The following is a 243,793-nucleotide window of genomic DNA, read 5'->3' as shown; positions in this document are numbered from 1 at the left end:
TGATGTCACATGGACTGTTTTACTGATGTTCTTGCTATGTTTCTGGGACTGGGAACACTGTAGTTGCATAGGGCCTTCTCTAGGAATTTCTCTAGGCACTGAATTTGCTATGGGGCCCCCTCAAAATCACGTTCAGGGCCCCTGTTACTCTGTTCCACTATTACCTCCTGTCCAACGCCCCTGCAGTTGCATTGCTGTCTATGGGAGGGTCAGAGAGCTCTCGGATTTCATCACAAATATCTTAATTTGTGTTCCGAAGATGAACAAATGTCTTACGGGTTTGAAACAACACGAGAGTGAGTAATTAATGACAGAATTTTCATTTTTGGGTGAACTAACCTTTTAAAGCACTGTATTAAAATAATCTCCAGAACCAATACAGGTCTGACTTCTTATTTGGTCTGATCCTGACCAAATCTCCTCAAAGTTGACTGAGCAGGTTAATGATAGGAAAACCTCTCACAAGGAGACCAAAAATATAGTGCAACAAAATATGAAAATATAAATATGTTATATTTTATAAGTACTTGTACCTTGATGAGGGCACTTTTCTAACCAGAACACATACAGTGTTCGTCCATTTATTCATATACATCAACTGAATTCATTAATAGGAAGGAAATTAAATGTAAATATTTATAGCTGTTACCTATTAAATAAACAAATAAATAAATACAAAAGTAGTTGTTAATAATGCACAATATTATAGCACTTAAAAATAAAATCCTCAGGCACAGTTGTGTCACAGTGAATGTTTTCAACGTTGATTATTTGAGTCTTTTTCCATTAAAAAACACTTAATTCAACATTCAACAACTCACAGCTACAAGCCACTACAGTATCTACTGCTGAGGCTTTAAATACATCCGCATATTTACCTTAATTAGAATAGAATAGAATAGAATAGGTGTTAAAAATATAGGCTACACTGGGTACTATCGAGAACACAGCTGTAACATCAGGGCCTTCTCATTAGAATCTTAGTAGGGGACCATTTGGCTTGACCTTGATTTTTTTTGTGGCTGTTGGCAAGGGTTGTGGTTTTGCTGCTGTGTATTTGCTTTGTTTCTTATTTTTCCTCTTATCAGACACCCTGTTTCATTTTGTAATTGAGGTAATACATTTGATATGTCTGCAAAATTCAATAAAAAAAAAAAAACTTGAAATAAAAATATAGGCTACACAAAAACGAACTTCACATGAGCATTATTTTGCCTCCTCAAACTGAATACCTGTTGCATTTTGTTACTTAATAGGGTTATTTTGTCTAAGTCATGGTAAGTTTCGGACTTTGCTTCAGAATGCATAAACGGTCTCAAAAAGTAAAAGAATAACACATTTTTGTACATGTGCAACGTGTGTTAGGGAGGTCTGCGCTACTCCCTGCGTCTCCACGAGCAGGCGCTGTAGATTCGCAGAGACAGTGCGCATGCGCAGTGCGCAGCTCCATCCGGGCCTGCGGTAGTGGAGCGATCAGCTTGTCATGGCGCGGTTCCGTGTGCTCTCGCTCTCGCTCTTGCTCTTGTTTGTGGTTCAGTCGGTCGTGTCGATCTCATTCTACATGCCGGTGCGCAGCAGGAAGTGTCTACGGGAGGAGATCCATAAAGACGTGCTCGTTACCGGAGAATACGAGATCAGCGAGCAGCCAAACGCGAAAACCAACTTGAAGGTGACGTCACGCCACACATCTACCGGATTAACGATTTAAATATCCGCACAAACAATCGTCTTCCACCGTTACTTTACGTTTGATGGGAGTTTTTAGTTAATTCGTGATGATTGTAGCTGTTCTGTGAGTTTAAACGCAAGGCCTTATGTTAGGCTACATGGCGCTTCCTGGTTGGACGGTGATATAATAGTCATTATAGTTCGTTTTTAATAACATTCAGCTGGTTAAATAAACCAAATGAGTTATATAAATCACCCTATGCCTTTATTTAGAAACACAAAGCGTGTAAAGAAGAAAGTTTGTGTGTTTTCTTCGTATCTCATTGTAACACGTCAGTCTTCCACGCTCCCATAGAGAAAGTGTTATGGATTAACATAACTAAACTTATTAATCAGTGCTGCTTAAATATCAATTGTAATATTTTTGGCCTTCCTAGTAATAAACATAGCTGTTTTGCATGTTAGGCTGTAACTGAATCTCCAATGTTGTGACCCTGTTAGATCACAGACTCCTCCGGACACATCCTTTATGTGAAAGAAGATGCAAACAAAGGCAAGTTTGCCTTCACCACAGAGGACTATGACATGTTTGAGGTGTGCTTCGAGAGCAAGACACCCATGGGTGAGTGTTTGACCCATCTGCAGACTTTCTGATAGCACCTTGCTGACATATATTCAGCTTAAGGTGATATGATGATGATACAAATCGATTCTGAATTTGTACATTTGACTTTTTTCTTCTATTTAGGAACTGGAAGAGTTCCTGACCAACAGATCAACTTGGACATGAAGCATGGTGTTGAGGCCAAAAATTATGAAGAGGTTGTATGCATTGATTTCTCATGCTTAAACGTTTGGGGTCAGTTTATTATACGTTCACAAAGGCTGCATTTATCTGATTAAATACAGTAAAAATTTTAATATTGTAAAATATTATTATCATTTAAAACAACTCTGCTATATACATATAGTTTGTGATGTAAAGCTGATTTTTCAGCATCATTACTCCAGTCTTCAGAAATCATTCTAATATTCTGTTCAAGAAACATTTATTGTTTTTCAACGTTGAAAATGTTTTTATACATTTTTCCCAGGTTTCCTTGATGACTTCAAAATAATAAAGCATTTATTGGAGTTATAAGTCTTTTATAATAGTCTAGATGGCTTTACTGTCACTTTTAATGGATTTCTGACCCCAGACTTTTGAACAGTAGTGTACATCGCTTTTGGAGATTGTCTACAATGCTTTAATTGTTTAGTCAGTCTGAAGTTATTCTTCGTTTGTTCAGATTGCCAAGGTTGAAAAACTGAAGCCCCTGGAAGTTGAACTCCGTCGGCTGGAAGATCTCTCAGAATCTATTGTCAATGACTTTGCCTACATGAAGAAGAGAGAGGAAGAGATGAGAGATACTAACGGTAAGAACCAGCAAAGCATCCCACTGAAGTTTAATTCCAGCTGAAACATGACTGGTAAAGCTCTGACGTTCTCTCATGTTTTGCAGAGTCCACCAATACACGCGTGCTGTACTTCAGCATCTTCTCCATGTGCTGTCTGATCGGTCTGGCCACGTGGCAGGTCTTCTACCTGCGCCGCTTCTTCAAGGCCAAGAAGCTCATTGAGTAAAATCCACCTGTAAATTCAGGGACCCAGAACTTCTTCCTGACATTAGAACCTCTGGCCCCTGACGTTTTGCTTTGCCTCGGCGATTTATTCCAGTCGCTGCGGGTGACCTGAAGTTTATCGGGAGTGGACGTGCATCAGGGAATTCTCTGGGAAGCGATTGATGCTTGGCGGCCAAATTGTCTTTCAGTGCGTGTACATTTTTGATACAAGCTTGTTCAGTATCATTTGGAAAAAACACCCAGTTTTTCAGTTTATTTTCTTGTATTTATACTAAATGACAGCACAAGCCCCTATAACTGATAAGAGATACGCTCCTGTGAGAGAAACTTTGTGGTCGTTGAATGTGTGTGTGTTAATTACTGTAATCTGTTCCGCCTGTTATTCTGAAGGATAGAATGATTTTCACATGAACAGATTGCAAACTGATGTGTTAAGCTGTCTATATTATTTCTATAAAGACTTATGCTTGGTAATGCAAAGCCATTTTATCAAAATGAAGTCCCACTCACTGCAAGTGAAGAGAGAGCGATCGCACATCAGAGCTTCGTCATATATCATTCTGACTTTGAGAAATGTACTAATTTTTAAGCAGTTTTATTTTGTAGGGCAGCATCTCTTTTTAGTTTGCTTATTATGGGAAAGTGTGAGTTCATCTGTGATTTAAAGTCTTTATTTGTTGATTGTTAGTTTCTCCACAGACTGAACAAATGTTCAATCCAACAGGCCTGAGGTTAAACCATCGCTGCTCCATCAGTTCTGGTTTGATTTGTAACAGGATCTACCCATATTCGACAGCTCAAACTAGACTTTGATTTGTCATTTTCTCTTCTTTTCAAATGCTTTTATGGAAAAGTGGTTACACATCCTGGGTGGACGGTTTGGATCAGATTTATTATTGTTATTTGCTGCCAGTGGTTTAATTATTTTTTTTTTTGCTCCAGTGTTCAATCATTTTCAACAGCAATGTTTTTGATTCTGATTAATTTTTGGTGAAAGTGGATTTCGGAAATAGAATTGGCTTGTCATTCAATAAAAATTGTTAGTAAAGTATTTTAAGTGTTTGTGAGTTATTAACAAATACAATTTGTTACAACAAGAAAGCAAAGTGATTTAGGCATCTGACAATCTTAGAAAATATTGTAAGGTTGCATAATATTCTAAAAGGCTCCTAGGTGAATAAGTGAACAACCAATTAAATTTACATGCAGCAAGTTATTTGAATTATAAAAATAAAAAAAACAATATAGACTGGATAATGACACTGAAACTTCAGCTTTGCATAACAGCAATAAATTACATTTTTAAAATATATTCAAATAAATTTTAAATTGTAATAATATTTCAAAATATTACTTTTTTTACTGTATTTTTGACAGTGAGCTTGAGCATAAGAGGTTTTTTTCTGAAACATTAAAAATCTTCCCAACCATGAACTGGAGTATAACAATCATTAACCAGCATGTTTTATATAGCCATAGCAGCGCATATATTAAAATGCTAAATAATATACAGTGCATTATGCAAACTATTTTAATAGGCTCCTTCGTGGGTTTTACATGCAGCAATTTGTTTTGTATAATAATCTATTCAACAGAAAGCACTTGCTAAGTGTTGATCTGGATGGACGCTTGGTGGAGCTGTTACAACTCAGTCCTGATCGCCGATAAATAACAGAAGAAGAGCAGGATTCATGAACCGGAGGAGCTTCTGTTCAAGCTTTCAGGAGAATCAGCGCTTTACTGAGACACCAGTCAAAATGCCCGGCGCGGATAAAGAGACGGATCTGTCCGAGCGCATCGAGTCGTTTCTGTCCGAGCTGAAGCGCTGCGGCAGCGGGGCAGGATCCCTCCGGGGCTCCGCGGAAACTGCCCGAAAAACGACTGCTTTACTCCGCAGAATCACCGCGCAGGCCCGCTGGAGCAACGCCGGTGAGTAAGCACTCGAGATCGGATCAAAACCCTGTCTTGCTCGATACACGACTTCACTTTCATCATTCCCTGTTCCTGCCTGTGGTTTACAGCAGAGCTCTTCAGTCTTTCATATTCTAACATTTAAATGCGGTCATATCCAGTTTACGCTATAAAAAACAAATGAATGTCATAAATATGTAAAATATGATTCATGTAAAATATGGTTCACACACATACATATATTAATTTTAACACATTTGTAATTTATTTTAATATTTATTGTAATCATTCCAATAGTTGTAGTCAACTTGTTTATTATTTAAATCCACTTGATTTTTAATTTAAATGTAATATTTGTATTAACACTTATTTTTATAAACATTTTATTGTAATAAAGTTTTTTTTTGTTTTCTAAATTTGATATAATCTTATTTATTTTAATATAATTTTCATTATTTTGATCTAAATGTTATTTTAATACCATACCATTTTATTTGAATATTTGTTTTTATTATTATTTTAATTATTATTAATACATTTTTCATTGCGCGTATATATAGAAATGATTTATTTTAATCTTATTGCTCTTATTTATTTATCTTTAGTTTTTAAACACTGTTTTTCTCTACATTTTCTCTTGGACCCCACTGGTCTCAAACTCAATTCCTGGAGGGCCACAGCTCTGCACAGTTTAGCTCCAACCCTAATCAAACACACTTGATCCAGCTAATCAAGCTCTTCAGTATTACTAGAAACTTCCAAGCAGGTGTGATTTGGAGCTAAACTGTGCAGAGCTGCGGCCCTCCAGGAATTGAGTTTGAGACCAATACCCCCATAGGGCAGGGATCCTGAAGACAATGATTAGCATGCTCCGGTGTGTTTGATTAGGGTTAGAGCTAAACTCTGCAGGAAAGTGGATCTCGTGAACCAGATTTGAGGATCGCTGCCCTATGGGGTCGGCCCCAGTTTGAAACCCTCTGTTTTACAGGATCTTGAAGTCTTTGGTGTGTTTTTTTCAGGTGAGCTGATGGAAATCATACGGAAGGAGGGCAGGCGGATGACAGCAGCACAGCCGTCTGAGACCACCGTCGGTAACATGGTCCGCAGGGTGCTAAAGATCATCCGAGAAGAATATGCAAGGTATCTGAAACCGACCTTATCACTTAATTCCCCCTTTCCTAACACTAATATACAAAACCTGAAGGAGCGAATTAAAACTGTATTAGTGTGTATTCTTTGGTACACCAGCTAATATTTTCTTTAAATATCACAGTCAAAAGAACAAACATGGAGCCAATCAAATTTCAGCATTTTCTCAGTGTGAATGACAGATGAGGTCTGTAATACTAACGTTGTCCACTAGAGGGAGGCAGATGGAGTGGTCTCTTTTGAAATCAGTGGTCTCTTTTGGAACTATCACTATTTTTGTATTTTTGTAAGAGGTTTCATCAAACCCTAAATCACATTATCAGTGGAGATTCCGGACCGTTGCCTGTGTGTAGTACAAACATGTCAAATCTGGAAAGATACATGCTGGTTGTTTAACCTGTTTGTCTGCTTGAGCTGTTGGTGCTTTGATTCTGGCAGCTTGGCTACATTTAGTTTTTATAAAATTTGTCAGGACGGATTTTCCGGGAAACTACATACTCTCATATAACAACTGAACCTCGAACCGAAAAGAGCTTGCAAGCAAAAAGGGAAAGCGACATTACTCGTAATAAAACACGGATCAACATATAGTTTGTATAGCATCACATCTGCTCTTTACAAAACAATGTTTATGTTGGTTGTCCATGACATCTCTAAACCATTTACTGTTAGGTCTGTTTGCCTAGAAATAGTCTATCCAAGTTATAATTTACATCGTTATCTGATATGAATAGCAACGGATATTTTTAACATCTGCATTGGCAATCTTTTATAACGTTATTTTAAAATGACTTAATTCGTCTTACAATTCTAAACAACAGCGGCATACAAACTACTTACCTGCTTATAAGACATATGTATTGGAAATCCATCTTTCTTTCGTTATTGGTTGAGTTTTGATGTTATTAGTGACATTTGCTCTGATAAAGCAATCATTTGTTATCATGAGCCCAGCACGCGTCTCAAGCCATCAGATTCCTCCGCAGCACAATGACCAAAACAATGTTCCTCCGCAGATAACATGCAGTTTTATGCATCAACCGCCAGTGGGCCAAAAGTTACAAGTGAAGCTTTAAGGTTAAAAAGTAGTAGTATATTTTTATTTAATGCCATGTCAGCATCTTAGGCAATTTTCATGGCAAAAACAATTTAAAAAATAAAAGTATAACCAGAAAACAAACAAGTTATTACATTAACATATGATACAAATTCTAAAACTTTTTTTCCCTGGCAAAATTAGAGTTTTAAAAAAAAAAAAAAAAAAAAAAAAAAGAATATCAACATACTGGTTTTGGAACATGATAGTGAGTAATAATATCAGATTTGTAATTTTCTCCTCAGGTCCAGAGGCAGCAGTGAAGAGACGGATCAGCAGGAATCTCTGCACAAGCTGCTGACGTCTGGAGGATCCAGCGAAGACAACTTCAGACAGCACTTCACTCATCTCAAAGCCAATGTCATTGAAGCCATCAACGAACTGCTGACAGAACTGGGTGAGAATCCATAGATGCTTTCATCCAGAGAGCTGAGAGCTTTTGCTTTTTATATATTATTGTAATGCTAAATATGCCTGTGATTTTTAGAGGGCACCACAGACAACATCTCCATGCAGGCTCTGGAACACATCCACTCTAACGAGGTCATCATGACCATCGGCCGCTCCAGAACTGTGGAAGCTTTCCTGAAAGACGCGGCGAGGAAACGCAAATTTCACGTCATCGTTGCAGAGTGTGCACCCTTCTGTCAAGTGAGTACATTTTTGCATCCATTATATTTGACTAAATCTCATTACTGGCAATTAGTGTTAATTTGTGGCTGTCCGTTCTACTGTCATGTTTAACCATGTAGTAACACAAAGGCATGGTTAACCATTATGTACTATTATTGAAATTCTGATATGATTATTTTGTTTTAAATAATAATAGTGTTATATAACATTTTAACACATGTGACCCTGGACCACAAAACCAGTCATTTTTTTTTAAATTGAGATTTATGCATCATATGAAAGTTGAATAAATAATCTTTCCGTTGATGTATGGTTTGTTAGGATCAGACAATATTTGGCTGAGATACAACTATTTGAAAATCTGGAATCTGAAGGTGCAAAACAAATCTAAATATTGAGAACATCGCCTTTAAAAGTTGTCCAAATTAAGTTCTTAGCAATGCATATTACTAATCAAAAATCATGATCTTTACTTGGTATCCTAATGATTTTTGGCATAAAAGAAAAATCAATAATTTTGACCCATATTTTTGGCTATTGCTACAAATACACCCCAGCGACTTAAGACTGGTTTTGTGCTCCAGGGTCACATTATTAATCATGATTTATTAAGAAATGCATAACGATTCATAATTTTATAATAATTTAATATTTAACACCACTATATTGTACTTGATAGATATTAAAAAAATTCAACTGTTGTAATAAAAATTAAATTGACCATTTCATAATTTTTTTTTAATCATTATTAATACATATGAAATCTTACTATATAATTTTAAATAATTAACTAATAACTACACAATTGTTATAAATTAACATTAAATTGTTGAATTATTTAATTTTAATATTTATTATTAAATACATTTAGCTATTTTTATAAATATTTAAATACAAATATGAAATGGTATTATCAAAATAATTATTTGTATTCTTAGTACTATTTTTATATGAATGTTTTAAGAGTTTAATTTTATATTGGTTTTGGTTTTTAAGCAAATGTAATGTGTTGTAAATTTTGAGGTCCTTCATAGTAACTTTTTTCACTTTTTCATCCATCAGGGGCATGAAATGGCCACAAGTCTTTGCAAAGAGGACATTGAGACAACGGTCATCCCAGACGCGGCCATTTTTGCTGTAATGTCAAGAGTCAACAAGGTGAAATTATGAATTGATGCCTAATGCATTGATTTAATATTCCAGATAAATTATCCAGAATCACACAACTGGAAAGATGTTAGTCATACACACTCTAGTTTTTTGATGAACAATTGGAGTTCATTAAATACTGGACTGAATCACTTGTGTTGTTCAGGTGATCATCGGCACACAGACGGTTCTGGCTAACGGGGGTCTGCGGGCGGTTAACGGCACACACACACTGGCTCTGGCTGCCAAGCATCATTCGACTCCTCTCATCGTCTGTGCTCCCATGTTCAAGCTCTCGCCGCAGGTATCCGACACCCTGTAAAATCACACTTGCATAATTTAATTCAGTAGATAACATCTTGTACATGCTGTTTTTGAGGTTTCATTTGCATCTTTGTTGTTGTAGTTTCCTAATGAGGAGGACACGTTTCATAAATTTGTTTCGCCACATGAAGTGCTTCCCTTTACTGAAGGTAACGTCACGCAGCAACATTTTACTCCTATTAGCACCCTCAAAACTAAAATTAAGAAGTTTAGGGAAAAAAAAAATGGAACTCTGCTTTAAAGTTACTCACCCTCAGACCAAGATCTAGAACAGATTTGGAGAAATGTAGCATTACATCACTCATCAACGGATGCTCTGCAGTGAATGGGTGCCGTCAGAATGAGAGTCCAAACCGCTGATAAAAACATCACAATCCCCACCACTCCAGTCCATTAGTTAACATCTTGTGAAGTGAAAAGCTGGAAAAAGCAATATTATGGATGGAGGACTTATAGTTTAGTTGGAAGCAAAGGTATGAAGTTAATGTTAGATGGATGTGTTTCTTACAAACACACAGCTTTTCATTTCAAGACATTAATTGATGGACTGGAGTAGTGTGGATTTTATTTGTGGAAAATTGTGACGTTTTATCAGCTGTTTGGACTCTCATTCTCACGGCACCCGCTTTACAAGAACTAGTTTTACTTTTTGTATTAGTAATAGTCATTTTGTTAAAATTGCTAGCAACACTTGTTTCTGTTTCCAGGTGAGATCTTGTCTAAGGTCAACGCTCACTGTCCGGTATTCGACTACGTTCCTCCAGAGCTCATCACACTGTTCATCTCAAACATCGGTGGAAACGCTCCGTCGTACACTTACCGTTTGATGAGTGAACTTTACCACCCTGAAGATCATGAACTCTAGACTGGAAAATAAAGAATCTGACTCGCATGTTTGGCTTTCAAGATTCTGTGATTGTGAATATTGAAGCTACTGATCCATACTTCGAGTAAAGACAACATTCGTGTGTTTGTGTATTGTTGACATTTAATACACCAAAGATATTTTGTAAACAGCTTACAGAAACTTGCAATTTATAAAACTCATAATTTGTTTTAAAAATTAGTCAAAGCACAACAAAAATGATCCGAATGATGCCAGAGACGGAAAGCTCTAGAAAAGCTGCAGCTCAGCCGTGATCACTCACTCCAGTGTTTCTCAACTGTGGGAAAAGAAACAGAATTGCTCTTTACAGATATCTGAGTCACAAGTACATTTCATAGGCTTTGCTGTAGCAGTCTGAGTTTGTGGTACCTGCTCTGTGTTTTGGTCCATTTCAGAGCACTTCTGGGCGGCACTGCCACAGCTGGATGATAGAAAGTACAGCCCGCTCGCTTACACTGCGCTGCAAATCTACACGGCTTGAAGGACTTGAAGCATATGAATAAAAGTTAAAATGCATAAAAATAGAGAACCTAAATTTAGAATAATGTGCATAATAAGAGCAGGGCAGGAGCACAAGAGGAAGCAAGCAGTTATGAATTTGTTGACTTGTCTATATAAGAACTCTTGCTTTATTTGGGTTTTTATTTGACATTTCAGAGACTGTTGAAGTTCTTAAACTCCACAAATACAACTGTATCCCTTAAAGTGAAGCAGGATGATGTAAGACTCACTTTGGGGTGGTAGAACGGACAGTCCAGCTTTTTACACTCTGGGAAGAAATGGCATAAGGTGCTGGCTGGAGCCGGATCTGCAGGGTCAGAGGTCACAGTTTAAAGGTCAGCGACCGTTTATAACGCATTCCAAATGTATTTCATCTTACACACCTGCTCTTGTAGGGTTGCTGTTGAGTTTGCGGCTGACGTGTGTGAATGGACAGTCTGCTTTGGTGCACTTGGCATCAAACTTACAGTTTGGATGAATGAACAGACACTTGTTGCCAAATTTACAGTTGGGAAACATTCTGGAACAGAACCAAAAGAGACATATTTGCATAATATGCTTCACTACGTATGACTGTGAAAACGTCTCTTAAATGATTAATTATTAATTACTAATTTCCAGCACAACTGATAGAGACAGGAAGGAAAAAAAACAGACTACAAAAAAGTTCTAAGTTACAAAAAGGGAAAAATAAATTAAGTTAGTCAAAAAAAAAAAAAACAGGACTAGAATAGGAAAACAGACTAATTAGTTGTTGTTGAATAGAATAAAAATAATAAAAGCACAAAAAAAAAATTAAGTTGTTGGTTGACTGGTCCACCATGCTGTGTGTTATATGGATGTATAATGTGAGTTTATCAGTCATGGGCTGGTGATATGTTCTCACTTGCACTGTGTGTTGGGGTGATAGTACAGACACTCGTCTCCAATCTTGCACGCAGGCCAAAACTTGCAGCGTTCTGAAAGTTTTTGTCGTTTAGCCTGAACCGGCTCTACGTCCATGTCCTCCACCACATCTGACTCTCTATCTGCAGGAGAAAGACAGAATGAGGGTGAGCAGGGGAAATCAGAAAGGAATGTTCACAACAGCTATATGTTACGGGTTACATTTTCCAGGTACAACTTACAAGTCCTCTAAAACATGAGATCTTCGTCTTACCACCAGTGTTTAGAAACTCAGTGCCGAGTCGGAGGTGAACGGCAGGTTTGGGTCCATTATTTTCAGGAAGGTTAGAGGTCGTATTGAACTCGTCTTCAGGCTCCATGTCCTGATCTGTGCGGTTTGCTAACTGACTGGGAACTCCATCTAATGTCACGATGAACTTTGGACTCGCTGCTTCCACGACCTCCGCTCTCTCTCTGCAGAGGAACAGAATGAGATGAGTATGTGACATTGAAGACTGGATTAATGCTGAAAATTCAGCTTTGCATCTCAGCAAATACATTTTGAAATATTTTCAAATAGAAAACGGTTATTTTAATTACATTTCAAAATAATTCTGCTTTACTGCATTTATGCGTTTACTATGATTTGTCCAATTAATGCAGACTTGGTGAGCAGAAGAGATTTCTTCTGACCCCAAACTTTTGCATGGCAGTTTATTTGCATAAAAATATGAATCTCAACATCGTCATACCTGGCCTGCACCATTCGGGATGTGATGGGTGGGTCTTCGGTTTGATTGACAGCGCTAGGCCTGCTCCTCACTGGTGGAGTCTGTTCAAGTTCTGGTCTCCTCATGATAAACGAACGCGTGTCCAGAGCGTTGAGTCTCGCTGCCTCCAAAACCTGAAGCTCTGAATTAAAAAAATAAATAAAATAAGTTACAGATCTGCTTAAGTACACCACTGTTCAAAAGTTTGGGGTCATAAGATTCAAGTTTTTGAAAGAAGCATCTTATGATCAAAAAAGGTTGCATGAATTTGTTCAAAAATACAGTAAAAATTGCAATATTGTGAAACATTTTTACAATTTAAAATAACCGTTTTAATGTAATGCTGATTCTACCAATGTTGAAAACAGTTGTGCTGAATAATATTTTTGTGGAAGCTGTAATATGTTATTTTTCAAAGATTCTTTGATGAATGGAAAGTTTAATAGAAAGTCACTTATTTGAAATAGAAATCTTTTATAACATTACAAATGTATTTACTCTCACTTTTGATCAATTTAATGCGTCATTGTTGAATAAAATTATTTCTTTAAAAAATAAATAAATAAAAATTGTACTGACCCCAATCTTTAACCATAATGTATAATCAAATATATTCTAAACGGTCAGTTGCTTTACATGTTGATCAAATTGTCTCTTCCGGTCTACGTTTGTGTGTTCAGTCAAAAGTCTGGCTACACAAGACTACTGAGCATCAAAAAATGTGACTGAACGACTTCCATTGCACTAAAGCTGATGATACATGGGGCAACTTTTTAAGCAATGTTGCCGTCAACGGCCAACCAGGTGAAACACAGGTCCCATGTCCTATCTAAAATATCCAGATAGAAATTTGCCATTACCCAGTCTCAATGAGAACGTGCCCAAGAAACATTGCTCAAAAAAAGTTGCCTGGTAAAATTGCTCAAAGTTGCCCCGTGTATCATCAGCCTAAGATAGACTTTGTTGTCAGAGGTCAAAATGAGGTCATGTCCCTCACGGTATTCACTGAGCTGCTCTTGACTGTCCTCTTCTGGAAGCTCCAACTGCAGACGAGATGCTAAAGCTATTGATTGTGCTGCAAAACACAGAAAATAAATCAATTTGTAGTTTTATTTATTGTTCCTACTGTCAACACAATATTTGAAGAGTTTGTTTGCAAAAAGAGTTGTTTGAAGAGTTTTGCATTTTTTTTTAATTTTCAAAAATCAAGTTTTTTTATTATGCCATCGTGTTTTTGTGTTAGTTAGCTGCATTGTTCAGTTATTTTTTAACCTAGTCAAAATATCCTAACTGTAATTTGATTGAGATTAATTGGAATGCACAATGAAAAAACATGATTTTTGAAAATTGTTAAAAACGGAGTCATGTTTTTGCAAATGAACACTTCATTTCTTTAAGCAACAGACGCTCACTATTGTGCAGCGTGTCCTGGGGTGTGAGAGCGTGCAGGTGCTCCTGGACCAATCGGATTGCAGCATTATTCATCTCATCCCTCGCCAAACGTGTCCGTGGTGCTACAGGAACTACAGTCTGCCGCTGGGGAACTAGATGTGAGAATACAGAACAAGGGTTTTCATTATTAAAACAAAAGCCTTTGAGACCCCCGTTCTAGTACATCGAGTTACAATAATTACAATACATTACTAAATTAAAACAAAGTAATTAAATTACTCAATTGAAATTTAAATCAGACACAAGATGGCGCAGCTGATGGCAACCTCTGTGGCGTGCTCCGCAGTTGTTTTTGTGTTTTTGTCCTGCCTTTAGTTATATCCCTGCAATCAGTTTCACCAGAGATGAATTGCTGGACATTCGGCAGTACACACCACCCGATATTTCATTGGTGTTCGACTATTCTGATGTTTTGCTGGACATTGTAGTTGGAGGAGCAGCGGCGCTGATCAAACGCTTCAGGATGCGCAGACGGGGGAAGCGAGCCGGCACACTCGTGAAGCTCAAGACAGCGAAGGATTCCAGACAGCGCTGCCTAGCATCCATCTGGCGAATCTCAAGATTTTTATTTGTCACATACACAATTATACAGGGTATAACCAGCAGTGAAATGTAGGTAAGAGAATCTCCGCTCTCTACCCAACAAAACGGACGAATTCCTTCTGCTCTCCCGGACAAATAAAGATTTTTCAAACTCTGCTGCTCTGAGTTTCATGGAAACCTGGCTGAATGACCCCATTCCATTCAAGTCTGCCGGGCTTTCAGCTGTTCAGAGCAGATCGGGACGCAGAATCAACGGGTAAATTGCGAGGTGGCGGGACGTGCTTTTACATCAATGAGAGGTGGTGTACAGATGTAACAGTGTTAAAGAAGATGTGCTGTTCAGATCTAGAAGCGCTTTTCATTAACGGTAATCCATTCTACTCAACGCGGGAGTTTTGCTTGTTCATTCTCGTGAGTGTTTACATTTCTCCGCAAGCGCATGTGAGCTCAGCTTTACAGAAACTCGCTGATCAAATCACAGAGACAGAAAAACAACACCTAGACTCCGTTTTAATCATTCTCGGGGACTTTAATAAAGCGATTCTCTCCGGTGAACTGACAAAATACAGACAGCATGTTACATGTCCCACCAGAGACAGTAATATATTGGATCCCTGTTACACAGCAATAAAAGATGCATATCACTCTGTCCCACGAGCAGCTTTAGGACTCTCTGATCACTGTTTGGATCACCTTATACCAACCTACAGGCAGAAAGTGAAATCAGCTAAACCTGTATTAAGGACTGTAAAGAGATGGACTAATGAAACAGAGCGGGTTTTACAAGCCTGTTTCGACCTTACTGATTGGAGTGTTTTTGAACTTGCTGCAAACGATCTGGACGAGCTCGCAGAGACTGTAACATCTTATATCAGTTTCTGTGAAGATATGTGCAATCCTACCAGGACTCATCTAACTTACAGCAACGACAAACTGCAAAACTCAGACAGCTCCGTCAGGCCTAAGAAGATGCTTACAGGAAGGGGGACAAAGCCTTGTATAAACAGGCCAAATACACACTGGAAAAGGAGATCAGAGTGGCAAAGAGGAATTATTCTGAAAAACTAAGGATTTAGTTCACTTCTAGCAACTCCGCATCAGTGTGGAAAGGTCTGAAAGAGCTCACCAACTAAAAGACACCATCCCCCAGCACTGTGGAGAATCAACAACTGGCAGATGATCTGAATGAGTTCTACTGCAGGTTTGAAATAACACCCCACACCCGCTCTGAACACCTCTCCACACAACCCTTAACACCTCCAGAAACCCCCCTCTCCCCCACAGCTACACTTCAGACCAGTGAAGACGATGTTATTTCAGAGTTTTACTTTAGATATGCTTTCATTTATGCTGTTTGGAATGCAGTACTTATTACATGCACAAAACTCTCGTACTGACAGGCTTTTACGTACGCTTTATGTATTGTCCTGAAGCACTTCAAAATGCACTTGCATCACCGAATACTGTTATAAGAAATTTATGTAAACAGTCAGTTATGTTTTCAGAGCAGGACAAAACATTTGATATGTCGAATTAGATCTGTGCATTAGTGTGAATGCAGCCTGTTAAAGTTGTCACTGTCTATGATCTCATCAGTAATAATCAAACGGCAATAACGCTGAAGGAAAAAGAAAAACCCACAACTATGATTGTCTGTAATCTTGCGGATACTTAAAGAACACATTTTAAAAAGTAGCCTGCTTATGTAATTTAATTTAAAAAATAAAATAAATATTGCACAAAATAAATTTGATATAAAATGTATATGAAAATGTAGCCATGTGCAGTTATATTGAAAAGTGAGGATGTGATGCATGGTGATATCGAATTGAATCGAATTCTTGACATGAATCGTGAAACCAGTGCGATTCACACCCCTAATTTTAAAATGGCAGTACTATCACAGAGATTCCAACTATAAACAAAAAGCATAGAAACTCCAATTTTAGTTAAAATGTAAAGTTGTAAAGATGTATTTGCACAGTAGAAGAATTAATTAGGAAAAAATTTAGATCAAGAATAGTTTCGGAATGATGGGATTGTGAAGTGCCTAAAGATTTCCACCCCTAATCCCCATCCCCAAAGAAATCCAAAATGTCAGGACTAAATGACTACAGACCTGTGGCTCTAACGTCTGTTGTCATGAAGTCATTTGAAAAACTGGTGCTGGCCCACTTGAAGGACATTACTGGACCCTTGCTGGATTCACTTCAGTGTGCCTACAGAGCAAACAGGGCTATGGACGATGCAGTCAACATGGAACTGCATTATGTTCTGCAACATCTAGACAGACCAGGGACTTATGTGAGGATCCTGTTTGTGGACTTCAGCTCGGCCTTTAACACCATCATCCCAAGCCTCCTCCTGCCCAAACTAACTCAGCTCTCCGTGCCCACCTCCGTCTGTCAGTGGATTACCAGCTTCCTGACAGAGAGGCAGCAGCTTGTGAGGCTTGGAAAATACACATCCAGCACTCGTACGATCAGCACTGGAGCTCCTCAGGGCTGTGTTCTCTCCCCACTGCTCTTCTCCCTCTAACACCAACGACTGCACACCTAAAGACCCCTCTGTCAAGCTCCTGAAGTTTGCAGATGACACCACACTTATCGGCCTCATTCAGGACAGTGACGAGTCTGCTTACAGACAGGAGGTTAAGGAACTGGCTGTCTGGTGCAGTCTCAACAACCTGGAACTCAACACGCTCAAAACAGTGGAGATGATCGTGGACTTCAGGCGAAACCCCCCTGCTCTCCCCGCACTCGCCATCATGAACAGCACTGTAACAACAGTGGAGTCATTCAGGTTCCTGGGCACCACCATCTCCCAGGACCTGAAGTGGGATATTCACATCGACTCCATTGTCAGGAAGGCCCAGCAGAGGTTGTACTTCCTTGGCCAGCTGAGGAAGTTCAACCTGCCACAGGAGCTGCTGAAACAGTTCTACTCCGCCATCATGGAATCCATCCTCTGCACTTCTATAACCGTCTGGTTCAGCTCAGCTACCAAATCTGACCTCAGAAGACTACAGAGGGTAGTCAGGACTGCTGAGCGAATCACTGGTACAACCCTCCCCACTCTCCAAGAACTGTACTTATCCAGAGTGAGCAAAAGGGCTGGCAAAATCACTCTGGACCCCTCACATCCAGCACACTCCCTCTTTGAACTGTTGAACTGGTCGGTTCTACAGAGCTCTGAGCACCAGAACGGCCAGACACAGGAACAGTTTCTTCCCTCAGGCAATCCATCTCATTAACGCTTGACAATAAACGTGGAGAACACAACACTATTTATACACTTATTTATGTAACACACATACTTAGTCTACATTTCAATTTGCACATAATATACATGTACATACAAAACTATTGTAATATACCTGTACATACAATTGTCAATTTGTATATTGTTATTCCCGATTTACTTGTTCTATTTTTTTTCTTCTTTTATTATCCGTGTCCTGTCACTGTTATTCTGTTGCACTGTGGAAGCTTCTGTCATGAAAACAAATTCCTCATATATGTAAACATACCTGGTAATAAAGCTCATTCTGATTCTGAAAAAGAAACGCAGCCTTTAAATATAAAGTTTTATGTTTAGATTGCATTTCAGTTAACGTTTATTTTATTTTAAAGGCAGGGTATGTAATTTTTCAAAAACGTTTTAGAAAACCGAGTTGGGGCCGAGTCCCAAAACAATCTTGTAGCCAATTAGCATTAAGTGGCATGTCGTGATATGGAGGAGAGAGCTTTCAATGAACAGCCGAGCCGAGCGACAGAAAGATAGAGATGGCGGATAAAAAAAAACAAAAGAGGAAAACGTCTGCGGAACGATAAGGCAAGAAGTAGGACCCATGTAAATATCGGATCAGGGCCCGTATTCACGAAACATCTGAAGGCTAAAAGTAGATCAGAACTCGCCGATTTAAGAGAAAATCTTAAAAATAATGGGCGTGTCAATCCTAAATTTAGGACTCCTAAATTTTTGCTCAGAGTAAGTCACAAAGCGTTTTAACAATAAAACTAGCTCCTAAATCCGTGAAACGTTAGGAGTAGTGAAGAGGACTCCTAAGTCACTAAGACCAAGTCACAAACTATTCCTAAAATGGCTGTTGCCGACAATCTGCCTCTGAACGTAAACATTTTAGAAAAATTTGATCATAATGACCTTTTAAAAAGGTATCTCCTTTGGTTTTAGAGGTTATCCCAAATCCAAATTTTCCTTTGATTATATCCTGGTTTTCATTAACCAGTTGGGCAAGAAGTAACAGCTGTTTTTGTGTCCAGTTTGTTTGTTTGTTTCTTTACATTTGCATGTATTACTATCAGCCATGATTATTCTACTCTGTTAATTAAAAGGGTGTTTATATGCATATTCACCTATTATGAGAAGCATACATGTAAGAGGCTGGCAATAAGCTGAACATATACTTGTTTAATTAGTGACACTTATCCTGCATTTTAAAATCTTTCTTTGATTGTGGCAATTAACATTTTTATTTTTAAACCTTTATTTGATTATGGCAACTTGATATTGCGCTCTACAATATTTCTATGAATAAATCTCTGACAGAGAGACTATCAACCAATCACTGTTAGTAAGCATGCTGACATAATCCATAGCAACAAGGTCAACTCCGCCCTTACTCTTATCTTAAGACTTCTCTCTATTCCTTAGTAAAAGTTTGTCTCAGCAGCTTTGTGAATAGGTTTTAAGAGAAAACTCTTAGCTAAAAACTTTTACTGCTATTTAGGAGAACTCTGCCTTTATGTATTTAAGTACAATATTTTCAATAGTTTTAATTTTAGTTATCTATAATAGCCCTGCGTTGTAATAATTTGTTCTCTCATTTTCTTAAATCAAAACGAGAGAACAAATCAGTACTTCATGGCCACAATTTACTAAATAGAAGAAAAAAATTCTTAGTTCATTGCTTCAATTTAACTAAAACGCAATAACAGATTCTTTATTCACGGGAACAAATTCTTCATTCAATATATATATTTTTCTGCATGTCATGTGTCTCTGTAAATAACTACACTGTTAAACCAACTGTTATTTATTAATTATAATGCATATGATGAACCTGTGTATGTAGTGGTTTTATTGATGGATGCCTGAGCTTCTGAGATTGCTTTGAGGATCAGATTTTTGTTGGCTTGTTTGGCTGGTGGGAGAGAAGGCCTGAAAAACACAAACAAATCACCAAATTAATCTGGTAGGAGTAAAAAAAATTGATTATTAATCACCATATTTAAAAAACCTCTTTTCCATTATTTCAAAAAGGAACGTACTTGCGCTCAGGTTTCAATGGCAGAGACACTTTGCTGGCAAGACCATAGTCCTCCTCATCTTCATCCTCCTCCTCCTCATTCAGATCATCACTCTCCTGTCCACGTTCATGACCTCTGTGAACCCGAACCACCGAACTGGCTACAGGCGCCTTTCGTTTCCGGGACAATTCCTGCCAGAAGGGTGCCATTCATTGAGATGATGAGCTATGGCATCATGGACTGAACTGATGCTTTCACTATATCGAAATTCACTCACCCTGCTGCTCTCCACTGAGCTCCTGTAGCCCCGGCTGGAACCTGACCTTTCCTGACCTCTCGTGACATCAGAGGACCTATACGCATCCGCAGTTTGTCTCGAAGACGCCAGCGCTGGCCGTGGCCTGTCAGCAGTCGAGCGCCTGTATAAAGCTTGAGAGGTCAAGCTATGCTCCAGGGGGTCATAGCCAATGAGGTCATCGTCCAGATCAGGCTTGATGTCAATCACAGCTTCTGCTGACGCCTCCATCAGCGGTTTGACAGCGGAAGTGAGTCTGGAGGGTCTTTCAGAAGAGCCTCTCCTGCTAGATAAAACAAACACTGGTGAGCTTGTAATCATCAGTAATAATGGTTAAAGAGATAGTTCACCCAAAAGTTGATGGGAGCCATTGATTTCTATAGTATGGACAAAATTACTACGGAAGTCAATGCTACCAGCAACTGTTTGGTTACCAACATTCTTCAAAATATATATTTTATTATGTTCAGCAGAAGAAAGAAACTCATACAGGTTTCATACAACTTCAGAGATGTTCTTTTTTGGGTGAACTATCCCTTTAAGACAAATTTGCAGTGATCCACTCATGGGAATTAATTACCTGGTGCGGTTCTCGTGGGCGGAGCTTGAGACTCGCCCCTCCAGCTTATCAGAGCGTGAGCTGGAAACAGCGAGAGCACGAGGCTCCGCCCCCCTCCTGTTGTTTTCTGCTGGGATGCTGGTCTCTGAGTGCAGCACGGATGGATGGAGAGGTGTGGGCTCTGCAAAACAAATAGAAATATTGGTAAACTAACTTAACCACACTAAAAAATTTAAAAAAAATGCCTTGGCAACTAACTGATAAGTTTAAAAAGTTTAAGTTGAGACACTAAAATGAACAGGAAATCTACAAAAACGAAAACTGAAATAAAAATGAAACATACATAAACTAATTATAGAAATAAATGCAAATTCAGAATTATATTTTAATATAATTAAATCTTAAAACTGATACACATGGAACAACGGACAAATTTTCCAGTCAATAGGTCACAATATAATTCAATGTTTAATTACTACAATGAGTTATGTTGTTATTAACTGTAATATTGAATGCAAAAGAGTAAAAAAACATGCACTATAGAATGTAAAAAGTCACATGACTGTAAACATGATCTCTAACATAACACATACCAACCGCAACCGATCTTAGCTTCTCCAGAACACCATGCAACCTACAACACACACAAACAGCATTTACTTCATTGTTTTATACTTTAATCAGCACAACTGTTTTCAACATTGCTAATAATCAGAGATGTTTCTTGAGCAGCAAATCAGCATATTAGAATGATTTCTGAAGGATCATGTGACACTGAAGACTGGAGGAATGATGCTGAAAATACAGCTTTGACTCACAGGAATAAATTATATTTTAAAATATAAAAGTTATTTTAAGTTGTAATAATACTTCACAATATTATTGGTTTTCCTGTATTTTATATTTTTAAATAAATACATCCTTGGTAAGCAGAAGAGACTTAATTTTTTTTTTTTTTTTTAAATCTCACCAACCACAAAAATCACAATGTAGATAGGGAGTCTTTCACCTACCATACGGTGAACTTGATTGTATTGTTGCCTAGAAACAAGGACAGGTCATCTGCCATCTGCTTTGGGTTCTTCTTATTGGCCACCATGACCATGATGTAATCCGGAAGCTCCTCGTCTGACAGAGACACACGGTAACATGTTTAATCTGATCTGAACCATCATATTAATGCAGAAATCATTTAATAGAGATCCTGTTTCCCATCCAACATCATTTAGACATGAATGAAGACAGAAGTATTTACTTCTAATTTCAATTAACCCGGAATATTAATGATTAAAACTAATTTGTATAATTTATTCTTATTGTTTAGGTATAATTGCTGCTTTACTCTGCGTCGTTACTTTACTTAAAAGAATAGTTTAACTTTAAACATTTGCTTCTGGCTTAAATATGAGTAATCTATCCATAACACTCAAGGTTTTCAATTAACAAGAGCTTTTCACATGACGTTAATTGCTGGACCGGAGTGGTGTGGATTATTCCTTTAATTTTAAGATACTCAATTTGCTTATCCATGCACTTTTCATAAATATATTGTAAACAGCTGTGCTGCAAACACTTTGCAATACAAATATAAAGCCAGTCAATGTGCTAGAGTGACAATGTAATTGTGACTTTGATCAGATTTTTTACATAGTTCGCAGAACTTCCTGTTTTGCAGATGACAAGACTTTCCTCCTAATTGTTCTCTGCAGCAAGCACACTAAAAAAAAAATAATGAAACAATGCAGTGGTGGATTAAAAATGAATTATGCATCTGATGTGAGGTCTTACCCACATAAGCGCCGAGCTCTTGCAACTTTCCTTTGATAGCAGTCTGAAAAACAAGAAATTACATTATTACAGGAGAAGACTAAACAAAACAAGTTTAATATTTAACAGACAAACACATTTAACCTTTACAAAACAGTACCAATGACGGCAACAAATGTCAATAACATGATACTTTAGAGCATATCATGCTACTGCTAGCTCATGTAACATAGCATTCATGTATTCCCAACGTCCTGTAAACAATACTATGGTAACCTACTTAACTTCATATTCAAACACACAACGAACTTCTTACAATATTAGAAACACTCCAAACACATTTAATAAAACAGATGCACATAAAATGCACAAAACGATCAACAACAGCCGCTCGCTCTTAACAGGAAGCATTCATCACAACACAGCTGTAACTTAGATTAGCGAGCACGCTAAACACATTGTAAACGGCTTACCCTTATTTTCTTGCTGATCTCAGTTCCGATCTCCATATTTGTTTGGTTTGTTGTTTCCCCTCGGATTCAAGATATTACTTAAATTAACAGGACATTGAGGAAAATAAGACAGAAGAACAGTTTGCTGATGCTAGGCCTCGCGTGCCGCCGCTCTATTCATACTGCGCATGCGCAGCCGGTTGAGCACGACAGTCTCAGGTTTAATTTACTTAAAATTATTTTATTAATGAGTGCACAATAGTTTTTAAATACCATTCTTTTAAATTGCTTACTTTTGATATAAATAAAACAAAATAAATGTGTTTTTTATTGTTTGACAATAATAATAATAATAGATCATTGCAATATTGATATTATTTTATTTTTTATTATTATTTTGATATTTTATTTTCTTGATGATTAGACCAATTGAGTCATTAACTAAATCTTTCCTATAGAAAATGGTATAAAACGTTTTTTATACATATTTTAAATATTTCGCCATCGTGGACAACTTATTTGTCAGTGACCGTTAATTTAAATAATATTTGAAGTCTACCTATTTTTCAATTTTTGTTTTACTGTGTATTTTAATTTTGTGTATTTTTTCTTTTAAAATAATATATAAATGTTATTTATGAATGTAGTTTCACTCCTCCGGTCCGCCAGGGTGCGCTACTGCGCTATCTCTCTCACACGAACACTCGTGATATCTGCTGTCAAACGTGATGAGATTCAGATATTTAGTGTTTAAATAAATGGTCGAGAGTGAGAAGATGAGCCCGGAGCTGTGTTTATATCTCTAAATCATGAGAATAAAGAGGAATAACGTGACGGCGAGTTAGAGAAACGCAGATAGCGGAGGATACGGTCGGTAAACGATGAGCTGGCTCGGCAGGAGCGCAGTGATCGGTCTCGGTGTCGGTGTGACGATCAGCACCGGCCTGATCGCATTATTGATCATTAAAGAAGCTTTCAGGAGGAGAAACCGCCGCCGCCTGCTGCTACACAAAACGAGCTCCGCGTTACAGAACGAAATCGGTATGAACCAAAACACACCACATACTGTACATCATCTGTTTATCGTGTGTATGACACTGATGTGTGTGTGTGTGTGTGTGTTCAGTAGACGCTGCGGTGAGCGGGTTGTCTCCTGAGCAGCAGGTGGAACTGAGGAAGACTCTGGATGAGGTGATGAAGAGCGTGTCCAGTCTGAGGAATGAGATCGCAGAGCTACGGGAGGGTCTGAGGGACATCAGCACCACCATCGCTGAAGATGTCAAGTGGGTCAACTCTTTCTTCTCATCTGATTCTTACGGTGACCGGATGCTGCTCGGTTTAACTCGTCATATGTAATGGTCACGCGACATGTAAACAAACCTGCGTGTCCACAGCAACGTGGAGATATCAGAAATAGGAATTATTAATACATTTTATTTTGAGTTAAGAATGAGACATTGTGACATTAAGACATATTATGATGTTATATTATATTATACACAATCTATAGACAACATTTGAATGCTGTTATTATCAGTATATGTTTAAAGAATATTTAACAACATAATATAGACCTGCAAGAAAACATTTAATGCATCTATTAAATCTTATTTTTATTTAATATTTTGTAAATATTATTATTAGTTATATTCAGAGTTTGGGTGGTAACTGATTACATAATCAGATTCCAAAACTTAAGTACTTGTAATTAAATTAAATTACATTTTATAATACTCGTAATCAGACTTCAGTTACTTTTTTATGGATTACATGATTATATATTATTCAATACATTTTTCATAATTGATTTGTTTCTCCCTAATTCCTTCTTCTGTTAAATTTTCCTTTCAAAACCCCCCAAAAAACTAAACAACATTAATTACATCTTTATAATTAATCTTAATGTTATAGCCTATTAATGACTAATCAAACTGAAATTAAATGTTATAGCTTAATATTCATGATAAATTCCCTAAAATATGGAGTCAAAGCTTTATTGACATGATTGTTAAGCATTTACAGTATTTACAAAACATAAATGGGAATGTAATTATTAAAATAGATAACAGAGATGGTTAATTGGGTAAAGAGATACATAAAATGAAGGGGGAAATTAAATATGTACAAAAATCTTTACATTGTGCAGAATTGAATGTTATATAATATAGGCATGAATAATAAATTATAATAAAGCTGTGCATTAATGCCGCACTGTCTTCATGTTTTTATAATTATTAATAATCCCCATTTTTAATAAAGTTGTTGTTTTGGACATGCAGGTTTATTTACACATTAAACTCATGGCTATGAGAAAAGGATGTTGTTCCCTCCTCATACGACCTCAAGGCCATGATTTGAGATGAATATGATCACAAGGTGGTCCGAACATCACCGTATATTATCTCTCTTGTCTCACCCAAACCTCTTAGGCATCTCTGTCAGCTCAGTCTCATCTGAGTTTTCTTCACCTCATCTGCCTCTGTTGTCTCTGTCCTTCCAGGAAGACTCTGGAGGAGAGTCAGAGATCGCGGCGGCGGCGTACGCTCATGCCGAGGGAACGCTCTGAATCCATGAGCTCCAGCTCCATTTACTTCACCGCCAGCGCCGGGGTGGTCAGTCTCTGTGACGACAGCGAGGTCGGGTAAGTCTTGTGTGGCAGGATGCCGTGTATCTCTTGAGGCTGTGTTCGTTTCAGCAGTTCAGCTCTTCACAGGTACTCCACGGCCTATTCCAACGCTGAGTCCGACTACACGGATCGCGAGACGGATAAAGATGGTGAGGACGACGGGAGGGACTCTGAGGAGGAGAGCTGCGCCACAGTGCTCACGCTGAGACAGGACGATTCACAGGCTGAGGAAGAGGATGATGAAGATGCCGGGCTGATGGTGGGCTGTTTAGCAGACATTCCCAGCCCTGAACTCGCCCTCCTGCTCTCCCAGTGTGATCTGCTGCACGCAGGGGATTCTGGGAAAAAAGCAGAGGGCTTCCAGCTGCTGATGGAGAACAGACCACTGGTGAGATATTTAATGATAACTGATGAGATGTATGAAAAAATGTTTTTTGATAATATTCAGAGTAAAAGCATTGCTTGTATTCCGCAAGGATGCATGAAATTGATTAAAAGTGACAGTAAAGGCAATTACATGTTTAAAAATATTTCTATTTCAAATAAATACTGTTCTTTTTAACTTTCGATTCATTAAAAATATTAAGATGCACAACTGTTTTCAACATTGATAATAAAAAGAAATGTTTCTCGAGCAGCAAATCAGCATATTAGAATGATTTCTGAAGGATCATGTTGACATTTTAAAATATATTTAAATAGAAAACTTATTTCAAATTGTAATTACTGTATTTTTAATCAAATAAGTGCATCCTTGGTGAGCAGAAGAGACTTTTTAAATATATAAAAATCTTATCAGTGATAAAATAGTGTTTGTTTGTGTATGTGTGGTCAGTATGCTGATAACGTGGAGTTTATATGGCGACTGGCTCGCGCCTACGGCGACATGTGTGAGACGGCAGACAACAGAGAAGAAAAGAGAAACTACGCTGAGCAAGGTGAGGAAATATCTACGGAAGCCCGTTTCCGCCACTGAATGAAAAATAAAAAAAGGTTATTGCGACTTTTCTGGCTTTTGTGTGATATAAACTCACAATTCTGACTTTTTTTCTCGCAGTTCTGACTTTTTTTCTCAGAATTGTGAGATAAGTCCAGTTTTGAGGGGGGAAAAAAGACATTCTACATGCTACATAAAGACATGAAACACAGCTTATAATGTACTGTACCTGCACTGACCTTTGACCTTTTGACACTGAAGGTCATTATGAGGCAGAGGCAGCGCTGACGAGGAATGGACTGAGCGCTGATTGTCACAAGTGGTATGAAAACACCACACAATCATTCATCATTACTGTATGAAATGAGTTTTAATGTATGTGGATAATATGTCTGCACTCTCAGGTTTGCCATCCTCGCACGCTTGTCTTCACAGTACGACAGCATTCACGGAAAACTGAAAAGCGGTCGAGTACTGAAGGTGAGCCTGTGAGTCTTTATGTCAGTATTGCAGATGAACCTGAGTGTCTTCTTTCGTGAGTCGTGTGTTTAATGACTGTGTTTGTTCTGGATGTACCGACAGGAGCATTTGGACCGAGCTTTGGCTCAACGTGATGATGATCCCATCTGTTTCTATCTGCTCGGCCGCTGGTGTTTAGAGGTCAGATCTGGCTGCTAAAACAAAGCCAACAGTCTCCGTAATAATTCATAGTGCCTGCTAATCCTCCCTGGACAAAAAGTCAATAGGATTTTAGATTATTGCAGAAAATAAGCTCGGTTACTAACAAAAGTGTTTTGTTCATCAAAGTAATCTTCGCAACTGAACACCACTTTTTTGAATTTTGAAGCCCAAATAAAGTCAACGGATGTTTATCTGTAAGGGCTTGTCACAGTACACATTTTTTAACCCTCTGATGCTCTTCGGCTATTTTTGACCAACAAAAATTTACGTTTTGTTTTTTAGAATTGTTTATTTCATTGGAACGGTACTAAACTTGGTACTGGTTTTGGCATTTGCTATGTAAACACAGAAAAAAAATCATGGACAAGATTCAAAACGGTTAAATGGCCCTGAAAAAAAAACTAGTCCAAAAATGACTGCATTGTAAATTAATGGGAAACAATTGAATCTAGTGGATAGGTTTGGTACTCTGTCTAAACAAAATCTTACTGAACTTTTCTGAGATATCACTCTCAAATTTGGAACACAACTTGTTTAGATTTATGGCTTTGATTTCCTCTCAGTTTTAGAGTAAAACGCGTTTCAGAAAATATGTATTTCATATCAAAATTGAAAGTTTAAACCTCTAACTTTTTAAACTTTTTTTTCACTTAAGCAAGAATCTACCACGTGCCTTCTTTAAAAAGAGATCAAACTCAAAATTTATTACAGTTTAACTTGGAAATTTAATTTTCAGGTCTATGCTCAAAAAGCGGTTTAACATGTAAACATGGATCATAAATATAATTTAGTACTATAAAATCCCATAAAAATACAAAATATTATATAAAACAATTATTGAAGCAAAATATAGTACATTAATTTCACTGAAGTAAAAAAAGTTCTGTCATTATTGACTGGGACATGAGAAGCACCAGAGGGTTAAAGCAGCTTTACAGAAAATCATGATGTTTATAATGTCTTAATATATCCATGCCTTATAGTCACCTTTAGCAGATTAAAGCTAGGCAAATAATATACAGGTACATCTCAAAAAATTTGAATATCATGAAAAAGGTCAATATTTTTTGTCACTCATTTCAGAACTCATTTCATTCCAGTGAAACTCATATAGGTTTATTACACATAGAGTGAAATATTTCAAGCCATACTTTTCAAGGCTTCTGAAAAGTATGTTCATTTCTATGCACTCAATACTTGGTTGGGCCTCCTTTTGCATGAATTACTGCATCAATGCGGCGTGGCATGGAGGCAATCAGCCTGGGGCACTGCTCAGGTGTAATTGAAGCCCAGGTTGCTTTGATAGCGGCCTTCAGGTCATCTGCATTGTTGGGTCTGGTGTCTCTCATCTTCCTCTTGACAATACCCCATAGATTCTCCATGGGGTTCAGGTCAGGCAAGTTTGCTGGCCAATCAAGCACAGTAACACCATGGTCATAGAACCAGCTTTTGGTACTTTTGGCAGTGTGGGCAGGTGCCAAGTCCTGCTGGAAAATGAAATCAGCATCTCCATAAAGCTTGTCAGCAGGAGGAAGCAAGTTAATCGCTGATGTTAACAAATGACCCATAATATCTGTGGGATGCACATGTGTGTGTGTGTGTGTGTTGAAGGTGAGCTCTCTGGGTTGGTTGGAGAGGAAAACTGCTGCCACGCTTTATGAAACTCCTCCCACATCCTCACTGAATGAAGCTCTGGAGAACTTCCTCAAGGTAACAACGAGTCTTGTGTACACCTACAACTGAGAAGACTCATTAAACTCATGCTAATGTTTCTGATTTGTCTGATCTCTAGGCAGAGGAGTTAAATCCAGGCTTCTCCAAAACAGTTCGCCTTTATATCGCCAAGGTAATGTACTGTCTATAATGGGTTTATTCTTCGAGATGTGTCATTCTGCACAGCTCTACACGTGCATTTGCTGCTGCCCTAAAGCAATTCGCCCTTTCGTCCAAGTAGGGCTTCCTGCAGCCCACAACATCCAGGGGGCGTGGTTGGATCCTTATCTAGGGGGTGGAGATGGGTAGGTTTAGGTATATGTAAGTAAGGTGGGAGGAGTTGGATCTGGATCCAACCACGCCCCCTGGATCTTGTGGGCTGCAGGAAGCCCTACTTGGACGAAAGGGCGAATTGCTTTAGGGCAGCAGCAAATGCACGTGTAGAGCTGTATTTATGACAGCGAATTCCACTCTTTTAACTGTAGGGGACTCCAAAGTCCCAAAAATACACAAAACAATGGTTTTGCCTGCAGTGCGAAGGAACTGTTTACAGAAAAGTTATTATTCTGCTCCTTTTAAAACATCTTATTGGAAAACGATGCATTGTATCCTTTTGTTTAGTGTCATAAGGAGCTAGGAAACGTGTCAGAGGCCAGAAATTGGGTCCAGTTAGCTCTGAGCACACCAGCCCGAGCAAATGAGGTAAACGTGTTATTCATATTCAGTTTGAGTATTGCTGATTTTAAGTTTTGTGTCTCAGATGAATTTTGTTTCTTCAGGATTCTGACAGCACAGCTTTACAGGTGGAGCTGAAGGCTTTGATTGACAGCACAACTGACCAATCTAGAAGCAGTATGAATAATTAGGGTGGAGTCTAAAGCTAACTGTAATCTAATCTTTATACATTTTACCTGGTATGTGCGCTATTTATTTATCGTTGTTTGCATATATGCATTGTTAAAACATTTTCAGTAATCTCAAAAACTTCTAAATATTATATATTAAAATTGTGTACTATTGTTCACATCTCCTTCACAAAACACTGCATTTTATTCCTTACAAAAGATGAAGGTAACAGATCATTCCTAATTTTTTATATTTAAACATGCTGTGAAATTAAGCATTTAATTGTTTAATCGATTACAAAATGACGGATGTTTGATTTAGTTTTGACATGATGTGAATTCCTGAAATATGACAATAAAATGGCGAGTTATCTCATATTTTGCTGTTTTTCAATGGTTTTAACTGATGGGGTCACGCAAAAAATGCACTTTAATTAGTTTAACAGATAAAACACTATGTACAAGAAAAAGGTTCAGTACAGACAAAAACAAATATAACAAATAGTATAGAGAAGGCTGACAATACAGTAAAGAGCAAATAATTACACCAGCTCAAATCACTCAGATCCATCAATCTTCATATATGCAAATAAACCATGAATTTCACTCTGGATTCATTCTCTTTCCAAAATCTTTTCGATTAGTTCCAGACTAAATAATGTGTCCACATTTCAATCATTTTACAGGAGTCTTTTCTATGGCTGATGGTCTCATATCATCCACTCCGGTTCTGTGGCTGGTATCATTTCAGTCTTTAGCGTCACCCACTCCATCAGCATTAATGGCAAACATTGCCTCCGCCTCAGGCAAACATGGAGAGTCATAGATCTTACATATCCGCGTCTCTCCTCGACCCTTTCGCAGGTATAATCTACAAGAGAGACAGAGAATTGAGATATTATTCATCTGTAGAGTATGAGCGTATCAGTCAGCGACCATGATCATCATCCAATGCCAAGTTTTACCGAGTAGTCGAGGCGTGTGCTAGAATATTTCCTCCAATCGGCTTCTTGGGATCTGCTGAAAACATGGCCGCTCCATCCACCTGTGCTACCACCTGATTACTGATGACAACGGCTACACCAAACTACAAACCAGATTTAAAAAAACACACATTTCCATGAACTCACGTCATATATGTCATATAAGTCGAGTCACATTTTTTGCTTTATACATTACACATGCTTTACAACATACTAAAATCTTTCCAGTAATAAACAGGAAAACAACAGTAATGTTCCAAAAATGCTAAAATATTGAAACAATGACAACGGTGTCATTATTCAACTGAATTAAGATTCACAAGACAAACGGGTTACATTTTTCTAAAACCACAAAAAGGGTCACACCTTTGTTATTCGCAATAAAATAACAATTTTCTTTCATTCAGCCAGAGCTAGTTGCTAAAGTAATTTTTATTCAGTTTACCTTAAATATCATTCACCAGAAGTCCAGCATAAGTGGAAATCTTTCATTTAATACCATTTACATCTACTACATTTACTTACTATTATAATTTCATAATATGTCATTTATGTTTTAATATTTTGAAATAATGAAGCAAATAGTCAATTTAACAATACATAAAAGCCATTTTTATAAACCAATTTATGTATATGTATATGTGACCCTGGAGCACAAAACCTGTCTTAAGTCGCTGGGGTATATTTGTAGCAATAGCCAACAATACATTGTATGGGTCAAAATGATAGATTTTTCTTTTATGCCAAAAATCATTAGGATATTAAGTAAAGATCATGTTCCATGAAGATATTTTGTAAATTTCCTACTATAAATATATCAAAACTTAATTTTTGATTAGTAATATGCATTGCTAAGGACTTCATTTGAACAACTTTAAAGGCGATTTTCTCAATATTTAGATTTGTTTTGCACCCTCAGATTCCAGATTTTCAAATAGTTGTATCTCGGCCAAATATTGTCAGATCCTAACAAACCATACATCAATGGAAAGCTTATTTATTCAGCTTTCATATGATGCATAAATCTCAATTTCGAAAAATGTACCCTTATGACTGGTTTTGTGGTCCAGGGTCACATATGTATTTGTGTGTGTATGTTTCTGTATGTATATGTCTTAACAGATTCTCAACTGTTTAGCTGTGCATTTGTTGAATGAGCACAGCACTGTGCAATGTCCGAACTGACTGCACTGTATTTTATGTATAATCATTTTCTCTTAAACGTTTTAAATTCATTTTAAATCAATTTCTATATCATTTTATAATTCCTTGTTTTTATTATTATTAATTCCTTGTTTTTATTGCTGTGATTATTATTTTTAATGACTATTTCACTTTCTTTTATGTAAAGCACTTTGAATTACCACTGTGTATAAAATGTGCTACATAAATAAACTTGTGTGTGTGTGTGTATATATATATATATATATATATATATATATATATATATATATAGCGCCATTTGACAGTTTACAAATAGGAGCAGTCAATGAACTTTCAACTGCATTTAATAAATGCTGCCTAAAAAAACAAAATGTAGTTACAATTTAGTCAAATTCAGGTTTCTGTCTTGTGGACTGTATGTAAATATATGTTGTGCAGCTTCAGAATAATTTAATAATATTTCATATTGAATAAGTTTTTAATAACAATAACCTAGATTCTACAAGGAGTTTGTAAACTTCTGAACGGCTCAGATCATAAAACAGCATGTGTGTGACGTCTCATCTTTACCTCATCAGCGAGACGGAGCAGCATGCGTAGAAACCGCCCCAGATGGCCCTGACGGGCGGACAGCTCTCCCCGGCCAGAGTAATCTGTCCTGTACAGTGCAGTAGCGCTATCTACTATCAGCAGAGCGTATCTGGACAGAGATGGAGGATATTTCAACACATGGAGCTAATGGAGTCTGGAGTTTCTGGCTGGATGTGCGTGTTACCTGGACTCAGTCATCATAGCGGAGGCCTGATACAGCAGCTGTGTTTGATGGTCCGTGTTGAAGGCTCTGGCATACGCCACGTTATCCAGCACATCGCTGCCCACCAGCCCGTACCTGACACAGCAAACACAGTTTGTTTCTGATGTTTAGCACACAACAGATATATATATTTAAAAAAATAAATCAAAAAATGTGTTTCTAAAGCGACTCTGACCTCTCAGCTACAGCCAGCAGTCTCTCTGGACGGAAAGTTCCTTCGGTGTCGATGTACATGGCTTTTCCTTCTCCACCACCCTGATCTATGGGCAGCTGAAATGCAAAGCTCATATTTTAACACTGTAAAGCTGACATGAAATAAAATCAGATGTATATACTGTACATACATAATGTTTACTATATACATGCTATGACATACGGCCAAGTATGGTGACCCATACTCAGAATTCGTGCTCTGCATTTAACCCATCCAACGTGCACACACACAGCAGTGAACACACACACACCGTGAACACACACCCGGAGCAGTGGGCAGCCATTTATGCTGCAGCGCCCGGGGAGCAGTTGGGGGTTCGGTGCCTTGCTCAAGGGCACCTCAGTCGTGGTATTGAGGGTGGAGAGAGCGCTGGAGATTCACTCCCCCCACCTACAATCCCTGCCGGCCCGAGACTCGAACCCACAACCTTTGGATTACAAGTCCGACTCTCTAACCATAACTCTCTCTAAAAAAAAAAACTCTAACTCTAATATAAATATCAGTTGTCACTCTATATCTCCCAGTAATGTTTTGGTAAGATGAGATTTAAATGCTTAGCTTTATGATCAAAACAGTTTCAAAACATATATTATAATGCAATACAATGATGATTGCGAAATGAACAAATAAACGTTCCTCAAAAGCCTGATGGACAATATTTGATACTCATATTCAACATGATTTAAAAAAAATATGATTTATGGATAATCAAATAAATCTATGGCTGCTTCAGTCTAGTAATTAGTCATCTTGAAATATAACTAACAATATAAAATATATAATTGTTTATTTTATGAAAATCTGTACATTTCACAAAGCAATTTCACAACGTTTTTATGTTTTCAAAGTCTCATGTTCACCAAGGCTGCATTTATTCTAACAAAACACAGTAAAATCAGTAATACTGTGAAATATTAGTATAATTTAAAATAACTATTTTCTATTTGAATATATTTTATAAAGGAATTTCATTCTTGTGATGTAAAGCTGAATTGTCAGCATCATTACCCCTGTCTTCAGTGTCAAATGATCCTTCAGAAATCATTTTAATATGGAAATTTGCTGGTTAAGAAACATTTCTGATTATTATCAATGTTGAAAGAGTTGTGCGGCTTCATATTTCTGTAGAAACTGAATATATATATAAAATGATTTTATGAACAGAACGTTCAAAACCACAATTGAAAAATAAATATTTTTTAACATTATACACATCTTTGTCACTTTGGATCAATTTACTGTGTCCTCCTTGCTGAATTAAAGTATTCTTAAAAAATAAATAAAAAAGTTTAACCTGGCAGGTAACGGCCAGTGTGTGACACAGCTGCGTCTTTCCTGTGCGAAACTCGCCGAACATCTCAGTGATGGATCCCGTCTCGATTCCTCCTGCACAACACAGACACACAAAGATTCAGTCAGGAGATTATAGCACATTATTATCTGACAGACAGTTCAGTGTCGCACCCTGCAGGAGTTTATCAAGCTCTTTGGATCCCGTGGAGATCTGGATGATCTCAGCTCTGCGCTGGTGGAACTCAGTCGCTGTGGTGAAGCCCATGGGAACCATCTTAGCTGCCTCCGTCTGTTAGTTAAAGAATTAAAAGTTGGCTCACGTCACTAACACACAGAATCAGTGATGGCAATGGTGACCGTTGTCTCACCAGGATCTTATCGGCTTTGGCTTCGCTGATTCCTTTGATGTTCAGCAGCTCTTTCTTGGGCGCGTACGTTACAGCCTCCACGGTGTGAAAACCACCATCCTCCAGCTTCTTGATGTCGCTGCTGCTGATGCCACATTGCTGCCGAGAGATTTATACAACATCAGCAGCATGAAAAGACATTCAATGAGTGTTTGTGTTTATATCTGAAGCAGCAGTCATACCTCCAGACGTGAAACCGGTTGTGGCCCGAAATTTTCTTCCTCCTCAACTTCTGCCTCCACCTCCACCCGGGACGCATTCCTCATAGCCATATTTACTGCTTCATAACATGACACACTATCAGCTTAACAATCTATGTGAAAAACTGCTGGAAACATTTGGGTCGCACTGTTTGTTTACATCTAAACCAAACACTTAACGTGCATAGCTCTAAACGAATGCATTTAGTAAAAACACTAAATTAGGATTCACAACACTAAACTATAGAAATATAGTTTAGTAGTTCACACTATGATTGACAATTATTGATTTAATGACTTTTCCCAGAGGTCTGTAACCATTAACGTTAGATTAGGATTTACAAATAAACCCCAAAATAATAATAACTGAACAAAATATGATATTATACATGTCTGGACATGTAGCAAGGTATAATGAGAAACATCAAAGTATAGTATTAATACATTAACAACCCTTAAGTCGATATAATACCACAGTATTTTGATATACAGCAGAGTATTCCAAAGAATACCGTGGTATTATTAAAAGTACCATGGTATTCCAATCGGACACAGTGTTTTCTAAGCATCAAAAGGACAATCGGCAAATGAAGTAAACAAAACAACAACTATTTATGAGTCAATTGCTAATAATGTGGGATATTAATTTATTAATCAGTCTGATAATGTGTTAGAAAACCGCAGAAAAAACACAAACAAACATCCTATCGAGCTCTAATCGTCACAGACACACAATGTAAAGGCCTCAAACATGTTCTCACACTAAAAACCATATAAATGTGTCAATACACTCATGTAGAAGTGCAAATATTTAATTGATTAAATCTTTAAGATGGTGATTATTGTTTAGTCACTCACCCGCTCAGCTGCAGCTCCTCAGTCTGAACTCAACTTTCCCGCGTGCCGCTGTCAGGAGCCACGTCACGGACGTCATGACGACATCACGTCATTGACCTTTCATAACGTCATAATCAGCATTTGTTTTTATTTTTGGACTTTATTTTTAAAAATATATTTGAAAGCTGATATGTGAGGACATTTAAAATAGCCCCCCTTTGCATAACACCATATTTAAATCTAACAATCAATATAAATTCAATTTGAATACAATGAATGGGATTCATGCTGCATTGCAAGCTTCAAAACGAATCCAAAACACACCAAACATATCATAAAAGTAGCCAACTGGCTAACAACAGGCACAGTTCTCAAAATTATGCAACCAATTTGTTTAGTGAATGGACCAAATTTTAAGCGATTACTTCATAATCCTCTCTACGGAGAAGCGATCGTCACAAAAGAATCACTGAGTCAAAATGGACAGGACTCGTTTCCCAAAGCAACTCTACGGTCGCAAGTATAGTTTAATGCAATTTAACAACCACAGTTCGCTAACGATGCTTTTGGGAAACATTCCCCAGATCTATCCAGTTTAGTGTGAACCATTCACACTGGCTTCGTTACAGTAAATAAAATAAATGATTCATTTAAAAGATTGATTCAAAAGAATCATCTGTTCACGAATCAAATCATAAACTCGCCAAAGATGATCTATTCTTGAACATTTCGAATGAATAAAGACTTCAAGTTCATCTGTAAAGCACACGAAGCTATCGTTTGACTTTATAAACTTTTATTTCATGCATGATTCGTATGGATCTGTTAATTGAATGCAAAATTTGAATTAGGAGTATTCGGTGTCATTTGTCAATTAAATTCTTAGAAATATTAAACGTAATGATTCAACACTCAAAATATGAGAAAATAGAAAAAAGCCACTAGATAAAAAAAAATTTCAAAGATCAAGAACAACTTCAACTTAAAGGTTTTATCCTTCGATGCTGATAGAGGTTTTGTTGCAGGTATGGAGGACCAAACCTGCATAAATGAAATATGAATAAATTAATAAATAAATATATTAATGAATAAATAAATAAATAAATGTAATAATAGGAAAATAAATAAATGAATAAACGACTTGATAAAATAAATAAAATTAAAATTTCCCCCCTCAATTTATTTTCTGCTTTTATACATTTATAAAAAAAAAAAAAAACTTTTATTTTTTCACTAATTCTTTTTTAATGTATTTTTATTATTTATACATTTATTTAGATATTATTAATCATATTTAAGAAATTAATCATATTTATTTAAGTCGTTTATTCATTTATTTATTTTCCTATTATCACATTTATTTATCTATTTATTCATTAATATATTTATTTATTCATATTTAATTTATGCAGGTTTGGTCCTCCATATGCACTGAGATGTACGTCCTTTTTCAGATTTATAAAATATTCTTTGTATTTCCACGAGAGAAATGAGTTTGTTTACTTAAATATTAAATTAAGAAATTACATTACAATTCAAAGTAATCACTTTGGTAATCTAAAATACTTTTTGGATGTAACTGTAATTTGTTTTATTTATCACCTATTTAAAATGTAATTATAACGAAATACAGTTACTCATATTTTGTATTTTAAATATGTAACGCCGTTACATGTATTTCGTTACTCCCCAGCCCTGTACACACACACACACACACACACACACATGTTGGGTTTCCATGTTTTATGGGGACATCCCATAGGCGTAATGGTTTTTATACTGTACAATCTGTATGTGCTATTGCCCTACACCAACCCTACACCTAAACTTAGCCCTCACAGGAAACATGCTGCATTTTTAGATTTTCAAAAAACTTTATGCTGTATGATTTATAAGCTTGTTTCCTCATGGGGACCAAAAAATGTCCCCACAAGATTAAGATTTACTGGTATTACTATCCTTGTGGGGACATTTGGTCCCCAGGACGTGATGAATACCAGGTGCACACACACACACACACTTTTATTTTCAATACTTTTATTTTGGATGCGATTAATCGTTTGGCAGCACAAGTTTTAATACATGATTTTCCAAATAAAATCGTGCGTTACATAGTTTGAAACGTCTGTGTACACTGTAAAAAAACAAAAAGTTGAGCCAACTTAAAAATTTAAGGCAACCAGCTTCAGCAGATTTTTGAGTTTTCTCAAGTTTTAAGTTTATGCAACAAAAAGTTGAGAATCTCCTACAAAAATAAGTTGTGAAAACTCAAAAATCTGCAAAAATCTGGTTGCCTTAAAATTTTAAGTTGGCTCAACTTTCTTTCTTTTTTTTTTTTTTTTTACAGTGTATAGGTGTAATAAAAACTCAGAGTTCATAGCATTATATTATTATCGAGTTTATGTGACTGGTCAACAGTAAAACGTGTGCACACACAGGTAATGGAAGCACAAGAGAAGTTTAACTTGTCTAGATAAATGAACTGACTAAAAATGATAAAAGAACTATCAGCGTTTAGCAACTTTTCTATTATAGTACAGTAATCAGTATTTATTTTGTCAAATACATCAGTAGCATTGTATTATGAAATTCAGTTACATATGTAGCAGTCTTTCCACGGGTTCAAACTCATGAACTGAAAGAGCGCAAATTCTTGAATTCTGAAGAGTTCAGAAAGAGATGTGCGTATATTACAGGGCAAAATGTGCAGTGGATTGACTCACTATAATACTACAAATGAATGTAAAATATCAATAGACAGATATGATATTTCAAATCCTCAGATGTAGAGGTGATGGTCAGATGGCTTTTTTGGTGTCTTCTGTTGGCGGGTCGTCGTATGGATTTTCTGTAGTGGTGTCTTCAGTGATGTCACTCTCTTCTGAAGCTGCTGAGTCTCCCAAGAGGCTGCTTGCTTTCAAGTAATATATGAACAAGAAGAATCCTAGAAAACCGCATGCAGTTAATACAAAATAGATGCATGATTTATATTATATTAAAAAATAATTTTGATGTCTGAATGTTTATTTATTTAATCAAAAATACAGTAAAAATTATAGTAATGTGAAATATTATTACAATTTAAAATAACTCTTTACTATTTTAATAAATATAAATTTTTAATTTATTCCTCTGATCAAAGCTGAATTTTCAGCATCGTTACTCCAGTCTTCAGTGTCACATGACCCTTCAGAAATCATTCTAATATACTGATATGCTGCTAAAGAAACATTTATTATTATTATTATTATTATTATTATTAAAATGTTTTTTCAACATAAATCAGTGAGAAAAAAAAATCAGCATATTACAATGATATGCTGATCGCAGGAATGAATTACATTTTAAAATATGTTCAAAAGAATATAATTGTAATAATATTTTACAAATTCACAATATTACAGTTTAATTGTATGTTTTATCAAATAAATGCAGTCTTGGTGAGTATAAGAGACTTCTTTCAAAAACATTAAAAAATAGTATTTATTCCAAACTTTTGACCGATTTTGCCACAAATATATGGTGAACAGGAATTTTGTTTAGTTTTTAAGTATATTAATAGTAGTAATATAATATAATATATAGAGCTCTAGTTTAAATAACATATCATAACCGTTATATAAAATCTTTCTTTCTCATTATTTTGAAGCTTTTAATCCATGTCTGTCAGCATTGAGGTCGTCGATGTGCTAGTGCATCCCTAAAAGTTGATCAAATGATAAATATATTCATGTAAAAGTGCTCTCACCTTGGGAAGAGTTCAGGATGGTGAATATGTAGTACGAGGGCAGACGCAGAGCTCCGTAGCCGAAGAACGCGAAACTCCAGGTGAGTCCCAGCATGCAGCAGAGGCCCATGACGGTGGTGATGTCCAAGGTGGCGGTTCTTGAGCGCTGCACCTTTACAACCTTGTTCAACCTGCTCAGCTTCAGCATGGAGAGCCATCGCAGCACAACAACGAAGGTGATAAAAGTGAAGATGAAGATGAAGCAGTAATAACCAATGTTCACGTAGTAATGGACATCAGAGTCTAAAATCCAGCACCTGCAGGGAAAAAAAGTGCAGACGGTTAAAGTTGACAAAATTACATATATACAAATGCATATTCACCCTCACACCCATTTAATAATTTTTTCTTCATAGGAACAGATTTAGAGAAATGTAGCATTCCATCACTTGCTCACCAATGGATGCTCTGCAGTGAATGGGTGCCGTCAGAATGAGAGTCCAAACAGCTGATAAAAACATCACAATAAATCCATACCATTCCAGTCCAACAAATAATATTATGGATAGAGGACTCATATTTTGACCAGAAGTGATGGTTTAAAATTAAAACACCTTAATGATGGATTTGTTTCTTACAAACATGCAGCTTTTCGCTTCAAAAGATGTTAATTGATGGACTGGAGTGGTGTGGATAATTGAGATGTTTTTATCAGGTGTTTGGACTCTCATTCTGACGGCACCCATTCACTGTAGAGCAAGTGATGCAATGCTACATTTCTCCAAATCTGTTCAGATGAACAAACAAACGCATCTACATCCTGGAAAGCCAGTAAAAAAAAAAAAAAAAAAATTATTTTAAAAGTTTACACATCTAATATTACTTTAATAATGAGTAGAAAATCATACACTGTCAAGTTTATTGACAGTAAGTATTTTATATTTGAATTATTTTGGCTTTAGTAAATATAAAATGCATTGATTTAATTTTGAAATGCTTTTTAAAAACCTAAATAAAAAACAAAGGATCCAAAAGAGGATTTTCATAGCAATGCCATAGAAGAACCATTTCTGATTCCTCAAAATATCTTTCAGTGAATAGTTCTTTTAGTGTGAAGAATATTTCATTATCTAAAGAAAATGTTCCATTATAAAAAACTTTTTGTAGATTAAAAAGGTTCCATGGATGTTAAAGGTTCTTCATAAAATGGTTTTCAATGCATAAAATGGTTTGAGTGTAGGTTTTCACGTATAATATTACATATGGCTGCTATTATAGCAAGGCCTTCTCATCATATTTTGGGGTTCACTTACATAGTTGTAGTTACATTGCTCTTGTCTGTTGTTATGGTCTGCTCACCATATTTGCCCAAGGCGTAAATGATACTGACAACAAGAGCAGGAGGCGCTGAAACAAATAGTTGACAATGCAATTATAATATTAGTAAGCAAGAAAGAGCCTTCAGAGTTCTTGGGATTTTTGCCCATTTGATTGTCGGAGCACTTAATAAAGTACTTCAGAATGCATATTTAAGATTGTGAACTCACCCCAGCCAACCACAGAGATCTTGATGATGTAATGTTTGATGGTGACTGAGTGTTTGGCCATCTGCAGGCAGAGGTGAAAAGCCTCCACTGCAAACCAGGTGAAACTGGATAGCAAGCAGTAGTGCATGAATCCAGCCATGACTTTGCAGGCAGAGACGTTCTTTGCACGTGCTACGTACTCATTTGACAGGAAGGCCACGTTGAGCAGGAACAGCGCCACGAAGAGATTAATCAGCACACGGAGTGAATCAGAGGCCCTCACTTTCCTAAAATTGAAAATGCAATTGATATTTCAAAGAGCCAGCCATTTGGAATTAAAAAATGAAGGATTAGCTTTGATAATAAAGTTACTTTAATCTTGAAATCTTGTTTGAAAGTAATCAGGATTACAACCCAGCAGGCACAGTACGTCAATATAACGTCAGACAGACGCTGGACATGACTGCATGAAATTCGGGACGAAATTGATGCCAATTTGACATTGACTTAAAGTTGGATTTTGGTTACACAACCTAAAAACAACAAATACCAATGTCAGCTGATGTCGGTATTGGACATCAAATTAACATTGACATCAGACGTTGAATTGACATAGAATTGTGGTCACCCGACGTCACAACCAAAATTGAACTGTGTGCCTGCTGGGAACCATCATTTTAAACTGGGTTTTAATTTAGCAGTTATGTTGCATCTAAATTAGACCCATCATTAAAAGAATATCCTGGGTTTAGTACAAGTTAAGCTTAATCAATAGCACCTGTGGCATGATGTTGGTTTATTAATTTCCAGTTGGTTTTTCCACACAATTGTATTGTAAGAAAAAATATTTTTAATAATTCTTAATGTCTCTTATACTCACTGCATTCATCTGATAAAACCCCAGTAATATTATGAAACATTATTAAAATGTAAAGTAAAAGTTGTATATTTTAATATACTGTAAAATATAATTTATTCCTGTGATGCAAAGCTGAATTTTCAGCATCATTACTCCAGGCTTCAATGTCACATGATCCTTCAGAAATCATTCAAAAATGCCGCTTTGCTGCGCCAGAAATATTTCTTATTATTATCAATGTTAAAAAAACGGTTGTGCTGTTTGATATATAGTGCTAACCGTGTTTTTTATTAAATAAATTCAGCCTTGATGAGAGTGAACTTTCAAAAACCTTAAAAAAGTCTTAATTTGCATCTCACCTCATGAGGAAGTGCATGAAGAGCCCGATGGACAGGAAAAACAAGGAGAGGCCGCAGCCGATGTAGGTGATGTAGGTGAGAGCGTCGAGGTCAGCTGAGGGAATGGTTATATTTGGAGGCATCTGTATTAAAACAGTGTTTAGTTACACAGGTCATTGGCAACCTAAAAGATTCAATAACTTCAAAATGTCTTTGGTGAAATCATTTTATCAACCACAAAATAAAACATAAGTCTGAAGGTGCAAGTATAGCTTTGGCAAAGTCAATTTCACAAATTCCAGAAGGAAACGGAGAACCTACCATCAGCACAGCGAAGAAAGTCAAATGTTCACATTTACATGTTATCTTGTCTCCTACGATAAAGGTACTACACCCTTCGGTTGTCCAGTTTGGTTGACTTCCTGAAAAAAAGAGGGACTGGTTAGTTTTGAGTAGAGAGTGAATTAATGGAACTGATATTATGCTTTGTTCAGCAGCATGCACCGAAAGATTCAAACTCTTAACCAGTTCTCTTAATTTTGCTTAAGTATGAATCTAACATTGATATTTAGCTCTCTGTGATACGGAAACTGAACATGTATTATTTAATGTCACATATTTAAAGACAGAATGCTTCAATGCATGTGCTGTAAAAAAAACATACAAATAATTATTTTTGGAACAAATTCAAAAAAATAAACTAAATAAACACAAGAGCATCACAGACCGTTTCCATCCCATGATTTACAAACATGAACTCTCTTCGGCTGCAGAGAAATACATCAGAATTTCACTAAATAAGATTTAGATGCATTTAGACAACTAGGATTTTTTTTTTTAAATCCCCACACATTTGAATACCTGAACTGTTTCGAAGGTTAAGCTGATGGCATCACTCAGATTTGAAATTTTTGTCCCCATTTCGATTGCATAAACCTCATCATTCAAAACCGTACTGTTCTCTGCATCCTTAAAATAAAAATGAAAGAGTTTTATTGTTTTATTGCTGAGAAACAGACTCAGACTTCTATATAGAAACATGATGCAATATACAAAGATGATAAAATAAGCACAATGTCAGTAGGTAAAATGACTTTAAGAAAGACAAAAAATCATCTAAATGTTCAGTATATTCAGGATTATCATCCTATTTCGTAATTATTTTAAGCCACATTTGCAGTTATGTTTACAATAACATCTAATTAATTAGGGGAAGTCGTGGCCTAATGGTTAGAGTCTGACTCGTAATCTAAAGGTTGTGGGTTCGAGTCTCGGGCCGGCAGGGATTGTAGGTGGGGGGAGTGAATGTCCAGCGCTCTCTCCACCCTCAATACCACGACTGAGGTGCCCTTGAGCAAGGCACCGAACCCCCAACTGCTCCCTGGGCGCTGCAGCATGGCTGCCCACTGCTCCGGGTGTGTGTTCACGGTGTGTGTGTGTGTGTGTGCATTTGTTCACTACTCACTGCTGTGTGTGTGCACTTGGATGGGTTAAACGCAGAGCACCAATTTCGAGTATGGGTCACCATACTTGACAATACGTCACGACTTTTTTTTTTTTTTTTTTTTAAATTTGTAAAATCACTCAAAAATTTCTTTCTGTTTGTTACGTCTGTCCCCAGTCTAGGGGTATTAGGAACGGTGAACGAGGTCAAATAATTTGAGAGAGACAAGGAGGACTTCCAATCTCCAGCCCCAGCAACACAAGCCAGACACTTAAAGTAAAACTACTAAATAAACACATCACTTAGAGCTTGACTAAGTCTGTTTTTGATGTTTCTTTATACCTTTGTCATGTTGGGAAAGCGGAACACACCAATAAAAGCACCTCCTGCACTTTGGTTGAGCGCTTTCTTAGCGGCTTCCTCTGGAATACTGAAAGCGTTGGGATAATTATTCAGTACGTCAACATCATCTAAAACCTATAAACATATGGAGATTTACATGCTGAGGTACATTGCATTTTTGACACCATTGTCATGCAAAGTTAAAGAAAGTGTGTGTATGTCTGAAGTTATCCATCCACTTACTCTGATGCCAGTTTCAGCAGAGTAGATGAAATAGGACATTGTGATTTCGGACTCGTTTTGAATTTTCTTTAAAATCCCTTTGACGTTACCCATGGATATAGAGGCAACAGTCAAATTCTCCATCAAAGACAGAATGCTGGAGAGACTTTTCATGGCCTCACTAAACGAGATACAAAATCACTTGTGTTGTTGTTGTGGAATAGCTTTGATAAATAAATGGTTCGATTTACAGCCACTGGGACAGAAGGTACGACACCTGTTGAAAAAACAGCTAGTTAGGTATGTTTTGAAGCATGGTAGCTGGTTGAGCCTTAGTTGGTCATGTGCTGGTCTTAAGCTGGCCCTAAGCAACTAGCTCCTGCTCAGGACCAGCTCACAACCAGCTTATAACCTGCTAAGGACCAGCTTAAACCAGCTGCCATGCTTCAAAACATACCTAACCAGCATATGCTGTTTTTTAAACAGGGCAAATAGGGTTAGATGAGAAAATCCCCAAGCCTCGGTCTCCCCTAGTTTTTTAAATCTCAATTGCTTTGGCATAAAAATATATAGTTTTTTTTTAACTCCATATAAAAATGATTTTCTCATGTGTATCCGACAAATACATTATTAAGTTGAGCAAGGAACTTTCTGAATATGGTAAAAACCTAAAAACTCACTAGACTTGAATCACAGTACTTACGCAGCTGCCGCAGGATCTATCTCTGTATTATTAGTATTAAATTTATTTGACATTTGTTTGGGCAAGGAGAGTTTTTTCACATCTGGAAAAGGACTTCCACACTTGTAACAAACTGCAGTTTTATTAAGGAACCCAATGTTGTTTACGTTATTTCCATCACCTGCATTATCATCTGTGTAAAACCATAAAAATGATAAATAAGTAAATCTGGAATAATTAAGAGCAATATGCATTGGGTTTTAATGACACATTTACATTGTTCTGAAAGTGAATAAAGCAAAAATATGCATATTGTACCACTTTCTTACCTTTACAGATAGGGTTATATAGTGCCTTCTGGCATGTCTTTGTGGGATTCAGGCAAGTCACATTACACCCTTATGAACACAAAACAAAAAAAGAACAACATCTATGCAAATAATACAGCCATAATACTGCATATACACCATGTTAATACTTTACAGGGCTCAAGAGCACATCATTTGGTCGCAATTTTTTATTTATTTGATACAACATTTGATTAATCAATGCATGCTGATGAACTTTTATCATAGTTTATAGTTATATGGTAACGAAAGTGTTCAACATTCAACCCAATTCAATTCTTTTTCATCAGTATTACTTGTGATTTAAATTTTGTGAACAGGAATTCCTTGTTTTGTTTATATCTATACACCTTTCACTTTTTTAAGACGCAGTCTATCCCTGCTTTATAAGGTTAATGTTAAAATGCTTATCAAATCTGCCACTGACTGTGTTGCATCATATTGGTTTACCACTCCATTTACAGGAATAAATATAGTATCTTAAATTACTCTAACATCTTTAATATTGATATACTTAGACATTTTTCTCACCAGTGTTCTCAAAGTATGTAGTGACTTGGAGGGTCCAGTTACAACCTTTGATAAAGAGAACAAAAACATTCTTCTAATCAAATATCTGATCTGCAAATATTCTTGTAATACAGCAAATATGTGAATAAATGGAAACTGGACATACAAAAATGAAAAGTCATACACTTCTAAAGTTTCAGGCTACCAAATGCAATAAGCAAAATGAAAGATCTTTCAGTCACCTTTCATAATCCAGTTTGTCAAATTATCATTCCTGCATTTCCCTTCAATCAAACAGATAAATGTGGGTATAGCATCTCTGCTTATGTTGAGTCCGTATGGTGAGTATCTTGATAAAACCACACCATATTCTGCAAAACAACAGGTTAGAAAACAAGGTTACTCTGGTAAAAAAAAAAAGGTTTTCATTATTGATAGTGGCAGTAGCTCAGTGAAAATCAAAGCCCAAGACATGAAAGAGACGAAATGTTCAAACCCACCACTGCTGTTGGTTGTACACGCATTTGCTGTACAATTAGTATTTTCTTCAAATGAAAAAACAGTCATGAGTAGTTTTTTCTTTACTGAAAGACAAAAAATGAGACCTGTTATACACAATAATCACCAGAAACCTATTCAGGAAGTTTATTCCTAACTATTCTTATCTTTCTTCTCAGAATTGCAAGTTTAAAAGTCTAAATTTTAATAAAAATGTCAGAGATGCAACATGTAAACTCAGAATCACCAGCGTTTTAACTTGTAATTGTGAGGTATAAACTCGCAACTGTGAGTAAAAAAAACATCAGAATTGTGATATACTGTACACTTGCAATTAGATTTCTATTTCGTGGCAGAAATAAGATTCCATAATAAACAGCACAGAAGATTTTGGTTTTCAAGAAAAAAAAAAACATGCAAAACAAAAATAATTGTTTTTTTTTCAAGGAATGTTAGTCGGAACTTTATCTCTTTAAGATGCTGTTTAGGCTATATTCAGTTTCTTCTCACCTAACGATTTAGTAGAATTGCACGGAATAGCAGACTGGCTCTCTGTTGTGTTCCATGTACCATTATTGCATCTACCTATTTAAAAGACAAACGATAAACACCAAAAAGTAAATTTTGTGTTATACAACAGCAACATGTACACACTATACATTCAGTATTATAATATACACATTTAATTCTCATCCCTTTTCTAGAACGTGTGTGATTTGAATCACCTGTTTTCATGTATCCCATGAATCCATCTGTACCCAGTATAAACATATCCATCTCCATATAATTTCCTTGGCCATTTTTGTCCTGATTTTTGTCTTTTGACATCATGTTAGTAGCACATGAAGGTTTGTTCCGTTTATTTTTACATGACATCTCGTTTGTAGCAAATATGCAGGAGGGCAAAGATAAAATGAGCAGGAGGCCACAAATGTTCCACTTCATCTCTGACAGGATCTTAAGGTTCCTCAATAACATCTGAAGAGCTGCAAGAAGAAAAGTGTAAAACATGAAAAGCACTGTGTTTTGCTTTTAAACTCAAATGCAAATGATAACAACTGTCATTTGGAAACATTTTTGAAAATACCTAAAAAAGGTAAAGCGGTCATCGGATGCCTATTTTACACAAGTTGATAGGATTCTTTAGGGTCTTAATGAAAAGTCTACACTACATTAATTTGTAAGAGTATACTTATAAGATAACTGAAACAAACTTCTTACCTGGTGAAGAGTCATTGAGTCTTTCCAAATACTTTTCATCAGATATAGATGGTACATAATTTAGCATGCATCGTTTCCTCCCTCCCCCTGTGGTTTTCTATTTTTGTTAATCACATCTCTGGATGCAAATCAGCTGGAAGAGAACAGTGGGATGGGACACAGTCACTCTGAACAGCCATATTCTTTACCGTTAGATGATAATTCTGTGACCTCGGTAAGCAAAAGAGTTTAGACAGGTTTTACTGTTAATCTAGCAAAATTGCCTATAAATGTGCTTTTTTATAAAACTGGACAATAACACACATGTTGAGCAGCGTGTACATGATAGGAGACATCATTACATGAACATATGTGACCCTCGACCATAAAACCAGTCTTAAGTCTCTGAGATATATTTGTAGCAATAGCCAAAAATACGGTACATTGTTTGGGTCAGAATTATCGATTTTTCTTTTATGCCAAAAATCATTAGGTAATTAAGTAAAGATCATGTTCCATGAAGATATTTTGTAAATTTCCTACCATAAATATATTAAAACTTAATTTTTGATTAGTAATATGCATTGCTAAGAACTTCATTTGGACAACTTTAAAGGCCATTTTCATTTTTTTGCATGCACCCTCAGATTCCAGATTTCTAAATAGTTGTATCTCAGCCAAATATTGTCTGATCCTAACAAACCATACATCAATTGAAAGCTTATTTATTCAGCTTATCTCAAATTCGATTGACACTTCTGACTCTTTTGGTGGTACAGGGTCACATATGAATCGAAAAACTTTATAGAGAAGCAAACAAGATGATAAAGTAAAATATAAATAATGTTCACTTAACATAAATCTTGCATTAAATGTAGTTTTATATGAATGATTAATTAATAGCAGTTTCATGAATTGTTCATGTGCTTTGTAATACATCTTACAGTTTATAGCTGAATAATCTGTTATTCACTGGCAGCTTTGCATTTGTGACTACATATATGTGTGCTGCTGGGTCAACATGTTAAATGAACTGATGTTATTTTTCCTGTGGAAATGTTCAACTTTTTTTTTTTTTTTCAATATATTTATTAACTTTTTAACAACATATATTACATACACACCAGGAACAAAATGCAGTATAGACACATATTGATGTCTTCGCATCATTACAACATAGCATATCTCAATTTGTACAGGACTCACATCCTCAAGACTAATAGATAAAAAAAAAAAAAAAAAAACACCCACAATATTAAGACCTCTTAATACAAATACATCCTATAATCTCACATATCTTCAATTGTCTCCTTAAACATGTCACTATCCTCCTTCTCTATGAAGGATCTAAAGGGATTCCAAACATCTTCAAAAGTCTTACCCTTTCCTTTAATAACATATGTAATTTTCTCCATTGACATATTCAGTACCATCTCCCTGAGCCACCTTTTTATGCTGGGTGGTTCTAGATTCTTCCATTGTAATGCAATGAGGCGTTTAGCTTGTAAGATACCCATAGAAATAAAGATACATTCCTTTGACTTAAGCTTAGGATATAAATGCAGTAAAAAAATCTTTGGTTCAAAAGGAAGACTCACATTTATTATTTTACCAATCATATTATGCACTTCTTTCCAGAATTTCGATATTTCTTCACATATACAATGGAAATAGGTACCTTTACAAACATTACACTTGGGACATGTATCCGGTATATTTTCATTAAATTTGTTTAACAATACTGGAGTTATGTATACTCGCATAAGCCAATTATATTGCAACAACTTCAATCTTGTATTAACTGTTTGTACTTGAGCATCTTGACAGATCTCACTCCATTCATCTGATGTGATCTCCTCGTTAAGATCCTTACTCCATGCTCCTAAACGAGAGCTAGAAGACTCCGGAGAGCCCTCTACCAACATATTATACAGAAGTGAAATCCGACCTTTATCATAACAATCTTTGGTGACTTCTCTTTCCAAAACTGATAATGGTGGTATATTTCCAGTACTTTTTTGAAATGATAAAATGAAACTTCTTATCTGTAAGTACCTAAAAAAATGACTTTTAGGTATATCAAATGCATTACTCAATTCTTGAAATGACATAAGATTGTCTTCCTTATATAAATCTTTTATACTTTTAATACCTTTTTCTGCCCACATCTTAAAACCTACATCTACTTTTCCCGGACTAAACTTAGGATTTCCTCATATTGGACAGTAGCGAGATATCTCACTTATATAGGAGATATTCAAATATCTCTGCGTCTCATGCCACACCCTTACCATATTTAAAACAATTGGATTCGTAACATTACTCTTCATTTTCTGTAAAATTTTACGATCTAAATCATATAAATATGATCCCAGGGGTATTTTATTCCGAATAGAGTTTTTTTCCATTTCCACCCATACGGGTTGATCATTAGATGTTGAGAAGAAAAACATAATAGATCTTAACTGGGCAGCAGTATAATACCATTTAAAATTAGGGCATTGAAGCCCACCCCTATCAAATGGCAAATATAAAAGAGATAATCTAAGTCTGCATCTTCTATTGTTCCATATGAATTTAATAATTAACTTTTTAAGTCTAGAAAACCGATTACTAAGAGGTGTAATTGGAATATTCTGAAATAGGTACAAAAACTTCGGTAAAATATTCATTTTTAACATATTAATTCTTCCTATTAAAGACAACGGTAAAGAAGCCCATCTATCAACCAGCGTCACTGTATTCTCAAAAATTGAATTATAATTTTTTGTTACTATGTCTTCCAGTTTTGGAGTGATTTTAATTCCCAAATATGTGAACTTATCCACATTGTTAAACATATCTACCTTACAAATGTTCAACTTTTTACATTAACGTCTCACAGATTGGGTAAATTAAAGCTAAAGTGTCTACAAACTACAAAGTTTGCAACTGTAACTAATTTACCCAACGTGACATGAAACGTCACTGTTAGTTACAGTTACAAACACAGTAATTACTCTTTAAATGAAGTAATTAAACTCTCTTTCTCTCATGTTGGGGTTAAAAAAAAGCAGAGTATATGACATCACCGATGTTTGCCATCACTGCCAGTTTCACAACCAAAGATCAGTACAACTGATTGTCACAAATAACAGATATGTTCCTTTTAGGAAGATAAATACATCCTCAGAAACATCTGTTGCTTAACAAGGCATCAGTAAAAACAAGCCCTGTGTTCATATCAGTATCACAGTGCGGTAAATAGTAATTCATTTGTTTAACAAATGAGGTATGCCACAGAGGACGTCAGCCAAACCAATGCAACCTTGTGAGTTTACAGTAATGTGGACGGATACATTTCAGAAGGCTTTGTGTTGAACTAAAGCACATATTGTCAGTCCTTGTCTTGTGGTTCCCCTCCTCTCGTGCCCATATTTGGCCTTCCTGTTCCTGTCCTCGTTTGTCTTCATTAGTTTAATTAGTCCCTAGCCCTGTGTTTGATTAGTCCACACCTGTTCCTTGTTTTCCTAGTGTTTATAAGCCCTGTGTTTCCTAGCCCCTGTGTCCGGTCTTATCGTCATTAACGTCAGTGATGTTCGTCTCTCCCCAAGCTCCGCGTGCGTGTGCGCGTTCACGTGCGTGCGTGCGTGCGTGCGTGCGCGTGCGTGCGTGCGCGTGCGTGCGTGCGTGCGTGTGTGTGTGTGTGTGTGTGTGTGCAGGGGCGTAGATTACGCGGGGGACGCGGGGGACGTGTCCCCCCCACTTTTTATAAAAAGTAAATTCGTCCCCCGCACTTTTTCATTGGACAGTTGTGTTCTCGGCATGTTGAGGTTTTAATGGAGCAATGTATATAAATGCAGAATGATTTAAAATTCAAACAGACAGGATAATTTATACATGACGTTTACGTTTCCATGGCAATGAGTCACTCAGTTTGTGACGTCACGACATGCCCAGGCTCGCGACCGCGGTCCCGCGCTGTATTCGAGTTCGAGATGAGTTCAAAGCGGCAAGAAACTCGTCACTCCTTTTTTTAGAAGAAGTCAAGCAGCATAAGTTGTTATGTGGTATCCGAATAGTGTTGCACAATGTTGAGTGACTCTACCTATTGCTCTTGTTGAATAATTAGCAAGTTTGATGTTCATTATATGGAGAAAACAAAAAGCTGCCTGGACAAACATGCACTTATTTATTTTCAGTGTATTTTTCCGTAACTCTTTTGTGACGTCTTTTATTTTAACACGTATGTATGTTATCAGAACCCTTCAAATAAGAATAAATATGTTGAACTGAGATTTTACAGCGTTTGCAGCATTGTGACACTCTGACAAATCTACATGATGTATTTCAATTAAGTATGCAAGCACTGATCTGATACAGGACCGATCTTAATTTAGGGCTGCTCTGTCATTATTGCACTAATTTGACGTTTTTATGTGTTGTCAAGAATGAACAAGAAACAGTCAGCCTAGGTTTGTTAGGACGACAGATAGAGATAGAGTGGCTTTTAACACCTGGCTGTTTTTACATTGTATAACGTCTATAATACACAAGCGTTTGTAGGATTATATATGGACCAATCATAAAAAACACATAATTAGTCAAATATAGAAAAATAAAAAATAACATTATGATGAACAACTTCTCAGCTATCATTTTTAACTACAGTATGTAATTATTAGCTTTCATATTGGTTGTTTATTAGCACTTAAGCACATATTAATTATGTATTCTTCATGACCATATTCTGCATCCCATAATCCTAAATTTAACAACTACAACGACTACTTTACAAGCTATTAATAAGCAGTAAATTAAGAGTTTATTGAGGCAAAAGTCATAGTTAATAGTGAATGTGTTTATCATTCTAAAGTGTTAAAAATTAATTTAGGATACAAATGATTGGTTATTGTCCAGCAGTGCACTTAATGTGTTATTTTCTTCTGTATGTCACTATTCCCTGTATGTACATGTTTCAAACACTACTTTATTTGCTATAGACAGAGACAGAAGTGAATATAGAGTTGAGAGTGAATGAGGCAGAAGGTTTCAGTGAGGCTTCAGAGGTAAAGATTATTTAGAGCATTGTCTATGATAAGATATTTCTTATACCTTTTAACATAGACTAATCAGACTAATGTATAATAGAACAGAACAGAATAAAGAAGTATGTGAATGTGCAAGTATCCATTACTGTGTGCCATGTACTCTACATACAACACACACAAAATACAATCTGAAATATGTAAACAATAGTACCCTTATAAGGACATCTTTGTAACTTATACTCAAAAAGGTGCACATTAGTACCTTAGAGTACCAATATGTACAACTATGAAACTTTTTGGGGTAAATAAGGTACAAAGATGTGCTTTTAAGGGTACTGTCCCAGTGACAAGCTGTTGTATTTCTTTCTTTTTCTTTTTCTTTTTTCTATCTTTCTTTCCTTCTATTTTACAATCATATATAATAATATAATCATAAAGTATATTAAGCAAAAAGGTATGATTAAAAATAAAACCTGTCAATTAGACAAGGGTTAACTGAAAAAAAACAACAACAAAAAAACAGGGTTAGCACTAGACATATGTCTAACACTAGACATTCCGTCCCCCCCACTTTTGAAATGATGGCTACGCCCCTGTGTGTGTGTGTGTGTGTGTGTGTGTGTGTGTGTGTGTGTGTGTGTTGTGTGTGTTCAATAAAAGGATTTATTGGTACCTCTACGTCTCCTCGCTCCTTGAACCCCGAGAGGGAACGTGACAGAAGACCGGACCATACAACTCAACTATGGCTGAAGACAGGCTTTGGTGTCTGCGGCAGGATGGTCTGGATTTGGTAAGGTATGTTGAGGAGTTTCTTGAGCTTTCCAACGAGGTGAGCTGGATTGATGCCTCGCTCGGTGTGTGTTTTCGGTTTGGGTTGGACAAAGATGTCATCAGCTGCGATATCCCCACGTCCAGTTTTTCCCTTATCGGGCTGATAAATTATGTCCTCAATGTACATGGCATTGATTTCGAAGTCGAAGAATGTCAAACCGATCTTCGTCCAACCCAACCCGAGAACAACCCGGCCTCACCAGCTCACCGCTCGCCAGGACCCTCCACATGCCCTGCCAAATGTTCCGGCCACCCAACTCTTCCCAGCACTGCTGCTGTCCTCAGCCCAGAGCACCCCCGCAACCCCGCGCTTCAAGAGCGCCCTCCTGAGTTCCCGCTGGTTCCGTCCAGCCCTCCTGAGTTCCCGCTGGTTCCGTCCAGCCCTCCTGAGTTCCCGCTGGTTCCGTCCAGCCCTCCTGGGTTCCCGCTGGTTCCGTCCAGCCCTCCTTCGTCTCCGCTGGTTCCGTCCGGCTCTCCTTCGTCTCCGCTGGTTCCATCCAGCCCCGCGCCTCCCGAGCGCCCCCAAGTGTCCGCGCTCCCAGAGCGCCCCCAAGTGTCCGCGCTCCCAGGGCGCCCCCAAGTGTCCGCGCTCCCAGGGCGCCCCCAAGTGTCCGCGCTCCCAGGGCGCCCCCAAGTGTCCGCGCTCCCAGGGCGCCCCCAAGTGTCCGCGCTCCCAGGGCGCCCCCAAGTGTCCGCGCTCCCAGGGCGCCCCCAAGTGTCCGCTTTCAAGTAAAGATTTAAGAGCCCAAAGTAAAAGCAAATAATTAACAATAAAAATAAATAAAATAAAAATATATAAAAATAATAATAAATATATAAAAAAAACAACTTATAAAGTTAATAATAATAAAAAAAATTCTTACACTTATCAAGTTAATTGCTTAGAGGAAAACGGTTGCTTGTTGAATAAGCATTGCCAACATGTTAAGTGTCTCGCTCATGCCCAAGCCGTCAAACTGATGTCATCAGAGAAGGCCCATCATTTTAGACGGGAGGAGCATTTTCATCTTCACTTCACTTCAGATTTTGATTAAAGATTATGAAGGCAAACAAATGTTTTTTTTTTGGATTGACTTGTATGGATGAATTGTTCACCACAATAATAGCAATGTGTGCTAACAAGATAAATATAGTCCATTTCGATTTCACGTGGACTTTAAAGTCTGCTAGTGTATGATCTTCAGTCACGTATAGTGTATGATGCCCAGTTTTCCTTTATTGGCAAAGTCAGTAAGTGTATTATGCTTAATGTTTTAAAAATCTGTTCAGATTTTGTATTCCAGCCTTTATTTGGATAATTTAAAATGACTTATTTTTTCATGATTCAGTACACATTCTGTGTGTTAATGGATCAATGCTGGAGAAGGTTTGGTCGAGGCAAGCTCATTTTGTTTCAACTTTCTTAATATTTATCTTTGTTTGTTTGGTTGGTTTTTGTTTCTTTGTACATAGACTTAATAAATGTTCAGATAATACTCTGTGATCTGTATTATCGTATACTATACAGTTACTGTATATTGTATAGTGACCTTAACATTAGCATATCATTCTAAGCTCATAAAACAACTTTGATGACAGTGCTTAAACCTATTTAAATAACAAATTTCTGAAGCTAAATTATCAACAAACCTTTGCTAAAAAAACCTGTGCACTTCATGCCTCCTGACGTCTTAGCAAGTAAAAGGCCTTTTAGTATAAGTGTAAAATTGTCCACCTTCAGGTCATGGACATGAAGGTAAGGTACACTTACTTTATTGAAGCAATTTAGGTTTACGTGGTTATCCATATATCCATATTTTAGAGCTAGTTAAAATGTGAGTATCAAATATGATCATCAGGCTTTTGATGAATGTTTATTTGTTCATCTCTAAATCATTATTGTATTGCATTGCATTGCATCTTGACACTACAGAGATTTGATCATAAAACTAGGTATTTAAATATCATCTTACTAAGACAAATTATTGGGAGATATAGAGTGACAACTGATATATATATGCTTTTTATGTATATGGTCTGATGATACATAGGAATTTTAGGATCTGCACCAAATCTTTTTGCTCAGTTTGGCCCTCTCAAACTGAGGTGTTTTTTCCTCATCAAGCTCCAAATTCTCTTATTTCTATATGAACTTTAAAAGCACGGTGTATCAAATATGATACTCAAGAAACCAACAACAACAGCAGCAAAAAAGTTTTTCTATTATTTTATATGTCAGGCTTCTAGGGTTAAGTATCCATTAACCATTATATTCTTGTTTGTGTCATGTTCTGAACATTCCTATCTTTTGTTCTGCCTGTCAAGTCTAAATCCGAGTATTGTGCATATCTGTTAGGAATACGATCATATTTAAGTCTGAACAGCAAAAATGTGGTCTGAAATCTTATTCAAATTGCATTTCTGGAAATCCGTTTCAGTCTGACCACTAAGGGGTGCGTTTCCCAAAAGCATCGTTAGCTAACTATGGTGGTAAGTCCCATTGAACTCTATTGGTAATGACGGAACTTGTGACCATAATTGCTTTTGGGAAACGCACCCCAGATCGGATTTTGCGTAGGCCAATCTTTTTTTGGCTATGTCTACGTAATGTAAAAACAAATATGTCACACGTTTTTTGTTGAAAACATGCAGAATGTCTTTGCAAAAACAAAGTAGTGTTGTTGCTAAGTGAAAGTCAAGCGGAAAACGACAATATACTGCTGATCTACACGCCTCTTTGAGTTTTGAGACTGGCGGAGACGGCAGGACAGATTAAAACCGTGCATTCCAGCTTCCTACGTTTCTGCCACTGCCTCATAAAATTAAATATAATCCAGCACCACAGCAACATTTTGTCATGTCGTAAGACATTATCTGTAATGCAAACTGTTTTGCTGTTTTTATGGTAGGCATACCAATGCTATGTCATTGTCATAGAAACCAATGCAGATATTCAGTAAATTGAAAGAGCGCTATGGGGCATACACAGTGTGGACAGTCAATTATTTAGATCAGATTCCAATCAGATATGTAAAAAAAAAAAAAAAAAAAAACAATTTTGGGAGGTCAAAGGTCATTTCATGAAACAGTTGCCTTGAAATATTCACTTTAGTTATACGTATGTTACAGTATTATGTTAAGTATTTTAAACATTCTTTTAGAGAAAATTATTTTATGGGCTAATAAATCAAACTATCTCATTAAGGTCTGGAATATACTTTCAGAAAGGTTTAGAGTTTACAAGGTTCTTTTCAGGAAATGAATATAATGCAGATATTTGTATGCAGCATGACTGTATCACCATTAGAGGACGCCACAACATTTTTACTCGGACACTGTGAAGTCAAGTTACTACTCTGTAAAGTATTGCCGTTTTTTTATAAGAGGAAATAGTTTAAACAAGATTTTGAGTATTTAAATATGAAAAGAATGTCCAGTGCTGACAAAAAAAATTTCATACTGATAAAAGTCATTAGAGTATAGATTTAAACGGTGGTTTGACATTTGTAGAGAGACCTACTGTATGACACAGCCTATAACAAAACTGCTTATCTCATACTTCACACCTCAGGAATGTGTGCTGCTTTCTCTTCTATTTTTAGAGCTCAGTTGAGTTTGTGGTATAAAAAGGTGGTGGGACATCTGTTCTTTAGTGAATTCATACACACATGCAGGTGGCTCAACACAAGAGATCCCAGGGAACCCTATTGGATGCCAGGCTGCAGTTTGCTGACATCACCTGTCACCATCTTCCCTTCGGGCTCCGGCTGAGGATGGAGCAGTTTCCCTTGATCCGGAGCTGCTGTTATTGACATCATCTCTGGGATTTCCTGTAGTGATTCATACACACACACACACACACACACACACACACACACACCCCTCTCTGTTTCGTGCAGCTTGGTTTTATGAAATAATTTAGCTAATTTAACTATTGAATGTTTGCAACTACCAGTAGTTGTGGTACTCAAAGCTGCATTTAACACATTTTTTTTTACTTTAAATAAAGCAATTTCCATACATTTTATATTCCTTTTATATATTGCAAATCTGAGTAAATATAGGCACAAGCCCCAGGTTATTTCCATTGTTGCTTATAGTTAAAAGAGTTTAAAGCAGCCTGCTGTATTAATGCTTTGGAAAGTAATCCAGTTATCTTGAAAAAATTATTAAACTGGTTATATTTATCCAGATCATTGAGGTGGATCATTTCTTTGTTCCTTCTGATTCAAATTTGACACATTAATTTTAAAATCTTGACTTTTCAATTGTAAAAGTGGTGAGGAGCATGGGTCCACAGCATTTTCAACAGTACAGACCTCATAATAATGAAGGAAAGCATATGTAAAGTAAAAATAGACTTTGCGGTAGTGTCAAAATTTGTCACATATGGAGTGACGTGGATTTCCTAATCTAGTAAAGAGTTAAAATATCTTAAAATCAATCAGCTAAAACTTTTTCTGAATATGATTAAAGGACATAAATGTAATATTCTACACTGATAAATGTTTCCTTAGGAATTAGAATTATTTTCATATTATATTATTTATTTTTGTGCTTTCATTTTTATTTTAGTTTTGGTAGCTTAACTAGTCTTTCAACTTCAATTTTAAGTACTTAATTTATTTAATTGCAACATTTATTTTATTTAGTTGCCAGTTTTTTTTTTTTTTATCTAATATTTATATTTGACATCACATTGATTTTCAATGACCAACTTTTTGTTTTACAATTGCTACAGTATGTGGTGGATGTGTGGCATCCTACACGTCTAAACAGACATCTTTCCTAACACTGTTGGGATAAGAGCAAAATGCCCAGAGAGTTTCTTACAGTAGCTTCCATATAAATGGAAAATTGGACTAAATATCAGACATAAGACTTATATTATAGCCACTGTGGCTTACAATCTAAAAGTAATCCAATTAGCTTTAAAAAGACTTACTCTACTTATTATACTGATTATCTAGATCACTGAGACCGATCATTTCTTTGCCAGTTCCTTCGGCTTCAGATTTGACATATTAATCTGTCTTCCCTCAAGCATGATGTCATGCAATCTTACAGCCATGATGTCACTTCTGATTCGTCTTCGGTTGTGTTCATTGAGCTGCTGCTGCTCGTCTGGGGACTCATTCTTCTTGCTAGGTGAATCACGCATCTAAAGTTGAAACACAACAGAATGACAAGTAAACACTGTTTGCCAAAAATGAGGACCAGCTAGACCTCAAATATGATATTGTATATGCTAAAATTAGAAAAAAAGTAGCATCTTCCCTTCAACGGTTTATCCTGTAAATGTAAACAACCAATCTAACAAAAGCCTAATGTAAATTTGTAAGAGATTCTCTGATCAGGAGCTGCACAGATATTAGCAGTGAAGCTCAGCAAATACCATCACAGTAATAGAAAAAACTTGTGAGCAAGCATTAAGAAATCACGTACTGTGATATCGCAACAGTCAATTTACTCCCAGATATTACAAGTGCAAAAAGTGTGTTAATGAAGGCCTGTTTGTCATACAAAATACTTCTTACGAACGGCAGCAACAACATCATGTTTGGCTAAGATGTGGATGACTGACAGAAGCCTAACCACACCCTGTTTTAGCAATTGTGGTTTGTTACTAGGAGTCCACGTTGTTGCTCGGCCAATCAGGATGAAGAGAAGTTGACCTTCTGCTGTGAGTGTATCCCTTCAGGGCAGCTGCAAAAACATATGAATGACTGGGAGATCGTCATGAGTAGCCTATCAGGACGCAGAGCTGATCTGACCAATCACAGTTGCTTTCTGTTCTGCCGGACAGTTACCAAGTCACTGTTACTGCCTGGGTAAGCTGGGGCCGCCTGCCATTGGTTGAAAGTGCTGAGAACTCAGCGCCTGATTGGCTGAATAAACACACGCCGTTGCTAGGGAGCTGCACCAATCACAGCGAGGCCGAAGTCAGCTGTTTGGTTTCTAGGCAGGATTTACTTGCTGAGATGTTTTGGCGGGAGAGTGGGGAGGAAGGAGGGGGCTGTAGAGTGAAGTGGAGCATGTGATGTGTTTGTGTGTTTTGCTCTTCCTCTTGTAGGATCTTTCTGATGCAACATGCAGTTGTGAGGGAGGCGTCTCCTGGGCCTCTTGTGATTTAATTTTTTTTAACGGGTCTTTACTATGAAACAAGAACCAATGATGTAGCTGTTGCCACGGAGGCAGCGCCAGCATTTGTTTAGCCTCACTCTCATCTCTGGTACCTCCCCATCCACAGTTACCGTAGAAACAGAGTCACTTTGAGTCTATTTCAATCCTCTTCCACTAGTCAGTGATTTGTGTGTACCTCATCCTCATCTGAAACCATCCCAACATTTTAGCATACAGAAATCCCTGCCAGCAATGCCTTGGCCTGTACTGACTAGTTAGTATGCATGCTTAAAACAATCTATTACAAAACAAAAACTATTCTTCCTTTACATGTCAGTCAACACATTCTGCTTTACAAAAAAAGCAAAATTTTTCACATTTAAATTGGCCATTGCAACCATGCGATTGAGGAGCGTGGCAACAGTGTGTGCAGGAATGCTGAGCCCAATGGCTGTCAGAAAGGATGATGTCATTGCAAGTGAGTGGGAACAGGAAGACTGTGATATTCAGGTGACTCACTGCCCATTTACAACAAGTGCACTTCAATTCTGGCTCAAGCAGAAGATATGCATGCACAAAAATGTGAAAAATAAAAATGCGTACAAATGGATCATAATAGCCACATAAATTCCTCTGTCCAATCAACTTTAAAAACCAAAGGAAAGAGGTTGACAGATGTCAAGGTCAGTGTGTTTGTCCATTACAAAACAGAAAAATAAAACAACAAGGTTTCCTATGAATATTCAATTAAATTTGAAGACAAATATTCCTCACATTCAGAAAATGTTTGCCCCTGGAGGGCTAGTAGTGGCTAGGGGTGTTTAATTATAATTAAATTAAAAATTGCATGCACTGTACCAAACCCATATGTCTTTCTTTCATAAAAAACAAAAGGTGAATATATTTTCTCTCTTTCTCTCTCTCTATATGTATACACACACACACACTAGTCAACATTTAAAGTGGATCAAAACCTTTCATCAAAGTTGTCCTAAAATGCATTCTTGTCTCGACTGTTTTGATCCACTTTAAATGTTGACTACTGTAGTTTATAACAGTCCCAGAAGTACTCAAACTAGATTCTGCCATCTTGCATCTTCCCAGTTCCAGGAATATCCATATCATGGTGTGACTTAATATAACCTAATTTAAAAGATCTACAAGTCTTTCGAAAATCTCAGTTGTAAAACACCTACCATGGCTTAATAATGAAAACCGTGCAATTTTAAAGTTGGAAAAGGTTTAGTCAGAAATACATAGGCCTGCTTATTTAGCTAATTAAGGCTGTCAACGGAAGCGTGCTTTTCACTTATTTAGAACAGTTTAAAGCACTTTTTAAAGTTTTTCAACAAATCCAACGTCAAAGCGGCATTAAAAGGTTTCTTTTAAATAACGTAGCGACTAACTAACAGCCTGAACCTACCCAAACTGCTGAAATACACCGCTTATACTCAGAAAGAGACGGAGAGTTTAGACACACAAACCCTAAAACGACCTTTTTTTCTCCCTCTAGCACCAACAATATCACGTGACGCCAGGGGGCGTGGCTTACTGCGCGCTCGTGTCCAGCATCTCGAGCGGAGGCGCAGAATGAAAGCGGAGCCAGTTCGTGTTAGTAAATACAAGCAGAGTGAAGACGGAATAAAAGAGCGCTGACACACATTCAAGCACTGGGGGTGAGTGGCTCTTATTTCTGTTTTATTTGCTGCCGTTTCATTGTGTTGCCTATTTTGTGATTTCTGTGGATTACTATATAATAACAAATGAAATGATTCTGCTTTTGTCCTTAAAAAACTAAATTTCGGTGGAAGACAGTGACAAAAACTTTGAATTACAGAATAAACATAATAGCACACTGAAATACTCCCAACATAATATTCTGATTTGCCCATCTGAACTTTATCAAACTGAAATATCAAAAAGTGACAATCACATGAAGTCTCATGTTGTCCTGGTTTTTTTATGCATTTGTTTTTATTACCTGGTATATCCTTTGTTTTGGCTTGTTTTTGAATTCCCTGCTGAAAACAACAACTTAAACCACCTAAAATGTCTACAATGGTCTTTCAGCTTGGACAAGCTTGTCTACTCTCTGCCCCTTAACCCCCCCCCCCCCCTCCCCCTCCCCCAACACTAAAAAAATGGGAAGACCAGCTAAGACCGGCAAACCATCTTAGGCTGGTTTATCAGCAGGGATTAAGAGTTTAATTCTCATTAATAATCATCTGTCCATATGATAATCTCTCTATTAGTAGAATTACACTTTTTAAATGATTATTTGTCCTGATGTCATGACAGCATTCATGCACTGCAAACAAATTCAGCATAAAACGTCTCAAAACTCTTCTTGAAGTTTCTCAGTTTGACTAATTTCACTGCCGCTGCCATGCATTATATGAAACTATTCTCTTTGAGTCTCTTTGAAGCATCTGTACTAATCTGCACTGTAACTCTCAGTAGATCAGATTATTCATGAACACTTCATAAACGGATTTGTTTGTTATGATGGTGCAGATTTGAATCATATTGTTTTCTGGGAAAGGGCGGCAGACAGAACCCTTGAGCACATCTGAAACTTCCTCTCATTTGTATGAGACTCCTTTGAAATGTTGCTTGTGAAGCCTTAGTCATCTCACTGCTGCACTTTATGAGTTGATCTACTGTCAGATCTTAGTTATTCATATTTAACCAAATAAAACCCATCTAGTTCAGTCATGGTTGATTGTTTATGTGGATGTGGGTGAGCTCTCTATGAGATTCAGCACTTGCATCAGGTCAAGTGTTCCTAAACTACACTGATGTGAACTGGAGAACAATGAAAAATGATGCTGAATGCCATACCAATCATATAATTGTGTACAATTTGGAGTTGAAAAAGAAATAAACTTATCAACTTTTCCAAAAAAACCCCCCCAAAAAACTGTTATCCTGAAGCAAAACAACTCCATTAGAAAGAATAGGTTTTTGAGGTTTTTTGTCATATTATGTAATACAGAACGATTGAACAGCATGTGAATTCTCATCAGAATGACAGTCTGTGGTATATTTCAGGGCGGTTTTGCTGACACCGCCGATGGATGATGAGGAGGATGAACAGCTTCCTCACTGCTGTGAAACACCGCTAAGACACAAGAGCTCAGAGAACAGAGACGGCCCACGAGGAGAGGTGGGACAAACGGCTAACAGACACGGACGCTTTGAAGACAGATCGACGCAGACTGCCAGCTTTGTGCTGAATTCAGTGAGAGACGGAGATATGGCACCATTCCAGGGTTTAGAGAGAGATGCATCATCTCCCTGCGGAGCTGTGGATGCCAGGACTGCATTTGGGGCTAACTGTGGAACTGGGGGCCTTGCGTCACTTACTATGGCCCCTGGGGCTCCAGAAGGGCCAAGAGCACTTTTTCATGGTAGGGAAATAAAATATGCATCAATATAGTCTAATATGCATTATGAATCGCAACATGCAAACCTGCAATTAATTCTTTTTTTATTTATGAATATGATATGTCTTATAAAATATTATATAAAATATGTAAAAATACAAATTGATACACACACACATATATATATATATATAGTGGTATTTTTGCTGGAGCATTTTTTATTAAAATTTGTTAAATTTGTATTGAAACTATACATTTAAACTAAACTATATTTATGAAACTATATTCAGCATTGTTAATTAATTGATAATAATAATTATAATAATATTTAATATTATAATATCATAATAATTATACAATATAATAATATAAATATTGTTTTTATCACAAAGGAAATGCTGGATTTCGTGCCCACTTCCCCGCACTGTTCGAACCCGTCCCAGATGGCACACAAAACACAGAAGAGGACGAAGGGAGACCAGAAGAAAAGGAAGACGAAGGTGACGTGGGAATTGGCGTGGAGATTCAGATTGGACGTAAACTGCGTGAAATGGGGGATCAGTTTCAGCAGGAACATCTTCAGCTGGTAAGAGTGATTTCAGATGAGCCTCAAGGCCGATGTGAATCAAACGGGTTAAACAGCTTCACAGGTGTTTGTACACAGAGTCTGTGGTTTTCATTGCAGTGGTTTCTGTCACGATGTGCAATGACATCACCTTCTGTTATTGCAATGCTACATATGCAAATGCTCAGTGGGAGAAATGACATCATTTTTGGTTTACACGTCCTGTTTACTCAAGTTCTCTTAGATGTTACCAAATGTACACCAATAACTTTACAGTAAATTACGTTTAAATGCTAGATGTTTATATAGCAACCTCATACATTAAGGTCGTATATCCTTTTTTAACTTTTATAACTATTTACAAAACTAAAGTTGCATAACTATTGAAAACAATTATTTGGTTTTAATGAAGTTCAATTAAATTTGGTTTTAAAGTTTTTTGGGAGGTGAGGCTTACTAAAATAATGATATGAGAGATTAGAATAATTTTGAAAAGTGACATTTTATCATGTAAATATGGCCATTGAAGGAGTTATATGGTGTTTTTGTTGTAGAAAAAGATTAACCCACACCCTTATGTTTTTTGGTTAACAGGGATACATTTAGATTTATCAAGGTTTTCAATAAATGCCAGTTGAATTTAGTGTCTACCCAGGCCGGCTGTAGTTTGTGTGTGATCTCAGAAAGAGGATGTGAAGTGTGTTTATACTGCAGGCTAAATTTAGACTCTGACTCAAGATCCACGTCAGCAGACATGTGACCACAATCTCAAAAGTAGGCTAATGGAACATCTTTAGTAACACTCTGTATGTGTTATATGCTGAGCCGCTACAACTGAGATGTTTTAATGAACATGCAGATTGTAGATTTTATAGACCGTGCAATGTGGAAATCTGCTGTCATAACCTCAGATAAGATCAAAAACTGAAACCTCATGTTCTCACAGATCAAACTGGCTGAATAATTGAAAAAGTTGAAAGATGACAGTCCAACTAGGAATAAATGGGTCAGGATAATTTAAATGAGTTAATCATAATTACAGTTTGCTAACTCTTTTAAATCTAGCATGCCTTCAGTAAGAGTGGCAGCTTATGCAATACACTGCAATAGTCACGAACTACAACACACGCCCACAACACAGCTGGCCTGACTGCTGATTGGCCGCTTTAACTGTCCATCAGGGAGATTTAAAGGGAAGGGGAGGAGCTTAAAGTGAAGCTTGAGGCCAGACAGAGCGCCATCTAATGGCAGATATATGCTATTTATTTCTGGTCTTACTGTGCATGATTTATATAAAATAACTTTCTTTTTCTATACAGGGAAAATAAAGTTAACCAACAGTTAAATTGCTCTTAAGTCATGATTGGTATTTTAGATTATCAACGTAAGTAATGGAACCTTCTAAAATGACTCTAAATAAATTAAATTATTTAGAAAATATAGTTTCATAATAATACCTCTCTTGACTAATAAAATGCAGCCTTTTTTAACATATGTCAAAAAGTTTAACTGATGAAAAAATAATTTTGGTTTATTTTTGTGCAGTTCACTCAAAGGGGCCAGATGGGTTTGTTCCAGCTAGTGACGACACTCTACAACTTCCTTTTTCCTCAAGAAAGACCCCAAAATGCAAGAGCCCAGAGATGAGAGGCAACGGCACACCTATTCAGGACCCAAATGAGTTTTACATAGCACTGTAAGATGCGCAGATCTGGATTTACACGGCTCAAAAAGAAGGATGCCGCTGGTCGGAAACTTCCCTTCTTTTTCTGAAGAATCCATTGTTAAAATGGAACGTTGGAGGAAATTTTCTGCAGGTTGCATATCAATATGAAGATATTAATATTCTGCCTTATGTTTCCCCAACACGTTCACATATGAGCGGATCTCAGCGCCTTAATAAAACCCTCAGAAAAAGAAAGAACTGCTTTAATAGGCAACAAGCTGTGAGAATACTCGAGGTCAACGGCATATGAGTACTTACTTTAATACACCTACTGAACTCCGACGCATCCCACAACAGACTCTTCATCTTTCTCTGCTGGTGTATCACGGCTTATGCTTGATTCACTGCTGTTAACAGTGTTATTTGGATGTGATGAGATGCAATCCAGAGGCCAGTGATATCACACAGAACTGAACAAACTTTGTTTAAATGCAGAAAAACAACTTGAACATCAGGTTTTAATACCTGTATAACAATAATGAGCCATTTCTGAGAACACGGAGACAAATATGAATTTTGTGATTTTAAAAGGGTCATTTTTTCTTATTAAGGGAGAATGTACCATACAATTATTTACAACGATTTTACCCTTCTGAAATATTAGTTTGCCTTAATGAATTCTGCTGTCATACATCACAGGCTTCACATAATGACATGCTTTCTCTCAGGCACTGAAGTATTACTTGAGATATCAGTGTTTAAAGCAGCTCTTCAGTAATTGGTGACATTCAAAATGTGCTCAAAGAGCAATACACCAAATCATATTTTACAGTACAACTCAAGCGATCAATGCAATCAATAATATCTAATCAAATCTAAAAGTTACCATATAAAAACCTATTAAAGTTCTAGCACGAGTTGTGTTGGTATATATATATATATATGTCAATCAATAGTTATTATAAAGAGGTCTTTATTACTGTAAATGTCTTAAGTTAAGAGTGTCCTCTGGATAGCGTAAATATGCTTTAATTAAAGGGTCAGTTCACACAGAAATTAATATTATGTAATCTCATGTCATTATTTTCTTTCTTCCATGCAAAAAAGTTGATGGTTTGACTGGCTAATGATCTGGCGCTGATATGAATATTTAAGAGTTTGTATATGATATGCGGTAAAGCGGGGTAATTTATTTTCCACATATATATTTGTAAACTCATATTGTAAAGTGAAATGAATATAAATATGAGATGAATAATTTAATTTATCGAAAATAGATATCGTTCCATGCTTTTTTGTGGTACAATCTACTGAGGTGCCTGTACTTTTGCGGTTTACAATTTTTACATGGTTTGCTTGTGCATTATCGATAGTTTTAATACACATAATGTCGTCAGTATAGTGTTAGAGATCATGAAGAGGGTGTGAATATAACACAGACTGTCAGAGTCCACAAAAACCACATCATTCCTTTGCAATTATTACGATTTCAGACCATTTCCTCAAGAGGTGATGTTCCAGTGCTGTGATGTGTTCTTGTCCTGTTGTTCTTCTGACAGGTGTGCCTCAAATGCTTGTGTATTGTGACGATGACACTTGCAGACAATCAAACAGCTGAAGGTGCCTTAGAACAGCAGGCCAACGATGAAGGTTTGGGCTTCAGTCACAGCACCCAAACATGTGCATTATAGATCATAAACGAACACGTATATCGCAGCCAGGTGAATAAACACCTCCAGCTGAACAACAGGGAGCTCAAACAGACTATCAAAGAGAATCTGAAGTGATGATCTGCTGCCTCATTCATCTGAAATGCCCTTTCAAATGCACTTGTCTCAGAAAGTCGTCAAAGGAGCAAAAATGTTGAGCTGTTTTTACTTTGTTTGGAATGTGTACGGGACCTGCTGGTTCTTTTTTAATTTTGCTACTTAAATTTACTATACAGTTTGATAAATATATTAAATGCTGTTATAAAATTGTGAAAAAAGATGTCTTTTTTACGTATATCATAAATGCTGACACTTTTTCTGCAATGTTCACCGCATTAAAATATTTATGGATACTCATTTGAGCTCTATCTGTGGTTATTTTTCAATTTGAGAGATTATACAGTAAAAAAATGTATGACTATGAATGGGATTGCTCTTATTTATGTTTACCATAAACAGTAGGCTTAGTTAATTATAAAATTATAGTTAACTGTAGATATGTAATTTTTAAATAATTAACCATGGTTACTATTTATGGTAATAATAATTATTATATAATGGTAATCAGAATCAGAATTGTCTTTATTGCCAGGTATGTTTGCACATACGAGGAATTTGTAGCTCCACAGTGCCACAGAATGACAGCAACAGGGCAGGACACAGATAGTAAAAAAATACAAATAAAATATTGTACATATATACAAAAATGGACAATGTGCCAAATAGCACAGACACAATATACAAAATAGACAATTCAGTATGTAATGCAAGTTCATGCATGTTTAATCCAAGATAAGCATCAAATTAGTGTATTTAATCATTTTTTAATAGATTCAGTTTCATACTGTTTTTAATATTTCATAGATTCATACTGTTTTTAATATTTCTGAAGTATCATATTTAATAAAAGTTTTAAGCCAACTTAAGAGTTCTAGGGCCAAAGATGTTTTGATTGTAATTCTGTATTTTAAAAAGTATGCAAAAGTTCTTAGTACACCTTGATTTGTCAATAAAACAATGTCATTTTCCAAGTGCCTGGAAGTCAGCAGTAATAGCACCTATATTTAAGACTGGTGATCCTGCTAATGTAACTAACTATAGACCTATCCGTATTCTACCAGTTGTTTCTAAAGTAATTGAGAAGGTCGTTTGCAATCAGTTAGTAGAGCATTTCAATCTTGGTTATTTTCCATTACATCCTATGCAGTTTGGATTTAGGGCACATCACTCTATGGAGACAGCAAACTGTTATTTCATTGAACAAATTAAATCCAGTCTTGATAGGGGAGGTGTTGTTGGTGCTGTCTTCCTTGATTTAAAAAATGCTTTTGATACCGTCAATCATGTTCTTTTATCTACATTATAAAGGTTTAATTTTTCTACTAATACATTAACATAGATGGAGTCATACTTAAAATAAAAAAAAACAATGTACAAGAATTAATGATGCATGCTCACCATTTCCTGACTGCAATATTGGAGTCCCACAGGGGTCGGTTCTTGGACCAACTTTGTTCAGCTTATATATTTATGATCTGCCTACAGTTTTCCAGAGGTCCAGGTTCAGATGTATGCAGATGATACAGTTGTTTATACTTATGCTAAGACAAAAGAACAAGCTGCTATCAAACTTACTGCTGCATTGAACAAAGTCTCAGATTGGCTATGTCCTTCTTGCCTTATTCTTAATGTGAGTAAATCTGTGGGAATGTATTTTTCGATCAAGAAAGTTGATGAGCGTTGTCCGGATATTTTAGATAAAGGAGAGGTAATAAATATTGTTGAGCATTTTAAATATTTGGGTATGATTATGGATTCTAACTTAAATTTGAAAAACATTAAAAAGGTCTCTAAAAGTACTAGAGCAAGCTTGATGATCTTCAGTAATATTATTCACCAATTATCTTACTATCATTTTATCTTACTAGATGCTCCCATACAAGTATAACCATTATATACTTTATAAACAAGCTGTGAAAATTTCAGCAAAAAAGCCAAGGAGTTGTCATCACTGCAATATTATTAAAAATGATAAATGATTTATGTTTGACAATGTTTTATTTTTTGCTGATGTGTGTTTGGTGTACAAACTATTTCATGATTTCATTGCATTGAATCATTGCACCACCACCTCTTAAACAATGTATGACTTTCTGTAAAGACAATATCAGGCAGACCAGGTCATCAGTTAAGAGGTGACTGTTCAACTAAATTTAAGAAAATTGTTTTTGGACAATCACTTTTTTCAGTTAGGAGCCCGTTTATATTAGAGAGTGTGCAACATTTAGTATTTTTAAAACTATGCTTCAAGTATGGCTTAAAGAAAATCAAATATGTGATCATTGACTGTATTGTATTTTTTGTGACTGAATATTGTAATTTTGTAAGAACATCCTGCCCAGGGACTGCAGATGCAAAGTAGCTTTATAGCTAACTCTGGCACAACACTTTTGTTGTGCATTGTCTCAAATTAAATAAACTAAAAAAAAACGAAATATAATTAATATTTTATCATACATAATATTAACATTGTTATATATTTTAATATCATTATATTCTATTATAGTTGTATGAAAATATAGAACTATATAAATATAATTCATTTTAAAATAATATTTTTTGATTAATATTAATTGTAATAATAATAATAAGAAGAAAAATAAAGGAAACCATAGCACTGTATTCAGTGTCGGGTACAATAGGCAGGTAGTAATGGTACTAAAAACATTTTACAAAACATTTTTTTTTTTACATTTTCAAATTAAAATAATATAACAGTAATATGATTCAGATGTTAGAATTGTTGTATTTATTACAATTTATTCAGATGGTCTGAACTTAACTTAAAAAACTAAACAACTGTATAAAAACAAAGAAACAGTTATTCCTGCACAGATTGAAACCAGTACAGTATTGATTGTGTTGAGCTTTGGTTTCTATTCTTAAGTTCAAACAATACTGAAACACTCCACGTTCTTATGAGTTTCATCATATCGTTTTTTTTTCAAACTTTCAATAAGAAATTGTTTGAAAATATAAGAAATTTTAAATGTTAACAATAATAATTTAAATCATCATTTGATAGTTAAAAAGAATATCCTACTTGAGATGATTAGTGATCAAGTAAACCCAAATGATCACACCATACGAAAAAACAAACACCTGATCAATGCTGTTATAAACACTTGACACAGTTCAAATGAACACACACACACACACACACACACACACACGTAATACAGAATGATTCAAATGAAAATTAAATCAAAATTAAAGGCCGGATAAAAACTACAAAACATAAACATGCTACATGATCCATCCCAGGATTACATTAGAGTTTGGCTTCAAAAGCTTGTGCTGGTGACGCTTCCACAGGGCCCTGCAAACACAAAACACATCATCAGTGACAGATATCAGTAAAACGGCGCCCCCTGTTGGCCACAAACCAGTTTCATGCACACATCTGCAGTTAGTATGTTAGTGGATTAAATGAAGGTTAAATGTTAGTACACATCGAACATCAAACTACAATGAACACACACTCACGTACAAAGCTCAAGCGTTGAAGACAGAGTAGGCAAAACGTGAACGTGAAGCGTTCAGACAGAGTAGGCAAAAAAATCATGAACGTAGGACTCTGAGAGAGAATCAAAAGCACATCTGAATCACTTTATAAGCGACAATTAAAATGAACCTCATCGATCGTGAATCAGAAGGGCTGATCAGCGTGTGCCACCCATACCTGAACCACAGTGAGCAATAAAATCAAGTAGTGATTGATTGATCACATGTGTGTGGAGGGGAGGAGAGACGTCCCACTGTGATCCTGAACGTCTGACCTGCCCAATGCTGCCTGTAGACACACACATACACACACACACACACACACACACACACACACACACACACACACACACACGCACACACACAGATCTGTAAACATGAATGGATTTGGACAGATAGGAAACTAAAAGAGAGAATGAGATGATCAGAGGAGGTTGAGTTAAAAACATCCCATTCATGATGAGTGGAAAATAGAGTAGAATAAGTGGAAAAATGGAAAGGAAGAACAGGATAAGTGGAAAGGAGTAGTTTTTTTTTCAGTTTTTGAAAGAAATTTGGAATTTTATTCACCAAGAACACTGAAAATTGACCAAAAGTGTCAATGATACAAAAGATATCAACACTGTTTTGTGAATTTCTATTAAAATCTTTCTATCATGGTTTCCATAAAAATGTACGACAAAATGAGTGCTATTATTTTTATTTTAGTTTTCACTGATGTGCAGCCTGTACATATATGTTAACATCTCAAAAATGTGTTTTAGGGTTTCATGACCTTTTAAGCAGCACAACTGTATTTATCAGTTGTGTATTTAACTGTATAAATCAGCAGATTCGAATGATTTCTGGAGGATCGTGTGACACTGAAGACTGGAGTAATGATGCTGAAAATTCAGCTTTGATCACAGAAATAAATTACATCTTAAAATGTATTCACATAGAAAACAGTTCTTTTAAACTGTAATGATATTTCACAATACTACTGTTTTTACTGTATTTTTGATCAAATAAATGCAGTCTTGGTGAGCAGAAGAGACTTTTTTCAAAACCATTTATAAAATCGTATCAATGCCAAACTTTTGAATGATAGTGTAGTGTATATGAGAGGAAAGAGACAAGGGATAATGGGAAATTGGAAAAGTGAATGGGATGCGTGGATCAAGAAAACATGACATGGTGTGTAAAGATGAGCAGGACTGATGGTGAAGAACAAGATGAAATGTATTTATAGAGCTGGTATGATTCTCAGAGCATTTCCCATGTGACATCTGATCACAGCGCAGGAATGTCAACACAATAAAAAGTTCAAAAGCGCCACAGGAGTTGCTCAAGGCCAAAGACCCTCGAGAATCTGCAGGAACACGGTCACATTCCTGCTGTGGACGTTTGAAACAACAGCTATCAAACCAAAAACACCTTTGAATGAACACTGGAGTTCAGCTTAAAACACAACAACACAGAAACATGAGATGGAAACAACAGGAGTGTCATTTTCTCTAGTATCTGCAGCACATGTTAGTGGGCATGAGATGATTTCTGTTGTATCAATCTAACAAACAAGAGACACACTAGCAGAAAATACAAAACATGAACTTATTGCTGGATGGGATGGTTATATAAACTTTAATCTGATTTATATCACCAATGTAATGCATATAATGTATAAAGTGTAATTGTAAAGTGCAATTGTGTAATGTTTTGCTGAGAAGTTTGGTTTGATACTTACAGCTGCCATTGCTTGTTGGTTTGCCAGCTGTCTGCGCAGATCAGACTTAATACAGGCTGAGATAAAGAACAGAAATGCAATGAGACTCACATAATTACATTTAACATGCACCAAACTATCTACTAAGATGACTGCTGCAACCTATAAGCTCTAGTCTATCTAATCAGTATCTGAATTGTGAAAATAAAATGGACGAATCCATCAAAGAACATGTCCAGGTCATATTTGATCCCAAAAATCAAAAGAAATAAATAAAAAAGTATTTTTTTATTTATTATATGAATTACATTTTTATGCACTGTGATTTTTTTTATTACAATAAAATACTACTCCCTTAAAAATGCTATAAATATTATCATATTTAAATAATGCAATAAATATTCACCCTAAAAAGGATTTGATGTTCTGTGGACAAAATAATAATAATAACCTGGAAAATCAATCTGATTAGACACGTCGGTGTCAACAGAAAAACAAAGATTTAAAGTAATTAAACTTTGTACCTCTATGCATAAATGTTATATGAAGGACTATATAATTATTCCACAATCCACATGAACTTTAATTGCCTGGAAAATTAGCTGAATATTAACCAGGAACAACCATTTAAATAACTGCAGCTAACATTATTATTGTAATTATACAAAATTCTAAAAGTTTATAACATTTAAACCATGTGCCAACAAGCCCCGACCTGGCATTTATGAAAAACACGATTGTCCTGACAGCAACCTTCATTTTAGGTACAACTAACTAATGTGAAGAAACACAGAAATCACATCCAGCTCTGTGTTTGGACCTAGAAGGGTTCTGGCTGTAACCGTGCCAAAACAATGTTGCTTTTTCTATATTTACACAACCCAGTGTTTTTTTTCTATGTTTAATAGCTCATACATTAACTGAAACATTAGAGGACACCGCAGCTTTCAAAACGTCACATGAATATTAATATACAATGCTTTCCAAGAAGAATTATCATCACCAGGAAGCAAAACATTCAAAAGTAACTAGACCAAGAGTAAAAAATAAACAACAGTTTCACAATCCCTCAAGTATGAGCTCTTTACTTGATTAAAGAGGAACACATACTCAGGTAAATGAGTAGAGAACGATCTGTACCTGTAATGATGGTTCCTATCAGCAGGAAGGCACACAAGAAGAGATTTCCAGCCAGAGTATTAAACGAGTCCATGATTTTCCCCTGACAGATCGTAAATATGATCCCGAATACCTGCAGTAAGAAATCACAATCATTAGGATTGCTGGTAACTCCATATAAACTCTCTAAAACAATATAAACTTCATTACAAATAACATAATTATCATTAAATATCATGCACAAACCTGTGCAGAGCAGTTCAGAAGTCCTGAAGACGTCCCCTCAGACTCTGGGTAAGTCAATTCAACAGCAAACTCAAAACCGAGGGGAAGGTAACCCGTCATGAAGAACCTGCATAAATAACACGCAAACAAAACATCTAAGGCAAACTTATATATACACATTTATTTATATCTATAAATATAAAGAGAGTTTTTTTATTGTAACTTAGATATAACAAAACAGAAACAAAACAAAAGATGTTTTCCATTTGAAATCTTGTGGTACCCGAGGGCTCCTGCTGTGATGAAGACCACCCACAGGTGACCCAGATCCAAGGTAAAAGCATAAAGCACCAAACCCACAAGCGACATCACATACACGGCTAGAGTCGTTTGTCTGTGGAGACATGACATAACAGAGACACAGGACAGGTTACAGCTTTCATCAAGATCCAACATGTCGCTCCTAGCATGATTGGACAAATGACTTTGATCATATCATTCATAGAAGCTGCAAACACATGCAAAAAACATTTCAGTTTATTTCGTAAAACAGCATCTGCTAAGTCTGAATCTACCATATATCTGGGTGCTTGATCAAAACTGTAACACAATGATAGCAACTGTTGGATACTCTCAATTTGAGTAAGAAAATATATAAATCATTTTCACATCATAAAAATCATGGATTTTCACATTTTTAAGACCGAACGTCTGGGTTTAGGATAAAAGGAAAAACTATTAAATCTACACTACCATTCAAAAGTTTTGGGTCTGTATGATAAAAAAAGTTAAATTAATACTTTTATTCAGCAAGGATGCCATCCAGTGACACAATACATCTGAAGTTGAAGAAACACCCATTAACCATTTTTTTTTTTTTCAATTTCTGCAAAATATTGTGTGTGGAAAGTGTCGATGTGAAACATTTTGTTCTTCATTCTGCTGAACAAAAGAAACATCACTATGTCCAGGAGGCGAAAGGCATGCTGCGAGGGGTCAAATACACTAAAACAAAAGGTCACAGGGTCAATAAAGTCTAGGTTCATGGGTCAGAGATTCAAACACCTGGACAAACACACTAAACCAAAGCATATGAACTGACTTGTCAGGGAAAGGAAGGACTCAAAAACACACTTATCTTCAAGGAGGAATGAAGACAAATGTTTATCAAGCACTGTCGCGGTCTGAAGGACATTTCAAGATTAAAGTCCAGCCTCTTACTTGTACGTCTTAGATCGGTCTAACCAGATCCCACAGATGAGGGATCCCACCATGCCAGCGATCACGATGGTGAGGCCGATCCTGCCGGCGTTCACCTCCTCTCCCTGTTCAAAGCAGAGCAAATTTTCACATGCATTCTGTTTTACTAAAAATGCATTGAGGTCAGTTCTTCTGGATAAACAAATGAAACAAATAATGAAACCCACCAGTAATGCTAATAAAAAAGTAAGAGATGTGATTTCAGTAATTTATGTAAATTGCATGTAGGTCTGGCTATCGTGATTTGCCCCATAGGAGGTGGGTGGGAGGGACTTACAGGATAGTGTTCAATGATCATTCGGTTAAGAAGCGTACCGACAGCATAGAAACAGCCAACATTCAGCCCTGAAGAAGAAAGACAGATGAACTCAAAAACAGAAACAGGCTGAAAGCATGAATTTGAAATAAAAACAAGTAGCCTGGCAGACAGCTGATATGGTGTGTATCTGGTAAGCGGTAACTGTCTTCACATTTCTGAAGCAGCTGTAAAGATATAAAGAGCTCTGCATTCTTGCAGGATTATTTCTGTCAATGTTCAGCCAGGTTAAATGCAGCTACAGGCTTCTCATGCAAGTGTTGCACAGGTGTGTGTGTGCACAGATCATAAACTCTTACAGTTAATGTAGTTAACGCCAGTCAAGTTATGACTATTTCTGTACTTGTTTTTTTTCAGGAGAAAAAGTCATTTTCCATTTACTTGCAAAATCTTGCAAATGAAATTGCATTAAATTAATCTCCATGCCATCACAAGCTAGTCATATCTAATACATAACTAAATATATTTAAATGTTAATGTTTTTGAAAGTAGTCTCTTATTCCCTCCAAGGCTGCATTTATTTGATCAAGAATACAGTAAAAACAGCAGTATTGTAAAATAATAAAATACCTGTTTTTATTTAAATATATTTTAAAATGCAAATGCAAAGCTGAATTTTCAGCATCATTATTCTAGTCCTCAGTGTCACATGATCCTTCTAATATGCTGATTTGCTGGTTAAAAAAAGTCTTATTATTATCAATGTTGAAACAGTTGTGGTGCTTTTTCAGGATTGTTTGATGAATAGAAAGTTCACAAGAACAGGATTTATTTGAAATAGAAATCTTTTGCAACATTAAACGTCTTAACTGTCGCTTTTGATCAATTTAATGCATCCTTGATGAATAAAAGCATTCATTTATTTAAAAATATGAAATGACCCCTTACTGTCCTCAGGCTTTTGAACCGGTAGTGTGTTTATAAATAGCTCAAATGTATATTTGAATATAAATGTATAACATGAAATCCACAGCAATTTTTTAAATGTAATATAAATATTTTATTTTAGAAAGAAAGGGAAAATAATGTGGCTGAAGCTGCTACACAATTTGGCTTCCTGGTTTGAGACTAGCAGGTGTAAGATACTAGGGCAAAGCCAGTTTTTCCTGGCCCATAACCGCCTTTCAAGCACCAGCATCCTGATTACAATATTTTATAAAATTCAACATATTCTATAATATATGGATCAAGTCCCTTCATTGTGTTTTGTGTGTGTATGTATGAGTGTTTTCGGCCATTTTTATAGGCACAATGTGACTATGACTGCAAGTATCAGCACATGTGTGATCTGAGGAATCATTCATGTCTGTAGCAGGATATGTTATGTGCTGAAGTTTAAAAAAGACTATGGAACTATTCATGCTAATGTTTTCAGTAACAAACTACGACTGTGTTTAAATGGCAAGCAAGCATAATGAACCCCAGTTTGAGGTCCTGAATGGATCTGTTGTGCACAGAGTAAGACATTTACCGTAAGTGATGACGAGGAGGATGAAGGCTTTGTTGCGGAGCAGCCTGAGGATGGAGGCTGTATACGAGTAGCTCTCTGGAGAGATCCGACGAGCTGCGGCCTGAGCGTGGGTGGGAGGGATCTCCGGATGCTCCTGAAACACTGACGAGAACATAAAAACACAAACTCATCCGGTCACCAGTCACATACATCACAGAGAACTCGTCATTTACATATCCTCATTGTCAGGCAGAAGCCTCATATATCCATATTTTGACACTTTTCATAAATCAATGCTATCATTATTTATGTCTGTATGTGGGTTTTCCAAATATTTAACCAATGAAAAGTATTGAAAAGAGCTTGTGACTGAACCTCAGAACCCCACTGGATCCTCAAACTGTCATCAAAACCTAAAAATTAAAAATTAATTACCGCACACTGTTTTCAGTTCTCTGTTTTTTTGCGATGCAAGGGTAAATAAAGAAATGGTTGTTTGAATTCGTAAAGCGTCTTCTTTACTCAATAAACACTGTCTATAAAGTCTAATGCTTTGTGTATTTAAGGAGCAGAGAAGAGTGTCTTAGTTTTGTCATAGCCAGTACTGTCTTAGCCTTTGCTTAGCATTTCTTCTTTTATAACATTAGATTATAGCCAAAGCTTTTTACTGAAAGACAGAAAACGCTGAGCACCCACATAGCTACAATATATTGGTAGATTGACATAAGCTGAAGTTGAATACTAAAATGACTAAACCTGAAAAAAAATTAAAGCTATACAGAAATATATATTAAAAACTAATAAAACAATATGCATAAGAATATTACACAAAATGCAAATAACAAATGAAACATCACATGTACATTTAATTAAGCCAGTCCCAGAATGCACTGTGGGGGAAGAAAGAAAAAACAACAATTCATCCAAGCTGTTGAGGTTTTGGCACAAACCTAATATGCTTGATAATGTAAACAGTTTAAAATAAAATGCATTTGAAAAAATATATACAAAAAGTCATATTATAACATAAAATGTCAGTTATGTCTTGTGTGTTAAATACAAGAGGTAGCCTATTTGGGTGGAAATCTTCTTGAATCCAATGTTTTGACATCTGTGAATGTTTGCGCTCGAGTAAAAATTTAGCCTGCTGTCCCCAAAACAGCAGGTGACTGAACTCCAAGATATTTGCTCTATCAAACATACACTAGATATTAAAAACTCTGCAGCAGAATTTAAATTGCAGAGCTATTAGTCAGAAACACTAGAATCTTCTGTTCTTGTTCGTTACTAAAAACTTGGTTATTTTGAAGTAAATTAGTAGAACATTTTAACCTAAAAATAACAATTGTCATCATTTAACTCACCAACATGACTATTTCTTCCACTGAACACAGAAGGGGATATTTAGCAGAAAACCCCAGCTATACATTACCATTCAATGAAAGCAAATAGGGAAGGGAACTCAAACAATGGCAAAAAGCATTATAAAAGTACAATAAGTTTTCCAAAAAATGGTTTTGAAAAAGAAAGTGGATACATTTTTGGGCAAACTGTCCCTTTAACTCTTTAAAACATCTCGTGATTTTCTTCTTTAATTGTCTAGACAAGCATTTTTGCTTGTGGGAACAGAACTGAATTCACGTGAGTGCAGCTCACAATGTGACAGGATTGTTTTGCGGCCTTGTCAAGATAAAAATAGGCAGCTCAGCATTTAAACAAAAAGCATATAGAGTAAATAGAGAATGCAAAATGGGTTGAAAATCTAATTTCCCCTTCTGTCATTTGGGCTAAATGTCAGACAATCATCAGCACTGACATACTCCATTTGCACTCTAAGCAGACTAACAAATTAACAGGCACTGTGTGCCAACAAACAATCATTTATATGCTGTTATGTGTATAAACTAGATGTTCAAAATTTGTCTGTGTCAATGCAGGAAGAAGAACAGGATAAGACTCAACAAAAACACACTAAAGTGAGCAATCTCGCTTCATGCTGCCTACATGGACAGCCGCCTTCTAAGATAGCATCCTAATCTTCGTTGAACCTCTCAAATGACTGAAACTCTCTACACAGGATGTCACACACATGACTCACAATCAATTTGATTTAAGCATGCTGCCAAGATAGCAAGATAAACTGTTATCTCTGTGAGAGGTGTGCAATAATTTGGATAAAAGAAGATATCACATGAGGCATTTTAATTATGTTGCATCTTTTCATACGAACTTTGGAATGAAACGGTATAGGTGACGTTTGCACTTACCAATGACAACCAATACAAACAGGAAGGTGGCCACTCCCGCCGTGATGTAGAACATGACTCTGATGTGAGTCGCCAACTCATCCAGATCGTCCACATTTGGAACCAGTATTGGTGGAACTAGGAAACCTATGGCGATCCCCAACTGAAAAAAACAAACATTTCTGAGGTTACATGAATGCCACATTTCCAGCTAGGCTTGATTTCATACATAGCTGTGTGTTTTTAAAACTGTACTCGCTTTGTTTCAATCCACTTCCTGGTTTTGAATCAGTACAACACAAATATAAATTTGGGAACTAGCAAAGGCCTGTTCCACTTAATAATGGGATTCTGAAGACTCATAACTGTCATTCAATTATTTTATTGCACATGGTATTTACTAACAACACTGTTTAATCTTGAGCTCGTTCTCCATTTTTGTTGGCTTAAAACGGGTTTTCAATCTGGGTTCCAGGGACCAATTATACGTCAACATTTGAAGTGGATCAAAACCTTTAATCAAAGTTGTCCTAAAACTAAAATGTGTTCTTGTCTTAGGACAACTTTGATTAACTTTTTGATCCACTTCAAATGTTGACTATACATATCCATATATAAGTAACACTTTAGAATAAGGTGTCATTTATTAACATTAGTTAATGTATTAACTAACATGAACAAACAATGAACAATGCATTTATTACACTATTTATTAATCTTTGTTAATGTTAGTTAATGAAAATACAGTTGATCATTGTTTAGTCATGTTAGTTCACAGTGCATTAACTAATGTTAACAAACAAACACAACTTGTGATTTTAATAATGCATTAGTAAATCCTGAAATTAACATTAACTAAGATTAATAAATGCTGTAGAAGTATTGTTCATTCTTAGTTCATGTTTACTAACGTTGTTAACAAATGAACCTTATTGTAAAGTGTTACCCATATATATATATATATATACAGTGCCCTCCATTGGAACAGTAAAGTCAAAATTGCTCTGTTGGCTGTGGAGTCAAGACATTTACAAATATGATTAAAAGATGAATATGAGATAAAAATACAGAATGTCACATTTTATTACTGGGTGATTCAACACATAGATGTTTTATCAGCTAAGAAGTTCAGCACGTTTAGAGTTCATCCCTCTATCTGATGTGAGCATAAGTATTGGAGCAGTTGCCTCACAGCTCTTTCTAAGTGATCAGCTGTGTCCTGCTGCATTAATTCTTCAGATATTAAAAGCAGGGAATGTGTCGTATCAGCTATATCCATTACTTCTGTATTCTGAATCTTGCATTTGATGATGACACACACAAACCAGGATGAAGATGAGGGAGCTGACTTTGAGAGAAAAACAAGCAATTTGGATGCTAAAAGAAAAGAGGAAGTCAGTTAGAGCTCTAGCAAAAACAAAGGCCATGGAGAAATCAAGAGTTTGGAAACCACCAGCGACACCAACAACTACCTGATCGGCTGAGAAAACAACAGTAGTTGATGACAGACAAATCATAAAAGCTGTGAAAATGAACCCTAAAAGACGTGTCTGTAAAATCACCAACAACTTCCAGAAAGCTGGGGTGATGCTCTGATCAGATAGAGGGATGAAAAAGTGCTGAACTTCTTAGCTGGTAAAACATGTATGTGTTGAAACGGTTAATAATAAAATGTGACATTCTGTAGTTTTGTCTCATATTCATCTTTTAATCATATTTGTAAATGTCTTGACTCCACAGCCAACAGAGCAATTTTGACTTTACTGTTCCAATACTTATGGAGGGCAATGTATAACAAATCCATCTTGGCTACCAATATTCAAGAAAATGCCACCAGATTCATTGGGAAGTGCTTCATATTGCATCAGGACAATGACCCAAAACACCCTGCCAGTTCAGTCAAGGAATTTATAAGATTTTTTTGCCCAAACATTGGCTCAAAGAATGACGAGCAATTGTGGGTGGGACTATCTGTTTGCTGACCAATAGCAAAAGGGGAGTGTTCAAGATACCTGTGTGGAAACAGTCATTATTTTTTCGTTTAATGCCGTTAGTGGAGCGAACATTAGGCTACATGCGTCAGCTTGATCTTTCAAAGTACAGTACAGTTAAATGAGATATGCTATTATTATTATTATTTTACTGAAACCCACCTGATTTCCGAAGACCCCGATGGAGCACGCAGTGGACACTTCTTCCGATCCGAACCACACCGATGCGATGCGCGATGGCATCCCGAGGATAAACACCTGAGCCACTGAGCACGTGAACTGACCCAAAAACGTGACTGGAAAAAGGTCCGGTCTCGCGCTGGCCACCTTGATCCACGTGCCCGTGCAATTCAGAGCCGCGGCCACGAGCGCGATGACCCTCAGCCCTTTTTTATCCAAGAGCCACGAGACGGGGAAAATGAGCGGAATGTACGTCAACATGTAAATCATGGACATCCAGTCAATGGTGAAAGAGTCCACGCCGTAGAAGCGCATGAAGATGTTGTTGATGATTCCGTATTGAATCCATTGATAGGAGTTACACAGCGAATACGAGCTGAATAATAACACTATGACCCATCTCTTTTTATATAAACGCGTTTCCGGCGGTTCAAAACTCACCCCAGCATCAGTCGCGTCTGTTTTTGAGAAATATTTATTATCCACTGGCTTTGATTCATCATCCATTTTCACTGAAAGATTCATTCATTCATGTCAATCTACTGTAGTACTGTATAACATGTCAAACTCTGTTCTAATTAAATACTTACTCTACATGTCTGATTAATGACATGTTACCTGAGTTTAAATGCTAGTGGATAAAGCTCCCATATAACATTGGTGTATGTTCATCCTCTGCTCGGATTTAATAAAGTCTCCGGTTCCCGCAGCAGAAAGTTGAAAGTTTCGAAGTTCCTGACACAAAGTCTCTAACTAGAGAAGAAATGATAAACAAACTGGGCAGGAAAATGGGCGGGGCTTCACTGTAACGTCAGTCATGTGACATTCTTGAGCAAGTACAACAAAGATAACTTACAGTGTACGTCAGTGGAAAGATATTCATTGTTGAAAACTTTAGAGATAAACAAACCCACATTTTTTTTAAATTATAATTTTTTTATTTTAATGGCCAAATTTCATATGCATAAATGTAAACTCTCAGGGAAAAAAATCCATGTTTTATAGCATTTAAAAATGAAGCGAAGCATTATATTGAGTCCATATTGCCTTCAAAGAAACAAAAAGCTGTTCGAATTGTGCATTCTTTAATGTATTCCTATGATATTGTTAAATCCCCTAGCATTTTAAATTATTTTGTATTTGTTGTAATTGAATTGTATGGAATGTGCATTAATTCTGTTCATTAATAATAATAATAACTTACAGTGTACGTTTCAAAACAGAATTAAAGAATTACAGAAAAAAAGCTATAAATATATAAATAAAAGTAATTTTGGAACGAACATAAATTTAAAATATATATGTAATATAAAAGAAGAACAAAGCATACTCGCTGTTCATTTACCTGGTTTATAAAGTAAATTTTTTAACGTCGAAACTACATTTCCCATGATTCTTTGCAGTAGCGCAAAATAATAAAATACACAGATGACTCCAAATCTGAGCGCACATCACAGTGGGCATTAAAGTACTTATTAGCGCAGCAAATATAAGTGAAATATAACATTTATAAGAGGACCTCTGGTAATCTGCACTGTTTAGTATGGATCAGCAGCGTCGGGTCCAGGTCACGTGCTATCTGTTTTTTTTCTCAGCACAGTCGGGATCGATTACAGAGCACATCAGTTTATTGAATTATATTACAGAGATATCTGGAGTGGATTTCACCTTTTATTCCAGATACCAATCCTTGAGATCAATATATTTAAAGGATTATAATTTTAGTGTGCAAACACTCACAAAAACATCCTGAGATTTGAAAGCGACTCAAAGGAGAATTCGAGTTATTGGTCCGCCGAGCGCTCCCTAGTGGTGAGAGCCATTAATCACACAGACTGGAAACACTCCACTCGCCTCAGTTTACTGATGTTTGTGGGGCATAAGGAAGAGAGGGCGCCCTCTGCTAGGTTGGAGCCTCTGTTGACCGGGTGTTGAAGTCTAACAAAATTATAAATATTATCAAGCTAAGTATAAAACATCACATTTCTGATGCATGACATGATATACAGTGATATTAGTATCAATATGTAGGCTTAAAAATGTTAAATGTGAAGTGACATACTGCGAAGTATGGTGACCCATACTTCAGTATGGTGACGGCTCAGCATTTAACCCATCCAACGTGCATACACACAGCAGTGAACACACACACACACACACACACACACACCGTGAACACACCCGGAGCAGTGGGCAGCCATTTATGCTGCGGCGCCCGGGGAGCAGTTGGGGGTTCGGTGCCTTGCTCAAGGGCACCTCAGTCGTGATATTAAGGGTGGAGAGAGCTCTGGACATTCACTCCCCCCACCTACAATCCCTGCCGGCCTGAGACTCGAACCCGCAACCTTTGGATTACGAGTCCAACTCTCTAACCATTAGGCCATGACTATAGAGATTAACCTAAATATTTATGAGAACTGTATCTCTATGTTTTTGAGCCTAAATTACATTTTCATCTTATTTTTGTATTTGTTGGCATAATAAATCCACACTAGCCTACACTTTTAGGCAATGGGTAACTGTATTATAAAGTAGAAGACCTAAGAGAAAAGGACAGTATCTCTGTAAATTTGAAGAAATATTCAGTAGCTGTTTTATAGAAAAGACACACGTTTAATATGACAAAGTAATGTATTTTATACAAACCACATATAAAAATGCACAGCACAGAAAAAAAGAGGGGAAACATTTTCTTACTTTCAGTGAGTTACAGTATATTCATCAGGGATGAGTCTTTATTAAACACTTTACATGTAAACATTAGTTTTAAGCTTTTCTGAAACCAGGGATAGAATAAAGCATAAATGATGGGATTAATGGTGGAGTTCAGAAAGAAAAATATTACAGTAACATCTCTGACATAAAACAAGTCAATGCTGTTATATGGAATCACTAAAGAACAAATATAATATGGCAGTAAGCACAAGAGAAACGCAAAGACCAGAATCCCCAGCAGTATTGCAGCTTTTCGCTCTGATTTGTCACTGACTCTGTTTTTGGAGGATCCTGTGCTGTTGTGAACCTGAAGGGCTCTTATAGCAGTCACATGTCTCTTAGCAATGACAAAAACATGAGTGTATAATATTATAATGAGTGTACATGGCACAAGAAACACAATCAGAAGATCAATGAGAGATGAAACTCCATCTACACTAGAAACACACACTGCTGGACACGTGACATCAGTGAAGTTTCCATTAACAAAGAGAAGAGTGAAGTTATAAAAGAGTGAAAACAGCCAGTTAAATAAAGTCGCTATGCAGATCACAGTGGGTGAGATTTTCTCTGAGTAAAAAAAAGGAGAACTTAAAGCCAAAAACCGATCAACTGCTATCAGAGCCACGGTGTGAACAGACACGCTTGTCGCTTGAAAATTCACAAATTTTAAAACTGAGCACATCACTGGTCCAGAAGTCCAACATGATTCAATGAGCCAAGACAAATAAAGAGGCATCACAAAAACTCCAACCAGGAGATCGGACACAGCCAAAGAGAGGATGAGGATGTTAGCAGGTGTGTGGAGCTGCTTGAAGTGACTAACAGAGATGATGACCAGCAGGTTTCCACACACGGTCAGCAGAGACACAGCTGCTGCGGCCACATACAGGATCACATAGACAGATAAAGAAACAGATCTCTCTGGACACAAATATTCCTGACACACATCGCTTTGGTTCACTGCTGTTAGATTCATTGTGAAGTATTTGGAGGAAACATGCAAACAGAGTATTGTTCCTTGTGACTTCCTTAGTATAAGGATTCATGGATTCAAATGTGCCATTTGTATCTTCAGCAGCTCTGAATTGCTCATCATCTGAAACACAGTCTGCAGGTTCCACAATAAAGACATGCTACAACCCATTCTGCCTTTTATACACTTGACACGTTGACTTTTTCCAAGACTGGCAGCATCAAGGGAGAAGAACATAGAGCTGGGAGATCAACTGATTTGGTTCATCCAGAAAACAAAAAAAAAACCAATGAGAGAGATGAAGAGTGACATATAGATCTCATTCAAAAACATAACTTAGCTTATATAAAGCATATATGTATAAAACAAAAATCTATATAATACAATAATATATTTGCAATTTATACGTTGCTGGCAAAACTTTCAATGGAGCATTTGTGCATAAAATCTGTGTGTATATTGAATTTTAAATTTACTATAAAATTTAGATCACAGAAACATAAAAATGACATAGGCCTACTTGGTGGCCCTAGAATCTAGAAATTTGTTAAACCAATATAAAAAACAGATAGTTTTAGAAATGTAATAACTATGAGATTTTACAAAACAAAATTATTAAAAAACAATAACAACAACAAAAAAACAAACATGCAAAATGCAGCCAGGGGTCTAAATGTACAACCAACAAATGACAGTTTATTGGGTTTTGAAAATGACCTGCTTTTCTTCACTCAAAGATCTTACTGAGAGAAACGTGAGGTTGTATGAAAAACCCTAACATGGAGATAGTTTCGGTGTATTTTTTCAAAGTCCTTTCAAGGCAAGTATTTTCACTCAGCGGCCATCTTTGAAACGCCTCTCGGCCAGCTATTTCAGTCATTCAAGTACAACTCCTATCTATCTGAATGGGGAAACATCAAATTCACCAAAGCCTTTCATCATGCTTACAATTACACTTCATATTTGAAATCACAAATGAAATCTGACAACAATAACATTCTCTCAAATGTTGTTTCTTATGCTCAAATAGGCAATGCGTATGTGCAGTTCTAAGCTCGCCCAGAACACTGATTGCTTCTATAGCAACCAGAATTTCTAACGGCAGCTGCAGAATGCGATGACTTTATCAATCAGTTATTGCCTCTTTAATGCTGATGATACACAGGGCCTTTTTGAGCAGTTTTGTTGGGCAACTTTTTTTGAGCAATGTTGCATGAGCACTTTCCCATTGAGAATGGGTAATACATTTCTGTCTGGTCGTGGGCCCTGTGTCTCACCTGGTTGCCCATTGACAGCAACATTTCCCAAAGTTGCCCAGCAACATTGCTCAAAAAGGTGTCCAGTGTATCACCATCCTTATGTAGAAGGCGGGACTAATCCGCCATATTGCGCGTTGCACTCTCTCGAATTCATAAGCAATAGGTGCCTCCCAAATCGCATAATTATTCACTATTCTGTGGTGTCTTGTAGTGTAAATAGTGCAAGTGGTCCCCAGCTATATCATAGGCTACAGAGCTGGGGACTACTTTCAGGTGCTGCGTCATATCATTGCGCCTGCTGCACCCACGGTACGGCAGCAAAGTTCCTTGATTATTACGCCGGAATGAGAGTATAGTTCCTAGCCATATCGGCCTAGAAAATCGCAACTTTTAATTTTCCGTCGGTCTTAGTACACGATGTAACTGCAGTAGAGTCAATCTTTAAATAGGAAAATTATCAAAACTCTTTGGTCATTTTTGAGTGAGATGCTAATGGTCTAATCCGATTCAATGATCTATGCTAAGCTAAGTTAAAAGTGCTACCGCCAGACCCGGAGATCGGCTGAATGGATTCAAAAACGGTAAAACTGTTTAACTCTTGGGGAGTTATAAAATGAGCCTATTTCCAAAAAAAGTGGAGTGTTCCTTTAAGGGGGCTCCAAAGTTGCAAAAATACACAAAACCTGGCTACATACCGTTGCTTTAAGTGTCAAGATGTTGATTTTTACTTTTAAAATGATTTTATGAAATGAAGTGCCATTTAAATGCACATTAAGCTACTCATGTTTTCCTTACAGTGTATAAAACAAACAATCCATAGAAGAACCTGGGCCCGTATTCATAAAGATTCTAAGAATCCTCTCAGAAAACTCTTAATTTAGCTTAAAAACTTTTACGTAGGAGTCTTAGCTTAAGAGCGATTCGGGACCGATCTGAGAGCAACTCTGAGTAAGGAAAAGACAAAAACTTTAATCTTAGTGAGGAGGCGGGGTTGACCCCGTTGCTATGTATGACACAATCTTTTGAAGACTGTGATTGGTTGGTTGTCAAGAAGGAAATAAAAGAGTGCTTTTAAGAGTAAGGTATATTATAAGCCTTCACTTTGAAATTACAGGCGGAATTTTTCCTCTCGCTCTTTCTCACACACACACACACACACACACACACACACACATTATATATGTATATATATATTCTTAATTTTTTATTTACCATGCTGTCATACTTACAGAGCCGGCGCCAGTGCACCTCCATCGGGGGGCATTTCAATTTCTAGGGGGGGCACAAATCACGTTGTGTGTGTGTGTGTGTGTGTGTGTGTCGGGGGGGGGGGGGGGGGGGGGGGGAGAGGATGGAAAGTGGGGGGGCACAGTAACTCGTTTGGGGGGGGGGGGGGGGGGGGGGGCACGGCCCTGCATATTTACTGTGTTTTATAGGAAATGAACAGAGACATATAAGCCTAATAAGTGCTGTAACAGACCCAAATCATCACTGCTGCATAGTTGCATTTTTCCAGTTGCCAAATATGTTAATGTAGTGATTTCTGGCGCTATGGCAATTCTGCGTGGTGTCTGAGATGTTAGCATGTCTTTAATAAGATCAGTCACAAACATGATCCCTGCACGAACTAATGTGTAGTGTCTTATTAACTCACTGTCATGCATTGTGTGCAACACATTTCTTCTCCCTCTTCATGTTTCGTCCATTTTCTCCGCTGTTAAATAAACTCTTAAGCCCCTTAAAAGTCCTCGTCCGTACTCCTAACAAGTTTGACCTTAAGACTTCTTTTAAGGGTTAAGATGCTTTCTGAATTACTTTTTTCTTTACTAGGATTTTTTCTTTAATTTTAAGAGTAAACGCCCACATTTCTAAGAATTTTCTTAGAATTTTGTCACTAGGAGCTACTTTTTGCATTAAAATTCTTCATGAATACGGGCCCTGGAATTTAGATTTTGTAAACTCAAGCTTTTATTAATTCGAATCTGAACTTTTCTATACTCTTTGCAAGTAAGAAAAACTGATCATCAGTGGAGGTGTTTGCCTATTTCTGCTTGAGCCGAGAGACATAAAAATGATAGAATTATACATGTCTCATATATGCATGTAAATATACATATTGCTTGACTGCTTTTTGTAAAAAGCCAAACCAATGGCCTAGATGTCTCATCATCTAAATTGTTATACCATGAGGATGCTGACCTAAAACACTCATCCGTCCACACAATAAATAGAGATATTCTGAACAATAATAAAACTGCTCTGACCAGTTAAATGATGAACTGCATGTTTTTACCAAAGAAACGTATGGAACCCTCTATTATAATTAATTTATATTTAATTCAATTTATAATTAATCATTTTGTAATATTCTTTAAAAAACAAAACAAAACAAAATACATAGATGTGTAGAGTGAACATTTATCACATTTATAGAAATTTTGATCTTTTGAAAATGTTTCTTCATGTCATCCAACAAACATTTCATTTTTGATAATCAATACTTTTAATCTATGTTTTTGCATATAATGAGGAAGCATTTCTTGAATAACATGCCTGGTTTATTCATCAAAATATATGAATAATCATTTTCTTTACTGCAGAATGATGAAAACAGAAATGCTAAAACATATAAACAATAGAAAATTGAGGATAGACGTTTGTTGACATACATTGTTCCTTATCAAGAGCTTAATGACAGGACATTCATTAGTGAGGAGTCTGTGTTCAATACTTTAAGAGTTAGAATTATCTTTACACTTTTCTTAAACCAAGGGTACAATAGAGCGTAGATTAATGGATTGATAGAAGAATTAAGATAAAAGAGTATCAAAACACTGTTGATAACATTAGAAAAAGAGTCATCTCTTAGGAAATTGGTTAAAGAAAAAATATAATATGGCAGTAAACACAAGAGAAATACAAAAACCAGAATCCCGAGAGCTAATGCGGCTTTTCGCTCTGATTTGTCGCTGACTCTGTTTTTGGAGAATCCTGTGCTGTTGTGAACCTGAAGGGCTCTTATAGCAGTCGCATGTCTCTTAGCAATGACAAAAACATGAGTGTATAATATTATAATGAGTGTACATGGCATAAGAAACACAATCAGAAGATCAATGAGAGATGAAACCTCATCTACAATATAAAAACATTCTCCTGGACACATGACATCAGTGAAGTTTCCATTAATGTAAAGAAGAGTGAAGTTATAAAAGAGTGAAAAAAGCCAGTTAAATAAAGTCGCTATGCAGATCACAGTGGGTGAGATTTTCTCTGAGTAAAGAAAAGGAGAACTTAAAGCCAGAAACCGATCAACTGCTATCAGAGCCACGGTGTGAACAGACACGCTTGTCGCCTGAAAAGTCACAAAATTGAAAACCGAACACATCACTGGTCCAGAAGTCCAACATGATTCAATGAGCCAAGACAAGTGAAACGGCATCACAAAAACTCCAACCAGGAGATCGGACACAGCCAAAGAGAGGATGAGGATGTTAGCAGGTGTGTGGAGCTGCTTGAAGTGACTAACAGAGATGATGACCAGCAGGTTTCCACACACGGTCAGCAGAGACACAGCTGCTGCGGCCACATACAGGATCACATAGACAGATAAAGAAACAGATCTCTCTGGACACAAATATTCCTGACACACATCGCTTTGGTTCACTGCTGTTAGATTCATGATGTGTGAAGCACTCTGGAGAGGCATCAAGTCTTTCTTCTTGTATTGTATAGAACGAAGTAACAATCAATTTGAATCTAATATTTGTATTTCCAGCAGAGAGAGTCCAGTCTCATTTGGTCCTCAGTGTAAAGAGCTTGCATTGTTCCCAGTGAGCAGGATGACACCAACTTTGGCAAAAAATATGTTGCTGATTTTTTTTTTATACATAAATGTCTCCTCCCCCTGACAATAAATGTTTAATAATGTGGTTCTGCTGGGAGTTCATGTAAATTACATCTTCACATAATCACATTTTTCATTCTTTCATCATTATATACTAAATTTCAAACTAAATGCACAGTTATCATCGGATATCTGTCAAATTTGGGTTACTAAACCTGGCACTTTTATCAAAGCAGTTTGAGAAGAATGATATAAAAGACATTAAACTGCCACAGATATTAAAAAAATAAATAATTTATGAATCTGACCAGAATCAATTATCGCAAACAAGTTGACAACATTTGTCTTTTTTGAGCATTCATCTTTACTCAGATTCAGAATGGACACCAAATTAAGCTTCTCTCACTTCCAAGTTCAAAATAACAAACAAACACCTCTGGATTAACCACACATACAACTGTATTTGTCTTCATTTATCTCCACAGCAGCATTTCAGTTTTTTTGGAAAATGGTGATTCAACATTATTCAGATAATTTCAATTTAAATCGGCTCTAAATCATGGACAAAAATGACAAAAAAAGATAAATTATTGCCTGCATACTAAATTAATAAGGCAGCCCTTTAGCAAACATTTTGCATGTGTTACTCATTTTCAGCCCTGAGCAGGTCAAAGGTGAACTGACTGCCATTTGAGCTGAGCTTAAAATGCAACTCCACATTTGACAATGTCTCCATCTAGTGGTTATTTCCTGTCAACTGGGTAAACCTGATTTAGCTCCCTTTAATGATTAACTGTACTCATTTCAGGTCATATAACATTTATATACAGCAATATCATACACATAGGCAAACATTTAGCGACATTGCTTGTTTGTTGAAACTGTAGCATCTATTTCAGGAAATTTTACAGAGATGATGTTGGCACAGTGAGAGTGGATACATGGCTCATGACTAACAAGATTAAAAGGAATGAAAAGGAACACAAAGTGCATCAATCAGCAGTGCTGTACATTTTCCTGGATATGAGAGACGTTGTAGGATCATATAATAAAACTGCACAGACATTTTTATAGTCCATAAAATTTCCACTGTTTGTTTTGTGTACACACACGGTTTGGATTTACTTCATTTTTAGTATTTAGATCTGATCTGTAGTTTTTGCAATGCAAAAATAAAGAACTCTCTATCTATCTATCTATGTGTGTGTGTGTGTGCACGCGTTTTTGTGACAAATGAGGACATCAATTTGTATAATTACACAGGTATGGCATAGGTATTACATGGTGAAGGTGACTTTTCAGGACATTGCCCCATGACCCCACTTTTCAAAACCTTATAAATCATACAGAATGAGTTTTTTTTGGGTTAGGGAAAAGTAAAAATGCAGAGGGCTAAGTTTAGGTGTAGGTCAATACCACATACAGTTTGTACAGTATAAAAACCATTACGCCTATGGGATGTCCCCACTTTTCAAAAACAAACGCGTGTGTGTGTGTGTGTATAGATCTAGATAGAATGAACCTGAAAATACACTACCAGTCAAATTTTTAGTCATACTTACTCATTATTTATTTAGACTGAATTAGATTTATGATGACTAGACTAATGTTTTGACTGTTAGTGTGTTCACAATTATTTATTTATATTTTATTTTATTCAAATACAGTGTTTGAGAGCCGTTTAAAAGTGAAGTGCACTTATCCACCTTTATAGCAGCAGCTTCATACTGACTATCAGAGATAAAAACATTCATTTGTGCCATTTTTAACCACTGAAATCTCATATTTAGCGTATTTTACTATCAGGAATAGCAGCTTCTATAGTACACTAGATGGGTGAAAGATGCATGAAGTTGAAATAATTATCTATTAACAGTAACAATGTTAAAACAATTTTAAACACAAGTTAAGCTCTATGTACAGTCTCTGTGAAATATTTAACCCAATGCATTTTTTAACAAATGGAGTTAAAATAAGTTTCTGTGGTAATGAACCACACACCAAACATGCCGTCCATAGAGCTTAACTTATGTTATATATTCTGTTAGTGGCAATATCTTAACTGTATTTAGAAAGCAACTTAAGACAGCTACACTTGGTGACAAACCTCCATAACTCATTATAAACATGCCAGTACAAATGCTGTGGGACATCAAATGGTCAGCTCAATTTTTGACAGAAGCCCAGATAATCAAACCAATAATGACAGCCACCACAATCAGAACAGCGATCAGGATGAAAATCTTGTTGCGGAATGACGTCTACAGTGAAAAGAAGAAATGAGTCACTAGCATAATAATAATAATAATAATAAGGATTGTCAATTTAGCATGTTAATAAAATTGTACATTTAATTAATTATTATATATTTAACCAAATATTTAATAGCAATATAACATTAAAAAATAATGTGATTAAATATAATACAATATAATAAACCATCATAAAAGTAGGCTGTACACCAACTCAAACATGCCAGTGCAAGGGAAGCTACAGGCAAATTACAACTTAAATTTGCATAAATTTCTCACACAACGCTAACGTATGGCTTAAGAGGGCTTGGAATATACTGCACAAGTCATACGGGCTATGTTTACTGTGCTTTTTCATTCTTTTGGTGCTTGACAGTGTCCGTCTCCATCTACTTTCATTAGGCTAAATTTCTGGTTTTGTGTTCCACAGAAGGATGAAATGATGTAAGGATGAGTGAATGATGGATCATTAGTAAAATGAAGCTGTACCTGGTAACTTGCTGCTCTGTTCAGTTGTTGTGTGGCCGACTGCACATTGATCTCTGCATTTGACACATTGGCCTCTATACTGTCTGCAAGATGGGATGGAGATAAACAGAGGAAAGACTTTCACACTGAATTCATTTCTTTTGCACTGACAACTAACCAAAAATTCTGACTCTATCATCAAAAGGTTGTTATTCATTGTTTAAAACATGGATAATGCATTGTCCCCTTGGATAATAATGAATTTCCTCAGAACTTCATTTAAAATCCTTTATTTCATCATTCATTCAGGTATGCATGCCAAAGATTTGATGGACAGCACAGGCAATGATGCAAACTCTTGTAATTTTGATGAAATATCCCATTTGTAAACACAATGTGTGCTTATTAATAGCTCACGTCTTATCATTAAAGGTTTAATGCTTGAACAAACAGTCCCACTGAGCTGGTTTGTGTGAAGCCTCGTAGGTCTTCATTATCAGCATCTGCTTCTCCATTTCAACACCTTTAATTGCACTTTCCTGTCTGAGAGTTTCATCACTATACTGACACGGAACCAAGTCTAAACAAAACCACACAGATGCATTTCCTTATTTATTTTATATCATTTTTATTTTTAGAGGAAAAAAGTAAAATAAACAAAAATTTGTTGCTAAATGACAATTTGCTTAAATTTTAGAAAGCAACCTGTTCATACAGAGACAGACAAATAGCACTAACCCTGACGGAAGCAGAGATTTGTTTACTGCCCACAAGATTTTGTCTCAGTAGTCACAGGACAGCCTGCATGTGTTTACTTTTCAACAATGACACATGAGCACATTCTGGCGCAAGCCAAGTTGGTCTGACACCTATGTTTGGGGGGTTTAATGATACGAATGCTTGTGGGTTGTTTAATGATACGAACTCGAGTGTGTGAACTGAACAGAGTCATTTTGAAACTGTTTATTTGGACTCATTATAAGTGATACAGGTCTAATATCAGAGATTTCGGAAATGAACTGTTTTGACCAGTTAGCAAACATCTGGCAATCTCCCAAACAACCTCACAGAGAGTTCTGTCTGGGTTGCCGCTCAGTTTTATTAAGAAAGTGTAAAAACCTAGTTATATCTCTCTGATCTTACCAATCACGTCTCCCTGTTCATGCACCATCATGCCCAGATCTTTGAAGATTTCATTAATGTCTGTGATGTCCGACTGAAAAACAAGAGAGTATGTTTTACACATCCCTAAATGTTTTTGCACAGCATAAAACAACCATTGAAAAAGCATTACATTAGCACAATACTTGTCACTTGTAAACGAGTTTTTGCTGTTTCTGTGCTTGAATGCGTCTCACCTCCAGCCGTCTGATTGCTGATTCTCTCTCCTGAATGAGCTGCAGATCTTCTTCTGTGATGGCTTCATCATAGCTCTGAGTTTGAGCATGAACATCACTGAAAACTCACACATTTCATTTTTATTTTTATATGTATAAATGTGACAAGCAGAGGCGGTGGAAAAACACTTAAAAGTTAAAAGTGTCTAACCTTTGAAAAAACACATTAAAGTGTCTAACCTTTGAAAGGGTGATGAAAATCCTCCAAACCCATCATCTCTATCACCAACCTATGAACAGATAAGAGGACTGTGAGGAAAACATATAGAAAACCGTAATAAAGTGCCAATATGCAACTACTCCCTTTTATTACTCACAAAAAACACCATTATATTTTGAGCAAACTATTGTCTGCAGTATAAAATGGTACTGCAGCAAAACAGTGATTCACAATCATCGTTTTAAACTAACATTCAATGCATCCTATTTGGAGTCATATGTGGCTTTTATGTAGTATGTATAACCAGGTATATTATGTCTAACTAAAGCTAAAACCATAAAAATAAACTGAAATAGTGTATTAAAAATACTAAAATGTAATGAAAAAATCCTTCCACTTATTTTATTTCAGTTGGTTGCCATCACAACATTTCTCCTTTTCATTTAGTTTAAATTGAAGTACTAAACTAACTCAAGCTAAATCAACTAAAACTAATACTAATAAATAAAAATGAATAAAAACTACATATCTATATATATAGAAAATATAAAAATATTAACAAAAACTATAATAGTAAATAAATGGCAGTAAAATAATGCTGTATAACTAACAAAAAGACGGACTACTGTATAGAAACTGGCACTTTAGCGTTTGATATAAATGATCTTAAGATTCAACCTTCAGTTGGGTGGATAATATCAATTAATTGATGTAATTCTTTCAGCCCAAGTGCGAAACAGATGAAACTTACTGAAACTCTCGAGCTCGCTCGGACACGCGCCACAAACTCCTTCTCCTTCTTTGCTACCTCTCGCTGAGCTTTCTGAAAAACGGCTAGTGCGTTGGAGAATTCAGAGATGAGACGTTCTCGCTGGATTTTTCTTTGCCGCTGTTTGAGAAAAGAGGAACGTCATATCTGAGCAGGACTGTTAAAAGGATAGTAAGCAATCAAAATATTCTTCAAAATATGTGGGACCGTGAGAAAGCTGTACCTGTTCTGTGGTCACAGGTAAAGCATTGAAATCTTTCATGCATTTGTCTGTCACTTTAGCAAGCTGATTGACCCTCTGCTGCTTCTCCTGTCTGTATGTTTTGACAAATACAAACAAGTATAACTGGATTGACATCTATAACTGTTCACTTATTTCTATGTGTGGTCAATTAAAGGGAACTGAACTAGCTGCTTGTATTCAACTCACAATGACTGTCGCAGGTCAGTCGTGTCTTGTGCTGTTCCAAAATGTCTCATCATCTGCTGGATTTCATTAGCTGGTAAAAACAAAGACAATGACAAACACACCTCCTGTGCCATTGGTTTATGTAAAAGCGCGTATTATGGTTTCCATTCATTTCCATAATAAATTCACCTACACACTTTTGCATGCTGTGGTTTATAGATGTGTTTTTTCTCATTACAGTGAGTAACAGAAATACGGACAACATTTGGTCCAAGCGACCTTCCAGTTAGTTTTAGGTTAAAATGGATGGTTCTCTAATATATTATAGATATATAAAACGCATGCTGGTTCAACATTTATGGTCAACAGTCTTCACATCACATACATAAGGATGGATGTAGTAAAACTACTCACTTAGCAATGTTATTCTCTGGATATTTGAACTTATAGTCTGCGCCAGCACATTTGCATCGCCTGATTCAGACATGATGGAGATCTTTACAGAATGAATCACCAAACCTAGAAAGATTACATGTTAAATCAAATTTACTGTCAGAATTACAATGTAAATATGTATATGAATATACAGGAGCTGTTTTATATATGATACAAAACATTAATATGTGACCCTGGACCATAAAACCAGTCTCAAGTGTAGTTAGATTTATACATTATCTGAAAGCTGAATAAATAAGCTTTCCATTGATGTATGGTTTGTTGTATATTTGGCCGAGATACAACTATTTGAAAATCTGGAATCTGAAGGTGCCAAAAAAATTTAAATATTGAGAAAATCGCCTAAATGGAGTTCTCAGCAATGCATATTACTAACCAAAAATGAAGTTTTGATATATTTACGGTAAGAAATTTACAAAATATTTTCATGGAACATGATCTTTGCTTAATATCCTAATTATTTTTGGCATAAAAGAAAAATGGATAATTTTGACCCATACAATGTATTTTTGGCTATTGCTATAAATATACCCCAGCGACTTAAGACTGGTTTTGTGCTCCAGGGCCACATATATCCTTTTAAAAAATATATTTTTTATATTGCTTATAAACACTTAGTTTGTCTTAAATTCAAATACTGTAACACTTAAAATATTTTTGTGCACTCTCTTTCAAATAGAATTTCAAATGTTTTATATTTTTTTGTTAAATACAGAGTTCTGGCATGAAACTCTAGATGGCACAGTCCGATAGGTCTAACTCGGTTTGACCTAATGACAGCATTATCACATAGGCAATCAATATATTAAGGTGCTATAGCCTATTCCATTCATTCAGACAGACAAGCATTGACTTTATAATAAAGGTGGATTTAAAGTAACATTTTTTTCTCTCATATATTTTCATAAATGTCATGTCTGGGCCAGCTGTCATGTGTTGTATACTATTTACAGTCCAGAACAGCATAATGGTAAATGCTATATATAGCCCATAATGTGCCTTTCACATTGTGACAACTTGCCCCATATAGTGTGACTACGTGCCTCGCTTTAAATATCTCTTAATAGTTCAGTAATGATACGAAAACAGCAAATTTAGTCCTGTTCAAATGTTATCAGGCTATTAGACCTTGTTCATCTGACTAGTTTAGTCTAGCTGCACCTGCAAAATGAAAGAATGCGGAAATCACAGCGCCCGAACTCACAAACACATTCATTTATAAACTCAGACAGTCTTTATTTTACTTCACTGACACACACCAGACATTCACCAAGAATGGTCTGGAATATGAACGTGTGGGACTGTTTCAAACACATGTTTAGATCACGCGCTGAAAGACACTTTCACACTGAATGAAGTTCAGAATCAGCGACGCTTCTGTAAAGTCTTTTTCTGTTAAGCCCTTCTTAATTAAGTCAATGTACATACACACGTACAACGGCACGTCTTTTACTTTGATATGAACTCTGCTAGTTTAGTTTACCTGGATTTCCTGAGTGAAACTCCGAGTCCCAGCTGATTTCTTGACGCCTGTCACGTGAGTTCGCTTCAATCTTCCGCGTAAATCCAGTTTTGCAAATATTTGATGGCTGTTTCAAAATATAAGGCTTAAGTTACCTCGGCTAAAAAAGAAACCATAACTTGTTCTTGAGTTTGTTTCACTGCAGTGTAGTTAGAAATAAAGTAGATATTAAGTATAAATCACACATGGGTTAATTATTCATCATTCTGCTAAAGTTCACAAAAACATTTACAGTTCTCCTCACGTTTTAATATCTCATAATTTTTTATGTCTTTATTGTGTATTGCCATTCTAAATGCAGAGACTCAAGGATGTAAAAATCAAAAGGCCACCAAGGATTACCAATGCAAATATAATTTTTGTAAAACATACATGCATTTTCATATTAACAGTCTTCAGGAAATAAGTTAATCTGGTTAGTGGCTGTCTGCAGTATTTTTAGGGTAACCACAAGCTTCACTGACCTTTTGAACCCAGGGTAAGATATTGCATATATAAAGGGATTGATGCATGAATTAGTGTAAAACAAACAGAGTAAAGCAGAGAGGATCACAGATGACTTCTGAAATTGTTTCATATTAAGCATACTTATATACCAGGGAACCCAGCAAATGAAATACACAAAGACAATTATGCTCAATGTTTTTGTTGCTTTCACTTCTGATTTCCGGAATGATTTGGGATTTTTCTGAGATGCCCTTTTCTTTGAAGTGTTGGAAATGGCTTTAGCTTGTCTCAAGGCCACAGTGAGAATTCTTACATACAAAATTAACATTGCTATACACGGAGCAATAAAGCTAACTATCAAGTCGGCTGGACCCCAGGCGTTGCTGACAGCCACTGCACATTCCCTTAGACAGAAGACAATTTTTCCTGTCAGGTTTGAATTTCCCAAATTCATTGGTACTAGATTATAACATATGGACACAGACCATCCTAAACTAATGCACATCAGTGTTTTTCTAATGGTCATTTTTGACATATATATGAGTGGCTCACATACAGCAAAATAACGATCAATAGCTACAAGCATGATATTGATGAGGGAAGCAGACCCAAGAACAGATATAATCACATGAAAGATTTGACAGTGTGACCTTCCCATATAAAAACAGGAGTTAATGCTTCTAATGCTTTCAACCGGCATCACATAGATTCCTACCAAGAAGTCAGATAGAGCCAGTGAGAGGATGAGGAGGTTGGCCGGTGTGTGAAGCTGCTTGAAAACTGTAATAGAGATGATGACAAGTAGATTTCCACACACCGTCAGCACAGAGATTGCAGATATGTACAAGAACAAGAATAGATTGACATAATTCAAATGAAAGTCAAGTGAACAGCTTGTATTCCAGTGGGGACGGCAGTGATGTTCAAGAAGTTCCATGGAGAAAGTCTTCACTGCTTTAAAGCTCAAGGCCCATGTTTATGATTCAGCTGCAGATCCAGAATCCTTAAGCAGTACCTCATTGCCAGTTTGCTTATATAGAGGCAAATGGCAGGTGTTGTTTATGGGAGTGGCCGAGAATTACATAAGCTACAGTCATAAACAACATTTACTACAGCCTCCTAATTTTGATAATGAACAATTTTGATAATGATTCCCCCATCCTACCTCTTAAGCAATTAAGTAAACAAATAGTAATAAAATAAGAAAATTATGAGCAATAGGACAAATAAACAATACAACAAAGACACAAATATTGATTTAAGTTTTTTTCAGGTAGGCCTCATGTTTAAGAAGCTCTACAAAAATTTAATAAAGTCATCAAATATATAAAAAAGAAGCTTAGTCTTCACTGTATACATTAAATAGGCTACACAAGCTATTTGGTAAAGGGCAGTAAATATTTTTTTCTCCCTTCTTTTTAGTTGTTGTTTGATTAACAAGGATGCAGACAGCAGCAGATCTATTAGGTTTACTCTAAAACAAATGCTGGTTTATTTTTGATTTTTTAACCCAAAGGCTGAGTTCAGCCTGGTGGATCATTTTATTGGGTTGTTTTTAATATTTTTACCCAGGTGTTAAATACAGAGTTCTGTCATGAAACTCTAGATGGCACAGTCCAAAAGGTCTAACTCAGTTTGACCTAATGACAGCATATGACATGACACAGCTAATTGGTTCTCTCCTGTATCACTAGCCAATGAGCTCGCTGCTCAACATTCAAATATATGACTAGTGCTTGCTGTAGCAGTTTGCAGCGTGCTTCAGAAACCCCCCACCTTTCCCAGCTCCACCTGTATAGATACATGTTATTTCATGTATGTTATATTTGCAGCAGCAGTATTTATTACATGCTCACAGCAGCATGTTGTGGATGTATTGGCAGTAGCAAGTCTCTGTACTTGCTCTGCCGCAGCAGCAGCAGTGTAGCAGATCTATGCCGCCAAGACTAAATACATTAACACTGCCATGTACATTACCATGCCAATCCCTCTGAGAGTTGTCATGACAGAACTAGTTGCTCTTCAGGAACTTGAGCTGCGTCTGGAGACGCTTTGGGGACGCCTTCAGCGTAACCAGCTCTGAATTCAAGTGAAATCTGTCCAAAGGATGGGCGAGATGTCACGGCTGAGGTGACGTAATGACCAGCTGGTATAAAAGCACGTGCGGTGAAACCGGTATCAGCTTTTTGTCATTCAGCAACCGCTACTCTGTGTGTGTCTGTCGATCTATGAGGTAAGTCTTACTTAGTGTTGTTTGTTTTACAGTCACTTGAAATAAGCTCCACAATGTCTTTAAGTGCAGGGAACTAGCACTTGGGCAACAGCAGATCGCATTACAGGCTGTGTGTTCTTCACTGCTGGGGATGCACACAGTCCGTGTGTGGTCTGCTTGAGAGCAGAGCACGCAGAATCAGCTCTTGAGGGAGCTGACTGCCCGCTTTGTGAGCGTTTGTCACTGCGTATGCTTGCTCTCAGAGGGCTCTCTTTGAGGAGGGAGCTTTCACCAGCGTTCCTCGTGGTACCGGCCCCGCTTTCGCCGAAAAGGGCGGGGCGGCTGCTGCGCTCGTGGGGATCGCAGATGGATCAGGTGGAGGGAATGAAGACGGGCGATCCGCAGCGCGGTTTCTTCCCCCCAGAGAGAGAGGGCTTATTGTGAACGAGGATTTTGCGGTTCTGGTCCCGCCACTGCTGAGGCACGGTGGCAAGTGAGACCGCGACTTAGATCTGGCGGACGGGTTGGAGACGGGTTCGCCCTATCTCCACCGGCATTCCCCAGAGCTAGCGCTTTCGCTCAGGGATGGAAGCCCGTGGTGCGGTTTTTCCCCCCTTTGAATGAGAGCTCGCTGTTGCAGCGTGCGTTGCCGAGGAGACGCATGCATTACGTCATTCTCATTCATATTATGAATCATTTAGGGGTCGTCACTTCTCGTACTCCCCAGATTGTTGGAGTCAGAGTGGCGCTCCCGGGCCATAGCTTTCTAGCAGAAGGCGGATCTGCGGAGTGTCATTCTTGCTGGATAGTCTTAGACTAAAACATCCTGCCGCCTATGGCCCAGGACTTCTGAGGGCCGGCCCCTCTGGGGAAGAACGGTGTACACTGCGGTACTCAGTGCCCGTCTCTCCTCAGTGCCCTCAGGAGATCGGTCTGCCAACCCTGCCACGTACGGTGTTCCAGGGCGCAGCGATCTCCAGCGAGCACACATATCATTTTTTTCTGCTCGGAAACGTAGTGGAGCTGAGATGCTCGCCACCCCTTCGGGGGGTCTCTAGAGCAGCTAGTTCGGCTTTCTCCTGCCGGTGTGCCGCTCCAGGATACCAAACTAGTCACTCTGATTACACCAGAGGCCAGTCTCCAGAGACTGGGTCCCTTAGTGGGCACCTGGCGGTGTGGGAGCCGCTGCCAAGTGTGTCTCATTGGGTCCTGCGTTGCAGGCTCTGGTTCTACCAGTCTAGTATTCCTAGAAGATGACAGGTCTGAGGACAGTTGATTCTATAGGAGACTTCGGCTGAGGCAGTCCTGGTGCCCATGGCCCAGGACTCATGAGGGCAGGTCCTGCTGGGGAAGAGCGCAGCGCAGCGATCTCCAGCCAGCATATATCCCAGTTTCTTCTGCCCGGAAACGTAGTGGAACTGGGATGCTCGCCACCCCTTCGGGGGTCTCTGGAGCAGCTAGTTTGGCCGTTCCCTGCCGGTGTGCCATTCCAGGGCACCGAACTAGCCACTCTGATTACACCAGAAGCCCATCTCGAGAGACTGGTTCCCTTAGTAGACTATTTTGCGGTGTGGAAACTACTGCCAAATGTGTCTCAGTGGGTCCTGCGCACTGTAGAGAGAGGCTACAGAATCCAGTTCGGTTCTCATCTACCTCAATTCAACGGGGTGAATTCCACTCTGGTGGGCCCCGAGCAGGCTCTGGTAATGGAACAAGAGGTAGATACTCTCTTAAGGAAGGAGACCATCGAGGTGGTTCCTCCTCACGAAAGAGAATCCGGGTTCTACAGCCGGTACTTCATAGTTCCAAAGAAGGATGGAGGGTTGCGTCCCATTTTAGATCTGCGTCAGTTGAACCGCTCAGTCAGCAGACTGAAGTTCAAGATACTTACACTCAAGCAGGTCGTGTCTCAAATCAGGTCCGAGGACTGGTTTGTCGCGATTGATCTAAAAGACGCATATTTCCATGTCTCCATCCTTCCCACTCACAGGAAGTTCCTGAGGTTTGCTTTCGGGGGCAAAGCTTACCAGTATCGGGTTCTTCCCTTCGGCCTAGCACTCTCACCCCGCACTTTCATGAAGAGTGTGGATGCTGCGTTAGCTCCGCTGTGGCAACAGGGCATCCGCATACTCAATTACATTTACGATTGGTTGATTCTTGCTCAATCAGAGCGGATGGCGGCTCAACATCTAGATGTTGTTCTCGCTCACATGAAAGTGTTGGGGTTAAGACTGAACGCCAAGAAGAGTGTTCTTTCTCCATTACAGAGAACCACTTATCTTGATGTGGTGTGGGATTCGACCAAGATGCAGGCACGTATGTCAGGAGAGTGAAAGAAGGCCAGTCACTCACTGTCAAGTAGTTTCAGAGACTGCTGGATCTGATGGCAGCTGCGTCCAACGTGATACCTATTGGCCTGCTGTACATGAGACCCCTACAGTGGTGGCTCAAGACCAAGGGGTTCTCCCTGAGGGGAAACCCGCTTCGTATGATCAAGGTCACGCGGCGGTGCCTACGTGCCTTAGACATGTGGAGGCAACCTTGGTTCTTGTCTCAGGGCCCGGTGCTGGGAGCTCGGTGTCGCCGCATTACGCTAGCGACAGACGCGTCCCTCACCGGTTGGGGAGCGGTCATGAGTGGCCACCCTGCCCGCGGTCTGTGGAGGGGTCACCATCTCGCTTGGCACATCAACCGGCTGGAGATGCTGGCCGTGTTTCAGGCTCTGAAACACTTTCCTCCAGACCTAAGAGATCACCGTGTGTTGGTGTGCATCGACAACACAGTGGTGGTCTCTTATATCAACCACCAAGGAGGTCTGCGGTCGCACCCCCTGTACAGGCTGGCGCACCAGATCCTTGTGTGGTCCCAGGGCAAACTTCTCTCATTAAGAGCAGTTTACATCCCTGGGCATCTCAATGTGGGAGCAGACATCCTGTCGAGACAGGGGCCGTGGCCCGGGGAATGGATGCTTCCCACCGAGGTGGTGAAGCAGATCTGGAGAGTGTTTGGCCAGGCTCAGGTGGACCTCTTCGCCACCCAGGGGACAGCGCAATGTCACCTCTGGTACTCTCTTCGTCTGTACGCCTTCCCCCGATTGCTCTGCTCCCCGTAGTTCTGGAGAGAGTGCGCTGGGACAGGGTCCGGCTGCTGCTAGTAGCCTCCATTCTGGCCGGGTCGAGTGTGGTTCTCGGACCTGATTTCCCTCCTCAACGGCTCTCCATGGGAGATTCCCGTCAGGAGGGATCTCCTCTCACAGGCAGGAGGCACCCTTGTGCACCCCTGCCCGGAGTTATGGAGGCTGTGGGTGTGGCCCCTGAGGGGGCACGGCTCATAGCTTCCGGTCTCTCAACCTCGGTTGAGACCATCCTCCAATCCAGAGCTCCCTCAACGAGGAAACTGTACGCCCTGAAGTGGAGACTCTTCACTTCATGGTACAGAGATCGCCAGCTTGACCCAGTACTGCCCGGTTGGTACAGTGCTGGAGTTTCTGCAGGCTCGACTCTCCGCAGGGTTAACCCACTCCACCTTGAAGGTCTTTGTGGTGGCGATTTCGGCCTACCACGCCTCTCTTGGTGGAAAGTCAATGGGTAGACACCCCATAGTTACACGTTTCCTCTGTGGTGCACTGAGGCTAAGGCCTCCAGTACGGATTCCTCCTTGGGACCTGGCTGTGGTGTTGGATGCTCTCTGTAGGCCTCCCTTCGAGCCTATTGAGGAGATCTTGGATTGCCATCTCACCCTGAAGACTGTGTTTCTTCTGGTAATTTCTTCTCTAAAGAGAGTTGGGGATCTGCAGGCCCTTTCAGTGGCCCCTACTCACTTGTAGTGTTGTTTTTGGCAGCCTGTTTTAATTTTAGTTTTAGTCTAGTCTTTGTGTGAAGCTGCCATTTTAGTTTTTATTAGTTTTAGTCACGTTCATACTTTTTTTAGTCTAGTCTAGTTTTAGTCGACGAAAACTGATGACATTTTTGTCTAGTTTTAGTCAGAATTATCCATGACTATTTTCGTCTAGTTTTAATTGACGAAAACTGATGACATTTAGTCTAGTTTTCATCAATGAAAATTGTATTTTAGTCTCTTTTTAGTAATACAATTCTATTTAACCCAGTCAATATAGTATAAATACCTAGTAGTATAGACAAAACCAAAATTTTCTTTTAGCCAAACAAGGTTATCTTATTATATTATTGTTACCTTATAGACTCAAGAATACATCCATTCCAGACACGGAAGACGCTCTGATTTGAATTTACAACATTTATTTGACCAACCAAACATGTTAGAAGTAGCCTACACACACATCTCCCAAAGACGAACCCCGGCTGGCCGGCCATCGGTCCCTTTCTCTGTGTCAGACTTGACTTTGTTGTCTTCTTCTAAATAATGCCGCGAGTGGGGCTTGAGGAAGTGACGTTGCCTGCGTCTGCGCAGTGCGACCTGAAGTGAGACACCGGCAACAGAAATACGGCAAAATAATAATAATAACTCGACTAAACGAGACAAAATAATGTTATAACATTTTGTTTCGTCTCGTTTTAGTCAACGAAAATGAAGAGACATTTTAGCATAGTTTTTATTTTGTAAAACACATTTAGTCTCGTTTTTATTCGTCAACAATATTGCATTATATATTTAATTATCGCCATCGTCACATGACCAGCATTTACGTTGCGTCTCGTCTCGTTTTCGTCACGTGATAAAGGTTCGTTGACGACGATATTTAGTCATAATTTTCGTTGACGAAAGCAACACTACTCACTTGGACTTTGCGCCCGGCATGGACAAAACCTTTTTGTACCCTCGTGCAGGATACATCCCCAAAGTTACTTCTGTAACACCACAGCCTGTCGTACTGCAGGCCTTCAGTCCTCCTCCCTTTTGGGAGCCTGACCAGCAAAGGCTTAACTGTATGTGTCCAGTGCGAGCACTGGACGCATACGTCCACAGAGCTGCCCTGTGGAGAAGGGTGGACCAACTGCTGATTTGCTATGGTCCCCCTAAGAGAGGTCTTCCTGCTTCAAAGCCACCGTGGAGTTACTTCAACCCAGTTGCTGAGTGAGTGCACAGGCTTTTTGCTTACTCTACAGGAGAGAGCGGTTATCAGCTCCACCGATTTGGTGCACTTCTTCAGCAAAATAAAAGTTTGTATACATTTTATTTCATTTATAAAGTCTTTACTGTGCTGTGAATTATATTAATGTATGCAACACAACATAAGGACGAGATGCCAGAAAAGCACCCTGGTGAACAGCAGCCACTATTTTGGTGAAAAGGGATTAGAGATAATGGTTCAATACCCTTACATTAATAATGCTACTTTTAAATGTTACATTTTTATTATTTTAAACAAGTTGTAAATTATGCTATATTCACCCAAATAAATTCAATTTGTCTTATTTTTTTGTTCACGGTGTTCTTGCTTATTAATAAATGTTCACCTTTTGATTATTGCTGTTGCCTCAAGTAATTCTGTGTGTGATTTTTAATATCCAGCTTATTTTATATAGAAACTTAATTTTTAAACAATAGTTGACATAAAGTATTTAACCCAACCAGCTTGGTCAAAATAATCCAGCATGTGTTCTGTCCAGTGCAGGGTTGCCAAATAACCCAAGTTGGATTGTTTTTAACTCAGCATTTTTTACAGTGTTGCTGTCACTTTAAGTCAGAGACAATATACTGACCCACATTGGACAGCCAGGTGCAGTTTCCCAAAAGAAAATTATAACTTGTGCATTTTAAAAATGATTACTTTTTTATTGAGGATTTTCAGATTGTGCTATTTGTATATGGTTACATAATTGTATTTTTAATGTGATTTTTTATTTATTTACAGGAAGTACTGAGAAACAACATTTTTACTTTTTATTTTATTGCCACAAGAATGTAACACAGAATACAATCATATAATTTATGTTCACTGAGAAAAAAAAAATCAACTATACTTAAAATATGAGCCATCAGCACTATAAAAAGCACACAATCACACACAGTCTCCCGAAATTTTTAGATATTAGAATTGGCTTTGTGATTTCATCCTCAAAAACAATATATATAGGCATTTGGTTACTAAATTTGCTTCTGTGAATATGTATTGTTCACTTTCATGTAGCAAATGCTGCAAGTTCACATTTTTTTCTGATATTTTCCCATATAGTGAATAAGCGAGAATGTACACAAGAAAGATAAAGACGTTATGTCAAATATTTACCACTTTGGATGATTTTGGTACTTGTGTCATTCTCTGCAGCAATGAACTCTAGTCTACAAAACTGCATGATATTGGAAATTATATACATTTTGTGTGTGTGTATGTGTGTATGTATGTATATGTATATATATATATATATATATATATATACACACACACACACACACACACACACACACACGCATATATATATATATATATATATATATATATGTATATATATATACACACACACACACACACACACACACACACACATATATATATATATATATATATATATATATATATATATATGTGTAAGCCATTAGTTGCACTGACATATTTAGTTTTTTTAGAGCACCCTTTAATCATACACGGATTAAACATGAAATATGGATCATAACTTGAACACAGAGTGCATAACATATAAAGTGCTTGTTTAAGACTAAATGGGTGTTTTCTTTTGTACATAGTGTTGTATGTATGGGGAAAATCTGTCACTTGTGTTCCAACATTTTTATACTGTTCATTATTTGTGCACAATGCACAAATCATTTCAGTAAGAAAGCATGCACTAAGTTAAAAAACAACAAATGCTGACCAGATTTAAAATGTGAGTCAGATTAAAATGACATGAAAAAAGAACCAAGTCAAACAGTGAACACACTGATGTCAGAAGAGTTTGGTTCAAACATTTTCAAAGTTATAATTAGAGAAAGTGTTTTTCTAAACCATGGGTAAAAAAGGCCATATATGATGGGATTTATGGTTGAGTTAATGTAGCCTAACCAGCCAAATGCTTCAAACAGAGCAAAAGGAGTGGAAAAGTTGATATAAGGATCCATCATAGAGTTAATAAAAAATGGCAACCAGCAAATAATAAAAGCACCCACGACCACACCAAGAGTTTTTGCTGCTTTGCGTTCAGATCGTCGAGAGCTTTTAAACGTGCTCTCATTTTCATGATGGTTCGTCTCACCCATTGTTCTAACGTGCTTTTTTGCAACTATAAATATTCTTGCATACAGTCCAATCATGACAGAACAAGGCAAGAAAAAGGTTAGTACTGTGTCTAAAACTGACCACAGTGCATTGAAAAACAAATTACAGCTTCCCATGCAGTATATTGATTCAAAATATTCTTCCAGTCCTTCCACATTAGCCTTTGAGTACACTAAGCCATAAGAATATAACGCAGCTATGCTCCAACTTATCATCACCATGACCCATGCGACAGGTATGGTTATTCTTGTAGGATACTGAAGCGGATAACAAACAGCCTGATGTCGATCAATAGCAATAAAAATGAGATGAAAAATAGACACTGATGTGAGAAACAGGTCAAAAGTGGAGTGCAGCAAACAGAAGACATCTCCATAATACCAGCAGCCATCCACAGAACGGATCATACTGAAAGGCATGACCACCAGTCCAAGCAGCAGATCCGCTAGAGCCAGAGACATCACCAAGATGTTAGTGGGAGTCTGGAGCTGTTTGAAGTGCGCGATGGAGATGATGACCACTAAATTTCCTAGAATGGTCATAGTCATCGCCAACACCAATATGAGATACACCACAGTCTGAGTGGAAACATGATGCCTGCGTTTAAGACAAGAGTTGTTCACTGCAGGAAAACAAAACTGAGCGGGATAATATTCTTGAGATGATATCTCCATCCTCTCAGTCTCAGAAAACTAGAATCTATAAAATGCTGTTTTATTTAGTCTAGACAGGCCTTTAAATATTCTTCATGCGCTTTTCTGACCCTCCCACATCATCACAGGGTAGCAAATGACAATCAAGCACTCATTAAAAACTATCTATGCCATTTATTTAATGACAAAGATGAAAAATTCATTAGGCCTATTTAATAAAATCTCTTGAAGTGAACACTCATGATCTGAATTTCTGTCAGAACGAATAATAAGAATTAAATGAATGAATAAGAATTAGGGCTGGCTACTGAAACAAATTCACAATTGGATATGTTTTTGTGATTTGATTCAATTCTGATCTTGATTCAATTCAATTGTATCATTTGGATATACACCAGGTACAGTACAGTACAAACACTCTCTACAATTCGTTTTTTCAAGATTGCTATCAAGTTGAGGGACACTGAATTATTTTCTCATGGCAAACATAACGTTACATGACTGTAACATTACATGACTCTACTTACTTTCACTAAAAGTGGAGCCAAAACTTATTAGAAAAACGGACGCTTAAAGTGCCCCTATTATGGGTAATGAACCGTTCATATTTTGGGTTTGGGAGTCCCCAACAACAAGTTGACGTGCATGCAAGGTCAAAAAACGCTTTCATTTTCTTATAATATGCATTTATTTTTAACATATTTGCTCAACGACTCCCAAACGATTCGCTCAATGATTCATTTTTCCAAACCCCTCATTTGCATGACGCTAATCTGCGGTGATTGGTCGGTTTAATTTAAATCAGTGTTTGTGAGCTTTTAACACTCCAAAAGCAGCACCTAGTGGCTGAGAATGAATTTGCATTTTCATTCAGACCAACGTGAAAAATCAAGTTTTCCCATGTCTGCTCACGCAACAAGTGGGCAGACAATATGCTAATGTTTCATGTCGATCTTTTAAAAACAATTTGTTTCAATGATTCAGTCAACTCTTTCTTTTGAGAGACAATAACTTTATACACAGATTTAAAACTTAGCAGGATGTTTTCATTCATTAGAGCTGTGTTACACACTGCATGAAAGGTAATTTTCAAAAATCCATAATAGGGGCACTTTAAACTAAACTGGTTCCAGCCACCTGGGGGCGATCGAAACATTTTGGCTTTACTTTCACATATTGTTTACAAGTTTTAATGAAGTCTTTTTGCAGTTAAAATATTTTGTTAAGTTGTACTCTAGGCTATATTTCAACATAACTTCTTATGTTCATTCATGTTTATTTTGTGCTATTTCTAGCGGCAACAAGGAAAAGATGATCAGTTTCCGTAAGCTCCACGCTAGCACTTAGCTTGATCTGAGGCAGCTACTGCTACTGCACTACATTAAAGAGAGCCAAAATGGTATTTATTATTTAAGTTTTGTAATAAAATAGACAGAATATGAAAGCTAAGACCTTGTTTCATATCAGAAGTTACAAAGCTCACAAAGCATACTGCGATTTATTGGACGGGCGGCACGCAACAAATGGCTAATGTTTAGTGCAGTTTTGTTCACGCATCAACTGAAAACAACATAAACTAAGATTGATTCTCAGGATTTAAGAATTGATATCCGTTGACAAAAAAAAAAACAAACAAAAAAACTATTAAACAGAGAAATCTATATTTCAATCCGGCCCTAATAACAATGCTAAGGGATTCCTTTCTCCACAAAGGCTTTTACATTGGACTGTAATAATCTTAGCTCAAAGGGGGAATATTTTTAATTAATCATAACTCTTTATAATTAATTATAATATTTGGATAAATTAATAGAATTAGCTTGATAAAGCAGAATTTACAGTACAATCAATTGACCAGGTCGTCTAGCGAATGCTCAGTATTGATTATTTATGAATTCAAAGAAATCTTAATTTCCAATTTCCAAAGACAATTTTTCCTGTCAGGTTTGAATTTCCCAAATCCATTGGTACTAGATTATAACATATGGACACAGACCATCCTAAACTAATGCACATCAGTGTTTTTCTAATGGTCATTTTTGACATATATATAAGTGACTCACATACAGCAAAATAACGATCAATAGCTACAAGCATGATATTGAAGAGGGATGCAGACCCAAGAACAGATATTATAATGCGAAAAATTTGACAGTGCAACTTTCCCATATAAAAACAGGAGTTAATGCTTCTAATTCTTTCAACCGGCATCACACAGATTCCTACCAAGAAGTCAGATAGAGCCAGTGAGAGGATGAGGAGGTTGGCCGGTGTGTGAAGCTGCTTGAAAACTGTAATAGAGATGATGACAAGTAGATTTCCACACACCGTCAGCACAGAGATTGCAGATATGTACAAGAACAAGAATACATTGACATAATTCAAATGAAAGTCAAGTGAACAGCTTGTATTCCAGTGGGGACGGCAGTGATGTTCAAGAAGTTCCATGGAGAAAGTCTTCACTGCTTTAAAGCTCAAGGCCCATGTTTATGATTCGACTGCAGATCCAGAATCCTTAAGCAGAACCTCATTGCCAGTTTGATTATATAGAGGCAAATGACAGGTGTCGTTTATGTTTACAAGAGTTTAATTTTGTTAATGAGCATGTTATCCCCCATTCTACCTTACTCAAGCAAACAATCAGTAATAAAATTAGCTAATTATGAGCAATAGGACAAATAAACACAATACAACAAAGACAAGTTAAATAGTGCTTTAAGTTTTTCAGGTAGGCCTAATATTCAAGAAACGCTTCAGATGTCAAATCAAGACATCAAATTTTAAAATAAAAGTCAACAGTTTGCACTGAATAGTCAACAGTTTAGTCAACAGTTTGCACTGAATAAGCTACAAAAGTTATTTGGTAAAGAGCAGTGAGTGATTTTCTCTTTTTCTTTTGTTGTTTTATACTTTAAATGGCACAGACTGCAGCAGATATAGTAGGCTGCTGTCACTTTAAGACCTAATGACTAGATCTAATATACTCTACTCCTATGCATTCAATCGTCTCCTAATATTTTACAGATTGTGTTTGTGTGAATATATAAACACAGGGTAGTTTCTCATTTCCTCATATTTCTTTATCTCTCTAATGCTGGCTGCACACTAGACGATTTTAAGGCTGATTTTAAAGGTGCTGTATGTAAGTTTTTGACTCTACTAAAGCATAAAAATACCATAATATGTTTGCAGATATGTAAGAAACATGCTAAGTTAAAGCTGCAGTCCGTAACTTTCTTTGGTTACAAATTAGCCAAAATCAATATTTGAGCAAGTACATATCCAGCCAGTGTGCAAAACTATCACCTTGCCTCACCAAAAAGAAGTATACTTCAAATTTATATTATTAAGTATACTTAAGTAAAGATCAAGTATATTTTTAAGTATACTTTATGTAATAAGTATACAAATATCAATGTACTAGTAGTATACTTGTGAGTGTACTATTTTAATACTCCTTGGGACTAAATTGGCCCACTTTATAGTAAATAAAAGTATACTTTTTAGTATACATTAAGTATAACAGTAAACTTTGAGTACACAACTAGTTTACATATATGTTTTTAGTGTGTACATCAAGTGTACTAAAAGTGAACTTATAGGTATACTGAGAGTTTACTAATTAAATACTTGTAGCATTTTTAGTACACTATGATGTATACTCTCAGTAAACTACTAGTTTAGTAGATTATACGGCAAGTATACTCATAAGTTTTCTTTAAGTGAATTTACATCATACTTTAAGCATACTACCCTGTCCCTATTTAGATATTAATTTGTATATATTTTGTTATATGAATATCTGAACATACAAAACATCAAAAGAAAGAAAGGTATCTGCTTGTAAACAAAAACATTTTATTCTAGCTTCATGCATTCTTTTTTTATAAAAACTCGAATGTGGGCCAGTTTCATAAATAAAAAATAAATAAATAAATAAATAAACAACATTTTGAACAAAAAGCTCAAAAAAGACTATGAATTGGATTCAGAATGATAATCAAAACGTAGATGGAGTCGATCAACACCCCAAAGATTGACAGTCATTATTACCTCAATATTTTATTCCATAACATTACACAGTGTTGCTATTTTATGTCTGATGATCGTGTTAGATTACATGTGGAAGCATCTGTTGTTTCAGTTTCTTCTTCGCTTGTTTTTTTGGAAATTCTGTACAGAAGATGTGTAATAGCGCCCACTACCATATAACAATGAAAACATGGATTCCTGGAGCACAAGTATAGCTCAAATATATTAAATTTTTTCTAAGTATAAGTCAAGTGTACTTAAATGTATTTTTAAGTATATTTCTGAGAAGTACATAAAGCACATTTCTGAGAAGTACAGTACGTAAAAAGTAGACTGAAAATATACTTTCCAATTTTTAGTTTAAAAGAAGTATGCTAATAGCACACTTGAATAAACGTCTTTCTGGTAAGGGTTACTTTAGCCCGATTCACAACGATAAGCTTGTAATAATGTTTTCTAATTTGAGTGGTACGGGTAGGTTTTCACGGGAATTTCGAGGATGGCACTGCGTCATTACATCATATAAACATAAAGAAGTTGTCCCGGCATCTATTGCATGTGAGGATCCTGCAGGTAGCGCATCGTATATAGCCTTTTCTCACAGCAGCTAGAATAATTAAATGTAGGGCCTATTATTTTGATGGCAGATTGTAATCCAGAAAGGATTATGTGTTTATGAAACACATGTGAATGAAATGAAATTATATTCCAGTTTTAAATGTGCTTCTGATTACAGATAGCCTGGGATAACAGAGGATTTGCATTTTAAAGTTTCGTTTGGCTCTCAGCGAAGGTGGACGCTTTTTTCTCTCCTCTCCTCCCCTTATCTTCCCTGCTTGCTTTCTCGTCTTGTCTATTGTCTAACACTTGAGAGACTCTTTCTGCACTGCTCTCCAAACCAAAAAATCATGGATTTGATCAACTTGGTCTCTCAACGCAATTGACACCATATTCTCTACAAGAGCCCTGGGTTCGGGGGAGCCCAATTGTCCGGCCGGAACGTTCGCTACTGGCTACACGATGGACGCATGGGAGAGATGGCGGGTCGTGTGTCTGGCGGCTCTTTCCGTGGAGGACATTGAAGACATCTACCTATTCGGAACCATGATAACGGGTTCTCTGCTGATTGGATTAGGCTTTGCCCTGGGTTATCAGAGAATTCAGAAGACGAGAACAGCTGTCCAAAGCCTCACAAGGCTGCCCGTCATGATTGAAGCAGTGGGCAGAGCGGTCAGCACTGAGACTGAAACTATCAACCGCAATATGGATTCTATCACGGAGAAGCTCACGGCTTTGCTGAGAAAAATTGATGGATTTGGAGACCAGAATGGACAAAGAGAGTAGCTGTGAAATTGGTATGCAGCTGCTCGCACCAAGACCAAACAATTGCAATCTTATCTTCTTTCGGCTTTCCTAAACAACCAGAACTACCTCGGACAAGGTCGTGCTGAAAACAACCCCATGGAAGAGCACTGCAGTGAGACTCTCTTGCTTCTTGACCCCTCCCACAGAGACACCTGGTGATTGTCGACTCCGTCTGGGACCCGATCAAGGCCGTTTCCATGGCAATGGCTGTGTCGCTATCACAATCTGCGGACTGAGACAACTTGTTTTGAATACCAGCGTGGCGGATCTCCAGGCCTACAAATACACGAACTCACATACACACACACATACGCACATATATACAGATATGCATTCACCTCCCAAACCCCCATCCAACGCCTTTGCCGCTTTGTACCGCCAGTCTGAGAAGCGGGCCTGTGATTAGCGCTGAGAGGCTGCAGGTCCGGATGGCTGCTCGTCTGAGCTGGATTACCCCCCCCCCCCCCCCCCCCCCCCCCTTGCAAGTTCTGTGTCTCTGTATTGATTGCGCTTTTGTTGCTGAGGTGTTTTTCCTGTTCTCACACTGTACTCCCGAAGGAGCATAGTATGGGGATTATTTTTTTCTCCTCTCCTTCCTCATGTTATGCTGTATTCTTCTTCTCTATTGTATTTCGTTACCTTGTACCCACATGTGCAATGACAATAAAATCTAATCTAATCTAATCTAATCTAATCCAAAGAAAAACAGTTCAAAGGGAGTAAAATTTGCTTTTTGGGTTCAAAGAATTTCTCAATATGAAATTCGAATGGCATGACAATTAGATTATATTGTACAAAATTGAAATCTACACATTAATACACACTATACTCAAAATCATGCAATGCGGATGCTGTTAACATGAATAATCTGAGAATAAACTATAACAATATTAATACTTTGCACGGTTTGATGTGATATGAGCTGACCGATCGTTAGATTTAATCACCATTGATAGTGCGATTTATTGTAATGCTTTTTTCCTCAGTTGGTCAGAACAAACGTGGCAGACTTGTTACTTACTTGTTCAGATGACAATATACAGTGAAAATTCTTATTTGGGTCATATATGTTGCCTAAAAATCTGTGCTGATCAGCTGGCCCCCATCTTCACACACATCTTCAATAGATCCCTGGAGCTGTGTGAAGTCCCCTCATGCTTCAAACGCTCCACCATCATCCCCGTCCCAAAGAACCCCAAAATTACTGGACTTAATGACTACAGACCTGTGGCCCTAACGTCTGTAGCCATGAAATCATTTGAAAGACTGGTTTTGGCTTATCTGAAGGACATCACTGGACCCTTACTGGACCCCCTGCAGTTTGCCTACAGAGCAAACAGGTCTGTGGATGATGCAGTCAACATGGGACTGCACTTCATCCTGCAGCATCTGGACAGACCAGGGACTTATGTGAGGATTCTGTTTGTGGACTTCAGCACCGCTTTTAACACCACCATCACGGAAACCCTTCAAAATAAACTAGCCCAGCTCTCTGTCCCCACCTCCGTCTGGATCAACAGCTTCCTGACAGACAGCAGTTAGTAAAGCTTGGTAAATTCACATCCAGCACCCGCACCATCAGCACTGGACCTCCTCAGGGCTGCGTTCTCTCCCCACTGCTCTTCTCCCTCTACACCAACGACTGCACCTCTAAAGACCCCTCTGTCAAGCTCTTGAAGTTTGCAGACGACACCACACTGATCGGCCTCATCCAGGACGGTGACGAGTCTGCTTACAGACAGGAGGTTAAGGAGCTGGCTGTCTGGTGCAGTCTCAACAACCTGGAGCTTAACACGCTCAAAACTGTGGAGATGATTGTGGACTTCAGGAGAAACCCCCCTGCTCTCCCCCCACTTACCATCATGAACAGCACTGTGACTGCAGTGGAGTCATTCAGATTCCTGGGCACCACCATCTCTCAGGACCTGAAGTGGGATATTCACATAGACTCCATTGTCAGAAAGGCCCAGCAGAGGTTGTACTTTCTTCGCCAGCTGAGGAAGTTCAACCTGCCACAGGACTTACTGAAACTGTTCTACTCCGCCATCATTGAATCCATCCTCTGCACTTCAATAACTGTCTGGTTCAGCTCAGCTACCAAATCTGACCTCAGAAGACTACGGAGGGTAGTCCGGTAGTGCTGATCGAATCATTGGTACAACCCTCCCCACTCTCCAAGAACTGTACTCATCCAGAGTGAGCAAAAGGGCTGGTAAAATCACTCTAGACCCCTCACACCCAGCACACTCCCTCTTTGAACTGTTACCGTCTGGTCGATGCTACAGAGCTCTGTGCACCAGAACGACCAGACACAGGAACAGTTTCTTCCCTCAGTCAATACATCTCATTTAATTTTATTTTTCTAATTTCTAATTTCTAATTTGCACATACTTGACCTGTACATACATAGTTGTCTATATTATATATTGTTTTTTTGCTGATTTGTACATTGGTTATTGGCTATTTGTTGTTATTTTGTTTTTATTATCTGTGTCCTGTCCTGTTACTGTCTTTCTGTTGCACTGTGGAGCTTCTGTCACTACAACAAATTCCTTGTATGTGTAAACATATTTGGCCAATAAAGCTCATTCTCATTCTCATTCTCATTCTCTCATTCTCATATTCCAAGATGTAGGCTAGAATCTATGATTGTGAAGTACAGTAAATATTCACACCGGTGCGTGACTGACTGCAACACATTCACCTCAAAACATTAGATTCATCCACGCTGGAGCTGTGCCAGAGCACATCCCACGCAAGGAAGATAGTTCCACAAGCAGCTGCAATTCCAGGTTTTCAAACACAGATGGTGACAAAGAGGCAAAACTTATGGACAGTACCTTTTATTGTTTATCTGAAAAACAATGCTAGTCAGTTATTCTCCTTTGAAAATGTGCATTCCGTGTCGGAACGTCTGTCTCTGTTTTGGTCTGTGTAACCTGAGGAGGAGGGGCCAGGTGAAAAAAAACCCTCTACAATATTTTGAATTTGGTCTGCTATACCTAGTTCAACCACTTGGTGTCAATCCTACATACAGCACCTTTAGGCCTGATTTGCATCCCTGAATGATTGGGGAGTGTGGATTTGAGGCTTGTCAGAAATAATTTTTTTGTCGCAAAAATCCTCTATTATGTGGTGTCATTACGATTATTTAACTGCTCCTGATTGATCTGGCTGCCTCTGTCGTGATACCCGCAATAGCCAATGAGAGTGAGCAAGCGTCACCTACCGGACGTTGCGTGCCTTCTATAGCTAAAACCTGGCAGTCACAAACATGCCATGAAAGCAGAATAGATCACCCATATTTTTTGTTATACTTTGTTTTTCACTGTGAAACAGAACACACACCGGGAGAGCCAGCTGACAACATCGATTGACATTTTTTTTTTTTTTTGTGTAGTCACGTTTGATTTCGCGGGTCTCCGTGAGATCTCGTGTCACTGTGAAATTGTTCCTACAATCGACAAGTGTGTGGTCTCGTGGTCTGGTCGAATCGTCTAGTGTGTGCGTTCAGAGGATTATGAGTCTAAATATTGGTTGAAACTGTCTTCTTGTGTGTGGTCAACAAAGGATGCAAAGCATTGTTAAATGGGAGGGTCTAACCTACAGAGAATTGCTCTTGTGACAGCTGCTGTTGACGTGGCAGTAACGTTTGTGCTGGACTTTTAAAAAAGTTATTTTCAACAGTCTGAAAACAAAACAGTGAAGTGTTTAATGTTAGACATTTGATGTTGAAACCCATAAAAGGTTTTTCTCTCAAAAAATCCTATTGTCACCAGCGTGCAATGAATCTTGGGATAATCTGGGCTGGGAGGGATCCATCTGTTGTTTCCTTTGTGGTCTGGTAAATGAAGAATGCATATCGAGGCTGCATTTTAAGGAGCCTTCAAATTGGAACAGCCTTGAGGCCGGGACAAACTAAGCCAGGCCTGGTTCTATGGGGGTGTTAGAGGGTGCTAAGCACCCTCAAAGAAATCAAAAGCATCCTCAGATAAAGCTGTAATAATGGCATTTTATTGCAGATTTGGCAAACTATCCAGTGCGTTATGGTTTGCGCTCTGGAGATCGATTTCTATGGCCGTTTCTCAAATGGCAGGCTGCATCCTCCGGAGGTCGCATTTGCAGGATGCATACGTCATCAAGTCTGGTTTATTTCAGTTAACTGAGCATTATATTCGCGAGTCATAAGCATATTACAACAATTTACGCTTAACTAAGAATAATGGTCAAATTTACAACTGTTAATATTCCAAAATGAGATCTTCATTATGACGTATGCATCCTACAAATGCGACCTCTGGAAGGATGCAGCCTATCACAGAGATATCTGTTGATTTCTTGAATCAGAAGCGTTTAAGTTAGAAATCACTCACTGCTCAAATCGTTGGGGTTTTTTAGTTCAGGTATTGTGTTCAACATAAATCATCTCAATATAACAAAGTGTTGACACGATGTAAATAAGAGATTCGTTGTGCAGCATAGAGAACTTTATTGATAATAATGTATCTTTGTGAGATCGTGATGAACTAAGATGAGTTACAGCTTTTTAGTAATTATGAACTGAGCGCTCTTTGCGCCATAGCAATGGACGCCACTAGTATCTAATATATATATATATATATATATATATATATATATATATATATATATATATATATACTAAAGGAAAATGAATAACATAACTGATATTCAAAATGGTAAGCAAGTGCTGCTTGGTTTTTGGTTTCTCCTTTTGAATTACGAATATATACTAGTGATAGCTGCTGATGTAGACAGCTAATTCCTCTCACGTGACACAGAACTGTTAGTTAGTTTGTTAGTTTGCAGTCTGTTATAGTCTTATGCACCCGCAAAAGCCCTTACAACAACGACATGGACTTTATTTTTATTATAATACCCTTCATTTCCTTTATATATCCGTGTTGTTCATGAAATGTAACACTGCATTTTCATGTAATCCCAATGCCATATTGTGTCATGTTTATCAAAAAGTAATGTCATATAGCATGTTTTTTTTGTATTTTCCTATCATGCAATTTATATGGTTACATAACTGCAGTTTAGTTGTTGAATATTCTTTTCTAAATGCATAGAAAGGACTTGGGGACAACATTTAGTTTACCTTTCCCTCGTTTATACTGTATAACAGAATATAATGATTTAAATTAAATAATGTTCTCTAAATAAAGCACAGAATCACATTATATTTTTAAAATTGTTTGATTTCATTTTCAAAAAAGAAAAAAGGCATACATAATTTGTTCTGTGAAAATGTATTCTGTTCCCTTTCCTTTAGCAAACACTGTAGGCCTGTTTAATTCACTTGTGCATGATACATTCATCTAACCCACTAAGACGGACTGCTTTTGTTTGGTGTTATCAAAAGCTTGATTTGTAACCCTGACTTGTGATATAGGCCACTAGTTGGACTGACTCACACATTTTTGCCAGTTCATAGATTTATGGGCATTTTCTTTTTTATGTATAGTTTTACATTTAATATAGGGAGAAATGTGTAACCAAAGTTTTTACATGATTCATAATTTGTGCTGTGCTTCTCAATGACCTGTGTGACCATTTCAGTAAGAGACCATGTGCTAAGCGTAAAAACAACAAATGATCAATATGAGTCAGATCAAAATGACATGACAGGAAACAAAGTCAAACAGTGAACACACTGACAGGAAACAAAATCAAACAGTGAACACACTGATGTCAGAAGAGTTTGGTTCAAATATTTTCAATGTTATAATAAGATAAAGGGTTTTTCTAAACCATGGGTAGAAAAGGCCATATATGATGGGGTTTAAGGTTGAGTTAATGTAGCCTAACCAGACAAATGCTTCAAAGACAACAAAAGGAGTGGAAAAGTTGATATAAGGATCCATCATAGAGTTAATAAAAAACGGCAGCCAACAAATAATAAAAGCACCCACGACCACACCAAGAGTTTTTGCTGCTTTGCGTTCAGATCGTCGAGAGCTTTTAAACGTGCTCTCATTTTCATGATGGTTCGTCTCACCGATTGTTCTAATGTGCTTTCTTGCAACTACAAATATTCTTGCATACAGTCCAATCATGACAGAACAAGGCAAGAAAAAGGTTAGTAATGTGTCTAAAACTGACCACAGTGCATTGAAAAACAAAGTGCAGCTTCCCATACAGTATATTGTTTCAATAAAATCCTCCAGTCCTTCCACATTTGCTTTTGAGTACACTAAGCCATAAGAATATAATGCAGCTATGCTCCAACTTATCATCACCGTGACCCATGCGACAGGTATGGTTATTCTTGTAGGATACTGAAGTGGATAACAAACAGCCTGATGTCGATCAATAGCAATAAAAATGAGATGAAAAATAGACGCTGATGTGAGAAACAGGTCAAAACTTGAATGCAGCAAACAGAAGACATCTCCATAATACCAGCAGCCATCTACAGAACGGATCATACCAAAAGGCATGACCACCAGTCCAAGCAGCAGATCCGCTAGAGCCAGAGACATCACCAAGATGTTAGTGGGAGTCTGGAGCTGTTTGAAGTGTGCGATGGAGATGATGACAACCAAATTTCCTAGAATGGTCACAATCATCGCAGACACCAACAGAAGATACACCACAGTCTGAGTGGAAACATGATGTGTGCCTTTAAGACAAGAGTTGTTCACTGCAGGAAAACAAAACTGAGCGGGATCATATTCTTGTGATGATAAATCCATCCTCTCAGTTTCAGAAAACTAGAACCTATAAAGTGCTGTTTTATTTAGTCTAGACAGGTCTTTAAATATTCTCCATGCTCTTTTCTGACCCTCCCACATCATCACAGAGTACCAAATGACAATGAAGCACTCATTAAAAATTAAGAAAATACAGTATGCAGTCTTAAGTTATATTATTTAAATATTCTGGTTTGTCCATTAATCAGAAATGATTTGTCTTATACAAGTATATTTTAAATAAAATTGTGATTGTCATATAAATGAAAGCTACGCCATTTATTTCATGACAAAGGTGAAAAATTAATTATTTAACAAAAAATCTCTGGAAGTGAACACCCATGATCTGAATTACTGTCACTAAGATGAATAAGAATATAGTCAGGCTACTGACAACTAAGTGAAAAATTTAATGACATGTTTGTGATTTGATTCAGTTCTGATCTCAATTTGATTAAATTTTGATTCTTTGGATGTACTGTCACATTTATGATCTGTTTTAGTTTAGTTTTCTGTGTTTCCTTCATCCTACCTGCGTTATATTCCCTTGTTACTTTGTCTGCTATCATTTTGGATTTGTGTTTTGTTGTGCCTTTTGCTTATGTGGATTATTAAAAGAACTCTTTTGATTATACTCCTATATTATACTATAGACTCGTAACAGAATAGCGGACCCTCAAGTGAGTAAAATTAGCTGTGTTTTTCTTTGTTTATTTTTATTTTTATACCGTTCCTCTCCTGGAATGGACATCCTAGCTGTCCAACTCCTGTGCCTGGAGCAACAGGACCGTTCGCTGGAGGACCATACCAGGGACTTTTTAGATCTGGCATGCCTTACACACTTCCTGGACCGTTTGCATTAGCGAACGGTCCTGAGGAGGATTTCGCCACTTTCGTGGAGTGGGTGCTGGAGAGAAATGGACTGTATTTCTGCGTCTGCCCCACCGAGAAAGTCATCTCCAGCCACACTCACGAACCAGAGACCAGTCAGCTGTCATCCCGCTGCATGGAGCCACTACCTGAGCCCACCGCAGACGGAGATCCTGAGCCCGCCGTGACTGAGCCTCAAGCATCGTCTAACCAAGTGCGTGAGACGGCAACATCATCGGTCCCCGAGGGAGTTTTGGTGGTGATCGAGGGCTTGGAGGGAAGCCCTGCCCACACCCCCGCAACTAAGGGTGAGCTGCAACTGGTTTCTGGGAACCATATTGAGGAACTAATGGACATCTTTGAAATGGACCTTATAGACTGGTTTGGGGAGGTATTACCCAGTGATCCTGAATCTCCTGCATCTCCGCTGGTTCTGTCCAGCCCTGAATCTCCTGCATCTCCGCTGGTTCCACCCAGCTCATGTCCTCCTGTGTTCCCTCCCAACCTCCCTCTCCCACCTCCTCTTAAACCAGCCAGTTCCTCATCTCCATCTCTGCTGGTGCCTATCAGTCCCTCAGCTCACCCTCAGTCAGCGCCAGCTGAGCGCTCTGATCCACCGTCTCGGGACTTCCAGCCTCCAGCTCTCCCCAGGCGTGCGGATCCGCTGTCTAAACCGCCAGCCTCCGAGCCCTGGACTACACTTCGGTCCATCGACTCATCAGCTCCGCCTTGGCTCCTGCTCCCTCGTCTCCGCCATGGCAGTCATCCCAGTGGTTCCAGCGGGCTCCCTCGTCCCTCCGGCTCCACCTTGGTCAGTCGTCGACCATCCGCCACCTCAGGACTGTCCCTCCGGCTCTGTCAGGCTCCTCCTTCCCCTTGGCCCCCTCAGTCGCACTGGTTCCAAAGCAGCCTTGCGGACCCCTGCCTCCGCCTCGATCGCCTGAGTATTCAGCTTCACCTATGCCCGTCGGATCCTCAATTTCGCCCTGGCTCTCCGTCTGCTCTGCTCCATCCTGGGCTCCTCGTCCATCGGCTCAGTCTCCGTCAGTCGGTCCCCTGGTGTTGTCGGTCCCATCTCCACCATGGCTCCTCCCACCGTCTGGATTTCCTCCTGCTCCGGGCTCCTCCCTGGCTTCTCCCACCCACCTCTCCCCCATGGACTTATTTTTTTTGGACACTTTTTTTGTTTCTGCCCATTCCCTTGGTTCCTCCTGAACCCCCACCCTCTCTCCTCTGTCACATTTATGATCCGTTTTAGTATAGTTTTCTGTGTTTCCATCATCCTACCTAGTTAGTTGCCATGATTAGTTAATTAGCTCCACACCTGTTTCTGTTTCTCCCTAATTGCTCAGTATTTATAGCCTGTGTTCTCCCTTGTTACTTAGTCTGCTGTTGTTTTGGATTTGTGTCTGGTTGTGCCTTTTTGCTTATGTGGATTATTAAAAGAACTCTTTTGATTATACTCCTACATGCGCTTTGTTTAGCACACCAGCACATAACATACACATGAGGTACAGCACAGTGTTTCTCAATAAAAAAAATATCTAACTAATAAGCTATAATAATAATAATAATAATTCATTACATTTATATAGCGCTTTTCTGCTTTCCTAAGCACTCAAAGCGCTCTACATTGTGAGGGGTGGTGTCTCCTCGTCCACCACCAGTGTGCAGCATCCACCTGGATGATGCGACGGCAGCCATAGTGCGCCAGAACGCCCACCACACACCAGTTTACTGGTGGAGAGGTGACAGAGTGATGAAGCCAATCAGTGTAAGTAAAATCACTATACAGTAAATGTTACTATAATATTAAAGGATAAAATTAACAACTGATTTGTCTAGAAACATTTAAATTGCATCAAAGGCAGTTGGTTTACTACTACTAATAATGTGTTAATCTATAATTATGTTTCTACTCTGATTTGTTTTTTGAAATTTAAACGGTGGCTTTCTTAAGAGCTTGTTTTCATGACACATTAATTGAAAGAATTTGACATTAAATATTTAAGAACAGTTTAAAAAGTAATGAATATGTAATATTGTCATGAATCCTGTCTGTGGTCTTCCGTCTGTTCGCCACTAGAGGTCACCTTTGCATTATATTGACTCTCACACCACACAGTGTTACACATCACCCTGGACTACATTTCCCATGTTCCATTGCATGGATTGGACTCACCTGCAGCCAATCACACATACCCTATATTACACCCAATCAGACCCTTCTCAAACTGCCAAGTATTGTTTAGCATTTATCACTGTATTAGTCGATAGCTACTTTACGGAGCCAGTTCCCTGTCTTAGTTCCTAGTTCTAGTCAAAGTCTAGTCACGTCATCTTGCCTTATTGCCTGTTGTCCTTATCCTCTGCCTGTCATGGATTACTCTGTTTCTTGCCGTTTCGGAGTCTGTATGCCCCTGCCTGGAATATTGCCGTGTACCTGGATTATCTCTCTTTGTCTTGCCCTGTTGGATTACGTTCACCGTCGATTGATCCACGCCTGTGTACTGGACTACTCTTTTGTCTTGCCCTCAATATACCTGTGTGCCTTTGTCTGACCCTAGACTGTTTCATTACCTATTCTCTGTTTAATAAAAGCTTTGCACATGGATCTGCACACTTCCTCTGTTGACTCTGTTACAAATATAGAGCATAGTATTATCAAAACACTTTCTAGAGTTCAATTTTCTAGCTATCAAGTTGAGGTACACTGAATGACTTTCCTGAGGTAAAGGTAACATTATGTGACATTGTTTGCAAGCTTTACTGATGTCTTTCTGCAGTTAAAATGCTGATTACATGAGACACAATACATTTGAATAAGTTATACTCTCTTTCAACATACCTTCTGATGTTCATGTTTATTTTGTGCTATTACTAGCAGGGGCAGACTTAACATATAGGCTAAGCGAGGTAAGCGGCCGCTTAGAGCCCCGGGGAATCAAGGGCCACATGTGATATTGATGAAACATGGGCCGTGGCTCGTGACCACGCCCTGCCCTGGTTCCTTTCTTCTCGGAAGTACACGAGGAGCTGATGAAGTCGTGGACGGCCGCTTTTTACGGCCAGAAGCGGCTTGTCTGCCTCCCCCATCCTCGCTATCCTCGATGGCGGGGTGGCTAGGGGGTACGTTGACATTCCCCAGGTAGAGAGTGCGGTTGCAGTGCACCTGTGCCTGCAAAACGCAGCCACTTAGAAGAATCGTCCTCGTCTCCCGTCCAAAGCCTGTAAGCTGTCGGCCGCTCTCGCGGCCAAACCTTACAGCGCTGCGGGCCAAGCCACCTCTGCTCTGCATGCCATGGCTATCCTGCGAGTACACCAAGCCAAGGCATTAAAATGCACGAGGGTAGTACCAACCCGAGGTTGAAACAAGATCTGCGCTCGGCAGTCGCTTGGGAAGGTGCTGTCCACACTTGTGGTCCAAGAGCGCCATCTATGGCTCAGCCTTGTTGAGCAGAGCGATCATCAAAGTGTGCTTTCTCGACGCTCTCGTCTCCCAGGCTGGACTGTTCGGCGACACTGTAGAGTATTGTGCCCAGCAGTTAGGCCATCTAACACATCTTACCCTGGCGTGATGCACCATCTGCCACCGCTCTGCCGCAGGGCAAGCCCCAGTCTGCTGGTCGCCGTGGGCGCCCTCCTGTGTCCTCCAGAGCTGCTCTGCCCCGTGCTGAATCATCACCTAGGCCGGCGCGTCGAGCCTTTCGTGGAAGCTTCCCCGTGTTCCAGCTACCCCCGATATCATCCAAGGAGGCAAAAAAGCGGCCCTGACACAGGCAACCCGGAGATGTGGGAAGCTGCTCGATCTCAGGAGATGGCGAGGACAGTGCTGCTCCTTCCCCCGAAGGAGGGCAGGGGGAGAATCTCAACAAACCCAACCATATGCCTTCAGAACACTTGGGCCCAGTTTCACAGACAGGGCTTAGGTTAAGCCAGGATTTAGCCATAGTTCAATTAGGACATTTACAGTTGGGCAAAAAAGTATTTAGTCAGCCACCAATTGTGCAAGTTCTCCCATTTAAAAAGATGAGAGAGGCCTGTAATTTTCATCATAGGTACACTTCAACTATGAGAGACAGAATGGGGGGAAAGATTCCAGGAAATCACGTTGTCTGATTTTTAAAGAATTTATTTGAAAATTATGGTGGAAAATAAGTATTTGGTCAATAACAAAAGTTCATCTCAATACTTTGTTATATACACTTTGTTGGCAATGACAGAGGTCAAACGTTTTCTGTAAGTCTTCACAAGGTTTTCACACACTGTTGCTGGTATTTTGGCCCAATCCTCTATGCAGATCTCCTCTAGAACAGTGATGTTTTGGGGCTGTCGCTGGGCAACACGGACTTTCAACTCCCTCCAAAGATTTTCTATGGGGTTGAGATCTGGAGACTGGCTAGGCCACTCCAGGACCTTGAAATGCTTCTTACGAAGCCACTCCTTCGTTGCCCGGGCGGTGTGTTTGGGATCATTGTCATGCTTGAAGACCCAGCCACGTTTCATCTTCAATGCCCTTGCTGATGGAAGGAGGTTTTCACTCAAAATCTCACCATACATGGCCCCATTCATTCTTTCCTTTACACGGATCAGTCGTCCTGGTCCCTTTGCAGAAAAACAGCCCCAAAGCATGCTGTTTCCACCCCCATGCTTCACAGTAGGTATGGTGTTCTTTGGATACAACTCAGCATTCTTTCTCCTCCAAACACGACGAGTTGAGTTTTTACCAAAAAGTTCTATTTTGGTTTCATCTGACCATATGACATTCTGCCAATCCTCTTCTGGATCATCCAAATGCTCTCTAGCAAACTTCAGACGGGCCCGGACATGTGCTGGCTTAAGCAGAGGGACACGTCTGGCACTGCAGGATTTGAGTCCCTGGCGGCGTAGTGTGTTACTGATGGTAGCCTTTGTTACTTTGGTACCAGCTCTCTACAGGTCATTCACTAGGTCCCCCCGTGTGGTTCTGGGATTTTTGCTCACCGTTCTTGTGATCATTTTGACCCCATGCGGTGAGATCTTGCGTGGAGCCCCAGATCGAGGGAGATTATCAGTGTTCTTGTATGTCTTCCATTTTCTAATAATTGCTCCCACAGTTGATTTCTCCACACCAAGCTGCTTGCCTATTGCAGATTCAGTCTTCCCAGCCTGGTGCAGGTCTACAATTTTGTTTCTTGTGTCCTTCGACAGCTCTTTGGTCTTGGCCATAGTGGAGTTTGGAGTGTGACTGTTTGAGGTTGTGGACAGGTGTCTTTTATACTGATAACGAGTTCAAACAGGTGCCATTAATACAGGTAACGAGTGGAGGACAGAGGAGTTTTTACAGAGGAATTTACCAATTAATTCATTAAAAATCCTACAATGTGATTTCCTGGATTCTTTCCCCCCCTTCTGTCTCTCATAGTTGAAGTGTGCTTATGATGAAAATTACTGGCCTCTCTCATGTTTTTAAGTGGGAGAACTTGCACAATTGGTGGCTGACTAAATACTTTTTTGCCCAACTGTAAGTAGCTTTTATAAATATGCCTTAGATAAAAACATTACTGCTGTGCATCTTGTGGCAAAACAATGAATCTGAAATATTTTAAGATCACTCAGTCAGTGCAAGTTTCTTTCAGCTGAAATAGCATTTTAGTCTGGGACTATAGCCTTAAGCCTTGCCTATGAAACCGGGGGTTGGAATATGGATGGGATGCATGGGATAATGTTTGTTTGTAAAAAGACTGAAGAAGGTTACAATTTATTAAATTGACAAGTGCAAGTTTTTTTTTTTTTGTAATCTGAAAAAATAAGATAGCCTGATATATAGCTTTAGAACAGCATCAGGTTGACTAATTATTTACTGGTTGTGAAGGGATAAAGCAAGCAAAATCAGGGTTAGGCGTAAAAGAACACATAATTATTGTTTTGGGTCCCCATATCTGGAATTTTCTTAGGGCCCCCAAATCACTAAGGCTGTGTCCAAATTCAGGGTCTGCATCCTTCGGAGTACTCATTTGAAGGATGTTACGTCACAGCGCCGCGACGAAGGCTGTCCAAATTCGTAGGATCCTTCAAATGCGGCCTACAAATACGTCCTCCTTTTCCCCGAATTGGAAGGATGGGTGTGGTCACGGCCGTAGCCAGCTATGAGGTCACCGAGGTCCGGACCTCGGTCATTTTTTATATTCAAAAATAAAATGTCAAGCTCTCTGAATGATTATTTAGCCGTTTAAACCACCTCATATCACATGAGTGTTTGCAATTCATGTTGCTGCGAGAAGCTAACGCAGTGAACGGGGCTTGAGAGCGCTTTGAGTGAGAGCGCGGGTGCAGTCTCCGTTTGTTGCCAGATCCACCTATTATACGTGTTTTGTGACTCGTTTTTCCAATTTATTGTGACACTTTGGGACGTTTATAAAGTGGAAAGTTGAACGTTAGTGTTAGTGATATATTCTTATTTACAAAACACAAGCTTTGAACTTATTTCGGATATCTTTTTCTTTCTTTTTGTAATTGCTTGTTTTTCGTAGCAATATCTGGCAACATTGTACATTCATAAAAAAAGCTTATAGACAATCTGTAATTTAATTGCTGACAGGAAGATACCACAATCGGTAAGACAAACGCAGTGATCATCGTTAATATCTGAAAGAAATGTATAACACTATCAAAAACAATAGCATAATACAAATCTGTTTGTAACAGAATGAAATGGGCTACTATGCCAAATAACGTTAACGTTACTGGCCAGCAGACGTCTCATGCTCTTTAGTTAACCTTAAGTCATCAAAAAACATTAATTAAAGCAGTGTTTCTCAACTGGTGGGTCGCAAAAACGTTTTGAGTGGGTCGCGGAGTGTGCAGTCAAAGAAACAACAAACGTAATTCTGTTTTTTCTGACGCTAGACTATTATTTTGAAAGACGTGCTTGAAAGCGGTTGACTCTTCTAAAAGTAGGCCTACCTGAGAAAAACGCTTTTTCCTCATTCAGTATCTACGGTCAAATCAGATGTTGTCAAGTTTTATGTCGGTGTCATTATTCTAACGTTATTTTTATAACTTGTTATAAAATAAAAATTCCCTCACCTAAAAAAAAAAAAAAAAAAAAGAACTTTCCAGTCCTGTCAGTCATACTGTGCTGGTTGCGCGCACTCTTCCATTACACCGCAAATTTACCATGGTAACAGACCTTAACCCTCAAAATGCCACTTTTTTTTCACTGTGTTTTTTTGTAATGTATTTCTAAATGACTGTGGTCTCATCACATACCAACTTATTAACAAAAACTGTTTTGGAACTGCTACCTTACCTTTACCTGTTACCTTATACCTCATTCTCATCAGTATGTGCATTTTCTTATATACAGTGTGTATGTGTGTACATTTATATACATATATATATATATATATATATATATATATATATATATATATATATGCAGTGCTCGAATTGAATCAAGTCTTATGGGGGGTCCCGGATCCCCCCAGCCCCCCTTCAATTCGAGCAGTGTATATATGTGTATATATATGTGTATATATATATATATATATATATATATATATATATATATATATATATATATATATATATATATATATATATGCAAAAGCCTCTAAGTGCCATCTGAAAATTTCTTCTAGAATGGACATTTTTATCAAGCTCGTATATTTAAGTTCAGTAATTTCACTTAAATGTCAATTAATAGGTCATTTTAATTGTAATTTAAGTGAAATTACTGAACTTAAATATACGAGCTTGATAAAAATGATCATTCTAGAAGAAATTTTCAGACGGCATATATATATATATATATATGTCAATTTCCAAAAAAAAAGGGTCGCAGCTTAATGTCCATGGTAAAATGTGGGTTCAATGGCCTAACCAGTTGACAACCACTGCATTAGAGCACAGCCAAAGTTATTATTACTTATCCATATAGCAATGTTTATTATGGAAATCTATTACAGTAATCAGTATTGTTACATAACCCATTGTGATGCAATAAAGAAGGTCTAATTTAACAATGTTTATCCTCCAAAACAGACAGAACAGAGAGAGTGTAGAATGGCAAAAAGGTTCCGGCAAAATACATTAGATGTATTTCTTAAAAAAAAGCCTAAATTGAAAGACACACACACACACACACACAAACACGCGCACACACACACAGAGAAACACTATAGCAAATAGCCTGTAAATAGTTTGTAACATGTAAAACATTATATTGAATAAAAAATATTTCACAATCATCTACATGTCTGTCTATTTTGAAGTTTAGGCTATATGTAGTACATTTGTGGGTGTTATTATAGCACAATTCTTAACACCTTACTTCGGACCTCACTAATTTTCAAACCCTGGTTACGGCCTTGGGTGTGGTGGATCCTTTCCCGTCCTACCTATCCCATAATCCTTTTCGGCAGAGCGTAATGGCGGACGAAGCGAGCGGTAGCGGAGTGGGAGAGGAGTTTCTCTGACAAAACAAGCTAAAGTTTATGTTTCGGCTCAATGAATTTGTAGGAGAAATTAGTAGAATACTTAAAAACAAATAAAAATAGGCTATAATGGCTTACCTGGATGTGACTGTCTTGTAGTCTGATATAAAAAACTCTCCGACAACGAGCAAAGAAAGTATTTAATTTATTTAATTGCTTTATTTCTTCCAAAAGAATTAAAATGAGGAGAATAACTCTGTGTTTGTCCATTTTCCCGCTTCTTGCTTGGCGCTGTCACGGTTGCTAGGCGACAGGATATAGGGTAAGGGAGGGAACTGAAAGAAGGGTAGGCTGTCCAAATTCACAAACACCGACTTCCGGGTTTTGCGGACGTCGGAGGATCCCTCCTCCTTCAACCGAGTAGGAAGGATCCTAAGGAGGATGCAGACCCTGAATTTGGACACAGCCTAAGTCCACCTCTGATTACTAGTCGCAAAGAGGAAGAGATGATTGGTTCACATGAGCCAATGACATGAGGTGGATACTGCATTCTGTGGCACTATAGAGTGCCAATGCAGTATTTATTATTTACATTTCAGGATGAAATAAAATCTGAAAGACTTACCGCACATATTGTGATTTATTGGATGGGATGCACGCTCCAAATAACTAATGTTTAGTACAGTTTTGTTCACACATTACCTGAGAACAGCAAACTAAGACAGATTTTCGGGATTTAAGAATTGATATCAGTTCATAAAAATCTATTAAAATGCAGAAATCTATTTCAAGCCAGCCCAATTAAGAATGCTAATGGATTCCTTGGTCATAAAAGGCTTTTATAGAAATTGGTTGAATCGTACTGAATATATAAACTACTGAATAAGTGTGCCTTAAGCTTCACACAAGCATTCCACTTTTATACGTGACTTAAAATCTGAATTTTTGAAATGTTTGAACCATCAAATCAGAATTCAGCTAATTTTTCATTATTTGGAAGGCACTATGTATTTAATGTTATTCATAAGGCACAGTGTGCCAGAATTCCTTTATTTTTGCTCATGTTTTCCTCATATACTGAATGAAGGGACAGTTTTTGGACCTATAGGGCCTATATATCTATGAATGTTATTTCAAGCACCACAATGATATATCACTATAGATGTGACACAACACATACACATTTGTGCTTGACACATTCACTTATGCTAAGATGGACTGCATTTAGTTTTTGATTTTCAAAAAAGTTGAGTTTTTTTATGTTTTATGTAGGCCTATTTTGCCAGGATACAAAGTCAAATAGATCATCTTTTAATTTTGCACATAAAACACATGCAATTTACTTTGTTAATACAATTTGCACGTTTCATTGGAAATGATTTCAGTAAGTATAAAAATATCAACTGTTGTCCAATACATAGAGACTGAAATTAAATCAAACAGTGAAGACATTGATATCAGATGAGTTTGGTTCAAATATTCTCATTGTTATAATGAGAGAAAGACATTTTCTAAACCATGGGTAGAAAAGACCATATATGATGGGGTTTAAGGTTGAGTTAATGTAGCCTAACCAGCCAAATGAGTCAAAGAGAACAAAAGGGGTGGAAAAGTTGATATAGGGATCCATCAAAGAGTTAATAAAAAATGGCAACCAGCAAATAATAAAAGCACCTACGACCACACCGAGAGTTTTTGCTGCTTTGCGTTCAGATCGTCGAGAGCTTTTAAACATATTCTCATTTTCATGATGGTCCCTCTCACCGATTGTTCTAACATGCTTTTTTGCAACTACAAATATTCTTGCATACAGCCCAATCATGACAGAACAAGGCAAGAAAAAAGTTAGTACTGTGTCTAAAACTGACCACAATGCATTGAAAAGCAGAATACAACTTCCCATACAGTATATTGAATCACTGTATTCTTCCAGTCCTTCCACATTAGCCTTTGAGTACACTAAGCCATAAGAATATAACGCAGCCATACTCCAACTTATCATCACCATGACCCATGCGACAGGTATGGTTATTCTTGTAGGATACTGAAGTGGATAACAAACAGCTTGATGCCGATCAATTGCAATAAAAATTAGATGAAAAATAGACACTGATGTGAGAAACAAGTCAAAACTTGAGTGCAGCAAACAGAAGGCATTTCCATAATACCAGCAGCCATCTACAGAACGGATCATACTGAAAGGCATGACCACCAGTCCAAGCAGTAGATCCGCTAGAGCCAGGGACATCACCAGGATGTTAGTGGGAGTCTGGAGCTGTTTGAAGTGCGCGATGGAGATGATGACCACCGAATTTCCTAGAATGGTCACAATCATCGCAGACACCAACAGAAGATACACCACAGTCTGAGTGGAAACAAGATGTGTGCCTTTAAGACAAGAGTTGTTCACTGCAGGAAAACAAAACTGTGTGGGATCGTATTCTTGTGATGATAAATCCATCCTCTCAGTCTCAGAAAACTAGAACCTATAAAATGCTGTTTTATTTAGTCTAGACAGGCCTTTAAATATTCTTCATGCTCTTTTCTGACCCTCCCACATCATCACAGGGCAGCAAATGACAATCAAGCACTCATTAAAAATTAAGAAAACATGCAGTCTTAAGTTACATCATTTAAATATTCTGGTTTGTCAATTACTAAGTAATTATTTATCTTATAAAAGTATAGTTTAAAAAAATTGTGTAAAAGACCATATAAATGAAATCTATGCCATTCATCTCATGAAAAAGATAAAAAATTTATTAATTAATAAAAAATCTCTGGAAGTGAACACCCATGATCTGAATTACTGTCTTTGAGATGAACAAGAATTAGGCCTATAGGACTGACTACTGACACAAAGTCACAATTTGATTAAAAGATTGTGATTTGATACAGTTTTCATCTCAATTTGATACAATTTTGATCCATTTAGATATACATCAGGTACAGCACAGTGTTTCTCAAAAAAATCTATAACTAATAAACATGTCAGAAAAACTGAATGACTGATTTGTTTAGAAACATTTACATTGCATATAAGGTATATAGTAATAATAATAACAATAACAACAACAACATTACCATATAATTATGTTTCTACTTTAGTTTTTTTAATTCAATTTAAAAGGTGGTTTTCTTAAGAGCTATTTTCATGGCACATTTATTTAAAGAATTAGTGTGATAAAGTCACATTAGCTGCCACCGCTGGGGAAGCAGCTCTGACACACACACACACACACACACACACACACCACTATTTACCTCATTCATCCCACCGCTGCCACGAAATGTGATGAAGACGAGCCCACCAGCTCGCCTTTGGGGAAAAATGTGAGTCCGTGAAGGGATGTAAAAATGATGGCGGTGTTTGGCCTATATAAGCCGAGGCCAAACATAGAGACAGTACTTGTTTACCAAGTCGATGCAGGAGTGCTACTGCGGTGCCTCAAGCAAAACCCTTTTCGTATATTGTGGATACCTGTTTATATCGTTGTTGGATTATTTTCTGGTTTATTTTTCCCTTTTGTTGTTTATTTGGTACTTTGGATTTTTGTCATTTTTGGGTACACTTGTATATATTCTTCACTGTGGACAATCTTTCTGGCACTGTAAATAAATTCCACCTTGCACAAGAGTGCTTTTGCGAGTGAGCCATCATTTTTACATCCCTTCACGGACTCACATTTTTCCCCGAAGGCGAGCTGATGGGCTCGTCTTCATCACATTTGGTGGCAGCGGTGGGATGGCTACTCGCAAGACAGTGCCGAAAGGTAGGAAACCCAGGTCGGGTTTACGATCCCAAGTGAAGGTGGCGTCAGAGGAGGAGGCAGCCTGGAATTCGGTTGAGACTACGCAGGATGAGGAGGGAACCACGAGTCTTCCCAAAATCTCCCCAAAGTACAGTCAACCACCAACCAAGCCTGCCACTCCTGACGCTACAGCTGGCGAGGGAAGGATTTCCCTGATGCGCAGATTTCTCGACACTCAAGAGCAGCGAGAGGAGCGATATCTGCGGGAGCTCCGAGGTCTTCATGAGTGCATCTTGCAGTCGATTCGTCCTGCTGAGACCTCGATTGACGTGGAGAGCGTCCGAATGGAGCTACCGACGCCAGCACCAAAGGTATCCACAAGACACAGACCCTCTTACATCCAAGACTCCCCGAAAGTCACAGCGCCAAGAGAGCCAATGCAGTGGGCTGATCCGAAGATGCCGAGCTTCCAGCAGGGGTAAGACATCGAGAATTATCTTTGGCGGTTTGAGCGTCTGGCCAGGACCTGGAGGTGGCCTGAGGAGGAGTGGAGCTATCGTTTGGTTCCGTTGCTGACAGGACAAGCATTGGAGGCGTATCTGGCAATGGACGAGGAGCAGGCTGAGATCTACGATGACTTGAAGGAAGCACTGCTAGAGAAATTCAACATTTCTCCAGAGACCTACCGTCAGCGCTTCCGATCAACTACAGTCCCAGGTGGAGAGTCGCCAACAGAGACTTACCACCGGCTAAAGAATCTGTACAAGCGTTGGGTACGACCGGAGGAGCACTCTAAAGAGGAGATTGGCGAGACCATCATCCTGGAACAGCTTCTTCGGGTGTTACCCTACGACGCACGCACCTGGGTGAGAGAGCACGAGCCGAGGTCAGGACTGGCGGCAGCAAACCTGAATGCAGGTACTGCTGGTGTTCCTCGTACTCAACCACTCAAAGGTACTGTACGTGGCGTTTCTCGGTGAGCGTGATTTCACCAAGAACAACATGCTCCTGGATCAACATTCTTCTTGATCCTGGAACAACATTACTATCAACCAATCAGAATTGAGATATAATTTTTCAGGAAATATCTGCTTTAGGCTTACAATCAGGGTTAGGTGCTTCTGCACTCTTGTTAATCAGCTATCAATTCCCACTGATTTTAGGAATAAATTATGGGTAGGGTTAGGTTTAGGGGTAGGGATTGGGTTAAGTCTATATTTTTGGACCGTAATGTTGATCCAGGATCAGCAAAAGATGTTGATCCAGGAACATGTCTTACTTGGCTAAATCACGGCGAGCGATTTAGTCAAGTAAGACATGTTCCTGGATCAACATCTTTTGCTGATCCTGGATCTGAGAATGCACAAGGTCCAAAGTCAATGGCCAAAGACTTGCTTTGCTTTTACTGCCAGCAGCCGGGTCACAAAGCAGCCGTGTGTACCGCTCGCAAAGCGAAACTTACAGGGTTTTGTTATGTGCCTAGAGAAGGGGACTGTGACTTTGATTCTGTGGGGGAGAGTCAGAATGTATATGATGTGATTGTTAATGGACGTGAATTGAAAGCGCTCTTGGACACTGGAAGTTCTCTGTCAATGTTGAAATCATGCTTTGTAAATAATGTCAATTATGTGAATACTACCTCTGTTCAGTGCGTGCATGGGGACGTAAAGTAGTATCCCCAAGCTGAGGTAATGGTGGAGGTACAAGAACAACAAGATCTTTCAACATACTTTCTGATGTTCATTTATGTTTATTTCGTGCTATTACTAGTCGCAAAGAGGAAGAGATGATTGGTTCACGTGAGCTCCCTGCTATAGCATGATCTAAGGTGGATACTGCGTTGTTACGCCACCAAAATGGTATTTATTATTTAAATTTCGTAATAAAATAGAATCTGAAAGCTAAGACTTTAGGTTATGGCTGTACAATTAATCGAATGTGATTGTCATGCACATGTTGTCAGTAAAGCCGGTTCTGTGATTAGTAGTAAATCTCCATCACGTGCTTTCAGATGGAACAGCCTTTACTACACAGCCTTTACTGAAAGTATCAGGTGATGTGTAATATCATTGCGCGGTACGGCAGCAAAGTTCCTTGATTATTACGCTGGAATGAGAGTATAGTTTCTAGCCATATCGGCCTAGAAAATCGCAACTTGTCATTTTCCGTCAGTCTTAGTACACGATATAACTACAGAAGAGTCAAGTTTTAAATAGGAAAAATATTGAAACTCTTTGGTCATTTTTGAGCGAGATGCTAACGGTCTAATCAGATTCAATGATCTGTGCTAAGCTACGCTAAAAGTGCTACTGCCAGTCCCGGAGATCGGCTGAATGGATTCAAAAACGGTAAAACTCAACTGTTTATCTCTTGGGGAGTTGGAAAATGAGCCTATTTTCAAAAAAAGTGAAGTGTTGCTTTAAGCTTCACACAAGCATTCCACTATATGTCACTTAAAATCTGCAAATGTTTGAACCATCAAATCAGAATTCAACTAATTTTTTCATAATTTGGGAGGCAATATGTGTTTAATGTTATGCATAAGGCACAGTGTGCCAAAATATTTTTGCTCATGTTTTCCTCAGATACTGAACAAAGGAGCAGTTTTTGGACCTAGTATGGCTTATTCTATGAATGTTTAGAAACAGCATCCAAGAACTTTACACCTCCAGAGTGAGGAAAAGGGCTAAGAAAATCACTCTGGACCCCACACACCCAGCCCACTCTCTCTTTGAACTGTTGCCCTCTGGCCGACGCTACAAAGCACTGTGCGCCAAAACAGCCAGACACAAGAACAGTTTTATCCCCCAGGCCATATCCCACCTGAACAACACATAACACACCTCAGTACTGGACATCTGTATACAGATTCTGTATACAACTCAACAAACCTTCTTCGGTATTTAGCACGTATGCACATTCACAATTTTGTCTGGACATTTTTCCTTTTTCAGTATATTTTTATTACTATTGTTATTTATAATTTATTGCATATTCTCTTTAATATTAGTGTTTTGTTACCTTAACTTTATGTATGTTTGCACTATGTTTGTAATTTCTGTACTGGAAGCTCCTAACACAAGACAAATTCCTTGTGTGTGTGAACACACTTGGCAATAAAGCTCTTTCTCTTTCTTTTTCTTTGTCAAAAAGAGTCCTGCTTGCTTTGCCACTTATGTTCATTCATGCTCCAAAAGACTACAATGATATACCACAATATATGTAACACAACACATATGCTTGTGCTTGGCACATTCAGTTATACCAAACTAAGATGGACTGCTTTTGTTTTTGGTTTTCCAAAAAGTTGAGTTTTTATGTTTTATGTAGACCTATTTTGCCAGGATACAAAGTCAGATAGATCATCTTTTAATTTTGCAAAGATAAAACACATGCAATTTACACTATTCCTTGTTTATGTGATTTGCACATTTTGTTGTAAATGATTTCAGTAAGTATAAAAATATAGACTGTTGTCCAACGTGATGCACAGAGACTAAAATTAAATCAAACAGTGAAAACATTGATATCAGATGAGTTTGGTTCAAATATTCTCCTTGTAACAATAAGAGAAAGGGTTTTCCTAAACCATGGGTAGAAAAAGCCATATATGATGGGGTTTATGGTTGAGTTAATGTAGCCTAACCAGACAAACACTTCAAAGAGAGCAAGTGGCGTGGAAAAGTTGATGTAGGGATCCATCATAGAGTTAATAAAAAACGGCAGCCAACAAATAATAAAAGCACCCACGACCACACCGAGAGTTTTTGCTGCTTTGCGTTCAGATCGTCGAGAGCTTTTAAACACATTCTCATTTTCATGCTGGTTTGCCTCAGCGATTGTTCTAACGTGCTTTTTTGCAACTACAAAAATTCTAACATACAGTCCAACCATGACAGAACAAGGAAAGAAAAAGGTTATTAACGTGTCTAAAACGGACCACAATTTACTGAAAAGCAGACTGCAATGTCCTATACAATATATTGATTCAATATATTCCTCCAGTCCTTCCACATTAGATTTTGAGTACAGTAGACCATATGAATAGGCAGCAATCATAGCCCAGCTTATCATCACCATGACCCATGCTACAGATATGGTTATTCTTGTAGGATACTGTAGGGGATAACAAACAGCCTGATGCCGATCAATAGCAATACAAACAAGATGCAAAATAGACACTGATGTGAGAAACAGGTCAAACGTGGAGTGCAGTAAACAGAAGGCATCTCCATAATACCAGCAGCCATCTACAGAACGGATCATACTGAAAGGCATGACCACCAGTCCAAGCAGCAGATCCGCTAGAGCCAGAGACATCACCAGGATGTTAGTGGGAGTCTGGAGCTGTTTGAAGTGTGCGATGGAGATGATGACCACCGAATTTCCTAGAATGGTCACAATCATCGCAGACACCAACAGAAGATACACCACAGTCTGAGTGGAAACATGATGTGTGTCTTTAAGACAAGAGTTGTTCACTGCAGGAAAACAAAACTGTGTGGGATTGTATTCTTGTGATGATAAATCCATCCTCTCAGTCTCAGAAAACACAAATTCTGTTTCAGTTGGACTAGTTAGGCCCTTAAATACACGTCATGCTATTTTCTGACCCTCCCACATCATCACAGGGCAACAAATAACCAACAAGCACTAATTAAAAATGAAAAATAATCTCAGAGAAAAGGTGAAAAATTCTCGGTAACCTTTTAAATGGAACTACATTTTTTATGTATTAGTATGTACCTTTAAGTATGTCAAATTCAGTTCCTGGAGGACCACTGTCCTGAACCAGCTAATCAAGGGCTGTATCCGAAACTGCATACTTCCCTTCTATATAGTAAGCAAAAAACGGTAACACTTTAGAATACTGTTCCATCCTTAATAAATAACTACACAGGAACACATGACTAATGCACTATTAACATTCTAGTAACTACTATTAACTAACAAGAAACACTGATTAACAATTTAGTGCTCAGTTAAAACTGTATAGTTCACTATTAGCTAATCAATAACTACTATTTTTTTCATATATCCTGGAGAACTGCTAAGAACTACTGTATACAGTTTCATAATTAATGTGAATTATGTATAATGCATCATTAATTCTAAAGTGAAGATCATGGTAACCCACTAGTAATGACTTGAGTATTACCAAATTCTTCTAAAGGAACTACTGATTACATGGATCAGTCTTCTAAAGTGAAAAGCATGATAACTCTTTAATATTGACTGATGTCATTGTAAGCTTTTGAGATATATGTAAGGTTTTGGATACTAATGACTCAAGTGTTACTACATCCTTCTAAAGGAATTACAAATTATTTGGATCAATATTCTAAAGTGAAGATCACGGTAACCCACTAGTAATGATTTAAGTGTTACCAAATCTAGCAAAATTAATTACTAACCAGAACCTTACACTCAAAATGCTGGGTTAAATACAATAATGGACGAACCCAGCGATTGGGTTGTTTTTACCCAGCGGTTGGGTTACTGCCCAGAAGGTTGGGTTAAACATTTAACCCAACTGTTGGTTGAAAACAACCCAGCATGTGTTCTGTCCAATATTTACCCAGCACTGGGTTGTATTTAACTCAGCATTTTTTAGAGTGTACAAAAACCTCAAAAGTTTGCAATGACTTCAGTAATTACTAGGGAGTTATCACGATCTTCACTTTAGAATACTGATCCAAAAAATTTGTAATTCCTTCAGAAGGATGTAGTAACACCTGTATAATTACTATCCAATATTTTACAAAACCCTCAAAAGCTTACAATGATTTCAGTCATTACTAGAGAATTATCATGTTATTCTCTTTAGGATACTGATCCAAATAATTAGTAATTCCTTCTGAAGAAATTGGCAATACTTGAGTCATTACTAGTGGGATACCATGACCTTTACTTTAGAACTAATTATACATTATGCATTATTCATATTAATTATGAACCTGTATATAGTAATTCTTAGTAGTTCTTGGGTGTGTATGAAAAAATAGTAGTTACTGATTAGCTTATAGTGTACTACCACATTCGACTAAGCACTATTCCTTACGAAATCATTAATCAGAGTTTCTTGTTAGATACTAGTAGTTACTAGAGTGCTAATATTGCGTTCCTCATGTGTTCTTGTGTGATGATGAAACAGTATTCTAAAGTGTTACCCAAAAAACAGTATGTGACAAAAGCAGTGTGTCCAAGTCCAGATTACATACATACTACACACATTCATACTATATAGAAAGTATTCTTTTTGCAGTTATGAAGTAATTAATTACTTATTCAAAAAAGTACCTACTCAAGTGATTATGTGATTTTGGATGCCAAGGTTCTCACGATTAGTAGAAACGTTCAGGTGTTTTGGAGCTGGTTGAAGCTACAGTCTGCAGAACAATGGCCCTCCAGGACCACAGTTTGATATGCTTTAAGGTACTAATGTATCATTTATGGGTAGGGTACGGCCAAGTGACAGCTTGTGTAACAGACATAGGCAAGTAAGTGCTGGTGGGCGTAAACCTCACTCCCCTGATCTCAAAAAGAGGCGCTCTGGCGACTGACGCTAGAGGCCGTGGCCTTTAGCCTCCTTGTTAGAGCGCCCGCCTCCTGCGCCAGAGACCGCGGTTTGAATCCCGCTGGGAGGTTTTGGAGTAGAACCAGTTACACTTGTACCTGTTTTCTGAGAGCATATAGACTGGTTTGGCCAAAATATTTTTGGTTGAGTAGCTATAAATGAGAGCTATGCAATTTTAGCTGAGATAAATCCTGTGAATCAAAATGCATCACCATGGATCATTACATCATGCCATTTTCTGGTTAACTGCAAAGATAGACAAAAAAGCACATAAGCTTTATATGTTACATTAGGGGTGGCCAACATTGGTCCTGGAGAGCCACAGTACTGCAGAGTTTTGCTCCAATATTGATAAAAGCTCTCCTGCCTGTAGCTTTCTAATAACCCCTGACCTTGATTAGCTGGATCAGGTGTGTGTGAGGTTAGGGTTAAAGCAAAATGTTGCAGGACTGCGGCTCTCCAAGACCAACATGGGCCACCCCTGTGCTACACATAGTAAATATTACTAAAAAATGTAACCCTCAGTCTTATTTTTGCCCTGAACATTAAAGATGTATTGGGCTCAATTCATAAACCTCCCCTTTAAAACAACAACAACAACAACAACAATATATACAGGTCCTTTTCAAAAAATTAGCATATTGTGATAAAGTTAATTATTTTCTGTAATGTACTGATAAACATTAGACTTTCATATATTTTAGATTCATTACAACACAACTGAAGTAGTTCAAGCCTTGTATTGTTTTAATATTGATGATTTTGGCATACAGCTCATGAAAACCCAAAATTCCTATCTCAAAAAATTAGCATATCATGAAAAGGTTCTCTAAACGAGCTATTAACCTAATCATCTGAATCAACTAATTAACTCTAAACACCTGCAAAAGATTCCTGAGGCTTTTAAAAACTCCCAGCCTGGTTCATTACTCAAAACCGCAATCATGGGTAAGACTGCCGACCTGACTGCTGTCTGGAAGGCCATCATTGACACCCTCAAGCAAGAGGGTAAGACACAGAAAGAAATTTCTGAACGAATAGGCTGTTCCCAGAGTGCTGTATCAAGGCACCTCAGTGGGAAGTCTGTGGGAAGGAAAATGTGTGGCAGAAAACGCAGCACAACGAGAAGAGGTGACCGGACCCTGAGGAAGATTGTGGAGAAGGACCGATTCCAGACCTTGGGGGACCTGCGGAAGCAGTGGACTGAGTCTGGAGTAGAAACATCCAGAGCCACCGTGTACAGGCGTGTGCAGGAAATGGGCTACAGAGAAGCAGCACTGGACTGTTGCTTAGTGGTCCAAAGTACTTTTTTCGGATGAAAGCAAATTTTGCATGTCATTCGGAAATCAAGGTGCCAGAGTCTGGAGGAAGACTGGGGAGAGGGAAATGCCAAAATGCCTGAAGTCCAGTGTCAAGTACCCACAGTCAGTGATGCTGGTGTTGGTCCACTGTGTTTTATCAAGGGCAGGGTCAATGCAGCTAGCTATCAGGAGATTTTGGAGCACTTCATGCTTCCATCTGCTGAAAAGCTTTATGGAGATGAAGATTTCATTTTTCAGCACGACCTGGCACCTGCTCACAGTGCCAAAACCACTGGTAAATGGTTTACTGACCATGGTATTACTGTGCTCAATTGGCCTGCCAACTCTCCTGACCTGAACCCCATAGAGAATCTGTGGGATATTGTGAAGAGAAAGTTGAGAGACGCAAGACCCAACACTCTGGATGAGCTTAAGGCCGCTATCGAAGCATCCTGGGCCTCCATAACACCTCAGCAGTGCCACAGGCTGATTGCCTCCATGCCACGCCGCATTGAAGCAGTCATTTCTGCAAAAGGATTCCCGACCAAGTATTGAGTGCATAACTGAACATAATTATTTGAAGGTTGACTTTTTTTTGTATTAAAAACACTTTTCTTTTATTGGTCGGATGAAATATGCTAATTTTTTGAGATAGGAATTTTGGGTTTTCATGAGCTGTATGCCAAAATCATCAATATTAAAACAATAAAAGGCTTGAACTACTTCAGTTGTGTTGTAATGAATCTAAAATATATGAAAGTCTAATGTTTATCAGTACATTACAGAAAATAATGAACTTTATCACAATATGCAAATTTTTTGAAAAGGACCTGTATACACTATATTTAATTTTCTCACTGTATGCATAAACTACAATATACATCTTCAGCCTTATAATCTAATTTGAAAAAATTCTAGACCTGAACACATGAGCAAAGATGGCATAAATAGATCTTGTATTTCAAAGCAAATACCTCGGAGAGGAACATAAACACAAAGGGATGACTTTCTCCTAGAATGTTTTTAAAGACCTTATTTGGCTGGAAAGAAATACTCAATTTCTAAAAACCTAGTGAAGAAATATTCCCTAAGCTTCAGGATACTGCTTTTGGACACTAAAAACTGAATAAAATATAAATTTTAAAAATGTCTGAAGAATTCAAAACTAGTTTTTCCATCATTCGGCATACAATGTGTATTTAACATCAGAGGTGTGCCAGAGATCTGATTTTAGATCACCATTTAATTTTACACAGATGAAGCATCTGACTTTACACTGTTTTTATTTATGTGATTTGCAAAGGTTGCAAAGTATCAATGTCCTGCACATATAAAAAGGGAATCAAACAGTGAAGACACTGATATCAGATGAGTTTGGGTCAAATATTCTCATTGATATAATAAGATAAAGGGTTTTTCTGAACCATGGGTAGAAAAGGCCATATATGATGGGGTTTATGGTTGAGTTAATGTAGCCTAACCAGACAAATACTTCAAAAAGAGCAAGTGGGGTGGAAAAGTTGATATAAGGGTCAATCAAAGAGTTAATAAAAAACGGAAGCCAGCAAATAATAAAAGCACCCACGACCACACCGAGAGTTTTTGCTGCTTTGCGTTCAGATCGTCGAGAGCTTTTAAACACATTCTCATTTTCATGCTGGTTTGCCTCACAGAGCTTTCTAGCATGCTGTTTTGCAACTACAAATATTCTTGCATACAGTCCAACCATGACGGAACAAGGCAGAAGAAAAGCTATTAATGTGTCTATTGCTCCCCACAATGCATTGAAAAGCAAAGTGCAGCTTCCCATACAGTATATTGATTCAATATAGTCCTCCAGTCCTTCCACATTAGATTTTGAGTACACTAAGCCATAAGAATATAACGCAGCCATGCTCCAACTTATCATCACCATGACCCATGCGACAGGTATGGTTATTCTTGTAGGATACTGAAGTGGATAACAAACAGCCTGATGTCGATCAATAGCAATAAAAATTAGATGAAAAATAGATACTGATGTGAGAAACAAGTCAAAAGTGGAGTGCAGTAAACAGAAGACATCTCCATAATACCAGCAGCCATCCACAGAACGGATCATACTGAGAGGCATGACCACCAGTCCAAGCAGCAGATCCGCTAGAGCCAGGGACATCACCAGGATGTTAGTGGGAGTCTGGAGCTGTTTGAAGTGCGCGATGGAGATGATGACCACCAAATTTCCTAGAATGGTCACAATCATCGCAGACACCAACAGAAGATACACCACAGTCTGAGTGGAAACATGATGTGTGCCTTTAAGACAAGAGTTGTTCACTGCAGGAAAACAAAACTGAGTGGGATCGTATTCTTGTGACAAAAAATCCATCCTCTGGGTCTTAAAAAGACAAAAACCCATCAAATTCTAAATGGACTGCCGATATGTTAACAGTGAGTGAAGAGCCCCTTAAATACACTTCATTGTTTTCTCTGACCCTCCTACATGACGAGGTAGCAAATAACAGTCAAGCACTTAAAGTTTGGCAATGGCTCAAGGATTCTACATCCTGCTACATTGTAAAAAGTTTGGGGATGGTGAGATTTTTTAGTGTTTTTGAAAGAAGTCTCTTCTGCATTTATTTGATGAAAAATACAGTAAAAACAGTAAAACTGTAACATATTATTTCAATTTAAAATAACGGTTTTCTACTTGAATATATTGTAAAATGTAATTTATTCGTGTGATGCAAAGCTGAATTTCCAGTATCTTTACTCCAGTTCAATGTGACATGATCCTTCAGAAATCATTCTAATATGCTAATTTGGTGCTCAAGAAACATTTATTATTATTAATGTGGAAAACACTTGTGCTGCCTAATATTTTTGAGAAAACAGAGATACATTTTTACATAGTTATTTTGTGTGTGTGTGTGGGTGTAACATTAGAAATAGGTTTACTGACACTTTTAATCGATTTAATGCATGACTGCTGAATAAAAATATGAATTATAATTAAAATCTTACAGATTTGAACTGTATAGTGTATTTTTTCTTACAGCAAAGCTATTCACGGAAGCATTTGTAACTAGTGTATTTTGTGTTTTTATGTTTTATATTTGATGTGATATTTTATTTGCTTGGTTAATAACAGGGTGCAGTTGCTGAAGCACTTAACGAAGACAATAGAAATGCAAGATGATTTGCATTCCCATAATGCATTGTGATAATCTCTGTAAAAATGAAAATCCATCCAGGATAGTGCGTGAAGTGAGAAAAATGTCCATTGCAGTTCATTCAACCCTGAAAAGTATCAATAAACATAAATGCTTTAAAGCATAAATGCTTTAGAACATATGTTAGGCCTAAATATGTCCAATTCAACCCACAAATCTCCATTTTTTATACAAAAACACAACATTTACACCATATAAACTAAATGCTTATATTTTTATTGATTTAAAAAAAAAAAAAAATTATTTTAATTTTTTTATGTATATTTTCATTTATCTTGTTTTTATAACTTTTCTAAACTTCACTCATTATTCTGTATTATCTAATTAGCACAATCAGAATGATGCAACTCCAGATGCTTCGAGGTGAAAGTTTTCACTCCTGTAGGGATCAATCAGAGTCAAGTGTGATTCTTTTGGACTTTAATGAGGACAGGTGTGAATGTACCGATAAACAGCAGGACAATTTTGCAAACATGTTTATTACGTTTAATAAGTCCCTCAGCTCGCAAACATTTTTAGATGGAGACAAAAATCTAACCACCAGTTATTTCCACAACAGGATTTCTCTCGAGTCAGGAATTACACAGGTATGATGTCATAATTTCACTAGAGGAATCAAAAAGACATTTGATTTTGATTTTAAGCATATTCTAATGCAATATTTATATAATGTAAATTTAAATCACATAAACTCAGATTAACACACATTGACTGACTGAATGTATGCTTTACACACATTAACATTTTCAAAGACGAATCAATAATCATTCCACTCCTTCGAAGGTAAAGGGCTGTTTTTTTTAACAATGATCTATGAATTAAAACTATAATCTAGCTTTAATATTTCATATATCAAAATATGTGAGTGAGTAGTTTTGCAGCATCATTATCAACACCATAAAGCCATAAAAAAGTATCCCATTGGACATTTTTGACCATATTAACATTTGGAATCACATTTCCACCATATTTCAAATTATGTATTGTGTTTATGATTGAAATGACGATGATTAAAAAGGCATTTTGAGTACAAAATGTCTGACCAGTTTCATATCTAGCAGTCCATATATCCTGAATGCACAGAAATATTAAATTATCACACTTTTACAGCTTGACTGGAAATGACGCAGAAAAAATTCTGTTCTCCACAGATCAGTGTTTTACAAGAAAATACTATTTCAGACTTCATACTTCCAAAATTCATAATTAATTCAATGTGTTACTTAACATTTTGCTGTGATTATATAGACCTGAAATTTAGCAAGATTTTTCTTCAAACATCACATCTCCTATTTCATCTGAAGATCTTCACTGACCCTGTTAAGGATTATTGGGGCAAAATTCTTAGTCATGATGGAAATGACATCACAACTGAGCGACAGCCTTAATATGTGCTAAAAAATGAAAACTTTTTACAAAATAAATACTAAATTTATATTTATCATTCTTTAAATTTCCATAGTTCTTAAAATGCAATTATACTTTATGAAGGGTTTTCTTCTTTTAAAATTCAAACCATTGGGTCTGGGACGAAGCAAAACAATAAAACATACACATAAAGAACCAAACATAAGTAATAAATGCACGATAAATTCAGTCCAAACAGCTGAACTCTGCTGGTTTTAATAAATATCAAATATCCAGGAACATAAAAGCACCAAGATGAAGAAAATAATATGTTTAACAGACTGCATTCATTGATTTATGTAACTCAAGATCAAAATAGGGGGAAATCTCCAAGGAAAAGCTTTTCTGTTGTTGATAGATGATGGATGTGGTGACAGTAGTGATGCAATGAAAGAGGGGTGAGGATATAACTAAGTGCTTTGTGCACGTTCACACTTTTGTAGACAGGTAAGGTCTGTCATGAATGTCTAATGGTATGATTTATGTTCAAGCTGCAGGGCTGATAATGTTTTTGTGTGGTTTTGGCTATGAAATTTAACTATTAGATTGCTGTTAAGATTATAATAAAGCAGTGCATTATTTGCTTATAAATGAACGTGTGTTCCAGCTGGTGATGGATCTAAACAATTCAACTCAAACTAGGATTGACCATGGGCCTGTTCTCTGTTTTGAGTCGTCCAACAACTCGTGTGAGAGATTCATCTACCCGTCAGAGATTCAGATTTTGCTTTATTTGTTCTTCAGTGGCATTGCGCTTACCACAGTATGTGGAAACCTGCTGGTCATCGTCGCCATCATTCATTTCAAGCAGCTGCACACGCCAACAAACTACCTCACCTTGTCTCTAGCCGTGGCCGATCTGCTCATTGGAGGTATTGTGATGCCTCCCAGCATGCTGCGCACTGTTGAGACTTGCTGGTACTTGGGGGACATGTTCTGTAAAATACACAGCAGTATTGATATTATGTTATGCATTACCTCTCTTTTGCACATATCTTTCATCTCAATCGATCGCTATTATGCCGTATGTCATCCGCTTCAGTACCGGAGTAAAATCACACCTCCCATTTCCCTCATTATGATTTCCCTAAGCTGGGGTCTGGCTGCCTTTGCTGGATTTGCTATGGTGTTTCTACAACTCAACATTTTGGGTGATGAGGAGTTTTATTTCGATAATGTAGCCTGTAAAGGAGCCTGTATCATCTTTCAAACCGCAGCAGCCAGCACCGTTTCCTCATTTCTTGCTTTCGGCCTTCCCGCAATAATTGCTGGCAGCATTTATCTAAAAATTCTTCTTGTTGCACGAAAACAATCAAAATCTATACAGCATTCAGCACACGTGGGCAAGAAAAACTGTGCATCTTTAAACAAATCCGAGGGGAAGGCCACAAAAACACTTGCTATCATCATGGGAGTATTTTTTGTCAGCATCTCACCCTTTTTCTTCTGTAATCTACTAGATCCATTTCTTGATTACACAATACCACCTGTCATATTTGATGTTTTTTTGTGGATTGGATATTTTAATTCTCTGTGTAACCCTTTTGTGTATGCATTCTTTTATAGATGGTTTAGAAAAGCTCTGAGAATCATTCTTTTGGCCAAAATATTTCAAGTAAATTCTTCACAACTTGACTTGATGGAAAGACGTGATTAGAAATTAGAAATCTCCTGTGAATAATTTATATGTAAATAAACATAAATATCCTGCTAATATGATTTAATGTCTATGTAACTATAATTTCATCTCTGCACAGTAAAGATGATGCCAAATAACCAGATGACGCATGCATTATTTACACTGAGCCACTACATGAAGTGTGCAGATTAAATTTAGACAAATACTTTATATGAACGAATGTCAGTGCATCAATGCATATCATTATTTCCTTTGAGACCCATCCATTACATGCATAAGGTTCAGTTTTTCAAGCAACTTTGAATATTTCAATATGCCAATTCAAAATATTACATAAACATATGTTTTAAGTCTGTCAAGAGTAGATTTTTTTCCTAAAATGAGCAGGCTACTTCTCCTTTCATTATCGGTTATTTCCCAAGATACCTTGGAGGAACCTAAAAGTAAAAAATAAAACACATTGCTCCCAGAAAGCATTTAGCCCTTTCCATTTGTCTCATTTTATGTTAAACATATTTAAATAGTTTTCATTTAATAGCCTAATGCAATACATCCAACAAGCATGAATCATATGAAAGCCCCCAAAGCACAATTAGGCCTATTAATTTTGTGTCTCTTATAAAGAGACTAAAAGGGATAGTTTACTGAAAACAAATGTGCTATTATTTACCTTCATCGTTCCTTTATGCATTTTAGTTTTTAATTTAACTAAGCTTAACATTCTCAGTATCTTTGTGATAATTAAAATGACATAGCTTGTTCGTAGAGACCCTATTATCGAACAATTAAAGTGGTAGCATTGGGAAATTACATGTTTTTTCTCGAAAATATTCATGTGTAGCCTAGTGTTTGGAATATTTTCTGTCTGCTGTTTTATAACAAAAATGTTTGATTCAGGACTGAATGACTCTGGCTCATTCAGGTGTGAATCAAAGTTGGCATTTGCGTTTGAATCGATAGGATCCAGCGTAAATGACTCAATTAGCTAAATCGGTTGGGACGTTCTAATAGTAGGCTTGTTTGAGATGCGCCTCGCCTGAAATGTAGGAAAGAGTAGGCGGCTGCAATGAGTGAAAATAAATATGTATTGAACATGATGAACAAGTATGTATTGAACAATATGATGAACAAGACACTCGAAGTGCTTGCTATTTTCCATTGGAAAAGCGCATTTAACATCCATTTTTACATTAATACAAACTTGTATTTTAGATTTTCATAGAAATATGACAATCAAACACACAAACAAGGGAGAAACTGGGTCACGGGGAGCACATGGGGAGAAAAAACAACAAATCAGGAACACCAGTTTGTTCATCAGGAACACCAGGAAGGCGCATCCTCGCGCTACTTAACTTCCAGAGGGGAGGGGGTTGGGCGCCCTAGAGGCCTCTCAAGCTAGGCTTGCCCTGAACGGGCTACCTCCAGGGCAGTACCGTTTCCGGGAACCATGGTGGAGCAGGCAGTTCAGGAAACTATGGCGGAGCAGACAGTTCAAGGGGCCTTGGCGGACCAAACAGTTCAGGGGGCTATGGCGGAGCAGATAGTTCAGGGGGCCATAGCGGAGCAGACCGTCGAGGGGACCATGGCGGAGCAGACCCGGCGTGGGGTGAGCTGGAGAGGCACGGTGTGTTTCAGAGGGGGCTGGGTGAGGATGGCATTTTCTTTCATTCTTCTACCTTAATTTGAACCATTTAAATAAAGGATAAGATTAATCAACTCGACCAAGGGAAAAATCACATGTAAGGAGATTACAGCGCATTGTGTCCTCATCCAGACCCATCTGAAAGCAGGCACTGAGTGCAGCATCTTGTCAGCTCACCCGATAATTCCTCCACATACCTCTCCAATGGCCGACCACTCTGCCGCAGACACCACAACTGGTCTTCAGCATCAATCATCATTGCGGGTCCAGTGTTCTGTCACTGCACTGCAGTGGGGAAGTGAGGAGCACGGAGACAAGGTAGCTTTATCTTCACAATCTTTAATCAACCAAAAAAAGCAGGGAACATAGGGCAGGCAGGAAACACAAAATGACATTAACACCGGACCAAGGAAACCAGGAACAGACAACACTTTATATACAAGACAAAACGAGAGTAATAGACGAGACACAACTGAACCAAATGAACGCATTCAAACAAGGGAGAAACTGGGTCACGGGGAGGACATGGGGAGAAAAAAAACAAAACAGGAACACCAGTCTGACACATAGTGTTTGGGAATATTCATACATAATTTAAATACATAATCAGATAAATAATAAAACATTTTAGAAGAACCAATGAGCATTATGCTGGGTCGTCAGCCAGTCGTTTCCCATCATGCTTTTTATCAGCACAGTCGATGGAGAGCAACTGCGTCTGACTGCGCAATCTGACACAGCCGCCTCGCCATCGCAAGAGATTTTTGGCACACCTTGGCATGACATCAGAGCAAGTCGGACGTAACTCTGACACTTTTCTAACCGGCATGCATCTCACAGTGATCACCGGTGATCGGTTCTGCGCAGATTTTGCTCATCTCAAACAAGCCTATTAATGAATGCTTTGAAACATTAGCGAATCATTTGTTTTGAAAAACTGATCATTTATTTTTTAAGTGTTTTGGAGCCCTGCCGAAGGTTTCGTTATATATAAGATATTTACATTCATTCACAAAACGTTTGCATTCTGCATTTTTACATTGGAGGACCAAATTGTGTATTAATAATTACAATTAATAGCCTACTAATAAAACTATTGATATTAATAACCTTATTAATAATTTTATTAATAAAGCAGAATTGTCCAGAATATGAATGCAACATGCTATTGCACATCAAGTTTTTTATCCCCCATAGATAACCTTTATAGAAAAATGCTTAAGGTAGGCTAATGGATCAATATGGTGATATAAAAAGGCCAAATAAATACAATCACAGGAAAAAAGATGAGCACAGAATATGAACAGAAAGTTTCAGGTGTTTTCTCCCACGTAGAAAAAACATAGAGAAAAGTCTTAACGTGGCTTAATAAACTGTAAAATTGTAAAATCGGGAACGCAAAAGTTTTGTGAGGGAATGCAAATGTCTTTGCGAGAGAATGCAAAAGATTTGAATTTTTTTTCCTCCCACCCCAAATTTTTTTCCACCCTTTCACCTGCAGAAATTTCCACGGCCATCGGCGCTGTTTTGGAATTGTGTTCTCGTGCTAATTTATCCTGTTTAGTAAACCTGGCCCTAAATCATGCACTATTAAACAAATGTCCATAGTTTTTACCTAATATTTACCTGAGCTTCATAATTTTTTGTATAATAAAAAGGAATAATACTAGTTAGTAGTCTATTATTGGTCTTTTTAGTCATCCATACAACAAACAAAACAATCCCTGAGGGAACACAAAAATCACTGTGAGAGAATGCAAAAGTTTTGCAAGGGAATGCAAACTTTCTCGAGAGAATGCAAAACATTTGCCAGTGGACGCAAAAAAATGGAAAAATATTTTTCATCCCATCCTGAATTTTTTTTCCAATTTACAATCTACAGCTGGGCTGCGTTCAGCTCCGAAAAAACGGTGCAAAACGTTTATTAAACGGAAACAGTGATGCGTTGAACACCCTGTTCTGATGACGCAAGTGTTGCAACTATGGCAGCTGAGAAGGCCACTCTGTGTGTTCTTTTAGAAGAATTTTCAGAGCCTGATGAAATCGGTATAAATACATTTTTAATACTGCAAAATACTCTCGATGTTACAGTCACTGCCCTTGCCGTCCAGAATAAAAGAGAACATCCCAATCGAGTGAAGGGATTTGTAGAAACTGTGGTTCCTAATTATTGTGATCCAACATTTGCCTCACATTTCAGGATGAAAAGAAATTTCAGGTGAAGGATAATCCATTTCTTACCTCCGAGACTGTGTTATGATCTATATGACCTTATTATTTTTATTGTGAGTATTAGGCTTATCATTATTGCTGATCACTGTTGTTACATTTACATTTACATTTAGTCATTTGGCAGACGCTTTTATCCAAAGCGACTTACAATTGGGGAATACAAAAAGCGATTCATCTTGAAGAGGCAGTCAGACAGAGGAAGTGCTCGTAACACCAAGTCTCAGTCATTGTTCAAATAAGTACAAACTAGTAGGTGGAGAGAAAGATAGAGGGAAAGTTGTTTGTTTTTTGTTTTTTTTGTTTTTTTTGAGTTTAGGATGAAGTCAAGTACTGCCGAAAGAGATGAGTTTTCAGTTGTTGCTTGAAGGTTGCCAGAGATCCGGCGTTCCGGATAGGAGTGGGAAGATTATTCCACCAGCCAGGAATGGTGAACGAGAATGTTCTGGAGAGTGATTTTGAGCCTCTCTGTGATGGTACCACAAGGCGTCGCTCACTAGCAGATCTCAAACTTCTGGAGGGGATGTAGGTTCGTAATAGTGAGTGGAAGTAGGAGGGTGCAGAGCCTGTGGTAGATCTGTACGCAAGCATCAGTGACTTGAACTGGATGCGAGCTGCCACTGGTAGCCAGTGCAAAGAGATGAAGAGAGGTGTAACATGCGCTCTTTTGGGCTCGTTGAAGATCAGTCGTGCCGCTGCATTCTGAATCATTTGTAGAGGTTTGATTGCGTTTGATGGCAGACCAGCCAGAAGAGCATTGCAGTAGTCCAGTCTAGAAACAACCAGGGCCTGGACAAGAAGTTGCGCAGCATGCTCTGTCAGAAAGGGCCTGATCTTTCTGATGTTGTGTAGTGCAAACCTGCAGGAACGAGCAGTCTTTGCAATGTGCTCTTTGAAGGTCAGCTGGTCATCAAAGATTACACCAAGATTTCTGACCGAAGTTGATGGGGTAATCATTGATGAGCCGAACTGAATCGTGAAGTCATGCCGTAGAGTCGGAGTGGCAGGGAAGACCAGAAGTTCCGTCTTTGCCAGGTTGAGCTGTAGGTGATGTTCTTTCATCCATGCCGAGATGTCCGCCAGGCAGCCTGAGATCCGTGCAGCTACCATTGGGTCATCTGGTTGAAAAGAGAGATAGAGCTGCGTGTCATCGGCATAGCAGTGATAGGAGAAGCCATGTGCATGTATGATGGGACCCAGCGATGTAGTGTACGTGGAGAAGAGGAGGGGTCCAAGAACCGATCCCTGAGGAACTCCAGTGATCAGATGATGTGGTTTGGATACCTCCCCTCCCCAGGTCACCCTGAAGGATCTACCGGTGAGATAGGATTCCAACCAGCGAAGTGGAATTCCAGTGATGCCCAGTGAAGAGAGTGTAGACAGGAGAATCTGATGATTGACAGTGTCAAAAGCAGCAGAGAGATCCAGCAGAATGAGGACTGACGATTTGGAATCAGCCTTTGCAGTTCGCAGGGCTTCAGTGACTGAGAGTAGCGCAGTCTCTGTTGAATGGCCACTCCTGAAACCTGACTGTTTAGCATCCAGCTTGTTGTACTGTGAAAGAAACCGCGAGAGCTGGTTGAAGACAGCTCGTTCGAGTGTTTTCCCTATGAATGGAAGGAGGGAGACAGGTCTGTAGTTATCTAAAAGAGAAGCATTTAATGTAGGTTTTTTGATCAGTGGGGTTACCCGAGCCTGCTTGAATGCTGTGGGGAAGATGTCTGTGAGGAGAGATGTGTTGATAATGTGTGTGAGTGCCGGTAAGAGTGTGGGAGAGATTGTTTGGAGAAGATGTGAGGGGATCGGGTCGAGAGGACATGTTGTAGGATGGCTGGAGAGGAGAAGTTTGGATACTTCTGCCTCGGTGAGGGGACAGAAGGAGAAGATGGGAGCTGGAGCGGTGGATGTGGTTGATCGGAGGTCCTGCGGAGTTGAGAACTGGTTGCTGATTGTTCTAGTTTTGTCTGTGAAAAAAGAGGCAAAGTCATCAGTGGTTATCAAAGTGGTGGGAGGTGGAGGAGGGGGACAGAGGAGAGAATTAAATGTTCTGAAGAGATTACGCATGTCTGGAGCGCTGGTGATCTTGTTGTGGAAATGTGAGGATTTGGCAGTGTGGACTTCAGTAGAGAAAGATGAAAGCAAAGACTGATACCTACTCAGGTCCGACGGATTGTTTGATTTGCGCCATTTTCTCTCTGCCGCTCTGAGTTTGGTCCGATTCTCACGAAGAACATCGGATAACCAGGGGTTAGAAGGAGCAGCCCGTGCTGGCCTAGAGGAGAGAGGACAGATGTCGTCTAGACAAGAGGTTAAGGTAGAGCATAAAGTGTCAGTGGCTGCATTTACATCCAGAGAAGAGAAATGGGTAGGCGAGGGAAGAGAGGAGGATACTACAGAGGAAAGAAGGGAGGGGGAAAGGGAGCGTAGGTTGCGTCTGAAAGTAACCGGTAAGGGAGATGGTGGCACCTGAGTTGCAAAATGTAACGTAAATGTAATGAAGAAATGGTCAGATATATGGAGTGGTTGTACCAGAATGTTATCTGTAGAACAATTGCGTGTATAAATTAAGTCGAGTTGGTTACCAGATTTGTGCGTGCTAGTAGTGGTGAGGCGTTTGAGATCAAATGAAGCTAGGAGTGACTGGAAGTCTGTAGCATAAGGCCTGTCTAGGTGAATGTTGAAATCGCCGAAGACTAAGAGTGGAGTGCCATCCTCCATGAAAGACGACAGCAGTCCGTCCAGCTCGTCTAGGAAGGTTGGTGGTATTTGGCCCGGCGGACGATAGATTACCACAATCTGGAGTCTTATAGGAGCTGTCACAGTAACAGCATGCGATTCAAATGAGTTGAGATTGCCTAGGGGAGAGTGGGTAGAGTATTTCCATTTGTTAGAAATGAGCAAGCCAGTGCCCCCACCCCGGCCAACTTGCCTAGGGGTGTGAGAGAAAGAGAAATTGTGAGAGAGAGCAGCTGGGGTTGCCGTGTCTTCTGGACGGATCCAGGTCTCAGTCAAGCCCAGGATGCTGAGTGTGGAATGTAAGGAAAATGCAGAAATGAAGTTGGCTTTGTTGACAGCTGACTGGCAATTCCAAAGACCTACAGAGAAAGAAAGAGGTGCAGTGGAAGATGTAGAGATAGTGCGCAGGTTAGCAGGGTTACGTGACCTTCTGCATGTATTTTTAGAGCGAGGTAGAGAGAGAACCGGAATGGTTTGGAAACACATGATAGAGGATAGGAAAGCGTGAGGGAAGATATAAAGGATACTTAAGTGTGTGCTCGGTGTCGTTGCTCGGTCAAAGTCGCGCAGGAAAAAGTCGTCTGTCTTTACACTCGTTGGTCTTCACACGAGGAGGCTGCTCTGACATCAACTAAATACAGTCTAAGAAACTAGAGTGAAAACAGCTGTTGCCGGCTTCTGATCAGCCCAGCCAATGAGGTTAAAGGACTGCTAAATAGCTCAAGACGAAACTAACACTTTGCACAAACACAAAGGCTCGTTCTCACCTGAGGCGCAAATTATTCTAATTTCCAGTAAGTGCAATTAACAGAAAAAACAGCGAAAAGGCAGAGTAGAAATAGGTAGGAAACTAACTATTCCTTCCTAGTAGCAAGTAAACTATTTAAACAACAGAACTGCAACCAAGTTATTCAAAACACTTACGCAGCTGTAGTCCGTCTCTTCTGGTGACAAATCGGCTTTCCCGATTTGTTGTGTTATGATATTGCAATATTTACCATTATATAATCAGAGGAGCATAGAAAAGTTTATGAAAGTGTCACTCCACAATACAATAGCAAAATATATAAATATGTATAGTATTTTTATGTTGCATTAATCAGTGTCTGCACACCTTCCTGAGGAAAGGATATGGACCAGAAGACATTGCAATTAGCTACTACATATTTAGACAGACTTAAAGAAGTTACAGATCTATACTTGTACTTTTATTATTTCAGTTATTTTAATCTAAATAAACATGTGCAAACAATATACTTGCTCTTGTGAATTTATTTAGATGTTAATTACATTTACTTCATCATCATCATGTTGATATGCTATGTTACTATAAAACTCTTACGACAAACTTGTCTTCTAATATCTTCAATTGTTTGCGCATACCCAGCTGCAGAGGACACATATTAAATGACTTCACTTGGACCCATTGTGCGATCTGTCTCTTTAATACCGCGTGGTTTATATACACGTTGCTGCTGATTGGGTTGACATTTTTGACACACCCACCAAACAAGAGAAAACGTATCTCAAACCCTGTTACACACCGTTTCCAGGAAACATGTCGTTCAACACGGAAACAGGAGCAAAACGTTGGGCACCGGTGTGAGCCTGAACGTGCCCCAGGTCTCACATCTGGTTCTGCAACTGCAACTGTTTATTTTATTTTAATTATCCAGGATTATTTTTATAATGATAATAGTAAAGTTAATATATAAATATATTATTTCTTTTACTAGTAAGTAATTTCTTTGAAAAATAAAAGTAAAAATATGATTATTTTTGTTTTATTTATTATTATTTTTTGCTATGCAATTAGAAAAAAAATGTTGCTTTCTGTGTCACAGACTTTCAACATAGGTGAGGTGACAACCAGTTGAATGCTAATTAGTTAAAGCACTGCATTTTTGATTATTAAATGAAAAAAATATAAATGAATTTAAGTGAATTTTACCCTTTTTATCATGGTTAAAAGGCCATTCAATCGATGTCAGGGGAGTTTGCATTACTCATCCTGGGAATCTCCTGGGAGTTTGCATTACTATAAATCTGGGCTCTCTGATCCATAGTGTGACTTTACCATTTGAAAAAAAGAGGTAAGGCCCTGGATGGTAGAGTTATGCTACATTAAGTTGTTTTCATTATGTGATTGAAATGTACAGTTTGTAATTTCTCTTCATCTCTACTTTGCTCTTAATAACACGTCTAAAATTATTTTATTGTTCAATTGTTATTTGTGAGAATAATAGCTATTAGAATTTTTTTAAAGAAATATATTATATATATTATTGTCATTATGTCATTATATACTGTCATTATGATTAATGACGAGTAATTTGTTATATTTATACAGTAAGCTTGTTTACAAGGGTCAGCAGTTAATATTTTTCTTTTTTACAGAACGGTGAATCTGAATAGCGTAAATGGATGTCCCAGTCAACATCAGCCAAATTGAAATCTGGGAAAAGCAATTTCTCTGTCATGAGTTTAGTAACAGGTCTTGTCAAAAATTTGTCTATCCGTTGGAAACCCGGATATTGCTCTACATCCTTTTTAGCGTCTCTTCAATTATCACATTCATAGGAAACCTGCTTGTGATTATAACGGTCATTCATTTCAAGCAGCTTCACACACCGACTAACTACCTCATCCTGTCTCTGGCCGTAGCTGATCTGCTTGTCGGAGGAGTTGTGATGCCTCCCAGCATGCTGCGCTCCATCGAGACGTGCTGGTATCTGGGAGATTTGTTCTGTAAAATACACAGCAGTCTTGATGTGACACTGTGTACAGCGTCAATATTAAATTTATGTATCATCTCTTTAGACAGATATTATGCCATATGTCACCCCTTTCAATATCACAGTAAAATGACGTCACTTGCCACACTAGTTATGATTATTATGTGCTGGACTGTTTCAGCTGCTCTGGGGTTTGGCATGATCTTCATGGAGCTTAATATTATTGGCATTGAGGATTTTTACTATGATAACATTGACTGTGATGGAGGCTGCTTTGTGTTTCAGAGTAAAGCTGGAGCTACTGTATTCTCACTGGTCTGTTTTTATGTTCCAGCTTTTGTCATGCTCTGTGTGTACATTAAGATCTTACATGCAGCTCAACGGCAGGTTCAGGCCATTCATAGTGTAAATTCTGAATTAAAAAAAGAGGGGAAAGCCACTAAGACTTTAGCCATCATCATGGGGGTGTTTCTGACCTTCTGGATTCCTTTTTTTCTTTGTAATATTATTGATCCCTTCATCGGTTATTCTGTACCACCACTGCTGTTTGACTTGCTCCTATGGGTCGGATATTATAATTCCACATGTAATCCCATAGTGTACGCCTTCTTTTACAGCTGGTTCAGACATGCATTTAGAATCATTTTGTCCAAAAGAGTATTTCAGATGAATTCTTCAAGAACAATTCTGTTGTAATAAGGAAAAATCATTTGCAAATGCATTTCTCAATGTTTAATTTTTCTGATTGCTACATAGATTGGTGCATTTGATCTTTTTTAAACTAAACTATCTTTTTTTTTTTAAACTATCTTCTTTTTTATTACTATTCTACCGTTTGTGATTTCATAAATTAACCTTCATGGACAAAGAAGTGCAAAACAAATCGTTCTTTAAAGTGCCTGCATCTATGAGTGCTGTGTGTCTTGGCATTCAGGGCTCTTCTGAGTCCACCAGTGTTGATATTTGCCCCTCTCATGGATTAAATTAATTAATTAAATTCAAATTAAATTTAACTGGGTAAAGACTGCATTTTTCTTTTTTTAAAGAAACCTTTCATTTTATATATTTTATTTATTTAAGGCAACATTCAATATGGCTGAACTGCTAAGTGCATATTTCAGGTAAAAACAACTTTTTAGTAGCGTAAGATACAAAACATTGTACAAAACAACACTACCTGAAACTAACTTTTTTTTTCACTTTTGAAAATATATTTTCATTTGATTTTACTTTTTTACTTTTTTAATTTTGGGATGTTTATTTAATTTGCATAAAAAATGTCATTCCACTAAAGTAGTGCCGTTTTTATCCATTTCATGAAGTGCACTAAACAAATGTGGTTTGCAAGCTAAAACATACTCACCCAAAAACTTATTAATATGATATAAAGAATTATTATTTAATGTGATGAATGTGCATTTTTTAAAAATATTTTTTAAAATAAATATCTTAAAGGCATACAGCCTATGCATTAAGTATAACTAGTTATTGAAAATATATTTCTAAACATACCAAATGCTTCATAAAATAATTAATAAGCGTTCGATAAGCATTCATAACACAAGCATTCAGCACCAGCTGCTCAAAAAAAGTATAAATGCAATGAAACCTCAGCCCCAAAAATGACATCTTTTATGCAAACTCTTAAAAATCAGCGCTGATGGTTTTTATGCTTTATTTGAGCTTTCAGTTTACAATACAGTACAATAAAATTAGAACATATTCTATGCTGATTGTTGACAAAAAGCAAAAATTGATTGAACATATTCAAAGGGAATGATAATGTAGGCCTACAATGCATGTGTTATGGAGCCGACGAGACGAGAGGCGAGCAGATCCATTTGCAAGCTTTATTCAAAGGTGTGGTCACAAAACAAGCAAGGTTCATGCAATGGCAAACAGGAACAACACAGGCAAGATGAAGAGTAATCCTAAGGCAAAGGTGGGTCTACAATCGGCGAACAATATCCAACAGGGCAAGGCAGACAGATAATCCAGGAACACAAGCAATAGTCCAAGAAAGGTGCAAACAGAGTCCAAACGGCAAGGCAAAGGGTTAATCCAGGAAACACGGGCAAGAATCAAAACACTAGAAAACACACAAGACAAGGCAGGGCAGGGCAGGGCTATGACAACTAAGTGGGCTCCGTAGAGTAGCTATCGCTAGGAGAGTGATATACGCTATACAATACTCGGCCATGAGAGAGAGGAAGTCCAAGGCTTATAAAGTGTGTCTGATGGGATTCAGCTGTGTAATCAGTGCAATGTGGGATTGGTGATGGCTGTGTGATCAAGGCAATGGATGATGGGAAATGCAGTCCAGTGTGACGTGACGTATGGTGTGAGAATCAATATGATGGAAGAGCGAACTTTGATGGCGAGTGGACAGAAGACCACAAACCAGATTCGTGACAGCATGTTTACCTGCTTATTGTGCTCAACAGCATGATCTATTTAAATCCACATCATACTATCAAGAAACCATGCTTAAACACAGTTTGAGAGCTGCATAGCCCCAACCACGTGAAGTTGCATTAATCATTTTATGTAATGATTCCTTCCAAAGTGTTTGTTTGTAGCAGCAAAGAAACTGATTTGTTGTCTCCACCTTATTTTTCCCCATAAGAGTGGGCACAGCCATGGCTTCCGGCATCATTAGCTTGCTGCTATTTTTAGCTGTACAAAACAGCTTCTTGTGCTGCTTCATATTGTAAACCGGTGTGTCTTACCATATTATTTTAATGTATTATCTTACTTATGAACACATTAGTTTGTAGTGTAAACAGTTTTACCGTTTACTGCACTTTGTTATTTTCTTGTTATTTACCTACAGCGGCTAATGAACCAGAAGACTCACACATTCACAGAAAACGTCTTACTTCGGCATTGAAAGATAAGGTGGATACAACATGTAGTAACATCCGTGAATGTTAATTACAAACATTACTAGTCGACCAATAGTGGGAATGCCCATTAGCAACATGACTGCCAACCACTGGTGATATGCAGTGACAAAGAGAACACATCTTAAGTTTTCAATGCTGTTTACAAAAGTTCATTAAAACTATGGTTTAGGGAAACACCGGATAACTGACCTGTTGACTTGAACTTGTTACCATAGTTGGCTAATGGTGCTTTTGAGAAAAGCTCCCTTTCGTAACTGATGTATCATTTTTTTTTATATCTACATATACAGTGGTGTGAAAAAGTGTTGGCTCCCTTCCTGATTTTTAATTTTTTTTTGCATGTTTGTCACACTTTAATGTTTTAGAGCATCAAACAAATTTAAATATTAATCAAAGATAACACAAGTAAACACAACATGCAGTTTTTGAATGAAGTTTTTTATTATGAAGGAAAAACAAAATCCAAACCCACATGGCCCTGTGTGAAAAAGTGCTTGCCCCCTAAACCTAATAACTGGTTGGGCCACCCTTAGCAGCAACAACTGCAATCAAGCATTTGCGATAACTTGCAATGAGTCTGTTACAGCGCTGTGGAGGAATTTTGGCCCACTCATCTTGGCAGAATTGTTGTAATTCAGCCACATTGGAGGGTTTTCGAGCATGAACCGCCTTTTTAAAGTCATGCCACAGCATCTCAATAGGATTCAGGTCAGGACTTTGACTAGGCCACTCCAAAGTCTTCATTTTGTTTTTCTTCAGCCATTCAGAGGTGGATTTTCTGGTGTGTTTTGGATCATTGTCCTGCTGCAGAACCCAAGTTTGCTTCAGCTTGAGGTCACGAACAGATGGCCGGACATTGTCCTTCAGGATTTTTTGATAGACAGCTGAATTCATGGTTCTATTTATCACAGCAAGTCTTCCAGGTCCTGAAGCAGCAAAACAGCCCCAGACCATCACACTACCACCACCATATTTTACTGTTGGTATGATGTTTTTTCTGAAATGCTGTGTTACTTTTACACCAGATGTAATGGGACACACACCTTCCAAAAAGTTCAACTTTTGTCTCGTCAGTCCACAGAGTATTTTCCCAAAAGTCTTGGGGATCATCAAGATGTTTTCTGGCAAAACTGAGACGAGCCTTTATGTTCTTTTTGCTTAGCAGCGGTTTTCATCTTGGAACTCTGCCATGCAGGCCATTTTTGCCCAGTCTCTTTCTTATGGTGGAGTCATGAACACTGACCTTAACTGAGGCAAGTGAGGCCTGCAGTTCTTTAAATGTTGTTGTGGGGTCTTTTGTGACCTCTTGGATGAGTCGTCGCACTCTTGGAGTAATTTTGGTCGGTCGGCCGGCCACTCCTGGGAAGGTTCACCACAGCTTTTGAGGATATTTTGGTCTACTTCACTTTGTCAGGCAGGTCCTATTTAAGTGATTTCTTGATTGCGAACAGGTGTGGCAGTAATCAGGCCTGGGTGTGGCTAGAGAAACTGAACTCAGGTGTGATAAACCACAGTTATGTTTTAAGGGGGGGGGGGGGGGGGGGGGGGGGCAAACACTTTTTCACACAGAGCCATGTGGGTTTGGATTTTGTTTCCCCTTCATAAAAAACCCCTTCATTTAAAAACTGCATGTTGTGTTTAATTGTGTTATCTTTGATTAATATTTACATTTGTTTGATGATCTGAAACAAAGTGTGACAAACATGCAAAAAAATAAAAAATCAGGAAGGGGGCCAACACTTTTTCACACCACTGTATATACAATATATATTTTTTTTTAATAACAAAATTTTAAATAACTTAGCATCGAATGTTGGCGTAAATGCAAGACATTTGGATTTAAACAAATAAATTAATCCACTTCTCCCTAAAGACATAATAGTGAGTGACCTGCCAGCTGGGAGAACAAGAGTAAACATTATTACCCAAGGTGCATGCTGTAGGTCAAGGCTGTAATGTGATTGGTTATAAATGCACACGTGATCCAAGTTAGCCGTTACACATTCTCCAATAGTAAGTAATACAGTCCCTCTCATCTCTCTATAGTAAAATAATCTCTGCTTTAGTGTTGCCATAGAAATGCCTATTTCGAATTTAATTTGAATTTAGTCATCTATCAGGTCATGCTTTGAATTTTCTGAACACACCGGTGTGATACATGTGAATGGTTAATATTCGCAAAGAAAGCACTAACTGAGACTTATAATTTACATGTTTTAGAAATGAACTCACAGGCAACATGAAATGAGGTGGAAATATGACAGCATCTCAGATTAATAAAATTATCTCGTGGGTCAAATTAAGTACGGTGGCGGGCCAGGTCAGATATTATAATTCCACCTGTAATCCCATAGTGCACGCCTTCTTTTACAGCTGGTTCAGAAATTATTCTATCAAAAGCAATTTTTCAGACACATTCTTTAAAAACAGTACTGATGTAATAATGAAATTGCAAATGCTTATACTTGATGTCTAATATTCTGATTGGGACATTTAGCAGTTTATCTATTTAGTATGTGCTTTCTTAACTGCACCTTCTGTATGTGAGATGCTGTACTTCCAGGCATTCAGGCCGCCTCTGAGTTCACCAGTGTTTATCTTTGTCCCTCTCATGTATCCTTATGAATTAAATTGTTTAAAAGTGTAAAAATGGCATGTTCAATGCTGGAAGATCACTTCAAATTACATAGGAAAAGATTTTTAAAAAGGCCCTTATAAATATTTCTATATGTCTGTCCAATTTATGTCATCTTTGTTGCTGTTTATTTAGTTATTCTTTATTTATGACAACAAATTGAACATGGCTGAAGCGTCAAGTACATATTTCAGGAGATGCAAATACTTTTCAGTGGAGCAAGATGTACAAAACACTTTTATTCTACGGTGGCTGAGAGAGGTCAACGCGCTGCAAAAAAAAAAAAAAAAAAAAAAAAAAAAAAAAAAAGCACCTGCAAATTAAGAAAACAACTTCATCAATTTGACAACACACGCGCTGCAAATGCTCACAACACAACCAAATAAAGAATTTTATTTGCATCACGTTTCTTTGTTTGGTTGTGTTTTGAGAATGTGCAGTGCATTTCTTTATTTGGTTGTGTTGTGAGCATTTGCAGCACCTGCTGTCAAACTGATGAAGATGTTTTCTTGATTTGCTGGTGCTTTTTCTATTTGCATTTGTTTTCTGAAGTTGTAGCGCGTTGAGCTCTCTCGGCCACCATATTATTCATGTATTCTGAATATACCTATTACTTTACTTACTTTGTCAACTGTGACTATTTCAAACAGAATATTGAAAACAAAATAATGATGTAACTATCACGAAGATATTTAATTTAAAGGGGTCATCGGATGGCCATTTTCCACAAGTTGATATGATTCTTTAGGGTCTTTATGAAAAGTCTATAACATACTTTGGTTAAAATTTCAAAATGGTAGTGTAAAACACCCTTTTTACCTTGTCAAAATCTGCAGACATCAACCCGTTCTGTTGCATGTTTCTTTAAATGCTAATGAGCTCTGCTCACCCCACCCCTCTCTTGACATGCCATGCTCTGAGAGAATGTTTACTTTAGCCGTGAAACTTGCTAACTAGCTTCCAGAAGAGATCACATGTGCTAAAACATTAGCCACATTTAAATCCAGACTCAAAACTCATCTGTTTAGTTGTGCATTTGTTGAATGAGCACTGTGCTAAGTCCGAACTGACTGCACTGTATTTTATGTATAATCATTCTTTATCCTTAACTGTTCATCCTTAAATTAATTTTAAAATTTTTTTTATACCATTTTAAAAGTTTAAACAGAAGGTTAAAGTAAGTGCTGTGATGGTAAAGAGAATGTGGGCAAAGAAAGACAAGTGTGTTTGGTTAATCAATTGAAAGTAGGACCTCTGAGTTCTATTTGTTTGGTTTATGGTGGTCAAAGTAAGTAGGGGGTGAAGTAGTGGAACAGTCAGGTGGTTTTGAAGGTATTTTTTGCTGAAGAGTTTTAATGTTTGTTTTAAATTCCTTGTTTTTTTTAATTCCTTGTTTTTATTTCCTTGTTTTTATTGCTGTGATTATGTAAAGCACTTTGAATTACCACTGTGTATGATATGTGCTATATAAATAAACTTGCCTTGCCTTGCCTAGCATGTTATTAGGAAAGGCGATTGCAAAGATTCACAAAAAACCCTTCTACTCACTTCTGCTGTAAGTGAAGCTGGATCACGAATGATTCGTGCGAACATTTAGGTAGATCGGGGGACGCATTCCCTTCACAAACAAAAGTAATCCACTGTGTCTTCAGTGGATCAGATGTTGGGAGTTAATGACGACTGCTATGTTCATTATTACATCCAACAACAAAAAACTTACATTCACTTAGGAGGCATTCTTGTCTACTCCTGCTCCGGTGTCGAAACAATGGTGATCGGACTGTTACAGCTCACTCAGGGCGGGTCTAACACCGTGTGCTAACTACATGCGATGGGTCAAGATTCCAGCAACAAGCAATTTGGGGTTCCACACTAGACGCGACGTGACAGAGTCGATCAAATATCACAGCCAATCAGAAGCGTGTGTGGGCGGGCTTTCTCTGGAACGAAAAGGATAAGTTTATAATCTAATTCATAAATATTAAACCTATTTAACATTATTAAAAGTACATACTGAGGGACTGATACCATCTTTGTTATGGAATACACTCGTTGGTTCGCAGTGAGTTCACAGTTTTAAGGTACATCTTTGCTTTAATTTATTTTCAAGATCTGAGTTAAACTGTCTGTTCTGGTTATAAATGCCACACAGTATGATAGTCAAACTCACATTAGACACTTTTAACATTGAATAAAGCACATAATGTACCTGAGATTATAACTGTCATTAATTTGTATGTTGTTGTTCCAGCTGCGACGTCACGGAAATAGAAACAGTTTCTAAAATATAAATTTTGTGTGCCACCATCGTGGCTAGTTAGGACAAAACCTCTGATTAACATGGTAAAGATACCTTTAAGCACGTGTTGCGGCATCGCGTCGCGTGTAGTTAGGACACGGTGTTAGGTAAAACGGCCTGGTCAATCAATCTGGTCATCATCGTGGGAGCGGCCTTCATCCGTGTGACGTCACACAGACAAGAAGCTTTAAATTCCCCTTTAAAAAGGGGATATTATTTTTAGGGATGAAATAACCACTGGGTGGATTTTTATCATTATAGAGTAGATGTGTACACACACTGCCAACACACATTTATGCTCAAACAACATGTAAAAGTGAATTTAACTTCCGATGACCCCTTTAAACAATTACACTTTCAACATTAATCTTGAGGTTTATTGCATAAACAACGCGAATCATTCCATGAAAGTGCCATTTATGTCCACAACATTTTGAGATCACTGAACAAATGTGTTTTGCCATCTTAAATGTGCTATACATGATTTTTATGTATATGCCTATATAAAATGATCAAAAAACTATTTGCTATTTAAAGATATAGTATAGCCTAGTATCCTTGACAGAGAGTTAAGTTGTGCAATATAAAGCTTTCTAATAAAGGTTAAAGGCAGGGATAGATCGCTCAAAAATGAAAATTCTGTCATTAATTACACACCCTCATGTTGTTCCAAACACGTAAGACCTTCGTTCATCTTTGGAACACAAATTAAGGTATTTTTTGATGAAGATGAACGAAGGTCTTACGGGATTAGAACAACATGAGGAAAAATAATTAATGACAGAATTTTTATTTTTGGGTGAACTGTCCCTAATTTACACATGCCATGTTTCTGTTTGAATAATATTTATCGACATTTGACACTGGTTATAATATTACCTCAATTTCTTTATATTCAATTTTCTTGATGTGTTGCACAAGGGCCATTGACGAACAAAGTACAGGGGTTTGGCCGAAGCGCACATTTATTTTGGTCTGAGATGCACTGCTCCGGTGCAGCATGGTGAAGAAAATTGTGCATATATATTCATCCAAAAAACGAATTAAAACTTATGGTTTTATGTTATGGTTTAAAGAAATCTTTTTCCTTTTTCAACTAGATTTTATAATTTATAGCATATTTATATAATGACCACTTCAGCTTATTTGTAGCTTACAGCAGTCTATGCGCACACTTCGCTGAAAGAGTGAGCAAAAACTTTTTAAAATAGTGTTTTCTATTTTCCTAGGTTTCTGGGTTTCCTTGGAAACTCACATGTGTGTGATTTGACAGGAGGGAGGTTGTTATGAAGCTATAAATGTGTTCTCTCTGCTCCATGAGGCAGCCTTAGTTCACTTTAGAAAGAAAGGTAAGAACATGGATGAGAGTCTTTGTTGTGCTGCAATGGATTTAAAATCATTTAATCAATCAAGCTTTTAATATGTAATTATTTGTTAGAGATGCAAAAATTTAGCTGCAGGCTGACAGTAACTTCACTCCCTTGTTTCAGACAGGGAAGGTCCAGAATTGCGTAAATGGAAGTCAGAATCAACATCAGCCAAATTGAAATCTGGGAAAATCCTTTTGTCTGTTATGAGTTAAGTAACAGGTCTTGTCAGAAGATTGTCTATTCTTTGGAAACTCGAATATTCCTCTACATCCTTTTCAGCGTCTCTGCAGTTGTCACAGTTATAGGAAACCTGCTTGTGATTATAACGGTCATTCATTTCAAGCAGCTTCACACACCGACTAACTACCTCATCCTGTCTCTGGCCGTGGCTGATCTGCTTGTCGGAGGAGTTGTGATGCCTCCCAGCATGCTGCGCTCCATCGAGACGTGCTGGTATCTGGGAGATTTGTTCTGTAAAATACACAGCAGTCTTGATGTGACATTGGGTACCGCATCAATTTTAAACCTTTGCATCATTTCTTTGGAAAGATACTATGCCATATGTCACCCTTTTCAATATCATAGTAAAATGACGTCACTTGCCACACTAGTTATGATTATTATCTGCTGGACTGTTTCAGCTGCTCTGGGGTTTGGCATGATCTTCATGGAGCTTAATATTATTGGTGTTGAAGATTTTTACTATGAGAACATTAAATGTGATGGCGGATGCACACTGTTTCAGAGTAAAGCTGGAGCTGCTATATTCTCACTGATATGTTTTTACGTTCCTGCTTTTGTCATGCTCTCTGTGTACATTAAGATCTTACACGCAGCTCAACGGCAGGTTCAGGCCATCCAGAGCATGAATTCTGAATTAAGAAAAGAGGGAAAAGCCACTAAGACTTTAGCCATCATCATGGGAGTGTTTCTGACCTTCTGGATTCCTTTTTTTCTATGCAATATTATTGATCCCTTCATTGGTTATTCTGTACCACCACTGCTGTTTGACTTGTTCTATTGGGTCGGATATTATAATTCCACATGTAATCCCATAGTGTATGCCTTCTTTTACAGCTGGTTCAGACATGCATTCAGAGTCATTCTTTCCAAATCAATATTTCAGACTAATTCTTCAAGAACAGTACTAATGTAACAATGAAACAGATTATACGCAAATGCGTTTCTTGATGTCTTATTTTCTAACAGTGTATTTTATTGTATTTTTCATGTCATTTCTTAACTAAACCTTCATATTAGTGTAAAAGAAATTTGTGTTTTAAGAATACTGTATCTGCTATATATGCCTGTATTGTGTATGTGCTGAATGTTAATTCAGGGACCTTCTGAGTCCACCAGTGTTGATCTTTGCCCCTCTCATGGATTATTTATTCATTTATTAATTAAATTCCAATAAAGTTTAAATCATTTATTATGTATTGATCAGTAATCTTATGACAACAGTTAAGAAAATCTTTCAGGCTTCTGAGCTAAAATATGCAATGTGAAAAATAGTGTAAATCCACATTAGGAAAAAACATGCAGTAATCCAATTGTACAAAAGCAACAACAACACACAAACAAACCCTAATGTAGAAAAATAAATATAAAAAAATCACAAAAATAAAGCTATTAAAACGTATTTTTAAAACCCCATTTTTGGCTGCTACTATGGGCTCGGTGCTAAGAATATTTATAGAAAGAAATATGTTAGCTTTGCTTGGCAGCATAAAGGAAAAGTTTGCAATTATTTGTAAATTAATTGACTGAAAATTGAAGTAAATGAGGGGAGTTGAAAGATTTCCTATCCAGTGGCTCCCTCTAGTGGACTGCAGCTGTCCTCTAGAGATGCCATTTTTGCTCAGCCAATGCAAGTCTATGAGAAATCTTTGGTTTTTGATCATTATTTATATGAAAACTGTAAATCTCATCTGTTAGAAAAGATATAGAAACAAACAACAGGTAAGGTCCAAGATCACTGATCTAGCCAACATAATTAGCTAATAACTTAAGTTCCGTTAGTGTGCTGCATGTGGGAGAAGGGGAGAGATAACAAAGAGACTGTGCATGTGTGTCTTTGTGTACAGCAGTTAAACCGAATACAATGTTTATATCTCCTTGTTTCAGATGATGAGAGACATGGGAACTCCTGGCCTGCCTTGTGGACTGAAAGTCAGGGTAGGGAATTTAAAAACAGGCACTCTTAAATGTGCATTGAAAATTGCCAGCTCATAAAACCTGTGCTCCAGGGACCATATTCTTCTGCCCTCGGTTGAGTGTGTGGCTACTCAGCCTATGCAGTGAGCTAAACAGTAAGAGAAGGTGGTTCCAGGAATAACAGGACACAGTTTTCTTCTTAGTGTCTTTACTGAAGACCTCTCTTTTTTGATTTTAAAAAGATTATGGTATGTCAAAGCTTCCCAAAGATAAGGGGACTGAGAAGGGGGAAGAATGTCAACACCTGACCTCCGGACATTTTCTCACACCGCGTGTAACTAACTTTTCCTGCAGCGTCAGCACATCACCACCGAGCGCCGAGAAGAACACGCGTTATAATCCATGAAGAAGAACCCAAAAGAAACACTAAAAGGGAATACTGACCCCAAGTGGGAAAATAAAGAAATGCACCAGCGAACTAATACAATACTATAGGACATAGAGGGACAGAATACTCCCCGCCTGACATCAGTAGAATGTCATCCATAACTAGCATGCAACTACAGACAAAATACAATGAAACAAGTACCTGATTCTAAGTACTGTCTTTAGACACCAATAACACAACCTCACTTATAGGTCTTGTGTAGTATCTGAGTTCCCCCTTGCGGAAAATATTAACCTCTATTTTCCTGACAAGTCCATCCTCACTCGGAAAGACTTTGGTGATGAGTCCAAGTGGCCAGTTGTTCCTATGTTCAAGTGCCTCCTTTAGCAGAACAACATCTCCTGTTTGCAAATTTGGTTTAACTGTTTTCCATTTGCGGCGGTTCTGAAGTCCTGAGATGAATTCCTTTTGCCATCGGCTCCAGAAAACATTTGCAAGGTATTGCACGCGCCTCCATTGCGCTCTGAAAAGATCCCTGCTCTCAAACTGACCTGGTGGGACTGGTGGGGTTGCAACTTTTTGTGTGAGTAGCATGGCAGGGGTAAGAATGGCTGGATTTTCTGGATCTGTAGAAACTGCCGTGAGCGGACGAGCATTTACTATTGCAGTGACTTCAGCCATTAATGTCACTAATATCTCATGGGTAAGTTTTGCATTTCTATGTTCTAGGAGCATTGCATCGAGGATTTTGCGTGTGACCCCAATCATGCGCTCCCAGGAGCCACCCATATGTGATGCATGTGGGGGGTTAAAATGCCATTTGCAGCCAGAGTCTTTGAGAAAGCTGTGAAGTTTGCTGTTGTGACAGCCCTGTTTGTCTATTTGCAGTTCTTTACAGGCGCTCACAAAATTTGTCCCACAATCGGATCTAAGAAGTTTGACTGTACCCCTGATGGCGAAGAAACGACGCAGGGCATTGATGAACGACGACGTGTCCATCGATTCTATAATCTCAATGTGGATGGCGCGTGTGCTCATACATGAGAATATGACTCCCCATCGCTTAGCATCCGATTGTCCACCACGCGTTTTTCTGACTGTGACAGGCCAGGGGCCGAACACATCAAGGCCTACATGTGTAAAAGGAGGGTCCGTGGACAACCTGTCTTCAGGTAGCTCAGCCATGATCTGTTCCTGTTGTCTGCCCCTTAGTTTGCGGCAAGTGACGCAGTTGAATATCACTCTGCTTATTGCTCTTTTACCACCCACAATCCAAAAACCTGCAGTCCTGACTGCCCCTTCAGTAAAATGTCTGCCCTGGTGGCATACTTTCTTATGGAAGTGTTCTATAATGAGCTGGGCGAGGTGGTGCTTTCCAGGGATGAGTATGGGATTTGTTTCGTCCGATGTCAACTGTGCACGTTTTAGTCTCCCGCCCACTCTGAGGATTCCATTTTTGTCGACAATAGGGCTCAGTTTACTGAGTGGGCTTGAGTTTTTTAGGGGGACACCTTTCTCAACTTGTCTTATGTCCTCAGCGTAAACTTCTCTTTGAACAGTGTGGATGATGGTGTTCTTGGCTTGGTTGAGTTGTTTTTCAGCTAGATGTTCATTACAGCTGTGCCAGCCATGACAGGAGCCCTCTATGTTCGGCTTAAATGACAGGGCAATGTGTTGGAGTTTGGATATAGCTTTAAGTAGTACATTCCAACTCGAAAACCTTTCAAATCTGACACTACTGAGTCTATCCTCTGAGAGAGAGGTGGCACAAGTAGTGACCTCCGGTCGCAGTTCATTGTCAGTCTCTGGGTCTACAAGATCAAACAACTCTGCCTGTGCTTGACTTTCTCCTGAATTGGAAAGGAAAGCGGGTCCACTGATCCATGTGGAGTTAGAGAGCTGCTCAGCGGGTAGTGCTCGTGTGGCGTGATCAGCAGGATTTAAATGAGTGGGCACGTAATGCCATTGGTGAGCTTGTGTGAAGCGCCTAATACGTTCCACTCGGTTATGCACATAAACATGAAAGCGTCTCTTTTTGTTAAAGATGTAACCGAGCACTACCTTGGAGTCTGAGTAGAAGTTCACCTGCTCGACAGCGATGTCCAGCTCCTCCAGGACTAACTCGGCCACCTCCACAGCCAGGACTGCTGCGCAAAGTTCAAGCCTAGGTACGGTGATGTCTGGTTTAGGGGAAAGCCGTGCTTTGCCGAGAAGGAAACCCACTTCACTGTGTCCATCTCTATCTGTGAGTTTGAGGTAAGCGACAGCGCCCACTGCCTTAGTGGAGGCATCACAAAAAACATGGATCTCCTTAGTTAGAGCTGCAGATAGTGGTATTGAGGTGTACATTCTGGGGATTTCAAGTTGTTGTAGATATTTGAGGGAGTCTTTCCATTGTTGCCACTGTTGTAATTTGTCTTTAGGCAGTTCGGTATCCCATTTACAAATGTCAGTGGAAATGCCTCTCATTATGGCCCTGCCTTCTACAATGACTGGGACAGCAAAGCCAAGCGGGTCGTACACACTATTAATGACTGACAGCACTCCTCGTTTAGTGAAGGGCTTTTCATTGACTGTTACCTGAAACTTGAACAGGTCTGAGGACAGATCCCAGCCCAAGCCTAAGCTGCGCTGCATAGGTGGGGTAGTCTGCCAGAGGTCAAGGCCCTGCATGTCCGTTGCAAGGTCCTCACTTGGGAAAGCACTTGTGATGATAGGACAGTTGGACGAGATTTTGTGCAAGCGTATATTACACTGAGCCAGCATCTTCTGAGCTCTACAGAGAATGTCGATGGCCTCATCTGCGGAAGAGAATGATTTCAGTCCATCGTCTACATAAAAGTGACGCTCAATGAACTCCCTTGCATCACTGCCGTATTCCCCCTCTCCCTCCATAGCTGACCGTTTCAGTCCATAGATAGCCACTGAAGGGGAGGGGCAGTTCCCAAATACATGTACTCTCATCCTAAATTCCTGCACTTCCCCATCCAGATCATGGTTTTTGAACCACAAGAAGCGAAGGTAGTTGCGGTGGTCCTCTCTGACCAGAAAGTTGTGGAACATTTGCTCCACGTCTGCCATGACTGCGTATGGGTCAGACCTGAAACGCATCAAAACTCCCACAAGAGTGTTATTGAGATCCGGCCCTTTTAGTAGCACGTCATTGAGAGAAACATTACTACATTGAGCACTCGAATCGAAGACTACCCTAATTTTCTCTGGCTTTTGATGGTGGTAAACTCCAAAACTTGGGAGATACCAGCATTCTTGGTCTGGAGTAAGAGCAGGAGCTGGTTCGGCGTGGCCCTTACTGAAGATTTTATCCAAAAACTCAACATAATGCTCCCTCATTTTAGGTTTCCTTTTCAACGTTTTGCGGAGCGACATTAAGCGACTGAGGGCCTGGTCCCTGTTGTTGGGCAAACGCTGCCTGGGGGTGCGGAACGGGAGAGGAGCTACCCAATTGTTCGCATCATCCTTTGCAAAGTCTTTGTGCATAATGTCCAAGAACAAAGCATCATCTGCTGAAAGTGCCACTTTGTCATCGTCTGCTGTTTGCTGGAAAATGTGTCTGCCCAATTCAGCTTGTGTCTTAAGTGTATGACAGCTTTCTGTGTATTTGTCTTTGATATGGATTTTGTTCTCACAGGGCCTGAGGAAGGTAGGGCGGCCGTTGTCAAGAATGTTTGTCTTATAAGTGTTCACTGTGGGTTTGTGGGCACCTGAGAGGCAGACATCGCCTATAACTACCCATCCCAGATCAAGGCGTTGAGCATAAGGGGCACTGTTTGGGCCATTCACCTGACTGCGGACCTTGTGAGCTTCGATGATGTCCCTGCCTAAGAGGAGGAGGATTTTTGCTGATGGGTCCAGAGGAGGAATCTGCGAAGCGATTGTCTGTAGATGAGGGTGAGCCGATGCAGCCTCAGAGGTGGGAATCTCGTCCCTGTTATCTGGAATCTGATCACATTCTGTTAGTATGGGCAGCAGCATGGACACTTTTCCATTTACATCCTCAATCACAAAGTCACTAGCTCTGCGCCCTCCGATCTCTGATAAACCAGCGCATGTTTTCATGGTGTATGGGAGTATGGTACCTTTTACATTAAACATGTCAAAGAAGGCAGACCTGGCTAAGGACGAATTGCTTTGGTCATCTAACATGGCGTACATCCTCCTTTTCTTTTCGGGGAATGTGCGGGGAAATCTTAGAGCAGGATTTACCTTTGAGGCCTTGGCCACACACTTCTGTGCAACTGGTTGTAGTTACAGTGCTTGGGGAATCGGACTCCCCGCCGTGGCTCTGAGGCAGAGGGTTAGAGTCTTTAGGTGTCGACGGAGGTGGACCAGCATGCATGGCGGACACGTGCACATCACTATTACATTCTGAGCATTGGATAATGGCTTTACAGTCTCTAGCTCTGTGACTTGTGGAAGAACAACACTTATAACAAATAGCGTGTTCTTTGAGGATACCTTTTCTTTCGTCCAGTGTTTTAGCCCTAAATCCCCTGCATTTAGCGAGTGAATGGGGCTTGTGGTGAATAGGACACTGCTTGTCCGGATTGAGAACGGATGTTTGAGCTGTGCTGTTTGTTTGACTGATATCTATTTTGTTCACTGCAACAGGAACTCTGTATCTGGTTGGTTTTACTAGAGTTTTGTCAACTCTTGGAGCTACTATGTTTGAACTTTGTAACATAAAGCTAGGGTCTGTTTTCATTTCAGCATAGTCATTTACAAACTGAACAAAATATGAGAAAGGTGGGTAAACTGCACCATTGTCTCGTTTATATTTTGTCCCTTGTTTCACCCATGACTCCTGGAGTCCGTAAGGGAGCTTTTCAACTATCGGGTTTATCCCCCTTGGGGTATCGAGAAAGCTAAGGCCTGGCAGATAATTTTCACTTTGAGCATACTCTAACTCTAGCAGAAGATCTGCAAGCTCCTGCAGCAGGTGAGCGTCCTTATTGGATATCCTTGGAAAAGTCTGTAAGCGTTGGAAGAGTGATGCCTCGACTACCTCTGGAGAGCCGTAACTCTTGTCTAGACGCTGCCACAAACGTTGGAGGCCTGCTTGTGGGTTGTTCACATGGACCGCCCTGATCCTCAGAGCATGTTGAAGTGACTCCCCGCTGAGCCACTTGGTTAGAAGGTCAAGCTCTTCGCTGGGCTTGAGGTTGAGGCCGTCTATGGCGTTGCAGAAGATGGACTTCCAGGACAAGTAGGACTCAGGACGATTGTCGAAAACCTTGAATCCCGTTGTCAGCAGATCACGGCGTGCTAGGTAGGCTGCTAGATGCGACAGTTCCGTCTGAGGAGTCGCTGAAGGTCTAGGCTGGGGTGAAATGTCCATTTTTATGTATGTAGGAGGGGACTTCAGCTGCTCCCTGTCTACAAAATCAGTGAGATGTTCACCTGGAGAGGAAGCGACTGGTTTTTGGCTCTGTTGTAGATAATGAGAGTCGTTATGACTGACCAGTTGTCCTGTGTCAGGCTTTTCTTCTTTCACTTCCGAACTGAAGTTGGTGAATTCAGCATTCACGTAGTCTCGAGCACGTCTGATGGAAGGAGGCGTCCTAGGGGAGATGCCTTGCTCAGTGAGGTCGATGGCGTGGTGCTCCTCGTCGGCTGCCGCTTCCAGGACATGAGCTGCAGCAAGCGCTGCTTCAGCCTCACCCTCCTTTTTCAGAGCGTTTAGCGTTGCCTCGATGCGCGCCTTCTCAACCTCCATGTCGATCTGGCGTTTGGCATACTGTGCTCTGGTGCGGGCGGCTTCTGCGTCTGCTCGGGCTCGTGCTGCAGCTTGGCTGGTGGACGAACAGCGTGAAGAACGTGAGTAGCACTCCGACCGGGCCACCATCTGGGACATAGGCGGTGTAGCTTCAGGCTGAGACATCTTGGGTGCTTGATAAGTAGATAATCTTTTTACTCTTCTGCCCTCGGTTGAGTGTGTGGCTACTCAGCCTATGCAGTGAGCTAAACAGTAAGAGAAGGTGGTTCCAGGAATAACAGGACACAGTTTTCTTCTTAGTGTCTTTACTGAAGACCTCTCTTTTTTGATTTTAAAAAGATTATGGTATGTCAAAGCTTCCCAAAGATAAGGGGACTGAGAAGGGGGAAGAATGTCAACACCTGACCTCCGGACATTTTCTCACACCGCGTGTAACTAACTTTTCCTGCAGCGTCAGCACATCACCACCGAGCGCCGAGAAGAACACGCGTTATAATCCATGAAGAAGAACCCAAAAGAAACACTAAAAGGGAATACTGACCCCAAGTGGGAAAATAAAGAAATGCACCAGCGAACTAATACAATACTATAGGACATAGAGGGACAGAATACATATTCTTAAGATAAATGTAACTGGCTGAGTTAAATGATTAAGTGAAGTGAAGTGACATACTGCCAAGTATGGTGACCCATACTCGGAATTCGTGCTCTGCATTTAACCCATCCATACACACACACAGCAGTGAACACACACACACCATGAACACACACCCGGAGCAGTGGGCAGCCATTTATGCTGCGGCGCCCGGGGAGCAGTTGGGGGTTCGGTGCCTTGCTCAAGGGCACCTCAGTCGTGGTATTTAGGGTGGAGAGAGCGCTGGACATTCACTCCCCCAACCTACAATCCCTGCCGGCCCGAGACTCGAACCCGCAACCTTTGGATTACGAGTCCGACTCTCTAACCATTAGGCCACGACTTCACCGCACTAAACAGTAGAACATCAGTCCAGCCTCTCCAGCTGTAAATGTCATTGGTTAAAGTCTTCTGTTGCTTATGATAAATTGACATGTTAATGTCACATAAGCAGTCTTTCAGAATACTCTGTTACATAGACTTTGTTACATAGATGCATATTGTATGAATTCGTGAGTGTGGTGGTGTTTATTGGGTGTCGATTTGTGACGGTGAGTATGAGGCTGGGAGGGAAAAATCAGAGTAAACCCACTACAAAAAACTAGACTACACCACTGCTCTCATAATCCATTTCTTGCCTCCAAGCAAGGATATAGTGATGAGAAATACGATTTCGTTTTTTTTTTTTACTTTCACTTTGTATTTGCTGTGCGGCTTGAATAAAAATAGTCTAGGAGCCTATCTTTGGCGAAGCGGCAGCCGCTTCTGGGATGCTTCTGAAACAAGCTGCTGTGCGGCTGGTATAAACACAAGCATTGACTAGAGCGGCCGCGATCAGCTCGAGTGGCTGCGTCGGAGAGCGCCGCAGATGCGTGCAGCAGATGCGTGCAGTGTAAATAAGGGGTAAGGGGTAAATAAGGGGATAGACTGTAAGTACGGATCCAATATAGGCAACTAATACACATGTGTAACAGGTATGGAAAGTAATATGTTCATTTCATATGTAGAATTACACAAAAATGTTCATGATGTATACCTGTCTGTGTGTGTGCATCTTCCCCTTTACATTTCTGACAACAGCGTTAATCTTAATTTCCTGCCTTTGCACCTCCTCTTCCCTTTCTGCACTATCTGTGCTTGGGAGAGGTGGGTTTCTAATGAGCTCTGATTAATCTAATTTCATCTTTGCTTTAAAAATCACTTTTATACTTTTATATTCTGTTTAAATCATATCTGTGACATAATTTTACGTGTATATTTGATTATTTCTGGTCTTCACTAAGTTTGATCAGTTTTGTGTTTCGATGCACTTAAAGCACCTGGTAGTGTTGGAACGCCACCTTTGGCTCACGTTGACGGAGTCAGCTGTGGAGGGCCTTGCGGAGCGGTTTACGCAGGCTCAGAAGTCATCTCAAACGATGCGACACTTCCTCCCGAAATGCCACCCGCTCTTTTGCTGCTTCTAAGAATCCTAAGGATCAGCAGGATAGAGGACGTTCCCGCTCGGCAAGACGCTACCCCTTACCGAAGTGCCAAGGACCCCGGCCCAAGATCGCCTTGGAACTGACGCCTCAGAAGTCCTCCTGATCAGCCAGGCAGAAAGAGGAGGGCCCCGAGTCTCACTACCGCCAGACCACCCGGCAAGCAGTCTCTAATGTGCCTCTTGTCACCCCGCTCAGCACTGGGTGCAGAGGGAAGTGTGTTATTGGTTCCCCATGGGCCCACTCTAGCGCCCGACCGCTGTGATAGCGGACAAAATAAAACACATGCATTTTCAAAAAGAGAGCAAATATCCTCTTCTGCCTTCCATAAGCATCTTCCAGCCAGTCTTTAGAGCCTATTCAACCTCTTACCACATGTTCCGAGGCCTGGCAGACCATCCCCGGTGTGTCAGAGTGGGTAATGGCTACGATAAGACGAGAGTATTCACTCCAATTCGCTCGAAGACCACCACGCTTCCTGCGCGCAGAGGTAATGAATCTGCTGATAAAGGGAGCCATAGAAGTCATTCTTCCAGCCCAGAGCGAGTCAGGCTTCTACAGTTGCTACTTCCGCAAAAAAGACGGTGGCCTGCGACCTATTCTAGATCTCAGACTCCTGAATCATGCCCTGGTAAAAAGGTCGTTCAGGATGATCACATTGAAGCAGATCCTCTCGCAAATATGCCCAGGGGACTGGTTCATGTCACTGGATCTGAAAGACGCATACTTTCACATCCAGGTAGCCCCCCATCACAGATGATTCTTGAGATTCACATTCAAGGGGGTGACATATCAATACAAGGTCCTCCCGTTTGCGTTGTCCCTGGCTCCCCACATGCATGGATGCGGCTGTCCTCGGCAACAGATGGGAATCCGCATTCTCAACTACCTCGACGACTGGCTCATTCTGGCCCAGTCAGAGGCAGTTTCAGCATCTCACAAGACCCTCCTCCTCAGCCACTTAGATTGCCTGGGGTTCAGGGTTAACTTTGCCAAGAGCATACTGTCACCCAGCCAACGAGTGTCGTTCCTGGGGACAGTTATCGACTCAGTGCAGATGACAGTAACTGTCATGACGATTCAGCGCCTCGAGGCCTCCTTCAAGGAAGGAACCGCCCACCTACTCAAGGCTTTCCAGAAAATGCTGGGCCTTATGGCAGCAGCTTCGCCAGTACTTCAGTTGGGTCTGCTTCACATGCAACCCATCCAGTTCTGGCTGAAGCAGACGGTTCCATCCTACCATTCCATCACGGTCGACATCGCATAATGGTGATTCGGGCCTGTGTATCAGCCCTGGCCCATTGGAGGGACCCCCTCTGGCTGAAGCAGGGTGTGATCTTAGACACGGCGCACAGAAGGAAGGTGGTCACGACAGACGCTTCCAACAAGGGTTGGGGAGCGTTGTGCGAAGGCAAACCAACCTTCGGTTTTTGGTCCGAAGAGGAGTCGGGTCTGCATATCAACTGCCTAGAGATGCTAGCAGTGTGCCGGGCCTGTCAATTCTTCCTGCCGGACATAAGAGGACATCATGTGCTAATACTCTCAGACAGCAGGTCCATGGTATCGATCATAAATCACCAGGGCGGCCTCGTCTCGAAGCGCTTCTGCACGCTGGCGAGCGACCTTCTTGTTTGGGCTCAGACCAATCTGCGCTCACTGAAGGCAACGCAATGTGCCGGGGCAAAATGAATCAAGGAGCAGATATGTTGTCGAAGAACAACGTCTCCACCCACTCGTGGTTCAGAAAATCTGGGAAGTCTTTGACAGAGCTTGAGTAGACCTCTTCGCCTCCGAAGACAACTCTCATTGCCCAAACATTTTCACGAAGAGAACATATGCCCTGGCCCACGAGTGGCCCAGCCTCCCGCTCTATGCGTTCCCTCCAATCACTCTGCTACCGCAGGTACTCAGACAAGTCAGGGAACAACCGCACAAGCTTCTTCTAATAGCCCCCCTCTGGAGAAACCAGCCGTGGGTGTCAGAGTTATTCCAGCTGCTCAAAGCAGCCCCGTGGCCCATTCCCTTGAGACGGGACCTCCTCTCTCAAGCGAACGGCATGCTGTGGTATCCACGGCCCAAGTGATATTTTCTCGGCTTGGTGTCAAGACCGTGACTTAGATCCGGTTACCTCTGATGGATCAGTGTTTCTTTCGTTTCTGCAAGAGATGCTGGATAAACAGCGTTCCTCATCCACCATCAAAGTTTACGTGGCAGCCATAGCGGCTTTCCATGCCCCCTATTGATGGCCGATCGATACATGAGATATGGGAATGAGTACTGCCTCGCCGTGCTATGAGCTGCACGCCTCAATCGCTTCATTCGAAGAAATCTGAGATTATGGCTGGCTGCGTAGCCATAGGCTTGCTCAGCGCTGGCGCCAAGCCATTGGTTCGATTTTATAGCACTGCACGAACCAATGGATGTGCAGTTTCACTGTGTGATTTAAAAGGCTTCAGTTGAAGAGGAAAAAAGGAGTTTTTCCCATACAAGCGTCTTACGATGCAGTACTCGTTCCCATATCTCAGGGAACCGAGGTTACGATAGTAACCGAGTATGTTTTATGTTTTATTCAGTAAAAGAAGAGCCAAACCGTAAGCTGATGTCCATCTGGTTACTCTGAGAAAAAAACAACGCAGATGACACCGGTTACACATGCATTCTCTTTCTCAGCAGTTTACGTTAAAGGGGTGGTTGACTGTTTTTTTTCTAGGCTTGATTGTGTTTATGGGGTGCAGTCTAACATGTGTTCATACTTTGTTTTTTAAAAAACATTATTTTTCATATAATTCTATACTGTTCTGTCCCTTCTCTGATAAACACTCCAATGATTTCCTGGTTTTATGAAGCCCCTCCCTCAGAAATACACGATGGGCTCAGATTGGTTAGCTTGACCAGTGTGTTGTGATTGGCTAAACTAACTCTAGTGCTTGTCTAAATGTCACACCCCTCACCTCAGCAGCATGTGCTCTGGTTGTATTGTAAACAATGGCGTCATCTATATTGCTTATTAATTTGAGCCTGATTGAGACAGAGGAAATTAGTGAAGAAGATCGCGCAGAACCTGTGCAAGCACGGCTCTTAATGGTATGTTTGTTTGTTGTCTCATACTTTTAGATACGCTGTTATTTGTAATTGCTACGGCTTCTGTTAGCTTTTAATATATCGTTTTATCCTGAATAAAGCTTTAATACAGCACGGCACCCGCACGCTGTATTAAAACTTGTATGCTTTTAAAGCCATGTATAACGCTTCTCATTGCTATGTGAAAATAATGGGAACAGTTCATTGTTGGAGCTTAGCTGAAGATCTGAATGAGAGAGAGAGAGAGAGAGAGAGAGAGAGATATGTAGAGTAGGGGGACACGAGGAACATAATTAAGAACCGCTACTTTAGAATTGATTTTGAAACTTGTGAATCCATTAGAATCGTTAGCAGACAGAATCGCGATTCATATATGAATAGATTTTCTTCTCTTCCTCTTCTTGCCTCGCCCCCTTTGCTGCATGTTCACAGTGGTGGGGTTTATCTGGGTTCGTTACATCACAAACCAAGTAACGTGTTGTAGTCCCTATGAGCTGTTTTTGTAGGCATTAAAATGCCATAATTTTAAAAGACCATATCTCCGTTTGAACTTTCAGCTTCGTAACTTTGCAGATATTATGCTCAAACAGCAACATTACACACAAACTGACATTAAAAAAGTGAAATCGCGCAATCAACCACCTCTTTAAGACATAGGCCTAACCGACTGTGTTTACTAGGATATTTGCCAAGATGCGCATTTTGATGTAATTTTGTCTGTATTTGTTCATCCAAGCACAAAAAAACAGAAGAGGGAAAAGAGAAGTCAATTCAGTATTCACCCGCTGTCTGTGTGTGCAGCACTGCATGGGGAACTTCTCACACAGCGCTTTTATGCTGGCATTGTGCCTTCTTCAGGCAGTCATATTCTGAGTTTGAATGCAAAGACTGCATACTTTGGCGGTGTTATGTCGATTTGTGCTACCCTGTCAAATTTTGCTACCTCCTATTAAAACAGTAGGTAGTACAATTCGACAATGAAAAATGCTACCTGTCAAATTATGGTTTATTCACGTCTACACCTACCCCTACCCTTACAGTAATGTAAATACAGTAATTATTATGTGTTGTTCAGGGTTGTAATTATTATGTGTTGTTCAACCTACCCGTCACTGTGGTTTAGACAAATCGTACTAAATCGTACAAGTGAGGTCGTATGAATTCGTACGAATTAGCCACCTCATAAAATATGTACGAATTGCCGTGAGATAGCGTTGCTAAACCTACCCCTTACAGTAATGGAAATGCTGTAATTATTGTTGTTCAGCGTGAGAGAAAATGACGTAATATTGATGTGTGCAAGGTGTGGTAGGACAATCTGACGGGTAGGATAAAATCTCAGGACAGTGCATAGATGGACATTGCATGAAAATGTGGACAGTGTCTATTTATACAACGGTATCCATATTTTCGACATGGCATCGATACATCGTAACATTAGACATTTGATTGATGTATCAATACATATCGATAGATCATTACACCACTAATATTAGTACCATTTGTTGTTTTCTTGTGGCATCTGATAGAGCGTTTGGACCTGGAAGTGGTGACATATGATGTCAGACTTAACGGTTTTACCTACACTGGATGTGTGCGTTTTCAAAACACACAATGTTACTCAACATGCAGTAGTGAGGAGCTGTTAATACTGTTTCCTATGCACTGTCGTTAGCCAACAGTGCCCGTTTATTTGTGTTGTAGCAATACTACTTTTATTTGGGCATTGATCTTTGCACATATGTTATATTATGCAGCAGGATGTTTTAGTCCCTGGCATTGGTGTTTTGGAAGAGCAAAATGCCACAAACCGTATTCATTCACAGAGTCACGCAAAACTGAAGCACGACCATTGCAATGCTCTTTCTCAAAACTCATGCAGTTTTTAACAAATTTTGGACATCTGTATAAAACCCTGTTTACGGCACTGCTGTAAATAATTTGATTAAGTTTAGAATATCATGTTTAAAGGTAATTTAACATTAATGATTTGTTGAAAAACATTTGTCAAGCACAACCCACCCCAGCACATAAAATGATAAGAAGAAAAGAAAGTGTTGAGTGTTTTGTCTTATTTATAGACAAGTCAAGGTTATTGACCTTATGAAAGTTATATTCATACTCATTTATATATAAGTTATATGTATACTCATACTATATTAAATTTGTCCCCAAGAGTCATATACTTATCCACATTTATCTATTGTTTGTGATGAGGTAAAATGTATTTTTTGTACGTTTTATGTAAAACTTCTAAATGGCAACTAGCACTTGTTTGTTTGATGAAATTTCACCGACAACAGCAAGTGCAATTCATTTTTATTGAATTCCCCCTTGGTCTTTCTCAGAATGAATAATTTTATTGAGATGCAGCTTCATGGCTTTGATGTCCTTGTTGCATTTTCTGCTGACATGATGTAGAGATTTGGGAAGATTAGGTTGCTTTGGAAACGCAAACGTGTGATTTAACAGGAGGGAGGTTGTAATGAAACTCTTCTGCTATAAATGTGTGCTCTCTACTTCGTGAGGTGGTTCATTGTAGAAGGAAAGGTAAGAACACGGGTGAGAGTGACTGGAGTATTATGCAAAATAAGATTTCAGTGCCGATTTATTCTTCTGTTTGGTCGATTTAAGAATTTCATTGAAAATCTAGTGTTTTTTTTAACATGTAGTTTATTCACAGAGATGCATAAACATAGCTGCACAATTTTTAAAGGCTGAAATTGACTTCACTCCATTGTTTCAGACAGGGGAGCTCCAGTGAATTGTTTAAATGGATGTCCAAATCAACATCAGCCAAAATGGAATTTGGGAAAAGCCGTTTCTTTGTTATGAGTTTAGTAACAGGTCTTGTCAGAGATTTATCTATCCGTTGGAAACCCGAATATTGCTCTACATCCTTTTTAGCGTCTCTTCAATTGTCACAATCATAGGAAACCTGCTTGTGATCATAACGGTCGTTCATTTCAAGCAGCTTCACACACCGACTAACTACCTCATCCTGTCTCTGGCCGTGGCCGATCTGCTTGTCGGAGGAGTTGTGATGCCTCCCAGCATGCTGCGCTCCATCGAGACGTGCTGGTATCTGGGAGATTTGTTCTGTAAAATACATAGCAGTCTTGATGTGACATTGTGCAGCGCATCAATTTTAAACCTCTGTATCATTTCTTTGGAGAGATATTATGCCATATGTCACCCCTTTCAATATCACAGTAAAATGACATCACTTGCCACACTAGTTATGATTATTATCTGCTGGACTGTTTCAGCTGCTCTGGGGTTTGGCATGATGTTCTTGGAGCTTAATATTCTGGGCATTGAGGATTTTTATTATGAAAATGTTGACTGTGATGGAAAATGCTTGGTGTTTCAGAGCAGAGAGGCAGCTACAATAATGTCATTGGCCTGTTTTTACATTCCTGCTTTTGTCATGCTCTGTGTGTACCTTAAGATCTTACACACAGCTCAGCGGCAGGTTCAGGCCATCCAGAGTGTAAATTCTGAATTTAAGAAAGAAGGAAAAGCCACTAAGACTTTAGCCATTATCATGGGGGTCTTTCTGACCTTCTGGATACCCTTTTTCATTTGCAATCTTATTGATCCCTTCATTGGTTATTCTGTACCACCGCTGCTGTTTGACTTGTTCCTATGGGTCGGATATTATAATTCCACCTGTAATCCCATAGTGTACGCCTTCTTTTACAGCTGGTTCAGACATGCATTCAGAGTCATTCTGTCTGGAAGAATATTTCAGAGTAATTCTTCAAGAACAATGTTATTGTAAATGTGAAATCAAAGTGATCCTACCTTTATTGAAATGCTGAAACATTCACCATGTGTTCATGTTCTGTGCTGGCTGTTACATTACTGTATTTTGATATCTGATGTGCCTCTGAATTCTGCTCTTATTGTATTTTTCTTTTTGCCCATTTCTGCCTCAGCAACACAGAAATAAATTCCATTTGCCATGTTTCCTGGTCATCACTCGATCTAGAGCTGACCCAAACCACAAAAATGATATAGCAAGTTTTTAATTCATCTTTATTGACTTGTTTTTCAGTAAAATTATCTCTACTTGAAACAGTGTATCTTGAATAAAAGTTTATTATTTTACAATAGGGTTTCATTTTTGTTAACAAGAACTAACAATAAACAATACTTAAGCAGCATTTCTTAATCTTAGCTAATGTTAATGCCTACATTTATTAAAACATTTTTGAAGTCAAAACTTGAATCTGTTAACATTACTTAATGCACTGTGAGCCAACATGAACAAATATTTTATATTTACAGCATTTATTAAGCTTTGTTAAAGTATATTAACTAATGTTTACAAATGAAAACTTAATGTGAAGTGTTGCCATTATTGTACATGGAAGTGAAAAAATGCTAATGCAGCAAGATCAGTGCTAGATCTCAAAGTTCGGGACTTGGACTTGGACTCGAACTGCAATTGTGAATGAACTTGGACTTGGACCTGGTATTCCCTACATCACAGGGACCAAATGTCTCTGCCAGGATTGTAATACTTAGGAAAACAACTTATAAATCGTACAGAATGTTTTTACAGCAGTTTTTTGAAAATCTAAAAATGCTGAAAATTTTGTGTGAGTGGTAGGTTTAGATTCAATATTTTTTATTCGTCACATACACAATTATACAGAGTATAACCAGCAGTGAAATGTAAGTAGGGGTATAGGCTTAAGTTAAGGGGATAGAAAATATTGTATAAAATCATTATGCAATGTCCCCAAAAAACATGGAAACTCAAAGTGTGTGTTACACTTACAACATGATCAAAGGGGGCAAGTTTGTTTGTGTCTGAACCCTTTAACCCCTGCTGGTGGATGTTGTAACTACACAATCTAGCAGCAAAAAGCATTTTCCTCCTTTTATCTCCTATTCAAAGCATGAAATTTTAAATCAAAGATATTTCATTATAGACTACAGCTTTCGTGATATTTTAGTTAATCAGTTTTGTCATGATGTTCTTGTGTCCATATAATGATTAGGCACATGAGTATTTTTTATTTATTGATTTCTTTTTTGGGGCAACGCAGGACAACAAACCACTCTTGTGCACGTCCTAGACTAAAACCACCAGTTGCAGTTTTATAAGGACAAACATTATACTTTAAATATAGTGAGAGTTACAGTAACTTTGTTAAAATGTACATTTTATGTAATATTTGAATTTAATTGTTCTAGTATATAAACAGTACTTATATTTGATATCAGAAATTATTTGGTGTTGATTTGATTCAGAATTAAGATGGCCAAATTGTAGAGGGAGTCATCCGTTTTTTCCCCATCATACTGCGGAGGCCACTGAGGTACCAGTACATCAGTCCCCGTGGACTCCCTAATCCTGAACAAGGACGCCAAAGGCTTTCCTTCGTGGTGGACGACATCGCCTCCTCCAGACCTTCTCAACACCCCAACACAGGTATGTATTCTAGACTACAACACTCTGCTTCCTCTATCGCACTTCTTTCACGAATGGGAGCGTCTACCAGGAGTATCGCCTTGGGTTCTCCGCACAGTTCGGTTCGGCTACACACTTCAGTTTGGCCGCAATCCCCCCTTCGATGGGGTTCACCTGACCAGTAGTAAGCAGCGCCTTAAAGGCTTCTGTGCTACAGCAGGAACTGTTCTTCCTCCTAGAAGATAGAAGAAGTCCCTCAGTCGGACCTGGAACGAGGCTTTTTCAGTCGCTATTTTCTTGTGCCTAAGAGGGACGGCGGTCTACGACCTATTCTAGACCTGCGTCGTCTGAAACTCTCCCTTTACAAAGGAAAGTTTAAGATGTTGATTTTGAAGACTATTATGTCTCACATTCGAGTGGGAGACTGGTTTGTCACTGTTGACCTGAAAGATGCCTATTTTCATATTCAGGTCATTCGGCGGCACAGGAAGTTCCTTCAGTTCGCTTTTGGAGGGAAGGCTTACCAATATAAGGTTCTTCCCTTTGGCCTGGCTTTGGCTCCTAGGACATTCACGAAGTGCATGGATGCTGCTCTGGCCCCTTTGAGGCTCCAGGGCATTCGTGTACTCAACTACCTGGACGATTGGCTCATTCTGGCCCACTGCCCGGATTTCCAGCCTCAATACATGTTTGGCCCACTTCAAGCTATACCATCATGTCTCCGTGAGCACAGGCCCTTAGGCCTCATGGCCACAGCCTCCCCTGTGCTGCCCCTGGGGTTGCTCCACATGAGGCTGTTCCTTAGGTGGATGAAACTTTCAGGGGTCCGCTCCACAGGACCTGCCACTCGCCTAGTAAGGGTGTTGTGCATTTGCTTTCGCACCCTTTTAATATGGCTGGACCCCCTTTTTCTCCCGAGTGGAGTCCAATTGGGCGCGATTCACTATCGCCAAATGGTCGTGACGGATGCATCCCTTACAGGCTGGGGCGCGGTCTTCGAGGGCAGACCAGTCTGTGGATTTTGGACAGGAGAGTTCCTCTCCTGGCACATAAACTACCTGGAGCTGAGATCCGTCTTCCTGGCACTGAATCACTTTCTCCCCTCACTCAGGGGGTGTCATGTGATTGTCAGGACGGACAACATGGAGGTAGTATCTCATATAAATCTCCAAGGGGGTTCACGGTCACGCACCCTAAACAGACATGCACGCCGTCTCCTCCTTCGGGCTCAGGACAAGTTCCTCCCCTTGAGAGCGGTTCACGTCTCGGGAGTCTTGAACCTCGCAGCCGACTTTCTGTCGAGACAGAAGGTCGGGGGAGTGGATGTTGAACCATCAAACGGTAGCCCAGATTTGGGATTTGTTCGGCAAAGCGGAAGTGGACCTCTTTGCATCGCAGGAGTCGTCCCAATGCCCACTTTGGTTCTCCCTGAGTTCCCCGGCACCTCTGGGACTAGATGCGTTCGCTCACCCTTGGCCGGACATGAGGCTGTATGCATTTCAGCCCATCAAGCTGATTCCGGCAGTTCTGTGCAGGGTGAAGGAGAGTGATGTCCGTCTCCTACTCGTAGCCCCGTTCTAGCCATCCCAGATGTGGTTCTCGGAGCTGATTCCTCTTCTGTATTGGCCCCCTTGGGAGATTCCGATCAGGCAGGACCTGCTCTCTCAGCTTCAGGGCAAGATCTGGCACCCTCAAACCGAGATCTGGAAGCTGTGGGTATGGCCCATCCAGGGCCACAGGTTTTGACTTCTGGTCTTCCTGCTGAGGTTCAGGAGACTATCGCTAGTGCCAGAGCCCCCTCCTCTAGGAAGCTGTACTCTTCCAAATGGAAGGTCTTTGAGTCTTGGTATTTAGCCCACACAGTGGACCCAGTCAGCTACCCTGTTGGTCCAGTGCTGGAGTTCCTGTAAGAGAAAATTGCAGCAGGGGCAGTTGCTACCACCTTAAGGGTTTATGTTGCGGCCAACGCCGCTCGGAGAGAGCTGGATGAGATTCCCCTCGGGAGACTTCAGATGGTCTCTGCGTTTATGCATGGTGTCTGGCGTCTGAGACCAGTAAGCCCCATTGGAGTTCCTTCTTGGGACTTATCATCCTTGAGGGTCTAATGGTAGCCCCATTTGAGCCCTTAGAGTCAGCTCCAGAACGGATTCTGACTCTCAAGGTTACTCTTTTGTTGCCGCTAACATCTTTGAAAAGAGTTGGGGACTTGCAAGCTCTCTATGTCAGCGAGATGTGTATGGACTTCACTCGGGGTCTGGTCAAGGTGACCTTGCGGCCTAGGCCTGGCTATGTTCCCAAGGTTTTATCCGCATCGTTTCGCTCTCAGGTTGTAACACTTCACTCTTTTCATCCTCCACCCTTTGCTGGTATGTTTTGGTGCTGGCCACCGTGGGCTTCCCACATCGAAGCACAGAATTTCTTACTGGGTGAGGGACGCTATTTCGCTGGCTTATGAGGTGCGTGGTCTTTCTTCTCCTCTCAGTGTTCGGGCACATTCTACTAGGAGTGCAGCTTCCTCTCAAGCTTTTTTAATGGGGTCCCCCTAGAGGATATTTGTGTAGTGGCAGGATGGTCCTCTCTGCACACTTTTATCAGGTTCTATAACATAGATCTTGACACGGCTCCGGGTTCCCACGTTTTATCTGCTTGAACCAGTACGCTGTCTGGTTCGTAAACAGGCCAGATAGGTCAGCGTTTTTAACTTGGCGTGTTTGGTATATCGTTCCCAAAGCTTCTTAGCTTACGCAGCGTTGAGTGAACCTATGAAAGAGAACGTCTCGGGGTTACTCACAAATAATAGGGATTCTCTGGATTGGGAACGAGATGATGTGTTTGCTGCCAAGCTCCTCACGCTGCCGACAGGGGCCTTTTCGGTAGTGAAATCTGAGGAGCAGATGGCACGCTTGCCAGTATAAGGAGGCGACGTAAGAACGTTGAAGACGGCATCCGCGCCATCAGCCAATAAATTGGTGTGATTCTATAAAGGTTTCAGACAATCGGCACACCCAGAGGGCGTTCCCAAAGAGTCTTAGCTTACACAGCGTCTCGTTCCCTATTCAGAGAACAAGGGTTGCGCGAGTAACCCGAGACGTTTTTAATACATCAAAAAAGAACAGCATTAAATCTTCCTCAGCATATATGTAACGCCATATCAGACTTGTCAGCAACATTAAGTTGATTTATTAGATTATACTTAAACTTTATAGTAATATTGTGATTTTTGCACTACCAATATTATTCATGATAGTAATACAGTATTATTTCTCTGCTATCAAAGAAAATGTGGGGAAAGTGCCACATATATACCACAAACGGGTTATAGCCAACATATGAGATTGAATGATAGGATAGGAGTGGGAGGGTATATGAATCAAAAGGCCTCTGTTGATCTTCAAGGAATGAAAACACAGAATGTTTTATTTTATGTATTGCATGTCTGATTTGCTTGTCACACATCATTAATGACAGAGGTTTGATGCTCAAGAAGTATTAAATTCCTTAGATTCTTTAAGAAAAAAAAATGTGCATAAAGAAAGGCAGTGGGAAATTTATATAATTAAAGCACACAATTATCAAAACATTACAGAAACATAAACATTTTACAACAGTGAAAAAGCGCATAAATGTTCTAAATATTATATAAACGTATTATAGTTTGTTATAATTCATATTATTATGATTATAATGTGGTTCAAAACTTTATAAACAAAAGCTTGACATGCAATGAATATGACATGGTTTTTCCTAACAGTACCTACTGAAACATTAAATGTGGCATTTTAATGGAAGATAACATGTTAGTGAAATATAAGGACATTTAGAATGAAAAAAAAAACTAAATGACACAAATGATTTTATAATAGGCCTCTAGCACAATTTATATAGTTTTTCATATAAAATTTTGGATTTTTCTCTGAACCAGCTGTAAAAGAAAGCATAAATCAAGGGGTTAAATACTGCGTTTAAATAAGCCACCCACATTAGCACCTCATATAATAGTGCTGGTATTGTATGGTTAACAATAGGATCTATGATGTTACACATGAAGTAAGGCGTCCAGCAAGACATAAACACTCCAATGACAACAGCAAGGGTCTTAGTGGCTTTTAGATCCTTTTTACTAACTGATGATGAGCTTGTGGGGTAGTTATTAATAACATGAACATGTCTCAGAGCTATAACAAAAATCCTGCTGTAAATGCTCACAATTATAAACATAGGGAGGAAGTAAAACACAACTGAATAGGTCACTCCGATTTCTCTTCCATGCAATGCTAAACACCCTCCCTTGCAAGCAACATGCAGCTCCTCGGTTGTTTTGCTTTCAATTTTCAGCTCTGAGAATATGATGCCAAAGCCGAAAAAGGCAGAGAAGCCCCAGCTGACCAGGATCATGAATATACTCACACGTGTGGTCATTCTGCTGTGATATTGGAGTGGTTGACAAACTGCATAATAACGGTCAATTGAGATGAACGTGAGGTGCAAAACAGATGCGTTACACAGTGTAAAATCAGTGCCAGAATGAAACTTGCAGAAAAAGTCTCCAAAGTACCAGCATGTCTCCAAAGAGCGTATCATGCTCGGAGGCATGACAAAACTGCCCAGGAGCAGGTCGGATACGGCCATTGAGACAATCAGGTAGTTGGTGGGTGTGTGGAGCTGCTGGAAAGAGGAGATGGTGCAGATAACCCACAAGTTGCCAAAGTGTTGTCAGTATGATGGTTATAGTAAAGAGCAGGTAGAGAGGAGCACGTATGACAGGAGAATAGACTGTCTTTATGCAGGAGTCGTTCAGGGATGCGAAACAGAGGCCGAAAGACTCTGCTGTCCACGGTTGACTCGGATTCATCGTACAGGCACTTTAAAACCTAGAATGAGAAAATGGCTTGATTAGTCCTTTTTTCTTATATTTTAGTTGGAAAATCTAAATATTATAAAGAAAATACCGAAGACCCACTGAGACAATTAAAAAAAAATACCTTTAACAAATATTTACATATTTACAGTACATATCACATATCTACAACATTTACGTTTACATGAGTTTAGTATTTGAAAAGTGAGTGTTGTATTTGGTTTGATTTTGTAATCTTACCGCAGAAAGTCTTCCCACGTCTTCCCATCTGTATTTTGTAGCCTTTTGAATACTTTCACACAGAGAGTACATTTTTCTGAGTCAATAAAAAAGGGCCTCTTGTTCTCATGTGATTACAAGGAAATCTTGATTGTCTCAAGATGTTTAAGAGTAAACTGTATGTGTATTTACTAGTGTTCAGTTTTGTCTGGTTGTCCAGTTAGTCCCTGCTGGTAGATAATGTAAGTCTGAAAGAAAAAAAGAGAGCACATTTTTGGACATTGACAAGTTTTTGTTTCAAGCAACATATTCATATTAAAGTAAATGTTTTGCCAATGTTTTTTTGCATTGTGGAAAGGCCCTTAAAAGCACAAAATAGAAATTTATTTTAAATATTTTATTTTATGTTTCATATTCATTTTATGTTTTTAAGAGCCTTTTCACAAAGCAAAAAACATTTTGATACTTTAGTCTTCTTGTGGTCTCTTAATCCAATCAACATTGTCATGACTTTCTTGCAGATTGAAATATATATTTTTTTGTTTTGAGTTGTTAATGTCCTGTGAATAATTGTTGAACCCATTGAAAAACACATTTGATGTGTTTCAGAGCAAACTGTCCACTGGTGAAGTATCTAGCCATAATGTAAAGAAGATTCACAGACTTAGATTTTGTCTTCATGCCTTGATTTGGGGGCATGTCAGAGAGTATCATTAGGCTAATTGTTATTTTTCACAATTAGGTTCTTATTGTGCATGTTGGTTGTACAATTTAGCACTTACGCATTTTGTGTATTGTTGAAGAATAGCCATAAAGCATGGCAGAAAAACAGTTTGCTGAAAAAACAGAACTCATTTTGCTGGCATGAGGTGACATTTGTACTGCATTTCCCATAATTCTATGTGGCAGCATGACATTCTGCTACACTTTTTCAAGTAAAAGGTTGCTAATTTTTTTAGAATTTAGTTGGATAGCAGTATAATCGTTTTTTCATCAGAATTTTGCCTAATTAAAAATATATATGCAAACATTTGATATATATTCTGTATTTAGTTTTATAGACTGTAACCTGTATGTTCTCTAAGGCAAAAGTCAACCATAGATTCTAGTCTATTATGGCCATGTTTCTGAGTTACTTATTTTATTCCCATGTCAGAATTGTGTATGTAAATTATGTGTTCTCATGTTGAGACAGGAATGGAGCTTCTGTATTGATTTCTTAACACACAACTATTTGCTCTTGTAGTCTATGTGTGCAAACAAAGTAGCAGGTGCTGTTCTTAATGACTCATGGATACATATATAGACAGATTGATTAGACTTTGTACCTTTAGCTGTATTCAAAGCTGGTGGAATAAATTAATTGTGGTTTTATTTTCTGACAGAACAGGGACAGTAACGGAGTATTTCCATGATGAGAAGAGTTGTTGCTTTGAGAGACTAATATTTATTGTGGCTCCCTCCATTGGAATTCCTTAAATGGAAAATTTAGTAAAATGTATTTCTCCCTTGGGAGGAAGTCTTCTTTTATGGAATGCTGCTTAATTTAAACTATAACTTTATTTATAGCTGTTTTACGATTAGATGATACAAAAGACTGCAGTCTTAAAACCAGCCTCATTTTCCACGAGGCTATTTGTTTTCATGCGTTTCTGCTTCAGCTTCATCATCGGATCGAGGTGAATGGACTTTCAAACACTAAAATGGATCTCTGTTACGAGGCTTTGAATGGATCATGTGGGAAGTATGTACGACCGTATGGTGTCCACGTTCCTATGCTTATCACCATGATTTTGACCACCATTGTGACCATCATTGGGAATCTACTGGTCATCATCTCCATTGGACATTTCAAGCAACTCCACACACCAACAAACCAGCTGATTTTGTCTCTCGCCCTGTGTGACTTTCTCCTCGGGCTGTTTGTCATGCCGTTGAGCGCCGTTCGTTCCATGCAGGGCTGTTGGTACTTTGGGGATTTCTTATGTAAGTTACACACATGCATTGACATGAGTCTCAGCACCTCTTCGATTTTCCACCTTGTGAGTGTGTCTGCCGAGCGCTTTTGTGCCGTGTGCAGTCCATTAACATATCATTATCGCTTCGGTTTTCTAATGGTGCTGTTAATGATCTCTATCAGCTGGTTGATCCCTGTTCTATTCGCTTGCATGAGTACCTACTTCGAACTTAACCTTCATGGTGACAAGGACTTTTACGAAACACATGTACGTTGTGTGGGAGGGTGCCATGTCTTCTTTACTCACGGCCCGGCAGTGATCTCTTCACTTGTTTCCTTCTACATTCCTGGCCTCATCATTATTGGCATCTATTCTAGAATCTACATGGTCGCCCGAAACCAAGCGAGGTCTATAAGTCTTCAGCTGAGCCAGCTGAGAAGAGTTTATCCATCAGGAGGCGCGCAACATCGGGCACAGAAAGCTACGATAACGATTGCTATCGTGGTTGGAGTTTTCATGGTTTGCTGGACTCCTTTTTTCCTCTATAACATAATGAATCCTTTTATTGGCTACAAAACACCCCCAATGCTGATCGATGTACTTGTTTGGTTTGGCTATGTCAATTCCACCTTAAATCCTTTCATTTATGCGTTCATGCATTCTTGGTTCAGAAAGGCTATGAGGGTTATAGTAACTGGGGAAATATTTCAAAATAATAGCAGAAGAAAACGGTTAGACTTGTAACCAAGGCCTAATTCGGAAAAACATAGCATACCACCCTTACTCTGAATTAGTTAGACCAATTGCTTTGCAAAACAATTAAGCTGCTGGTCAAAGCTGTGCAAATGCAACCAAAAAAAATTATTCAAATGCAACCCAAAACTCAGCTCAAAGTTGCATTAAATATGAAGTGCTTGTATGTGTTCTTACCCTTGTGAAAAAGAAGTGCACTTAAGTATACTTTTATAAAGTGTACTTATTGCAGAAATAATATACACTTTAAAAGAACACACATAAGTGCAAATTAAATGTTATTTTTGATGCTAAACTACATTGTATTTGTAATTAACTTCAAATGTATCACATTTTAAAGTGATATTAAATGCAATAAGTTGAACTTTCAAGTAATTTTTTTAAACAACTTAAGTGGTACTTTTTAGCACATCTTTATATGTACTGTCATAATTGTTTCTAGTGTCTTTAAAATATGGTTAAAGTGTACTACTAATGTACTGACAAGCAATTAATGTTAACTAAAATACTCTTTAATGTCAATTAAAAATACACTTAAGCATGAATTAAATGTAATATTTTCGACCACCTAAATGCATGTTATTTGTAATTGATTTGCAAATATATTAGTTTAAAATTACATTAGTATATTTTATATGTACTTTGAAATATGGTAAATATGTACTTCTCAATAAGCAATTAATGTGAACTAAAATATACTTAAATGTCCTGTATCTCTGGCAATGAAGTTGAAGTTTAGTATAGGCTATTTAAAATATTATTAAAAAAAAAAATCTCTTAATTACCTAGTTACAATCAACACAAACACAAAATGAAAACCCACTACATTTACTGACAAAAATCTCTAAAACAAATAGACAAAATGCTTTTTTTCCAACACTATACACAGCTGCAACACTTTAACTCACTTACTAGAAAGAGTCTAGAGAACAATGCAAAATCAATTACATACAAAAATACCTGTCACAGTGCACACAGCAGGGAGGAACGAGGAACACGGAGACGAGGATAAACTCAAAATAACAGTCTTCCTCCAGAGTGGAACAGGGAGCTGAGGAGGCCATGGCAGGTGGTCACTCCAGCCGGAACCCTTCTACCCCCCCCCCCCCCCCCCCCCCCCAAAATTTCCATGGGGCAGCTCGGGGGTATCAGGAGCCCTCCAGGGCTAGACATACAGGACAGGACATGACATGACAGGACAGTTCACACAGGAACAAGACAATCCACAGGAACAGGAAGCCCTCCTGGGCTGTTCTTGGAAGCTGAGGCTTCTTCTGGGCATGACAAGGAATCAGGGGTCCTCAGGGTCCCGCAGCAACTGCTTCCACTTCAACGACAGGAGGGGCACGCGGCTGGGAATGGCCTCCTTGGCCATGACTAGAGGAGCTGCCTGCCCTCGACGAGTCAAGTTGTCCTATTCATTGTGTAGATAGACCAAAGACTATGCTTAGACTCATTCATGACTCATTCTCCTAACTAAAAGTCAGTCATTTTTTACAGTGCAGTGTAGCCTAGTCTAATTAAAATCAAATGTATTTGAATGCAAATTAATTTTGTTTAGATCTGTTAAAATTTTACTTGCAATTTATGCAATTAAACATGTTTAAGTGAGAACAACATAATGATATTGAAAGTATTCTGTACACAGATGTAAAGTACAATACTATTACATACAAATACAGTACTCTCATAAATGACACTGTTTGTCAAATATTATGTCGAAAATTAAACTTCATAGAGTTCATAGTGCAAGAGCTGGTGATGAAAATTTCAACAATAAGTTTTATTGGAGTATACTGTATAAGAATGTGTATTTAAGTTTAGAAGAAAATACATTTCAAGTGCATTAATGCACATAGACTAAATACATTTAAAAAAAAATACATACAATTATTTTACATGTGCTTTAGTATATTGATAAACATATCAAAATGAGTGTGCTTATTTAAAACGCAATAAAATCATAATTATGTAAAATGCATGTTTAAGTCATACTTCATTAGACATTATTTTAAAGTGCATTTTTAAAAAGTGCACTTAAGTATGTTAAGACCTATTGTCATTAAAGTGTACTCTCTTTAAGTACACTTAAGTGGCCTTTAATTTAGATTATATTATATTATCTGCAAGTGCACTTTTTAAAAAGTATACTTTTAATAATTGAAGTACACAAAAAAATACACTTCTACTGCAATTAAGCACACTTCTTTTTCACAAGGGTATATTAATCTGTGAGCTTGTTGTTGAGATTGTAATCAAAATGTGTACATTATAAAACTGTCTCATTTCAGAAAAGGAACCATTATGTTTCGAAGTAGGAAAGACATTAAAGCGATAGTTTACACTAAAATTAAAATTCTGTCATTAATTACTCACCCCCATGTCGGTCCAAACGTGCAAGACCTTCGTTAATCTTCAGAACACAAATTAAGTTATTTCAGATGAAATCAGAGAGCTTTCTGACCCTGCATAGACAGCAACACAACTACCACGTTCAGGGCCCAGAAAGTTAATTAGGACAATGTTAAAATAGTCCATGTGACATTAGTGGTTCAACTGCAATATTATGAAGCTACGAGAATACTTTTTGTGCACAAAGAAAACAAAAATAACAATTTTATTCAACAATTTCTTCTCTTCCATGTCAGTCGACACGATACATTCATGAGAGTACCACGTTTAAAATGTTTAAAAAAGTAATAAACATAGCTTGTGAACTACATTCCATTTTATAAAATCAGACTGAATTTTCAGTTATCTTTAATTGAAAATATTCTTCAGCTCGCTGATGTTGTAATGTGTTGCTTTAGAAGATTATATAATATGTATGTTTAAATTTTTTTTTTTTTACAGTGCTTTCATGGTGTAAAGTGGATATATATGAGTCAGGACATGTTCCTCTGCTTCAGTGTATTTCTAGCAACACACCTCAGATGAGCTGTCATTGTCCAATACAGATTAAGTGCTCAAAAGAGTAATGACTGAGGCATCACAGTCCTTTATTGCTTGTTTGTGAACAGTTCATGTGATAAAACTGCATCATAGCTGTGTACCATCTGATGTGCATCTGATAATTATTATTTTTTTTTGTCTGTTAATTCCTGAATTCTTTCATTCTGCTTATTCAATGGGCTGTTGGACTCAAAAGTTTGGATTAAAGCACTGATGTGTGCTGTTCATCTCATATCTGGCATTTCATATAGGCTAACGTCTGGGATACAGATCAGTGGATGCTTATGGGTAAACAGGATGATGTCACACCGCATCTGATGGGTTATTAGTGCTGAAGAGGCTGTTGTTGTGTTCATCCTAAAGTGACAGTGTTAATGATGGGACTTCACACATTTGGATTTTGAGGCACGTTTGAGAGTCATTAAAATGGATTGGTTGTAACAAGTCTCATGGGAAAAACAGAAAAACATTACATCACTACAGAAGAGTGTTTGTGTGAATCCGGCCTTTTTTAGGCCTTATGCATTTGCTTCTATGGGACAAAAAAATTAATATGAGGCAAAGGCATTTCAATTGTCATATAATTTTAAATTTAATTTTAAACTGTATCTTCACTTCTATGGTCTTTTGAAAAGCCAAAGTGAAATGAAATATTATTTTATTGGTTCCCAAGGTTATGATTATGAAATTGTGCATGTATAGATTGTGTGTCTACGTGTACAGTGCGATTCTGCACATAAACTGAATATTTTGGGCCTTGTGCTGTCAATGGTTCTGTGAAAATGACTTGTGATGGTCTTGGAAGTATTAGTAGCAAAATTAGAAGTAAAAATTGTAATGTTTTAACAAATTTGTGCTTCTACCAAATCACACAAAATAGGCTACAAATGTTTATCATTTTAGCTATTTAAAAAACTAATAATACAAATTCTTTCTACTGCACATTTTTCTTATATCAGTTTTTCTTTGGTTCATTTATTATTTAAAGCCATACAATCAATAAAAAATCTTTCTTTCAGTTATCATTATTGTTTTACTTAAAGGAAAACGCCACCGTTTTTCCATATTCCAATATGTTCTTCCCTTAACTTCGATGAGTTGATACGTACCTCTCCCGTCTCAGTGCGTGCACTCAATCACTCTAGCGCGCGGTGCCACTATGCTAGCGTTTAGCTTAGCACCATTCATTCCTTAGGATCCAAACAGGGATGAATTTAGAAGCCACCAAACGCTTCCATGTTTTCCCTTCGACCTCAGGAGTGATGATATTACTGCGCCGAGGTCGAAGTGCTGTGAAGTGCTCTTCCACCATACATTCTAGTCATAATTTTTATCCACTTAGAAAATGGCCACGTTTTATTTTGTGTCAGCATACTTACTCGTGTAACTACTTTTGTAACCGTCTTTAAATAGGGAAAACATGGAAGTGTTTGGTGGCTTCTAAACTCATTCCTGTTTGGATCCTAAGGAATGACTGGTGCTAAGCTAAACGCTTGCATAGTGGTGCCACATGCTAGAGCAAATGAGTGCACGCACTGAGACGGGAGAGGTACGTTTCAACTCGTCAAAGTTGAGGGAAGAACATATTGGAACATGGAAAAACGGTGGCGTTTTCCTTTAAGCTTTATTGATGTATTTAAAACCCTATTATTGCTGTCTTGTTGTGATTAGACTGAAGCACAAGGAAGTTAAAGTTTGTTTGTCCTGCCTGTCTCCCTAATGATAAAAGTTAAGCTCTGTAGGGCATTATGGGTAAACAGGTTGGTTGTGATAATAATAATGGCTAGGATACAGCTAATAAGCTTCATGCACGCCGCTAAGCAGGTGAGCGCTGGTATTAACACCTTTGATCGGTCAGACTCCTTTGAGAGTCACTCTGGAAAAATGGAGTATGATAACAAGCCTCATGGGTCCAAGACATTAATGAGGTGTGTGTGACTGACAGCTATGGATTTGAGAGCCTGCAGTGGAGGCCCAGATAAACATTTACTGTGCAAAAATATATGGAACTGGTTTTAAACATATAAGTATTAAACAGAACCTCTTCTAAAAGTTAAGAAATGCTCAGGTCAGTGCAGAATTTGTATTTACTGTAGTTGTAGATATATAGCTTGAATTGAGGAATTTAAAGACAGATCGAAAGTTTTGAAGGTTCTTGGTCTTCTAGATTGAATATTTCAACAGGGGTGTGTGAAGTGCATTCCCATATTTTACGTTTAGATAACTTTTTCTGTTATCTAACTCTAAAAACACGAATAATAAAAAAAAGTTAAATGAAACTTTACAATTTTCAAATTGAATGCACTTATTTTTTTTACTGTGTGTTATAATGTTGTGATACCTAAATTCACTCGCAGCATTGAACACAACAGGTTTTATTTATAAAAATGTATATTATGGAAAACAACATATATATATATATATACATATATAGAGAGAGAGAAAGAGTTTTTTTTTTTAAATAGACAAAAATGATATTATTAACAATCTAATAATACTGAGCACTTATTGGTTTTCGGCCGTAATATATAAATAATTATTTTCTTATTTGGTATCGGGCAGAATTTTATTGTATGTGCTTCCCACAAAAGAAGATATTTTGAAAAATGCTTAACTAAACAGTTCATAGTAGCCATTTGCTTCCATTGTATGAAAAATAATTTAAAATAATAGTATGGAAGCCAGTGGCTACTGTCAGCTGTTTGGTTATGCACATTCTTCAAAATATCTTCTTTTGTGTTTGACAGAAGAAATAAACTCATACAAGTTTGGAATGACGTGAGGGTGAGTAAATGATGACAGAATTTCCATTTTTGGGTGAACGACCCTATTTTCCCAGCATAGTGCTAATGATGCTTTGTCATATTTCACCCATAAATGAAAATTATTTCATTATTTATTCTTCCTCATGTCATTCCAAACCCTGTATGACTTTCATATTTAGACCACAAAAGTATTTTTTGAGAAATGTCTCTGTTTTTTTAATTTTTTATATACATTGAAAGGCACTGGGGTCCCATGTGGTGTGATAGTCTGATGAGTCTCAATTTCTCAGCTAAGCACCCTCAAACAAAAGCAAGAGCCCCCCCAGTTTAAGCTGTAATAATAGCATATAGGCAAAACCAGTTTGCATCAAAGGTTTCCATTTATGTGTTTTTGCAATGTTGAGCAATGAAGCAAATCACTCTTTTGATCTCTTCAACACAATGACCAATCAGAAGTGTTTAAGTTAATCAGAATCAACTTGATACCACTCAAAATGCTGGTGTTTTTGACGGGTCCTGCACACTCGTGAATTCTCTCATTATAACAAAGTGTAAACACAATCATTGTGCAGTTTAGAGAGCTGAATTGATTAAAACAATGTCATGAGATTCTGATGTCCTTAGAATTACAGTTTTTTTAGTGATTATAAAGGAAGCACTCTTTGCTTTCTTTGCTACATATAATCTAGTGTTTTCAAAAGTACCCACTCTGGTACCAGTCGGTACTGAAATTTGAAAAACATCCATTTCCTGCTAACATTTGAGAGCTGTTGAGCGGATTCTTAAACACCGCTGATTGGCCACTGTGTTCACGTGCTCAAGAGATATGACTGTGATTGGCTACAATGATCATTATTACCTCTTCATTGGTCGACATTTTATTCCACAACGTTACACAGTTTTGATGCTGTTTTATGTCTGATGATCCTGTTAGATTATATGTGGAAGCATCTATTGTTTCAGTTTCTTCTTCACATATGTGTTTTATTTTTTTTTAGTTCTGTACAGAAGATGTGTACTAGCGCCCCCCCCCTACAGTATAACAATGAAAACACGGATTGTAGGAGCACAAGTATAGCTCAAATATGTATGTCAAGTATACCTAAATGTAATTTTTAAGTATATTTCTGAGAAGTACATAAAGCCCATTTCTGAGAAGTACATAAAAAGTAGTTTAAAAGAAGTATACTAATAGCACACTTGAATAAACATCTTTTTCATAAGGGTGGTACCACGGTCGGTTCTTTTGACAACATTCATCCATTCAGTATTTGAATAAAAGTTGCATTTTTCGCTGGTAAGTGGACCAACGGCCACATACATGCTGCAAAGTTTTGGGTATGACGTCTGCATGTCAGTGTGGGATTTACCCTCAAAATTGCAATGAATGACATAGTCAAGTCAAGTCACCTTTACTTATACAGCGCTTTTAACAATACAGATTGTGTCAAAGCACTTAACAGTATCAAATTGGAGGATAGAGTGTCAGTAATGTACACCACGATTCAACACTCAATTTTCAGTTAAAGGCATTTCATTATTGAATTCAGAGATGTTATTGTCTAGTTTAGTTTAAATAGTATCTGTGCAATACGATAATCGCTAGAAATTAAGTGTCCCTAACTGAGCAAGCCAGAGGCGACAGCAGCAAGGAACCAAAACTCCCTCTGTGACAGAATGGAGAAAAAAAAACCTTGGGAGAAACCAGGCTCAGTTGGGGGGCGAGTTCTCCTCTGGCGAAACCTGCAATTCAATTCCAACCCCAGCCATGTCAGATTGTGTAAAGGGCTTATCTGATTCCCGTGGTCTTGTCCCGATGGGGCATTTTAATTTATAATTGAATGTATTTGTTATATTTGTAACACATAGTGATAGTTATACCAATGGACAGAACAAAAATAAATTCAAAAATAGTTGTACATTAAGGCTAGAGCACCCTCACTAATGGTTTAATGATGTCTCCAACCCATCCATTGATGTTCAGATCAGGACACACAGTTGAAGTATGAATTTTCTTATTTTAATCTCCTGGGTTCATTTTGTGTTTGTAGCTATGGGTAACAGTGACAGATGTGGGGAGGGTTAGCTCAAATCTGAGAGTATATATATGAACAGATCTGAGTTGTTTTGAGTCCATTTAGGGAGTGAAACTAGTTGGGCATGTATTATATATATGTTCACCTTTCTTTGGATATTGGTTTTTACCAAACTGTAATCAACAAAATTATCCAGTTTATACTTTGGTTTATAGTTGCCTGCCTTTTTACAGTTTCAAAGGAATTTATCTCAGCATCTGGTGCAGATGTGATGACTTCTAATGAAACTGACACTCAGGTTGTTTTTCTCTGCTATCCACTCCGGCCGGACTCCTGTCTGAAAGTCCAGCGTTATGTTGTGGTTAAAGTGGCAATGTATGCTTTCTTGGTGCTGATGATCCTCACAACAGTTTTTGGGAACCTGCTGATCATCATCTCCATCTCTCACTTCAAACAGCTTCAGTCTCCCACTCATCTGATCGTTTGCTCTCTGGCTGCCAGTGACTGTCTGCTGGGCTCTTTGGTCATGCCGTACAGCATGGTACGATCTGTTGAAGGCTGCTGGTATCTGGGAGATGTTGTGTGTAAAGTTCATTCTAGTTTAGACATGACCTTTTGTATCTCCTCAATACTGCATCTCAGTTTAATATCTGTTGACAGGTACTGGGCCATTTGTGACCCTCTAAGATACAGAATGAGGGTCACAAACAACACTGTGACTGCATTTATTACCTTCATATGGCTGTTTTCATTTGTGTACAGCTTTTCTGTTGTGTTTTCAGGGATAAATGCAGTTGGACTTGAGATGCTGATATTGCAGACTCATTGTGTGGGAAGTTGTGTTTTGTTTTTTAACAAGCAATGGGGTCTTATATGTCCAATTCTCACATTTTTCCTTCCTGGGACAATCATGAGCTCTCTGTACATAAAAATCTTCCATGTTGCACGAAAACATGCAAAGGTTATGTCTGAAAGAGCGACTGGAGAGTTGAAGAGACAAAGCTCTGCTCACAGAGAGAGAAAAGCAGCTAAAACTCTGGCTATTGTCATGGGTGTTTTTTTGTTCTGCTGGCTGCCGTATTTTACTGTTACTGTTCTCGGCCCTTTTTTCAATTTTTTGACCCCAGCTGATGTTTTTGATGCTTTGGTTTGGTTTGCATACCTTAACTCCACTTGTAACCCACTGATTTATGGTTTTTTCTACCCTTGTTTTCAGAATGCTTTTAAGATTCTTATATCCACTTATGTCTGTTGCATCAATGACTCAAACACCTTGATATTAGAATGACTTACACTTATTTCACACATCACAATAAAGTTATATTTTATGTAATTATTTTATTTGCTAGTTATATGTAATGCTGATACCATTTTGCAAATGTATTATTTCTACTTATGAACTTTTCTGCATTAATAGAAAGAGTGATTTTTAAATATTTAGTAATCTGAAGAGAGGGGCTGGGAGTGGGACATTAAACATACAGGGCAAAAATCAATGTTAATAAAAAACAAGAGAAATTCCAGAAAACTGTTTGTACTATGTTCAGAAAAATATATTAATTTATAATAAAACAATCTATATAGCCTGCATTTTTGTGAAATTACATCTTGTTGATGTGCAGGGTCATCAATTGTTTTCAGTTGTTTGTCTTAATGTAATGGTTTGCATGCATTTGTATTAAATATAAATAATTTTATATAAATTTATACTTTCATTGGAACACCTAACCCCACCCCTACCCTAAACCTACCCACTTCTGAACAATATAAAACACGTAACAGGCAAATAAAAGTACAGTCACAGGTATTTATTGCAAAAACCGACCATAAAAAAGCAGTATAAAAGCATTACAAACAAGTCATGTTACATGCCATATGACAGGGGTCGGCAACCTGCGGCTCTTTCATCTCTCTGCGGTGGCTCCCTGTAGCGTGGGTGCACAATACGAGGGGGAGGTGTCCACCCGACTTTTAATACAACCTAAACTCTTCCACTGCACTTTTTCTCGGCCAAGTGTGTTAAAGTAGAGGTTTTCAAGGGCCAATGTGAATAAATCTATATTTAAATTAAGAGAGAAAAGATAGTCACGTCGTTTTGGATACGTTTTATTCGTATCCAATAGAAAGTCCAAAACGGACTCATTTGAGAAGTAATGATAACTTTTGACAGGTATCCTGCTATCGCTGTAGCTAAGCTCAATAACAAGCATACAAGTTAACTGATGAAACGTGAAGACGATATGACTTCTGAAATGATTGCTATGCTAAATGATTGAATATAAAACTTTAGCTTTATGCCATGTTATCTTTATTTGGGCATCAAATATTTTGTGGCTCCACGTGAATTTTATTCAGTGGGAAAGGGGCCAAAATGGCTCTTTTGACATTGAAGGTTGAATAGAGCACACATAAGGTTTTAATCACTGAAAAAGATTCCGCTCTATTAACTCGTTCAGATCTCATTCAGAAAGATACTCCCGTTCCATAGCATAACGTAAACGGTCACGAGACACACAAGAGCCAATAGCATTTCACAACCAAGGCTGACATAAGGCTTCTTCTGGCGGCTTTATTTGAATTTGCGCTGCACAGACTGCACACAGGATCTGGGGTCTCATTTATAAATGCTGCGTACGCACAAAATGGGCATATAATATGCGTAAGCAATTCCACGCACATATCCAGATTTATAAAAAATAAACTTGGCGTAAATATGCAAGCACCGTACGGACATTCTAGACCATGCGTATGAACTCTTTTGGAGTAATGAAGTAAACGATTTTAAACTGTGTTTTCATTTCGATATGTATTTACAATAAATATTCCACTCTCATTAAGCACTGAAATTACAAAAAGTCATTACGCAGAAGTTAAACAAAATTTAATTTAGACATATACCCAGCAAACAGTTTTTGGTTCCCTTTTGGTTATTTTTTGGGAACCAAATACTAACGTTTGTCACGTGTTGGTTTCTGTTCAGTTCCTGTTTGTCCTTATTTGGGTTTTCCTTTTCTAGTTAAGTTCATCATCGTTTATTCCTTTCACCTGTTTTGCATTAACCATCTTGTTAACTCCTTTGTTCCATTTCCTTTTTAAGTCCTCAGTTCTGTCCTTTTATTTGTCTCAGCATCAACACACTTTTCCATTTATTAGACGTTAAACTATGTTGTCTTTTGTTTATTTTCCTACAACCACAAATCCGTGACAATGTTAGGGAAACATTCTTTTTGGGTTATTTTTTTGTAACCATAAAATAACGTTCCCAGAACGTTGCAGGGCGGTTATTTTTAAAATAACCTAAAAATGACTTATAGAGAAGGTTCCCTAATGGTTAGTTTTAGGTTATTTTTTTGTACAACCATAAAATAACGTTCCCAGAACGTTGCAGGGTGGTTATTTTTAAAATAACCTAAAAAAATTATAACTTATGGGGAACAATGGTTAGTTTTAGGTTCTTTTTATAACCCTGTAAAACTATATTTCCAATGAAAACGTTGCAGATGTTTTTTTTTTTGTGTAATGACTTATACAGAGGCCTGAAATTCATTTAATGCTGCATTTATTAAAATACAGAAACTATATCAATCAAAACAAGTTTTAATTTATAATATCAAGCCAGGTTAAGCAGGGAGTTATTACAGAAATCATAACTTCCCTAGCAAACACAGAACGTTCCCCTAACGTTAGTTTTTGGTTCCCGTTTGGTTATTAGGGAAACGTTCTTTTTAGGTTATTTTTTTTGTAACCAAGAATTGTTAGTAGGGTTGTACCTTTGACGGTGTTAAACACAGTGTCACGTGGATGGGAATGTGCATGGAAATGATATGCAGATGAGGTTATGCATAGTAAAACTAGGCGTTGTAAGCTCCATATATGGTCATTTCTGGGAGAAGTCGGGGTGGAGATGCACGTACGCACAATCTTCCCCTGACTGGGATTTATAAAGGGATTTTTGTGCAGGTTCTGGCATACGCATACTTTTATAAATCTGAAAAAATTCACGCGTATGCAAAATCTAACTTTTGTGCATACATACACTTTTAGGATGAAATCTACGGAGAGTTTTATAAATGAGAATCCTGAGCTTTACAGCGGACGGAGACGGCGAAATCAATAGTTTTGCCTCAGAAGACTTGGAATATTAATATTTTTTTTATAAATTATGACTGTAGTTGTATCTGCCTGTTATATCTTGTGTTTTATTGACAAATGGTAGATTTAGGGGCAGGGGTTGGGTTACGTGCTCATGAATGTGTAAATAGTGTAAAGTAAAATAAAACCGTTGTGACTGTTTACGTTGAAAAATCACCCCCAACATATATGCAATAATGGTATATATGATTTCCCAATATATAATTTAATCATGACGATACAATTTCCAGTGTCTTTCATGTGGCATCGGCATATTGACACCAAGAGTTTCTTATTTAAAGCAATGCAATGCGACTCTGCACGTTGAAAAAGGACACTAAAGGTCAAAAAGTGACGCCAATGGGTCCTGACCAAGCGTCAATATGTGACGAGTTGGGCGTGAGAATGTGTTGCTAGTGATGACCTGAAGGGGCAGAAAAATATAGGCCTATTTTCAAAGCCAACTATATATTTCACTTTACAGATGAACGTCACAGATGTTTTTTTCCAAAAGTATATGTCACATTTTATGAATTGGGTCTGATTTTTTTCATTTTAATCTCCTGAGTTGTTTTTGTAGCCATGGTATAAATTAACAGGTGTAGGAGGAGTTATTTCAAATATGAGGGTATATATGAACAAAACCAAGCTACATTGAATCAATTTATGTTGTTAAAATGGATGGGCATTTTCTCTCTCTATATATATTTTATCTTTCTTTGGATATTAATCTTTACTAACCTGTTTTTCATATTATTATTCTTTTTATACTTATGTTTATAATTGTCAGCCTTCTTATGATTTCAAAGAAAATCATCTCAGCATCTGGAGCAGATGTGATGACTTCAAATGAGACTCAAATTGAGAATATGTTCCTCTGCTATCCACTCCGGTCAGACTCCTGTCCAAAACTGCATCACCTTACTGTGGTTAAAGTGGCGATGTATGTTTTGATGATGCTGATGATCCTCACAACAGTTTTTGGGAACCTGCTGATCATCATCTCCATCTCTCACTTCAAACAGCTTCAGTCTCCAACTCATCTGATCGTTCGCTCTCTGGCTGCCAGTGACTGTCTGCTGGGCTCTTTGGTCATGCCAAACAGCATGGTGCGATCTGTTGAAGGCTGCTGGTATCTGGGAGATGTTGTGTGTAAAGTTCATTCTAGTTTAGACATGAGCTTCTGTATCTCCTCAATACTGCATCTCAGTTTAATATCTGTTGACAGGTATTGGGCCATTTGTGACCCTCTGAGGTACAAAATGAGGGTCACAAACAACACTGTGACTTTTTTTACTACTTTCATATGGCTGTTTTCTTTTCTCTACAGTTTTTCTGTTGTGTTTTCAGGGATAAGTGCAGCTGGATTGGAGATGCTTATATTGCAGACTTACTGTGTGGGAAACTGTGTTGTATTTTTTAACAAGCAGTGGGCTCTTATATGTCCAATTCTCACATTTTTTCTTCCTGGGACGATTATGAGCTCTCTGTATTTAAAGATATTCTATGTCGCACAAAAACATGCAAAGGTTATGTCTGAAAGAGCGGCTGGAGGGATGAAGAGTCAAAGCTCTGCTCACAGAGAGAGAAAAGCAGCTAAAACTCTGGCTATTGTCATGGGTGTTTTTTTGTTATGTTGGCTGCCTTTTTTTACTGCTGCTGCTCTCGACCCTTTTTTAAATTTTTGGACGCCAGCTGTTGTTTTTGATGCTTTGTTTTGGTTTGCATATTTCAACTCGACTTGCAACCCCTTGATTTATGGATTTTTCTACCCTTGTTTTCAAAAAGCCTTTAAGATTCTCATATCCACTTATATCTGTGGCATCAAGCAATCTAACACTTTGATATTTGACTGAATACTGCTCTCAAACTTATTTCAGGCATCACAATAAATATTTATTTTCATGTAACTCTTTATTTCGTATATGCTGGAACCATTTTGCAAATGTGTTTTACTGGAAGCAGTGATCTTAATATTTTTAGTAATCTGGTAAAAAAGAGGGGCATGCATGCACAAAATATTTCAATTATTATAAATCAACCTAAATAGCATGCATTTTTTGTGAAATTAACCTTATAAATTGCTTTTAATACTTTAAACTCTTCATATCACACTTCAGTGGGTTTACATTAAAATTGTATCCTTATTAAAAAACAGTCATATTTTGGCAGTTTGTTTGCTTTCAGTTTTCTTGATTAAGATCCAGATGATTACAAGAAGTATCCTCAAGTGAACAAACCTGGTCACACTTAAATCAACTGTTAAAACCTGAAAAGAGAAAAAAGACATGATTGGCAGAAAACCAGTTATAATTTGACAGTTAAAATGCATAGACATTATTATGAAAGATATCACCTGTTGAGTGTGTGTTGATGGTTTATGTAGTTGGGTGGTGGAGCTCCAAAAAATCAGCAATTAAGTGGCTCTGGAAGAATTTTTGACAGTTACAGATTGAAAAAAACAAAAACAAACAAAAAACCCCCCAAAAAGGTGGGAATAAAGAACTCTAAGCTCAAAAAAAAAGTGTTATTATTTGCAGAGAGCCTTTAATAAACCATCTTTTTGATGGAGCATTTAATGTGTGTGTTCTCAGATCTCCAATCTGTGTGTTTTTTTTATTGAAAACAGCACAAAGCTGTGATTAAATTGACTGGAACTACCTGTTCTTTCGGCTGTTTGAATGCACCGAGTTTGGGTCTGCGCCTTGCAGTTGGAACAGATTTAGATTACAGCACACAAATAAATTTGCTACCTTTTGTAATTATTTAGCATTTTTTTGGTGAATGTTATGGTTCTATTGTCAGTAACAGCATTTACGAGAAAATGGCTTTTTAAACAAAGTAAATATTGCATGATTAGTAAAGGTTAAATGATTAAAGAAGTGTTTTTCATTTATCTTGTTTAACATTAAATCAGTTACATTTATTAATTTAGCTGACGCTTTTATCCAAAGCGACTTACAATTGCTATATATGTCAGAGGTCGCACGCCTCTGGAGCAACTAGGGGTTAAGTGTCTTGCTCAGGGACACATTGGTGTCTCACAGTGGATTCGAACCCGGGTCTCTCACACCGAAGGCATGTGTCTTATCCACTGCGCCATCACCACCCCGAGTTGGCAGCAGAAATCACACAACAGAACAAAATGCCATCTTTTCATATTAAGTAAATTAAAAACTTCATTTAATAAATGCAGGTGAAAACATAATGCCATTGATATGACAACTGAACTTACTGACTGTTCTTACTAAAGTTCATCCACTCTTACCTAATGTTGGTATCAGAAGGAAGGCATGCAAAGACTGTTTTTCCACAGCTTGGCACTGAACAGCATCTTATTGTTTTTGGGGCCATCTTTATCATTTGGTTTCTGCATATACCTGCATTCACCTCTCGTTATTTACACTGTGTGCAAATCGGTGGGCGGGGCTAAACAGGCAGTGATATAGAAGCAGGCGTTGATTATCTTCGGCAGAGGCAGTGATTAGCCACACTATTACATCATACAGTTGTACATTCCACAAGCTGTCGTTTTGGTAGAGTGGCTTCAAAAAGTTTTTTTTTGACTAACGAGAAAGTTTTGCATTCTGAAACTTACAGGATATTTTTACAGCACAATGACCTCTTATATGTCAAAAGACTAAGGGAATTTTGGTTTTTCAGTTCATGACCCCTTTAATGCATTACAATTTTGTAATACGCATATTTACTTGTAGCATTTACACTCAAAAATGTTTTTTTTTTATGCTGTTCACTTTATTGAAACAATTTTGATTTAACACCATTGTATCAGGTTTCTCGTTCAAACATGATTGTATCATGTTAAACTGACTTGAAACGGTAACTTTTTGGCTTAATTTGATGGTTTCATTTTGAAAGACATGTTTCAAGTAGCTCAAAATGGGTTTTACGCTTCCCATCATGCTTTGCACATCGCTGGATATGGGGAGAGAAAATGCTGAAATAAAGTGTTATTTTATGCATTTTTAGCAAAATTAGAAAATAAGGAGACTTTCATTTATGATGGTGTTTTTGGGTGAGCAACCATTGTGGTGAAGTATGGAGCATCACAGATGTTTTTATGAACTGGGTGTAGCAAATTAGCTCAAAGTGAGATGAACATAATTAATCATTACGGGTTGTTATCAATTATATATTCATCTTCAGGAATTATAGCATTAATAGTACAATAAGATGATTTGTTCGTCCGCAGTACGGACATTTTGAATCGTCTATTGACTCTAAGGAAAATTATCTCTCTGGCCACGAAAAATAATTTCCTTCCTAATACATTGCTCATAGAGCATGTAACAAAACCGGAACGTTGAAGTGACCTCGTTCTGTTAGTAGCAGACACAGACAACCAAGCGTGAATACATATGGATGTTTATTAAACTACACTACAGGGGAACATGCAACATCGAACTAGACACAAACATACACACATTAAACATAGATGCCAACACAAGGAAGGCATGGAGAGAGAGAGAGAGAGAGAGAGAGAGAGAGAGAGAGCACTCGGCGGCAAGAGAGTAGAGTGTAATAGCAGGTAAACACATCAGCTAAACACAACCTGTTAGAACCATCAGAGACTCACATCACCTTAATTAAAAGGGGTCGAAGCCTAGAAGCGCATCTAAATAGTTAACAAGCGGTTACTTGCATATTGGTTTTGTTGGTGCTGAGTAAAGTGTCCTGGTGCATGTATAATGCGTAGATTCTTGATGAATTCCTTTAGGAGTGAACGCTTCGTCATTCCAGCCTTGGGTTGATTGGTCCGAAGTGAATCGACAAAGTTACTGGACTTAAAACTGCCAGAAGCTCGGACTCCCCCCGAAAGGGGAGCCACGAGATTTCCAAGGTGATATGTGTATCTCCAGGGCACCGAAAGTAAAGAGAAGAACCCGCCTTTTGGATGTGGGAGAAGTTTTATCTGGTTTCTCTGTAACACCCATTTTGGTTAGTTTGACCAATAACAAGGCACATAGTTTCAGCGGGAAAGTGTCTCTTTGTCCCACTTGACACCTCATTTGCATGTTTTATGACTGATCTGGAGACTTGGTGTAAAAATTTCACGATCACATAGTGTACATCATTGTTTGAGGAATAAAGAGTAGATCATTTTGATATCAAGAAAGAGACATCTAAAATATATTAAACACGAGATACATTCATACACCTGAATATGAGTGTTTAGTGCTTACTAATACGAATAACGGGTGGTAACTAGGCTAATATAATAAGGAAACATACAAACAACACATGCATATACCTGATACATTTGTAACTGATTAATTATGGTCTAAATAAAGATAATGTCTCTGTGTGTCTGTGTGTGCTATGTGTCTTTTAATCGTGGGAGTAGTCCACTGGTCAGCCAGGCCGTTGGTGCCTGGTACCAAGGGTCATTTAGTTCTCTTTGGAATGTGTTTGAAGTCCGTTGGAGAGAACAGATAATCAATCTGTTTAGAATCCTCTGGAAAGTGGGGGGACAACCATTGGCAATTTAGCACCCATATAAAAGGTAAAATGTGGGGCCAGGACTGTGAGTTATATGCAAATGTCAAAAGGCTAAAAGGGTCTCTTAAGACATAAAGTCCCAGCGACCATCAAGGATCATAAGCAGATGCTACATGGGTTTATTTTATTATCAGAGTTTGTGTTGTTTTTGTAACTATGGGTAACCGTGACAGGTGTAGGAGGGTGACTTCAAATATGAGGGTATATATGGACAGAACTGAGCTGCTCTGAGACCATTTAGGGAGTTAAAATGGACGGGTGTGTACTACATATTTAAATTAATCTTTACTCAACTTATGTTTATAATTGTCAACCTTTTTACAAAGAAAATCATCTCAGCATCTTGATCAGACGTGATGACTTCAAATAAGACTGAGAACATGCTTCTCTGCTATCCACTCCGGCCGAACTCCTGTCCAAAACTGCATCACCTTACTGTGGTTAAAGTGACGATGTATGTTTTGATGGTGCTGATGATCCTCACAACAGTTTTTGGGAACCTGCTGATCATCATCTCCATCTCTCACTTCAAACAGCTTCAGTCTCCAACTCATCTGATCGTTTGCTCTCTGGCTGCCAGTGACTGTCTGCTGGGCTCTTTGGTCATGCCGTACAACATGGTGCAGTCTGTTGAAGGCTGCTGGTATCTGGGAGATTTCTTGTGTAAAGTTCATTCTAGTTTAGACATGAGCTTCTGTATGTCCTCCTTACTGCATCTCAGTTTAATATCTGTTGACAGGTATTGGGCCATTTGTGACCCTCTGAGGTACAAAATGAGGGTCACAAACAACCCAGTGACTGTATTTATTACCTTCATATGGGTGTTTAAGTCAGTAATTTTGGGTTTCTTTGGGACAGGCCAGCTGGTCAGCACAGGATTTCAGACAGACTGGTGTCACACCATCTGGGCCTGGTGCCTTCCTTCTCTTGTTCATTCTGAAGACGCGGTGCACGTCATCTTCACTTATTTTCAGTGCAGATGTGGGGGAGAGGGGGGTTGCAGGAGGTGTGAATGGTGTTTTTTCAAACCTGCAGTAGAACTCATTCATATCGTCTGCCAGTTATTGACCCTCCACAGTGCTGGGGGATGGTGTCTTGTAATTGGTGATGTCTTTCAGACCTTTCCACACTGAAGCAGAATCACTGGAAGAGAATTTGTTCCTTAACTTTCCAGAATAATTCCTCTTTGCCACTGATCTCCTTTTCCATTGTGTATTTGGCCTGTTTGTACAAGACTGTCCCCTTCATGTAAGCATCTTCTTTGGCCTGACGGAGCTGTCTGAGTTTTGCAGTTTGTTGTTGTTGTAAGTTAGATAGTGCTGTCAAGTTTAACTGGACACTAATATAAATATAAAATAAGCTAATATATGTTCTTAAAATAACAATTCAGATAATAAGGTATCTCAAATGATTCAGGTCTTTTGAAGTGCCCACGATACCACTGTGCACAATACTGTTGTTACACTGGCACAGTGTCTTCAAAGCTCCCATGAAATGTTGCATTAATCTGACAAAACACAAAGCAGCAGCCAGCATTTCAGCATCAGCTTTATAAAATCCATCACTTACCCTTATCTTGCTCACTTTCTTTTCTATTTTTCCTCGTCTCTACAGCAGATTGAAAGTGCTGTGCTGCTTTGACATGAGGGGGAGGTGGAGCCTTAGTCTCAGCCTCAGACGTCATGCCCACAGAACGTTGGCTAAACGTCTGATGCATATAGCACACAAAAGTGGAAACACTTCAGGAGTTTTGAAGTCTTCATGTTGAATTCAGGTTGAATTATACAGGATTTCTGGGAGACGTGTGTGTCGTGTTCTTTAACGTTCCACCTGGAAACAAAGATGCCGTGACGCCAAACCCTCTCACAAAAGAAGAAAGCCGTCATGTTTACAACTGTGACGACAAACGCTTATCAGGATAAAAAAAACACTGGATTTTCAAAAGTATGTGAAATATTTAAAATTCGTGGCATAGTTATTGTGGCGACATTTCCACGCCCGAAACGTGAAGCTGAACGAAACGAACTGTGATTGGTTGTTTGACGTCGGTCAAGTGGCCTCATGGGCGGACCTTGACCAATGAAAGTTGCCATAGATTCCAGGCCATCAGTCTGAAGGTCTGGCTACACGAGACTAGCGGAGCCTTGTGTAATTTACAGGGGCCCTACACAACTTGCGTAGTGAGCGTATAGGGCTGATCGCATCCAAATATAAGAGACCAGGAAGGAGATTAAAATACACACACACAAAAATAACAAAAACATGAACACGGGTAACCAGGATAGTGCTCAGAATAGCATTGTGATAACAAGCAAGACATGGCAAAATATGACTAAAAAAAGGGTTCATAATGGCAGAGTTAAGGGGATAGTTCACCCAAAAATGAAAGGTCTGTCATTAATTATGTCATTCCAAACCCGCAAGACGTTCGTTCATCTTTGGAGCACAAATTCAGATATTTTTTATGAAATCCCAGAGCTCTCTTTCTAACCCTTCATAGCCAGCAACATAACTACCACGTTCAAGGTCCAGAAAGGTAGTAAGGACATCGATAAAATAACATCAGTGTGACATGTGAACAAAATGTGACATCAGTAATTCAGCCTTAATTATATAAAGCTACGAGAAAACAAAAATAACAACTTTATTTTACAATTTCTTCTCTTCCGTGTCAGTCTTTGATGTGCATTCAAGAGAGTACCATAACACATGCATGTGCATTCCTCTGCTTATAAACAAGGCACGGGACATCCAAGTTCTACGTCAGAACGCCGCTCCTGTGTCAGCTGCACCACATGCATGTGTCATGGTACTGCTGTGAACTTGCGTCAAAGACTGACAGGGAAGAGAAGAAATCATTGAATAAAGACATTATTTTTGTTTTCTTTGCGCACAAAAAGTATTCTCGTAGCTTCAAAAAAATATTGTTAATCCACTGATGTCACATAGACTATTTTATTGATGTTCTTACTGTCTTTTTGGACCTTGAGTGCGTCAGTTGCGTTGCTGCCTATGCAGGGTCAGAAAGCTCTTGGATTTCATCAAAAATATCTGAATTTGTGTTTCGAATGAAGGTTCTTGCGGGTTTGGTGATCATGGCACTCCAGCTGGTGGATGTAACACCATAAAACCATTTCCTTTTATTAGGTTCAAAATTAGCTTAATAACCTCAAATCAAAAGATTTGTAGCTTGTAGATATAAAACCTAAGATCAAAATTAAATGTTTATTTATTGCCCATGAATTCCCCTTTTTTTTATTTAAGTTTAAGTTTTTTTTTTTTTATTATTTATTTAGTTGGCATACATTAATAAAACATTCCTGTAAATGTACCAGAATTAGCCAAAGGCTATTTTTCATCCGTAGTCCCTGGACAAGATGTTACAAGTCACCCTAAATTTTTTTTAATTAAAATACATACTACAAAATTTAATAATTACACAATACAAATCATACAGTAGTCTAATCATACAATGCAAACAAGATACAAACAATAATAGAATAGCTAGCAGATTTAAAATTCTAGTGTTGACAAATCTGAGTACTAATTAGCCAGTTCTTCAAATGAACCCTAAATTAAGCATATGTGTCTAGCAAGTTCTAGAATATGTTTACATTTTATATCGCACTCATTTAAAAAACATAAAAATAAAAAAGGGAGATTTTCAATAAATAACATTTTGAAGTGAAGTGACCCCCCCCCCCCCCACCCCCCACACACACATTTTATTCTCCTGAGTTCATATTGTGTTTGTAGCTATGGGTAACAGTGACAAGGGTAGGGAGGATAATCTGAGAGTATGAACAAATCTAAGTCCATTTAGGGAGTTAAACTTGATGGGCATGTACTATATATACTGTATATGTTCACTTGACTTTGGATAGTGGTTTTTACCAAATTATAATCTGTAAAATTATTCTGTTTTTGCTTTGGATTATAATTGCCTGCCGTCATACAATTATAAAGAAAATTATCTCAGCATCTAGAGCAGACGTGATGACTTCTAATGAAACTCAAACTGAGAACGTCCTTCTCTGCTATCCACTCCGGTCAGACTCCTGTCCAAAACTGCATCGTCAGTGCAATGCGACCCTGCACGTCAAAAAAGGACACTAAAGGTCAAAAAGTGACGCCAATGGGTCCTGACCAAGCGTCAATATGTGACGAGTTGGGCGTGAGAATGTGTTGCTAGTGATGACCTGAAGGGCCTGAAAAATATAGGCCTATTTTCAAAGCCAACTATATATTTCACTTTACAGATGAACGTCACAGATGTTTTTTCCAAAAGTATATGTCACATTTTATGAATTGGATCTGATTTTTTTCATTTTAATCTCCTGAGTTCATGTTGTTTTTGTAACCATGGGATAAATTAACAGGTGTAGGAGGAGTTATTTCAAATATGAGGGTATATATGAACAAAACCAAGCTACATTGAATCAATTTATGTTGTTAAAATGGATGGGCATTTTCTCTCTCTATATATATTTTATCTTTCTTTGGATATTAATCTTTACTAACCTGTTTTTCATATTATTATTCTTTTTATACTTATGTTTATAATTGTCAGCCTTCTTATGATTTCAAAGAAAATCATCTCAGCATCTGGAGCAGATGTGATGACTTCAAATGAGACTCAAATTGAGAATATGTTCCTCTGCTATCCACTCCGGTCAGACTCCTGTCCAAAACTGCATCATCTTACTGTGGTTAAAGTGGCAATGTATGTTTTAATGGTGCTGATGATCCTCACAACAATTTTTGGGAACCTGCTGATCATCATCTCCATCTCTCACTTCAAACAGCTTCAGTCTCCAACTCATCTGATCGTTCGCTCTCTGGCTGCCAGTGACTGTCTGCTGGGCTCTTTGGTCATGCCGAACAGCATGGTGCGATCTGTTGAAGGCTGCTGGTATCTGGGAGATTTCGTGTGTAAAGTTCATTCTAGTTTAGACATGAGCTTCTGTATCTCCTCCTTACTGCATCTCAGTTTAATATCTGTTGACAGGTACTGGGCCATTTGTGACCCTCTGAGGTACAAAATGAGGGTCACAAACCACACCGTGACTGTATTTATTACCTTCATATGGTTGTTTTCATTTGGGTACAGTTTCTTTGTTGTGTTTTCAGGAATAAGTGCAGTTGGAATGGAGATGCTTATATTGCAGACTTACTGTGTGGGAAACTGTGTTGTGTTTTTTAACAAAGAGTGGGGTTTTTTATGTGCAGTTTTTCTACTCTTCCTTCCCGGGATTATCATGAGCTCTCTCTATGTAAAAATCTTCTGTGTTGCACGAAAACATGCAAAGGTTATGTCAGAAAGAGCGGCTGGAGGGATGAAGGGTCAAAGCTCTGCTCATAGAGAGAGAAAAGCAGCTAAAACTCTGGCTATTGTCATGGGTGTTTATTTGTTCTGCTGGCTGCCTTTTTTTACTGCTGCTGCTCTCGACCCATTTTTCAATTATTGGACGCCAGCTGTTGTTTTTGATGCTTTGTTTTGGTTTGCATATTTAAATTCAACTTGTAACCCCTTGATTTATGGATTTTTCTACCCTTGTTTTCAAAAGGCCTTTAAGGTTCTCATATCCGATTATATCTGTGGCATCAAGCAATCTAACACTTTGATATTTGAATGAATACTGCTCTCAAACTTATTTCAGGCATCACAATAAATATTTATTTTCATGTAACTCTTTTTATTTTCGCATATGCTGGAACCATTTTGCAAATGTGTTAGTATCCAAGTAGTTGTATCCAATACCATGTGTCAGATTGATCTATGACCCCTGTCAGCATTGATTGACAGGTTATCATATGCCAAATGTGTACATGGGTAGATTTATGACCTGATTTATGGCTCTATGACCCCCTCTGTCACCCTGGCTGTCACTGACTGACATGACAGTAGGGTGTGTAAATCAAAGATCAAAACAGATGTTAGATTTGACTTTTGATGGATTTATGACTGGATTTATGATGTTTTTACCTCTCACTTGTGCCATGGGGATTTTATGGAGTTCCTTCCTGAGCTGTAGGTTTTGGGTTCTTCCTGATTGTGGAAAAATGGCTGAGCAAAGGGTGTTTATTGTCACCTTATGTTTGTTTGATCTGTATGGTATATGTTAATGCCTAGTCACCAATTTGTCCCTACCGGCCTGTCTACAACCAGCTCTGAAAAACGGTGCTATGTCCGGGCATGTTTTTCTTTATCATCTCTTTGTGTGTATGCTAACACCTCTGTAGGATAAGAACAACATAATCTGTAGGTTGAATAGATAAACTTATAAGAAGCAGTCTTAAGTTAAAAATTATTCAAACCACCAACTTCTTAGACCACCCACCCTATCCATTTCCTTCTAACAGTGAAGGTGATTGTGGGGTCTAACTGACAGTAGATATCTTCTATGTGCTTGTGTTAATGGCTTAACAACATCCACCTCATATAGATGTGCACAGAATCATGCTTCAGTTCAGTTCAGTTCATTTTATTTAGAAAGCACAATAAAACAACAATGGTTGACCAATGTGCTGAACAATATTGTTTAAAAGAAATGAAAGTACTTTACATGATATGACAAGACAAACAAATAAACATTTTCAATAAGCCCTGCTTTAGACAAATAACACTTTGACTGATTATTTGGTCTCTCTCTCTCTCTCTCTCTCTCTCTCTCTCACAAACACACACACACACACACACACACACACATAGGTTTTCCATGTTTTATGGGACATTCCATAGGCGTAAAACTGTACAAACTGTATTCGCCATCACCCTAAACCAACCTTACACATACACTATCCCTTACAGAAAAGTTTGGGAGATTTTCAAAAACTTTTTTATAAGCTGATTTATAAGCTTGTTTCCTCAGGGGGAAAAAAAGAAAAAGTCCCCACAAGGACAAGGATTTTGAATATTGCCATCTTAATCCCCATAACGTAGGGTATACCTGAGACACACACACACACACACACACACGCACACACACACGCACACACACTCGCACACACACACAAATCTGAGTATGCTAAATTTTAAATATGAGCAAAATTGTATATGTTGTTTTTACTTTTTGTTGTTATTTAAGAAATGTTTTCATTTTAATCTAGCCTGTAGATAGTATGTGTACTGTAAAATAACAAAATATTCATACATATACATTTCACTTAAAACTTCTCAGTAAAATAATTACACCTACATTTTTAAACGTTTAAAACGTTTCAACAGATTGTGTGTCACTAAAGCAAGTCATGCTGTCTATTGTCTTTAAATTAAACTTTAGTTTTATTCTTTAATTTCTTTAAAATAGCCTGATGATAATGCACTCAAGTGCTTTTCTCACGAGTAGAAAACTCTTTGGATGTGTTTGTGACAAACACATCATTTGTTTTCCTTCAGAAAAGTTTTTGAAATGTATGACTGAACTTTTCTCATTTGACAGACCTACATCTCAAATTATTTACCCAAGGTGTTTAACAGCCACAGGAAATACATGTTGTTTTCTAATGTTCATGAAACCTTTATTGGTGTAAATTTCTCACCTAGAATACAAAACTTGTACATTTTGACTATTTGAAGAGATCATGTCATTTGAAATGGTTTTCTAAAATATTAAAGCACTATGATCTGTGTTTTTAACATGAAAGAGATGTACAAGGATGTTTCAACTATTATCGTAATTTCTTTTTGACCCTAATAAACTTGTAATGAATTTTCTATGGCAAGTGATACAATGTACAGTTCTCATACTATGTGTGTAAATAGCTGTGCTAAAACATTTAGGAGTATTTTGCACGCCAACTGATTTTGTTAGGGATGTGTCGCATCTAAGAATCACAATCTTTTGTAAATTACATTTTTCTTACACCACTAGTTTTAGTAATATTATCAAGAATTCAGATAGCAGTTCACAATTTGTTTTTTGGACTGTGTATGTTTTTAGGTAAAGACACCACTTTGTGAGCTGTCATCATAATAGGAATAAATGAAAATTAAGAAATTAATTAACAGTCTTTTCCCTTTGAGATATTTATTTTAGTGCAACTTTGTGTCTGTCGACAATGTGCGAACACATGAAGCATCAACATGAAAATTAAGTCTTGCTGTTTTACCCTTAAAACTATTCCAACTGAAACAAATCAAACTATTGCACTGAAAGCCGCATATTCATTTAAGTTTGAGCATGTAAAAATTTCCACACTCTTGTAAAGGGTATTGATAAATTTAATCCATAACCTTTCGTACATTCAAGAGACAAAATCACTAAGAAAGAGAGTATAGCAAGACAAGAAAATGTTTATAATGCATATAGAATTTAGAAATTCTGTGAATTTGTAAATTATATTTTTAATTACTCCACTAGATTTAATCATCTTGTTCAGATGACACAATTCACATTTTGTTTGATTGGCCGTATTTGTTTAAAGGCTCCTCCACAAGTTCATGCTAATCCTTGCACGGGAAAGAGAGCATGACGAGCACATACTTATTCATTTAAGAAAATTATTGAACATTTGACTGAACTTTTTATTATTTTGACAAACCTCCATTTCAAATTATTTCCCTTGAGGCATTTGTCCATAGAATCTTTTTCATCACAACGGCATTAAACATTGAAGAATATTATCAGTTACTATCGCCATCTCCTTTGACTCAAATAAAGCAACATCTCTGGTGTATGTAAGCATCTACAATGTGTGCATGTGCTAAACATCTTTGTTTCTGCACTTGCTGTCATATTTGTTTGATGTAATGCATACATCAACATATTTTGAGAACTATGATGTTCCACGCTTTTGTAAAGGTTATAGAAAGAATTCAAACATAATCTTTACATAGAAATTATCTTTTGCGCAAAACGAATTGATTAAAAATCATTGAATTACGAAATGCAAAGTATATACATAATTTAAGAAAAATTGCTATAGTGCATACAGAACACAGAAATCCTCCTCTTGACCTATTGTGAATGACATTTGACTAAGTCAGACAATCAGGTGTCAGTCCTTGTCTTGTGTTTCCCCTCCTCCTGTGCCCATATTTGGCCTTCCTGTTCCTGTCCTCGTTTGTCTTCATTAGTTTAATTAGTCCCTAGCCCTGTGTTTTGATTAGTCCACACCTGTTCCTTATTTCCCTGTGTTTACAAGCCCTGTGTTTCCTAGCCCCTGTGTCCAGTCTAATCGTCAGTGATGTTCGTCTCTCCCCATGCTCCTCGTTTCCTTGTGTGTGCAATAAACGGCTTATTGGTACTCCTACGTCTACTCGCTCCTTGTGTCCCGAGAGGGAACGTGACAGAAGACCGGACCTACAACAACACTATGGCTGAAGACAGGCTTTGGTGTCTGCGGCAGGATGGTCGGGAGTTGGTAGAGTATGTAGAGGAGTTTCTTGAGGTTTCCAACGAGGTGAGCTGGATTGACGCCTCGCTCGGTGTGTGTTTTCGGTTTGGGTTGGACAAAGATGTCATCAGCTGCGATATCCCCACGTCCAGTTTTTCCCTTATCGGGCTGATAAATTATGTCCTCAATGTACATGGCATTGATTTCGAAGTCGAAGAATGTCAAACCGATCTTCGTCCAACCCAACCTGAGAACAACCCGGCCTCACCAGCTCACCGCTCGCCAGGACCCTCCACATACCCTGCCAAATGTTCCGGCCACCCAACTCTTCCCAGCACTGCTGCTGTCCTCAGCCCAGAGCACCCCCGCAACCCCGCGCTTCAAGAGCGCCCTCCTGAGTTCCCGCTGGTTCCGTCCAGCCCTCCTGAGTTCCCGCTGGTTCCGTCCAGCCCTCCTGAGTTCCCGCTGGTTCCGTCCAGCCCTCCTGAGTTCCCGCTGGTTCCGTCCAGCCCTCCTGAGTTCCCGCTGGTTCCGTCCAGCCCTCCTGAGTTCCCGCTGGTTCCGTCCAGCCCTCCTGAGTTCCCGCTGGTTCCGTCCGGCTCTCCTTCGTCTCCGCTGGTTCCATCCAGCCCCGCGCCTCCCGAGCGCCCCCAAGTGTCCGCGCCTCCCGAGCGCCCCCAAGTGTCCGCGCCTCCCGAGCGCCCCCAAGTGTCCGCGCCTCCCGAGCGCCCCCAAGTGTCCGCGCCTCCCGAGCGCCCCCAAGTGTCCGCGCCTCCCGAGCGCCCCCAAGTGTCCGCGCCTCCCGAGCGCCCCCAAGTGTCCGCGCTTCCCGAGCGCCCCCAAGTGTCCGCGCTTCCCGAGCGCCCTCCAGTGCCGGCTCCACGCACGTGCCCTCCAGTGCCGGCTCCACGCACGTGCCCTCCAGTGCCGGCTCCACGCCCGTGCCCTCCTGAGTTCCCGCTGGTTCCGTCCAGCCCAGCTCGTCAAGAGCGTCCCCAAGTGGCTGCGCTTCAAGAGCGTCCCCAAGTTTCCGCGCTGCAAGAGCGCCCCCAGGTGTCCGCGCTTCCCGAGCGCCCTCCAGTGCCGGCTCCTCGCACGTGCCCTCCAGTGCCGGCTCCTCGCACGTGCCCTCCAGTGCCGGCTCCTCGCACGTGCCCTCCCGTGCCGGCTCCTCGCACGTGCCCTCCCGTGCCGGCTCCACGCACGTTCCCGCTGGTTCTGTCCAGCCCCGCGCTGCAAGAGCGCCCGACAGAGTCCGCGCTGCAAGAGCGCCCGACAGAGTCCGCGCTGCAAGAGCGCCCGACAGAGTCCGCGCTGCAAGAGCGCCCGACAGAGTCCGCGCTGCAAGAGCGCCCGACAGAGTCCGCGCTGCAAGAGCGCCCGACAGAGTCCGCGCTGCAAGAGCGCCCGACAGAGTCCGCGCTGCAAGAGCGCCCGACAGAGTCCGCGCTGCAAGAGCGCCCGACAGAGTCCGCGCTGCAAGAGCGCCCGACAGAGTCCGCTCCTCTGTGGCTCCCAGGGGGGAGCTTCCCCAAGAAAATTTTGGGGGGGGGTAAGAGGGTCACAGCCTGTGTGGCCGGGCCAAGGGCCAAGGCCACACGACCCGAAAAAAATAGGCCGTGGCTTCCCGAGTCTCCAGATCCGCCATGGCCTCCCGAGTCTCCTGACCCGCCATGGCCTCCCGAGTCTCCTGACCCGCCATGGCCTCCCGAGTCTCCAGATCCGCCATGGCCTCCCGAGTCCCCTGACCCGCCATGGCCCCTGGAACGGGCACTGCCCTGGAGGCCTCCAGAGCGCCCACCCCCCCTCCCCATTGGATGGTGTTAGGCGTGAGGACACGCCTTCCGGAGGGGGGCGTAATGTCAGTCCTTGTCTTGTGTTTCCCCTCCTCCTGTGCCCATATTTGGCCTTCCTGTTCCTGTCCTCGTTTGTCTTCATTAGTTTAATTAGTCCCTAGCCCTGTGTTTTGATTAGTCCACACCTGTTCCTTATTTCCCTGTGTTTACAAGCCCTGTGTTTCCTAGCCCCTGTGTCCAGTCTAATCGTCAGTGATGTTCGTCTCTCCCCATGCTCCTCGTTTCCTTGTGTGTGCAATAAACGGCTTATTGGTACTCCTACGTCTACTCGCTCCTTGTGTCCCGAGAGGGAACGTGACATCAGGATTATGGATGGTACGGCTCACATTTTGTTTGTTGGACTGTATGTCATTACTATGACTGTACTGTAGGTGAGGCCATCTCTGTGAGAGCCATCAGCATTCAGTGTTTATAGAAATAAACAAAAATTAAGAAAATTTCTTGAGAGTGTTTGACTAAGTCGGTATTTCTGTTTTAGGACAATTATCCATTTATTTGATACAAGATCCTATTAAGTATCGACACGAAAACTAAGGTGTGCTGTTTTACACTTACACCTGAAACATATCTAACCATTGTGCTCAAAGCTACACATTCAGTAAAGTTTGAGGTTGTACGCAGTCTTGAAAAGGCTACAGACACAAAATATCAAGGATTTTTTTTGTGCTCCCTGTGTAACTCAAGAGTCCAAATCACTAAGAAAATTATCATATGAATACAGAAAACCCGCTCATGATCTTCTGTGTATTTATTTTTGTAAATGTTGTTTTAAACTACCTGTTTTCTTAAGCCATTACATCTAGAGCTCTTGTTCAGATGATGATGTGACCACAATTAAGAGCCATAACATTATACTACATTCCCTTTGAAAAGGTTATAGACATAGTCATTTATACAGGAAATATGTTTGCAAAAAGAAAAAAACGTACCTGTGTTAAACACCATTTTTTCAACATAGACAAGCTGTTCAGTCAAGTTAAATTTATTTTAAACCAAATAATCAGTATGTTTATTCAGTATAATCGTGTATTCAGTATAACAAACCTGAACTGGTTTACTGTGGGAAGATGTGTTTTGTTTTTCCATGTTACGCTCCGTTCAGGGGTAATGGACGCAACATGAGAGAGTGGAAGTGGGGAATCTTTTGAGGGTTTTAATGAAACCAAACAAAAATACAATAGTCAAATAAATAAATAGGGAACTTTTCTTCGGGAGTTGACCTGGGCAAAATAACAAACACAACTTTCTTACTTTAAGACCTCTTTCCTAAACCCTAACAATATATTAACTTCCTAGCCAAAAACAGAGATCAAAAGGTTTACAATAAACAATAATGGTGTCAAACTCCTTACTTTCCCAAACCCTCAAGATTTACAATGATATACACACTATTTACAAGCTCAAGCAAACAGTGTTAAAGGGGAATCCAAATCAGTGTCAGTATCAGTCAATAGGGTCAAAATACCAAACAGTTTCCTACTTACAATCTGTAATTCTATTCAGAGAACAAACAATGATCACTCTTAACAGTCTAAATTCATCTACACACACACACACACACACACGTGTGTGTATGTTCAAAATATATTTCAATATTTCAATATTCTTAATTCTTAACCTAAATAGCCTGCATTTTTGTGAAATTTAATACATTAAAGCCTTTTGATCACATTTCAATGGGTTTACATTAAAATGTAATATAACAGTATATAACTTTATAAAACAGTCATATTTTGGCAGTTTGTTTGCTTTTCATTTAAAAAAAAATAAATAAATAAAATGAATAATATATATTGGAACAGTAAAGACAAAATTGCTTTGTTGGCTGTGGAGTCAAGACATTTGCAAATATGATTAAAAGATGAATATGAGACAAAACTACAGAATGTCATAATTTATTATTAGCCGTTTCAACACATACATGTTTTATCAAATAAAAAGAACAGCACTTTTAGAGTTCATCCCACTCATTGATGTGAGCATAAGTATTGGGACAGTTGAACATAAGGCAGATATAAAAGATTAAAAGCTATTATTTAGTTGCAGATCCCTTGCACACAATCACAGCAGTGAGTCTGTGACCCATAGACATCACCAGACTCTTGGTCTCATCCTTTGAAATACTTTTCCCAGCCTTTAATGCAGCCGATTCCAATTGTTGCTTGTTTTGTGGAGTTTCTGCCTTTACTCTCCTCTTCAGCTGCTGAAATTCATGTTCAATCAGATTTAAATCTGGAGATTGACTTGGGCAATCTAAGACTTTCCATTTCTTTGCCCTTATAAATTCCTTGACTGAACTGGCAGGGTGTTTTGGGTCATTGTTCTGATGCAATATGAAGCACTTCCCAATGAATCTGGTGGCATTTTCTTGAATATTGGTAGGCAAGATGGTTTTGTACCCTTCCAAATTCATTCTACTACTGTCATCATACATTAAGTCATCAGTAAAGTTGAGAGAGCCTGTTCCAGAGACAGCCATGCATGCCCATGCCATGACACCACCTCCACCATGCTTTACAGATGAGGCTGTATGCTTTGGATCATTTGAAGTTCCCTTTTTTTCTCCACATTTTTGCTTTCCCATCACTAGATAAAGGTTCATCTTTGTCTCATCGGTCCATAAACACAGTTTCAAAACTCTGTTGTTTTAACTAAATGCGATTACTATGTCACTTGCCAAAGTTTAAGAAGTTAGAGATCAGTTTAAGCGGTGGTTTTATTAGGTATAGGCCTACTCATGCGTACAACATAATGTAGACAAAATTAGCCTGTCCTTCACTAGATAATCATTGATGGGGTACATTAGCTTGTTACTAGGGTGACTAGATGGTAAGTTGATAATGTTGTCATTGTAGTTTTGCATAAATTGAAAGTGGATTTATGCAAAACTACTATGACAACATTATCAACTTACCGTGCAATACACGATACCTAGAAGGGTGGCAAGAATGGCAGAAAATGGCAAAACAGCTAAAACCGGGAAATAATTGCATTTTTTTAAGAAAATTGACGGGACACCGAGATGTCTGGTCACCCTAGTAACAAGCTAATGTACCCCATCAATGATTATCTAGTGAAGGACAGGCTGATTTTGTCTACATTATGTTGTACGCATGAGTAGGCCTATACCTCATAAAACCACCGCTTAAACTGATCTCTAACGTCTTAAACTTTGGCAAACAATGTTAATAGTAATCGCATTTAGTTAACAAAACAACACACGTTTTAATGTTAGTGAAATAAAAAGAAACAATCAACTTGACATACCTGGAATCCCACTCCACTCTGCCATGCTGACTTTCGAATCTGTTGCGATCTGCATCTCCAGTCAATGACGTGGCTTCTCGGGGGGCGTGCCCAGGCCCGCTGAACACGCCCCAGTTTCTTGACTCTGCCCCCTCACCCCCAATACTTTATTTTTCTTTTGCAATACTTTATTTTTCTTTTGCAAAACTTTATTCTTTTGCATATATATATATATATATATACAGGTCCTTTTCAAAAAATTAGCATATTGTGATAAAGTTCATTATTTTCTGTAATGTACTGATAAACATTAGACTTTCATATATTTTAGATTCATTACAACACAACTGAAGTAGTTCAAGCCTTTTATTGTTTTAATATTGATGATTTTGGCATACAGCTCATGAAAACCCAAAATTCCTATCTCAAAAAATTAGCATATTTCATCCGACCAATAAAAGAAAAGTGTTTAATACAAAAAAAGTCAACCTTCAAATAATTATGTTCAGTTATGCACTCAATACTTGGTCGGGAATCCTTTTGCAGAAATGACTGCTTCAATGCGGTGTGGCATGGAGGCAATCAGCCTGTGGCACTGCTGAGGTGTTATGGAGGCCCAGGATGCTTCGATAGCGGCCTTAAGCTCATCCAGAGTGTTGGGTCTTGCGTCTCTCAACTTTCTCTTCACAATATCCCACAGATTCTCTATGGGGTTCAGGTCAGGAGAGTTGGCAGGCCAATTGAGCACAGTAATACCATGGTCAGTAAACCATTTACCAGTGGTTTTGGCACTGTGAGCAGGTGCCAGGTCGTGCTGAAAAATGAAATCTTCATCTCCATAAAGCTTTTCAGCAGATGGAAGCATGAAGTGCTCCAAAATCTCCTGATAGCTAGCTGCATTGACCCTGCCCTTGATAAAACACAGTGGACCAACACCAGCATCACTGACTGTGGGTACTTGACACTGGACTTCAGGCATTTTGGCATTTCCCTCTCCCCAGTCTTCCTCCAGACTCTGGCACCTTGATTTCCGAATGACATGCAAAATTTGCTTTCATCCGAAAAAAGTACTTTGGACCACTGAGCAACAGTCCAGTGCTGCTTCTCTGTAGCCCAGGTCAGGCGCTTCTGCCGCTGTTTCTGGTTCAAAAGTGGCTTGACCTGGGGAATGCGGCACCTGTAGCCCATTTCCTGCACACGCCTGTACACGGTGGCTCTGGATGTTTCTACTCCAGACTCAGTCCACTGCTTCCGCAGGTCCCCCAAGGTCTGGAATCGGTCCTTCTCCACAATCTTCCTCAGGGTCCGGTCACCTCTTCTCGTTGTGCTGCGTTTTCTGCCACACTTTTTCCTTCCCACAGACTTCCCACTGAGGTGCCTTGATACAGCACTCTGGGAACAGCCTATTCGTTCAGAAATTTCTTTCTGTGTCTTACCCTCTTGCTTGAGGGTGTCAATGATGGCCTTCTGGACAGCAGTCAGGTCGGCAGTCTTACCCATGATTGCGGTTTTGAGTAATGAACCAGGCTGGGAGTTTTTAAAAGCCTCAGGAATCTTTTGCAGGTGTTTAGAGTTAATTAGTTGATTCAGATGATTAGGTTAATAGCTCGTTTAGAGAACCTTTTCATGATATGCTAATTTTTTGAGATAGGAATTTTGGGTTTTCATGAGCTGTATGCCGAAATCATCAATATTAAAACAATAAAAGCCTTGAACTACTTCAGTTGTGTTGTAATGAATCTAAAATATATGAAAGTCTAATGTTTATCAGTACATTACAGAAAATAATTAACTTTATCACAATATGCTAATTTTTTGAAAAGGACCTGTGTATATATATATGCAGTTCGGACTACCCTCAGTGGTCTTCTAAGGTCAGTTTTGGTAGCTGAGCTGAACCAGACAGTTATTGAAGTGCATAGGACGGATTCGATGATGGCAGAGTAGAACTGTTTCAGCAGCTCCTGTGGCAGGTTGAACTTCCTCAGCTGGCGAAGGAAATACAACCTCTGCTGGGCCTTTTTCACAATGGACTCAATGTGATTATCCCACTTCAGTTCCTGAAAAATTGTGGTGCCTAGGAATCTGAATGACTTCACTGCAGTTACAGTGCTGTTCATGATGGTGAGTGGGGGAAGAGCAGGGGGGTTTCTCCTGAAGTCCACAATCATCTCCACAGTTTTGAGCGTGTTAAGCTCCAGGTTGTTAAGACTGCACCAGACAGCCAGCTCCTTAACCTCCTGTCTGTAAGCAGACTCGTCACCATCCTGAATGAGGTCGATGAGTGTGGTGTCATCTGCAAACTTTAGGAGCTTGACAGAGGGGTCTTTAGATGTGCAGTTGTTGGTGTACAGGGAGAAGAGCAGTGGGGAGAGAAAGTGTCTCTTTGTCCCACTTGACACCTCATTTGCATGTTTTATGACTGATATGGAGACTTGGTGTAAAAATAGTATGATGCATTTCACGATCACATAGTGTACATCATTGTTTGAGGAATAAAGAGTAGATCATTTTGATATCAAGAAAGAGACATCTAAAATATATTAAACACGAGATACTTTCATACACCTGAATATGAGTGTTTAGTGCTTACTAATACGAATAACGGGTGGTAACTAGGCTAATATAATAAGGAAACATACAAACAACACATGCATATACCTGATACATTTGTAACTGATTAATTATGGTCTAAATAAAGATAATGTCTCTGTGTGTCTGTGTGTGCTATGTGTCTTTTAATCGTGGGGGTAGTCCACTGGTCAGCCAGGCCGTTGGTGCCTGGTACCAAGGGTCATTTAGTTCTCTTTGGAATGTGTTTGAAGTCCGATGGAGAGAACAGATAATCAATCTGTTTAGAATCCTCTGGACAGTGGGGGGACAACCATTGGCAATTTAGCACCCATATAAAAGGTAAAATGTGGGGCCAGGACTGTGAGTTATATGCAAATGTCAAAAGGCTAAAAGGGTCTCTTAAGACATAAAGTCCCAGCGACCATCAAGGATCATAAGCAGATGCTACATGGGTTTATTTTATTATCAGAGTTTGTGTTGTTTTTGTAACTATGGGTAACCGTGACAGGTGTAGGAGGGTTACTTCAAATATGAGGGTATATATGGACAGAACTGAGCTGCTCTGAGACCATTTAGGGAGTTAAAATGGACGGGTATGTACTACATATTTAAATTAATCTTTACTCAACTTATGTTTATAATTGTCAACCTTTTTACAAAGAAAATCATCTCAGCATCTTGATCAGACGTGATGACTTCAAACAAGACTGAGAACATGCTTCTCTGCTATCCACTCCGGCCGAACTCCTGTCCAAAACTGCATCGTCTTACTGTGGTTAAAGTGGCGATGTATGTTTTGATGATGCTGATGATCCTCACAACAGTTTTTGGGAACCTGCTGATCATCATCTCCATCTCTCACTTCAAACAGCTTCAGTCTCCAACTCATCTGATCGTTTGCTCTCTGGCTGCCAGTGACTGTCTGCTGGGCTCTTTGGTCATGCCGTACAACATGGTGCAGTCTGTTGAAGGCTGCTGGTATCTGGGAGATTTCCTGTGTAAAGTTCATTCTAGTGTAAACATGAGCTTCTGTATGTCCTCCTTACTGCATCTCAGTTTAATATCTGTTGACAGGTATTGGGCCATTTGTGACCCTCTGAGGTACAAAATGAGGGTCACAAACAACACAGTGACTGTATTTATTACCTTCATATGGGTGTTTTCATTTGGGTACAGTTTCTTTGTTGTGTTTTCAGGAATAAGTGCAGTTGGAATGGAGATGCTTATATTGCAGACTTATTGTGTGGGAAACTGTGTTGTATTTTTTAACAAAGAGTGGAGTTTTTTATGTGCAGTTTTTCTACTCTTCCTTCCCGGGATTATCATGAGCTCTCTCTATGTAAAAATCTTCTGTGTTGCACGAAAACATGCAAAGGTTATGTCAGAAAGAGCGACTGGAGGGATGAAGGGTCAAAGCTCTGCTCATAGAGAGAGAAAAGCAGCTAAAACTCTGGCTATTGTCATGGGTGTTTATTTGTTCTGCTGGCTGCCTTTTTTTACTGCTGCTGCTCTCGACCCATTTTTCAATTATTGGACGCCAGCTGTTGTTTTTGATGCTTTGTTTTGGTTTGCATATTTCAACTCGACTTGTAACCCCTTGATTTATGGATTTTTCTACCCTTGTTTTCAGAAGGCCTTTAAGATTCTCATATCCACTTATATCTGTGGCATCAAGCAATCTAACACTTTGATATTTGACTGAATACTCCTCTCACTTATTTCACGCATCACAATAAATATTTATTTTTATGTAATTCTTTTTATTTCATATAACCTGTGCTGAAACCATTTTGCAAATGTATTTTACTGGAAGAAATCTTAATACTTTTAGTAATCTGATGGAAAAGAAGGGCACACATGCAGGGTTTGTACTATGTTCAAAATATATTTCAATATTTAAATTATTCTTAACCTAAATAGCCTGCATTTGTGTGAAATTTAATACATTAAAGTCTTTTGATCACATTTCAATGGGTTTACATTAAAATGTAATATAACAGTATATAACTTTATAAAACAGTCATATTTTGGCAGTTTGTTTGCTTTTAATTTTAAAAATAAATTAATAAAATTAATAATATATAATATATATACACAGTGCCCTCTATGTATTGGACAGTAAAGACAAAATTGCTTTGTTGACTGTGGAGTCAAGACATTTGCAAATATGATTAAAAGATGAATATGAGACAAAACTACAGAATGTCATAATTTATTATTAGCCGTTTCAACACATACATGTTTTACCAAATAAAAAGAACAGCACTTTTAGAGTTCATCCCACTCATTGATGTGAGCATAAGTATTGGGACAGTTGAACATAAGGCAGATATAAAAGATTAAAAGCTATTATTTAGTTGCAGATCTCTTGCGCACAATCACAGCAGTGAGTCTGTGACCCATAGACATCACCAGACTCTTGGTCTCATCCTTTGAAATACTTTTCCCAGCCTTTAATGCAGCCAATTTCAATTGCTGTTTGTTTTGGGGAGTTTCTACCTTTACTCTCCTCTTCAGCTGGTGAAATTCATGTTCAATCTGATTTAAATCTGGAGATTGACTTGGGCAATCTAAGACTTTCCATTTCTTTGCCCTTATAAATTCCTTGACTGAACTGGCAGGGTGTTTTGGGTCATTGTTCTGATGCAATATGAAGCACTTCCCAATGAATCTGGTGGCATTTCTTGAATATTGGTAGGCAAGATGGTTTTGTACCCTTCCAAATTCATTCTACTACTGTCATCATACATTAAGTCATCAGTAAAGTTGAGAGGGCCTGTTCCAGAGACAGCCATGCATGCCCATGCCATGACACCACCTCCACCATGCTTTACAGATGAGGCTGTATGCTTTGGATCATTTGCAGTTCCCTTTTTTTCTCCACATTTTTGCTTTCCCATCACTTAGATAAAGGTTCATCTTTGTCTCATCGGTCCATAAACACAGTTTCAAAACTCTGTTGTTTTAACTAAATGCGATTACTATGTCACTTGCCAAAGTTTAAGAAGTTAGAGATCAGTTTAAGCGGTGGTTTTATTAGGTATAGGCCTACTCATGCGTACAACATAATGTAGACAAAATTAGCCTGTCCTTCACTAGATAATGATTGATGGGGTACATTAGCTTGTTACTAGGGTGACCAGATGGTAAGTTGATAATGTTGTCATTGTAGTTTTGCATAAATTGAAAGTGGATTTATGCAAAACTACTATGACAACATTATCAACTTACCGTGCAATACACGATACCTAGAAGGGTGGCAAGAATGGCAGAAAATGGCAAAACAGCTAAAACCGGGAAATGATTGGGTTACACTTTAATTTGATAGTCCACTTTAGACATTCTACTAACTATAAGTAGCTTTATAACTACATGTCAACTGCATGTCAACTAATTCTCATTAATTTGCAACTACATGTCTACTAACTCTCAGTAGGGTAGGTTTAGGGGTAGTAGAATAAGTTGACATATACTTGCAAAGTTTCTAATAGTCAGTATGTTGTATGTTGTGGACCCATCAAAATAAAGTGTTAGAAGAAATTAAGCAGACAGTCTACTAATACTCTAATGACTGCTAGTTGACATGTAGTTACAAAACTACTTACTGTTAGTAGAATGTCTAAAGTGGACTATCGAAATAAAGTGTTACCAATGATTGCATTTTTTTAAGAAAATTGACGGGACACCGAGACGTCTGGTCACCCTAGTAACAAGCTAATGTACCCCATCAATGATTATCTAGTGAAGGACAGGCTGATTTTGTCTACATTATGTTGTACACATGAGTAGGCCTATACCCAATAAAACCACCGCTTAAACTGATCTCTAACGTCTTAAACTTTGGCAAACAATGTTAATAGTAATCGCATTTAGTTAACAAAACAACACGTTTTAATGTTAGTGAAATAAAAAGAAACAATCAACTTGACATACCTGGAATCCCACTCCACTCTGCCATGCTGACTTTCGAATCCGTTGCGATCTGCGTCTCCAGTTAATGACGTGGCTTCTCGGGGGGCGTGCCCAGGCCCGCTGAACACGCCCCAGTTTCTTGACTCTGCTCCCTCACCCCCAATACTTTATTTTTCTTTTGCAATACTTTATTTTTCTTTTGCAAAACTTTATTCTTTTGCATAGCTGAGCTGAACCAGACAGTTATTGAAGTGCATAGGACGGATTCAATGATGGCAGAGTAGAACTGTTTCAGCAGCTCCTGTGGCAGGTTGAACTTCCTCAGCTGGCGAAGGAAATACAACCTCTGCTGGGCCTTTTTAACAATGGACTCAATGTGATTATCCCACTTCAGTTCCTGAAAAATTGTGGTGCCTAGGCATCTGAATGACTTCACTGCAGTTACAGTGCTGTTCATGATGGTGAGTGGGGGAAGAGCAGGGGGGTTTCTCCTAAAGTCCACAATCATCTCCACAGTTTTGAGCGTGTTAAGCTCCAGGTTGTTAAGACTGCACCAGACAGCCAGCTCCTTAACCTCCTGTCTGTAAGCAGACTCGTCACCATCCTGAATGAGGTCGATGAGTGTGGTGTTCATGATGGTGAGTGGGGGGAGAGCAGGGGGGTTTCTCCTGAAGTCCACGATCATCTCCACAGTTTTGAGCGTGTTAAGCTCCAGGTTGTTAAGACTGCACCAGACAGCCAGCTCCTTAACCTCCTGTCTGCAAGCAGACTCGTCACCATCCTGAATGAGGTCGATGAGTGTGGTGTCATCTGCAAACTTTAGGAGCTTGACAGAAGGGTCTTTAGATGTGCAGTCGTTGGTGTAGAGGGAGAAGAGCAGTGGGGAGAGAATGCAGCCCTGGGGAGGTCCAGTGCTGATAGTACAGGTGCTGGATGAGAATTTTCCCAATCTCACTAGCTGCTGCCTGTCTGTCAGGAAGCTGGTGATCCACTGACAGGTGGAGGTGGGTACAGAGAGCTGAGTTAGTTTGGGCTAAAGGAGTGATGGGATGATGGCGTTAAAAGCGTAGCTGAAGTCTACAAACAGGATCCTCACATAAGTCCCTGGTCTGTCCATACGCTGCAGGATGAAGTGCAATCCCATGTTGACTGCATCTTCCACTTTGCTCTGTAGGCAAACTGCAGGGGGTCCAGTGGTGTCCTTCAGGTAAGCCAAAACCAGTCTTTCAAATGATTTCATGGCCACAGACGTTCGAGCCACAGGTCTGTAGTCATTAAGTCCAGTAATTTTGGGTTTCTTTGGGACAGGCCAGCTGGTCAGCACAGGATTTCAGACAGACTGGTGTCACACCATCTGGGCCTGGTGCCTTCCTTCTCTTGTTCTTTCTGAAGACGCGGTGCACGTCATCTTCAATTATTTTCAGTGCAGATGTGGGGGAGAGGGGGGTTGCAGGAGGTGTGAATGGTGTTTTTTCAAACCTGCAGTTGAACTCATTCATATCGTCTGCCAGTTATTGACCCTCCACAGTGCTGGGGGATGGTGTCTTGTAATTGGTGATGTCTTTCAGACCTTTCCACACTGAAGCAGAATCACTGGAAGAGAATTTGTTCCTTAACTTTCCAGAATAATTCCTCTTTGCCACTCTGAGCTCCTTTTCCATTGTGTATTTGGCCTGTTTGTACAAGACTGTCCCCTTCATGTAAGCATCTTCTTTGGCCTGACGGAGCTGTCTGAGTTTTGCAGTTTGTTATAAGTTAGATAGTGCTGTCAAGTTTAACTGGACACTAATATAAATATAAAATAAGCTAATATATGTTCTTAAAATAACAATTCAGATAATAAGGTATCTCAAATGATTCAGGTCTTTTGAAGTGCCCACGATACCACTGTGCACAATACTGTTGTTACACTGGCACAGTGTCTTCAAAGCTCCCATGAAATGTTGCATTAATCTGACAAAACACAAAGCAGCAGCCAGCATTTCAGCATCAGCTTTATAAAATCCATCACTTACCCTTATCTTGCTCACTTTCTTTTCTATTTTTCCTCGTCTCTACAACAGATTGAAAGTGCTGTGCTGCTTTGACATGAGGGGGAGGTGGAGCCTTAGTCTCAGCCTCAGACGTCATGCCCACAGAACGTTGGCTAAACGTCTGATGCATATAGCACACAAAAGTGGAAACACTTCAGGAGTTTTGAAGTCTTCATGTTGAATTCAGGTTGAATTATACAGGATTTCTGGGAGATGTGTGTGTCGTGTTCTTTAACGTTCCACCTGGAAACAAAGATGCCGTGACGCCAAACCCTCTCACAAAAGAAGAAAGCCGTCATATTTACAACTGTGACGACACACGCTTATCAGGATCAAATAAACACTGGATTTTCAAAAGTATGTGAAATATTTAAAATTCGTGGCATAGAATCTTTAAAATACATCTGAGAGTTTCACAGAATCTGTTATTGTGGCAACATTTCCACGCCCGAAACGTGAAGCTGAACGAAACGAACTGTGATTGGTTGTTTGACGTCGGTCAAGTGGCCTCATGGGCGGACCTTGACCAATGAAAGTTGCCATAGATTCCAGGCCATCAGTCTGAAGGTCTGGCTACGCGAGACTAGCGGAGCCTTGTGTAATTTACAGGGGCCCTACACAACTTGCGTAGTGAGCGTATAGGGCTGATCGCATCCAAATATAAGAGACCAGGAAGGAGATTAAAATACACACACACAACAACAAAAACATGAACACGGGTAACCAGGATAGTGCTCAGAATAGCATTGTGATGACAAGCAAGACATGGCAAAATATGACTAAAAAAAGGGTTCATAATGGCAGAGTTAAGGGGATAGTTCACCCAAAAATGAAAGGTCTGTCATTAATTATGTCATTCTAAACCTGCAAGACGTTCGTTCATCTTTGGAGCACAAATTCAGATATTTTTGATGAAATCCCAGAGCTCTCTTTCTAATCCTTCATAGCCAGCAACATAACTACCATGTTCAAGGTCCAGAAAGGTAGTAAGGACATCAATAAAATAGTCCATGTGACATCAGTAATTCAGCCTTAATTATATAAGGCTACGAGAAAACAAAAATAACTTTATTTTACAATTTCTTCTCTTCCGTGTCAGTCTTTGATGTACATTCAAGAGAGTACCATGACACATGCATGTGCATTCCTCTGCTTATAAACGGGACGGCACGGGACATCCAAGTTCTACGTCAGAACGCCGCTCCTGTGTCAGCTGCACCACATGCATGTGTCATGGTACTGCTGTGAACTTGCGTCAAAGACTGACAGGGAAGAGAAGAAATCATTGAATAAAGACATTATTTTTGTTTTCTTTGCACACAAAAAGTATTCTCGTAGCTTCAAAAAATTATTGTTAATCCACTGATGTCACATGGACTATTTTATTGATGTTCTTACTGCCTTTTTGGACCTTGAGTGTGTCAGTTGCGTTGCTGCCTATGCAGGGTCAGAAAGCTCTTGGATTTCATCAAAAATATCTGAATTTGTGTTTCGAACGAAGGTCTTGCGGGTTTGGTGATCATGGCACTCCAGCTGGTGGATGTAACACCATAAAACCATTTCCTTTTATTAGGTTCAAAATTAACTTAATAACCTAAAATCAAAAGATTTGTAGCTTGTAGATATATAACCTAAGATAAAAATTAAATGTTTATTTATTGCCCATGAATTCCCCTTTTGAGGTCAATTGTTTATTAGGTTTTATTAGGCTTAATTAAGCCTAATAAGCCAATCAAATGAGTTTTTAATAAATAAATGAAAATAAATAAATAAAAATAAATGAGATCATGTTGTTTTGTCGATGCATTGTGAACAGAGCTTTTTTTTTGAGCAATGTTTGTGATCATGATTGCTTTTTTAGTTCAGCTAAATTTCCCCAAAATTTTCCAGATGAAAAGAAAAGTGCTGTTGGTGAGTTTTTTTTTTGCCATCTAGTGGTTTAGAGAACAATCAAATCAAATGTGCCTTTTATCCCTGTGTGCCTTCAGCCCACTATATGGTTAGACACATTCATTGACAAATCCCAAATACCAAAAAAAAGCACACAAAATACAACACCTACAGTGAGTTAATGGTTGTGATGTCCTTCTTCCAATGGTCATTTTAGACCAGGGCAGTCCAAACTCGGTCCTGGAGGGCCTGTGTCCTGCAGAGTTTAGCTCCAACCCTAATTAAACACACCTGAAGCAGCTAATCAAGCTCTTACTAGGCATACTAGAAACTTCCATGCAGGTGTGTTGAGGAAAGTTTGAGCTAAACTCTGCAGGACACCGGCCCTCTAGGATCGAGTTTGGACAGCCCTGTTTTAGACTGAGGAGTTATTTTTAGTTCTGGAAGTTTTTTTAAATTTTTTTATTTATTTAGTTGGCATACATTAATAAAACATTCCTGTAAATGTACCAGAATTAGCCAAAGGCTATTTTTCATCCGTAGTCCCTGGACAAGATGTTACAAGTCACCCTAAATTAAAATACATAGTAGAAAATTTAATAATTACACAATACAAATCATACAGTAGTCTAATCATACAATGCAAACAAGATACAAACAATAATAGGATAGCTAGCAGATTTAAAATTCCAGTGTTGACAAATCTGAGTACTAATTAGCCAGTTCTTCAAATGAACCCTAAATTAAGCAGATGTGTCTAGCAAGTTCTAGAATATGTTTACATTTTATATCACACTCATTTAAAAAACATAAAAATAAAAAAGGGAGATTTTCAATAAGTAACATTTTGAAGTGAAGTGGGTTAACCCCCCCCTTGTTTTTTAACAAGCAATGGGGTCTTATATGTCCAATTCTTAAATTTTTTCTTCCTGGGACGATCATGAGCTCTCTGTATATAAAAATCTTCCATGTTGTTCGAAAACATGCAATGGTTATGTCTGAAAGAGTGACTGGAGAGTTGAAGAGACAAAGCTCTGCTCACAGAGAGAGAAAAGCAGCTAAAACTCTGGCTATTGTCATGGGTGTTTTTTTGTTCTGCTGGCTGCCTTTTTTTACTGTTAATGCTCTCGACCCTTTTTTCAATTTCTTCACTCCAGCTGTTGTTTTTGATGCTGTAATTTGGTTTGCATATTTGAACTCCACTTGTAACCCCTTGATCTATGGTTTTTTCTACCCCTGTTTTCAGAGTGCATTTAAGATTCTAATATCCACTTATATCTGTGGCAACAAGGATTCAAACGAGACAACATTTAAATGAATAAGGCACCCCAAACTTATCACAGTAACGTTTTTTGTGTGTAATTCTTTTCTATGCTAATGCATTATTTATTTATGTATTTATTGTTGTTATTATTATGTTTTTTGTTTTTATTGGGTGAGGCCGAACATATTAAATCATAGTCAGATTTATATATATATATTTATTATGTTAATTAAGTTGCTTTAAAATGATCCTTTTGACATTTATAGATTTAAAAAACAAAATTGTGGGAATAAAGAACCCTACACTCTAGGGCTGTAAAAAATTTACATTTTGATGATTGATTAATCTATCGATTACTTTTTGTTTCTTCTTTTACATTCATCTATTTATTATTTTCTGATTAGTTCATTAAACCTTGCCAATCACCTTAGTTAACCTACCAAAAAATAATAACCATAACTTCTGCCATTCTACCATCTTTCAACATTTTTATTTAAACATTTTCTCATAACATACGTACTATACAAATAAAAAAATCCCAACATAAAAAAATAAAGTGCCAAGAATTAAAATGCATCTATCAGCATGATACAGTTCAAGTACAGATTTTCACAAAACAAAAAGCTTCATATTACAGCCTTTAAAACCATGTTTTTTTTGTGTGTTTTTTTTTAAGAATGAGTCAAAAGTCTATAGCCTTGGTCAGACTGTCAGCCTAAATCTGATTATTTGTGTATCTGATTGGAATCTGATTTAAATGATTGACTGTCCACACTGTGTATCGCAAATGTTCAGATCTGATTTGTGTATCTGTGGTGTTCTTTTGTTTTACTGAATATCTGCATAGGTTTCTGGGCTAGCCATTTTGTGATTCTTGTCTTCAATTCTTGAAATAATAATTACGATTTTTGTTGTACCATGTAAGGGATTTAAGAATTTTTATGGCCTTAAATTTGATACACTTTTTATGGACCAGTGGAAACCCTGATTCAGCAGATTGAAGTTGAATGCATACTGTATCTGTATGAATGAATTGAATATTGTTTTAATACATAGCTGTATAAATGAACAGCAGAAGTCACACCCACGTCAGCTCTGGTAGATCTTCGGATTCATGCAAATCTTTTGCATTTCAGCCCTGCTAAAAAAAACAACCATTTATCAAAAAACGATTCTTCAGGACAATATGGTTCTAAATAAAACCATTACTAACAAAACATCTTTTAATGGAGCATTTTATGGGAATAGAAATCATAAAAAGCTTTTTTACATTTTTTTTAAATAAAATAAATGTAGCCTATAAGGTGGCAAGTTGATATTTTACCCAACACTTGGTGTAAAAGGCTAACCCACATGGGGCAAAACACAAAAGACCCCCCATTATTGATACAAATACTGTATCCAAAAGCAAAAAAGTCCCAATATTACCATTTATTCACATTTAACTGTTATTTAGACATTTATTATAGTCAGCTTTCAAGTCTGTTATATTATTGCATTTTTTTTTTCAATCTATAGGACTCATTTCTTAATGCTTAGGTCACTCAAAATTCCCCACACAGTGAACACAACAGCAGTCTATATGTAGGCTATAAAAACTTTCTTGAAGAAAAAACAATATAAAAAATTTGCATATCTGTTTTTTGCTGAGTATCATATTTGATACCTCAGGCTTTTATGGACCATATGATATAGTGAGAATATTAATAATTAATAATGAGACCCCTGGTGTAGGGGATCAAACAACTGTTTCTTGAAGTGCCCTTCTGCATCATCATCCCGTGCCCATACGGAGGCACCGTCATCATGCAAAGAATCTGCACAAAGAATCATGGGGGCCGTAGTGTCCATCAGTTGTACCCTACAAAATCCTTCATTCCGAAGGGCCTTTTGAAGTGGCCAGTTTTGAGCACTTCGGTTTGGAAAGACCCTTCAATATGGCAGCCATAGGTCATTGATATGACTATTAAAAAAAAACAATAATAATAAAATGAATGATTTCAATATTCATAAGGATTCATTTTTAGGTGTTGTCAATGCGTCAGTTTTGTACGTTTAGATGCTGAAAATATGTCAGTATTGTACATTTTAGTGCCTGTAAAAACGTAAGTAAATGTACGTTTTATAGAACTGCATTTTACCTAAAATACATGCAAATTATCATGAGATCACGTTGGTTAAACACCCATGAATATCCACAAAGTTATAATTACACATGGGAGTTTTTTATGCCCAGAATCATGTCAGTAAGGGTTCTGTCACATCACTGTACTTCCACTGATTACCTTTCACAACTGTCTTGATAACTTTGGGTCTTTAATCTTTTAAGTGTCTCCCATGAGCGCTGAATCTGACGAATGTTGATCTAGAGCAGAGTTCCTCAAATCTTACACTGGAGGTCGAATCTGCTGCAGAGTTTAGCTCCAGCCCTGATCAAACTCACCTACCTGTGATTTTCTAATGATCTTGAAGACTCTGATTAGCATGCTCAGGTGTGTTTGATTAGGGTTAGAGCTAAATTCAGCAGGAATGGTCCAGATTTGAGGATCCCTGATCTAGAGTGACAAAAGTCATGAAAAAGCATGAATTCCAATATGATTGTTCACACTGCGGTCACATTGCAAAACATCTGAACTGTATTGGATTTAGTATCACATGTGGAAGTGACACAAATCGGAATTGAAAATATCGGATTCCCTGTGGTTTGTGCTGTTCACACTTGTCATGAGAAAAACAGATCTGAGTCACATGAGCAAAAAAAGTTTTGGATTTAGGCCACATTTTGAACATAGCTGGAGCCTACAGACGCAGAGCTTCTTAAAGGACATGGGAGGAGAAATTAAATGCATTTGTGTTAAACCGAAAGAATTTACTCTAAAAAAATTAGCTTGAAAAAGCACGGGTACAAAACACAAAACAAATGCAAGAATATTGAAATTATTTTTTCTTCCAACCACTTTTTTTCATTTATTTTAATAAAAATTTTTTTTTTTTTTAGAAATGACCTGTTTAAATAAGTAATAATTATTTAAAGTGTACATTTCTTACATAGTTATGGAGCTGAAAATATAATTTATTGTTTTAATCTTTATCTCCATTACAGGGGAAGTAAATTATTTATTTGTGTTTTAATTTATTTTCTTTTTTAATCTCCTGAGTTCATTGTTTTTGTAACTATGGGTAACACTGATAGATGTAGGAGGGTTAACTTGAATCTGAGAGTATATATGGACAAGCCCGAGCTGCTCTGAGTCTGTTTAACATATTATATTGAGTGGGCATGTACTGTATTTATATTAATCTTTCTTTGCATATTTGTCTTTACCGTGTCATAATTTATAAAATAATTCTAGGCACAATTTGGTCAATATTTAAGGGGCTTTTTTCATTTAAAAAACAAATATTGTGTTTCAGTCTTGCATATCAGTCACTATTTGGAGCAGATGTGATGATTTCAAATGAAACTGATATTGAGAATGTGCTTCTCTGCTACCCACTCCGGCCGGACTCCTGTCCCAGAGCTCCTCGACTTACCATCCTTAGAGTGGCACTGTATGTTTTGATGGTGCTGATGATCCTCACGACAGTTTTTGGGAACCTGCTGATCATCATCTCCATCTCTCACTTCAAACAGCTTCGGTCTCCAACTCACATGATCGTTCAGTCACTGGCAGCTTGCGATTGTCTCCTGGGCTCTTTGGTCATGCCGTACAGCATGGTGCGATCTGTTGAAGGCTGCTGGTATCTGGGAGATGTTGTGTGTAAAATTCATTCTAGTTTGGACATGACTTTCAGCATATCTTCCATATTGCATCTCAGTTTAATATCTGTTGATAGGTACTGGGCCATTTGTGACCCTCTGAGGTACAAAATGAGGGTCACAAACAACACTGTGGCTGTATTTATTACCTTCACATGGCTGTTTTCATTTGTGTATAGCTTTTCTGTTGTGTTTTCAGGGGTAAACAATGTTGGTTTGGAAGAACTTATATTGCAGATTTCTTGTTTTGGTGGCTGTGTTTTGTTTTTTAACAAAGAATGGGGCATAATTTGTGCACTTTTTGTGTTCCTGATTCCAGGAACTATCATGAGCTCTCTGTACATGAGCATCTTCAATGTAGTGAAAAAACATGCCAAAGTCCTGTCAGAGAAAGTGTCTGTTGCCCCCACTGTAGGCGGTAATTGCCAAACCTCTTCACAGAGAGAGAGAAAAGCAGCTAAAACTCTGGCCATTGTCATGGGTGTTTTTTATCTCTGCTGGCTGCCTTTTTTTACTGCCACTGCTATTGACCCTTTTCTTAATTTCGTGACTCCTGGTAATGTTTTTGATGCTTTGGTTTGGTTCGGATACTTTAACTCCACTTGTAACCCCTTGATCTATGGGTTTTTCTATCCTCGCTTTCAGAAGGCCTTTAAGATTCTCATATCCACTTATATCTGTGGCGTCAGTGAGACACACACCTTGACATTTGAATGAATATGAAATTATGCCAGCTTTACTACACTCAATGTTATCTTTTAATGAAATACCTAGTCTATGTATGAATAAATATTTTGCACATGTCAAGGTTTAATGACAATATTATTTTTTTTCATCCAGAATGAATATTGTCTTACTTTTATTATAATAGCATGTATACATAAATAAATTCTGTGCCCATTTTAAGATTTAATAACGAAGGCAATGTTATTGTAATGCATTTTGACACCCGTTAGTCCAAACATGATTAAATGTTTTGCTTATGTAATATTTTTCTTGAACACCATAATAATATATATTGTTTGGCCCATTATAAGCATGTTGATGGGGCCTCCAATCTTTTTTAATGTATTAGATGTAAGTTAATTTAAATAATTTATACCAATACCTCAACAAAATACATCAAAAATATATATATGTAAAATGTACATGTTCCTTTTTCACAAGAAAAGCATAGTTTTTTGTTTTTTTGCTGCTGTTGTTGTTGTTGTTTGTGATTTACACCCAAATATCACTTACATTTTAAGTAATTAAAAAACATTTTTAATACTTTTTTGTCATATAAAAAAAAAAAAACTATTGTACTATAAAGTTAATGACTACTAATACTGTCTCATGTATCTGTACTTGTTCAAGTAAGGTTGATTTGATGTCAGATGTGACAGTAAACCACTCCAGGGCCTTTGAACAGTGAGAGCTGCGCTCCATTGAGAGTCACACTGTCATTAAAAGTGAGAAATGATAGCAAGTCTCCTGAGTACTGTTGTGGGCAAAATACAAACATTACATCATAACTGGTGTGTGTAGACCTATACAGTACAAATGAGTGACATTTATGGAAGATCAAACATTGTGATCAATTGCTGCAAAATATTAATTTACAATCGGATATCTAATAATGATCTTACACAATTATATGTATATATTGTACTCTATGGATACGGGCACTTGATAGGTCTCAACAATGACATGAGACTTAACTTAAAACGGTTAAACAGCATGTTAAAATCCATTTTCTAATTATTATAATTGTAGTTTTCCTGACAAATGTTAAGTTGAGAATTTACATTGAATATTTGCATTCATGAATTATAACCTAAATCCAAAGTTCATCCCAGTATTATTTGTCATTTACCCATATGTGTACATTCATTATTGAGCATATGTAAGCAACATGCACATAATGCCTTATTTTGATATGCTATTATGAATATCAGTATTTATAGTGATGAATTAATTAAATTCAATTAGAAAGGGAGAAAAAGGTTGAAATCATACCAGCATACATCATATTAAAATTAAGAAAGGATAACATTGTGTTTCTATCAGTTAATACCGGTTAATTCACAGTCCAGTTCATAAATCCTACTGAAGTCATACAAGCCGTAATCAGGCCAAATTTGTGTTGTAAACAGTAGGCTATTCACAAGATTTGTAGGCTTTCATCAGTAGTGGAGCACAGGCCCTCTGTCATATTTTAATACTATGGATATCAGGACATAAAAATGGCCTCTCCCTGCAGTAGCTAATCATTCACAATCTACACACACATCAGCCACATCGCTGACAGACAATAGAAGTCATGTGCAAGTTTTCCTACAACGGACCATTGGTAAATATCACCTCATTCAGTGCTCTTTTTGTTTGCTGTCTTATCAAATTTCCCATGAATTTCCCAAGTGCTGCAAGCGATTCAGTGCGTGAGTGAACTGTCTGAAAAAATCTAACTGAATCGTGAACAAATTCAAATCTTTTTGGAACAGCTGATAGCAAACATACGACCTGACTGCTGAAATATTATCAAGGAAACGACTCTCAGATCAATACACGATAATATCCATCATCAGACAAGCATTTATCAGTAATATTTTACTGGGCCAGAGCAATATTTCACTATTGTCTTTTAAAAAGGGAATAGCAACGACCCTGATATCAACCTTATAAATAATTGGAAATAACTCAAACAGAATGAATTAATGAATAAAGTTTTTCATTTTGTCACCACCTGAGGTCACTCTTTGTACAACAGTTACCACAGTTACTCCACCATTTTTGCATATTCAGATATGTTTATGCTAGTAAGGGTGTTACCTGCTTTGAACTCCGAGTATAAAACCCATACTAGGCTGCTGACTCCATATATGTAGTTTCTTATGTGCATGTACTGTTTATACAATCATTTTCTTTGTATTTTGGTCTCTATCTGACTGTGGTTCTGTCCTTGAGGCTTTCAACAACATCTGTGTGATTTTATTTTTTACATTTACAGAGTAAATATTGTTTTGATCCTGCATATCAGTTTATACCTTCATAATGATCTCAAATGAATCTGACATTTATTCTGAGAACGTGTTTCTCTGCTATCCACTTCGGTCGGACTCCTGTCCCAGAGCTCATCGCCTCCCTGCACTTAAAGTGGCGATGTATGTTTTGATGGTGCTGATGATCCTCACGACAGTTTTTGGGAACCTGCTGATCATCATCTCCATTTCTCACTTCAAACAGCTTCAGTCTCCAACTCATCTGATCGTTCGCTCTCTGGCTGCCAGTGACTGTCTGCTTGGCTCTTTGGTCATGCCGTACAGCATGGTGCGATCTGTTGAAGGCTGCTGGTATCTGGGAGATGTTGTGTGTAAAGTTCATTCTAGTTTAGACATGACTTTCAGCATCTCTTCTTTAATACATCTCAGTTTAATATCTGTTGACAGGTACTGGGCCATTTGTGACCCTCTGAGGTACAAAATGAGGGTCACAAACAATATTGTGACTGTATTTACGACACTAACATGGCTGTTTTCATTTCTCTACAGCTTTTCTATTGTGTTTTCAGGGGTAAACAAAATCGGCTTGGAGTCATTCATAATGCAGGTTTACTGTATGGGAAGTTGTGTTTTGTTTTTTAACAAACAATGGGGTCTTATTTGTTCACTTCTCACATTCTTTCTTCCTGGGACGATCATGAGCTCTTTGTATATGAAAATCTTCCATGTTGCACGAAAACATGCAAAGGTTATGTCAGAAAGAGTGACTGTGACAGCAGCAGGAGGGATGAAGAGCCAAAGCTCTGCTCAAAGAGAAGGAAAAGCAGCTAAAACTCTGGCCATTGTCATGGGTGTTTTTTATCTCTGCTGGCTGCCCTTTTTTACCGCCACTGCTGTTGATCCTTTCCTCAATTTCGTGACTCCTGGTAATGTTTTTGATGCTTTGGTTTGGTTCGGATACTTTAACTCCACTTGTAACCCATTGATCTATGGTTTCTTCTATCCTCGCTTTCAGAAAGCCTTTACGATTCTCATATCCACTTATATGTGTGGCTGCAATGACTCAAGCACCTTGGTACTGGAATGAATTTAACTTTGCTTCTTGCAAATAGGCCTGTTAATGCTATTATAAGAAATAATTTGGCCTGGTATGAATTTTCTCTGAAGGTCTCCACAAACAGACTAACCATCCTGATTACTGAAATACTGACAAAACTGAAATACTGATATTTGGGTGTAAAAATTAAAAATCATTTTACTGCAGATACTGGTGTTGATGTGACATGTAAAATTGTTTTTAAACGATTTAACATTGAAGTTATTTAAATGTTGAGTTTGCATAACTAAGTATAAGACATGTTTTTACTCGGCTATTAAAAAAAGTTTTAAAACCTTTTTTCTTCTTTAAGTATTAATCCGTTCTCTTATCCAGATAAAACTGTATTATTTCGAATAAAGTGGACATTTGAGCTGTCCTATCTAAAAGCAACTTGGACTAAAATATTTTAAAATACGTTAGATCCACTGTTTTATCTCAAAATGTACACCAGAAATATTTTTCTGCCCTACAATCAAACTTGAG

General features: G+C 38.4%; 28 protein-coding genes and 1 pseudogene across 36 annotated transcripts; 14 read left to right on the top strand and 15 right to left on the bottom strand.

Moving 5' to 3' along the window:
* Positions 1–1,416: 1,416 nt before the first annotated feature.
* On the top strand, positions 1,417–4,342 carry LOC306844136 (transmembrane emp24 domain-containing protein 10-like). The gene is made up of 5 exons (XM_079376074.1): positions 1,417–1,669; positions 2,170–2,290; positions 2,417–2,490; positions 2,958–3,084; positions 3,171–4,342. The coding sequence occupies exons 1-5, from the start codon at positions 1,484–1,486 to the stop codon at positions 3,290–3,292; spliced, it is 630 nt and encodes a 209-aa protein (XP_079232200.1). The 5' UTR covers positions 1,417–1,483; the 3' UTR covers positions 3,293–4,342.
* A 544-nt stretch (positions 4,343–4,886) lies between these two features.
* LOC306844135 (translation initiation factor eIF2B subunit beta) lies at positions 4,887–11,330 on the top strand. The gene is made up of 8 exons (XM_079376073.1): positions 4,887–5,220; positions 6,222–6,342; positions 7,693–7,844; positions 7,935–8,098; positions 9,143–9,238; positions 9,396–9,533; positions 9,636–9,702; positions 10,261–11,330. Exons 1-8 carry the CDS (start codon positions 4,983–4,985, stop codon positions 10,416–10,418), a joined length of 1,134 nt encoding a protein of 377 aa, XP_079232199.1. The 5' UTR covers positions 4,887–4,982; the 3' UTR covers positions 10,419–11,330.
* LOC306844133 (zinc finger CCCH domain-containing protein 14-like) lies at positions 10,520–23,128 on the bottom strand. 4 transcript variants are annotated; one of them, XM_079376068.1, is made up of 17 exons: positions 22,955–23,128; positions 22,503–22,545; positions 21,728–21,842; positions 21,308–21,348; positions 20,736–20,895; positions 20,138–20,441; positions 19,882–20,051; positions 19,674–19,771; positions 14,008–14,139; positions 13,593–13,670; positions 12,578–12,737; positions 12,100–12,299; positions 11,827–11,968; positions 11,324–11,460; positions 11,171–11,247; positions 10,809–10,924; positions 10,520–10,716 (listed from the first exon to the last, which is right to left on the bottom strand). In XM_079376068.1, exons 1-17 carry the CDS (start codon positions 22,988–22,990, stop codon positions 10,713–10,715), a joined length of 2,013 nt encoding a protein of 670 aa, XP_079232194.1. In that variant the 5' UTR covers positions 22,991–23,128; the 3' UTR covers positions 10,520–10,712. The 4 variants fall into 4 exon arrangements, with proteins under 4 accessions (XP_079232194.1, XP_079232195.1, XP_079232196.1 ...); XM_079376069.1 differs by having other exon boundaries at positions 20,138–20,438; XM_079376070.1 differs by having other exon boundaries at positions 10,527–10,716; positions 13,602–13,670.
* A 472-nt stretch (positions 23,129–23,600) lies between these two features.
* Positions 23,601–30,113, top strand: LOC306844214 (regulator of microtubule dynamics protein 3-like). 2 transcript variants are annotated; one of them, XM_079376184.1, is made up of 12 exons: positions 23,601–23,974; positions 24,063–24,216; positions 25,434–25,574; positions 25,647–25,947; positions 26,395–26,497; positions 26,758–26,818; positions 26,901–26,976; positions 27,079–27,156; positions 28,789–28,887; positions 28,970–29,023; positions 29,512–29,592; positions 29,670–30,113. In XM_079376184.1, exons 1-12 carry the CDS (start codon positions 23,815–23,817, stop codon positions 29,754–29,756), a joined length of 1,395 nt encoding a protein of 464 aa, XP_079232310.1. In that variant the 5' UTR covers positions 23,601–23,814; the 3' UTR covers positions 29,757–30,113. The 2 variants fall into 2 exon arrangements, with proteins under 2 accessions (XP_079232310.1, XP_079232309.1); XM_079376183.1 differs by having other exon boundaries at positions 24,060–24,216.
* LOC306844215 (DNA repair protein RAD51 homolog A) lies at positions 29,920–35,728 on the bottom strand. 2 transcript variants are annotated; one of them, XM_079376185.1, is made up of 10 exons: positions 35,669–35,728; positions 34,793–34,887; positions 34,572–34,709; positions 34,375–34,492; positions 34,205–34,296; positions 32,872–32,966; positions 32,658–32,771; positions 32,453–32,582; positions 30,701–30,822; positions 29,920–30,606 (listed from the first exon to the last, which is right to left on the bottom strand). In XM_079376185.1, exons 2-10 carry the CDS (start codon positions 34,880–34,882, stop codon positions 30,483–30,485), a joined length of 1,023 nt encoding a protein of 340 aa, XP_079232311.1. In that variant the 5' UTR covers positions 34,883–34,887; positions 35,669–35,728; the 3' UTR covers positions 29,920–30,482. The 2 variants fall into 2 exon arrangements, with proteins under 2 accessions (XP_079232311.1, XP_079232312.1); XM_079376186.1 differs by having other exon boundaries at positions 30,091–30,606; positions 34,793–34,890.
* Positions 35,729–37,990: 2,262 nt separating this feature from the next.
* LOC306843782 (adhesion G protein-coupled receptor G3-like) lies at positions 37,991–53,835 on the bottom strand. The gene is made up of 19 exons (XM_079375451.1): positions 53,046–53,835; positions 47,364–47,496; positions 46,868–47,128; positions 46,653–46,727; positions 46,145–46,228; positions 45,887–46,015; positions 45,666–45,710; positions 45,117–45,185; positions 44,809–44,980; positions 44,127–44,286; positions 43,884–44,018; positions 42,959–43,066; positions 42,825–42,864; positions 42,419–42,519; positions 42,119–42,240; positions 40,922–41,187; positions 40,688–40,781; positions 39,396–39,691; positions 37,991–38,591 (listed from the first exon to the last, which is right to left on the bottom strand). The coding sequence occupies exons 2-19, from the start codon at positions 47,428–47,430 to the stop codon at positions 38,446–38,448; spliced, it is 2,370 nt and encodes a 789-aa protein (XP_079231577.1). The 5' UTR covers positions 47,431–47,496; positions 53,046–53,835; the 3' UTR covers positions 37,991–38,445.
* Positions 53,836–60,867: 7,032 nt separating this feature from the next.
* LOC306843482 (uncharacterized protein) lies at positions 60,868–66,992 on the top strand. Its single transcript, XM_079375008.1, has 4 exons — positions 60,868–60,981; positions 62,357–62,715; positions 63,084–63,277; positions 64,802–66,992. Exons 2-4 carry the CDS (start codon positions 62,379–62,381, stop codon positions 64,901–64,903), a joined length of 633 nt encoding a protein of 210 aa, XP_079231134.1. The 5' UTR covers positions 60,868–60,981; positions 62,357–62,378; the 3' UTR covers positions 64,904–66,992.
* Positions 66,993–69,292: 2,300 nt separating this feature from the next.
* Positions 69,293–81,492, bottom strand: LOC306844100 (choline/ethanolamine transporter flvcr2b-like). 3 transcript variants are annotated; one of them, XM_079376016.1, is made up of 11 exons: positions 80,670–81,492; positions 78,538–78,679; positions 76,292–76,432; positions 74,782–74,849; positions 74,466–74,569; positions 73,528–73,638; positions 73,266–73,371; positions 73,041–73,152; positions 71,922–71,977; positions 70,374–70,484; positions 69,293–70,010 (listed from the first exon to the last, which is right to left on the bottom strand). In XM_079376016.1, the coding sequence occupies exons 1-10, from the start codon at positions 81,210–81,212 to the stop codon at positions 70,416–70,418; spliced, it is 1,452 nt and encodes a 483-aa protein (XP_079232142.1). In that variant the 5' UTR covers positions 81,213–81,492; the 3' UTR covers positions 69,293–70,010; positions 70,374–70,415. The 3 variants fall into 3 exon arrangements, with proteins under 3 accessions (XP_079232142.1, XP_079232141.1, XP_079232140.1); XM_079376015.1 differs by lacking the exons at positions 69,293–70,010; positions 70,374–70,484 and having other exon boundaries at positions 71,704–71,977; positions 80,670–81,199; positions 81,306–81,423; XM_079376014.1 differs by lacking the exons at positions 69,293–70,010; positions 70,374–70,484 and having other exon boundaries at positions 71,704–71,977.
* Positions 81,493–83,394: 1,902 nt separating this feature from the next.
* Positions 83,395–84,381, bottom strand: LOC306843458 (trace amine-associated receptor 13c-like; the record flags this gene model as incomplete). The annotated part of the gene is made up of 1 exon (XM_079374979.1): positions 83,395–84,381. The coding sequence occupies one exon, from the start codon at positions 84,379–84,381 to the stop codon at positions 83,395–83,397; it is 987 nt and encodes a 328-aa protein (XP_079231105.1).
* Positions 84,382–88,317: 3,936 nt separating this feature from the next.
* Positions 88,318–89,316, bottom strand: LOC306843525 (trace amine-associated receptor 13c-like; the record flags this gene model as incomplete). The annotated part of the gene is made up of 1 exon (XM_079375047.1): positions 88,318–89,316. One exon carries the CDS (start codon positions 89,314–89,316, stop codon positions 88,318–88,320), a length of 999 nt encoding a protein of 332 aa, XP_079231173.1.
* A 517-nt stretch (positions 89,317–89,833) lies between these two features.
* LOC306843459 (syntaxin-7-like) lies at positions 89,834–96,944 on the bottom strand. Its single transcript, XM_079374980.1, has 10 exons — positions 96,876–96,944; positions 95,351–95,455; positions 94,958–95,027; positions 94,751–94,841; positions 94,510–94,647; positions 93,779–93,828; positions 93,560–93,656; positions 93,345–93,417; positions 92,223–92,305; positions 89,834–91,742 (listed from the first exon to the last, which is right to left on the bottom strand). Exons 2-10 carry the CDS (start codon positions 95,421–95,423, stop codon positions 91,647–91,649), a joined length of 771 nt encoding a protein of 256 aa, XP_079231106.1. The 5' UTR covers positions 95,424–95,455; positions 96,876–96,944; the 3' UTR covers positions 89,834–91,646.
* A 355-nt stretch (positions 96,945–97,299) lies between these two features.
* On the bottom strand, positions 97,300–98,298 carry taar15 (trace amine associated receptor 15; the record flags this gene model as incomplete). Its single annotated transcript, XM_079374978.1, has 1 exon — positions 97,300–98,298. The coding sequence occupies one exon, from the start codon at positions 98,296–98,298 to the stop codon at positions 97,300–97,302; it is 999 nt and encodes a 332-aa protein (XP_079231104.1).
* An 8,118-nt stretch (positions 98,299–106,416) lies between these two features.
* LOC306843642 (trace amine-associated receptor 13c-like) lies at positions 106,417–107,442 on the bottom strand (the record flags this gene model as incomplete). Its single annotated transcript, XM_079375231.1, has 1 exon — positions 106,417–107,442. The coding sequence occupies one exon, from the start codon at positions 107,440–107,442 to the stop codon at positions 106,417–106,419; it is 1,026 nt and encodes a 341-aa protein (XP_079231357.1).
* A 1,875-nt stretch (positions 107,443–109,317) lies between these two features.
* On the bottom strand, positions 109,318–109,869 carry LOC306843524 (trace amine-associated receptor 8b-like; the record flags this gene model as incomplete). The annotated part of the gene is made up of 1 exon (XM_079375046.1): positions 109,318–109,869. The coding sequence occupies one exon, from the start codon at positions 109,867–109,869 to the stop codon at positions 109,318–109,320; it is 552 nt and encodes a 183-aa protein (XP_079231172.1).
* An 8,642-nt stretch (positions 109,870–118,511) lies between these two features.
* On the bottom strand, positions 118,512–119,537 carry LOC306843897 (trace amine-associated receptor 13c-like; the record flags this gene model as incomplete). Its single annotated transcript, XM_079375603.1, has 1 exon — positions 118,512–119,537. The coding sequence occupies one exon, from the start codon at positions 119,535–119,537 to the stop codon at positions 118,512–118,514; it is 1,026 nt and encodes a 341-aa protein (XP_079231729.1).
* Positions 119,538–130,256: 10,719 nt separating this feature from the next.
* On the bottom strand, positions 130,257–131,282 carry LOC306844028 (trace amine-associated receptor 13c; the record flags this gene model as incomplete). The annotated part of the gene is made up of 1 exon (XM_079375855.1): positions 130,257–131,282. The coding sequence occupies one exon, from the start codon at positions 131,280–131,282 to the stop codon at positions 130,257–130,259; it is 1,026 nt and encodes a 341-aa protein (XP_079231981.1).
* A 4,798-nt stretch (positions 131,283–136,080) lies between these two features.
* Positions 136,081–137,106, bottom strand: LOC306843668 (trace amine-associated receptor 13c-like; the record flags this gene model as incomplete). Its single annotated transcript, XM_079375274.1, has 1 exon — positions 136,081–137,106. One exon carries the CDS (start codon positions 137,104–137,106, stop codon positions 136,081–136,083), a length of 1,026 nt encoding a protein of 341 aa, XP_079231400.1.
* A 4,687-nt stretch (positions 137,107–141,793) lies between these two features.
* Positions 141,794–142,819, bottom strand: taar13e (trace amine associated receptor 13e; the record flags this gene model as incomplete). Its single annotated transcript, XM_079376320.1, has 1 exon — positions 141,794–142,819. One exon carries the CDS (start codon positions 142,817–142,819, stop codon positions 141,794–141,796), a length of 1,026 nt encoding a protein of 341 aa, XP_079232446.1.
* Positions 142,820–145,683: 2,864 nt separating this feature from the next.
* taar10 (trace amine-associated receptor 10) lies at positions 145,684–146,727 on the top strand (the record flags this gene model as incomplete). Its single annotated transcript, XM_079375045.1, has 1 exon — positions 145,684–146,727. The coding sequence occupies one exon, from the start codon at positions 145,684–145,686 to the stop codon at positions 146,725–146,727; it is 1,044 nt and encodes a 347-aa protein (XP_079231171.1).
* Positions 146,728–155,739: 9,012 nt separating this feature from the next.
* LOC306843649 (trace amine-associated receptor 1-like) lies at positions 155,740–156,750 on the top strand (the record flags this gene model as incomplete). The annotated part of the gene is made up of 2 exons (XM_079375242.1): positions 155,740–156,067; positions 156,140–156,750. 2 exons carry the CDS (start codon positions 155,740–155,742, stop codon positions 156,748–156,750), a joined length of 939 nt encoding a protein of 312 aa, XP_079231368.1.
* An 8,659-nt stretch (positions 156,751–165,409) lies between these two features.
* LOC306843650 (trace amine-associated receptor 1-like) lies at positions 165,410–166,420 on the top strand (the record flags this gene model as incomplete). The annotated part of the gene is made up of 1 exon (XM_079375243.1): positions 165,410–166,420. The coding sequence occupies one exon, from the start codon at positions 165,410–165,412 to the stop codon at positions 166,418–166,420; it is 1,011 nt and encodes a 336-aa protein (XP_079231369.1).
* Positions 166,421–181,512: 15,092 nt separating this feature from the next.
* Positions 181,513–182,523, top strand: taar10b (trace amine-associated receptor 10b; the record flags this gene model as incomplete). The annotated part of the gene is made up of 1 exon (XM_079375263.1): positions 181,513–182,523. One exon carries the CDS (start codon positions 181,513–181,515, stop codon positions 182,521–182,523), a length of 1,011 nt encoding a protein of 336 aa, XP_079231389.1.
* A 5,508-nt stretch (positions 182,524–188,031) lies between these two features.
* On the bottom strand, positions 188,032–189,016 carry LOC306843520 (trace amine-associated receptor 4-like; annotated as a pseudogene). Its single transcript has one exon. The product of its transcript is annotated as a trace amine-associated receptor 4-like (transcript).
* Positions 189,017–190,944: 1,928 nt separating this feature from the next.
* Positions 190,945–191,943, top strand: taar1b (trace amine associated receptor 1b; the record flags this gene model as incomplete). The annotated part of the gene is made up of 1 exon (XM_079375042.1): positions 190,945–191,943. The coding sequence occupies one exon, from the start codon at positions 190,945–190,947 to the stop codon at positions 191,941–191,943; it is 999 nt and encodes a 332-aa protein (XP_079231168.1).
* An 8,033-nt stretch (positions 191,944–199,976) lies between these two features.
* LOC306843518 (trace amine-associated receptor 4-like) lies at positions 199,977–200,993 on the top strand (the record flags this gene model as incomplete). The annotated part of the gene is made up of 1 exon (XM_079375041.1): positions 199,977–200,993. The coding sequence occupies one exon, from the start codon at positions 199,977–199,979 to the stop codon at positions 200,991–200,993; it is 1,017 nt and encodes a 338-aa protein (XP_079231167.1).
* Positions 200,994–204,633: 3,640 nt separating this feature from the next.
* LOC306843517 (trace amine-associated receptor 4-like) lies at positions 204,634–205,692 on the top strand (the record flags this gene model as incomplete). Its single annotated transcript, XM_079375040.1, has 1 exon — positions 204,634–205,692. The coding sequence occupies one exon, from the start codon at positions 204,634–204,636 to the stop codon at positions 205,690–205,692; it is 1,059 nt and encodes a 352-aa protein (XP_079231166.1).
* An 8,241-nt stretch (positions 205,693–213,933) lies between these two features.
* LOC306844397 (trace amine-associated receptor 4-like) lies at positions 213,934–214,992 on the top strand (the record flags this gene model as incomplete). The annotated part of the gene is made up of 1 exon (XM_079376493.1): positions 213,934–214,992. The coding sequence occupies one exon, from the start codon at positions 213,934–213,936 to the stop codon at positions 214,990–214,992; it is 1,059 nt and encodes a 352-aa protein (XP_079232619.1).
* A 12,070-nt stretch (positions 214,993–227,062) lies between these two features.
* LOC306843516 (trace amine-associated receptor 4-like) lies at positions 227,063–239,947 on the top strand (the record flags this gene model as incomplete). Its single annotated transcript, XM_079375039.1, has 2 exons — positions 227,063–227,285; positions 239,145–239,947. The coding sequence occupies 2 exons, from the start codon at positions 227,063–227,065 to the stop codon at positions 239,945–239,947; spliced, it is 1,026 nt and encodes a 341-aa protein (XP_079231165.1).
* A 2,316-nt stretch (positions 239,948–242,263) lies between these two features.
* Positions 242,264–243,298, top strand: LOC306843515 (trace amine-associated receptor 4-like; the record flags this gene model as incomplete). The annotated part of the gene is made up of 1 exon (XM_079375038.1): positions 242,264–243,298. One exon carries the CDS (start codon positions 242,264–242,266, stop codon positions 243,296–243,298), a length of 1,035 nt encoding a protein of 344 aa, XP_079231164.1.
* Positions 243,299–243,793: the final 495 nt, after the last annotated feature.

The sequence above is a fragment of the Barbus barbus genome (genome assembly GCF_936440315.1).
Source record: "Barbus barbus genome assembly, chromosome: 24".
Taxonomy (NCBI): Eukaryota; Metazoa; Chordata; class Actinopteri; order Cypriniformes; family Cyprinidae; genus Barbus; species Barbus barbus.
Note: the sequence above shows the minus strand (reverse complement) of the source record. Positions and strands in the feature narration are given on the sequence as shown.

What these genes read in the sequence shown, in the direction of transcription:
- LOC306844215 (XM_079376185.1), bottom strand. Translation starts at nt 34,882, where the DNA reads ATGGCTATGAGGAATGCGTCCCGGGTGGAGGTGGAGGCAGAAGTTGAG. An exon ending in CCAAAGCCGATAAGATCCTG is followed by an intron (nt 34,493 to 34,571) that starts GTGAGACAACGG and finishes TTTAACTAACAG; the next exon opens with ACGGAGGCAGCTAAGATGGT. An exon ending in TGCTCCGTCTCGCTGATGAG is followed by an intron (nt 30,823 to 32,452) that starts GTAAAGATGAGA and finishes TCTGGTTTGTAG; the next exon opens with TTTGGTGTAGCCGTTGTCAT.
- LOC306844214 (XM_079376183.1), top strand. Translation starts at nt 23,815, where the DNA reads ATGAGCTGGCTCGGCAGGAGCGCAGTGATCGGTCTCGGTGTCGGTGTG. An exon ending in TGATGGAGAACAGACCACTG is followed by an intron (nt 25,948 to 26,394) that starts GTGAGATATTTA and finishes ATGTGTGGTCAG; the next exon opens with TATGCTGATAACGTGGAGTT. An exon ending in CACCAGCCCGAGCAAATGAG is followed by an intron (nt 29,593 to 29,669) that starts GTAAACGTGTTA and finishes TTGTTTCTTCAG; the next exon opens with GATTCTGACAGCACAGCTTT.
- LOC306844136 (XM_079376074.1), top strand. Translation starts at nt 1,484, where the DNA reads ATGGCGCGGTTCCGTGTGCTCTCGCTCTCGCTCTTGCTCTTGTTTGTG. An exon ending in ACGCGAAAACCAACTTGAAG is followed by an intron (nt 1,670 to 2,169) that starts GTGACGTCACGC and finishes TGACCCTGTTAG; the next exon opens with ATCACAGACTCCTCCGGACA. An exon ending in CGAGAGCAAGACACCCATGG is followed by an intron (nt 2,291 to 2,416) that starts GTGAGTGTTTGA and finishes TCTTCTATTTAG; the next exon opens with GAACTGGAAGAGTTCCTGAC.
- LOC306843482 (XM_079375008.1), top strand. Translation starts at nt 62,379, where the DNA reads ATGGATGATGAGGAGGATGAACAGCTTCCTCACTGCTGTGAAACACCG. An exon ending in GCCAAGAGCACTTTTTCATG is followed by an intron (nt 62,716 to 63,083) that starts GTAGGGAAATAA and finishes TTTATCACAAAG; the next exon opens with GAAATGCTGGATTTCGTGCC. An exon ending in AGCAGGAACATCTTCAGCTG is followed by an intron (nt 63,278 to 64,801) that starts GTAAGAGTGATT and finishes ATTTTTGTGCAG; the next exon opens with TTCACTCAAAGGGGCCAGAT.
- LOC306844133 (XM_079376068.1), bottom strand. Translation starts at nt 22,990, where the DNA reads ATGGAGATCGGAACTGAGATCAGCAAGAAAATAAGG. An exon ending in AGAGCTCGGCGCTTATGTGG is followed by an intron (nt 21,843 to 22,502) that starts GTAAGACCTCAC and finishes TGTCTCTGTCAG; the next exon opens with ACGAGGAGCTTCCGGATTAC. An exon ending in CCAGGACACGCTGCACAATA is followed by an intron (nt 13,671 to 14,007) that starts GTGAGCGTCTGT and finishes TGTGTTTTGCAG; the next exon opens with CACAATCAATAGCTTTAGCA.
- LOC306843782 (XM_079375451.1), bottom strand. Translation starts at nt 47,430, where the DNA reads ATGCTAAATTATGTACCATCTATATCTGATGAAAAGTATTTGGAAAGA. An exon ending in GTGTACAACCAACAGCAGTG is followed by an intron (nt 46,016 to 46,144) that starts GTGGGTTTGAAC and finishes GTTGTTTTGCAG; the next exon opens with AATATGGTGTGGTTTTATCA. An exon ending in GCTTTCCCAACATGACAAAG is followed by an intron (nt 43,067 to 43,883) that starts GTATAAAGAAAC and finishes TTTTATTTTAAG; the next exon opens with GATGCAGAGAACAGTACGGT.
- LOC306843459 (XM_079374980.1), bottom strand. Translation starts at nt 95,423, where the DNA reads ATGTCTGAATCAGGCGATGCAAATGTGCTGGCGCAGACTATAAGTTCA. An exon ending in CCAGAGAATAACATTGCTAA is followed by an intron (nt 95,028 to 95,350) that starts GTGAGTAGTTTT and finishes TGTTTTTACCAG; the next exon opens with CTAATGAAATCCAGCAGATG. An exon ending in TGAACAGGGAGACGTGATTG is followed by an intron (nt 92,306 to 93,344) that starts GTAAGATCAGAG and finishes CCCATCTTGCAG; the next exon opens with ACAGTATAGAGGCCAATGTG.
- LOC306844135 (XM_079376073.1), top strand. Translation starts at nt 4,983, where the DNA reads ATGAACCGGAGGAGCTTCTGTTCAAGCTTTCAGGAGAATCAGCGCTTT. An exon ending in CGAACTGCTGACAGAACTGG is followed by an intron (nt 7,845 to 7,934) that starts GTGAGAATCCAT and finishes TGTGATTTTTAG; the next exon opens with AGGGCACCACAGACAACATC. An exon ending in AGTGCTTCCCTTTACTGAAG is followed by an intron (nt 9,703 to 10,260) that starts GTAACGTCACGC and finishes TTCTGTTTCCAG; the next exon opens with GTGAGATCTTGTCTAAGGTC.
- LOC306844100 (XM_079376014.1), bottom strand. Translation starts at nt 81,212, where the DNA reads ATGAATCTTTCAGTGAAAATGGATGATGAATCAAAGCCAGTGGATAAT. An exon ending in TCGGGGTCTTCGGAAATCAG is followed by an intron (nt 78,680 to 80,669) that starts GTGGGTTTCAGT and finishes TGTTTTTTTCAG; the next exon opens with TTGGGGATCGCCATAGGTTT. An exon ending in TGATCATTGAACACTATCCT is followed by an intron (nt 74,570 to 74,781) that starts GTAAGTCCCTCC and finishes TGCTTTGAACAG; the next exon opens with GGAGAGGAGGTGAACGCCGG.